General features: G+C 43.5%; 2 protein-coding genes across 9 annotated transcripts; one reads left to right on the top strand and one right to left on the bottom strand.

Moving 5' to 3' along the window:
- Window positions 1-3,272: 3,272 nt before the first annotated feature.
- On the top strand, window positions 3,273-122,499 carry KIDINS220 (kinase D interacting substrate 220). 8 transcript variants are annotated; one of them, XM_021669011.2, is made up of 31 exons: window positions 3,273-3,410; window positions 13,863-14,001; window positions 20,533-20,631; window positions 21,625-21,723; window positions 28,496-28,594; window positions 29,382-29,480; window positions 35,448-35,546; window positions 40,711-40,908; window positions 43,143-43,241; window positions 45,347-45,445; window positions 46,791-46,889; window positions 49,680-49,857; window positions 53,107-53,271; window positions 54,278-54,457; window positions 55,184-55,349; window positions 57,643-57,794; window positions 57,972-58,261; window positions 69,716-69,856; window positions 70,593-70,836; window positions 70,980-71,068; window positions 72,825-72,969; window positions 78,496-78,658; window positions 99,910-100,088; window positions 101,175-101,398; window positions 103,828-103,941; window positions 104,787-104,843; window positions 111,339-111,371; window positions 114,456-114,587; window positions 116,702-116,800; window positions 117,770-118,006; window positions 119,431-122,499. In XM_021669011.2, the coding sequence occupies exons 2-31, from the start codon at window positions 13,894-13,896 to the stop codon at window positions 120,688-120,690; spliced, it is 5,346 nt and encodes a 1,781-aa protein (XP_021524686.1). In that variant the 5' UTR covers window positions 3,273-3,410; window positions 13,863-13,893; the 3' UTR covers window positions 120,691-122,499. The 8 variants fall into 8 exon arrangements, with proteins under 8 accessions (XP_021524686.1, XP_021524685.1, XP_012294271.2 ...); XM_021669010.2 differs by having other exon boundaries at window positions 29,379-29,480; XM_012438848.3 differs by lacking the exon at window positions 111,339-111,371.
- Window positions 122,500-163,716: 41,217 nt separating this feature from the next.
- ID2 (inhibitor of DNA binding 2) lies at window positions 163,717-166,095 on the bottom strand. Its single transcript, XM_012438861.2, has 3 exons — window positions 165,638-166,095; window positions 165,252-165,315; window positions 163,717-164,483 (listed from the first exon to the last, which is right to left on the bottom strand). Exons 1-2 carry the CDS (start codon window positions 165,983-165,985, stop codon window positions 165,259-165,261), a joined length of 405 nt encoding a protein of 134 aa, XP_012294284.2. The 5' UTR covers window positions 165,986-166,095; the 3' UTR covers window positions 163,717-164,483; window positions 165,252-165,258.
- Window positions 166,096-243,793: the final 77,698 nt, after the last annotated feature.

Raw genomic sequence — 243,793 nt, 5'->3', positions numbered from 1 at the left:
AATTGACTGAGACTGTTTCAGATATTTTGGGTTCATACCCTCATGAAACAAGGAGAGAATACCCCAACACATACAATGAAGTCCTAAATGGTGTGATTTCTTTGGAAATGGCTTTGCTAAGGGCAGCCACTGTTGTAAACAGGGCAGGGTGTGGGAGGTGGGGTTGGAGGTTTGGTGGGTTATAAGGATGACCTTAGAGTGGGGAAAGGACAAGGAAACAGGTTAAATGTACCTTATTTAACACAGCATTTCTGAGTTCTGATGCTGTCCCAAGCACTGTGCAGTGAGAAGGTAAGCATGGAGGATGGAATGGCCAACTCTGTTGGGGTCCACTAGGAAGGTTCACAAAAGAGGGGACTCCCTGAGCTGTATCTTAAATAGAATTTGTCCATCATAATCGGTTGGATGGGGCCAGGAGGAATGTCCAGGTTGGGAAACAACCCTTTGGAAAAGAATGGAGATGAGAAGGAGCACGGCCCAAAGTTCCAGGAACTGTAAATATTTGCCAGCCTTGGGGTGGGTGTGGCAGCATGGGAGGGGACAGGAGTCAGAGCAGGGGCCAGCCTCTGAAGGACCTTGCATGTTAAGTACCACTTGGGAATTTGTTCTAGGGAAACTGAAGGGCAATGAAGAGTTTAATGAAATAAGTGAGAAATGGTTAGCAGGGCCACTGGGAGGGGGCAGGGAAAGTTGCCGGCAGCTATTGGGATAGTCCTGGTTGGGAGCTCTGAGGCCTTTAAACAGATCACGGAGATGAAAGTGGCTACAGTCAGGTGATGGGCTGATTAAATAACCATTTAATCAGGGGGAAGATGACTTTCAACTTCCTGTTTTGGTGGTTAGGGATGGAGCCAGGGCTCTGAAACTAGTGATGGAGGAGGAAGGGTGGGTGGGAGGGGCAAGGGTGGGTGGGAGGGGCATGGGTGTGTTGAATGGGGACCAAACTCTGCAACCTCAACAATTCATGGGACTCTGAGAAGGAGTCACCAGAAAAATGCAATAGAAGCCCAGGAGAAGGAATATTTCCAGAAGGGAGTCCTAAACTGTGCTACCAAGAGAGGGAGGGAAGAGGATGAGGGAGGACAAAAGGACTGGGGAAAATGGTGGAAGGATTAGGGAGATGTGGGTGGCTGGAGGAAAAAGTGGTGGAAGGATTAGGGAGATGTGGGTGGCTGGAGGAAGACAAGGGAGGACAGAGGGAGAGGAGGTGAGGGGAGTTGGGGAAGATATGGGGACAGAGGGTGGAGGAGGTGGTGGGATGATGAGAGGAGGATGGCGGGGATTGAGGGAAACAGCTGGAGGCTGAGGAAAGATGGGGTTGGTGGGGTTGGAAGGGTAGGGGTTGCTGGGGGAGGCAGCCTTGTATTTCCATAGCACAAATTCTGTACTCTTAACCCCTTCAGTGGCCTTCAATTTCCCTAGAACTAATTCCCAAATGGTACTTAACACTCAAGGCTCTTCAGAACCCCTGCTCCATCTACTGCCCCCTCCCGTGCTGCCACCCCAGCCCCAAGGCTGGCAAATATTTACAGTTCCTGGAACTTTGGGCCAACCTCCTTCCCATCTCTCTCCTTTCCTAAAGTAGTGTTGTTCCCCACCTGGACATTCTTCCTAGCCCCATCCAACTCACTGTGATGGATAAACTCTACTTCAGATACAGCTTGTGGGTGGGTGGCCCTCTTTTGTGCATCTTCCTAGTGGACCCCAAGCAGAGTTGGTCATTCCATCCTCCATGCTTACCTTCTTACTGCACAGTGCCTAGGACATGGTCAGGACTCAGAAAGGCTGTGTTAAATAAGGCACATTTAACCTGTTTCCTTGTCCTCTACTCTAAGGATGACTTCATCCTTACATCCTACTGATAGGGTTTGGCTCTGTGTCTCCACCCAAATCTCATCTCGAATTGTATTCCCCATAATCCCCATGTGTCAAGGGAGGCACTTGGTGGGTGGTGATTGGATCATGGCATTGGTTTCCCCATGCTGTTCTCGTGATAGTGAGTATTCTCATGAGATCTGTTAGATGTATAAGGGGCTTTTCCCCCTTTTTCTCGGCACCTCTCTTCCTGCAGCCGTGTAAAGAAGGATATATTTGCTTCCCTTTCTGCTATGATTGTAAGTTTCCTGAGACTTCCCAAGCCATGCAGAACTATGAGTCAATTAAACCGCTTTTCTTTATAAATTACCCTGTCTCAGGCAGTTCTTTATAGCAGTGTGAAAATGGACTAATACACCTACCACACTTCCAACCCCCCACCCCTGACCCACCCTTCCCTGTTTACAACAGTGGCTGGCCTTAGCAAGCCGTTATTGAAGAGCTCACACCATTTAGGACTTCACTGTACCCAGTGAGGTATTCACTCCTTGTTTCATGAGGAACACACCAACTTCTTTTTTTTTTTTTTCTTAGACAGGGTCTCAGTTGCCCTGGCTGGAGTGCAGTGGTGTGATCTCAGCTCACTGCAGCCTTGAACTCCTGGGCTCAAGAGATCCTCTCACCTCTGCTTCCTAAGTAGCTGGGACTACAGGTGTGCAACACCACGCCCGTCTAAGTTTTGTATTTTGTGTGTGTGTGTGTAAATATATATATATATATATATATATATTTTTTTTTTTTTTAAGAGTTGTCCAAGTTGTTTTCAAACTCCTGAGCACAAGGGATCCTCCTGTCTTGGCCTCCCAAAGTGCTGGGGTTCCAGGTGTAAGCCCTTGTACCCAGCCCACACCAACTTTTGATGAAGCCAGGCTCTTACTGGCTTTTTTTCCTGAGTTGCCAGGTTGACACATCGGCGGGTGCTTTTCGATGGTTCCCAACCTATGCACGTCGTAATCATCCATGGACCTTTTAAAAAATCCAGATTGACGCTTGTTGGCAGCAAGGTCTAGGAATGTGGAGGCTGAAGGAGTGAAAGGAGGAGGTGGGAGCCTTGGAAGGCCGGGAATGTAAGCCACAGGCTCTGTGGAAGGCGGAGGTCTCATCCGGAATAAGGCTGACAAGCAGGCTTTCATTTCTCATGAGTGTGCAGTGTCTTAGTTATAATTTATATTTATTTCTCTGAAGAAGCTTGATTGTAATGGCAAATAGGGATCATAAATTAACTGTAATAAGGGTGACATTGACAGTGAAAAACGTTGCCTGGGGCGCTTGTCCCGGGTGTCCCCGCCCCACGGCCCTCTTGCCCCGCCTGCTCTACGCCCCTCCCTTCCACGCCCAAGGAGCGTGGCTACCCGGAGCCCCGCCCCTGTCCCAGGCCACGTGATCCGTCAGTTCGCGGAGAGGGAAAAATATGGCTGCCGGGTGTGGTGAGGGCGACGGGCTTGCAGTCGCCGTCTCTTGCTTTCCCGTCCTCTGACACCGCCTGCAGCCGAGCGGGCCGGCTCCGCCCGAGCTGAGGACAAGGTTGTGAGACGGTCAGTGTGGAGGCCGGCCCGCAGGGCTTTGCCGCGGGATGGGGGAGGAGGCGGGGGAGAGGCCGGGCTGGGGGAGCCGGGCGGGTAGGTGGGACAGCCGGGGAGCGCGCAGGAGGGGCGAGTTGTGGCCGCGGGCCTCGGGAAGGGCCTGGCGCGGGCCCCGCATGCTCGGGCCCCGGCTTTCGGGGCGAGTCCGCGTTTGCTCGAGCGCCAGGAAGGTCTTCGGCTTTGGAATCTCAGGTGGTCTGTCTCCTCAGGAACCCCTCGGGTGGGCTGGGGTGAAGGGTGTTGGTAAAATCGTTTTTTTTTTTTTCTTTTGCCAGGCAGCCTCTAGTGCATCCACCACCTCGAGAATCCCCTCAGTTGGTGCGGCTAGTCGTTATGGGTTTCTCTTCCTAGGCTTCCCTGGGCCGGGAGGTATTATTTTCTTTCTTGCGGTCATCGTGGACTCCATTGCTCCATTGTCCTGTGCAGGCTTTTAAACGCCTTGACAACATAGTGCAGGCCATTGATTTTCATGCTTTCAGGATTTATTTATAGGGCAATCGTTTCTTCCTCACTCTGTAATGTTGGAATTTTTATTCTTTCAAGTTGGTAGGTTTAAACCGATGAAGAATTTTTTATTAATAACTGTGAAGCCATCTCTGCTCCCTATGGGCACTTGTTAAAAACGTAGATTTCTTAGCGTTTGAGAGATTCTCATTTTTTCGGCTAGAGGTGTGGCTCGGGAATCACCCCTTGAGGTTCATTCCTGTCCACATTTTGACAACACTGAGGACCAGAAATCTACACCGTTTTAAACCACCGTGGGATATTGAGTGCAGAGCCCAGGTTGGGAAATGCTGTGGCCAATTGTGTTCTTTGTTCTCTTCTGGCTTTACTAGCCTGGACTACTTTCATCATAATCATTTTGGGGTGCTTGTTAAAATGTCAGTTTCTGAGCACCGCCCCAAATCTAGGGAATGGGATTCTCTCGGGGAGGAGCTTAAGGGGTATGTGTTTTTGATAAGCTTCCCTATTAATTTGGATGCACACAAGTTTGAGAATCCTTGTTCTACACCCTTTATGTGAATGATTTCCAGATCTTTCACACACAGTGTGAACGATATATTTTTCCAAGTATTGGGTGGGTTTCTCCAACCTAGCTCTTCTGGGGCATTTCAAATTCAGCCTGGCCAAAGCACCCTCTAGCCCCGTTCTCCCAGCTGGGGTGGTGGGAGGGGGAGGCATAACTAAAGTAGAGAAAGGTCTCTTGCTCTTTTTTGTTTTTTTTGTTGTTGTTGTTAAGGGCAGCTCCCTCCTTCAGTCACCTCTGCTGTCATCTGGTCATCTTCCACCTGTTCTTTTCTTTTGAACCTGTCACATGGTTAGTTTTTATATCCAGAATATCTCTTCTGGATATTTTGGTAGGTCAGAAAGTTCAAATATTGGGGATTTTATATTTTCGAGTTGGTATCTCTTGTTTCTTCTCCATTCCCACTGCCTCTCCTGTGTGCTCTGTTTTGGTGGTTCTTCAGCTGGTATCTAGGGCCCTGATTCTTTGTTTTTCCAGTCTGGGTCACATACACTGCCGGGAGACTAATTTTTATAGGATTGTGTATGAATATGCCATCCCCTTCCTGCTTTTGCTTAAGAACTGTCAGTTTCTCCATTTTATGTGCTACTGTTTTAGTCAGGGCTGTTTACAAGTCAAAGAACAGAAACTTAATCTTTTTTACTTCAAGGAAAAGGAGATTATAGGATTGAATGAGGGTCAGAAAGAAGTCAGGATCCCAAATGGCTCAATTTTCTACATCTCCCTGGGGCAGCTTTTTTTTTTTTTGAGACCGGGTCTGGCACTGTCACCCAGGCTGGAGTGCCGTGGTGTGATCTTGGTTCACTGCAGCCCTGACCACCTCTTAGGGGCCATATTTGTTCTCTTAGGCAGAGTCCCTTTTCTGTTCATATCTGTTGTGTTCTCTCTTTGCGACTGGCTGTCTCAGAACTGTTATCATTTTATAGGTGACCCATATTGGCTGGCTCAGTTTCTGATTTCTAATTCCCAGTTCTAAAGAGAGAAGTCTGATTGGCCCAGCTTATCTTTTTCAACAATTTAATGCCACAGATCATAATATGCCTATCCCTGGGGATGGCTGATGGTAGAGAACATGGCCATTGAGGGAATAGGAGCTGTGGGTGGGCAAAGTCTTCCAGAAGAGGCATCTTTAGTATACCTATGCAGTTACTCAATTTGACAGTTATCTATTACGTTTCTACTTGTTCTAGATTTGTAAAAGTTTCTGGGGATATAAGAACGAAGGAGAGAGAAAGCCCTTTGTAAATTAGTTCAAGGCCAGGCATGCTGGCTCACACCTGTAATCGCAGTGTTTTGGGAGGCCAAGGCAGGAGGATCACTTGAGGCTGGGAGTTCAAGAGCAGCCTCGGCAATATAGCAAGACCTGTCTCTACAAATATTAAAAATATAAACAATTACCTGGGCATGTTGGCGTGCACCTGTAGTCCCAGGTGCTCAGGGAGGCTGAGGCAGGAGGAGCACTTGAGTCCAGAAGTTTGAGGCTGCATTGAGCTATGAATGTGCCACTGCACTCCATCCTGGGCAATAGAGCCAGACCCTGTCTCAATAAAAATCAGTACATACATACGCACACACATGCACACGAGTTAGTTTAAAGGTGACCTGTGAGTGGGGTTTTGAAGGATGTTTTGGCTTGTTAAGAATGTTAAAATTGGGTCAGGCATTCCAGGTAGTTAGGTCAGCTTGGGCATGCCCATTCATTCAACTGATACTGGGTTCTGTGGTGTACCAGGCAATTCTCTTAAGTGCTGGAGATTCAGCAGTGAAAAAAACAGAGATAGTCTTTATTCTCACTGAGCTGCATTTGTTTGGCTAAGGGAAGCAGACCAAAAACAAAGTATGTGGTATGTGGAGTGATGCTAGGTGCTATGAAGAAGACCTGGAAAGTAGGGCTGTGGAAGGGGGAGATAGTAGACGGGGAGAGGGCTGTTTATACACGTTGGTCAGGGAAGCTCTGATCAGGTGATATATGCACAGAAACTCATTGTGGCCTGAGCAGAGTCAAGGAGAAGGAGCAGGAAGAGTTGAACTCAGGGAGGTGGGGAAGGGGTGGAATACATCAAGCAGGGCCTCGTTGGCCATGGTAGGGATCTGGGATTTTATTTTGAGTGAGACGACAGCTTTTGGGGTGTTTTGAGCACAGAATGATCATAAGAAGACATGATTCAGGAGGACCACTTAGGCCTCTGTGTGAAGGGGGCAAGGGCTGCCACCCAGGCCCAGGAATGTCAGCATTAGGGTAGGCTCTGGGGACTGCATAAGGATTATTGTTGCTGGAGACTTAAATGGGAGGAGGAGAAGAGGGGCTGGAGATAGAAGAACCATGGGAGGGGCCACATTCAGGAACTTACTGTGTCATATCTGGAGGATATGAAATAAGAAAGCACTGGGCAGCACGGCCACTATTGTTGCTTTCCTGTACTGTGTCTGTGATGGGAGAAAAGTTGTAGGATGCATCTATTAACTGATTGGCCTTTTAGTGAAAGAATTTGAATATATTTAAAAATTTTGCCTATTAAATCGGCAAGTTCTAAAAATGAGCTTACTGCAACATTAATTTTTTGTTCTGACATTGCCGTTGGCTACATCTGCCATCTTCAAAACTGGTGTTGAGACATTAATTTTTTTGCTAATTGCATGAAAGAATATATAGCCTTATATTCCCGTTACACAGAAAATGCTGTGGACAATAGATTCAACTGATGTTCATTTATTCAAGAAATATAGTGTCTTGTATGGGACAGCTATTATGCTAAGAGTTGGGTTGGGTATTTGGTACAGAATAAAAGAAAATAATCCATTCTTCTTAAAAGCTTATATCCTAGTGGGAGAGACAGCTATTAAATAGGTAATTATGTCCCATTCCAGCAGGTGTAGCTAAAAAAAAAAAAAAAAAAAAAAGACAAAGTAAACAGGTAAATATGTAAATTACAAGTTTAATAAAATGTTATGAAGGAATAAAAAGGATTCTATAATAGAGAACAATCCAGTTTAGGAGAATCTACCAAGAAAGAGTGGTTAAGAAATGATCATATTCTGTTATTATGTAAAACAGCTAACGTTTATTGGCTTCATATGGGTTAGGCATTATTTTAATCCCATTGTGTGTAAGTGCGCAGTTATTTGAAGATAGGGAAACTTAGACACTGAAGTGAAGAAACTAGCCCAGGAGATGGGGAGGCTGGTTAATTACAGACATACAGTTAGGTAGAAGGAATAAGTTCCAGTGTTCATCTGCACAGTACTATACTTAACAGTTTATTGTATGTTTAATTTTTATCGTATGTTTAAAAATGTTTATTTTTTATCGTATGTTTAAAAATGGCTAGAAGATAAGATTTGAGATGTTCCCAGGACAAAGAAATGATAAATGTTTGAGATGATGAACATCCTAAATACCCTGATTTGATCATTACACATCACATGCATGTATCCAAATACTCCACATAGCCCATAAATGTGTACAATTGTTATGTATCAATTAAAAAGTTAAAGAAGAAAAAAACTAGCATGGGATGATATTATGGTCAATAGTACAGTCAGGAGTCAAACCAAGGCAGTTTGGCTCTAGGGTTTATCCTTCTGACCACTAGACTGAGCTTCACTTTAAGATGAAAGGCCTTTTTAAAGTGAACATTGACACTGAAATGTGAAAGACAAGAAGCTGTAGTTTTTTTCCTGTGATGAAACTTTTTTTTTCTAATGAAAATGAATGTAGACTTATATCAAGTAAGATGATATAGCATAAAGACATGTAAAGGCAAAGCTAATCATGTCCTCCTTTTAGTCCTACCTGGTAAGATAACTAATTTTACAGCCAGGTATGTGTCCTTCCACACTTTTTGTTCATGTGTACACACTGAATAGATACATATATAGGGGTCTTATTTATTTTATCAAATAGAATTATACTATATACGTACTCTTTAACATGACAGTGTGTCATGAGTTTTACTATTGTATATAACAACAGATATGGATTTAATGTGCTAATTTTGTTTTATAATTTCTGGGTACTTATATATGTGCCTACAAACATGACATTTAATAATTGATCAGTGAAATTTATCAAACACCGTCAATGCCCTCTAGTCAAAGACTGCTAGGACCATACTTACAGTTGAACAAAGTCGGTCTTATTAACTCCCTGCAATGAAGGAGAATGCCTGTCCTAGGGAACTATGGGAGATCTCTGTAAGAGTTTGTTAGAAAAGACTTAGAAGATTCGAGCTGATGTTAGGTGATTTGGGGAAGAGTTCAAGGAAGAGAAGCTTTGCTCAGTCTTGGGTGCTATAGGAAACCGGGGGAGTGGGCATTCTGCAATTGGAGATTTAAAATCTTAACGAAAAGGAGAGAGGCATGGAGTAAGGCGAAGGCTGTACTTGATAAAGAGCAGCGTTCCTTCATATTAGCCAGGATAGGAAGATGTTTGAGCATTTTGTGGTTTGGATAATTATGTTCATGTTTTGGTCTGTGTTCAGATATGAATCCAGAGTAGTTTTATTTTTGTCTTCATATCCTGGTGACAGAGTGACCTTGTTTGATGTTGGTGTTCTTTGAAATTGTTGCATTTACTTTAGAACGCCAAGTCTGGTTGTGCATGCCAGGGCAGTTCCTGACAGTCAGGGGCTGCTTTTCTCTCTCACCCCCTGTTGTATAGGCATTATGCTAGATGAAAAGCAGATTCTGCCACAAGAACTTGTAGTCTAAGGGAGATGTGGAGAGTTGAGTGTGATGTGAGCAGACTACAAGTAGATGTATACACAGGGGTGGAGGAGCTCAGGGCCTGGCCCAGCTTGGGGTAAGCAGCCAGTCAGTGAAGGCTTCCAGAAGATCTGTTAGAGCCATGTTCTTAAGGATGGGTAGGAGCTGTCCAGGCATATATATCGTGGACAATGGACTTTCTAAGCAGAGGGGGCATTAAGTGCAAAGGTCTGGAAAGAACAAAGTGTGGGGCAGTGAAGGAGCCACAGGTAGATCAGTCTGGCTGGTGCTGGAAGCATAGATGTGACTGTGTGGTGGGGGGAGGGGAGAAAGAGATGAGGCTGGAATGGTGAGATGGGGCCAGATTGTGAAGGATCTGCATGTCCTCAGCAAAATCAAGAATTGAACCTACTGAGTTTTCACTCTGCTTAGTGTAGAGCAAAGCTTTCCATAGGAATTGCATATTTGCATCTTTACGATGGCTTAAAAGCCCTAGAGGACATAAGTTCCTTGAATAACTTGTAAGTAGTAAGCCTGTCATCTGTCCTCCCAACCTTGGTTTCTAGAGGAATGTGTCGTGGATCACTCTGGCTTTGGTGTGGCAAATGGATTGGAGGGGCAGGACTGGAGAGAGGAGGCAAAAATTGATAGCCTGTGACATTGATCCAGGTGAGAGATGGTGTAGTAGATATTTTTAGAATTGATGTCTACATCACAACTGTTTACCCTTTTCTGGAAACAGTGCCAGTACTGTGTGACCTTGTAACCCCCTCCCAAATTTGTGTCTCTAGTTGATGGCCTCTGGGTGTGCAACAGATCCAGCCTGGTCAGTCACAGCCCTTTTCTGGAACTTTTGGGTCTGGGAGCAAATAATAGCCTGCTTTCTCTGCTGTTAGAAACTCTCTGATTTAGGCCAGGGGCAGTGGGTCACGCCTGTAATCCCAGCACTTTAGGAGGCTGAGGCGGGTGGATCACTTGAGCCCAGGAGTTTGAGACCAGCCTGGGCAACATGGTGAAACCTCATTTCTACAAAAATTAGCTGGGCATGTGGTGCACGCCTGTAGTCCCAACTACTCAGGAGGTGGGAGGATCGCTTGAGCCTGAGAGGTCAAGGCTGCAGTGAGCTGTAATCGTGCTACTGTACTTCAGTCTGAATGACAGAGTGAGACCCTGTCTCAAAATAAATAAATAAAATAAATGAATTATCTAACTTGAGGCTGGAGAGCTGTGGGAAGCCATATTTCTTTTTGTGTAAAAGAAGTTGGTCTAGAATGAAAGTAGATTAAGCAAGTAGAGAAAGAGAATCCTCCTGGCATTTGAGGTCCAGTGGCACCCACTCTCCTCATAGTGTGTTTATGGGATATAAACCAGCATCCTTCAAATACATTTTTCTGTTTTGCTTAAGCTAGCTTAAATTAGTCTCTTGCCTTTGGGAGACCGAGGCGGGTGGATCACGAGGTCAAGAGATTGAGACCATCCTGGTCAACATGGTGGAACCCCGTCTCTACTAAAAATACAAAAAATTAGCTGGGCATGGTGGCGCATGCCTGTAATTCCAGTTACTCAGGAGGCTGAGGCAGGAGAATTGCCTGAACCCAGGAGGCGGAGGTTGCAGTGAGCCGAGATCGTGCCATTGCACTCCAGCCTGGGTAACAAGAGCGAAACTCTGTCTCCAAAAAAAAAAAAAAAATTAAGTCTTTTGCAGCCTTAGGGGTCTGATTAGTATAGATGGGGAATCCTAAACTAAGGCACTGAGCATGGAGTTGGCTGATCTCACACTTTAGGGGGTAAACTGGATGACACATGGTAGCTGTGCGACTCAGAGAGAGGTGGATGCCGTGGCAGAGTAGAGATGAGAATGGTGTTCTACTTGGAAGGAGCAAATTGAGCATAGGCAGGGGTGTGGAACAGCACTGGGGGAGTGGGGTGAATTTGAGTGCTTCTGCTTGGCTGGGCTCTGGGTGAGCTGGGGCCGGTATAGAGGGAGAGCCAGATCCTGCAAGCCTTACTGAGGAATGGGAACAAATGAAGATGGGTGTTGGTGATGACTGCTAATAAAAATCCCTCACTGCTTTCTAATGATAGAAGTATCACATTCCGGAACATGTAGGAAATAAAGGTTCTAAAGAAAACAAAATTACACTAATGCCCATTACCATTTGTTCTTTTTTTATTTCCAGTATTAAAAAATGTATGTATTTAAAATAGTTGAGATGCTGTATATATAGCTCTTAATCTTTTACCCCACTTCTTCTATTATGAGCATTTTTCTGTAATGCATTTTTGAGACATTTTGATGACTGTGTATTATCCTATTTTGTGAATTTTTGTGATTTACATAATATCCATTTCTAAGATTTTTGTTCTTACGGATAAAATTGTTTTACTTAAAATCTCAAAATTTTGTCCATGTTTCTCATGTTTTTAGAATAATTCCTAGAAGTGAAACTATTGGATCAAATAACATCATTTTTTAAAATAAAATTTTTCAACCCAGGAGTATAGATTTAAGTTGCTGTAATATATACTCCCTAAAAGTAGGGTATATGGATGTATAATTTACATATAATAAGCTTCACCTTTTTTATTGGATGGTTTTGAATTTTGACAAATGAATGACTGTATAACTGCCACCATAGTCAAGATATAGAACAGCCATGAACTCGCCAAATTCTTTTGCACTCTTTTGTAGCCATCTCATTCCCCTGCCTTAGACCCTGGCAGCCCCTGATCTGTTTTCTGCCCCTGTAGTTTTCCTTTTCCAGAATGCTATATAAGTAGAATCATATAGCACGATGGCTTCCGCCCTCTGGCCCCCAGAGATACACTTCTTTCCCACGTGCAAAACATATTCACTCCATCCCACGGCCTCCCTCAAAGTCTCAGTTCATTTCAGCATCAACCCAAAGTCCACAGTCTCATTTAAATCTCATCATCTAAATCAGATATGAGAGGCTGTGGGTGTAGTCCATCCGGAGGCATGATTCCTTTCCACCTGTGAAACACAAGAAACAAGTTATCTGCTCCAACACAGAGTTGGGGAATGGGCATGGGATGTCAGTTATAGACGGTCCTGTTCAAGAGTAGAGGAAAAGGAAGGAAAAAGGATTCATCAGTTCCTAGCAATTTTATTTTCGTAACAGCAGAAGTTTTCAATTTTGATGAACTCTCGTTTATCAGTTTTCTTTTTTTATGCACCATGCTTATATCAAATCCTTCTTAATCTAAGGTCACTAAGGTCGTTTATGTTTTCTTTTAGAAGTTTTGTACTTTCTGTATGTGGTACAAAGTATGGATTGAGGTTTGTTTATTTGCATTTGGATGTCCATTTGAATATAATAAAATTCCTACTTTTTTGGAACTTAAAGTGTAGTTATGGTAGACAGACAGTAAGCAAACAATATGTCAATTTTCTGATGGTGGCAAGTGCTGTGGAGAGTGGTGAGAGCAGGACAAAGGGTTGAGAGTGCAGGGCTACAGTGAAGCCTGTGTGAGCTTGGTACTCTGACCTCCCACATCAGGTGAGACTTTCTAACCAGGTGACCTGAAGGAGGTCAGGGGATGAGCCACATGTATGTCCTATGGAAGAGAATTTTAGGCAGACAGAAAAGTAGCACAGAGGCCTGGTGAGGTGGGACAGTGCGCAGCACAGCCAGGTAGCCAGGAGGGTGAGAGGGAGTGGTAGGAGCCACAGTCATGGGTGTAACACAGGTGAGAGGCTTGCCACTTAGAGTCATCTAGGCCAAAGTAAAAACCTTTGATTTTACTTTGAGCACTCTGAGAAGCCCTTAGAGGGCTTCGAATAAAAGAGGCCATGCTCTGACTTAGTACTCCCCACGTTGCGGTTCTTCCTTAGTGGTGTCAGCGTCACAGGGAGCTGGGTAAAGATGCAGAGTAAGGGGCCCCACCCAGACCTGCTGAGTCAGACTTTCTGAGGTTGGGGCCCAGGAACTTGCTTTAAAAGCTATTCAGGTGATTCTGATGTATGTTAAAGTTTAAAAAAAAATTTAATGTAATTTTAATTGACAAATTATATATATTTATGGGGTCCAGTGTGATGTTTTGATACATGTATCCATTGTGCAGTGATCAAATCAGGCCAATTAACATATTCATCACCTCACATACTTATTATTTATTTGCAATGAGACCATTTAAAATCCACTCTTCCAGGTAAAGTGGAGGCAGGGAGGCCAGTTAGGAAGTGATGACAGTGATCCAGGTGAGTCACTGTGGCTCATCCTGGGTGGCAGTGATGGAAGTGGTGAGTGGTAGTCAGATGTGAAATGTGTTTTACAGGTAGAGCCAGAAGGATTTGCTAATAGATTGAGTGTAGGGTGCAAGAGGAAGAGGTCAATTCCAAGGTTTTTGGCCTTGGAAGAATGGACTTGGAGCTGCCGTTTACTGGGATGGTGACAGCAGGAGGAGCAGGGAAGCATGGGGATGGATCTGGAGTTTGGTGTTTGGATAAGATGGAGGTGAGTGTGAACCTAGGGAAGCGACATCTTGGCGGCTTTTTGCCAGCTGAGCTATCGAAGCCGTCAGAAGCCATGTCTTCACTTCTGCCACTGGAGGTGTCCTCGCATGAGGTTAATGTTAAGAAGGATACTGTATTTAATAGTAACTTAATTCTTTTCTAACTATAAATTATGTGTATTTTGTCTAATTCACAGGTATTGAAGTGAACTGCAGCTTTCTGTGAAAATGTCAGTTTTGATATCACAGAGTGTAATAAATTATGTAGAGGAAGAAAACATTCCTGCTCTGAAAGCTCTTCTTGAAAAATGCAAAGATGTAGATGAGAGAAATGAGGTAAGACCAAGTTTGTAAAATTAAATTCTTTCACAAAGATTTGTTGACTGCCTACTATGTACAAGATAAAAGTGTGTAAGAAATAGGTAGTTGTAACCCTTAGTGATATTGGACTATACTTACGATGTATGTCTTAAAAGTACTTCAGATTCCATGTTTTTGGAGTACATTTTAACTTATATAAATGATTGACTATTGAATTTAGCTTTATTAATTTTTTCCCCTGACTTAATATTCAGGAAGCTTGATTACTGAGATCAAGTTCTTCTGTGAAACTTTGGAGATCATCTGGACCTGATCTTGATTAACCAGACAAGAAACCAAGGATTGTTGAAATACTTTCTTTAATGAACCCCAACTGTTTTCCTCCATTGTTTGTCCCATACGCTTTGGGATTATTAAAACCCTACATCTTTAAATAATATATAAAACAATTTATATATTATTTATTTTGACTCTACCTGTAAAACACATTTCACTTTATTAGAATTAAATAGGTTATGTGTTATATTTAGTAACACATTAATAAACATTAACTCAGATATTTCTACTCAATGTTATGAGTTTAAAAATGTGTATCTTAGTTCATTATGAAGAGCCAAACTATTATTATTTGGCATGACATTTTAGGTGCTCATATAGTTATGTGTAAATTTTGTAAGTGTCAGGGTATGTGTTTGTTTTATAAAACTTAAGGAAAACAACCCTGTCTCCTAGAACTGTATTTTCAAGAGTATAATATTTCTTGCCAGTAGATAAGATGAATAAGGAGTGAGTTTTTATTTTACGCTATATGTGTATGTGTATGTATATATACTTACATGTTTGTATATATTTGCTTACATATATATCTGTGTGTAGACATATAAAAAGTTTTATTTATAAATTTTTATTGTGTTAAACATACTATAAAATTTACTGTCTTTACCATCTTCACCATTTTTAAGGATACAGTTTAGGAGTATTAAGTATTTCTGCATTGTTGGGCAATAGATTCCAGAACTGTTTCTTTTTTTTTTTTTGAGATGATGTCTCACTCTGTTGCCCAGGCTGGAGTGAAGTGGTATGATCTCGGCTCACTGAAACCTCCGCCCCCTGCGTTCAAGTGGTTCTCGTACCTCAGCCTCCCAAATAGCTGGGACTACAGTCGTGTGCCACCACGCCTCGCTAATTTTTTGAATTTTTAGTAGAGAGGGGATTTCACCACATTGGTCAGGCTAGTCTTGAACACCTGACCTCAAGTGATTCGCCCGCCTCACCTCCCAAAGTACTGGGATTACAGGTGTGACTACTGTCCCCGGCCTACCAGAGCTCTTTCATCCTGCAAAGTCAAAACACTATTAAACAATGGCTCTCCCTTTCCCCGTCTCCCTAACCCCTGGCAGTGACCATCTTACTTTCTGTTTCTATGAATTTGACTATTTAGACACCTCATGTAATTGGACTTACATACTGTTTGTCTTTTTGTGACTGGCTTATTTCAGTTAGCGTAATAGCCTCAAGGTTCATCCATGTTATAGCATGTAACAGGATTTCCTTCCATTTTAAGGCTGAATAATATTTCATTGCATGTATGTAGCACATTTTCTTGATCTGTTCATCTGTGGCTAGAAATTTGGGTTGCTTCCATCCCTTGGCTGTTGTGAATAATGCTGCTATAAACATGGGTGTTCAAATATTATAAATGGCTTTGCTTTTGTTTTTTGGTTTTAGACAGCGTCTCACTCTGTCACCCAGGCTGGAGTGCAGTGGCAAAATCAGGGGTCACTGCAGCCTCAACCTCCCAGGCCCAAGTGATCTTCCTGCTTCAGCCCCCTCTCAAGTAGCTGGGACACAGGTGTGCAGCCCCATGCCTGGCTAATTTTTTGTGTCTTTAGTTGAGATGGGGTTTTGCCTTATTGCCCAGGCTGGTCTCGAACTCCTGGACTCAATCTCTCTGCCCGCCTCAACCTCCCAAAGTGCTGGGATTACAGGCGCAAGCCATCATGCCTGACGTATACATGTTTTTAAAGCTGCTGAACTGACTTAGTAACTACTTTATTACTACTTTTTTTGACGTGGAGTACCCAATTTCATTTAATGTTAACTCAATTAAGGAAATCTTGATACAAAAATATAATTACAATAATAATATGCTAGCTAATGTTTTTATTTAGTACTTATGCAAATATTCTGGTATATATTTTCTATATCTTAACTCATTTAACTTGCATACAGCTATATAAAGAATATTACTGTTGTTTATCATTATTTATGGATAAATGACTTAATTCCTCTGTTTCCTATCCAAGATATTGTTTGGTAGAGTCCATATTTGAACTCTGCTCTATTTGATTTTAAACAAATTATAATCTGTTTAAGCTTTATGAGTTTTCTTTGAGTCTTCAGAATAAAGTTTAATGATAGATAATGCCTATATTTTCAATGTTTCTATATTGACCAAAACATATTTTCATTAGTTAACATCATTACCCCCTTCTATGATTATGAATAGTCAAAAATTTTTGTACATAGATAAGATATAACATAATTGGAGATTAGTAGTTGTAAAAGAATTACAGAAATAGTCATTTTGTTAGCATATGTTAGGATATTTGGAATAACCATATGATAGTTTGAAAACATTAAGTTTTACTTCAGAGACTCTCGTCTAGGGAACACTGAGAAAATAGGTTCACTTAGAAGGAAAAAAAATAGCACATCAATAAGTAAAATTTTATTAATCTTACCGCTATAAGGAGTAAAGCACAGTGACAAAGAGCTTAATTTAGCATCATGCGAGATTAAGCATTTAGTGGATATTAATTAACATTATGTCCAGTATCAATTTAAATTGGAGTTTTAAAGTGATAATTTGAAACTACCTGGGCTTGTTCAGTTATGGCTCAGTGTAAAAGTTGGTATTTTTTTTTTTTTTTTAGCATTCTTCTGATAAGATGTTAATTTTTATAGAATTACAAAAAGTTGTTTGGATTTTTTCCCTTCTTTTTTGTTTTAAAAAGTATTTATGTAACTTTATGTTAATGTGTTTTGGTTATAAGTTTTGAGAAAGATTCTTAAGTATCAGATCAATTAAAATAACCCAGGAGGTGAAGGTTGCAGTGAGCCGAGATTGTGCCACTACACTACAGCCTGGGTGACAGAGCGAGACTTTGTCTCAAAAAAAAAAAAAAATGTGGGTAGGCTGGATGCAGTGGCTCATGCCTGTAATCTCAGCACTTTGGGAGGCTGAGGTAGGTGGATCTATTGAGTCCAGGAGTTTGAGACCAGCCTGGGCACTGTAGTGAGACCCTACTTCTACTAAAAAAAATTATCCAGGTATGGCACGTTTTAGACCTAGCTACTTGGAAGGCTTAGGTGGGAGGATCACTTGACCCCAGGAATTCAAGGCTGCAGTGAACTACAATTGTACCACTACACTGCAGCTTGGGCAACAGACTGAGATCCTATCTCTAAAAAATATAAAATAAACAAATAAAAAAATGGGTAAAATTGCCTGATACTGTGCTTATTAGCACATAATTGGTCACAAACAGTGAATTCTAGTTTCCTTTTTTTTGTTGCTTTATTTGTAAACTAGATAAATCCTTGGCCTATGATGCCAGTCTTCTCAATGGTGGCAAATCTTTGTCCTTTGTAGAGTAGCAAAGGGTTTTTATTTTTATTTTTGAAAGGAACAAAAAGTCACTCTCACCTCTCCTTGGTATAAGGTTGAGGCTAGTCATTTTTCTCCCGTTTAAGAAAATGAACTGATACTTATAAGCAGTGGATTTTGCTTTATAGTTATGAGTAAACTTTATTTTGTTGAGACAGGGTCTTGCTCTGTTGCCCAGGCTGGAGTGTAGTGGCATGATCCAGCTCACTGCAGCCTTGACCTGCTGTGCTTAAGCAATCCTCCCACCTCAGCTTCCTGAGTAGCTAGGATGACAGGTGTTTGCTACCATGACTGGCTCTTTTAATTTTTTTTTTTTTTTTTGTAGAGATGAAGTCTCACTATGTTGCCCAGGCTAGTCTCCAACTCCTGGGCTCAAGTGATTCTCTTGCCTCAGCTTCCCAAAGTGTTAGAATTACAGGCATGAGAATCACTGTGCCTGGCCTATAAATAGACTTTAAGGGAAATTTCAAAGGAGGATTTCAAAATGTTTTAGTTTCACCATAATTATTCGAAGAAGTATAAACCCTCCAGAAGGACTGCTTTAAAAAAACAGTGGTTATTTAGGTCTCATACCCTTAAATAAATAGAAATGGGAACCTAGAAATTGGGAAGAGCAAAAAGATGCTTGAATAATAGCTGTTTTTGCATTGTAGTTTTCTGGAAAACTGAGGTAAAGCCCGGTATTTCAGTGAGTGCATAGTGTTCTGCTTTGTTTTGATGTGTTTTGGCTTGAGGTCACTATGAGTAGTAGGGCAGGGGTTATGTGGGTTGTGTAATCCTGTGTTCTCTGGAAGGAGATAGGCATGGAATTTGCTGGGATTGTGGAGTCAGGTATGGAAAGGATATTTACTGATTTATTTTCAAGTAGAAGAATGAAGTTGTCGTGACGTAAGTTACTCTATCTCTACAACTGTAGTTACTGGACTGGTTAAGAACTAGGAGAATCCAAATAGGCTTTGTTTTCAGGCCCAATTTTTAAAGTAACAATCGTTCTCTTTGGGGATCCAGTAAAACTTTATGGCAGCCTTTCGTGAGAGTCATTATCTTTTTGGATAGTGTAGCTACAAAAGGTGTATCAGTTAAGAACTGCTCTCAAAACAGTGATTTAGACAAATTAAAGTTTTGGTTTTCTCACATAATGACAAGGTAGATGAGCCATTCCAAGGCTGATATGATGGCTTCAGGATGTCCTCAAGGACCCAGCCTCCTTCCTTTCTGGCCACTCCTCAGTGTGTGTCTACTGCCTCCAGTCATGTTGCAGAAGCTGCAGCATTGCGTCTCAGTATCAGGCAAGAAGAAGGAAAAGGCACAGACCAGCTGAATTAATCCCTGGCAGAGCTTTCCTGGAAGAGCTAGCCAGGGCATTGTTGTGGGATTATTTCCAGCTGCAAGTGAGGCTGAACACGGTGTTTTTTTCAGCCGAGCTCATTGCCACCTCCAACAAGCCCTGTCTTTTTAGGTAGTGGGTAGACAGCTAATAGTTTCTGCAAGACAAAATAATGACCATTCACATCTTTGATTTGGCATGTTTCTAGGCTATCAAATTTATACCATCTTTCCTACTTGTATTACAGGTATTTATAATCTTTGTATTATGTTATATATTTATAACATTTATATTATTAAAACATTTATATTATGTTTTTCTCTCATTATCTAGAAACACTTTTCTATGTGAACATCTGAAATGTAACCGTGACCCCAGAGAGTAAACAGAAAACTTCCCTGAGTCTTTGGAATTATAATTTTGAAAACTATGATGTAAAATTGATGTATCCTCAGGACTGTGGATTTAGAGTTTGTTGCTTTAATTATATATTCTACTAGTCAATAACTTTGATATCTCACTTTTTATCCCAGTAGATTAGAAGGGAGAACAATTCTGTAGAATTTATAGCAAAGAACCTAGAGCTGACAGAGACATGCGTGGCATAATAATTAATGTTAGTAGTTATGACTCAGAATTATAAACATAATGTTTAAGGTAATCTGTTTAATAGGTAGCAGTATGTGCATAGCTTTTTGGAATGATGATTATCTTAAAAGTTATAATCAGCTTTAATGTTGAGAGGATAAATTGTTTCACCCAGAAAATCTACGTGTAATACGTCATTCCCTAATGACCCTGGTTGGATGACATGTGGCTACCACATATAATTTAGTATCCGTCCTTACATAGGAATATCTGTATTTAATGTGATCGATTTTTGAACTTCAAACAGTGTTTGTATTTAAATCCTTACTTGTATTGTTCTTACAATAGCGTCTGTTGTATTTCACTAATCATTATAATTATTTGCTTATTTGGATGTTGTGCCTAAAAGATTTTTAAATTCTTTGAGACTTTGCTCACTCCTTTACCCAGCAAATATTTGGGAACGTGTGTGGCAGTCATTGTCCCTCACACTGGGTATGTAGTTTTAAACCTGTAAGCAAAACTGACATGTTTCCCAGCCTTTAGGTGAGACAGACAATAATCAGTTGTTAATCACACAATAAAGATGTGGTTATTACAAACAAGGATTGGTATAGGACAAGTAAATGATAGGGGATGAGTAAAGAGGTGGGAATGAGCAGGAGGGCACATTAAGGCTGGGAGTGGCACAGGCTGGGTCGAGAGCCAGGCATGCCCTGCCCTGCCGTCACTCAGGGTTTGTGTCAGATTATTAATACTGTGGGAAGGAAGTTATGTTTTATTTTTTCTTTGACTGTTAAATTATTAGTAAACTGAAACTTAGCTGTTTCTAAATTAAATATAGTAAACACAACTAACTAATGCTTAATATGCATGTGTGAAAATGTACTATATTTAACTGTGATGTTTTAATAAAAGTACAGTATCTTGATAAGTTCCCTGTGTCTTTTATATTCTCCAGTGTGGCCAGACTCCACTGATGATAGCTGCAGAACAAGGCAATCTGGAAATAGTGAAGGAATTAATTAAGAATGGAGCTAACTGCAATCTGGAAGATTTGGTATATATTAAAATAATTAACTCATTACTCTCTCTTTGCTATTTTTTATTTTCAGAAGTGATTCAAAAGTAATGATTAAAACTTTTACATATATCTCAACTTTGCCTAGTGGGCTATATCAGTTTTCTGTTTTTAAAGAGTAATACAGGAGGGAAATTTTTACTATCAATGAAGGATCTCAGCTCTTTGTATATGGATGGGACTGGCTGAATAGAGAGCCTGTGTACATGCGGTTAACTGTTTGCCTTGAAGATATCCACATATGAGTCGTGTTAAGTAACTCCCCATAATGGTAACTTATTATAAATGTCATTACATGATAATGGCCAGGAAGATGTGTTTCCTTCTGATATCACTTCTGAGGGATAAATCAACATTCCACAAAGTTAGATTTCCTCTAATTCTTCCCGTATTGTTGGAATTGTGTTTGAGGGTCACATAGCTACATTTGTTTTGTTTCTTAATTGAATGATCATTTGAATTAAATTACAGTTAGGAATAAAAGTTAACATAGGATGCTTGTATCCTTTAGTTACAAAATAAAGGAGGATAGTTCTTTTTCCTTATCACAAAGTTTCTTAACACATCATATATGAGATCTCTGTAGTTTGGTAGCCTGTGAATGTGCTTTTAAATCTGATTACAGTCTCTTTAATTCCAATTTATATTATAGTAATGCTAGCCATGAGGATTAGCTTTGAGGTTTTGATGATCATCATTTCTCCTTTTTAAAAACATAATATATGATTAGAAGTCCAGTGAGAAGACTGAACAAGCAGTTATAAAACTGTGTTTACACCATTATTAGTGATGCAAATGGACAGACTGATTCTTAAGAGAGCTTCAGTATCACTTTAGAGTAGTTTAGTCAGCATGGGTCAAATCATGTCAATTTGGTATGATCATTTGGTATGTAAATTTAATTTTAGTTTTTCTTACTTTGAAATGTTATTTTTGGTTTTAAAATGGTAACTTTTAAAATATGTGTTCAAGGATAACTGGACAGCACTTATATCTGCATCAAAAGAAGGGCATGTACACATCGTAGAAGAGCTACTGAAATGTGGGGTTAACTTGGAGCACCGTGATATGGTATGTACATGTTTATAATATGTTCTTCATTAGCTGAAATCTTATTTATAATAACAGATACGGGTGAAATCTTGTATTTTTTATGTGTGAAATGATATTATAATAATGTTTTTAGAATTTGGGGTTGGGCAGGTGTTATAATATACCTCTTAGAATATTCTTAGTCATTTTTCATTTATTTTATAGTTTAAAATTCTGAAATATTGTTACAAATAACTCATTACCCTTTAATATATCAACGTTTTGAAACTTCTGAGACAGTTGTTTCCTTCAGATAGGACTTTAGGAGGGACAGCGTATGGTTTTAAAACTATTATCAGGTGTTTGAAGTTGTGCTTTTCAGAATAATATGTTTAGATATATTTTTAAAATGTGATTTTTTCAGACATGCTATCTGTGCATGACAGAAGTTTAACAAGATGTGATCTTTAATTACTACTTAGCTCTTATTTGAGCTTGGCATCTGATTAAAGCATAAGGTGAAGAGAGAGATCATTTCTGGCTAATTCTGTAAAATGTTCAGCCTTTTAAAAAGTTGACTTTAACAGTATAGGAAAGGAAGAAGATGACCTGCTGTGATATATAAAATATTCATTACTTAGCTGATGATGCTTTTTGAAGTACAGATGGTCTGAGTTTTGAAGCAGCCACAGCATTCCACCATTTTGTACTTAATAGCACATTATAATTTACACAGTAGTTTTACCTGTATAGTCTTATATTAGTTCTCAAAATTAAGTGAAATGGGTGGTATCATAGGAAGATATAGGGAACCACTAGTATCTTACATGTTTCTGAAAAGAATTTAAGTACATTGCAGTGAAAGTTTAGGGAGAGAAGAAAATTATGTCAGTAACCTAGGCAAAGATGGATATAACAGCTGAGAGTAAAATGTGGTTCTTGCCTTGTCCGTATAAAAGGTAGAAGGGAAATGCAGGGAGTTATCCAGTTCTCAATATTTACTTAAAGGTACCTTACCAGATTATCAGATGGGTTAATAATGACACAGCTACTATAAGCACATATGGAGGCCAGGCATGGAATAGTACCATACCAATAGGTGCCATACCAGTAGGTAGCTATTCCATGCCTGGCCTCTTTAGGTACTTTACAGCTGCTGTGTCTTTTAACTGACTTCTCAGAACAATCCTAGGGACTGAGGATTGATTTTGTTCTCAATGTGCAGTAGAGGAAATTGAGACTGGAAGAAGTGAATCTTTATCCTAAGTCACACAACTAGTAAGCATTTGGGCTGGGTTTTGAACCAGATCTCCCGGCTCCAAAGGCTTTCTCCTCTATCATTGTTTTACATATATCAGCAAAGGAATTAGGAACAATAAAATATACATTATGAATCTGTAAAAATGCGTTAAGATTCATAAAAGCTGATTTCTTAAACTTCTTTGGCTCTCCCTATTTCTTCAGATGACCACAAAACCTTTAACATTTAAAGGATCTTTATTTAGGCTTTAAAACACTGAAAGTTGGGGAAACTGAGGACAGTGTCTCTCATAGTATTGCGGGACCTTAACCTCAAAGGATTGTGGGTGGTAGTAACTACCAAGTTGAGGGAAGACGGAGTCCCCGGGAGAATTCCAGGATATGATATCAAAAGTCTAGTGAGGAGTCTTCCTGTGAGGACCTTTACTGGCACCAAACTGAAGAAAGCGTTCATGAAGTAGCTATAAAGCTGAACTGTAGTTCATAGTTCATTTGTCTCAGTCTTTCATTTTGCCAGTTTAGCTTCATTTTCTTGAGGTTAATATTTTTATCTCATAGGTTCTTAGAAAGGGGGTCAGGGGGACATTATTTTTTTTTCCCCTGAGTCAGGATCTTGCTCTGTTACCCAGGCTGGAGCACAGTGGCACAATCTTGGCTCATTGCAACCTCTGCGCAGCTCCCAGGTTCAAGCGATTCTCCTGCCTCAGCCTCCTGAGAAGCTGGGATTATAGGTGCACACGCCTGGCTAACTTTTTGTATTTTTAGTAGAGGCAGGATTTCATCACCACGTTGGCCAGGCTGGTTATAAACTCCTGACCTCAAGTGATCCTTCTGCCTAGGCCTCCTATTTTCGTTTGTTTTGTTTTGTTTTTGATACAGGGTCTCACTGTGTCACCCAGGCTAGAGTGCAATGGTGCAATCTTGGCTCACTGCAACCTCTGCCTCCCAGGCTCAAGTGATCCTCCCACCTCAGCCCCCCTCCTAGCTGGGACTACAGACACACAGCACATGGCCAGCTAATTTTTGTATTTTTTATAGAGATGGGGTTTCACAATGTTGCCCAGGCTGGTCTTGAACTCCTGAGCTCAAATGATCCACCCTCCTCGGCCTCCCAAAGTACTGGCATTATAGACATGAGCCACCATGCCCGGCTGGGACATTATTTAAATTGAAGTGAGGGCATGATGTTAAAAAGTTCTGGGCAAGTAATTTACAAGTTAAAATGTATATGTAAGACTTGACTTGATCAAATGCCCAGCTCTGTAATTTGACCTAAATACGTTGTGTCTTTCACGGCCTTGACACTTTTGAAGAGTACTCATCAGTAATTTTAGAAGGTTCCTCAATTTGGATTTGGGGATGTTTCTCATGTTCAGATTCAGATGTGCTTTGGAGGGAAGGATGTCCCAGAGGCAACGTGCTTTTCTTGGTGCATCCCCTAGGGGAAACATGATTTCAGTTTGTATTACTGGTGATGTCAACCTTCATCTCTTGATTAGGGTGATGTCTGCTACTGTAAGGGCACTATTTTTCCCTTTGTCATTACTAAATATTTGGGGGGAGATACTTTGAGACTAAACAAAATATTTCTTCTGACTAAACTTTCACCTACTTGATTTAGCATTCATCAGTGACTCTTACCTGAGTTATTACCGTTACTGTGGTGGTGTGATGATGATTTTCTATCTCCCTCATTCGTCTTACATTAATCATTAGAATTCTTCTGTAAGGAAGAGTTCCCTGTTTCCCTTCCCCACATCCTGCTCTATCTATCTATCTGCCATCTGTCTGTCCATCTGTCCATCCATCCATCCATCCATCCATCGATCCATTTATCTATATATCTATCTATATCTTTCTATTTCAGTATGGACTCATGAACATTTATTCCTTGGATATAGCCCAGTACTAATATTATTGCTCAAGTTATTCCAACCCATTAGAAGCTCTTTCAGGCTGGCTCTGTGCCCTTTTAAGATGCTCCATACTTAAAAAAAATTTTTTTCAAGTACTTCCTTACTTTTTAGTACTTCAGAATGGTTCAGGGTCATGCTCATCTTGTTTTTTTCATGCGCTAGCACTGGAATCAACTAGTTTTCCAAGGAAATCTTGCTTTTTTAATTGGACAATGTTTGGAAACCAATATCTAGGTGTTAGGAGTGCTTGTTGCTAGTGGGGTGTCACTGCTTCTAGTCCTCGGTGGATGGAGGTAGGAAGTACATGCAACTCATGAATACATATACGTCTATTTCTGTAGCTATCTATATTTTTAAATATGAGCCCATGTTGATACCTTTCCATATTCTTCATATTCTGGTAAATTTTTAGAAAAATTCACATACAGTAAAATTCACTCTGTCATGTACAGTGACACATATTCCACCACAGTTCCATACACAACAGCCCTGTCACTTTGGCCATCCCCAATCCCTGGACACCACTGATCTGTTTTCCTTTTCTATAGTTTTGCCTTCCAGGTTAGGGCACACACACACAGACATACACACCTTAAATTTTTTTTTTTTTTTGAGACAGTGTCTCAGTCTCTCACCCAGGCTACAGTGCAATGGTGTGATTTTGGCTTACTGCAGCCTTGACCTCTGGGGCTCTAGTAATCCTCCCACCTCAGCCCCAAGTGACTGGGACTACAGGCATGTGCCATCATGCCCAGCTAATTTCTAAATCTTTTGTAGAAATGGGGTTTCACCATGTTGCTCGAGCTGGTCTTGAACTCTGGAGTCTACCTGGGCCTCCCAAAGTGTGCCATCACACCTGGCTAAATAGTCCCTTTTCTTTTTTCTTTTTTGGAGACAGGGTCTTGGTCTGTCATCTGAACTGGAGTGCACTGGCTGGATCTTGGCTCACTGGGACCTCTGCCTCCAGGGTTGAAGTGATTCTCCTGCCTCGGCCTCCTGAGTAGCTGGTACTACAGGCATGTGCCACCATGCCCAGCTAATTTTTGTATTTTTAGTAGAGACGGGGTTTTGCCATGTTGGCCAGGCTGGTTTTGAACTCCTGACCTCAGTGATCCGCCTGCCTTGGCCTCCCAGATTGCTGGGATTATAGGTGTGAGCCACCGTGCCTGGCTAAATATTCTGTTTTTTAAAAAAAATTTTCATTTTTGTGGGTATATAGTAGGTGTATATATTTATGGGGTACTTGAGATGTTTTGATATAGGCATGTAATACATACTAATCACATCATGTAAAATGGGAATCTGTCCCCTCAAGCATTTATCCTGTGTGTTATAAACAATACAGTTATACTTTTTTAGTTATTTTTAAATGCACAATTTAATTATTATTGACTATAGTTACCCTATTGTACTAACAAGTACCATGTCTTATCCTTTCTATTTTTTTTATACCCATTAACTATCCCCACCTCCTACCCAACCCTCCCACTATTCTTCCCAGCCTCTGGAACCGTCCTTCTACGCTCTATCACTATGAGATCAATTGTTTTGATTTTTAGATCTTACAAATAAGTGAGAACATGTGATGTTTGTCTTTCTGTGCCTGGCTTAAATGATCTCCAGTTACATCCGTGCTGTTGGAGATGACAGGATCTCATTCTTTTTTTAATGGCTGAGCAGTACTCCATTGTGTGTAGGTACTGCATTTTCTTTATCCATTTATCTGTTGATGAACACGTAGGTTGCTTCCAAGTCTTGGCTATTGTTAATAGTGCTGCAATAAACATAGAAGTGTCAGTATCTCTTTGATGTACTGATTTCCTTTCTTTTGGATCTGTAACCAGCAGTGGTATTGTGAGATAATATGGTAGCTCAATTTTTAGTTTTTTGAAAAGCCTCCAAACTGTCCTCCATTTTGATTGTACTAAGTTACGTTCCCACCAACAGCGTATGAGGGTTCCCTTTCTTCACATCCTTGCCAGCATTTGTGATTGCCTGTCTTTTGGATAAAAGCCATTTTAACTGGGGTGAGATGATATCTCATTGTAGTTGTGATTCCTATTTCTCTGATGATCAGTAATGTTGAGCCCTTTTTCATATGCCTCTTTGCCATTTGTATATCTTCTTTTGAGAAATGTCTATTCAAATTTTTGTTTATTTTTTGATTGAGTTATTATTTTTTTCCTGTAGAGTTGTTTGAGCTCCTTATATATTTTGGTTTTTAATCCCTTGTCAGATGGTTGGTTTGCAAATATTGTCTCCCATACTGTGGGTTGTCTTTTTTTGCTTTGCTGTGCAGAAGCTTTTATACTTGATATGATTCCATTTATCCATGTTTGCTTTGGTTGCCTGTGCTTGTAGGGTATCAGTTAAGAAATTTTTGGCCAGACGTGATGGCTCATGCCTGTAATCCCAGCACTTTGGGAGGCTGAGGTGGGTGGATCCCAAGGTCAAGAGATCGAGACCATCCTGGCCAACATGGTGAAACCCTGTCTTTACTAAAAATACAAAAAACTAGCTGGGCATGGTGGTGCGTGCCTGTAGTCTCAGCTACTTGGGAGACTGAGGCAGGAGAATCACTTGAACCCGGGAGGTGGACGTTGCTGTGAGCCAAGATTGCGCCGCCACATTCCAGCCTGGTGAGAGAGAAAGACTCTGTCTCAAAGAAAAAAAAAAAAAAGAAATTTTTGTCCAGACCAGTGTCCTGGAGAGTTTTCCTGATGTTTTCTTGTAGTAGTTTCATAGTTTAAGGTCTTAGATTTAAGTCGTTAATCCATTTTGATTTTTGTATATGGCAAGAGAAGGGGTCTAGTTTTATTCTTTCGCCTATGGCTATCCAATTTTCCCAGGACCCTTTATTGAAGAGACTGTCTTTTCCCATGGGGACAAATATTTTTTATCCCTTTTAGTGATGTTGAAACAGGATGATAAGGATTCAGTGATTTATAGTCTCAGAACCAAATGTGGATTGGTCCAAATAATGATTTTTAAAAAACAAAACATTAATTCCTTAGTAAGATTTGATTACATTGGTCTTTTTTATTGAATTGTATTGTAGTTGAGAAAATTGCTCCCGTAGCTTAGTAAGTAGAACATTGTCAAGTGTAGTATTAATTCATACCTGATGACCTTGCTTACCTCTGGAAATCCTGATCACAGATGAGATGCCTTAGCATTCTCTCTCTCTTTTGGCAAGAGGTACTATAATGATCTGGGACTTAAAGGAAGTATTTAAATGCAGGAGTTGCATATGATTGTTAGATCTCTCTCTGGATAAAGTTTAAACTCATACAAAGAAGTGACTGTCTAGGAACTTAGAAAGTTTTCTGAAGAAATATTTTTAGACAGCCAAAATAAATCTTAGAAATTTGGAAGAGTTCATAGTGAATGTTCTTGAATTCGAGTTTCATTATATAGTGTAAACTTTGGAGTAACCATTTGTGGATGCAAGACGTTTGACTTATTTCATGTATTATTGTATTTGGGGAGCTTGGGAATTTAAAACTATATCATATTACCTTCATGAACCAATGGTTTATTAAGATATTCACTAAAGAAATTTCATTAGTGACATTTTTATACTTGGAGATGATCTAAAGTTTGATTCTCTTTCCTACCACTTTTTTATTCTTTAGGGAGGATGGACAGCTCTCATGTGGGCATGTTACAAAGGCCGTACTGATGTAGTAGAGTTGCTTCTTTCTCATGGTGCCAATCCAAGTGTCACTGGTCTGGTAAGCATTAACAAAAAAATTTGTTTGTATTGTAAGTGGTAAGTTTTCTTAGGGAATACTTAGGGTTGATTATTCTTGGTTTCATGGTCAATAGAAATATTCTTATTGCATTTATTGCATTGCATTTTAGGTTTTGGTGAAATATTCTTTATCTTATTAAACATAATGTAAAATATGATTTCAAAACACAGTAATAAGAATTTTTTTCTAAAGCTAAGTTTATTTCTCAGTTTTTATCAGCAAAAAGGCAGCTCTTAGAGCTTAAATGTTAATTATAACTATATAACATTGCAAAAGGAAATTTTGAAATCTTCGTCAGCTTCCTGTTTTCTGCAGTTGTGAATCCTTAATCTGAACTTATTTAAAGAAAAGACATTTACCAAATAACCATACTGTTTTTCTGTACATTCTGTTATATATATTTACATTTCTCTTATTTTATTTTCTTCTGTTTAGTATTGCCTGTTGGCTGGATAGTCACATTTTAATGTATTGAATTTATACAAATAAATGTGTTCATAATATATATTTATTTAAGCTTCATTATATCTTAGTTGCCAATTATGTATTATGAGTATTGTATCTGTTTTTAAAGTGGAGAATGATTTGTAATCTGATTTTTAAAAAATTACTTTGTGTTACTTCCTTTGATATTTACTTTACTTAGCAAATGTGTATTGTAAATATCTACCTAAAAGATTTAATTTCTCTTTCCCTCCCTCCCTCCTTTCTTTCTTTCCTTTCTTCCTACTTATCTACCTACCTACCTACCAATCTATCCTAGCAGTACAGTGTTTACCCAATCATTTGGGCAGCAGGGAGAGGCCATGCAGATATAGTGCATCTTTTACTGCAAAATGGTGCTAAAGTCAACTGCTCTGATAAGGTAGGTCAGCAGCATCTTTTCAGGGTCCAGTCCATGTTATGTCTACTCAGTGTCTAAATTATAAACATTTTTATATAATTTGTGAGGCTGCTCTAATGTATTTCATATTTTTGTATATTAAGGTATTTTATATAGATATACATCTTATAGATAGATTCCCCATGTGTTTTATGTGCTAAGTATCCTTCTGATGTTTTCTTATATCACATTCATTGTTCTCAAGAAAACTGACCGGGATAATAGAGTCCCTGTCTTCATTGTTAGAAGTTTTCTATTGTAACTCTCCTTGCTACCTTCATCCTCTCTGCTTTCCCTGTATTGTTGTGAGAGAGATCTTTCTAAAATTGAAGTTTGGTTATCTTTCTTTTATGCTTAAAATCCTGAAGACCGTCTCTGGAATGATGGGTGAAGATGGCCTTGCCTTCCTTTTTCCCCCTTCTCCTGCTGCTTGTCCCCTGCGCTTCCTTGCATGCCAGCCACTGAATGACCCACACTCCTGAGTCCAGTGCTCCTTCACAGTGTGCCCGCCTCCTCCTCCTCAGCTTTTGTTCATCTCTGAGGCTCTGCCCATTTGCCATCACCTCCAGAAAGTTCACCAGAATGATGTGCTATTCTTTTTTTTTTAAAATCCTTAACACTTACCTCAATCATTGCATAAATACTTACCTAGTTATCTTTTTTCTTCCTTGCTTTTGGAAAGCTTTGTTGGCTTTCACTATTTGAGGATAAAGCCCAGGCTTCTCAGTTTGGCTTCAGCCTGTCTCGCAGGCTCACTTTTTGCCATTTCTGTCCATATATGCTGTGTTTTAGATACAACAGATTGTTTAACAGTTCTGTGAATGTTGTTTCTGTTGTTATTCTTTTCTCTCTGCTAGGAATGTTATTACCTCCTCTGCCTGATGGGCTCCTGTTTATTTTTCAAGGCCTATTTGAGGTGTTACCTTCCATGTTAAGTATCCTACCCTAGGTGCCCCTTCCTGGGTACTCTGCACATCTCCATTAGGGCACATAAACTATTGCCTTGTCATGATTGATTTCCATGTCCTTCTTACCACTAGAGTATAAGTTTCATAAAGATAAGGAATGCTTTTTTTTTCTTTTTCTTATTTTGTACCTCCATTATTTCCATTAGCTGTCTTAGAGTTTGGTGCATTGTGCGGATAGTCATAATCTTCTCACATTTATAACAGTGTAGCTAAATATAGGAAAATAGCTATTACTTTAAGATTTTTTTTTCATTAAAATAGATTTCGTGCATAAATTTCTTTAAGTAAAACAGTATTGTTTAACCTTATGGGGGTATTGGAAAATGATTCGTATCTTCATCTGGGTGGTAGTCATACCAGTGTATATATATGTAAAAAATCATGAAGTAGTACAGTGAGAATTAGTATATATTTTTTCACTTTGTGCATGTTATGCCTCATTTAAAAACACTACACAAATAATATCTTAATGAGGAGTATAGGGAGGCTGTTATAAATATTTATATTATAATACGATATTTAAGAATATTGCATGTGTACTGTTGGCTGATTCAGATTATCTGAGGTTTGAGGTATGTCTAAAATGTCTGTTGATGATTTTTTTTCTTTTTTTTTAGATAGAGTCTAGCTCTGTTGCCCACAATCTTGGCTCACTATGACTTCCGCCTCCTGGGTTCAAGCAATTCTCGTACTTAGCCTCCCAAGTAGCTGGGACTACATGACTACTGGCCACTATGCCTGGCTAATTTTTGTATTTTTAGTAGAGACGAGGTTTCATCATGTTGGCCAGACCAGTCTCGAACTCCTGAGCTCAGGCAATCTACCCATTTCCCAACGTGCTGGGGTTACAGGTGTGAGCCATAGCTCCCGGCCTGTGATGTAATTTAATCATCATAGAGAAGCCTTTATTTTCTCCTTCTAGCCTATAGTAAAATATTTATATATAGCATGGCATTCAGAGCCCTCCAGAATCAGGTAATGATGCTGCCTAATCTATCACTCATTGGCATTTTGAGAAAATGTTTAGTAACCACTATGCAGTGCCCTGTAGCTGCACTTAGCACAGACGATACAAAAACAAGAAGAAATTATCTCTGTTTAGAGAAGCAAGGAGATAAGTGGGCCATGTAAAATGCAAAGGCTCAGGGTCAGGTGACTTAGGAGCATGAAGGTGGGAGAATTCACTGATGGCGCAGCAGTCAGTAAAGGTTTGATAAAATAGTGCGACTTCATCTAGACCTTGAAGAAAGGGTAGAGTTAACATCAGCGAGAGAGGAGGAGCAGAGATGAACTGGGCACAGGGGAACATGGGAGCAGAATGCACCAGAGTACAGCTTCAGGTGACCTGTTGAGCTAGCATTGAGTGCACTGTCAGGGGTGAGGAGAGGGGTGAGAGTAGGCAGCTGGGCTGCAGATGGAGCCACCTTTGGGTGAATCTTGGATACTCAGCTGAGGAGCTTGGACATCTGCCCTGTAGACACTCAGAATCACTGGGAGTTTTGAGTAGTAGGTGGTCGCAAAGTGGTGTTTTAGAAAAAATTAACGTTTAGTAGCACACCATGGGATGGATTGAAGATTGAGAGTATTTTACTTTTATTTCTGACAGAAATAGGGAGATTTCTATGGGAACTAGGTTTTAGAGAAGGGAAGGGAAGTCTGCTTTTGATGTGTTGACCTTGAAGTGGTGGAAACCTGTAGTTGAAGGTGTCCTTCTACATAGTGCACATAGAGATTCGGGTTACTGGTGATGAAGGGCTTGCCTAGAGGTGATTCTTGAAATGATGTGAGTGCGGATTTGGCAGCTAAGATCAATATTAATGGAATATGGTGAGCAAAGGACTGATTATTAGGAATAGTAATTATTTTCTTAATTATAATACATAATTATATAATTATTATTAATCTCCAGAGCTAGGAGAACTTGACTGCTGTAGCATCAAAGGTGGTGAATGAATTGAAAATTCAAGTTGGAAGGGACAGTCAGAATAGTTCAAAATATTGCAGAACTTTCAGGAAGAAAAGAAAGAACTTAGTAAAATAAACAGGTGGCTGCGTGCCGTGGCTCACCCCTGTAATCCCAGCACTTCAGGAGGCTGAGGCAGGTGGATCACCTGAGGTCAGGAGTTCAAAACCAGCCTGCCCAACATGGTAAAACCCTGTCTCTACTAAAAATTCAGAAATTAGCCAGGCGTGGTGGTGGGTGCTTATAGTCCCAGCTACCTGGGAGGCTGAATCAGGAGAATCACTTGAGCCTGGGAGGCGGGGAGGTTCCAGTGAACTGAGATTGTGCCACTGCAGTCCAGTCTGGGCAGCAGAGTGAGACTTCCTCTGAAAAAAAAAAAGAAAAAAAAAGATAGATAGATCTGGAGTTTAGGTGACTATTTGTGTGACTTCTGAAGTGGTGGTTTTGTAATGCCTATAGCAGAAACTAGTTTTTTGTGGGGGGATTGGTAAGGGGTTGTAAATTATCTTGAAAAGCTTCAAAGAAAACAGTGATTATCTTCAAAGGATAACCTGTTGGAAAAATTTGTTAGAATAGGAGATACCCACATTGAAAGGACCTCAGTCAGACACCTAACAGGAAGGAGGAATAAGATGTGGCAGAAGATTATTGAGTAAGGGTCTGGGTGAAAGAGGACCATAGGGTCAAAAATACACATAGAAGGATTAGACTGAGAAGGGATAGAGACCAGAATTTGAGAAAGAGATGGGAGACCTATTGAGGCAGTTTAGAGTGTGGCTGCACAGCTGTTTTGAAGTAGACAGGATGCAAGGTTGGGGAAGGTTGTCAGGAAATCTATGTAATGTTGAAAGTGGGACTGTCTCCTGAGTGAGAGTGGGTGAGGACTAGCTGGCACGTGTGATGAGGCAGGGAAAGGAAGAGAAATCATAGCATATAATCGTATATAGTTCAGTTCTCTAAGAAGGGCAGAAATCCAATGCAATAGGCATTCAAAGCATGAGAGCTCAGTTACAATTAGTACATTTCTTTTCTTTTTACGATTAGTATATTTCTTAAAGGCTTTATGAAAGATGACTGTCTGGTGTATTAGGTTTGAAGATGTCTGAGATCTTGCTATTGTAAAGTTAGGGAAGGCATTTTAGCTAGAATAAGTATCCAGAAAGGAGGAGGCTAGAAAAGAGAATTTAGTTCTTTTTAGTGGAGAAAACCACAGATGCAGGAGTGAAGTTGGGAATCTCCTCCTGCATTTCTTTTTTTTTTTCCTTTTGGAGACAGAGTCTGGTTCCGTCACCCAAGCTGGAGTGCAGTGGCACAGTCATGGCTCATTGTAACCTCCACCTCCCAGATTTAAGCCATCTTCCTGCCTCAGCCTCACCAGTAGCTGGGAGTACGGGCATGCACCACCTCACCTGGCTATTTTTTTTTGTATTTTTGGTAGAGATGGGATTTCATCATGTTGGCCAGACTTGTCTTGAACTCCTGACCTCAGGTGATCCACCCGCCTTGGCCTCTCAAAGTGCTGGGATTACAGGTGTGAGCCATCATACCCGCCTCCTCCTGTATTTCTTACTCATTCTCTCTAAGCCTGCTTTGAGGCAGTTGTTGTGGCAGCTGCTTCCCCTCCATTCTCTTCCTCATTTTGTGAGGTGCTGGCTCCCATGTGCTGAATTGGCAGCCTTGGGATTCTGGCTGTCCATGGAGAGTCTTCATCCATCCGGGAAGCCTGTCCAGGGCTCCAGCCTTCAACAGTGTGGTTGCTATGGTTCCTGATGTGATTTATAGAGTGACTGCTCAGTACAGTAGCCACTAGCACAGGGCTACTTAGACTTACATTAATTAAAATGAAAAGAAAAAAAAAAGAACTGGGTTCATCAGTTTCAATAGCCACATAGCATTCAAGTGCTTAATAGTGATGACTAGTGACTACTGTATCTCACAGCACAGCATTATAGAGGATTTTCATCAACACAGGAAGTTCTACCAGACAGGACTGTCACAGAGAGTAGATTAAATTAAATTAAATGTTAATTTAATTTTCATCTGTGGGCTGCATATACCGAAAGGTCACTGTGGGCATTCATGTATCTGCTGATTGCCAGCCTCCCCAAAGGCAGGCATTGCCTTAAAGCATAATTTATATTCCTGGATGCCTTTTGAATCATGTTTCGGGGAAAGGTGCCTTTGAGTGCAGTTTCAAGGGCTCATGGGTCTTCTTCCACCTCTTGATAGCTTTGTGACCTTAGCCTATTAATTAACCTCTTAGGGCCTCAGTGTTCTCATCTGTGAAAATGTGATACTGTGAATTGTTCTTATGATAAGGATCACACACACTGAACTGTGGAAAGTGGTTAGACTACTTTAGTTTTTTTGACACTTGGTTGTGCTACAGTCAAACTGTGGACTTTAAATTCTGTTTCACAAGATATGGGAAGCAATGAAAACTTGTTGAAAATTTGGGGCTGTATTACCTTATGATGGAAACATTGTCACTCATTATAAAAGCTAAATAAGGGCCTGGCTCAGTGGCTTATGTCTGTAATCCCAGCACTTGGGGAGGTTGAGGTGGGCAGATAACTTGAGATCAGGAGTTCAAGACCAGCCTGGCCAACATGGCAAAACCTCTCTCTACTAAAAATACAAAAAAATTAGCCGGTTGTGATGGTGCATATCTGTAATTCCAGTTACTCAGGAGGCACAGGCACGAGAATTGCTTGAGCCGGAAGGCAGAGATTGCAGTGAGCCAAGATTGCCCTACTGCATTCCAGCCTGGGTGACAGAGCAAGACTCTGTCTCAAAAAAAGGTTAAATAAGGTTGGTTAAAAGACATTTCATGCACTGGTTAATCATCTACTCAGGAGAAATAAAATGGGAGAAATAGGATTTATCTAAGATTAAAATGATGATAAATGTATACAGTTTCCAAAAAACGATAAGATTTTTATTAAAATTCATTTTAAAAACTAGTTTCGTTGAGTGTCCCTCTTATTATCATTTTAAATTTCTTGTTTGTTTTAATAGTACGGAACCACCCCTTTAGTTTGGGCTGCACGAAAGGGTCATTTGGAATGCGTGAAACATTTATTGGCCATGGGAGCTGATGTTGATCAAGAAGGAGCTGTAAGTATCTTATATTTTAATGCTTGGCAATGGAAGCTTTTTTGTTTTTTTAATTGTACTTTAGGTTCTGGGATACATGTGCCGATCATGCAGGATTGTTGCATAGGTACACACATGGCAATGTGATTTGCTGCCTCCATCCCCTCGTCACCTACATCTGGCATTTCTCCCCATGTTATCCTTCCCGACCTCCCCAACTCCCTGCTGTCCCTCCCTTGGCCCCCCCAACAGACCCCAGTGTGTGATTATCCCCTCCTTGTGTCCATGTGTTCTCACAACACCCGCCTATGAGTGAGAACATGCAGTGTTTGATTTTGTGTTCTTGTGTCAGTTTGCTGAGAATTATGGTTTCCAGATTGATCCATGTCCCTACAAAGGACACAAACTCATCATTTTTTATGGCTGCATGATATTCCATGGTGTATATGTGCCACATTTTCCTTGTCCAGTCTATCGTCGATGGGCATTTGGGTTGGTTCCAGGTCTTTGCTATTGTAAACAGTGCTGCAGTGAACATATGCGTGCATGTGTCTTTATAATAGAACGATTTATAATCCTTTGGGTATATACCTAGTAGTGGGATTGCTGGGTCAAATGGAATTTCTGTTTCTAGGTTGTTGAGGAAGCACCACACTGTCTTCCACAGTGGTTGAACTAGTTTATACTCCCACCAACAGTGTAAAAGTGTTCCTGTTTCTCCACATCCTCTCCAGCATCTGTTGACTCCAGATTTTTTAATGATTGCCATTCTAACTGGCGTGAGGTGGTATCTCAATGTGGTTTTGATTTGCATTTCTCTAATAATCAGTGATGATGAGCATTTTTTCGTATGTTTGTTAGCCTCGTATATGTGTCTTTTGAAAAGTGTCTGTTCATATCTTTTGCCCACTTTTGGATGGGTTTGTTTGTTTTTTTCTTGTAAATCTGTTTTAGTTCTTTGTAGATTCTGGATATTAGCCCTTTGCCAGATGGGTAGATTGCAAAAATTTTTTCCTATTCTCTTGGTTGCCAGTTCACTCTAATGATTGTTCCTTTTGCTGTACAGAAGCTCTGGAATTTAATTAGATCTCATTTGTCTATTTTGACTTTTGTTGCCAATGCTTTTGGTGTTTTAGTCATGAAGTCCTTGCCTATGCCTATGTCCTGAATGGTTTTTGCCTAGGTTTTCTTCTAGGGTTTTTATGGTGTTAAGTCTTATGTTTAAGTCTTTAATCCATCTGGAGTTAATTTTAGTGTAAGGTGTCAGGAAGGGGTCCAGTTTCTGCTTTCTGCACACTGCTAGCCAGGTTTCCCAACACCATATTTTAAACAGGGAATCCTTTCCCCATTTCTTGTTTTTGTGAGGTTTGTCAAAGATCAGATGGTTGTAGATGTGTGGTGTTCCCTCCAGGGCCTCTGTTCTGTTCCATTGGTCTGTATCTCTGTTTTGGTACCAGTACCATGCTGTTTTGATTACTGTAGCCTTGTAGTATAGTTTGAAATCAGGTAGTGTGATGCCTCTGGCTTTGTTCTTTCTGCTTAGGATTGTCTTGGCTATGTGGGCTCAAGAGAGAGAATTTATTTCTTTAGTATATGCTTAGAAAAATTTCCCTCTAGTTCTAAAATGATAGTAACAGGAAAACAAGCATTTTCTATTACCCTAAGTATGTTATATTATAAACATATATACTATAAATAAATGCTTTTAAGGATCTGTTGCTAATGCACATACATTTGGGGCGGCTAAAAGTATAAAGAATAGCTTTCAGTGATCTTAGTATGATATATATAGAGTTATGTGTCACTTAATGATGGGGATACATTCTGAGAAATGTGTCATTAGGTGATTTCACTATTGTGGGAGCATCATAGAGCGCACTTACACACGTCTGGATGGTATAGCCTACTATGTACCTAGGCTATGTGGTATGGCCCATTGCTTCTAGGTTGCATCCTGTACAGTATGTTACTGTACTGAATACTATAGGCAGTTGTAAGACAATGATATTTCTGTATCTAAACATACCTAAACACAGAAAACATACAGTGAAAATCCAGTATCATAATCTTATGGAACTTCTGTTGTATATGCCATCTGTCATTGATAAAAGTGTGCTGTGCATGACTATTTTGGTTTTTGTCCATGGTTCCTAGATGACTGCTCCTATAGCCTATGTAATTTCATAAGTGACTACAGTAATAGGAGTATCTTTGGTTATATTTGGCCTTTTGTCCTTGGTTCTTGAAACCGCTCTGGAACAGTTCTAGACAGATAAAGATAAAAGACATTCTTTTGTTTCTTTTTTTTTTTTTTTTTTTTGAGACGGAGTTTCGCTCTTGTTACCCAGGCTGGAGTGCAATGGCGCAATCTCGGCTCACCGCAACCTCCGCCTCCTGGGTTCAGGCAATTCTCCTGCCTCAGCCTCCTGAGTAGCTGGGATTACAGGCACGCGCCACTGTGTCCAGCTAATTTTTTGTATTTTAGTAGAGACGGGGTTTCACCATGTTGACCAGGATGGTCTTGATCTCTCGACCTCGTGATCCACCCGCCTCGGCCTCCCAAAGTGCTGGGATTACAGGCTTGAGCCACCGCGCCCGGCCATTCTTTTGTTTCTTATCATAAGCCCCTTTTAAGCACACTTGAGCTTATGTTAATGAAGTAATTTTTGGAAAGTTTCTAGATACCCCCACTGGTTGAGGCTCTGGTTGCCAGGGACACCAACCATGTGCTCAGAGGGTTGGAACTCACAGCCCTAACCCACCACCTCTGGGGAGGGGATAGGAGCTGAAGATTGCATTGATCATCATTGACCAATGATTTAATAAATCATCCCTTCATAATGAAGCCTACATAAAAACCCAAAAGGACTGAGTTCAGGGGGCTTCCAGGAACCTGACCAAGAACACATCCCCATGCCAGGAGGGTGGCATACTGCAACTCCATGGGGACAGAAGCTCCTGTGCTCAGAACCCTTTCAGACCTCATCCTATGTATGTCTTCATCTGCCTGATCATTTCTATCCTTTAAAATATCCCTTATGGAAACTGGTAAATGTTGCTTACTTGAACTGTGTGAGCTGCTAGCAAATTAATCAAACTCGAGGGGGTTGTGGGAGCTCCAATTTATAGCCAGTCAGTCAAATGAGCTTTCATTGGCATGGGAAGCAGGGGCAGTCTTGGGCACGGAGCAGTCGCCTGTGGGGTCTGATGCTATCTCCAGGTAGGTAGTGTCAGAATTGAGTTGGAGAATACCCAGCTGGTGTCCGCTGCAGAATTGATTGCTTGCTTGATGGGTGGGGAAAAACCCCACACATCTCACCATAGAAGTATTTAGTGTTGTCAGAATGTAGGTGAAATGGAGTTTGTTTTTTCTTACCCCAGTACAAATTGTTTAATAAACTGTTCAAATCAAATAGTTTTTAATATTAATTGTGGAAAAACATTGTGCTGCAATAAAATACTTTTTCTTAAAAATTTTAAAATAATATTGCAATTTTGGGATATTTTTAGCTATGCCTTATTTCCCTTTTTCAATGAACAGATTTTAAAGAATCAGAACTCAGCTGTCAGAACCCAGAAAGCTTAAAAACTGGTTAGCTACATCTTATCGATTAGCAATTATTAATTCCTCATTCCCCAGCCTGTGCCAGTTGTGTTGGGGAGAGGCAGAAGCCTAATATCTCTTTTCCCTTGTGCCTATAAGAATATGGTTAAAGGAAACAATATTTATGCACAAGAAACAGTTAACATAATACAAGACTGCTACTTAGAAAATTATTACATTATGTGAGTGGGTCATAAAGGATTCTGAGAAGAGATAGTACCAGATCTCAGGTTGCAGTGAAACAAAAGTCAGCTCTTTATGTCATGCTTTTGGCACACTATCAACCAGCTCCTCGTATTTGCACACTGGCAGGAGCTACTCATTGCCAGCCTTCAAGGCGTAGGTCCTCTTCTTGTGCTGGTGGAGGCAGCATGGTCTGTAGGCAACTGCAGATGCCATACCTTCCACCTGCCTCCTTTCTGGACAGTCGGTCAAGTGAACGAGTGGCTTGTTTCTATGATGACTGATGGCTCAAGAATCTGAAAAGGCTATGTTATTTTAATATGTGAGAGAATGACAGCTTAAAGTAGATGAACACCTCAAGAAGCAATTTTAATACACTTCTGGTAAAGAGACACAGTCTTCTCTTGATTTATTGTTTGTTTATTTAGAGACAGGGTCTCATATGTTGCCTAGGTTAGTCTTGAAATCCTGGCCTCAAACGATCCTCCTGCCTTGGCCTCCTAAAGGTTTGGGGTTATAGGTGTGGGCCACCACACTGGCCTGATTTATCGTTACAAAATAGATATGCAGTTTTTAAGAGAATTACTTAAAATAAGAGTTTTTGAAAATGTGGTTTCTAGATCACTGTGAAAGACAAAGAATATATTACACTTTTCTGGAAATAGCTCATGGCTATTCATTCATCGTTTAGTGGTTTTTATGGGTTTTATTATAAATAATTCTTGGCCGGGCGCGGTGGCTCACGCCTGTAATCCCAGCACTTTGGGAGGCCAAGGCGGGTGGATCACGAGGTCAAGAGATTGAGACCATCCTCGTCAACATGGTGAAACCCCGTCTCTACTAAAAATACAAAAATTAGCTGGGCATGGTGGCGTGTGCCTGTAATCCCAGCTACTCAGGAGGCTGAGGCAGGAGAATTGCCTGAACCCAGGAGGCGGAGATTGCGCCACTGCACTCCAGCCTGGGTAACAAGAGCAAAACTCCGCCTCAAAAAAAAAACAAACAAGAAACAAAAAACAAAACAATTCTTGAAGTCTGATTTAGCTGACTTTGGATTATTTAATTTAGAATGTGTTTAATGACCCTGTCAACTATTTTATCCTTCATTGCATTAGTGAGTTTGTTCATTGTAAGTGAGTCCAGTTTCAGATTATCATTTAAAGAACTCAACTTCATAACAGCTCTAATGACTGAAGATAATTAATATATTTTCAAAAATGAAAGATGCCTCCTAGCCATCTTTGGTGTATTTCTTGCTGTTTATTTTGGTATTTTATTATTGGAAATGACAGTAGTAGGCCACCTGTTTGAAAACATTAGTTTTATGATTATGGCATAAATCATGTATTTTCTAGAATACACTAATTTCTTGGACTTGTGTTTTGTTTTGTTTTTTAGAATTCAATGACTGCACTTATTGTGGCAGTGAAAGGAGGCTACACACAGTCAGTAAAAGAAATTCTGAAGAGGAATCCAAATGTAAATTTAACAGATAAAGATGGAAATACAGCTTTGATGATTGCATCAAAGGAGGGACATACAGAGATTGTGCAGGATCTACTCGATGCTGGAACATATGTGAACATACCTGACAGGGTAGGTTGCCTATTTCACATTTGTCTCCTGGTGGTGAAGTGGATGAAAGATGACCTTAGTGTCTTCTTACTAACTTTCAAGATTCTCATGCAAGACATAAACTTGTTTTAAGATGTTTTATTTTTGCCTTTGAAACTAACAAGTTAAAAATTACTCAATCTTTCTGAAAAAATGTCCTTTTTAATTTTTGTCAAATAATGTTGTTATTGAAAATGTGACATGTACTATTACTCTGTAACTGGCCTTGATGTGTCACTGTAGGTGTGCTTTTTTGTGCCCTAACTCCTTCTCTGAGCTCACACTTACTGATTGACTTCTACCTGAACTCTCCACTTGAATGTCTAATTGTCTTTCTTAAACTTATAGTAAAACGAATGCCTTGTTTTTTTCACCTCAAACCTGCTTTTCCCTCATTCTCCATATCAGCAAGTGGCACCACCATTCGCCTTGCTGTTAAAGCCCCAAATCCTGTGCATTAGCCTTGATTTCTCTCTCCCTCACCTACCCTCCAGCAGGTTCTGTTGACTTTACTCCAAAACAAATCCTTTATCTGTCCACCTGTTTTCATTCCACTATCACCTCCCAGCTGAAGCCACGATCTGTGGTGGTGCTGCTGTTACAGAAGTAGCATTGCAACTGGGTTCTCCACTCTGATCTTGGAGTGATCTTTAAAACAATAAATCTCATGTGTACTTGTTTGTTTAAAGCCATCCAAGACTTCCTCTTGCACTGAGGATGAATGTTATCTTTTTAGGTTATAGACGTGACACATCATCTTTGTCTAACCTCTCTCCCCACTTCGTACCCCTCTTCTGCCAGTTTTCATAGCCTGCAGCCATGTTTGCTCTTTCTCTTCTTGAACACACTCAGCTTGTTCCACTGTGGAGCCTTTGCAGCAACTGTGCTCTTAGTCTGGAATGCTGATCTTGTGGTTGGCGGCTTCTTGTTGTCCCACTTCAGCTTCAATGTTACCTCCTTGAAAAGGTCTTCAGCTACCCAATCCAAAGTAGCTACCTGATCACCCCTTTTTTTTTTTGAGACATGATCTTGTGCTGTTACCCAGGCTGGAGTGCAGTGGCGTGATCGCAGCTCACTGGGGCCTCAGCTTCCTAGACTCAAGTGATCTTCCTTGCCTTAGCCTCACAAGTAGCTGGGACTACAGGTGCATGCCATCACACCTGGCTAATTCTTTTTAGGTTTTTTTTTTTTTTTTGAGAGACAGGGTCTCACTATGTTGACAGACTGGTCTTGAACTCCTGGCCTCAAGTGATTCTCCTGCTTTGGCCTCTCAAAGTGGTGGGATTACAGGCATAAGCCATCATGCCCAGCCTACCTGGTGGTCACTTTCTAGAACATTACCTTATTTTATTTACATAGTGTTTGTGTGGTTTTTTGTTTATTATATGTTGTGTTCTCTGCCAGGCTGTAAATTCTTCCAGAGGTAGGACCCTGTCTGTCTTGTTTCCTAGTACCTAAATGGTGAATGGCACATTGTAAGCAGTGAAATATTTGTAATCTTTTATAAGTTTACTAGTCTGCACCCATGTTAATGCTAATGTTCGCAACTAAAATTTGTCCAGTATTTTAAGTATAGGAAGATATGAACTGAAAATGATTGTTGCTTGGTGAATATAGTTTCAGGGGAGAGTGATGTCCTCATGAGGTCATGAACTTTGTCTTAGTTTTCTTCTAGGGAATGAATGTTAATGCACTACCAGCCTGTAACTGCCAAATCAACTAGATTTTCATGGATGCTGGTTGGGGATCTAACTTTCTCCCTTAATTAAATGTGGCTGTAGATTGACTGATAGTTTTACAGCTCCTTTTTTTTTTTTTTTTTTTAAGAATTCATGGCTTTTGTCATATAGCATTATTCCACAAGATTTTTACTATATGATTTAAAAATGTTCATCTGGTTCATTGACAGCCACAGCGTCATTGTATTTAATTTATGTTTGTAATGGCAGTTACCTTCAAAAAGAATAGATTACTGTTCTGGGTAACTGGTCTTCCTAGACTTCCTTTAGGAATTTCAGAGTCCTCATTTTGGGGCATAAAGTTCTCTGTTCCTTACTGTGATGTCTGTTAGCATCAGGTATTCATATTAGTTAAGTAATACTTTTCTCTTATTTAGAAATGGACTTTTTCCAAGAAATTAAAAAAAAAACCAAAACATGATTAACTTCAAAAGAGTGCTTGTTATCAATTCATCTTTTTTTTTTTTGTCTTCCTAGAGTGGGGATACTGTGTTAATTGGCGCTGTCAGAGGTGGTCATGTTGAAATTGTTCGAGCGCTTCTCCAAAAATATGCTGATATAGACATTAGAGGACAGGTATGTATGATTACAGTGCAGTTGCTATCTTAGAGTATAATTGGTTGTAAATGTTGCCTGATGATAATGTTATTCTTCCTACTTCCCTATGGAGATAAACTTGTAAACCCTAGTACATTTAACAGGCATATATTATTACTAAGTTTCACTGCCATTATTGTAAAATTTCTGTATTAATGTTGAGTTAAATGTAGATGGAAGTAAATAAAAAAGGTCATGTTTTTAGAATATACTGTCCTTACTACCGTGTATATATAGATTCAATTCTCAAAACTATAATGAGTAGTTAGTGATAGAGTTGGTAGCACTGTGAGTATCTGGTACTTATTTATTTTCTTCATTGTTTTCTCCCATTTTGTCTTCTTCCTCATATGCTGCTCTTCTGTTGTTACTGTTTTATTTTCTTCTCCTTTTTCCCCACTGTGCTTGACTTTGCTGGGACTGCTTGGTAGTGCCTGTGGACGTTGTTTAAGGCAATCGTAGTTCACAGAACCACAGAGGTTATTAATTTTAGATAAAAGCCTTGCCCACAGTTGTGAATTTATCAAATACTTCAGGAACTTCAGACTTTAGAAAAAGTTCTTGGTGTCTCATTTTGTTGTTGGACAGTCTACATTTCTGCTCAGTTTTTTCTTGTATTTGACCAAAAATCTCTTGTATCCAAATCCATTTTTGAATCAAACTATAAATATTATGCCAATGTTATGGGGGCATTAACATGGGCCCTTGTCTTTAAGACACATGTATTTTAATTTGAAAGCTTTTAGTTTATTTTTATGCTTTTATTTAACATAAAAAGTGAAGCCACAAGATGGTATATGATTGATTACTTAGCAAAAGGTTCAAATATAAGTCTTGAGGTGGGGAAAGTAGGCCTTATGTTGGGGGCTTTTAGAGGAAGGTAGAACTCAAGCCAAGTTTGAAGATGAGTTGGATTTAGATAGGTGGATACCTTGGCGGGTGGCTGGTTCCTGTAATCCCAGCTCTTTGGGAGGCTGAGGTGGGAAGATCTCTTGAGCCTAGGAGTTTGAGGTTATAGTGAGCTGTGACTGTGCCACTGCACTCCAGCCTGGGTGACAGGTAAGACCCTGTCTCTTAAAAAAAAAAAAAGAGAAAAAGAAGGCTGGGTATTTCAGACAAGGGCAGTGGTAATAGGATGAGAAAATTTGAGAAAATTAGAAAGTGAAAGATGCATTCCATAGCTAATGAATACATCATTTGGCATTGGGCAGTGGGGTGTTAGGCGTGGTGGTGGGGATGGTGGGTGAGAGGTGGAGAAATGAAATGGGAAGGGAGATGGGGCCTGAGAAGTTTGAGTTGAGTGGTTAGTGTGCATTTTTTAGAAGAGAAACTCTGTTGGGGAAATTTTGGTATTGGGAACTTAATGTGACCGCTGTAAAAAGTCATTCATTATCTCCTGGGTTAAAAACATTGCCACTAAATGAAGGGTTCTAGGTCACCTATTTGGACTTTTAGCAGACTACCTTGTGTCTGTTCATCCTCTTCTATGTTTGAATTCGTTTTTTGTTGTTGTTCTCTAGCTCTACTTTGAAGGTCTATGTGGATTCATTTTTGGTTTTTGAGCTAGATAAGAAAGATTTTAAAGGATCTGATCAAGGTAGTATCGGGGTATAGGATGGATGAAAATTAAGAAACCTAAAAATGATAATGCCTTATATTTGTGAAGTACATTTTCGTGCATTATCTTTTGAAAAAATGGGAAGTATTTATAGCATGTTACAGATGAAAATCCAAGGGTCAGAATAGTCAAGTGACTTGTCCTAGTTTGCAGAGTTCAGGTATTGATGACTCCTAACCCAGTGCATGTTCCTGAAATCTGATTGCATTACAAAACTACAGTTTACTTGATTAAGTATGTGGGATTGCTACTTTTTAGGTCAAGTAATATGCAGTTTTTCTAGGCTTCTTTCATAAAGAATTTCTCAAAAGTAACTACAAGATAGCCTAAGGATTAATGGTATTTCCTACCATGCTGCCTGTTGATATGCTTTCTGACAGAAATAATGTTTTGTATTTACAGGCAGCAGTTTTCAATATTGTATCTTACATGAAGTGCTTCTTGATGTTTTTTTTAAATTATATAGGACAATAAAACTGCTTTGTATTGGGCTGTCGAGAAAGGAAATGCAACGATGGTGAGAGATATCTTACAGTGCAATCCCGACACTGAAATATGCACAAAGGTATGCATGGCATTTCTGTTCTGTTAACAACACCTCCTGCTGAATGTTAGTACTGCTCATTTTAGTTCAGTCGTCTTGGATGTTAGTGTTACACTGATTTTACTGGTAATATTCTATATCAAATTGAGAAGTCAATTTACATCCTTTCAGGATTTGTGTATTCATAGCAAAATACAGTGTGCTTTTTGTTACTTCAATTAAATGCTTTTCAGAAAGTACAGTATCAGCCATCCGTAAATTGTTATTATTTGGACGGATCCTTTCCCCTGAAATTCACTTGTGCTCCTGCTATCTGGGATGCAGAACACATTCCTCTGTGTGGAGACTGTGTGTGCTCAGGAGTTCTGAGCCAGCTTAGGCGGTAGAGTGAGACCCTGTCTCTTTAAATGAACAAATAAATAACCACTGTGATTGATGGTTGGTTCTCCAGACTAGCCACTTTCACCTATTTTACTCAAATCATATAAAAAATACAAAATTATCTAATATTGTGGTCTCGTATTTTGCCTATGTGTAATAGTTTTCTGTGGGGAAAATATATTTGGAATTCTGTGTTGATACAGCAGGAATTCTTAATGAATAAAGCAAACTTTTAAAGTCGCCCGTAAGACAATCCTATTTCATCTGCTGTAGATCAGGACCAGCCAGTTTCTAAATCAGTGATGGTACTTCCAGTATCCCAGGGTAGAAAATTTCTGGGATTCCTTCTGGTTTGCAGGTGGCTCCTTGATGCTCTTTTTACTTTTCTTTTGGACCTTGGTGTCAGCCAGTGTGACTACCTGCGGCTTCTGACCAGATTTTTGTCTAACTCAGTGCTGAATTGTGGTCTCTTCTTGTTTTCTTTCCTTTGTTTTTTAAAAGCAATCATGAACTCTTTTGAGGTTTTCTGAAGGCATACTGCTTGTATCAAATGGTTTCACTGCGAACTGAGGCGATGTTGGTGTACATTTCTGAAAAACTCTGGACACTGGCTTACCTGGATGTTGACAGGCTGGGCTATGGGTTGGTTGGTGGGGAGATCGGGAAGTAGCCTCTGGAGGGGCTCCTCCAGGTCAGTGGTGGAACCTGGGGAAGGGCAGAAGCAGCCACTGCTGCCGACTGTAGCTTACGAGCAGGTGGGGCAGGACACACCTGGCTACGTGATTTAAAGTCACTTTGATACAAATGAGTGGTTGTAAAGGAAAAGCATTTTTTGTTGTTGTTTTTAGCTTTTATGTTTTCTTGAGAGGGTTTTAAATATAGACTGTTAGCAGAGTCAGATATTTCTTGACATGTGCATTTGTATGACATAAACACTTAGGAGTCAAGCTATTAATTTGGTAAACATTCTTATTTGTGCCCACAGGATGGTGAAACACCGCTTATAAAGGCTACCAAGATGAGAAATATTGAAGTGGTGGAGCTGCTGCTAGATAAAGGGGCTAAAGTGTCTGCTGTAGATAAGGTAAAACATCTGTGGGGAGAGAACACTGCATGGAAAGCTGTTAGTACACTGACCTCTATATGGAGTGGATTTAATGGGGATCTGATTTTAGGTTATGTGGGGAGAGATTACTTGCTGGGGATGTCTGTGTGGGATTTGGATCCCACGCAGGAGCACGCTGAGGAGTGGGTGGGCTCAGTGTGCTGTTCACGCAGCTGCTTCCGATTTTCCTTCTATGGCTCACAGCAGCTGTGGGGCACAGCCATTGACAACCACATGAGGAGGAGGCACTACTTTCTTCAGGGCAGAGTTTGTTGCAGATAAACAGGAGGAAAGAATGTACAGGGGCTGGAGGAGGCTGACTCTCAAAGCAGACAGTGTTAATGTTCACTGATGGGAGATAATGTGTTCTGCTGCATGTTCTTGCTATAATCCTTTTAGGGAAATTTTCATATTTTCTATAATAAGTTTAGCTCTGAGTGGCTGAGCACTTCATATAGATTTGATTTTTCATTTTAGTTTCTTTTTATTTTAAACAAGCTTACTTGTTTAAAATAATTTAAATTGATTTAAATCAACTTGTTTAAATCAATTTAAATTGATTTTCCCCCAGAAAAGAAATGAACTGATTGATGTGTGAAGTAGAAATAATATTGTAAATTTTCTCCTCTAATGAATGATATGATTTGGGCTTTTCTAATTAACAGTAGATTGAAATTTATTTTTCTAATATTTTAAGGCAGTTAAAACAAAAACAGGGAGTCAAGAGTCAATGTGTGTTTGCATTTCATTTTGCCAAGTTACAACATTATTTTAAAACAAAGCACCTCCCACCTGTCATTATCATATCAACATAATGTCATATAAAAGGAAACTTTAATATTAATTAGAAGACATAAAGTCAAAGAAGAGTTTTCAGAATTGAATATATGTAGCTTTCTAGAAAACTTTTTATAATGCCTGTTTTTTCCAATCTGTCACTGACTCATCTGACACTGGTCCCCCAGTTTGCGATATAGAACCACTGGACTGTACCCTTCAAGGTTCCATATAGCCTGTTAATTGTATAATATGCTATTGTAAGTAATTGTTGCATACTCAATACGTTTCTTGAAGGACTCTGCCCTGGTATTCTTTTGTGTGTTGTTGTACCCAGAGTTAGCACATGATGCTTGCTGACAAATACACATGATAGTGGGAACAGTTGTTCATGAACACATTCCTCCTGAGGATGGGTAAAGTGCTAACCTGCTAGAATTTGGGATACAAACTTATAAAAGTCTTGAACCTGGATCTTCATAGATAATTTTGTAAAAACAATTTTAAGAATGATGATTAATGTTATATTTACCTCGCCTGTCACTGCTCTCTGATAATCTTCAGCCTGTCAGCAAAGTGTGCTAATATCCTCCTACATTTATAGAAATTTTGTATCTGGTAGAAATGCTGCTGCTGATGTTTTGTCTTCTCACAGGTTTGGGGATGAGAATTGGAATTGAGATGGGAAAATAAGATAAAATTGGATTTGGATACGTTTAGTTTGAGGGCTAATAAGACATTCAGGAGTCTGTGGTCAGTAGACATTGGGAAGTCTAGTACTGGAATCTGGGCAAGAAATCAAGGCTTGTGATGGAAATTTGACAGTTACTAGGAAAGAAGAGTTGCCTGGGAGTGACTAAGATGATCAGTTGAAGAAAGAGAAAAGCTCAAGTCAAAATGGACTTCTCTTATGCTGTGTGTCATATTGCAGTTTTGAAATTGTGCATGTTTATCCAGTCTCTTTCTATTACGACATAAGCTACTAAAGGCCAGCAGCTATTTTGTCTTTTATCTTTGTATCTTCCAAAGTAACAAGCAAAGAGCCTTACAGATAGTGAGCTTGGTGCATAGTTATGGTGACACATTTTTTAGGACATGGGAGGAAGAAAGTCTAGAAGATGAAAAGTTCAAGATAAGGTCGTGCCTTGGAAGCCACAGGAAGAACAGTGTAGGTTATTTTCATTTACTGTCCTAGAGATCAGTGTGGATGAGAACTGAGAATTTAATTTGTTAAGGTGTTTGTGAAGTAATCAACAGGAGATCACTTTGCAGCCCGAAGAGGGCTTTTGAAATTTACATGTGTTAGCTTTCATTACTGTTGGATATGAACACTAATGACTGGAGATGCTAATAATGAGAGAAGGTGGGTTGATAGGGAAAAGTGAAAGGTGAGGAGAATGGAAGAGGTGAGGAGAGAGTCAGAAGGGGATAGCTGTACATAGAGGACTCCGGTAGAGAATGAAGAGTGATGAGATTTAAAAGGGTTCACTGTAGCAAATGGCTGACAAAGGTCATTGGAGCTGACAAGATCACTTGTGTTGGATGGCTATCAGCATGAATTGTAAAGCTTTCTAGACAAATGAAGAAAGTTGTGAAATAGAATTTAAATTAGTTGAGGAAGGTCATTGACATCCTCAGACAATAAATATTTGGATGATGGAGGGATGCTAATGAAGTGGACCCATGGCCTAGGAGGAGCTGCAGTGAGAAAGCCTGTTGCTTCTCTTCTTTCACTGAGTTAAAGGAAGGAGAAAAAAAATGACCTTCATTCTAGAGGGCTGTGGGAGAAATAATATCTCAGCAAAGCTGGGTGAGGAGCTACAGAAAGAAATTATGGGGAAGATAGAGATAAAAATTCATATTATTATGTGCTTTATATGAAAAATAAGAAAAGTTCAAATTTTGTTATTTTACAGAAACATAAATATTGTTACTCTTTTCATACTATATATCAAGATATGAAAGTTCAAGTTTCCTACTATTATGTTTCAGAAAGGAGATACTCCCTTGCATATTGCTATTCGTGGAAGGAGTAGGAAACTGGCTGAACTGCTTTTAAGAAACCCCAAAGATGGACGGTTACTTTATAGGCCCAACAAAGCAGGAGAGACTCCTTATAATATTGACTGTAGCCATCAGAAGAGTATCTTAACTCAAATATTTGGAGCCAGTAAGTATTGAGTTTTGTTCCTAACTGAACTTTTAAATAATGAATGTTCCATTAAAAGATATGGAAAATAAGGCCAGGCATAGTGGCCATGCCTGTAATCCCATCACTTGAGGAGGCCAAGGTGGGAGGATTTCTTGAGCCCAGGAGTTGGAGACCAGCCTGAGCAGTATAGTGAGACCTCATCTCTACAAAAAAATTAAAAAATTAGCCGAGCATGGTGGTGTGCCTGTAATCCTAGTTTCTTGGGAGGCTGAGGTGGGAGGATCTCTTGAGCCAGGGAGATGGAGATTGTAGTGAACCAGGATCATACCACTGCACTGGGTCTCACTCTGTTGCCCAGGCTGGAGTACAGTGGTGCAGTCATAGCTCACTGCAACCTCAAATTCCTGGACTCAAGCCATCCTCTCACCTCAGCCTACTGAGTACTTGGAACTACAGGTCCATGCTCCCATGCTCAGCTAATTTTTTTTTTTTTTTTTTTTTTTTAGAGATGAGGTCTTGCCATGTTCCCTGGTCTGGGCCCAAGTAATCCTCCCACCTTGGCCTCCCAAAGTGCTGGGATTACAGACATGAGCCACTGTGCCTGGCCATATTTCCTTTTTTTTTTTTTTTTTTTTAATGATTTTTTGTCTTTTAAAATATTTTTTCTTATAATAGTAATGTGCACTAATTACATTTCAAGAATGAAAACATGAGTATAGCAGAAGGTGAAAATTCTCCATTATCCCCTATCTCTCAGCTTGTAATTGTCTAAATGACCCTCCAGGCTTTTCTTTATGCTTATAAAAATGTTACATATTATGTATATAGTTTTAAAAAAGAAAAATTGAGTTATACTATGTTACAAAAACCTAAAGTGTCATATTTTAATTATTGCACAATCTTTCATCATAGGGTTCTGATAGTACATTGAGTTCTCTATTGGTGAATATTTAGTTTGTTTTGCTAACAGCTAGTGCTGCAGTGAACAACTTTTGTTCGTGTATCCATTGACTCTTATTTTTAGGATTTTTTTTCTTTCTTTTAAAAATTATTATTATAGATTCAGGGGGTACAATTAGGATTATTTTCTTAGAGTAAATTCCCAGCAGTAGAATTGCCAAGTCAATGGATGCCCACAGTTTTGATAGACTTTCCAAAATGGTTGTAAAACTTTCTTCTCTCTCTGGCAGTGTAAGATACTACAGTTCCCCACAAGCTTGCTAGAGCTGGGTATTTCCAGCCTCTTACTCTTTGGTAATCAGATAAATGAGAAAAAAACTCTAATTTCAATTTGTGTTTTAAAATTATTAGTGAAATTGAGATCTTTTAATATATTCAAAGGCTATTGCTTCTTAGCCTTTTGGCCTAGATAATGTGTAATATATTCATAGCCTATTTGTGTTGTTGCCAGGTTCCTTTTTGTATCCTTTACCCACTTTTTAGTTTTTAATATTTTTAAAAAGTTGATCTAAGAGTCTTTCTGAGTTATGGATATTGATCCTGGTTCTATCCTATGTGCTGTATTTCCCTCCCATCAGCAAACTCTTGGTTGATGCTCCTGGTTTTTTCTTCTCCATTCAAAAGTTACACATTTCTGTAGTTTATTTATTAGTCTTTTCCTGAAGTTCTGGTCTTAGTATTACATTGAGAAAGAAAGGCCTTTTTAAACAAAGATTTTTAAAGTTTCTCCTATGTTTTCTTCTAGTACTTCTATGGTTTTACTTTTTTCTACTTAATTTTTTTTTTTTGAGATGGAGTTTCGCTCTCGTTACCCAGGCTGGAGTGCAATGGCGCAATCTTGGCTCACTGCAACCTCCACCTCCTGGGTTCAGGCAATTCTCCTGCCTCAGCCTCCTGAGTAGCTGGGATTACAGGCACGCGCCACCATGCCTAGCTAATTTTTTTTTTGTATTAGTAGAGACGGGGTTTCACAATGTTGACCAGGATGGTCTCGATCTCTTAACCTCGTGATCCACTTGCCTTGGCCTCCCAAAGTGCTTGGATTACAGGCTTGAGCCACTGCGCCCGGCCTCTACTTAATTTTTAATGTTTCAGAAAATTTTGTTAAGGCTACAAGATATGTAGCATTTTAATTTAATTTTTTTCATGAACGATTAAACTTTCCTTATACCACTTATTAATTCATCATTTCCTGCCTTATTTGAAATGCCTCTTATGTTAATATCCTATATGAGTTCCAGAATGTTCAAATTATTGTAGTTTTATATATATATATATATATATATATTTTTTTTTTTTTTTTTTGAGACGGAGTTTTGCTCTTGTTACCCAGGCTGGAGTGCAATGGCGCGATTTCAGCTTACCGCAACCTCCGCCTCCTGGGTTCAGGCAATTCTCCTGCCTCAGCCTTCTGAGTAGCTGGGATTACAGGCACGCACCACTGTGCCCAGCTAATTTTTTGTATTTTTAGTAGAGACGGGGTTTCACCGTCTTGACTAGGATGGTCTCGATCTCTTGACCTCGTGATCCACCTGCCTTGGCCTCCCAAAGTGCTGGGATTACAGGCATGAACCACCACGCCCGGCCCCAGTTTTATATTTTTATTCTTCTCTAGTGACAACTACCCTTCAGTAGTCTTTTTTTTCTATTCTTACCATTCTTCTTTCAATTAAAACAAAATTCTCATGGGTTTTAATTAGAACTGCCTTAAAGTGATAGAATAATTTGGGAGAATTGCTGAAACTTTCTGCCTGGAATCATAGAATGTTTCTTTTTCTCTTATTATCTATTATGTTCTTCAGTAACATTTTATAACTTTCTTTTTATAGGTATGACACATATTACATTTAATTTTATATACTCATTTGTGTTAATCATAATATTTTATTGATTCTAAATTGCACACCATTCCCACAATTTAACATCCCTGAAATTGGAATGTGTCTTTTAAGTGATGGATAAAAAAGCATGGTGTACTTTTTGTACAGCATTTTGTACTTTCTTAGTTTTACATAAAAATGATGTATCATATAATCAATAGATATCTTAAGTTCTATGAAATATGATAGTAATTTAAGAATCTCTGAAATTTTTTTTTTATTTTAAATCAAGTAGATTTAAAATTTAAAAAAGTAAATCAAGCCTTCCAAGTCAGAGTAGGCTTGGAGACTCCCTGAAATGGTCTTTATATGGGTATAAACATTTGAAATAATTTTTTTCTCTCTAATCAAGTAAACAATAAATAGATGTTTCTTTCTAATAATGATGCCACTGTTTAATGTAAGATATGATGTGCTTTAATTACAGGACACTTGTCTCCTACTGAAACAGATGGTGACATGCTTGGATATGATTTATATAGCAGTGCTCTGGCAGATATTCTCAGTGAGCCTACCATGCAGCCACCCATTTGTGTGGGGTTATATGCACAGTGGGGAAGTGGGAAATCTTTCTTACTCAAGAAACTAGAAGGTAAAGGACTTGCTTGTACAGAGTCTGTATATGTAAAACAAGATTTTCTCTGGGGATTTTTCTGAAATAAAGAGGAGGACCGCTTTCTGTGTAAGCATGTGTGTTACACAGTTTACTGAGATGAACTCCCCTCTAGTTGGTCCTTCACATGGTCATTTGAGTTCTCTTTCTAAAGCAGATCCAGTTGTGTGATAACCCCACAAAAAACCCTTGCTGGCATGTTTTTTTGGGTTCTTCACAGACTTGTCAGTTTGCATGGTTCCACCTGCCAGCACCACCTCTGGCATGTGCCCCAGCTTCAGTCGCAGAGGACTATTTGCTCTTGCAAGAACACACCAGATGTGTTTCCCAAGTTGCTCCATTAGCAGCTTCTTAGCTGGCCTCACTACCACCCACCCAACACGCATGCCTTTTGCTTGACAAAATCTTACTCATTCTTCAAGGATAGGTTTCAGTATTACCTGTAAAAATTTCCCCACGTTTTGTACAAAGAATGACTTGTGTGGGGCTCCTTTGGGCTCAACATGGACCTTTAAGAACAGTATTCTCAAATGTGATTAGAGGGAGAAGGGGTGAGGAAGATCACAGTGGAATGGTGGTGATATCTAGTTTGAAGATATAGAGTATTATTTTTATTTTTGCATGTGAAAACAATATGCGTATGCATAATGTTTTTTGTTTGTGTTAATACAAACCACAAAAAAAAAAAAACTCAAGAAAATCTTGACAGATGGGAGTATATGAGAAGCGATTTTGTACATCCTCCATGTGAAGCAGGAGAGGATGGTTGAGTTAGACTTAGCTGTGCCCCTGGGGGTGAGATGTTCATCTTTGGCAAGAGAACACTGGTTAAAATGGTTAAGTAGCGGTTATTCTATCTAGGGACCTAGTAAAGTGCCCAATAAAATAAGTGTTTACATTGAAAATGTGAAAACTGCAAATTGAGTTAAAAAATGTATTTGTTAAAGTAAACATGAATAAGGTTTCATGTTAAATTCTCTTTCAGATGAAATGAAAACCTTCGCTGGACAACAGATTGAGCCTCTCTTTCAGTTCTCATGGCTCATAGTGTTTCTTACCCTGCTACTTTGTGGAGGGCTTGGTTTATTGTTTGCCTTCACGGTCGACCTGAATCTTGGAATAGCAGTGTCATTGAGCTTCTTGGCTCTCTTATATATATTCTTTAGTAAGTCTTTGCTCTTTATCTTTTTCAAAAATGGAGAAAATGTTGATCCATGGATAAAGAAGAAACATTATCTGTCTTTTAAAACCCATATGTGATTTTCATAATTGGGTGAGAAAATTGATCTTTTTGCTGCTTCATAGATTGTCCTAAAGGAACATTGCTCACAACTCGTTGAAGTAGCTAATAAACTAATGTGCTGCTTGTTAATCTTGAAGCAAGACTCTTGATTATTATACTTATCCTTTTTGTTAATTAATGATTTGTATTTAAATCTTTTTCTGAAAAGAAGGCTTCCGAGCCATCACTGGCGTGCTCTTGAGCATTTTGATCATATCTGTACTTTCAATTTCATCTAAAAGCAAAGTAAAAAGAATATAATACAATCCCTATTCTTGGGGGTATCTTCAATTCCAAGAAAGGAAATAGATTTACTGTTAGAAGAACTGATAACCAATGTTACCACTTGCAAATACTGATAAATCCAAGGTTATTTGCATTTGAATCAGAGCTGCAGTTATGTTTCTGTTTAAGGCACATGTTAGTCAGTTTACTTTTCGCTTTTCATATCTTTTGTATCTTAGTGGCGGTTAAGGAATTCTTTGAGGAGTAGTTAAGAAATAGTATGGGACATAAGCCTAGCTGTCATTACTTGATATTTGATCTTTGGAGAAAAGATCTGCTTGACTAATGACTGCTTTGGATAACTTTTTTAAACTGGAATTTCAGTTGTCATTTACTTTGGTGGACGAAGAGAAGGAGAAAGTTGGAATTGGGCCTGGGTCCTCAGCACTAGATTGGCGAGACATATTGGATATTTGGAACTCCTCCTTAAACTGATGTTTGTGAATCCACCTGAATTGCCAGAGCAGACTACTAAAGCTTTACCTGTGAGGTGAGTTGTTCCATTTGACAGAAGAAATCTTTAATAAGATTAAGAAAAAAATCTTTCTCACTTAAAAAAGTTTATAGGGGCCAGGCACAGTGGCTCACGCTTGTAATCCCAACACTTTGGGAGGTGAAGGCGGATGGATCACCTGAGGTTAGGAGTTGAGATTAGCCTGGCCAACATGGTGAAACCCCATCTTTACTAAAAATACAAAATTAGACAGGTGTCATGGCGCATGTCTGTAATCAGGGAGGATGTAATTGGGAGGATGAAGCAGGAGAATCATTTGAACTCAGGAGGCAGAGGTTGCAGTGAGCCGAGATCACACCATTGCACTGCAGTCTGCGTAACAAGAACGAAACTCTGTCTCAAAAAAAAAAAAAAAGCTTATAGGGTATAATTTCTCCATGTGTATTCCAAAAAATGTTTATACCTGGAACCTTTTACTTATGAAAATAAAAACATGCCCTTGTCAAATACTGTGGGAAACACTTCAGATTATATATCCCTTTTGTATGTTAAAGGATCAGAGGCACCTTTCCATAAAGAAACCTGTTTGACCTTTACCAAATTTTATTTGAGCATAAACCGATTTTCTCCCTTATGTCACCAGTTACCATCCTTTGGAACACACTTTGAAGAGAGCCCTGGATGGTGGAGGGGTCCAGCCACTGACTTTGGTCCCCAAAGAGCTCCTGGTGGGAGACCTGGCCCCTGCTTCTGTGAGCGGTTAACTTTGGGAAACCCAGCTCCCCTCTCTGAGCTGTGCTTTTCTCAGCTCAGGAAATATATTCACATGTCTGTCTAAAATTATTATTCATACTAAGTAGGAAATTTATGAGAAAACGGAAAAGATGAAAAATGTTTAAGTCCAGGAGTAAATGAAATGTAGAGGGCTCCAGAGAAAAGTAAAATGGAAAAAAAAGATTAAAAAATTAAAAGCAAAAAAAATTCAATGAAAGTAAGCACAGTAAGAATTTAAAATGTATTAAGGCCAGGCATGGTGGCTCACACTTGTAATCCCAGCACTGTGGGAGGCCAAAGTGAGCAATTGCTTGAGCTCAGGAGTTCAAAACCTGGATAACAGGGAAACCCCATCTCTACAAAAAAATAGAAAAATTAGCTGGGCATGGTGGCACATGCCTGTAGTCCTAGCTACTTGGGAGGCTGAGGTGGGAGGATTGCTTAAGCTTGGCAGGTTGAGGGTACGGTGAGCCAAAATCATGTCACTGCACTCCAGCCTGGATGACAAAGTGAGACCCTGTCTCAAAAAAAAAATGCATTAAAAGTTGAAAACATTTTAAGTTAGAAGAAAAAATAAGTGTAATTTAAGATGAAAATAAATAGACCAATTCCAGATAAAATATTAAAACTGAATGTGAGAGAAAAATAAAGGTTAAAACTTTAAAGTAACTAGCATATAGAATTAAGTATTAAGAAAATGATTTAAAAGTGAAAAAGTTAAGAAGAAAACAGAATAAAATAATTGGGGGAAATGTTTTTACAGAAAATAAGAAAACTGGTCTAAATTAATGAGATGGTTTCTTTTTTTCCAGTTAGAACAATTAAAATAGCATCGTTAAGACCACACAGTATAATACAGATTGTATTCTGAGAGCAGTGCTTATCTACTGGACTGAGATGAGAGTTTAATTTAGAGATGGAAGGGAGAAAGGAACTAATACAGAAATCATAATGATTCAGAGACTCAAAATACAAATAATTCATTTAATTTTGAAGAACAATTGCTAAGAGAATATTTTACAACTATTTCTCAATCCCTGGTAGATGTTGAAGCTATAAATAAAATAGGCCATTCTAAAACTTGAGCTTTTAAATGGTATTACTGGGCTTGAAATTCTTTAATGACTATAATTAATATTTTTTCAGGGTTATAGTCTCTTTAGTTGGTATTAGAAAACTTACTTGTGCAACTCTTGTGGCCGCAACATGACACAGGTGTCACCTTTTGACCACTGTGTTATGAGATCTGTTGGGGTGTCTGATATTCCACATCTAAATTCTGGCATAACTTCCCCCCGACTGTCCTTAGTCAGAAGTACTTCATATGGTCCTGCACATTTCACTTTTGTTACTGTTTTTTCTAAGAAAAGTATGTAGGATTTTAGAAGTGGAAGCTACCTAATTACAAATTATTTTCCCTCCTTGGAATTTAAAAAACAATATTTTGACAGAGACATAAAGAAAATAAAAGGTAAATGATGCAAAGATGACATACATTGAAGTTATTTGTTACTTTTGATACCAGAGTAATATTTTATTTGTTCTTTTCTTAAAGGTTTTTGTTTACAGATTACAACAGACTGTCCAGTGTAGGTGGAGAAACTTCTCTGGCTGAAATGATTGCAACTCTCTCGGATGCTTGTGAAAGAGAGTTTGGCTTTTTGGCAACCAGGCTTTTTCGAGTATTCAAGACTGAAGATACTCAGGGTAGGATTTCCTTCCTTCCTTCTTTGTGTATAGGGGTTGGGGTGGGATGAATGTTCAGTTTATTTTCATGAAAACACACCTTCAACATTAGACTCATCAGGTACTGTGACTGTAATGTTAGGATTTTCTAGATATTTGATATGTTAATAATTATTAAAACCATTTGTTGCATTACAGGTAAAAAGAAGTGGAAAAAAACATGTTGTCTCCCATCTTTTGTCATCTTCCTTTTTATCATTGGCTGCATTGTATCTGGAATTACTCTTCTGGCTATATTTAGAGTTGACCCAAAACATCTGACTGTAAATGCTGTCCTCATATCAATTGCATCTATAGTGGGATTGGCCTTTATGTTGAACTGTCGTACATGGTGGCAAGTGCTGGACTCTCTCCTGAATTCCCAAAGAAAACGCCTCCATAATGCAGCCTCCAAACTGCACAAATTGAAAAGTGAAGGATTCATGAAAGTAAGCACTCATTGGTTATTAGAAAAAAACTGTAATGTGAGTATGCTACCACTGCCATGCTCATTTGGGCTTTAGGGCGTATACTCTCTAAATGTTAAAGTGTTGCATTTATTTTAGTTCACTTAATTTGTTCATTCCTTTGTTCATTCAAGACTATAATTTAGGGTAGTTTTAGGTTCACAGCAAACTTTAGAGGAAGGTGCAAAGATATCCCATATACCCACTTCCCCCACACATACACAGCCTTCCCATTTAGCACCATTATCTACCAGAGCAGTATATTTGTTACAATTGATAAACTTAGGTTGACACATCATAATCACCCAGCATCTATAGTTTATGTTAGGGTTCACTCTCGCTGTTGTACATTCTATGGGCTTGGACAAATGTATAACGTATCCACCATTATAGTCTTATACAGAGTAGATTTATTGCCCTCAAAATCTTCTGTGCTTCACCCGTTCACACCTGTTCACCCCTCCCTCTCCCTGCTCCCTAACCCCTGGCTACCATGGTTCTTTTTACTGTCTCCATAGTTTTGCCTTTTTCCAGAATGTCATACAGTTGAATCATACAAGTGTAGTCTTTTCAGATTGTTTTCTTTCACATAGTCATATGCATTTAAGTTCTCTTCATGTCTCTTCATGGGCTGCTAGCACATTTCTTTTTAGCATGGCTAATATTCCATTGTCCGGATATATCACAGTTCATTTATACATTTACCTACTGAAGGACATCTTTATTGCTTCCAGGCTTTGGCAAGTATGAATAAAGCTTCTATAAACTTTCATGTTCAGGCTTTTGTGTGAACATAAGTTTTCAACTCCTTTGGGCAAATACCGAAAGAGTGCTGTTGCTAGATTGTATGGTGTTTTGTTTTGTTAGAAACAACCAAACTGTCTTCCAAGGTGGCTGTACTATTTTGCATTCCCACCAGAAATGAATGAGGGCTATCTGTTGCTCTACGTCACATCCTCACTAGCGTTTGGTATTATTGATGTTCTGGATTTTGGCAATTCTGATAAGTGTGCAGTGGCATCTTATTGTTTGAATTTGCATTTCCCTGATAACACATGTTGTAGAACATATTTTCATGTGCTTATTTGCTATCTGTATGTTTTCTTTGGTGAGTTGGCTGTTAAGGTCTTTGGCTCATTTTTAATCAGGTTGTTCATTTTCTCATTGTTGAGTTTTAAGAGCTCTTTGTATATTTTGGATAATGGTCTTTTATCAGATACGCTTTTTGCAAATATTTTGTCCCATTCTGTTGGTTGTCTTTTCATTCTCTTGACAGTGTCTTTTGCAGAGCAGATGTTTTTGGTGAAATCTAGCTTATTCGTTTTTTCATGGATCTTGCTTTTGGAGTCCTATCTAGAAAGTTAGCACCAAACATCTGGTCCTCTAGATTTTATCCTCTTATTTTCTAGAGTTTTATACTTTTACATTTAGGTCTGTGAGCTATTTTGAGTTAATTTTTGTGAAGTGTGAACTATGTCTAGATTCTTTTCTTTCTTTTTCTCTCTCTTCTTCCTTCCTTCCCTTTCCTTTTCTTTTTCTTTTGATGTGTCGATGTCCAGTTGTTCCAGCACCATTTGTTAAAAAGACTATTTCTTCCATCGTATTGCCTTTGCTGCTTGTCAAAGATTTATTGACTATATTCGTGTAGGTTTGCTTCCAGGCTCTTTGCTCTTTGTCTATTCATTTTCCAAAACCACACTCTTTGATCACTCTAGCTTTATTTTCCTGAAGTTGGGTAGTGACAGTCCTCCTATTTTGTTCTTCTCCTTCAATATCGTGTTGGCTATTCTGGGTCTTTTTCTCCTCACGTGAACTTTTGATTCAACTTACAGATAACTACAAAATAACTTGCTCGGATTTTCATTGAGATTGCATGAAATCTGTATGTCAAGTATTGAGTCTTCCTATCCATGAACATGAACTATCTTCCCATTTATTTAGTTCTTCCTTGATTTCTTTCAAGAGTTTTATAGTTTTTCTCGTATAGATCTTATACATATTTTGTTAGATTGATACCAATTTCATTTTTTGCAGTGCTAACGTAGATAGTAATTGTGTTTTTAATTTCACGCTTGATTTACTCATTGCTGATGTATAAGAAAGTGATCAACTTTTGTTTTTGTTTTTGTTTTTTTTTTGCATGACTCCATTTATTTTATTTTATTTTTTGGTAGATTGTGTGATTTTTTCTTAATTTTTATTATTTATTTATTTTTTTTATTGCATTTTCGGTTTTGGGGTACATGTGAAGAACATACAAGATTGTTGCATAGGTACACATGTGGCAGTGTGATTTGCTGCCTTCCTCCCCTTCACCTATATCTGGCATTTCTCCCCATGCTATCTCTCCCCAACTCCCCACCCCCCGTTGTCCCTCCCCTATTTCCCCCCAACAGAAACCAGTGTGTAGTGCTCCCTTCCCTGTGTCCATGTGTTCTCGTTGTTCAACACCCGCCTATGAGTGAGAACATGCGGTGTTTGATTTTGTGTTCTTGTGTCAGTTTGCTGAGAATGATGGTTTCCAGATTGATCCATGTCCCTACAAAGAACACGAACTCATCGTTTTTGATGGCTGCATACTATTCCATGGTGTATATGTGCCACATTTTCCCTGTCCATTCTATCATCGATGGGCATTTGAGTTGGTTCCAGGTCTTTGCTATTGTAAACTGTGCTGCAGTGAACATTCATGTGCATGTGTCCTTATAGTAGTATGATTTATACTCCTGTGGATATATACCCAGTAATGGGATTGCTGGGTCAAATGGAATTTCTGTTTCTAGGTCCTTGAGGAATCGCCCCACTGTCTTCCACAATGGTTGAACTAATTTACACTCCCACCAACAGTGTGAAAGTGTTCCTATTTCTCCACATCCTCTCCAGCATCTGTTGTCTCCAGATTTTTTAATGATCACCATTCTAACTGGCATTAGATGGTATCTCAATGTAGTTTTGATTTACATTTCTCTAATGACCAGTGATGATGAGCATTCATTTTTTTCATATGTTTGTTGGCTTCATGTATGTCTTCTTTTGTAAAGTGTCTGTTCATATCCTTTGCCCACTTTTGAATGGGCTTGTTTTTTTCTTGTAAATCTGTTTTAGTTCTTTGTAAATTCTGGTTATCAGCCCTTTGTCAGATGGGGAAACTGCAGAAATTTTTCCCATTCTGTTGGTTGCCGATTCACTCTAATGACTGTTTCTTTTGCCATGCAGAAGCTGTGGAGTTTGATTAGGTCCCATTTGCCTATTTTGGCTTTTGTTGCCAATGCTTTTGGTGTTTTGGTCATGAAGTCCTTGCCTACACCTATGTCCTGAATGGTTTTGCCTAGATTTTCTTCTAGGGTTTTTATGGTGTTAGGTCTTATGTTTAAGTTTTTAATCCATCTGGAGTTAATTTTAGTGTAAGGTGTCAGGAAGGGGTCCAGTTTCTGCTTTCTGCACATGGCTAGCCAGTTTTCCCAACACCACTTATTAAACAGGGAATCCTTTCCCCATTGCTTGTTTTTATCAGGTTTGTCCAAGATCGGATGGTTGTAGATAAGTTGTGTTGCCTCCGAGGCCTCTGTTCTGTTCCATTGGTCTGTATCTCTGTTTTCGTACCAGTACCATGCTGTTTCGATTACTGTAGCCTTATAGTATAGTTTGATGTCCGGTAGTGTGATGCCTCCCGCTTTGTTCTTTTTGCTTAGAATTGACTTGGCTATGTGGGCTCTCTTTTGGTTCCATATGAAGTTTAAGGTGTTTTTTTCCAGTTCTGTGAAGAAGGTCATTGGTAGCTTGATGGGGATAGTGTTGAATCTGTAAATTACTTTGGGCAGTATGGCCATTTTCACGATATTGATTCTTCCTAACCATGAACATGGAATGTTTCTCCATCTGTTTGTGTCCTCTCTCATTTCGTTGAGCAGTGGTTTGTAGTTCTCCTTGAAGAGGTCCTTGACGTTCCTTGTTAGTTGTATTCCTAGGTATTTTATTCTCTTTGTAGCAATTGTGAATGGCAGTTCGTTCTTGATTTGGCTCTCAAGTCTGTTATTGGTGTATAGGAATGCTTGTGATTTTTGCACATTGATTTTGTGTCCTGAGACTTTGCTGAAGTTGCTTATCAGTTTCAGGAGATTTTGGGCTGAGATGATGGGGTCTTCTAGATATACAATCATGTCATCTGCAAATAGAGACAATTTGACTTCCTCCTTTCCTATTTGAATACCCTTTATTTCTTTTTCTTGCCTGATTGCTCTGGCTAGAACTTCCAGTACTATATTGAATAGGAGTGGTGAGAGAGGGCATCCTTGTCTAGTGCCAGATTTCAAAGGGAATGCTTCCAGTTTTTGCCCATTCAGTATGATATTGGCTGTTGGTTTGTCGTAAATAGCTTTTATTATTTTGAGATACGTTCCGTCAATACCTAGTTTATTGAGGGTTTTTAGCATAAAGGGCTGTTGAATTTTGTCAAAGGCCTTCTCTGCATCAATTGAGATAATCATGTGGTTTTTGTCTTTGGTTCTGTTTATGTGGTGAATTACGTTTATAGACTTGCTATGTTGAACCAGCCTTGCATCCCCAGGATGAATCCTACTTGATCATGGTGGATAAACTTTTTGATGTGCTGTTGCAATTGGCTTGCCAGTATTTTCTTGAAGATTTTTGCATCTATGTTCATCATGGATATTGGCCTGTAGTTTTCTTTTCTTTTTGAGTCTCTGCCGGGTTTTGGTATCAGGATGCTGTTGGTCTCATAAAATGATTTGGAAGGATTCCCTCTCTTTGGGTTATTTGGAATAGTTTCAGAAAGAATGGTACCAGTTCCTCTTTGTATGTCTGGTAGAATTCGGCTGTGAACCCATCTGTACCTGGGCTTTTTTTGGGTGGTAGGCTCTTAATTGCTGCCTCGACTTCAGCCCTCGTTATTGGTCTATTCAGGGTTTCGACTTCTTCCTGGTTTAGGCTTGGGAGGAGGCAACTGTCCCGGAATTTATCCATTTCTTCCAGGTTTCCTAGTTTATGTGCATAGAGTTGTTTGTAATAATCTCTGATGATGGTTTGAATTTCTGTGGAATCTGTGGTGATATCCCCTTTATTGTTTTTTATGGCATCTATTTGGTTATTCTCTCTTTTCTTTTTTATTAATCTGGCTAGTGGTCTGTCTATTTTGTTGATCTTTTCGAAAAACCAGCTCCTGGATTTGTTGATTTTTTGAAGGGTTTTTTGTGTCTCTATCTCCTTCAATTCTGCTCTGATCTTAGTTATTTCTTGTCTTCTGCTAGGTTTTGAGTTTTTTTGATCTTGCTCCTCTAGCTCTTTCAATTTTGATGATAGAGTGTCAATTTTAGATCTCTCCTTGCTTCTCATGTGGGCACTTATTGCTATATATTTTCCTCTAGAGACTGCTTTAAATGTATCCCAGAGATTCTGGTATGTTGTGTCTTCGTTCTCATTGGTTTCGAAGAACATCTTTATTTCTGCCTTCATTTCATTGTTTATCCAGTCAACATTCAAGAGCCAGTTGTTCAGTTTCCATGAAGCTGTGCAGTTCTGAATTAGTTTCTGAATTCTGAGTTCTAACTTGATTGCACTGTGGTCTGAGAGACTGTTTGTTATGATTTCCGTTCTTTTGCATTTGCTGAGGAGTGATTTACTTCCATTTATGTGGTCAATTTTAGAGTATGTGTGATGTGGTGTTGAGAAGAATGTATATTCTGTGGATTTGGGGTGGAGAGTTCTGTAAATGTCTGTTAGGTTTGCTTGGTCCAGGTCTGAGTTCAAGTCCTGGATATCCTTGTTAATTTTCTGTCTCGTTGATCTGTCTAATATTGACAATGGGGTGTTAAAGTCTCCCACTGTTATTGTGTGGGAGTCTAAGTCTCTTTGTAAGTCATTAAGAACTTGCCTTATGTATCTGGGTGCTCCTGTATTGGGTGCATATATATTTAGGATCATTAGCTCTTCTTGTTGCATTGATCCTTTTACCATTATGTAATGTCCTTCTTTGTCTCTTTTGATCTTTATTGCTTTAAAGTCTATTTTATCAGAGATGAGAATTGCAACTCCTCCCTTTTTTTGCTCTCCATTTGCTTGGTAAATCTTCCTCCATCCTTTTATTTTGAGGCTTTGTGTGTCCTTGCATGTGAGATGGGTTTCCTGGATACAGCACACCAATGAGTTTTGGCTTTTTATCCAATTTGCCAGTCTGTGTCTTTTGATTGGGGCATTTAGTCCATTTACATTTAGGGTTAATCTTGTTATGTGTGAATTTGATCCTGCCATTTTGATGCTAGCTGGCTGTTTTGCCCGTTGATGCAGATTCTTCATTGTGTTGATGCTCTTTACCATTTGGTGTGTTTTTGGAGTGGCTGGTACTGGTTGTTCCTTTCTATGTGTAGTGCCTCTTTCAGGAGCTCTTGTAAAGCAGGCCTGGTGGTGATGAAATCATGAGTACTTGCTTGTTCGCAAAGGATTTTATTTTTCCTTCACTTATGAAGCTTAGTTTGGCTGGATGTGAAATTCTGGGTTGAAAGTTCTTTTCTTCAAGGATGTTGAATATTGACCCCCACTCTCTTCTGGCTTGTAGGGTTTCTGCTGAGAGATCTGCTGTGAGTCTGATGGGCTTCCCTTTGTGGGTAACCCGACCTTTCTCTCTGGCTGCCCTTAGCATTTTCTCCTTCATTTCAACCCTGGTGAATCTGACGATGATGTGCCTTGGGGTTGCTCTTCTTGAGGAATATCTTTGTGGTGTTCTCTGTGTTTCCTGGACTTGAATATTGGCCTGCCTTGCTAGGTTGGGGAAGTTTTCCTGGATAATATCCTGAAGAGTATTTTCCAGCTTGGATTCATTCTGTTCTTCACATTCAGGTACACCTATCAAACCTAGATTAGGTCTTTTCACATAGTCCCATATTTCTTGGAGACTTTGTTCATTCCTTTTTACCCTTTTTTCTCTAATCTTTCCTTCTCGTTTTATTTCATTGAGTTGATCTTCGACCTCTGATATCCTTTCTTCTGCTTGGTCAGTTCGGCTGTTGAAACTTGTGCATGCTTCGCGAAGTTCTTGTGTTATGTTTTTCAGCTCCATGAATTCACTTATATTCCTCTCTAAGTTGTCCATTCTCGTTAGCATTTCGTCAAATCTTTTTTCAAGGTTCTTAGTTTCTTTGCATTGGGTTAGAACATGTTCTTTTAGCTCATAGAAGTTTCTTATTATCCACCTCTGAAGCCTGATTCTGTCATTTCATCACACTCATTCTCCATCCAGCCTTGTTCCCTTGCTGGTGAGGAGTTGTGGTCCCTTGTAGGAGGAGAGGTGTTTTGGTTTCGGGTGTTTTCATCCTTTTTGCACTGGTTTCTTCCCATCTTTGTGGATTTATCCACCTGTCGTCTTTGTAGTTGCTGACTTTCAGATTGGGTCTCTGAGTGGACGTCCTGTTTGTTGATGATGAAGTTATTTCTGTTTCTTAGTTTTCCTTCTAACAGTCTGGCCCCTCTGCTGTAGGACTGCTGAGGTCCACTCCAGGCCCTGCTTGCCTGGGGATCACCTGCAGCAGCTGCAGAACAGTAAGGGTTGCTACCAGTTTCTTCTTCTGCTATCTTTGTCCCAGAAGGATACCCGCCAAATGTCAGTCTGAGCTCTCCTTTATGAGGTGACTCTTTGGATATACAGGGGTCAGGGAGCTTCTTGAGGAGACAGTCTGTCCTTTCTAGGAGCTCAAGTGCTGAGCTGTGAGCTCTGTTGTTTGCTGGGCAGGTATGTTTAAGTCTGCTGCAGCAGAACTCATAAACCCCTTTTTTTCCCCAGGTGTTCTGTCCTGGGGAGTTAGGGCTTTATTGATGAGTTTCCATTGTGCTGCTGCCTTTTTTCTTTTTTTTCAGGGCTGCCCTGCCCGGCAAGGAGACAGCCTAGTCACTGTCTGCCTGCAGAGGCTTTGCTGAGTTGCTGTGGGCTCTGCCCAGCTGCTGTGTGAACTTCCCTGCAGTCCTGTTTATATGGGTGTAGTTAGAACTGCCTCGGCAATGGTGGCCCACCTCTGTAATGGCGGACTCTCTCTGTAATGGCAGACTCTCTCTGTAATAGTGGGTTGCCTCAGCAACGGCAGGCTGCCTCAGCAATGGCAGACTACCTCCGTAGTCGTGGAGTGCCTCAGTAATGGCGGACGCCCCTCTGAGGGCATCCCGGGTTCAGCTGTGCTTGCTGTGAAACTCTCAACCCAGAGCGTTTCCAGTTGTTTTTTTTTGTGTGTGTGTGTGGGGTGGGACCAGCTGAGCCTGATCACCTGGCTCCCTGCCTCAGAGCCTTTTTTTTTTTTAGTTGAACCATTGACTGTCTCCCAGGTGTTCCAGTCGCCTGTTGAAAAGGCGCCGGGATCTGTGTGATTTCCTGTGCAGCGACCCACTGCACCGGCTGAAACAGCGGTGCTGAGATTTGTGGCGCTTTTTTGCCCGGGAATCTCCTGGCCTGGCTCCCTGTTTCAGTCCCCTTTTTTTTAATCAGATGAATGGGCGACTCTGCCTTCCCGGAGCTCCCCTCATCGGCTAGAAGGGGACCCAGTCCCGTTTACTCTGCACTGGGAACCGCTGCACTGGGGCACCGGCAAAACAGCCGCATCGGCCAAAACAGCCGCACTGGCAACCTGTGGGTCTCCTCCGCCTGGGAATCTCCTGGTCTGTGGGCAATAAAAATCCATCTGGAAATGCGGCATCCACTCACCCTCTGTGCTTTCACTGGGAGCTGCAATCCTGAGCTGCTCCTAACCGGCCATCTTGGATCTTCCGCATCAGCTTTTGTATGTTAATCTGAAACCTTGCTATAATTGTTAGTTCCAAGGTTTTTGTTGTTGATTCTTTTGTATTTTCTACGTAGAGTCAAGTCATCTGTGAACTAAGACAGCTTTCTTTCTTCCCAATCTTCATACCTTTTATTTCCTTTTTTTAAATTTTTATTGCATTAGTTAGGACTTCCAGTACTATGTTGAAAAGGAGTGATAAGAAAAAGGACATCCTTGCCTTGTTCCTGATCTTAGTAGATGTTCTCCCCATTAAGTATGATGTTAACTGTAGATATTCTTTATCAAGTTGAGGAAGTTCCTCTCCATTTCCAGTTTACTGAGAGTTTCTACCATGAATGGGTGTTGGATTTTGTCAGATGCTTTTTCTATATCTATTTATCTAATCATGTGATCTTCTTCTTTAGTCTGTTGATGTGATGGATTACATTAATTGATTTTTGAATGTGGAACCAGCGCTACCTACCTGGCATAAATCCCACTTGATTGTGGTGTATAATTCTTTTTATACATTTTGCATGTGATTTGCTAATATTTTGTTGAGGATTTTTGCATCTATGCTCACAAGATACTTACTGGTCTATAGTTTGCTTTTCTTGTCATGACTTTGTCTGGTTTGGGTATTAGGGTGATGCTGACTTCATAGAATGAGTTAGGAAGCATTCCCTTTGCTTCCTGCTTGTGAAAGATACTATATAGAGTTGGTATTATTTCTTCTGTAAATGCTTGGTAGACTTCACTAGTGAACGCTTCTGGGCCTGGTGCTTTCTGTTTTGAAAGATTATTATTGATTCAATTTCTTCAGTAGATATAGGCCTGTTCTTCTGAATTTTGGCAAATTATGTCTTCCAAAGAACTGATGTGTTTATCTAAGTTATCAAATTTGTGGGCATAGAGTTGTTCATAGTATTCCTTTGTTATCCTGTTTGTATCCATGAGGTCTAAAGTGATAGCCTTTTATTTGTTGTTATTCTGAATTTGTGTTCCTTCTTCTTTCATCTTAGTCCAAGGCTTATTCATTGTGTTTATCTTTTTAACTAACTAGCTTTTGGTTTCATTGTTATATTTTTGTTTTAGTTTTTATTATTTCTTTTCTTCTGATTACTTTGGATTTAACTTGCTCTTCTTTTTCTAGTTTCCTAAGGTGGAAGCTTATTGATTTTATTTTATTTTTATTTATATATTTTTTGAGATGGAGTCTCAATATGTTGCCCAGGCTGGAGTGCGGTAGTGTGACCCCAGCTCACTGCAACCTCTGCCTGCTGGGCTCAGGGGATCCTCCCACCTCAGTAGCTGGGACCACAGGCTGCACACCACCACGCCTGGCTAATTTTTGTAGAGATGGGGTTTCACCACGTTGCCCAGGCTCGTCTCGAACTCCTGAATTCAAGTGATCCACACACCTGGGCCTCCCAAAGTGCTGGGATTACAAGCGTGAGCCACTGCACCCAGCCAGATTATTGATTTTGTATCTTTATTCTTTTCTAATATATGCATTCAGTGCTATAAATTTTCTTCTAAGCAGTTCTTTTGCTGCATCCTGCAAATGTTGATAAGTTTTGTTTTCATTTTTATTAAGTTCAATATACTGTCTTTGACCCATCTGTTATTTGGAAGTGTGTTTTAAAATCTCTAAATATTCTGGGATTTTCCAATTATCTTTCTGTTTTTGATTTCTAGTTTAATTCCACTGAGGGAAGACATTGTATGTATATGATTTCTATTTTAAATTAGTTTTGGTGTGTTTTATGGCCCAGAATGTTGTCCATCTTGGTGAATGCTTTATGTGAGTTTGAACAGAATATGTATTCTGGTTTTGTTTTTCTTGTTGTTGTTGTTGAAGTACCTATAAATGTCAGTTATATCCAGTTGACTGATGGTATTGTTGAGTTGAACTGTGTCCTTACTGGTTTTCTGACTGCTGCGTCTGTCTTTGTAGAATGATGTTGAGGTCTCCAACTGTGATAGTGGATTTATCTATTTCTTCTTGCAGTTTTGTCAGCTTTTGTCATATATTTTGATTCTCCGTTCTTAGATATATAAATGTTTAAGATTGCTGTGTCTCCTTAGAGAATCAACTCCTTTATTATTATTATGTAATACCCCTCTTTAATCCCAGTAACTTTCCTTGCTTTGAAGACTACCCTACCTTTCTGAAATTAATAAAGTTACTCCCACTCTCTTTTGATTGGTCTTGGTGTATCTTTCTTCATTCATTTACTTTTAATCTACATGTGTCTTTTTCTGAAAGTTGGGTTTCTTGTAGATAACATACAGTTAGCTCTTGTTTTTTGATCATCTCTGACATCTCTTTCTTTTCATTGCTATCTTTAGAGCACTGACATTCAAAGGAACAGTTGATTTAGATGGATTAATATGTACCACATTTGTTACTGTTTTCTATTTGTGGCCTGTTTTTTGTTCCTATTTTTGTCTTCTACTCTTTTTATCTTTTATTGAGCATCTTATATGATTCAATTTTCTCACTTTTCTTAACATATCAGTTGTACTTTTTTTTTTGAATGATTGCTTTAGAGTTTGCAATATGCATTTACAACTAATCCAAGCCCACTTTCAAGTAATACTATATCACTTCTTGGGTAGTTTATCTTATAATAGCAAAATAATCCTGATTCCTTTCTCCCATCTCTTGTATCAGGTTCTTAAATGTGAAGTGGAATTGATGGCCAGGATGGCAAAAACTATTGACAGCTTCACTCAGAATCAGACAAGGCTGGTGGTCATCATCGATGGATTAGATGCCTGTGAGCAAGACAGAGTTCTTCAGATGCTGGACACTGTACGTTTGCGCCACCTCGGAACTCGCCATTGTTACGTTGTAGCACTTGGAGAATGTGTGACTTTACAAATATCTAAGAATAGAATGGAATTGGTTTTTGTTTGAGTAGTTCCTATTCCTTTTGTGATTTTTCTTTTGTAAAAACAATCATTCTTTATGCAGAAACATAGCAAGAATAAATGTTTAGTCACAAAGAGATTTAAATAATTTTAGCTTAATGGCACTGTGAGAAAAAAATGAATAGAGCATCTCTTAAGTCTGCAGTGTGGCTCCAGCTTTTCTTTGCAGATAGTTATGGTTAGAATCCAAGATAACACAGGAACCCACAGAATTTGTAAGTTTTTATGGCTGTTGTTAAAGCAACTATATCAGCGGCTCTCTGTAAAGTGTGTTACAAACAATAGTGATTTAGCTTTGGACAGATACCAGTGTGCCCAGTAACTCGTGTGTATTCATGAATGTTTCTCATGTGGGTTGATTTGCCTCTTTAGCAGACTGTAAATGTCTGAAAAAGGACAGTATTAATTTTCTTTGCAGGTTTTATCTGTGTCAGATGGCAACAAACCTAGATTGAGCTGTCAGTAAAATTTGCTTTTGTATAGAATAAGTTTTTATGAAAAAGAAATAGTAGTTTAGAAATGCAGTCACCAAAAGATAGCACATATTTTGAAGAGATGCCTTATTATTTTGGACAATTGAAAATTTATGTCACAGCTGTACATTTCTTCTACTACAGGTCCGAGTTCTGTTTTCAAAAGGCCCGTTCATTGCCATTTTTGCAAGTGATCCACATATTATCATCAAGGCAATTAACCAGAACCTCAATAGTGTGCTTCGGGATTCAAATATAAATGGCCATGACTACATGCGCAACATCGTGCATTTGCCTGTGTTCCTTAATAGTCGTGGTCTAAGCAATGCAAGAAAATTTCTCGTAACTTCAACAACAAATGGGGATGTTCCGTGCTCAGATACTACAGGTAAAGCTCAGGCTCCTAAAGTACTTTGAGTTTGAAATCGTTTTGTAGCTTCTTTATGGTGACTTTCCTTTTTACCTTGAAAAATGTTATTATTTCACAAACAATTTCAGTATAAGTGATATTCTCTTGATAAATTATTTAAGGGATACAGGAAGATACTGACAGAAGAGTTTCACAGAACAGCCTTGGGGAGATGACAAAACTTGGTAGCAAGACAGCCCTCAATAGGCGGGTAAGATGCCATTGGTTTTGAGCTATATGTTTGTATTGCTGTTTATTTGAATACAAATAAAATTAAGATGATGCCACGTAAATAATCTTTTGTAAATATTGCATTAAGCTCTTCAAATAAACATGATCATTGCATTTCCTTTCAGCTTCACATGTTTCAGGGAATGTTTGCACCTAGAACCCTAACAACTGTACTTCGTGTAGGGGTCCCAACCTGTTCTCAGCCCAGGTGCTTCTCCTGATCCCTGAGATCTTAAAGCTTGCCAAATGATTTTGTCCAGGGTTGAGAACCACTGTATTCATTCCTGGTCAGGTTGAGCTATGCCTGTTGCCACAGCAGTAGGAGAGGAAGGTTTGTAGTGTGAGAAAGCTCCTGGCTTTGTCTTCCTGCTGGCTGTCCTTCCCCAGTGCTTGTGGGATGTGCACTCTTTTTTCTGTATCACATAGTGATTCGTGTTATTCCCAGCCACTGGGGGTTTCTCCTTCAACACGTTGGTTGTTCCTGACCTCCCCATCTTGTTTGTGTGGAACAGGGGCATGTTCTGTGTATGTGTCTATATGCATACGACAGGACGATATTCACTTGTAGGGCATTTGTGACAGTGTCACTCATGCTCAGTTAAGTTGGGCTCATATCAGCATTATGTTTTTTTCTGGTTTGCTACCATTAAGTTGGATGTTTTACTTTTTAAAAAAAAATGTCTTCAGTGACATTTTGATTTTATGCCTCTACCCTGTATAGATATGGATGCAAAGTTAATAGGATGAATGACAGTTGATAGCATTAAATTCAGAAGAGCACATAACTGATCATTCTGAACTTCTTGCCTGGCAGTCGGCAAGGACCCTTGGGTGCCCCATGGTTGCATCCATCCTTCCTGTGCGTCAGGACTTTAGACAAGAGTACACCTTGATTGTACCTGTTCCTCCTCTTATGAGATGGAATTCCTTTGGCCCACCCACGCTGTAGAGTGCCTTTTGTTCATATGGAGATGTGAGAATAAAGAGGCTGTCCCTTCGACATAGTTTTCACATACTTTAAAATAACCTAAACATCAGGCCAGGTACAGTGCTCATGCCTGGAATCCTAGCACTTTGGGAGGCTGAAGTGGGAGGATCACTTGAGACCAGGAGTTCGAGACCAGTCTGGGCAACATAGTGACACCCTCTACATAAAATAGAAATAAAAAAATTAGCTGGGTGTGGATACCTGTAGTCCAAGCTACTCAGAAGGCCAAGGTGGGAGGATTGCCCCAACCCAGAACATCCAGGCTGCAATGAGCTATGATTGCCCTACTGTACTCCAGCCTGGGTGACAGAGAGAGACCCTGTCTAATAATAATAACCTAAAAACAAAAATGCTGAATCCTTAAAATCAGACAAGGGCTTATTTACTTTAATTATTTAAGGGTTCCTATAAATAGTTAGACTTCATGGAGTTTGAATATCATTCTCTTTACGCAGTTCTGCAGACTTATAATCTTAAAGGCATTAAACTTCCTCTAACTGTACAACTGTAACTTAAACTGTATCTGAAGCTACACTATCGCAGTTGATGCAGTTGCTGTGAATATTACTTTGCAATTGCTTTGTAAAGATTCTGCTTCATGAATAATAATTTATTACTGTATAATACTCCTCTTTGACTAAAACTTTGGATTTTTTTGTTGTTATAAACATTTATTAACATCTCAAAAACCCCTAAGTTCCTGGACTGGAAGTGTGGGTTCCTTCTCATTGCCGATGTGCTGTTTCAGGACACTTACCGAAGAAGACAGATGCAGAGGACCATCACCCGCCAGATGTCCTTTGATCTTACAAAACTGTTGGTTACCGAGGACTGGTTCAGTGACATCAGCCCTCAGACCATGAGAAGATTACTTAATATTGTTTCTGTGACAGGTGACTTTTGTCTCTTATTGTCTCTGATAGATAAGAAGCTTTAACGTTAACAAAACAGTTTAATTTCAGAAACCAAAGGTATATGTTGTGTATATATGTTTACATTGCTGAATACTGCCTTTATTTGTATTAAGTGCACTTAATGAAGTCAGTTTTAGTTTCAACAGTGAAAAGTCAAAACTGATACTGTCAACCGTCAGCTGTATACCGTTATTTTAAAACTTTGTGGTTTAAAAAATCTTATTCTTCATCTCAAGTTTAATTTTTCTTTTGCTATAAAGATAATTTTATTCTAATTTTTAACTGAGTATAAATTAACTTTTAATTTAAAATGTCGAAATTCAGATGTTATATGCTATTATTGTTTTAATTTTCATATGATATTTTGAATAAAAAATATTGACAATAAAATTGAGGATTATTGCCTTGTGCCTGAAGTCCTTGCATAGAATTCTGCTCCCTGCCTTGTGAATTCCTGCTTGCTCATAGCTTCAGGGCAACCACACAGATACTTGTAATTTAGTTTGTAAAATACATGTCTCTTTGCAGGGTATTGATTGGTACTTTGTAATATTTGCTAGTGTTAACTGTGTTATGATAGTTATACTAAAATTGTGCTTTAGGTTATTGGGGTTCATGCTGTGAACTGTATTCCAAGTGAAGTTGTATCTAATATATTTACAGTATGTTTTGTACTTAAATTCCTTTAAGTGAGTTCTCAAGCCTTGCTGTATTTATGTTCAACAATGGGAATGTTTTAGTATGTTATCAACATATATGTATTCATTTAACAAATGTGTAGCAAGTGTCTACTTATGCCAGGTAACATTTCTGGGCATTGTGGAGATAAGCAGTGAACAAGATAAAGTCTCTTTCCTAATGGAGAAGACCAGATGATATAATGTCACAGAATGATGTGTGCTGTAAAAACAAGACTGTGAACAGGAGATGGCCCTCCCTCTCACTCAAAAATTACTACCATCAACACACAGATTGTTCCTTCCTTCCTAAGAGAAACTTCTTTTGACTGTACCTCTGCCTCCAGCTACTACCCCATTTCTCAGCAAAGCTCCTTGAAAGGCTTGTCTGTCCCTGTGTCTCATATTCATCTCCCTCTGTTTTCTCTAACCGATTCCAATAATCTCTTGCTCTCTGTTCAGTAAAATTGCATTTTCAAGGTCACCAATGGCTTCCATGTTATAAAATTCAGTGGCCAGGCCAGTGCTCATCTTATTTGACCCCATTAGTGGTGTTTGACAATGTGTTGATCACTCTTCCTTCTTGAAAAAATTTTCTTCCTTTGGCTTCCAGAATGCCACACCGACTGGATTTCCTCTTTCTGCACTGGTAGGTAGTCTTCATATCCCTTTACCATTTAGCATTGGAATGTGCGTTTCTTGCAGCTCTCCTTTTCTATCTAGATCTGCTCCCTTGGCGATTGCATTTACTCTGAAAGACTTAAATACCATCAATATGCCAGCGACTGTCAAATATGTATCTTCAGCCCTGTAGCTCTTCAGTTGCTTGTTTGACATTTAATGGTGTCAGTATGTATGTGACACATAATGTGTCCACAACTGAACTTTTGATTCTCTGACTCAAACTTCATCCATCCATGTCTTTCCTATCTATTAATCCAACTCTTTTCCTGTTCCTTAAGAAAATCTTGATCTTTTTCTTTTATATATCACCACCAATCTACTAGTAAATTCTGTAGCACTGTCTTCAGTCTATTTCCAGAATATGAGCACTGTTGACCATTTCTGGCATACTACCCTCATCAGATACATCACTGTGTCTCACCTTTATTAATTATGGAAATAGTCTAATTGGTCTCTACTCCTGTCTTTTTCTCTCTAAAGCCTATTCTCCATACGGCAGCCACAGTGATTCTTTTAAAATAGAAGCCAATCGTGTTATTTCTCTGCTCAAAACTCTGTGATGTGTCCTCATTTCACTGAAAATAAAAATCTAAGCCCTCACAGTTTTCTACAAAGCCCTTTATGATCTGCTTTTCTGCATCTCCTCCTTCTTCTGACCTCATCTCCCACCATTCTCCCCTCCATCCCTTACAGACTTCTTTGCTTTTCCTTGAAAATGTCAGACATGCTCCCATCAAAAGGCTCCTGCAATTGCTATTTCTTCTGCCTGTACAGATTGTTCTTTGGATATATGCATAATGGGGTTTCTCACTTCCTTTTAAGTCTTTGCTTAAATGTCAGCTTTTCTACAAGCTCTTCCCTCTCCATCTCATATAAAATGACATCTTTGGTACGCCTTGCATTACCCCTTCCCTACTTTATTTTACTCAACAGAAAAAAATCACCGCTAATTCACTACATCATTTACTTTTTGGTTTGTTTGTTTCTTTGGTTTTTGTCTATCTCCCCTCAGTAGAATTTAAAATCCATCTGGCAAAGGTTTTCTATCTATCTTTCTTATTGCTGTTTTCTCAGGACCCAGAACAATGTCTGGGACACTGTTGTTGAATGACTAAGAGACCTGAATGAAGTGGGAACTGAGTTTTATATCTGTCTTGAGAAAAGCATCTTAACAGGAGAAAGAGCAAGTGTGAAGGCTCTGGGGTGGAATTTCAGGAACAGCTAGAGGCCAGTGTGGTTGCACTTTGGGGATTAAAAGAGAGTAGTGGGAAGTGATGTCAATGAACTAACCACTGACCGGGCGCCGTGGCTCCCGCCTGTTATCCCAGCACTTTGGGAGGCTGAGGTGAGTGGATCACCTGAGGTCAGGAGTTTGAGACCAGCCTGGCCAACACGATGAAACCCCGTCTCTACTGAAAATACAAAAATAAGCTGGGCGTGGTGGTACACACCTATAATCCCAGCTACTTGAGAGACTGAGGCAGGAGAATTGCTTGAACACAGGAGGCAGAGTTTACAGTGAGCCGGGATTGCAGCACTGCACTCCAGCCTGAGCAACAGAGTGAGACTCCATCTCAAAAAAAAAAAAACTAAACTAAAAAAACAACTAGACCCTGGGTAGTTCACTTTGAGCCTTATAGGCCCCAAATTTTGTATTATATTTAGACATTTTCAGACACTCTAAAGAGGACCAAGGTAACATCATTTAATAGTTGATACTGAGATACACATTTTAAAAATAATGATGTTTGCACATTTCAGAATAAAAACAAAACATCTTCCTAAAGCCACATTTCAAATGTAAGAATTTCTCTAATATTAGTCTTTGACCATACAGTAGACTTTCTATTTGTTGAGTCAGAGATATTTGTCTTTTATGTCTCATCATATATAGCTCAGCCCATGAAACATTTCTAAGTAAAATTTCCATTTTTAAAAGCCCCTAACACTGTTTCATTGCTTAAAAGTGCTCTGTTGAAAAATAACTTACAGATTTAAATCTGTGTATTTTAGTGAAATTTTGATTTCATTTTTTTGTGACGTTTTCCATTTAATTGGGTAACATTAGTTAGAAGTGTATAGGGAAATATATCTTATTGCAAAGGGTAGAATTTGAAGGCAAAAGACTTGGGTTTGAATCCTGGGCATGTTATTTAGCCTCTTGAATCCCCAGTTCCCATTTATGCAAAAGTGTATGTTATCTGCTGAACACTATGCAAATAGTTGTTGCTGTAGGAAAGTCATGCAATACAGAGATTAATGTCAGGAAAGAATTTGAGATTTTAGTAGATAAATATTGATAAGTATTTAGTTGAGTGGTTTCCTAATTAAAAATTGTGCTTTATTTTATCAAATATACTTTATTTCAAATTTGTTTTATTGGACTATTTTGGAAGGTAAGACTAAAAAATTATCTTAGACATATTCATTGTTCAGAATTTTCTTTTGACATTGCTTTATTTTTTTAGCTAATTGTAGGCTAGATATGTTCCAAAGATATAATACTTGTTTTTATTCACTTATACATTTTTTTTTTTTTTTAAAGACAGAGTCTCACTCTGTCCCCTAGGCTGGAGTGCAGTGGTGTGATCTTTGCTCACTGCAGCCGCCACCTCCCAGGTTCAAGTGATTCTTCTGCCACAGCCTCCCGAGTAGCTGGAACTACAGGCACCTGCCACCACAGCTGGCTAATTTTTGTATTTTCAGTAGAGGTGGAATTTCACCATGTTGACCAGGCTGGTCTTGAAGTCCTGACTTCAAATGATCCACCCACCTTGGCCTCCCAGAGTGCTGGCATTACAGCTGTAAGCCACCACACCCGGCCTATTTACTCGTACTTTGAAAATAGTTTTCCAGTTCTCTGTGTCTACCAGTTCCTTCATGACTTTGCATGCATGCGTTGTGCAGTTGCTGTTCCTTTTGTCCACATGTCCTCACTCTGCTTCCCTTATCCTTGCCACTCCGTGCCTTCCCACCAGACTAACTTGGGTTCATCCTTCATAGCTTAGTTCTAGTGGTTGGTTACATTCTTTTTCTTTCTTTCTTTTTTGTCTTTTTCTCTTTAGTGGTTATATTCTTAAGGAAACCTTCCCTTAACTGCCGCTTCTGGATTTGGTGCTCATTTTCTCTTTTCACACAGCAACATGTGTATCTCCAAAATAGCCATGTCTCCATCATATGCTCAGATCCTACCTTCCAGGGTAAAGGAATCCAGTCATGGGAACATAATTTCTGTGTCTGAGCAGATTTGCCGAGGGAATGAGGGCCTGGTGATATAGGAAGAATTGGATTGGGGCTTATATAACTATATCAGTAGTAGGGAAAGGAATAATTCACATTGGACCTAAATTGGTATCTTAGTCTACATACAAACAAAATTGATAATGATGTATTGACAGTATTTGAAAATTAAAAAAACAATAGTATCGGCAGCTTAGAGTTTCTACCAAATCATGGTGAAGCATGATACAACGAAACAAGGCATCCGTTCTGAAAGTTTGAGGATCGCGACTGTACATGTACACATGCCTAGTGGTAGAACAGTGACTCAGTCCTCAGAAAATCCCAGCAATAGGCAGGGTTGTTTTAAAATACATAAATAATAAATATGAGAAGCATTACAACTCAGTTGGTAGGTTACTTACATAGATGACTCTTAGTATGTGAAAATGAAAGTGTGCGGGATTGCCCATTCATCCGTAATAAAACAAGAATGGACTGGCATATTTGGATCTGGTTATAGTCCATCAATAGGATCTCAGCAGATAGCCCTTTAGAGGGTTGGGTCCGTTGTGGGTGAGTGGATGTTCTGTTGAGTGATTGTGGTGGTGTTGAGCTGTGTGACGCAGTTCCAAAAGATGCTTGTCCGCATGTATGTGGTTGAAGAAGTGTATTTCACCAGTGGCAAATCAAACAACCAAACATTACTTTAGAATTAAAATTGTGTTTAAGCCCCAAAAGCTTTACTTAGTGCAGCTCTTTGGATTTTAGAAGCCATGGCAGTACTAAGATTTGAATTTGTAGTATAAATTAAATGGCGAATTTTAGAAATTTAAAATATTTTTGAATATACTAAATGTTTTACCTAACGTATAATTACACATCTACTAATTTTAACATGTTTTTGTATTCTTTTTTTTAAAAGGGCGATTACTGAGAGCCAATCAGATTAGTTTCAACTGGGACAGGCTTGCTAGCTGGATCAACCTTACTGAGCAGTGGCCATACCGGACTTCATGGCTTATATTATATTTGGAGGAGACTGAAGGTATTCCAGATCAAATGACATTAAAAACCATCTATGAAAGGTACATTTTTTGACCTGTTTGTATTTTACTTTATTTTAGGTTGAGCTAAAAAAAAGACAAAAACTCATATAAAGCAGACAATACAAAATAATATGTATAAAATGTATACTTCTGGATTTAACTAATCATTCTTATTAATTACATTGTAATTTTGGAGTTGTATTAGCACTGGTATATATCCCATCATGTAAAATCTGTGACTTTATTTGGACATATTTTTCCTTTTTCAGGTATGTAAAGTTTATTTTAAAATATTTTAAATTTATATTTAAATTTTTTAGAAACAGGATCTCTCTCTCTCTGTCACTTAGGTTGGAGCACAGTGACAGAATCACAGCTCACTGTAGCCTCAGACTCCTGGGCTCAAGTCATCCTCCCACCTCAGCCTCCCAAGTAGCTGGAACTGAGGTGTGCACCGAGACTCCTGGCTCTTTTTTAAATTTTTTGTAGAGACAGGGACTTGCAGTGTTGCCCAGACTGGTCTTAAACTCGTGGACTCAAGCAGTTCTCTTGTCTTGGCCTCTCAAAGTGCTGGGATTATAGGCGTGAACCACTGTGCCCAGCCTTACTGTATGGTTTATATATTAAAACTTCTAAGATTTCAAATAACTTTTATTTCCTTAGAGTATTGTCATTTTATTCCTTAGTATTTTATTTCCTTAGAGTATTTCCTTAGAATATTTTATTTCCTTAGAGTATATGGTTTTCCTATTTTTTTAGTTCCTGTTTTTCATATACACATTTAATGTTTTCTAAGTAAATAACTCATTTTAGAATTAGCATTATAGAGGTTGTTGTATTAGTCTACAGATTTGAGCTCTTCTGGGTTTTGCTGTTTAATTTATGTGACATTAGTTAGTGGATTAAACCCTGTGTGCTGTATCAAGTAGGTGTTCTAGTAGATGCAGTGATATGTAATTACTGTGGCCTATTAAGAAGTGGTATTGAATTGCATCTGGTCTTTGAGGTTTACAAATCATCTTATTGTGAGATACAGGATTAGTTTTTCTCTTGATTCTGTAGTACAATATTAGGTTTTATTTCATGAATAAACGTTTGTATTATAATACAGGTGCTGTATAATTATGAATGCTTGCTAGTGACAGTAATTACTAAGTGGTTAAGACTTAACTTTTAAAAAAAGTTTTAACTGCTTCATAATAATTCATACCAATACAATGAGTTTTATTTTTTGCATGTTATATTTATACATAAAGCCCCATTTAATATAAACAGATAATTCCTTGACACTCTCATCTATCCTTGAGATTTTTGTTATCATTTGTGTGTAAATAAAAATATGTCAGAAAAAAGAATAAGCTTTCCATTAGGAACTGTGGAGCGATAGCTTAAGAAACAGTAGTGGAAGGAATTTGCGGCTGCTTGAGATTCTTAGACTGTCTGAATGGGTGTTGTTCGGGAGTAGTATGTTACTCCATACTAGGAGAACTAGTTGCCTCACATGGATCCTTACTTAAGGAGGTCGAGTCACTTAGTGTTCCTGACCTCCTTCATTCACGTCAGCACTCTGCTAGGTGCCATACATATTGTTGAAGTTTTAGAAAGCTCAGAGGTGTTCGGTGGGGATATAATGAGGGATGGGAACTTTGCTTTGCCATTAAACCAACTCATTACTTTAAACTTCAGCATTTGGTGGGTTTACCATCCATGGCTGGGTTGGATTTTGGATGATTTTGAGATGCTTTTCTTCTCTTTTTGGTGAGATAAATATATATGTCTTAAATGCCTATAACTACTTACAAAGAATATTTTGTAGCTAGTCTAAGAGAAAAAGTATAGTAAGCAATCTTTGATAATTCATGGGAATTGACTTAAAATAATTGTATATAATAAGATGATTTGGAATGAAAAACTATAGGAAGACACTTTAATCAACATAATGAAAAGCCAGATATTAAAGTATGTGAGAATAATCTAGATTATTATGTTTCAAGTTAACTGTAATTGAGTTCTTTGATGCTATTGCTTGTAATTTGAATAATAGAAAGTTTTATTTACAGCCGACAAAATGCAGCAGTGTGTAATTGATATTCATTTACTTTATTAAAGAAATCTGATTTGGTAAAAACAATCAGAAAATAGTGTTTTTAACGCTAGTAGTAAAATTTATTTTTTTAATCCATAAAAAGCCTCATTTATTTTTATAGCGATTTGATGACACATCTGCTTGCTTTATTCAGGTGGAAAAGAAAATGTTGGTTCTTGGTGTTTGGTGAAATTGCGTTAAATTATTTTCTAAATTGTTCAACTTTTAACAAATGACATTTGATACTAACACTAGAAAGCAATTTCAGCGAATTAAGTAGACCCCTCTGTAAACCACGGGAACATTTAAGATGACACACTGTTCATTCAAGATGGTTTTAATTGGTACAATTATTGTAATTTTCTTGCAATTATGTGTTGAGCTGAAAGCTTTTGTCTGGATCATTTGAGGGTTTTTTTTTGTTTTTTTTTTTAAACATACGTTTAGTAAGAAGAAAGGGAGTAAAATAAAAACAAAATTTTCTGTCTACTTTTTATTGCAGCATTTTAGACAACCATTGAAATAATTTAGTCTAAAACTTTATTTCTGCCATTTAAAGCAGAATGATAGTGGTTTTTTTTTTAAGAATGAATTTAAGTAGTTTTCATGATGATAATGTTTTAAATTTCTGTTTTGACACTGCTCAATTTTTTACCCAAGATGATATGGTCAGAATTATTTTGTGGTAAGGATAACAACATTCTTTATTTTGCTACTTTATTTTGATGTTTAAAGAACAGTTGAATAAGTTCTGAGATGTTTCCGAATAGTAGCCATTTTCCATTTCATTGAAGTAGCAATTTGCCATACAGACACTATGGACATCTAATTTATGACTTTGATAGACCTCTCTGTTCTTTTTAAATTACTCAAGTAATGATATTTCTATACATTATTTAGGGCAATTTCATAGTAAAACCTTGTATTTTATGATAACCCTTCCTGATACTCATCCAAGGCTTTCATAAGCTTCATTTTATCACATCTAGTCATCTCATATCTCTTATAGCTCACACTAACCTCCTTGCTCTCTCCATTCTTTTCTGGGTGATGATCAGCTCTACTTCCCTCTCTTCCCCACTGTCATTTGGCCTAGATTATGCACAGGCTTGTTTCTTTTGCATGTGGACTTCAGTTATGAATGTGGATAGCATGAAAAATTTAACATTAGTTTAGAGGAAGTTGTTGCCTTATCTCCTTTGTAGTATAAAGTCCATCCTTTGTAGTGAGAAATTTTCCCTTTAGTTTTTGAGATACTAGCAGTATTTGTTCCAAACATTGTTTCTTGCATGCTGTTATGGTGTTTTTCATATATAGCTTAGAATTTTACTGAAATTCTTTGTGATATATGACTTATCTGTAGATATTGGTGTTGTCATCATTCAAAATTTATTAAATTACTATCTTTTATATAATTATTGTTTCTATCTTTTTCTCAAGGCACACTCGCTTTGACTGCAGACATTCAATATTTTATCAATATCTTTATATTTTTAAAGAGAAAGCCTGACCTAATTGCAAAATTACATGATAATTCCTCATATAGTAGAGAAAACTAAGCAGGTTTATACTGAAATAAAGATTTTGTAGTCTCTAATAGAAATCATATTTTATCTGGACAGAAATAAATGACATTTGTATATTTGCAAAGTTCAGTGTGAAGAGTGAGCCTGCAAACCTTGGATAAATATAATCAGATGTAATGTTGGCCATTCAGTGTGCATTTCTGGCTTTGAATTATTTTTATCCATGTCTTTGTGAAAATTGGATAATTCATATTTCTAAAGATAAAGATAAAGGGCAGAATTTTTTGGCTTATTTTGATGTACCTGTAAATCATGCCTACTTTTGTTGTTTGGAGAAAAAAGTGAAATGCGTTAAACTAGATGTGTTTGACTTTTTCTTAGTTTACCAATTTATGTATTTTTTGTTTTTTATGTATTTTATGTATTTATGTATTTTTTTTGCTACTTATTTGTTTTGTTGTTGTTACCAGACTTCTAGCAACATGCAAAGGTTTGAAAGAAATTTAGGAGATAAAGGTTAAAATTCATTCATTTATTCAGAAAACAGTTATTGAACACCTATTATGGGCCAAGCACAGTTCTAAGAGCTTGCATGTATCCAGGAACAAACCAGCAAAGATCCCTGTCCCAGGAGCTTACACTCTGTCAGAGAGTGATGGGTAATAAACAATATATACGATCCATAATTAGCATGTTAAAAGGCAGCAAGTGCTGTGGAAAGGATCAAAGGTAGAAGAGAGTTAGGGAGATGAAGAGTAGTGCAGGTTCTGCATTAAGTAAGGGAGTCAGGATTGTCCTCATGGAGAAGGGACGAGTTGAGCAAGGGTTGAAGGAGTCAGGGGAGTTTGCCAGGCAGGTATCTGAGAAAGCATTTCCAAACAGAGGGAACAGTTCGGGGCCAGAGAGCACTTGGAATGAATACTGAAGGGACAGCAACAACGGAGCTGATGTGGCGAGATGGGGTGCAGTGAAGCAAGTGAGTAGGAGGTCGGGTTGGAGTCACCAGTGGGGTTCACGGACCCCTTTTGGAGGACCATGGTAAGGACTTTGGCTTTTACCCTAAGATGGGGATTCATCGCAGGGTCTTGAAAAATTTGTAGCTATTACCCTGGTCCTCCAGAGCCTATTTGCTGTGTCAGTGCAGCTTGGCCTGAGTTAGGGAATTCTCTTGATTTAAGGGAGCATATTTTGAGACTTTCATGGTGGGAAGGGAATAGGAATGAACCTAGGTAGAAAAATTAAGGTCAATGAAAAGTTCAGAAAGTAATTGGCTATCCCACAGTAAAGATGAAATGATTAATAGAGCCAGGCGTGGTGGAGTGTGCCTCTAATCCCAGCTACTTGGGAGGCTGAGGTAGGAAGATCACTTGAGCCTGGGAGTTGGAGGCTGTAGTGTACCATGACTGTGTCTATGAATAGCCACCGCACTCCAGCCTGGGTGACATAACGAAACCTTGTCTTTTAAAAATAATGAAAGATGAGTTATAGAAATAGCACATTGTGGCCTTTTCTATGTGAGCTAGGAAGTAAATAACCTCATCTGCAGTCCTGTTGCAGGGTATTTAAAGAAAATTAATTATTCTAAACATCTTTAAGAATGTATAAGTCTGATTTCCCTTTCAGTTTATAAATCTGATTTCCCTGTTGCAATACTTGTTTCTTAGAATCATTTTAGTCTTTATTTTTTAATTAATGATGGGTTATAGACAATTTTTTGTATCATTTAAAAAATTGCCTTCTTTCCTTTTTCTTGCCAACTACATGGTGTTGCTGTCTGATATGTAAACCTCTGGTTGAGAGGGAGTGGAAGGTAATTTTTGTGGCATTGAAGACTGCTAGGTGTAGGAAAGATATCATGGGCAGAAGAGCAACTAATGAGTTGCTTTTAGAATAATACTGAGTTTGACTTATAGATAGTATAAAGTACTAATGATGGTCTGTGCATATCAAATTGGGCTCTAAAGACAAAAGGATATAATTGGTCAAAATCTGTATGCAGCTATCAGTTTTCTGCTGGAGTCCCCAGTGCTGTCAGCCTGGCTCTGGCTCCTTCTCCCTCTTACTGTTTACCTTTTACATGCTCTTCTCTCTGGCCCCTTCCACCTCCTTCTTCTGGTCTCATCTTAAATGTTACTACCTTAGGAAGCCTTTTGTTACCAAGCCCCCTCCCCTTCGAGGTTTTGTTAGATGAGTCCTGTATGTACTGGTATGTTCTTTCATAGCACTGGCCATAGTTACCTTCTTAAAAATGTTTGCATTGCTATTTCTTTAATATTTGTCTCCTGAATGACACTATATACTTCATGAACTGTGTAACTTTCTTAAACATTGCCGAATGTTTTTGCTTCTAGACAGTGATTGATTTAGGCAGTAGTGGGTATTTCTCAAAGAGTAAGGAAATCTGATGATAACTTTGGATCGAGGAAGGCATGGATTGGGCAGGTGGTACATGAGAAGCCTCACTTTATCTTGAAAAGAGTACTGTCCATCCAGGTACTTCATTCTTTAGGCTTAAATATGAATAAAATGTTTCTTTTGTTATATATGAGCATATCCCTGGGCCGGACACATAGGAACGTCTCAGTACACATAGGCTGAGTGATGACTCTGTATTTCACCTAACACTTGGTGGTTTCTGCCTTATGTCAGGTGATGCTAGAATCACAGCAGTGTTTTTGAAGGCATTCTCTGTAACTTTTAGTTCAGCGGCATTTCTAAGATTTCTTAGATTCATAATCCATTTATCAATGCCATGGTCTGCTGAAGTTGCTTTGTGTTTTTAAAAAAATTTTTATTTCAGTAGCTTTTGGAGTACAAGTGGCTTTTTGTTGCATGGATGAACTATACAGTGGTGAAATCTGAGATTTTAGGGCACCCATTATCCAAGTAGTGTGCATTGTACCTAATGTGTAGTTTTTTATCCCTAGCCTTCCTTCCTGTCCCTTCTGAGTCTCTAGAGTCTATTATTTTACTCCGTATGCCTTTGCTTATTCATGACTTGGCTCCCACTTACAAGTGAGAACATACGGTTGTTGTTTTCCGCTTTTGTGTTACTTCACTTAGAATAATGGCCTCTAGCTCCATCCAAGTTACTGCAAAATACGTTATTTTGTTCCTTTTAATGGCTGAGTAGTATTCCATGGTGTATATAAATCACATTTTCTTTATCCACTCCTTACTCAGTGGGCACTTAGGTTGGTTCCACATCTTTGCAATTGTGAATTGTGCTGCTATAAACATATGTGTGCAAGTGTCTTTTTCATATAATGACATTTTTCCCTTGCTGGATCAAATGGTGGATCTACATTTAGCTCTTTGAGGAATCTTCATACTGTTTTCCATAGAGGTTGTACTAATTTACATTCTGGTGGAGTTGCTTTGGATTGGCTACTTCTAGATAGGTTCCTCTCATTTCAGATTCTTCTTACAGACTCAGTTTCTTCTTACAGACTTGTCAGAATTATTTTAATTGCCATGTAACTTAGATGACTCCAGTTCTGTTGTGCTAAACATTTTAATTGTGGTCATTCATTAAACAAAGAGTTTATTATATGCTTGGCACAGTCTAATAAAAGTAGTAGCTAATATATAATGCGAGCCCTCATTCTGCGCCATGCATTGGATTAAACACTTTACCTAGATTATCACATCTAACGCAGATTGCATATCCCTAATCTGAAAATCTGAAATCTGAAATGTCCCTAAATCTGAAACTGAGTGCCGACGATGTTCAAAGGAAATGCTCACTGGGGCATTTGGGATTTTGGATTTTTGGGTTGCGAGTGCTTAGCTGGTACTGCAGATACTCCGAAATCTGAAACACTTCTGATCCCAAGCATTTCAGGTAAGGAATACTCAACCTGTACTTATAATCCTAAGAGACAGAGAGCAGGAGTTACCTAAGACCTCACAGCTGTAACTGTGGCACTTCCCAAGTCTGTTTCGGGGGGCCAGGAGCCCGTTCTCTGTAGCTGCCAGCTAGACAGTGGGTCTGAGATACCAGAACTAGAGAACTAAATTAATATTTTTATTTCCAGATAGATTTTATTTAACTTTTCATTGATGTACCTATGAGTATTTAGAATAATTTATTGTGTACGAGTGTGAATGTTGTAGCAGACAGAAATTTTTCTATGGTGTTGAATTGATCTTTTCTGTTAAAAAATGCAAACAACTTAGCAACATATAAAATATCAAAGAAATGCTTTATTTCTAATTGTGTCTAGTCACTGTGCTAGATTTTGGGTGGAAAGCTTTAAAAAATAACTTCTGATATTTAGCACTTAAACATCTGGTACATCTGTTTGTTTAAGCCTTTATACCATTTTTATGTCTACCATGTGGCTACAATTTTTTTAGGTAACTTTTTCAGTAGTTTTCTTTTACTTTTGCTTTTTAATGTATTTTCTCAGCCTTTACTCTTATAATGCCATTTTCGTGTTTAATGCAAATGTAGAATGAAGAAAAAATGCTAAATGTTCCAAAGTAGAATGAAGAAAAAATGCTCAAAAAAATTTGAAAAAATGTTTCAAAGTCATGTGTTTCTAATGTCAACATGAAAAACTCAGGGATATTAACCAAGGTCTTGATTATTCAAAATCCTTATTGTACAAGTTATCTTAAAAGATTTAACGTTTAAAAAGTATATTCCAACAATGTTTGGAATTGTTGGAAACAAATAGCAAAGACAGTTTCTTGAAGTATATGTTTTGATATGTAAGAAATATAAGTTTAATGTGTAAAAGAACATTACCTGTGCAGGTTTACAGTTAATATAGTAAGAGCATTTGTATATATTTATATTTTTCAAACAAGTCTGATTATTAAAGAACTCAAATTTACCAAAAAAGCTTATATATGCCTTAACAGATTGGGTAGTCAACTTTTTTCCTGAAGTTGATTTTTTCAGTAGAGGTTTGTGATTTCAGAATTTCAAATCAAAATATTTAAAGACTTTTTAAAATACAAGAATAAATAAAAGTGATATATAACAAAAATGCTAGCTAATTCAAATGCTAAGATAATGTTGAGCTGCTGGTGTAAGACCACGCTGCAGAAGTCGCTTCTGTTAGCAATATTCAAGAAGTCCACAAGATGGGAGCATTTCACTAGAAACATTATTAGCACGTTCAGCTAAAAATAAGATGTCATACATTTTGCTTTCCCCTTCCATAGCAGAAAAACAAGTGAGAGTTTAATGAAAGGTTGAATTTCCTTTTCTGTTGTTGTTTTAAAAAAAAGTGACTTCAGGACATTTTTTCAGCACTGAGAATCATGATCATAGGCAAATGAATGGTTATCTATTCATATGACATAGTTTTTAAATGTAGTACTACTTTTGTCTCCTCAAATTACTTTTAACTTTTGGGAAAATAGTGGCTATGAAAAAAGAGGAGCTTAAAAAAATTGATCTGCTTACAAATTTGCATTTAGATATAAAAATATTAAATCCTAAACATTGTAGAACTTCGGTTCAATACTTTTTAAGCATTAAATCTTTTAAGAGAACTTGTATAATAAAGATTTTGCCTTAATCAGAAACATGTTCATAGATCTACTTTGAGTTCAGAGCCTCCTTTCTCTATGCCTGTCATTCAGTTTTATTACAGAACATTTGCATTCTATATATGATTAATGTAATACACTTTTAGATTTCATAAAGGCAACAATTGCACAGACAATTCATCACTTGGCAGCAACTTACAATATTATTAGTGGTACCTAAAACAGCTGTGAAAATTTGATCTCATGTGCTTTTGTCTGAACATTTTAAAATATCAAGTATAAACTCTTGATGCCATAAAACAGGCTTTGCTTTTTAATAATGATAGACACTATTTTCACATGGAGTCAGTTATGAATTATTTTGCCTCTCTTACCTCTTTACTAAAGTCTCTCATTACCGTAGCTGGAAATACCGCTTTGTCCTCTGAATTACTGATATCTGATTACTTGCATGGTCATAACTGGGTAGGCATCATGCAGTCATACACTGTTTTTTAGACTTTTACTCCCAGTGGAAACCTTTTTCCAAATCTTATGCAGAATTCCAATAAATAAAGCGGAAGTAATATAAGTTTATTGATTCAAATTATAAGATTTTGTAACAAATTCAGTTAGTGAGAAAAATGAGCTATTCTAAAGAATATTAAAATTGGAGAATTTTGGATGACTGTTACAATTCTAAATTGCTTGAAACATCTGTTTGTTCCTCTAATTAGTTCTGGGACTGTAACATGAAGAAAATCCTAAATCATTAGTAGATGCAAATGTTACCAGTTTTTAAACTTTCTTTGTGATGACAGGATGTTTCAGTTAATCTGATCCAGAAACTTGAACGATTAATTGGGAATATTGTTTTATAGGTGAATCACCAATAGTTTCTTGGAGTTGTTCACATTTCTTGTAATTATTTGAAGTGTTATCTGTTTCTCTAGGTGAAAGTCATGTGATGATGCAATTTTCTAATGATTTTTACAGTCTTTGCTCAGGCTTCTAGGCTGTAGTGTAATGTGCTGGTTTGCATAATTTTATAAACAAAAGTGCTAATCTGGATTCTGAAAAAATGATGAAGGAAATTGAATATGTGCGTAAAGATGGAGGAGAAGCTTTATTTCAAAGTGCAAAAAACAGAAACTAAAAGAAAAACTCAGGATGACTTATCAGCCTAGCTTATTTATTGATCTTCTTCAGTGTGTTAAAATTTAGTATGTAACAGCATTCTTTCCTATTACATTTTTTTAATTGCATTTTAGGTTTTGGGGTACATGTGGAGAACATGCAAGATTGTTGCATAGGTGCATATGTGGCAGTGTGATTTGCTGCCTTCCTCCCCTTCACCTATATGTGGCATTTCTCCCCATGTTATCTCTCCCCGACTCCCCACCCCCCGCTGTCCCTCTCCTATTTCCCCCCAACAGACCCCAATGTATAGTGCTCCCCTTCCTGTGTCCATGTGTTCTCATTGTTCAACACCCGTCTATGAGTGAGAACATGCGGTGTTTGATTTTGTGTTCTTGTGTCAGTTTGCTGAGAATGATGGTTTCCAGGTTCATCCATGTCCCTACAAAGGATGTGAATTCATCGTTTTTGATGGCTGCATAATATTCCACGGTGTATATGTGCCACATTTTCCCTGTCCAGTCTATCATTGATGGGCATTTGGGTTGGTCCCAGGTCTTTGCTATTGTAAGCTGTGCTGCAATGAACATTCGTGTGCATGTGTCCTTATAGTAGAGCGATTTATACTCCTGTGGATATATACCCAGTAATGGGATTGCTGAGTCAAATGGAATTTCTATTTCTAGGTCCTTGAGGAATCACCACACTGTCTTCCACAATAATAGTGAGAGACTTTAACACACCATTGTCAATATTAGACAGATCAATGAGACAGAAAATTAACAAGGATGTCCAGGACTTGAACTCAGACCTGGACCAAGCAAACCTAACAGACATTTACAGAACTCTCCACCCCAAATCCACAGAATATACATTCTTCTCAGCACCACATCACACCAACTCTAAAATTGACCACATAACTGGAAGTAAATCACTCCTCAGCAAATGCAAAAGAATGGAAACCATAACAAACAGTCTGTCAGACCACAGTGCAATCAAGTTAGAACTCAGAATTCAGAAACCAACCCAGAACCGCACAGCTTCATGGAAACTGAACAACTTTCTCTTGAATGTTGACTGGATAAACAATGATATGAAGGCAGAAATAAAGATGTTCTTCGAAACCAACGAGAACGAAGACAGCACATACCAGAATCTCTGGGACACATTTAAAGCAGTCTCTAGAGGAAAATATATAGCAATAAGTGCCCACATGAGAAACAAGGAGAGATCTAAAATTGACACCCTATCATCAAAACCGAAAGAGCTAGAGGAGCAAGATCAAAAAACTCAAAACCTAGCAGAAGACAAGAAATAACTAAGATCAGAGCAGAATTGAAGGAGATAGAGACACGAAAAACCCTTCAAAAGATCAATAAATCCAGGAGCTGGTTTTTTGAAAAGATCAATAAAATAGACCACTAGCCAGATTAATAAAAAAGAAAAGAGAGAATAACCAAATAGATGCAATAAAAAACGATAAAGGGGATATCACCACAGATTCCACAGAAATTCAAACCATCATCAGAGATTATTACAAACAACTCTATGCACATAAACTAGAAAAACTAGAAGAAATGGATAAATTCCTGGACAGTTGCCTCCTCCCAAGCCTAAACCAGGAAGAAGTCGAAACCCTGAATAGACCAATAACAAGGTCTGAAGTCGAGGCAGCAGTTAAGAGCCTACCACCCAAAAAAAGCCCAGGTCTAGATGGGTTCACAGCTGAATTCTACCAAACATACAAAGAGGAACTGGTACCATTCCTTCTGAAACTATTCCAAATAACCCAAAGAGAGGGAATCCTTCCCAAATCATTTTATGAGACCAACATCATCCTGATACCAAAACCCGGCAGAGACTCAACAAGAAAAGAAAACTACAGGCCAATATCCATGATGAACATAGATGCAAAAATCTACAATAAAATACTGGCAAGCCAATTACAACAGCACATCAAAAAGCTTATCCACCATGATCAAGTAGGATTCATCCCGGGGATGCAAGGCTGGTTCAACATAGCAAGTCTATAAACATAATTCACCACATAAACAGAACCAAAGACAAAAACCACATGATTATCTCAATTGATGCAGAGAAGGCCTTTGACAAAATTCAACAGCCCTTTATGCTAAAATCCCTCAATAAACTAGGTATTGACAGAACGGATCTCAAAACAATAAAAGCTATTTACGACAAACCAACAACCAATATCATACTGAATGGGCAAAAACTGGAAGCATTCCCTTTGAAATCTGGCACTAGACAAGGATGCCCTCTCTCACCACTCCTATTCAATATAGTACTGGAAGTTCTAGCCAGAGCAATCAGGCAAGAAAAAGAAATAAAGGGTATTCAATTAGGAAAGGAGGAAGTCAAATTGTCTCTATTTGCAGACGACATGATTGTGTATCTAGAAGACCCCATCGTCTCAGCCCAAAATCTCCTGAAACTGATAAGCAACTTCAGCAAAGTCTCAGGATACAAAATCAATGTGCAAAAATCCTATTACATTATTAAGGCATTAAAAACATGTAAGATTACCTGAGGGATTTTGAACCATGTCTGTGGCTCCTGTTTGAACTGGTGCAGTGAGCAGGGCAACAGCTTTTGAAGCAATCAGGAGCAGGCACCCACTCTGCCGCTTATGTCTGTGGTGGTGTTGCATCAGTTGCTTACCTCTCTGAGCCTCAGATTCCTCATTTTAAAAATGGAAATAATGAATAACCTGACGGGATGCTAAGAGAGAAATTAGATAAACTAGGTAAAGCACCTGCCTCAGAGATTCGCAGACAGTAGGTATTCAGCCAATTAGTTCAAGTTCCCGTCTCAATTCTTCATAACTTTTAAATATGTTTTTCCTGTTAGAGTTTATATAAGAGGGATGGAGAACCCCTAAATGTACCTTACTCCCAACATTTTACATAATAGACATGAATGAAGACAGTGCCTTACCAGTTTCGTAGTTGAACCTATGCAGACACTCCTTTGAGTTTTTATCTTTTACCCTCCCTGCTTGTGGATTCTTTTTTCATCCCTCTATTTTCTAAAATTGCAGCCTTAAAGCCAAAGACAGGTTGTGCATAGGATGACTTTCTACTGAGTTTAAGTGTTTTTTAAATCCTTTAAATTACATGCCTACATGTTTCCTTCCTTCATATGAAAACAAAATCTTGGACCGTAATGTTCTTGCCAAATAGATTATCTTGGAGATAGACACCCTCAGTGGGAAATAATTTTTGTTTAATGTAGAATAATCGCTTCTAGTAAGTGAAATAACTTTGTTTAGCTCTGCCAGTGGCTTCCATGGCAACTTATATAAGTGCTTTTATGATTTGCACTATTTAACCCTAATCACACCATCCTTAAACACATAGGTCAAACACATTGAATACTTGCAAATGGCTTCTTTTAAACCAGAAATAAACAGACAAATACACTTGAAGAAAGTATACCGTGATGATCTATTTGGCCAGCAGAGTATGTAAGTGCTTTGTTGTTTCCTAGTGTAGTTACTGAGTAGGATACCTATAAAATGCAAACTTACTTTTGTAGACCTTAAAAAATGAGTGTCAGTGAGAACACGTGGCACTGTTCGCGTGTTGTCTTCAGAATCTTCTCTGACCACCACATGAGCATAGATGCCTCTTTTCTCTTCCAATAAGTTATTTTCTCTATTGAGAGTTGTTGTGTACTTAACACAGTCTTCTGTATGTGGACAGTTTCAGCTCTTAATGCTTTTATTACCTTGGCTGCGGCAGACAAAGTGTCTACTTTCTGACCCCCTAAGCTAATGTTCTTTCCAACATGGTAGGAAAGGTGACTCATGGAATAGTTATGAATATACTTTTATAAAAATATTAGGAATGATTAAAATTTATGGGATGCAGCAAAGGCAGTGCTCAGAGGGAAATTTATGGCTGTAAATACCTACATTAAAAAGGAAGAAAGATATTAAATTAATAGCCTGACTTTACACCTTGAGGAACTAGAAAAAGAGCAAATTAAACTCAAAGCTAGCAGAAGGAAGGAAATAAAGGTTACAGTGGCGAGAAATAGAGAATAGAATAACAATAGAGAAAAGTAATGAAACCAGAAGTATTTTCCTTGAAAATATCAACAAAATTGACAGGTCCAATGTGGAAGTCCAGGCCCAGGGGCAGAGGCAGAGCCAGAGGCCAAGGTGAGCAGAAGTGCCTCGAGTTGGAGTTGCTGCTGAGGCCAGGACCTGTTCCTGAGGATTGGTGAGGGTGAACAGGGCTTAATCATGGTAGATTTTTCTCAAGTATTTTTCCAGTCTCTTTGGAACCTGGGAAGTAAGGATTTTAATTTGGGGATTACATAGACAGGAAAAACCACAATTTTGTGCAGATTACAGGTTGGAAAAGTCATTACTAACATTCCTATTATCAGATTTAATGTTGAGATGGTAACTTATAAAAACCATACAGGTCTGGGCACAGTGGCTCATGCCTGTAGTCCCAGCAGTTTGGGAGGCCAAGGCAGGCAGATCACTTGAGGTCAAGAGTTTGAGACCAGCCTGGCCAGCATGATGAAATCTCGTCTCTATAAAAAATACAAAAATTAGTCAGGCATGGTGGCTGGTGCCTGCACTCCCAGCTACTCAGGAATCTGAGGCAGGAGAATTGCTTGAACCCAGGAGGTGGAGGTTGCAGTGAGCTGAGATCGTGCCACTGCACTACAGCCTGGGCAACAGGCGCAAAACTGTCTCAAAACGAAAACAAAAACAACAAAGAAAACATACAGAATTCCAAGACTGGGATTTGGGAGCATAGAGCCATACTGCAGATGTTGTTATTCAAGCACAGATGCTGTGGAGCAGACAGTTGTGACCGAGACCGAATTGGCATTTCCAAGTCAGAGTTAGTTGCCATGTTGATGGAGGAGAGCTGAAAAAAGCCATTTTAGTGGCATTTGCAAGTAAGAAGGACATGGAACAGGCCATGACTCCCTCAGAGATGCACATTCACTTGGGTTATCTGCCTGGAAGGACTGAAAATAGCAAATATTCAAAACTTCAGCAGCCAGAGGCACTGGCCTTCATGAGACAATGGAATGGTTACTTGAAACATTAAAGAGCAAATAACAGTACAGTCACTCTGCTCCTCTGAAATGAAGACGGCCTCATCCCTTGGGAAACAATCAAGTGTGCTTCTCATGACTAAAGGTTAAAGCTGTATGACTGTTGGCATTTACGGGACTGTGACATTTGTAATAAATATAAAAAACAGATACTTGGTTGAAAGGGTAATTCATCTTGACTGAGCCAGTTGCATGTTCTATGTTGTAGGAAATGTTGCTTCCCTGCTTTCCTAACATTAAGTACACATTCTATTTGTATGGGGTTTTTATTCAAATAGTTCTATGAAAGAATGCACTTCTGTTGGGGAAAAACTAGCCCTATTTTTTGAACTAATGGTTGCATCTTTTTTCTATAAACATTAGTAAATATCTTAACTCTTTTTTTTCCTAAAATGAATTTCCAAAGATTGGACTAAATAGAGTAGGCTAGGAAATAGTGTGGGTAGCATAGTCTTCATTTTCTTAATTGACCACTTTGTATTAAGCTGTGTTTTTTAAAAGCTTTTGGATATTGGCCTGACGTTGAGATCATTATTTTAGTGGTTAACTTTACTGACTTATCTGCAGTTAATATCATATTCAGTGACGAAAGACTGAAATTATCACTCCTAAGTTATAGGAACAAGACAAGGATGCCTGCTGCTATGAACTGAATGCTTGTGTCCTGCCAAAACTTTTATGTTGAAGCCCAAACCCCCAATGTGATGTTATTTAGAGTTGGTGCCTTTCGGAGATAATTAGGTTTAGATGAGGTCATGAGGGTGTAATCTTTGTATAGGATTAGTACTCTCCTATGAAGAAACCAGAGAGCTTCTCTCTCTCTTTCTATAGTGTCCTTGATGTCAGGACACAGGAATAAGATCATCTGCAAACCAAAAAGAAGGCCCTTACCAGAACCTGACCATTTGGCACTTTGATCTCTGACTTCCAGCCTCCAGAACTTCAAGAAATAAATGTCTGATGTTTAAGCCATCCAGCCTATGGTATTCTGTTACAGCAGCCTGAGCTAACTAAGATACCCACTTTCACCACTGCTATTCAACATTGCATTAAGAAGCTCTAGCCATTGCAACTGGACAAGCAAAAAATAAATAAAAGAATCAAAATTGGGAAGGAAGAAGTAAACCATCTCTAATCACAGATGACATGATTTTTCTATACATAGAAAAATTCCAAAGAACCCACAAGAAAGCTATTAAAGCTAATAAATCAGCAAAGTTTGCAGGGTACAGATCAACACACAAAAAGTTGTGTTTCTGTACACCTTCAGTGAACAATATGAAAGGGAATTAAGAAGGCAGTTCATTTTACAGTAGCATCTAAAAGAATAAAACACCTTGAACTAACTTTAACCAAGAAAATTAAAGACTCATACACTGACAACTAAAAACCTTACCAAAAGAAATTAAAGAAGACCTAAATAAATGGGAAGACATCCTGTGGTCATGGGTGGGAAGACTAAATATTAGGATATCAGTTCTACCTGAAGTGATCTACAGATTCAATAAAACACCTGCCAAATTCCAGTAGCCTTTTTTGTAGAAATAGAAAACTGATCCTTAAGTTCGTATGAAGTTTCAGGATACCTCAAATAACCAAACAGCCTTAAAAAGAATAACAAAGTTGAAGGACTGACACCTCTCAATTTCAAACATACTGCAAAGCTACAGTAATCAAAACAATGTGACACAGGCATAGATGGACATATAGAGCAATGGAATAGAATTGAGAGTCTAGAAAAACCCTTACATTTATGGCCAGTTGGGTTTTGACAAGGGTGCCAAGTCCATTTAATGAAGAAAGAAAAGACTCTTCAACAAATGGGAATGGGACAACTAGATTGCCACATCCAAAAGAATGAAGTTGGACCCCCACCCCACACCATGTACAAAAATGGACTCCAAATGGATCAATGTGTGCTTTCCCAAGCACAAAGTTTTGTCAATTATCAGAAAGGATAATTAAGGTGAAAATTATTCTATTTTAAAGGAATGGAGTTCTTGAGGAAGAACACCTTTTTGTGTGTGTGTAGTTTATTCACTCTACAAATATTTATTGGACAATTGTGTTGTGACAGTATTCTTTGCAAACCGTTGGAGCTAGAGTGGTGAAAAAAATGAAACTTGTTCCCAGTTTTAATGGAATTTCCAGTCTAGAGAGGGAAATAAATATTAAGAAAGTAATTCCACTAGTGTAGAATTTCACTTACGATACATGTTATGCAAAAAGGTATATGTGCTGTGGGGGCTTGCAATGGAGGAAAATGAGCTGGTCTCCTGGAGGCTCCCTGAGGAGGGGGAAATTGCACCGAGCATAAAGGATGGGTAGGAATTAACAGGGTGAAGATGGAGGGTGTGGCTAGCCCCTGGGGTATCTAGGGTTTTTGTGTTTTCACAGACAGCCGTGGGCGTATAAATGGACTCCATTTTATCTTTGTTTCTGACTTTTTGGCTGCAATGCCGAGCGGCTGTTTTCTGTCTCTCTCAATCTCCAAAGTGTTCTGTGCATGGATGGTATTTAATAAATGGGCATTCACTGATAGAAAGTATTTGAGAGTCTATTAGAAGTTAATTTGTTTCAAGGTAATAAAATTCTAAAGCATTTAAGAGTTTTCTCTGTTTAAATTTTTAAAGAAAATATGTCTTTATTTTTAACGTCTTACTAAATAATGACATTATTAGGCAGCTGCTTTTAGATAAAATGTGATAAATAATACCTTCTTCATAAATTCTGCTCTAAGAATCTGTTTATATTCTGATTTAAAATAGAAGTCTTTTATGTAATTTAAAACCTGATTTTGAATGGAAGTAATATGAATAGTTTATATAATTTCTTCCAAGGAATTAATATGTACTTTGTATAAACCACTGTCATTTATAATCAGAATGCCTTTAACTTACGTTGGTGTTGGCTTTAACAAGTATTGCTAGATTGGTAGCATAGAAAGAAATTGCATTTAAACTTACTAGGAGCTCTTTGATGCCTGAGGTTTTATAATGCTTTCTTTGGGCCATTTAACTGCTGGCAACTTTAATTCACATGATTCATAATACTGGAAATTTAAATTCACTCTTAATTGAAAAGTGAAGTTACTTAAATTCTTTAAATGCTAACCTTTGGAAAAATATCTGAAAAATAAAGGCACATATGATTTTGATGGCCTACTGCCAAAACATTATCATTTACATAAATATCTCTTTCAGCAGAAGAGTTTAATGTATTGAGCTCAGAAGGTTAGAATAGAGACTTCAATCTGGAAGTCAGCAGTAGCCTGTTGGCTTGTGAACAGCAGCATTGTTCATCATACTGAGAACACTGTTGCATTCAGGCAGAAGCAGAGCTGGCATTAAAATGCAGTTAATTTGTTTCATGTGACTTGTCAGCTGTGTGTTTTTATCTAAATCCTTCTAGCTTCTCTTTTTAGTATTTTGTGTTCGACTCCTGAAATAAATGAACTACCTATTTAACTATTTAAGCTCTGATTTTATTGCCACTTGCAACAATTCTACAGGTTTTCCATTTCATTTTACATATATTTAGTAATCAGTTTGAACATGATTTTAATTTATTGAGTAACCCCATCTCAGAGGGCTTTTCTGTCTTGTGCATGTGTATGCGTCTGTAAAAGAGACTTTCTGAAATTAATTAAGATAAAATTGCTACCCTTGTTTTCTCACCAGCACCCTATTCTCTTCTTGTTTGCTAATTGTGTTCTCTGGATTTTTCCCTTAGATGACTTTTAATATTTGGCTAGTAGCCAAGTATTGGGTCTGAGTAAAGTGCTAGTCCCAAAGAAATAATATAACTGTTACTAACATTAGAATAAGATTCCCATTTCACTTTTTGAAAGGCGTGAAAATCTTACTGCTCCTCTGCAACTGTTCTCACTCAGTATAATCTAACAGTTAATATACTTGTTTAATTGGGAAGTGAGTGTTTTGAAGATGTATCCAGTAATTTTTAAACAATTTTTGAAGTGTAGTTGACATATAATAAACTGCCATATTTAAATTGTACAGTCTCACAAGTTTGATAAACGTGTATACCCACAAAGTCATCACCACAATCAAGAGAGTGAATGTTTCCATCAGTTCCAAATTTTTCTACCTGTTCCTTTGATACCCTCCCTCGTCTCCCTCCTGCCCCACATTGCTAACTTCACAGCAAACCGTGGTGTGCATTGTTATTTTAGAATGGTTTATATTTTATAGTTTTATAGAAATGAAAACATACTGCTATACACTCGTTATTGGCTGGATTAATTTAATAAGAGATTCATCCATGTTTTTTGGATCAGTAGTTGATTCCTTTTTATTGCTGAGTACTATTCCTTTGTCTGGATATACCACCATTTATTTACCCTTCCACCTGTTAGTGGACATTTGGGTTATTTCCAGTTTTCTCATCTATGTCTTGTCTTTTAACTTCTCTTTCTTGTTTTTCTTCCGTTTATCCCTCTGTGATGTGTTCTTGTTTACTGCCTCAGATCAAGAATTGTCAACATTTGACCATTTCGACCTACAAAAACTACATTTTCATATAGTAATGTTTAATAAGTGTTTTTAAAATGAATATTACTAATTTTTACATTTAAGAGTCTGTGCATGTTACAGAATTGTTTACATATTGCTTGAACTCAGTTATGCAAAAAATTCTGCATAACAAAAGACTAAGTGACATACTACATTAGCAGGTATTGTGTCTGATTGGTAAAAGTATGTGTTTTTTCCTGTTTTCCTGTTTTTTTCTATATATAGTAAGCATATATTACTTTTACGATAGAAAACAAAACCCTTTGTAAAAAGGAAAACTTATGCTAACTTTTTTTCTAATTTATGTAATTTATTTAAAAGTTGTTCATTTCTTGTTTTCTTTGCAAAGGAAGACCCGTGGTATTCTATTTAAAAAGGATGGGTTTCAGAACCAGTCAGATTCTCTTTTCTAGCTGTGTGACTTTGCGCAGTCTGTTTAATCTGTCTGAGGCCACTGTCCTCATCTGTAAAGCGATAACTCAGTAAATCTTCATTGAGTGGTGACTCTTAGCCACCTTTGAGCATGTGACACACCTGTGCATATGCTTCTCTCCTCCGTTTCCACAGCCTGAGTTCTGCCATGGCCAAAGGCAGTATAATTCTGACTGTACTCATTGTTACCTTTTTTTTTGTAACCATACTACTTTTTTTAGTTTTAGTTTCTCTTTTATTAAAAAAAAATTTTTGACTGGATGAAGTGGCTCGTGCCTGTAATCACAACAGGGAGTGTGAGGTGAATGAATTGTTTGAGCCCAGGACTTCAAGAGCCTCCTGGGCAACATAGTGAAATCTTGTCTCTATAGAAAAATACGAAAATTAGCCAGGCGTGGTTGTGTGAGCATGTAGTCTTAGCTACTCCGGAGGCTAAGGTGGGGGGATCACCTGAGCTGAGGAGGCAGAGGTTGCAGTGAGCCAAGATTATACCACTGCACTGCAGCCTGGGCAGCAGAACAAGATTCTGTCTCAAAAATAAATAATTTTAAAAAACTAAAAATTAAAATAGATTTTTGGCTGAGTGCAGTGGCTCACACCTGTAATCCCAGCACCTTGGGAGGCTGAAGTGGATGGATCACCTGAGGTCAGGAGTTAGAGACCAGCCTGGCCAACATGGTGAAACCCCATCTCTACTAATAATATAAAAACTGGCCGGGCATGGTAGTGCACACCTGTAATCCCAGCTACTCGGGAGGCTGACGCAGGAGAATCACTTGAACCCAGAGGCAGAGGTTGCAGTGAGCCAAGATCGTGCCATTGTACTCCAGTCTGGGTGACAGAGTGAGACTCCATCTCAAAAAAAAAAAAAATAGATTTTTAATCAGACCAAGATGTGTAATTGTTGTATAAGTAACTTCAGATGACATGCAGAATTTACCTTTCTAATAGTGACATAAACAACCTTTTTCATTGATTTCTTATTTGAAGAATATCAAAGAATATTCCAACAACTAAGGATGTTGAGCCACTGCTTGAAATTGATGGAGATATAAGAAATTTTGAAGTGTTTTTATCTTCAAGGACCCCAGTTCTTGTGGCTCGAGATGTAAAAGTCTTTCTGCCCTGCACTGTAAACCTAGATCCCAAACTACGGGAAATTATTGCAGGTGAGTATTAATAGCAAATGTAATGTTTCATCTAAAGTTCTAAAAATTTTTCGTGTTTCTAACTTATCTGTATACATTTCTCCTACTCTATGAAAAACCAAGAAGTGTTGAACTAAGCACTCACAGAAAAGTTAATGAAATTAAATATTGGGAGTCTCAGCATCCTTTTGGGATTGTTAAGAAAATCCTGTTAATATTTGTGGAACTCACCTTATTATAATCCTTCTGCCTGCGCCGCCCCCAACCACCCAAGTCCTTGGAATTGGATTTCTTTTAACATACAGTCATGACTTTATGATGTCCATCCGTTGTAATTTGCCTGTCACCAGTCTTCAGTTCTTAATAGAGATCTCTATCCAGAGAAGTAAGAGAATCTTTATATTACTTTTCAGATATTAACTTAAATCTGGGGACTAGAACCTGAGAGTAAGAGACATTAAGGTTTTTGAATAAATTAAGTTCTAGAGGTCCCACTCTGTGCACACACATAAAACTTTTATTGAAACAGTCTTTTGTATGACATGGCTCTGCTGACATGCCTTTGAGTTTTCCAGGAACTGTGAAGAGATTGCCTTAAACTACTTCTGCATTCTGTTTTCTAGGTACCTGTTACAAGGGTGATGTCAAAAGGGTATTACATGGCTGTGGAATTTGTTGTTGTTCAGAGGTGGATGAGTCTCATAATTTGCAAACCCACAGTCTTTGCTAACATTATATGTGTTAATACCCAACAAATATGAGTTATTCATCTTTGATAACATTAGGAATCAAAAGAACTGCTAGAATATCTTAAATCCTTTAAGAGTCAGAGAAAAATCAATAGTTCAGATAACTGAAGAGAAGAATCCAGATATTGGTGACTTTTCAAATGGTTAAAAAGTTTTTATGCCTAGTAGTTGGTCATTTCTCACTAAAAGGCCTATGAATTTTCAAGATTTTCTGTCTTCTTTTTTAATCTAGTTGGAATCCCTGGCAAGAGTGATAAAGTCATGTTTCTGCCTAGTAACTAAAGAAGAATGTGATAATTTGACTAATTCCTAATGTCCTGTTTTCTGTTGCCTTCTGGGGTCTGATTGAATCTTTCAGATGTTCGCGCTGCCAGAGAGCAAATCAGTATCGGAGGACTGGCGTACCCCACTCTCCCTCTACATGAGGGTCCTCCAAGGGCACCATCAGGGTACAGCCAGCCCCCATCAGTGTGCTCCTCCACATCCTTCAATGGGCCTTTTGCAGGTGGAGTGGTGTCGCCACAGCCTCACAGCAGCTATTACAGCGGCATGACAGGCCCTCAGCATCCCTTCTACAACAGGGTAAGGAAGGTGGAGGCAGCTTTATTTGTAAGAATTTGTTCCAGGGAAACCTCAGTTTTCTGCTTGTGGATACTATTATTGTTTTAAAACTGTACTTTGGCTTTAAAATCGGGAAAATGTAAAATTTGAATATAAAATATGTGATTTTTTTGAAATCAAAATAATTTAGAATTTTAATGTGTTCTAGATCTCAAGAGAGTCTGAATATTAGAGTTTTTTTTCTTTTATTTAAAGTTTCTTGATAAATAAACAGATTCCACAGGGTCAGCAGTGACTGTCCTATACTTCAGAGGAATCTGATTTTTTTGTTTATAAACAGATGTTTTATTTGTTATATTTTGTATAATAGTTTAGATTGGCTTTTAAAACAATGATAAACTTAAATTCCACAGTAGTTTAGTAAGCCTATACTTAATATGCTTTTGTCTTTTAAATGTGAGATGATAACGGGGAAGTACTGCTTATGAAACTCTGATGTTTTTGCCAAATAATAGCACCATAGCCCATTTTTGGAGTTTTATATCAAGTTATCTTCAGTCATCTATAATCTTTTACTTAATATAAATATGATAATTTCCTAGATGAAAAGATGAAACACAACTAATTTTCAGTGGTATTCAGACCCTGTCAAGTTTAGTAGGCCCAAGCTATATTCTCACTTTAATGACCTCAAACAGTAACATTTCCTGTAGGAAAATGGAGCATGAACCTGGGGTTACACTTTCTGGAACTGTTGTCTTACGATGCATTGCAATTTCTTATTTTTACTGTCTCCCTCTTCAGTCTAATTCGAGAAAACATAGGACCTAGTTAGTCATAGAAGCCTAGTGCCTAAACTGCCTGCCTAAATAAATTGCATTTGAGCTGGGAAGAAAGAGAATTTAGAATAAATGTGAAAAAGGATTCCAGAATTTAAACTTTCAGTCTTTGAAAAATGTTGGCTGTATAAGTAATTAGATGCTGTTTAAAAAGACCCTGGAAATGTTATTCCGTTTTTCTATTTAGAAAAGGAGACAAAGGTGGAATAATAGCATTTTATCATGTATTCCATATTTGTAAAATTTAACTGTGTGGTAGGCAGTGTGAAATGCAGGTTTTTATTTACCAGTCTTAAAATCTACTGTTAAGTGTACATAAAATAGGTCCATTGATGCCAGATGAAAATTTGAAACCAAGAAGTTTATTTTAAAAAATGAACGATTACCTTACCATCTAGCCTGAGATACTATGTTCACTAATTGTATGAATAACAATAGTGTAATCATGCTTTTATAGTATTTCATTATTTTTTAAACATTTACAGTTTTCTCTTATTTTTAAATCTAGCTACTTCTCGCTGTAGTTATTTGAGATTTTTTAGTCTTAAGTTAAAAGCAGAATAATTCTTCTAAGCTGACAGGAGTAAAAAGAGTGGGAAGGGCCGGGCGCAGTGACTCACGCCTGTAATCCCAGCACTTTGGGAGGCCGAGGCGGGTGGATCACGAGGTCAAGAGATTGAGACCATCCTGGTCAACATGGTGAAACCCTGTCTCTACTAAAAATACAAAAAATTATCTGGGCATGGTGGCGCGTGCCTGTAATCCCAGCTACTCAGGAGGCTGAGGCAGGAGAATTGCCTGAACCCAGGAGGCGGAGGTTGCAGTGAGCCGAGATCGTGCCATTGCACTCCAGCCTGGGTAACAAGAGCGAAACTCTGTCTCAAAAAAAAAAAAAAAAAAAAAAAGGTGGGAAAGGTTTCACCTCAGTTTAACAGAATCTCTTGAACTGCAGTCTTTAAGTTTAGCCTTTATAATTTGCTATCTCCTCTTTATATGGAGCTGATTACAAATGCATGCTATTGTTTTAAATCTCACATAAACAGTGGATTCCCCACCTGTTTTTTTAAAAATATGCTTGCTTATTTAGGATATAGAGTAAACTCTAGGGTGTAAACTAGAGGTAAGCTCCAGGAACTTGTAATAACATTATTCTTGGAATTTGTGCCAGGGTATTCTCATATATTCCAGACTTTGTTTGGTCTTATTTAGGCTAATCTTTTTTATTGGTAAGGAATAGTATTAGGATTCCAGTTTGCTTCTTTTATAAAGATTATGAGTTAATATTGGTTAAATCACTTAGAACCTGACAGATGGTAAGCTTGTGAACATATTAAATATAGAGAGAAACTCGTGTCAAATTGTAAAGTGCACAACTTTAGTTGCTCTTTTTTCTTCAAAAAGCTTACATGAAATGACCAATATAAAAATGTAAATAATATGTCCTAAGTTTGAGTTTGGTATCTTATAGAATATTGAGGCTTTTTTTTTCTTTTGTTTTGTCATTTGCATTAAAATTTTGGAGTTGTATGTTATTGGTTTCATTTGAAAAATCTCATTACACTTTCATTTCTGTAATTGTTTACCCCTTTTTTGTTACATGTTTTTCCATAGCCATTCTTTGCCCCATACCTTTACACGCCAAGGTATTACCCTGGCGCCTCCCAACATCTCATCTCACGTCCATCAGTAAAAACGAATTTGCCCAGAGATCAGAACAATGGCCTAGTAAGTATATAAAAGGGTAATGAAAATATTAATTTAATAATAAACATAGATAGCATTAGAGGTTTGATTATTTCCTTTACATAGTAAAAGAGTACAACTTATTTTATATGTAGTTTTAATAAACATAACCTATTACTAATGTAAAATGTATTTGTTTTCATTTCTGATAAATATCTATGAAAGGAAAATGACTAGCAGGCTCAGTGAATAAATGTTGAACTTGTTTCTAGCCAGAGATTTCTGGCTTGTAATATGGTGTTTGCTACCAAAACTTTAAAACTAAACTTTTACATTTGCTAATTTCTAATATCTTCTTAAAGGACATATGTACATATTACCTTTATAATATATATATAAATAAACATATATGTATTAATATATATTATAATATTACCTTTATAATATATGATATATAATTATCATATATTATAAAGGTAATATGGCACCATGATATAAAAAATAGAAGATGTATTGAAAGAAGAACATTTTAGTCAAATGGCAGGAATTAAACAAGATAAGGGAAATTCTTCCAATGAACTGTTGAATCTAATTAATCTAAAACAAAAGACATTTGTGCCCAAAATCTTAGGGATTCCTGTTGATAAAAGTAATAGAGAGTTTAAAAAAAGAAACTCTCTATTAATATATTTTTATAAATCAGGATGCAAAAAGCTCTAGCACTTACACTGCTGTTTATTTTTTAAAATGCTATGCAGGGAAGATCTGTTGATATAAAGTGTTTAGTTTCAGTGTGGTGTATTATTTTACCATCATGTTCATTTGTGTTCACAGTTTGGCTCCTCCCTTCCCCCTTTCACCCATACTCTCCTGTTTTGTGTTGTTAGGAAGTTATCAAGGAGGATGCTGCTGAGGGGCTTTCTTCACCCACAGACTCCTCGAGGGTAATGGAGTAGTCCTGTGGTGTGGATCGCTGGCATCTCATTGCTTCTGCCTCAGTAATGACCGTCTTAATTGTGATGATAGCAGCTCACTAACTCTGCATTCGTGGTGTGATGAGCAGCTAGTGTAGAGTAGCTGAATGCTAATAATTATGGTTCATGAATTAATTAAAAAGCGGATGTTTAACTTCACCCATTATTTCCTCCTGCTTTTCCCCTTTTTCAATACATGGGATGGGGGTCTTTTTGATTCTCCAATAAAGAAGGGCTTTTTCTAGCAGCCATCGGGGGTGTTCAGTTGGTAGTATTTGCTCCTTAGTGTTAGCTCTAGCTTTGCCTTTGACTGTTTTTATTAAGCCTGTAGTTGGTATTACACATGTGGAATATTTTAGAAAAGTATCCAGTGTCACCTTTGAGACTGCAAAAAGACACATGAGCTAGATGGTGTAGACCAAAAACACATCTTTAGTAACTCCATCTTAGTGTCTACATTTAGTTAAGTCTTAGTCTAAGTTTTAGTGTAGTACTATATAATACTTCTCTTTGCCTATATATTTGTTAAAATAAATTTTCCATAAACACAGAAGATTGTTCAACATGTAAAAGAAATTATTTATTTATTTTGCCAACACCTTAAAATAGGTTTCTTTAAAAAAAAAAAAAAAAAACTTGTAGAGGAAATCACTTCATAAATTACTATGTAAGTGGCTGGGCATGATGACTCATGCCTGTAATCCCAGCACTTTGGGAGGCTGAGGCTAGTGGATCACTTGAGGTCAGGAGTTCGAGACCAGCCTGCCAACATGCTGAAACCCGTCTCTACTAAAAAAAGTACAAAAATCAGCCAAGTGTGGTGGCATGTGCCTATAATCCCAGCTACTTGGGAAGGTGAGGCAGGAGAATCACTTGTACCTGGGAGGCGGAGGTTGCAGTGAGCCAAGATCATGCCACTACACTCCAGCCTGGTGAGAGAGAGAGAGAGAGAGAGAGAGAGAGAGAGAGAGACTCTGTCTAAAAAAAAAAAAAAAAAAGTACTAAATAAGACTTCGTACTTAATAAGAAGTGAGTTTGTGATGAGATTTAAAATATCTTCATTTAGAATGTAGAATTTAAGGACCCAGTTTGTATTTTAACTTCGGTTATTTACAGACTGTGTTACACCCATGTAAATATGGTCAATTTAGCCTATAGCTGTGCTCAAATGTGGCATAGCAGTTGGAGTTGACATGGTGAAATATTGCATCCTAAGTTTATCCATAATTTTTAACTTAAAACATGCATTTGGGCAGGCAGTAGTTTTTTAACTTTAATTTTCTTTGAGTTAATATTAGTGAGAGAGAAAAAGAGAACCGTTGTGGGGCTTTCATTGTTGATGATTCTTTTAAAGTCATTAACATTTCAGCTGAAGTGTTTAAGTGACTTCAGTTATCCACAGTAAATGACAATAATTCTCTTTAGTGCTTAGGGAATCTTTAATCCATAGGTCATCACCACCATATGCAAGAATGACCTTAGTTTAGTCAGAGAGCCTTTAACATATAGATGCATGCATGCAATTCAATTCTCTGAGCTAAAATTCCTGAGCAAATGTTTGAAGAAAATCAGATACTGTGAAGAATTTGACGGCCTTAATGACACAGACACGCTGACATAGTAGCTATTCCCATGCTTCAGAATGTAGACAAATACATGCCATTACAAGGTGACTGTAGTTTTTTTCAGGGACCAGTAAAGGAGCATTAGGCAAATTTTGAAATGAGTCTTTGGAGAAGGGGAAATCATGTAATTCCTGAAATGTGTTTAGAAGCTCAACGAAGGTGCTCTGCATATATTAGTGACTTTCTCTAGTAAAATAACTATACCATTTGCTTTTGTTTTACTACAAAAAGATCATTTTATGATTAGCATAACAAATAATAGATGCTTACTAAGCTTCCTTTGCTTTTTTGAATTTAATAATAATAATAGCATGTAAAATTTGTTTTGTCGAAGTCTAGAAAAAGTAAGTAGTCACTTAGTTCAATGCTAAATTGAAAGCCGTGGTGGAAATGGAAAGAATCAGTACATGGGAACATTGCCGGGACTTTGTAGTTGGACCCACAGAGAGTACCTAACAGAAAAGTATTTAGCCTTCAAGCCCTGTCATAGAAAACTCTATGTTTCTGGACAAAGGACTTCCCTTTGGTTCCATCTCTGCTCAGTCAGCTGTCCCCTATATAACACTTGACGAGAGGAATCAAGAGCTACGCAAAAGTTTTTGGACAGATTGTCATGTCACAAGGTAATGTGTTTAAAAAGCCAGACCGTAAGGGGTTAACCAGCAGTGGTCTTTTCAAAATAGAGGTGATCCCATATTTTTATTTATTTTTTTACCATGAGGAACATCTGAATCACCTTTATAAATTAGATCCTTATAAAAATAATTGAGTTTTCTTACATTAAGGAACATTGTAGTGCTTATAGCTTGTGAAGTCCAGGCAAGGACTTATCAGATAAAATTATGGGTATATCCAACTGTTTCACAGAAGTGAGGATTTATATTATTAATAATATGTATAATAATATAAATAGTATATATTATAAAATAATATTAACAATACATTGTATTATAAAATATGTAAGTAACATATTTCTATTATAAAATATATTAATAATATAAATATAAGTCATCACTTCTGTGAAACATCTGGATGTATCTATAAGCTTCCATTGCTAGCTTTCAAAAAATAATTGTATAATAGAGAAAAAATATATACCAAATATTTTGAAACCAGATTTAAAAATTAGTACTATATGCAAGATATGCTCCCCAGAGTATTAGGGCTAGAAAGGAACAGTGTTTTTCAAACTTCCAAAGCACAGAAGCCATTTTTAGAAATGAACTGTTTATCAAAACTCCAGTTTATAAAACCAATAAAAGCAGAGTCCTGGCACCCGCATTACACTTACCTTCCCTCTTGAGGGTCCCCCAGGGCATGCTAGTCCCCATGTGGCACAGATGGAACGTGTGAGACTTACCAGAGGGACACGGGAGGGGGTGCCAGATTTGGAAGTAGAATTCTAGTCCTGTCTCACAGATCATGGCGCTCACCACCATGTTGCCGGCTTCGCCCCATTCATCCTGAGCATGACTTAGTCAGTTATTTGGTCTTCTGAGTTAAACAGACCCTGGTGATGAGCTCTTTGCCTTGGACAGATTACTTTCCCCTCTGATTCTCAGTGTTCTCACCAGGAAAAGCAGACTTGCCTCATAGGTTTGATTTAAGAATGAGTCAGCTTTAGCATACTTTTTAAGTACTTCATTATTATTCTTACTACTGCTACTGCTACCCAAAGACCAGAATCCATGGAACGTTAAAGATGCAGAACTCAAACTGTTTTTGGTTAAATCATCTTTGTCTCAGTCACAGAAGTGGTGTACAGATGCTCCAATCAGTTTAGATTCACGCAGCCGTTTTATTTGTTGATGCTTCTTAGGCCCAAAGGTGTTAATTGGTTTGTTTTCTTAGAATTTAGAAGAATTTCTAGGTTATTTGAATACTTGAGATACTTTAAAATGTTGAAAGCTTTCCAGGGATATTTTCATTGGTGCCTTTACCTTCTAGTAAAGTTCTCACTAGGAAATGGCAGCATTCACATCATTCTGTGACCCGAGTGAAGGGAAGGACCCAGTATTGAGGGCCTGTGTCCAGCCAGGTCTCCTCAGTGGCACGTTGTTCTGTCATCTCAAAGAGTTCTCTAGAAGCCCTGTAGTCTGGTTTAATTTAAGGTATACTGCTCCTGGTGGTAACTGTGTTTCATTGAAAAGCACATTTTCAAAGGAGCAATAAAACATTTCTTCATCCTTTCATTTTTCTCTGAATTATTTCACAGATGGTTGCATCATCAGCAGTTAGTTCAACAAACATTTATGGAGTGTAAGAGGTGCTGTTCTAGTGGGATATAGCAGTGAACAAAACTGATGAAGTCCTGCCGCATAGAGTGTGGACCTGAAGGCCACTGAGGGAACATCAGCACTATGAAGGCATTCTTTCTTGACCAGCAACAGGGTTTACTCATTACCTTTAGACAGCTTTATTTAGATCACTTTTATACCTTGTTGAAAAAGCATGACAGTAATTAGCACAAAGTTTAATCCTAAGGAATTTCAGAACTGCAAAGGCATTGTTAACACAGTATCATGATTTCCAGTGTGCTGTTATCTTTACCGTTAGATATTGATGAAAACTGAATTAATAAAGATATGAAAAATGAAAGTGTTGGTTTTCATTAAACAAGATCCAGTCCAGGGACCAAGTAAAAAGTAAAAAACAAGTCCCCATGTGATGGCTTATGTAGTAATCCCAGCAGTCAGGAAGGCTTAGGCAGGAAGATCACTTGAGCCCAGAAGTTCAAGACCAGCCTGGGCAACATAGCAAGACCCTGTCTCTAAAAAAAAAAAAAAAAATTAGCCAGCAGGGCATGGTAGTACACATCTGTAGTCCCCCTACTTGAGAGTCTAAAGAGAGAGGATCAGCTAAGTGTCAAGATCACACCACTTCACCCCAGTCTGGTGACAGAGCAGAACCTGTCTCAAAACAAACAAACAAAACAAAGGTTCACCTGTAGAGAATTTTTATTTTTACCACTGGCTTAGAACTTACAGCCTGTTTTCAAACAAGTATGTCTGCAAGCTAAGCTGTTTCTCGTTGTTCAGAAGATGTGGCCAAGAAAGTCAAAGGTGCTGAGGGCAGGGAGTGGAAGGCGTTTTAGGTTGTGTTTAGGCTTTAGGCTCAGGACAGGTGCTCCCTGTCAGCTCTCAGAGACTTCGCACAGTAGCCTTGACCAGTTTGAACACCATTCACACTTTGTAAAGTATCTTAGAAGTGGATTTGTACTATTCTGTTTGAATTTGGAAAAGTATTTGCCCATTTTTTTCCTCTTACTATAGTGAAAAATTGTCTTCACTTCCCACTTCAAAGTCTTTGTGCCAGACCTCAACTCAAGAAAACTTTTTTCCTAAACAATTTTCAACTAAATTGATTGGGATATTTTCACAGAAATAATATTATAGTAATGTTATGAAATCCTAGAGGTACAGTTAAAAGTTTAAAAATAACAAAATTATGTCTATTGCAGTGGTTTAGTGCTTGTGTTTTTGTTTTGTTTTTCTGAAACAGAGTCTCGCTCTGTCACCCAGGCTGGAATGCAGTGGCACAGTCTTGGCTCATTGCAACCTCCGCCTCCTGGATTCAAGTGATTCTCCTGCCTCAGCTTCCTGAGTAGCTAGGACCCAGGTGTGCTCCACCACGCCCAGCTAATTTTTGTATTTTTAGCAGACAGGGTTTATTCATGTTGGCAAGGCTGGTCTCAAACTCCTGACCTCAAGTCAGCCACCCACCTCGGCCTCCCAAAGTGTTGGGATTATAGGTGTGAGCCACCACACCCTGCCAGTACTTGTGCTTTTTAAAAGATTGCTTTTAGAATGTAGTGTTATGCCTAATCTGTCAACTTTGACCTGGTATTTCTTAAGTAGTTTGTTACATCTTAAGAGTAAGTTACATTTTCCAAACAGGTTAATAGCTTTCTCTTGTGTTTTGGATGTCTTGTAGTAAACTGTAATTTCCTCAGCACTCCTGTAACCTATTTATAATAAGGTCGATAGTGTAAACTAGAAAACAGGGTTTCCGGGAAGTACTCCAGATACTGAATATGTTAAAAGAAAGACATTGGATGTTAGGTTAGCAGAACCCTGCCATTTAATGTACTAAAACTATTGTAAATTAACTTTGGTACAAATTGCCGGTCATCTCTAGATCATTTTAAGCATTTAAAAAATATTTACTATCAATCTAAGTACAGAAAAAGAATTGTCAGCAGTGATTCTTTGCTTTGGATTAGACTTTAAAAATCCACCTCACTGAAATCAGCTTATGTTCATCACAGTTTGCAGGGTTTGTCTGTATGCTTATGATTTCTCAAGCTATAAGCCTCTTGGGATCATTCTTATGAAATGGTATTTAGTGCATCTATTATGTGCCACATACCCAAAGAAGCGAAACCCAAATTTGAAAGTGTATTTGTGAACATGACCTATAGTGTGGCTATATATTTTATGATTATGTGATAGTCTAATTAAGCCTTCTTATTCAGTGTTTTTAAATTAATGTTAAACTTGCATATAGTCAGAATATTGGCTTTTCGTAGCCATTTGGATGTATCTTGTTTTCTTATTAAATGTATGGCTCATGATTTAGTCTTCTAACTCAAAAAGTATAACTTTTTAGAGTATAAATGTAAAATGACCCAGGCACGTGTGAATGGAATGCGGCTACTGTGGGTGGGGCATGTGCGCATGCATGTGTACTCCCTGCTGTGTGCTGCTGTCGTCCGTTCAGAGCGAAGGGGAAATAGGAGGAATGACCCGCTTTGCCTGTGTGTGGTAGACATTTCTAGATGTGTATCGGATGTGTTACTTTATGCTCTTGTCCTTCACTCTGTCTTATTCCTTCCTTAAAGCCATGTGACTCTGGGTTTAACAAACAGAGACAGGTACAGAAACTCTCAGTGAAATCTTACTTTTCTTATGAGACTACTAGAAGCAATCATTGGCAGCTTTCTGCTGGGCTGTTTAGAAATCTGTGCTCATTCAGGTGCCTTCAGTGTATGAGTTGCTTCCAGCCATTGCATGGCCCTCAGTTCTGTGCTTATTTAATAAATTTACCAAAGAGGATAACGTTCTAGAGTGTAGTTTTAATCTACTTGCAATACACAATGATACAGTTACCTCAAGGTAATTTCAGCATTTTGGTAGCTTTACTTTTACCTGGAGAAACTGTGACCTGTGTAAATTTTGAAGTTTATTTTTAACAGTTTAAACACACTAACATCTTATGCATTCAGCTTTCCAAATTAGAAAAATTTTTAAACAAATTCTGCTGTTAAAATCAACAGGCTAAAATGGTCTGTTTTTGACATAACAGATAATTTTAAGTAAGAATGCATGATAAACATTAAAGTATTATCATTTTAACCATTCTGTGTATTCTCAAAGTAATATGCTTAGTTTCTAATAAGAATTTACCTACTGAATCATTGAATATGCTTTTTGGTTTTTCCTTTTCATTTTTGCACTCTTTCTCCTCCCTTTTATGAGATTTTCACCCCCAAAATTATTTTGGTTATAAGACTCATTTGGTTTCAATATAATTTTATTATATATGATTATTTTAGAAAAGACTTAGCAGGTGATTACCATTTCTTCTTCAAAAAAGCATATTATAACATATTTTTATGGATAATTTAGCTCTTGTATGAAGCCCAAATTATAATAAGAGTCAGACTATAGTTTTGATGGAATTACAAAGATCTTAGTGTCCATATGTGTCTGTCTTTCATTCAGAGGTAACCTATATATTCTACATAATCCCCAGTGGAGAATAAAATATGCTTTAAAGTGATAAATTGTAAAAGTTGTAAGAAGATTATGAAAGTAACATTGGGTAGAGTTTTTTGCTGTAAAGGAAAAGGGTAGTATCTCTGTTAACATGTCTCTGTTGCTGAATTCTCAGCTTCTCCATAGACACAAAATTCTCTTCAGTATTTTACATTTTCCCTCCAAAGCTGACAGAGTTAATTTGATCCGTGTCTATTATGCTTGTTGTTTTTAGCACAATCAGAAGTAGAGAGATTTGGGGAGTTTTGAAATAAATTTTTTACTTCAAAATAATTTTAACCTGAAAGAAAAGATGCAAAAAATGCTATTCCTTCAGTGTAAACATCTTTCATAACCTTAGTACAATAATCAAAAGCCAAAAGTAAAATTGGTATAATACTACTAACTCAACTACAGACTTGAGATGAATTTTACCAGCTTTTCCACAAATGTCATTTTTCTGCTCCAGGATCCAGTTCAGTTGCATTGTATTTCTCCTTAGTCTCTTCTAATCTGTGACAGTTTCTTGGTCTTTCCTCATCTTTCATGACCTTAATTAACGCTTTTAAGGAATACTGGTTATTTTGTAGAATGTCCCTCAATTTGGGTTTGTCTGATGTTTCCTCGTGATTAGAAGGGAAATGTATGTGGCTAGAAAACTGCAGGAATGATGCTGTGCCCTTCCCTGTGCACCATGGTAGAACGTGCATGATGTCCATAAGCCTCACCACCGCTAATGCTAACCTTGGTCACTTGGTTAAGGTGGCATCTGCCAGGTTTCAGTACTGTAAAGTTTTATTGTTCCTTCTGTAACTAGTAAATATCTTGGAGGAGATACTTTGAAACTCTGCAAATATCCTGTTTCTGCTTATAGTTTTGCCCATTAATTTTAGCATCCATCTATGGATATGTGTGCAATCACTGTTACTGTGTTTGCCTAATGGTCTTTTTCTGCTTTTCTCTTCTGCATTTATTAATTGGAATTCTGTAAGGAAAAGCTGTCTCTGCTTCCTAATTAATTCACTTTTTTTCAATTATTTAGTTATATTAGTAGGGACTTATGGATATTTATTTTATCTATGAGGCATAATCCAGTAAAATCATTATTTTGTTGATTAGACTTTTTTTTGTGATTTTTTTTTTAACAACAAGAAAAATGTAAAATATAAACAAGTTTAACTGTATCCAGAGCAAGGAGACTGGTTGAGGAATAAAAACATTTGAAAGAAAAGTTAAATATTACTCACAATAAGAAGAAATGAAGGACTGACATGTTATAACATCATAGACCTTGAAAACATTATGCTAAGTGAAAGAAGCTAGAAAAAGGAAAATAGGAAGTTGTAAGACCTGACAAGTTAGAGTTCTGGTTCAAGTCTACCACTAACTAGCTATTTGTTCTGTGACCTTGAGTCCTAACTTTGACCAGGCTGATGCACCCTCTAGACCACAGTGGGTACATCTATGCTGGGGAGATGCATTTATTATTGACCACAGGCAAATGGTTCGTTAGTATCCACATTCTGAAAATGTGTTTTTCTAAGTAAATACTAGACTTATTTATTATTTTGACTGTCCTTTTAAATGAGAACAAATTTTAGTAGATGGTATTTACTTTCACATGCTAAAAACCAATACTGTTGTTTTATATTTACATGATGATTGAACAGATTCTAAAGGAAGTTTTAGATCCCGTAGATAAAATATGGTCAAGATCTGAAAACTGCAGCTCTTGTAAACCATTAAGGTAGTCTGTAGAAACACTCGGAGTTGCTTGTTTAGTATAAATACTTTAAAATTATTCTATATGTTTATTTTTTGTATTCATATAATATTGGCATAAGTAGTTTTTCATCTTTTTGCATTTTTTTCCCCTCTGTTCTTCCTCTTATTAAGCACAGCACCCTCCTCTGTTGAGGTTAGGCAGTAAACATTTGAGAAGTTGGCTTAAGCTTAGTTCATGGAATGGTCCGTTTTCTTACAAAAAATGGTTTTGACCAGGCTGTGTCAGCTGTAATAAAAGCTACTCATTAGGTTACAACAGTAACTAAATCTGTTCCCTAATGGTATTTCCTTACCACGCTACACACATTTGTAGTTTTTACCTTACTTCATGGTATAACTCAAAGAGTTTTTCTGTCACCTCATTATAGATGGCATTAAATCCTATTCATACCTGTATTTTTCCTTGACTTCTTTAGGGGTCAGGCCCAGCCCCAGGCCCAGTGGTATTACTGAATTCACTGAATGTGGATGCAGTGTGTGAGAAGCTGAAACAAATAGAAGGGCTGGACCAGAATATGCTGCCTCAGTATTGTGCCACGATCAAAAAGGTGAGGTAGCCATTTATACACAGACCAGAGACAGCACTCGGGGTGGAAGACGGGGCTCGGTAGGTCGTGTACACAGCTTCCCAAACATGTATTCTCAGTTAAAATAAGAAAGCTTGAAATGGAAAACATAATCCTTACTATTTTGTATTCTAAAATTGCCCTGTTTTTCTCTTATTTTATAAATGGATAAAAGAAAATAAAGTAGCTGTCTTACCATGTTCTTTTTTAAATGACCTAATGTAAGTAAAGAATGCCTTGATGAGAGATATAAAGCTCTAGGGATTTCCCATTGAGATAAATAGAACTCATTTTTCCAATGTGGAACAGAAAACCTTTTGTGTTACATTTTTTTCTAATTGTAATATTTATTACTGTGACTTAGTAATTATCAAAGTAAGCCACACTTACTTCATTTTCTCCAGATTCTCACTTTTATGTCATGTAGGACTTAGGATCATGTCACATTTGATGAAACTGCATAGGTTTGGGCTTGCAAGGTTAATACGTTTGCATAATTTTTTTTTCTTCTAAGATCCTATTGCAATTTTAGCAGCTACCAGGAAGTTGGATAGAGATGTCTGAGATTTTGGGGAAAGCGTTAACAAAGTCGTTATAATAGATATTTCACCAAGGTATACTTTTTATATCAGAGTACATTAAAGTAGAAGATTAATAACTAGTTTCTAATATATATACTTTAAAGAATGACATTCTGAGTGAAGTTTTTAAAGGAATTATGAGCATATATAGACACCATTTTACTAATCTTAGCCAATTTCAGAAAGGTTTCAGATAATGTCAGTTTCCTTACAGAGCTGGCTCGTGCTGGTCCGTTTGCATGAGTCAAACACCGGCTTTTCCGTGAACAAGCCCCACTCTCTCCTCCAGGCATCTGGCTGGTGTCAGGAAAGAGCAGGGTCTCCTACATAGGTCCTTTTTGACGAGTTTGTTCCCATCGGGGTAGTGGTTTTCTCCCACTCAGCTCTTTGCTCCCAGGCCCTGGCTTTCGGAAGCCACTCAGAGCCGATGGCCTCCTCTGTGCTGAGGGCTTCATGCCGTTGTTGCAGCAGGACCTCTGCACATACTTGTTGTGTCCACTGTTTTCTTCAGGATTAACTTGGAAACGGAACATTCTATTGATTATAAAACATAGCTAGCTATTTCATAATTTTGCCCCAGTTAATAAAGTCAGGTTTTATATTTTATAAAAGCAGTAAGTTACCTGTTATTAAAAAAGAAAATGCTGTTGTTTCATTTAGGAGAAACTAGAATTACAGAAAACCAAAAGTGATAACTTCCTTTTTTATGATTTTTTTTTCTTTGAGATGGAGTCCTGCTCTGTCACCCAGGCTGGAGTGTGGTGGCATGGTCATGGCTCACTGCAACCTCCACCTCCTGGGTTCAAGCGATTCTCCTGTCTCAGCCTCCCAAGTAGCTGCGACTACAGGCGCCTGCCACCATGCCCAGCTAATTTTTGTAATTTTAGTAGAGATGGAATTTCACCAAGTTGACTAGGTTGGTCTCGAATTCCTGATCATATGTGATCCACCCACCTCAGCATCCCAAAGTGCTGGGATTACATGCGTGAGCCACCACACCCAGCCTCGTGAATTTAATAGACTGGGAAATTAGTGAGTGGGTATTCTTCATATCTGTATCTAACATAACGATAAACAAGTTTGTGAGGCCTACTTCATTTAGAACTTTGTTAGTGACCAACACGCTTATAAGGGCAGATGTCCTTGTCCCCTCCCAGCAACTTGTGTTCATGTTCATATTTTCTAAGAAAAGAAAAACTAACAGTTTTGTTGTTGCTCATGACAGCATAGGTAGTTTTGGAAATAGTTGGGAGTGTTAGCTCTGGTTGGTCCCAGAAGAGTGATTTGTTTTACTTGAATGCCTAAGACATTTGAGAAAATATGGAGTGGCTTACGGTGTTCAAATTCAGCTTGTTTATTATGTCATTATGTGGGATGATAACCTTTTTTTGGTCAACTGTTCTGGTCTCTAGATACTTTCTTAAAACTAAACATAAGCATACTTTTCAATCACTAGTAATTCAGAATATTTCACATTTTGTGTTTCTACCCATAATTGTTTTAATTTTTACTCAGGCAAACATAAATGGCCGTGTGTTAGCTCAGTGTAACATTGATGAACTGAAGAAAGAGATGAATATGAATTTTGGAGACTGGCATCTTTTCAGAAGCACAGTAAGATATTTATAACATTGTGATATTTACATTATTTTTAACACTCAAAATTATTCATGACATTGTAGAAAAACAGTATCAATAAGTACTGGCCTAAACTGGTATTTTTTCATATACTTTTTAAACTTAAAAACTGCCTTTTACACTTATGTGCAACCCTGTGTTGTGGAAATACGCACAGCAGCACTTGGCAGCCTTTGCCTTTTTGGGCATTTCACTTAGAGATTTGGGGAAGACACCATTTTACTAACCTTCCAGTTCTTCGTGCTTTCACCTGCCCTAACTTTCATCAGGCTCCTCGAAGCCTTCGAGGCCTTGACCTTCAGCATTTGTCCTTATAGGGCTTGCATTGCCCCATTTTAGCAGGAATCCTGTCAAGTCAGTTTACATGTGTGATTGCCCTTGGTATTGGATCAAATGCCTTGTCCCCCCAACCGCAGGTGATGTCTGCTCACCCTGGCCATCGGCATACCCAGAGTCCCCCAGCCCTGCTGCCTCCCCTTAGTGATGTTCCATCCACGGCCCCCACCCTGCCCCTTGGTGGTAGATGCCCCCACTCATCCGTGCTGTATTCGGAGTTGAACTCCCTTCTTAGTGAGACTGCTTTCCCTGTTGCCATCTTTCTGAATACAATCTGGATCTACTGCTCCAGTAGTTATCCTGGCCAGCTCTGGTTTTGACACATGCCAGCTGCATTTTGCTCTGTCCTCAAGTTAAATTTTAAACTGAAGTAATAATTTAATGGACAAATTGCAGTGTAGTGTATGTATGGTGGTTTCTACTGTTGCTTCCTTTAGTATTAATTTGTACATGAAAGAAGTACAAATTCACTGGAAATTCACTTACCAGAAGTATGCTTTCTCATTGCTGTTGTAGTAGCTTTATAATGTTTTATTTTTCTAAACCATTTATAAAGCTTCTAAAATACGATTTGTTAGTGTAAAATATGTATGTGTTTCTTCTGTTAAGGTACTAGAAATGAGAAACGCAGAAAGCCAGGTGGTCCCTGAAGACCCACGTTTCCTCGGTGAGAGCAGCAGTGGCCCAGCCCCGCACGGTGAACCTGCTCGCCGAGCTGCCCACAGCGAGCTGCCTCACACGGAGCTTTCCAGCCAGACGCCCTACACGCTCAACTTCAGCTTCGAAGAGCTGAACACGCTTGGCCTGGACGAAGGTGCCCCTCGTCACAGTAATCTAAGTTGGCAGGTATTTATTGAATGGCATTTTTCATATTATTGAAGAATAAGGGCGCCATTCAGTTCACTGAGATTATATGGGCATGTATACAGTCATTCAGAAAATGTTTACTGAATACCTAAGTGGACAAGAGACAAGATGGAGGGCTCCCTGTACTCGAGGAGCTACATTCACCTGGAGAGGGGCAGTGAGTGAAACAAAGAAAAAGCTCATGTAGACCTTGATGAGAGCTGGGAAATCCATCAGGGTCACGGCATGCAGAGTCAGTAGGGACTGGGCTACTTGAGCTAGGGTGGTCAGCAAATTCAGCCTTTCCCAGGTGATTTTCCTGTTGCATTCAGTAACTGTCGGTTGAAGTACATCTTCTTTGGAACACTGGCCACATAGTGTCCCTTTGAGTATCATCCTTTGGTTTTCCAGGATGCCTGCACACCCTTCATGGATATTGATCTCTTCTCATCTGGCATTAGATGTAGGCGTGTTCTTTGGAGATTCTTGGAAGAGGGAGGCCAGGTGAGAGATAGAGTGAGGGACAGAGCAAAGTGAGAGATGCAGGAGGAGTAGGAGGAGCCAAGAGAGCACAGGAGGAAAAGCAGAGCAGGGCGCAGAGAACAATGGAGGAACCACAGCAGGGCAAGGCAGGGCAGCCCCGAGGAGGAGCAGTGCCATGGGGAGGGAAGAAAATGTCCTGTTTCCTTGAGAAGGTCTCCAGCAAATTCACTTTGCTCCTTCTTTTTTTGTCTAGCCTTTGCTCTTGACCCTTCTTAAGCTTTCTTGATTCTTTTCCGTTTCCCTTTTCTTTTTCCTAATCTGTACTTTTTGCTCCTTTTTCTTAGCTATTCTGGGATCTGAAGCAATTCTAACTTTAAAACTTATATTGAAAATCAACTTGTAAAACTATTTTCTTTTTCTGTTTACTAAGGCCCAACTGTTGGCCTCACTGCTTTTTATACTTTAATAATGAAGTTGACTTTGACCTTAAATAAAAGTGAAATGTTTGAAGTTATAAAAACAAGTGCTGTGGTCAAGCATGCGGTGCATGCCCATAGTTGCAGCTGCTCAGGAGGCTGAGGTGGGAGGAGCGCTTGAGCCCAGTAGTTTGAATCTAATCTGGGCAACACAGCAAGATCCTGTCTCTTAAAAATAAAATAAAAAACAGAAACAAGTGCTAAGGTTATTTGTTAATATAGTGTTTAGTTATATTTTTAAATAGTAACAATAAACTGATTTTATTAAAATTTATAGAAAGCTTTCTAATAGCATTATTTATAAGGTCACAGCTTTTGTTAACTGTGTTATGTGAAAGTCTTTTAAAAGAATTTGATATTTTGATGACTTGTAAAATGGTTAGTTTACATATGTATTTCCTAAGCTGATGTTTATGCATTTTTTTCTTATTTGAATTTTTAAATTTTTTTTTTCTGTCTTCACAGTCACAAACTCGCAGAACCCCAAGTCTTTCGAGTCTCAATTCCCAGGATTCCAGTATTGAAATTTCAAAACTTACTGATAAGGTGCAGGCTGAGTATAGAGATGCCTATAGAGAATACATTGCTCAAATGTCCCAGCTAGAAGGGGGCCCGGGGTCTACAACCATTAGTGGCAGATCCTCTCCACATAGCACTTATTACATGGGGCAGAGTTCATCAGGGGGCTCTATTCATTCAAACCTAGAACAAGAAAAGGGGAAGGATAGTGAGCCAAAGCCCGATGATGGGAGGAAGTCCTTTTTAATGAAGAGGGGAGATGTTATCGATTATTCGTCAGGGGTTTCCACCAATGATGCCTCTCCTCTGGATCCTATCACTGAAGAAGATGAAAAATCAGATCAGTCAGGCAGTAAGCTTCTCCCAGGCAAGAAATCTTCTGAAAGGTCAAGTCTCTTCCAGACAGATTTGAAGCTTAAGGGAGGTGGGCTGCGCTATCAGAAACTCCCAAGTGATGAGGATGAATCTGGCACAGAAGAATCAGATAACACTCCACTACTCAAAGATGACAAAGACAGAAAAGCCGAAGGGAAAGCAGAGAGAGTACCAAAGTCTCCAGAACACAGTGCTGAGCCGATTAGAACCTTCATTAAAGCCAAAGAGTATTTATCGGATGCCCTCCTTGACAAAAAGGATTCATCGGATTCAGGAGTGAGATCTAGTGAAAGTTCTCCCAATCACTCTCTGCATAATGAAGTGGCGGATGACTCCCAGCTTGAAAAGGCAAATCTCATAGAGCTGGAAGATGACAGTCACAGTGGAAAGCGGGGAATCCCACATAGCTTGAGTGGCCTGCAAGATCCAATTATAGCTCGGATGTCCATTTGTTCAGAAGACAAGAAAAGCCCTTCCGAATGCAGCCTGATAGCCAGCAGCCCTGAAGAAAACTGGCCTGCATGCCAGAAGGCCTACAATCTGAACCGAACACCCAGCACCGTGACTCTGAACAACAACAGTGCTCCAGCTAATAGAGCCAATCAAAATTTTGATGAGATGGAGGGAATTAGGGAGACTTCTCAAGTCATTTTGAGGCCTAGTTCCAGTCCCAACCCAACCACTATTCAAAATGAGAATCTAAAAAGCATGACACATAAGCGAAGCCAGCGTTCAAGTTACACAAGGCTCTCCAGAGAGTCTTCAGAGCTCCATGCAGCGGCCTCTCCTGAGAGCACAGGCTTTGGAGAAGAAAGAGAAAGCATTCTTTGAGAAAAACAAGCAAAGGAGAAGAGTATTGCTGTACCCTTATGACAGAATTGTCCTGGATTTTGACTCCATCCATGCCCATCGTCTTTCTACATTTCACTGACAGATAACTAACAGATGAAGAGGCCGTGGTCAAAGAGACACCCGCAGTACGACAGAGGGGAGCATGAGAAGTCATGGCTCACCAGCCAGCTTCTATTGCCTTTGTAATTAGAAGCTTAAAAACTCACTAATACTACTGTACCTTTCCTTGGCGCATTACCCCATAAAACTTTTTGAGATGAGGTGAGATCTGAGTATAAAGATAGGTCAGAAGTATTTTAAAAGGCTTAATTTGCTCCCCTCACCCCCAAAAAAGTAAAAAGCTGGAGACCCTTTTTGCAGAACATTTGGTGACCACACATTTGAGGGAAGATGTGGCATAGGTGAAGCAGAAGCAAACCCTGCTCTTAGGGGCTCATCGAGGTGAGAGCGCACAGCCTGTGACACTACAGGGAGATGCTCAGTAAACTGAGATCCAGCATTCTATATGGTAGAGGCACTGCTTATCAAAGAGGTTCTGAATTTTAACTAGGAAGTATGTAATGAAGAGGGCTTTAAAGATTGCTAGGAAAGCCAGTCACCAGGGCTTGCATTAGTGTAACTGGGCCATCACGAGCTGTCGGGAGAGTAGGTGCGGGCAGGGGTGAGTGACCTCCATAGGTTTATCTGTCAGAGGCTCTTCTCTCCAAAGCCCTGGCCTGGCTTCTAGCACCATCCAGCTGTGCCCAAGAAGCCACCCTGGTCTGTTCTCTCATTCTTTTAAATGGTGCCCAACTTTTCTAAGTGAGCTTAGCAATGAGAAGAAAAAAAGGAGGAATTCTTTTTTTGGAGAATCAGGGAGACGTGGGTAATAATAGGCACTAATAAATATTTATAGATGAGTGAATGAGGAAATAATTACATTAAAAAGGTCAGTGACAATTAATAAATGACAAGGAAATATTTAATTAGGTAAAACTAAATCATTGCTTTCTATGCTACGATAGACTTCATCTACTTCATCTCTTCCTAAGTCAGCATGTTAATTCTCGGGGAGGATCATAAGGAAGGAAATACTTTAAAAAAAAGTTTAAAAACATGTAGCAAAGCAAGAGTAAAAAAGTATATATATAAGTGGTGTGACTGTAAAACTGTACTTTCCATGATTTGTTAGCCGAGTTAAGAAAATGATGACCTTGAAGTACTGTGTGGACTGGAAATGTTCCCCATCATCATGCAATGACATTTTGTTGTCATTTTAACACATATTATTTATGTAGAATGAATTCTGGTGGTTTACCCCAAGTCGCAGTTAGGATGGTAGATGGTGAGATCGCAGACGTGCGAGTCTCTAGAGTCAGTGTTACATTTGCGATGTTTATCACTCAGTGGATTTTTATTAATATGCTGATAAAGTTATTTACTTGGCCAGTCATTGTGCTAAATAGTTGCTCTATTGTGTTTCATTGTCTTGATGTTTGAGTACAATCTAGCATTTTAATACAGTGTTTATTTTGCATGATCTTTAACAGATGTTTTAAGCAATTTTTAAAAGGCAGGATGTTACTGACATTATACACTGAAGTCAGAACATTTTAATATTTATAGTGCTTATTAGTTTGCAAAATTGTATAATTAGGAATTATTTCAGAGATGATGTTTTGTTCTTTTTCAGGTGAGTAGTTGCTGCGTAATATCATTGGAGTACATTCTTTATACTGTTTGTGAAATTAATACTAGCATATTAAGTGTACAAATAGATTTAGAAAACAATAAAAAAGTTGCATGCTATTCTGACTCATGAATTTTTATTCACTTTAATAATGATTCACATTTTGATTAAAAATAAAATAGCTTGTGTGTTTGTTTTGTCCCATGTCTGAAATTTGTTAAAGACTTTCAGGTTCATGTACAGTCATGCAGTTGGCAGAAGTGTTCTGAACTGCTCCCAACTAGTCTTTTTAAGAGAACGTGGCTCATAAGTCCCAGTGCCTCAGTGGTGCTTTATAAAGCGTTTGTTCCCATAGCACGCTAGCGCCCAGCAGTGCTGTGCAGTGCATTCCTGTAGCTAGAAAAGGGAGGTTATCCAGATCCTAGAGGACATCAATTTATTTCACGAACTTACTGGAAAAGTTTGCTTTTTCATACTAATACCAAAATTGACAAACCAGATGAGTTATTGAGTCACACATCATCTCCCTTGAACCTGTGTGTCTGTGTGTGTGTGTCTGTATCTCTTTATACTGTACAGCTCAGTCTGATTCTCACATATGCAAAACTCTGCTTTAACTGGGTGAAAAATGATAGAAAAAGAAATTGGTGCTCTAATCTTTATAATCCCTTAGATTCTGTCTCATTTAGAGTCCTGTGGGGTATTTTTGTGGTTTGTTATTTGTTTGTTTGAGACAGGATCTCACTCTGTCATCCAGGCTGAGTGCAGTGGTGCCATCACAGCTCACTGCAGCCTTGACTTCCAGGGCTCAAGCAGTCTCCCAGCTCAGCCTTCCAAGTAGCTGGGACTATAGGCATGTGCCACCACACCTGGCTAATTTTTACTTTTTGAGGAGATGGGGTCTTGCTGTGTTGCCCAGATTGGTCTCGAACTTCTGGATACAAGCAATCCTCCCTCCTTGCCCTCCCAAAAGCCTGGGATTATAGACATGAGCCACCATGCCCAGCGGAGTCCTGTGTTTTAGATACCATTTTGCCTTCACTGTAAGCCACAGATAGTTCTCAGATAACATAGCAAGTATTAAGCCAGATTCATTCACTGTGGCCTAATGGAATGCTGCCTAGTACAGGCTTTCTGCAGGAGAAGATTGGAAATAAAAAGCTGTTGATCTCTTTCAGTTGAAATCACTTCCACAGTGCAGGGCATTTAAGGATCAACTCTCCAACACTGGGAGATTTAAGCATTCATAACCACAAACATTTTTAATATGAAAAGGAAAATGTGTCTTCGTGTTATATTTTACTTATATGGGTTTACATAGTGGTTGGAATAATTTTAATTGCTTAGCCAGGTAATTTTAGATGAAACTTACTTGCGAAATGCTCATTTTGAGACCTCTTTAGACTATTTGCATGTTAGAATGCTGCAGTAAAATATGTTTGTAATTATTATTTTTTCTTACAAATACCATTAGAAGATGTTTTATGAATGAAAATAAATCTTCTTATGGGTAAGATAAAAAATTTAAAAGGTGATTTTTAGTTACACCCGGAATTCTCAGCCTATTTAGAAGTATCCCATAGTTAAGAATCCAGGAATCTCTGAATTCCTGGCTAACTCCTGAGTAAAATCAACGTATCTACCAGGAAAAGTACTTGTTCCCCTTTATTTTATGGGCGAGTGACTTGAGGGAATAAAGGGTAAAAGGGAAGGTGCTGTAAATTAACTTCTGTGGCCAGCACTCAAGACTGAGCATCTAGGCTCCTTTATTCCCACCTTCTCTTCCAGACACACGCCGACACTGGCAGAAGGGAAGAAACCAGTGGGGATGCTGTTCTTTTGTGGGAGCAGCATGAGTAGACCCAGGTGGGCTCGGAATCGATTGCATTTTTAATTTCCAGGCTGTGGGGACTCCCTACCCTTCCCTACCTCAGAATTTTAAGCACAGGCCATGATTATGCAACTGAATTGAAAAATAGAAGCGTATAGATAAGAGCCAGCACGGGATAGTTTTTTTAATGGCTTATCACAAAGGTTGAGAATCCCTGGTTGAGACTGATTAAACAGAAAGAGAATTTACAATCTTACATAATTTTAAACCCTTTCATGCCTAGGAAGAAAATGCTGGCCTTGAGATAGATAGCTCTTCAGAGGATCCAGATTAAACTAAGGTATGTAAAAAATTAGTTTTCAAAGTCAGCTACAGTCATATGCCATGTTGGGACATTTTGGTCAACACTGGACCATATCCGTGACAGTGGGCACATAAGATTCTAATACCGTATTTTTACTGTACCTTTTCTATGTTTAGACACACAGATAGCATGGTGACAGCTGCGTGCAGTATTCAGTACCATGCTGTACAGGCGTGTAGCTAGGAGCAGTGGGTCATGCCACACAGCCTAGGTGTGCAGTCGATGGTAGCATCCTACCTAGATGCATCCTACGATGTAACCATGACAAAATCGTCCAACAGCACATTTCTCAGAATGCATCCCTGTCGTCAAGTGATGCATGGCTGTAGTTTTAAGCCAACTGTCCAGTTCTTGCCAATTAGAGAATTTTTATTCTTGCCACTTTAACAAACAGAGTTAAGAAACATCTAACATGGTTACTAGAAATCAAATACTGTCGCCTACCTGGTCAAAGCCTTTTAAGTAAGATGACTAGTCAACTCACAGCCTTGGCTTACACTGGCATCAGAGTCTGGTATGTGCCATGCACATGTGCTGTGGGTGGAATGTTTCATGACAAGGACTTTCTGGAACTCAGAGCAGAAACCCTCTTTGAGTGGGGCCTGGGTAGCTGTAGAATGGGCAGGATCTGAATTCCCAGTACAATGAGGCATTTTGAAAAATAAAGAACGTGTAAGAATAAAAGGGTCAGTCAAGAAGGAGGAGCAATTATTTCCAAACTATTCATAGGATGACCCTTTAAAAATCATAAAAACCTATCTGGAGTGAAAGACCAACCTAAATGAGCAATAGCATGAATCACATATAGAAAATAAAGACAAGTGTTCCTGTTTCAAAGCACATGAATACTCTGAATCTGCCCACGGAGCATCAGCAGCAGTCATCTTTTTACCAAGATCGCACGTAAGTCCATTTTCTTGGATGAAATGTGATTTTTGTAGTGTACTTACACTAGTGATATGTGCCAGGAACCCTTTCTTAGTTTTTCTGAGATTTAACAGAACATGGAATAATAATATCAAACTGAATTCTTAGAACTTGAGTAAATGAAGCTTTCCTTTTAGAAACAAGGTAGAATTACGTGCTCCATATTATTCAAATTAAGAAGCTTTTGAAATAATAAGACCATCTTGATTAGCCATGATCATTTTCTAATTTTAACATTTTGTACATATTTACCTCATTGTCTTTCAAGGCAACAAGGGCTATAGATCTAGTCCCCTGCCCATAGACCCAAGCACTTTTCTCATTTCTTCTGACAGTTCGAGTCACTTCTCACAGTTGACTTCCTCACCAAATAATAAGGGGGTGAAGAAGACTCGGCCTGCCTGCCACTCTAATCCTGCTGTCCAGTCGACTGGAGAAGAGAGATTTGCTCACCTCTACTAGTGTGATTTGTTCTCAGTAGTTGTAGAATTTAAATTGGCTTTAGTGGAATGTTCCTTTTAAGAAATTTTCAATAAAAGCCATTTAGTATATATTTAGTATAGCAAGAAGCATGTGAATGAGCTCTATATAACCTGACACTTCGAATCTTACAGCATCCTCTTGGTCAGATGTCTAATAAGAAGTTAGATTGTTATTTTCAAATTTATCATAGTTCCTGATACTCTAACTTTTTAAAGCTGTGTTTATAAGAATTTATAGACTGCATATTGTGACACTTGATGCAAGTTAAACTTTTTATTTTCAAAGAAGTTAATTTATATTTTGAGTTATTTGTGTTTTTCTCCTTCTTTTACCTGAGTCCTTTTCAGTTGTTTTGCGTTTTAAGTGTTTTTACGCTATCATGTGTTTTCCTTTTTTAGGTTGTCATCCTATTTTACTGTAAAACATTCCTTAGAGCAGTGGATTGGGGAAGAACCTCAAGACATCTTTTAGATCAAATCCTAGATTTCAGAAAGCCAGTGGACATTTGATAAATACTTGTTGGCCAGGTGCTGTGGCTCATGCCTGAAATCCCAGCACTTGAGGGGGCCAAGGTGGGAAGCTGGCTTGAGGCCAGGAGTTCACTGCCAGCCTAGGCAACATGGTGGGATTCCAGCTCTATAAAAATAAAAATAAAAAAATTAGCCAGGAATGCTGGTGTGCACCTGTAGTTCCAGCTACTCGGGAGGCTGAGGTAGGAGGATTGCCTGAGCCTGGGAGATTGAGGATGCAGTGAGTGGTGATCGCACCACTGCACTCCAGCCTGGGTTACAGTGTTAGGTCCTGTCTCGAATAAATAAATGATAAATAAATAGATAAATAAAACTTATTAAGTGAATGAATAAACTAGGGGGTCAACTCAGAGAGAGTCTGCCCACAAATCTTACACAGTGCCTTCAAAACACTGACTTTAGGCCAGGCGCGGTGACTCACTCCTGTAATCCCAGCACTTTGAGAGTCTGAGGTGGGCTGATCATCTGAAGTCAGGAGTTCAAGACCAAACTAGCCAACATGGTGAAACCCTGTCTCTACTAAAATACAAAAATTAGCTGAGTGTGGTGGTGGGCGCTTGTGGTCCCAGCTACTCAGGGGGCTGAGGCAGGAGAATCACTTTAACCTGGGGGACAGAGGTTGCAGTGAGCTTAGATCGCACCACTGCACTCCAGCCTGGGTGACAGAGTGAGACACTGTTTCAAAAGAAAATAAATAATTAAAATAAAATAAAATAAAATAAAATAAAATGATGTAAATCCCTCAACATCGTGCTGCTGCGCCACAGTTCCTTACAGGCTCCGCGTTCGCTCTCACTTTTTACCCACCCTGTTACCTGCCTGGCCCCTGTAATCTTTTCTGTTTGTGATTTTGGAAATCTTTCAACCATAGTAACATACTTTGTTGCGAACTCCCAGGGAGTGAAGCCAGGCATGGTGGCGTGCACTTGTAATCCCAGCTACTTGGGGAAGCTGAGGCAGGGGGATCACTTGAGCCCAGGAGTTCAAGACCAACCTGGGCAACATAGCAAGAGCCTGTCTCATAAAAAAGGGAAAAAATGGGGGAAACCCTCCCAGGGATAGACATCCACACCGGTCTTGGTAAGCTCCGCCATCTTGGAGTGTGAGGCCGTGCTCCCGCGTGGATGTATTTTTAATCCTCTCATACTTTGTTTAGTCCTTTGTGGAGATGCCCATTTCATAAATTAATAGAATTTTAGAATCTAATTAAAGTGGTTAAACTCTACATTTTACTTTAGGGTAATATCAGGACCATCACAATGTCTGAGATGTCGGTTTACCCTATCTGTAGCTCAGTTCTTCAACCGTTCTTTTAGCAAGCCTAGTTATCTTCGCTGACCACCCCTCACTGCCCTCTACTATCTCCTCCCTCAGATAGACTACTCTGATTAAGCTTGAGCTAGAATAAACACTTTATCCTGCGATTCCATATTGAGTATTTTATACAAGAGTGGTCCATTATGTGTTGCTGAAAAATTTATTATGTTGAGGGAGGGTAACTGCTGTAACAACCATCTCCAAATCTAATCAACTGAATACATTTGACATTTATTTCTTGTTCACGTGACAGTTCAGTGTTACCTAAGTTCACATGAAGACTGAGAGGCCCAGGGCCCTCTGCCCCATCTTCTGCACCCACAGGGGAAGAGAGTGGAGGACGCATGCGCCCAGGCCTGGAAGTGACGCATGTGGCGCTTTCACCCATAGTCCATTGGCCTTCTTAAGTCATGGACTCCTGCTGAGATGCAAGGGTGCCTGGGAAATCCATGTGACTGTGTGCACTGGAGGAAGGGGAGCATTTCGGTGAGCACACAGGAGTCTTTGTCACTAGATGCTGATGAGGATTATCCATAGCCCATTAAGCATGGAGACTCATCTTGTATCGAACGGATGAGTTGTCAACATCTCTTATGTTTACTTTGTGTGCAGGTTTTATTCAGGTAGGAAAGGCTGTTAGAATCTTAACACTTAACTGGAAGAAGGGTTTTAGAGAAGGTTGGTTTTCAGTAAGCCAGTTCTTTCCATAGTCCAAGAAGGCAAATGAATTTCCAGTGTGGAGCAGTTTGCAGGCAAGGTTTTTGTTTTGGTCTTGCCCAGGCTGGAGCGCCAGTGGTGTGATCATAGCTCACTACATTCTCAAACTCCTAGCCTTAAGTCATCCTGCTGCCTCAGCCTCCCAAAGGCAAGTGAGGTTAAGAAGAGGGGAAAGGTGAAGTTTCACAGCTTTTCTAGAATTCTTTTTATTCAAGGGACTCTCAGACCGTTAGAGCCACCCAGAATCTGCTCAGTTTTCGAGATTTGCTTATAAGTACTTGCAATATAAACGTTGGATTGCTATCGGTTCTTCAGGTTCTCCTCTCCCTCCTAGAACAGTGGTAACAGGAACTCTTGGGGGCTTCTCCCTGTTCTTGCAGATGTGTCAGGATGGGATCCTGGGGGCTCCACGCCAGCCCACACCCTCTGTGGTATAAGCAGGGATTGGCAGGTAATGAGACGCTAAACCCTCCTGAAGTGAGCACTCATGTCTCAGAAACACACTTGCCACCTCAGAAGCCACTGGGAAAGCTAGACGTTGTGTCTGCGTATTTGTTCCTAGACACACTCTCCTGCAGTCTGACTCTGTTGACCACTTTCCAGTTTGCTCATATCAGAATGTCTTTGGTTCTGAGATGCACATTTTCTTCTAACTTGTCAGAAATCAGAATATGTCTTGCAGTCAGTAAAATCTATGGCAACATTTTTTTTTCTTAATGGTTCCTAAAACTCCTGTAGTTGATGATGTCTTGCTTAGGTTTAATGAAAGATATTTTAATGGATGGCATCGTTATGTTGAGTTGTGTCTCTATCAGTATTGATGGGCTGGGGATGATTTATATTCAACTGACCCCCCAAATTCAACATTTTGTGTGAATATTTATTTTGTCAGTATTCTTTATCCTGTATTCATTTTGAATACTTAAAGTAGTGTGTGTGTTTGTTGTAATAAAACAGCTTACTGTGTTTGAACACACTGTATCTGACAATGTTCTAGACCTAATTTGATCTTCATGATAGCTTCATAAAATAGTTATTATTATCCTCAATTCACAAATGAGAAAATTAGAGACAGAGATGTTAAGGAATTCCCCAAAGTCACACAGCCACCGAGTGGCAGAGCCAGGGTCTGGCTCCAGAGCCAGGCAGCGTGGCTCCTGATGCCACCCACTCTCCACGTGACACTTACCATTACTTCTCCTTGCCAGTGAAGGATGAGCCGATTCTCACATTTTTCCAAGACACATTTTCATTTTAGCTTTATTCGTTGTGACATCATCATCATCATCATCATCATCATCAATGTTTTCTTGTTTTCAAACAGGATTTGGAGTCTCTTCAAGGGTTTCTGTTTTAGAAAAGTAAAACTGAAAAATCTATAGTCATGTGAATTATATTTATAGAGAAAAAGAGTCTTGTTTTATTAACATCAGACATCTTTGTTCCCACTAATTATTTTGGAACAATGTTCAGTGTCAGGCTAGGAATCGATGGACATCACCTGTCCAGTTATATGCATGGATTAGACCACTACCTTAGAGTTTGTGCATAGCGTTGAATATGTTAATCTTATTTGCAGTCCTGTTGTCATCTGGCTTTGATATATTTGCCGTTTCCTATGTCTCTTGTCAGTATTCCATGTAAGATTATAATTCTAAATACCACTATATGTATTTTTCTTCATACTCTATTATTAAACAGTATTAATGCTTAATAAATGTTAATATATAAGTAATATATGTATATTTTAAAAATTATTACTGCTGTAGAGTATTTTTTAATGATTGTGGTCTCATAAGGAAAAAAGAAAAGAAAATGGGCAAAACAGGAGCCCTTTTCCCTCCATGATGACAAGTCAGTCACCAAAGCCAGAAGCCAGTAAGCGCAGCAATAGCAGTGGACAGTGGGTTGAAATGGCCTGGTGACACTTCCGTGTCATGTAACCAGCCGCCTACCGACTGGAGTCCTCGCTGCAAGCCAGACACTTCTATCAGCGTTTCACATGGATTAAATCCTAATAACCCTACACAGTGAATACTGGTGCTGCCCCTAGTTTACAAATAAGGAGACTAAGATGCAGAAAAGCTGGAACCTTTTAACAATAGCACATTTGATTTTTATAACTGTCCTCTAAAACATTGACGTTATTTTTATCTTTATTTTTGAGAAAACTGAAGATTCGGGAATTGGAGACTTCTGCCTTCCCCAAGGCCACCAGCTAGTGACAGAACAAAAACACCAGCTCCAGTTGTCTAAGTCCAGACCTGATGCATTTTTCATGACACCATGGTACCGACCCCCACCCAGTGTCTACCACTCTCGGCTGTGCAGGCCTGTGCGGCATCTGCTTCCATCTTCCCTTGTGGAAAAGGGTGACGGAGAGCATTGAACACGCGCTCAGCCCAGGCAGCCCCAGGTTTCCCCAGCTCCTTCCTCTTGGCTCTTCATTTTAGTCACAGCAGCCTAACTGCTAGGCAGGAACTGAGTCCAGATCTGCAGGTGATCCTGGATCAGGAACTCATGGGATCTTTGAATCCTCATCTCCCTCAAAATTCCTCTGTCTGGCTACAGCATCCTCACTGATGGGATCTCGTAAACTGAACTCTGCCCTTTTGTATAAACATAACTAATTTGAAATGTATTTAAACTGGTGCTGTGTGCGTCTGTGTGTGTGTGTGTTGTGTGTGTGTGTGCGCACAAAATTTGATCAAACCTATCACTAAATTGGTTAGTTCCTTGGTTAATAAATTGTAAGTTGAAAGAACAGCTGAGTCACAAGGCTTGAGTTATGGGCCTGGCTCTATTATTAATTTATGAAATGGCCACTGCTTTTCAGCCTCAGTTTGTATTTTGAAAAACGATGAAGGAATGAGAATTATCCCTTTGGGTCAGGTGCAGTGGCTCACACCTGTAATCCCAGCACTTTGGGAGGCTGAGGTGGGCGGATCACAAGGTCAGGAGATTGAGACCATCCTGGCCAACATGGTGAAACCCCATCTCTACTAATAATACAAAAATTAGCTGGGTGTGGTGGCACATGCCGGTAATCTCAGCTACTTGGGAGGCTGAGGCAGGAGAATTGCTTGAACTAGGGATTTGGAGGTTGTGGTGAGCCGAGATCGCGCCACTGCATTCCAACCTGGGCGACAGAGCAAGACTCCGTCTCAAAAAAAAAAAAGAATTATCCCTTTGACAATTGGTACTGCCTCCCCTGGCGTATTGGGTGCTAGTCACTTTGCAAATATCAGCTCCCTAATCTGTAGGGATCTAAGGCTTCAAAACCTTCCCTAATGTCTCTCAGCTGGTACACCTTAGAACAGGGATTCGAACTCACATCTGATATCAAAGCCCATTAATATACCCCTCTGCTGTGCCTTCTGCCTGTCCAGCAAGGTAGGTGAACTCAGTTTCCGGGCTCCAGGGGGTATTAAAGAGACAGTCACAGGCATGTGGAGTGAGGAGAAAATGCTGCGGTCATTTCATCCAGCTTCCTCATGCTTGCCGATGAGGAAATCATAAAGTGGTCGTATAATTATGAATGATGCACAGGAGGGTTCACTTTCATCCCACTTTTAGCTCTGTTTGATCGCTTCCTCTGGGTCACCTTCTGGCTAGCAGAATACAGCTTCTTGTCATTAGAATCCGGCTTCTTGGGTGCTAATATTCCTTAGGTTTAGACACCTAAACTCATTTCTTTTCTCTTTTCTTTTCTTTTACAAGTCTCACTCTTTTGCCCAGGCTGGAGTGCAGTGGCACCATCTCTGCTCACTGCAACCTCCATCTCCTAGATTCAAGTGATTATCTTGCCTCAGCCTCCCGGGTAGTTGGGATTACAGGTGTGCTCCACCACACTCGGCTAATGTTTGTATTTTTAGTAGAAACAGCTTTCACCATGTTGGCCAGGCTGGTCTCGAACTTCTGACCTCAAATGATCCACCCACCTTGGACTCCCAAAGTGCTGGGATTACAGGCATGAGCCACTGTGCACAGCCCTCATTTCTTATGAAATCTGATATGAGTTATCAAGTTTCTGGAATGGCACTGTACCCATTTTTCAAAACATATTCTTTTCCCTAAAGAGTCCCAGGATGCCAAAAATGCTAAGTGCCTTGACCCATTTTCCAAAAATGTTTGCATTTCTCATAGGGAAGCTATTCTATTACTTAAAAAGAATTGGTGATCTCTTAAAGTATAAAATCATTTAAAAGTACACATTTTTGAATTGAGAGCACAGGTAATTCATTCTTATAACAAAATATTTAAAATGCCACGGGTGTGTTATAAAGTTTTAAGTTGCTTTGGGAATGTAGCATTTGCATCTTGTCTTTTTAATAGTTTAACACGACATCAAAGCTGCATTGCAGATGTCTCAGCAGAAATATTTCCATTAATAAGCAGTTCCTAGGGTTAGCAAATTAACATTATCACAAATAGCATGTCAGAAATTTGTATCCCATGTTTTATGGAAGTATTCTTTAACATTTTCCAATTAGTTTATTTTTAATCTCTTTTTTTAGGAGATTAATTTTCTTTTAAAGATTTTATTGATTGGAAGTTAAAGGTGATATTTCAGATATAATTCAAACTCATTGGTTCTGAATTGTTTAGATTTTCTGAATAGTATAAATTTAGTTACAAACTGAATTAAAACATTATGATTCCAGAAATTATGTGTGAAAGGCAACTCTTTTTTTTTAGCCTTGGAGTTGGTCATTAAAAACACTGTTCTAGGCTGGGAGGGTGGCTCAGGCCTGTAACTCTAGAACTTTTGGGAGGTCAAGGTTGGAGGATTGCTTGAGCCCAGGAGTTTGGGACCAGCCTGGGCAACAGAGTGAGACCCTGCCTCTACAAAAAAGTAAAAATTAAAAAAAAATTAGCTGGACATGGTGGCACACACCTGAAGTCCCAGCTACTTGGGAGGCTGGGGTGGGAGGGTCACTTGAGACCAGGAGTTGACGTGCAGTGAGCTGTGATCACATCTCTGCACTCCAGCCTGTGTGACAGAGTGAGACTCTGTCTCAAACAAAAACAAAAACTGTTCTAAATACCATAATTAACTTTATTTTTCCTATTATTAAAAAATCATTAGATTAAGATTTATCCTATTTTAGCTGTTCTGCCTTATATATTTTTTTTTACATAAAATCTACTTGTTAGTAGTGGTACTAAGTTTCTCCAGAGACACAGAAACAATAAAATGTAGACAGACAGACAGACAGACAGATGCCTAAGAAGAGATTTATTATGAGAATTGGCTTATGCAATTATGGAAGCTGAGAGGTCCCACAATCTACTCTCTGCTAGCTGGAGAGCCAGGAAGCTGGTGATGTCACTCATACCAAGTCTGAAGCCCTGAGAAATGGAGGGTGAAGGAAATGGGTGGGGGGTGCTGGTGTGTGAGTCCTGGAGTGTGAAGCCTTGAGAACCACAGGAGTCCAAGGTCTAAGGGCAGGAGATGACAGTCCCAGATCAAGAAGAGAGAATTCGCCTTTCCTCCACCTTTTTGTCCTCTTTGGGCCTCAGCAGATCGGGTGATAACCGCCCACGCTGGCGAACGTGAATCTTCCTCACTTAGTCCACTCATCAAAACTCTGACCTCTTCTGGAAACACTCCCACAGACATTCCCAGAAATACTGTTTTACCAACTGAGCATACCTTGCCCAGTCAATTTGACACATAAAATTAACACTCACAGTATCTATTCATATATGAGGAAAGTGTATTAGTGTTTTCTGAGACAAAGGCAGACATAATTCAACTAAACAGAAAGACCAGGTGGAGGGCTGGCATTGCCCAGGAACACAGACGTGGAATCCATCGCAATGGGAGAGAGGCGGAATACATGGGCACAGATGTCAGAGGAAAGCAACACTTTCCACACCCAAAACTACTTTAAGTGTGACACAAAATGAGTGAGCTTTGGGGTGTGTACATCATACCTGAACACAACTGTTTAAAAAGATTTAAAATATTATTTTATTTAATATTACTGAAAATTTTACAAGCCTTATTTTACATGAAGGAGAGGAGGAAAAATGTTCCACAGAAAACCATAAACAGGGAGATAGGCAAATACTGGAGAGTGCCCAGGGTGAGAAGGCCATCGTCCTACCTGAGCTAAACTGAACGTAAAAGGACAGTAACCAGGATGCTGTGGGGCTGGTTTAAGAGTAGACACGCAGATCCGTAGAACGGAAAAGAGATTCAAAATGTCAACCCTAAAATATATTTTGACAAAAGCACAAAGCAATTAAATGGATAAAGGATAGCATTTTCAGCTATCCTTTTTATGGATAAATGATGCTGGAACAATTGGATGTTTATATGTTCCCCCATCCCCAAAATAACCTAGACACAGATCTTAAGCCTTACATGAAAATTAACTCAAAAAGGGATCATAGATCTACACGTAAAATGCAAAACTATAAAATGCCTAGAAGAAAACATCAGAGAAAATCTACATGACCTTGGGTTTCATGGAAAGTTTTACCTGTGATACCAAAAGCACAATCCATAAAACAGGGTAATGGGCAAACATCTCAGTGCTATAAATCCTGAGATACTCAGTGAACCTGAGAGAGAAGCACAAAGATGAATGGAGATAAAGAGGAAAAGGGAATGAAGAAAGTCGACAAATGAGAAGGGGAGCAGCCTCTAGACACCCGCTTTTCCATCGAATCGAGAGTGACTTCCATCCAAACAAGCCAAATCCTTGGCTTCCTGCGAGCCCAGCCTCATGAGACCCTTTCAGGCTACTTTGATCCTATTTTACTACTTAATTAAAAAAATTCTGCTGCAATTAAAGTCACTAATACATAATCTCACACTTGATTATACTCTGCCCTCTTGTATTAGCTTCTAATTTTACACGTGTCGTTTGCCAGAAATTTTGAAACACTTTTATTTAGGATTTATGTTTCCGTTGTTTTTAATCACCCAAAGTGCAAAGCTCAGCACTCAGGCTCCTAAAAGGAAAATACACATGATTTTAAAAAGGAAGTGTATTAATCTGTTCTCACTCTGCTATAAGGACATAGCCAAGACTGGGTAATTTATAAAGGAAAGAGGTTTAATTGACTCACAGGTCCACAGGGCTGGGGAGGCCTCGGGAAACATACATCATGACAGAAGGGGAAGCAAATGTGTCCTTCTTTACAAGGCAGCAGGAAAGAGAAGAATGAGTGCCCAGTGAAGGGGAAAGCCCCTTATAAAACCATTAGACCTCGTGAGAACTCACTCACTATTATGAGAACAGCATGGGGGAACCAATCCCATGATTCAATTGTCTCCCACTGGGTCTCTCCCATGACACATAGGGATTATGGGAACTACAATTCAAGATAAGATTTGGGTGGGGACACAGCCAAACCCTATCAGGAAGAAAGAAAACTGAATAGAAAGGGACCTAGAATAGGAGATGGGCAAGGAAGGAAAAGATCTCGGGGCTCTTGTGCCATTGAAGAGGCCCCTTCATGAGGCTACAGGCTGCCAATCTGCAGAGCTGCCTTTTGTGAGACGAAGTGCCAGTACTGCATGGCCTATCTGTTAAGTCCTAAATGAATCCCTTTTAGAAAGCAGGAGAGACAGTCATAAGAGGATACCTAGCTTTCTTTAATGCATTCTTTAAATAAAAATAATTTTAACACAGGTAGGTTATTTAAGTTCTTCTCCGTAGCCAGGAGTCAATTTTAAAGCACAGGTGGAAAGAAGTACATAGTATTTTTCGCTTTGAAATTATTTTATAACCCCTATTATGTTTTAGAAATACAAAGTAAATCAATAAATCAATTAATAGGTTTAGGGTAGGGAGAAAATTCACAAAAGTCTGAACTGAGAGGAGAGAATATCGTAGCAAGGAGAGAGTAGAAAGTTGGTTAGAAATACAAGAATCGCTTTATGGCTCTGCCCAAGAAGGCCTTCATAGTGTCATCTTACCTTGGGGCTTTCTTCAATGTATTGTGACATTCGAGAACAGATTACATACTTATCACAAAAATTAAAAAAAAATCAAAACTCTAATCATTTATAAATGACTTTTAGATTCCTTTTTTGTTTTGAAACAGAATCTCTCTCTGTCTCCCAGGCTGGATTGTGGTGGCGCAATCACAGCTCACAGCAGCGTCATACTCCTGGGTTCCTACCTCAGCCCCTCCCAAGTAGCTGAGACCACAGGTGTGTGCCACCACACCCACCTAATTTTAAAATTTTTGTAGAGACCGAGGTCTCACTTTGTTACTCAGGCTGGTCTTGAACTCCTGGACTCAAGCAATCATCCCAGCTTGGCCTGCCAAAGTGCTGGGATTACAGGCATGAGCCACTGGGCCTGGCCAGCTTTTCAGTGGTTTCTGCCATTATTCCCCTCCTTTACCAGCAGTGAGCATGAACGTAAACATGACTCACAACTCAGTGTGGTGGTTGATTCTATACGTCAGCTTGACTGGGTCATCGGGTGCCCAGACATTGATTCAGATGTCATCCTGGGTGTGTCTGTGAGGGGTTTCTGGATTAAGTTAACATTGGAATCAGGGACTGAGTAAAGTGGATTGCCTTCCCTTGCAGGGGTGGGCCTGATCCAGTCGTTGGAAGACCTGACTGGAACATACAGGCTGAATAAGAGGGAACTCCTGCCTGCCTGCTGAGCTGGGATATTGGCTTTTCTGGTCTTTGGACTTGGATTAAAATATTGGCTCTTCTTCGGTCTCAAGCCTGCCAGCTTTCAGACTGGAGGGGACACCATCGGGGTTCCTGGTTCTCAGGCTTTCAAGTCTGGCTGCAACTCCACATCAGCTCCCCTGGGGCCCAGCTTGCTGGCTGCAGACACTGAGACTCTGTGGAGAACTTTAATATAGACTTCACTACTGTGAATGGCTAAAGGACAGGGCTTTAAGAATAAGCTTCTGAGTTAGTCCTGAGGTTTCTGTATTCCCACTCCCACCACCCCGTTTGCTTCTAGACCTAAACCTAGACCCTGGTGCCAGCAGGTCCCTAAAGGCTAGGCATGGTGAGAGCCAGGAGGAGGTACGCCACACTCCCAGAGAATGCCTGCGTTTCCTAATGTATACAGAAAGAAACCAAGAAACTTGGGAAATGGGTGTGGATGGCAAGAAGGTGAGATGATGCTGGGAGGAGCCTAAGGCCAGAGCAGACTGAGTTCATTGTGAGCCCGGCTCACAGAGCTTCTGCATTTGATGCTATAGCTCAGGAATTTGGAAAGGCTCTCACAGTGTGCTTGGTTGATGGTCTGAAACATGGACCAAAAGATGATCCACAGCTAGCAGATTGGAAATGCTGGACCAAATCTATATTTTCTTATGTCACAATCATAAAGTCAGCGTCCATGTAACCAGAGCAAGGTTAAGAAACCAAAATTGTCGGCTGGGCGCAGTGGCTCGCCCCTGTAATCCCAGCACTTTGGGAAGCCAAGGCCAGTGAGCGGATCACAAGGTCAAGAGATCAAGATCATCCTGGTCAACATGATGAAACCCTGTCTCTACTAAAAATACAAAAATTAGCTGGGCGTGGTGGTGCGTGCCTATAGTTCAGCGGTGTTCAGTGACTCCCTGTTCCTTGCAGAACCCGATTCTAGTGACGTTAGGTGGGCAGCCAAGGCCCTGTGATGTCTGACCCCAACTTACTCCTGCGCAAACTCCATTTCTCAACTGGAGTTGTCCACTTAGCGAATTTTTCCTGAATATTATGAAGATCTTCAGGAAACTTGAGGAACAGACAGATTGTGAGCTTGTCCTCACTCCTTCCTGTGCCCAGAACACCCCCTCCTTTCTTTCTGTCCTGTTGTAATGCTGTGCCTCTGGACACAGCATCTTCCCCTGAAATGCAGTTGTCTTGGGGGTAACCTTGAAACTTAAAAACTTACCACAATCCAAGGAAGTGTTTATTCATGCAGCCATTGCTGTCATCAAGGCGCTGGGCCAAGGGGCAAACCTGAACTTCTTAACAGAATTTATTCCTGAAAGAGCTGCAATAGGCCAAAACATAATTGAATCTCCAAAGTTTTTGAGAAATGTAATGAATGATGTTAAGAAGAATGTTCTTGTGTGACTTACGGAAGCAGAAGAACCCTTGAGCTTAGTAATATTCAGAAGCATGGAGTCTAGTCCGACAGTCTTAATTTGCGAATTAAAAAATCCAGGCTCAAAGTGTTCTCCAGCAAGTCACAACTTGTTTCAATGTGCAGCAGCATTAATCTCAACATTGTCTAAACTAATCTTGTTCTAGAAGGCTAAAAAAATAGAAGACTGTTTTAATAGGCATTGGCTGGAAAGGAAGCAACCATTACTTGAAGCAAAGAATTAGTATCAAGTTTATGGGAAGTCTAATGTTCATGGAAAGTTTAAATACATAAAAAAGAGACTTTTGGAATAAAATGACATCAAACTTGAGTGTGGCATGAAATTAAAATTAAGGTATGGACGATATCAGAGACAATCCAAGTGAAAAGTTAGTCAACTTTCAGAATCCTGAAAAAGGTCAGAACTGTGAATTCAGCAAATTGCTGAGTACTGGGAGAAGGACGGAAGGGTTAACTTGAACACAGGGCGAGACTGTCCAAGTTCTGTACTGTGAATCTGAGCGACAGTGGACAGATCCTAAGGCCTAGCATTCGTTCTGCCCTTTCTGAGGAAACTGGACAAAAGTAGCCTGGGTTTGAGGAAAATAGTAATTGGCGATGAAAGGTGTTGTTTTCTCTGTGACCCAGAAACAAAGTGTCAAAGTTTGCCCTGGAAAATTACAACATTCCCAAGATCCCCAGAACTGCACGTCAAAATCCCAAATAAAGAGCACATGGCTTTGTTCCTCTGACATCTGTGTATCGCTCGATCCCGGAGGTTGAAAAGTCCATCTCTGTTAACATGCTCACGTCCTGAAGGGCATGAAGGTTGCTTCACTACACACAGCTGAGCGGGGCCCACTGGCTGCCGTCCTCCCCATGGTGGCGGCGGAGCGGGGGCGCGCTGGTGGATGGGGGTTTCTGAGCAACTGTTTCTGGCTAAAATCTATTAGCAGATTTATCACTTAGCTCACGAAGATGTTAGCAGGTGTTTTCAAACAAAAACTGGATTGTGGTCTCATGACTTTAGAAAATCCAACCACATAGATTGCTTTGTTACATAATTTATTAGAACTTTTATTGTAAAATCTGAAACCCCAAGAAGAGAAAACGTGCAGTCTCCTGCAAACAGATTCAACCCCAGAGCCTGTTCCGCTGAGCACCCTTTAGAGTGGGTTCCATAGAATGTCCTGCAAAAGGCTTTGCTTAATGAAGGCCTTCATCCAAACACCTTGGGCAATTCCAATAAATCCAACCCACCACTGAGCCCATTCAAAACACTGTGCTGTCACTGCTTAAATCAATTCCAAAGGAGGAGCCACCAAGGTTCTTCAGAACACAGGACACTCATCTGGGCCAATCTAAGTGCATATCCCTGTCTGCCACGTAAGGACAGGAGAATGATCACCTGCATCTCTTTCCTCTCTCTGCTGACATAGGTGTCATCCTACAAAGACAAAGGGCATAGGAAAGGCGGGGATAGCAGGTAAGAGGGTTCAATAATGCTGGCTCAACAGTCTAGAAAGGAGATGAGGCGTGGCTAGTGTCTCAGCAGAGAAGGCAGCTACATCTCGGAGGCTTGCAGAAGGGTTCTCCAGAGAATGTGCAGGTCCTCTAAGGCCTGCAAAGGATCTGGAACCCAAGGGTTTCCCCTTGAGGCAGAGAGGAAAATGGGGATGAGACAAGGGAGGGTGACTAAATGTCTTCACCTGACCAAAGAGAGCCCCTGCTCCTGTCTGCATAGCTGGTGGCCATGCTTTTGGTCCTATGATCTCTTCCAGCCCCCACTGCATGGAGGAGTGAGGATGCTGATTCTTTGGAGAACTGGAGGACTTGGTAATGTGACTGGTGGGTGAGGCATGAGTTTTAAAACAAAGGAATTAAGTAAAATTCTGCAATACTGACTAGGTGGGAGTCCTGCTCCCCTACCCTGCCATCAGGAAGCTGACAGCCATGCTTCATTCCTCAGGCAGAGGACTAGGGTGATCTATGCAAGGAAAATGGAATAGTCCTGGATAAGAATGGGCCTGGGTTTCAGGGTGTTTCTCCCCAGGCCTCAGTGAGGCCCACCAACTGACAAGTCCATCTCATCAATACTGCTGTGTTTTCTATGGAGGTGTTTTGGCTACATAATTGAATATATCCGGGGGTCATCAAAAATTCTAGGAAAGCTTCTAATATAAAATGGAATGCATAAAACAAACAAACGGGAAGATAAAGAAAGAAAAGATACTTGAAGGAAACAGGCAATGCAAGGAGCAGAAGAAAACTTAAAAAAAAATCTCCAGTAAATATTTTCAAGGCTAAGAGAAAATGCTACATCCCAAAACAGAATACTGTATATAAAAAATGAACAATTAGAGAATAAAAATAAATTTTGGAAATCAAATAAGGTAGACAGAATTTAAAATTTAATAGAAAGGGTGAAGGATGATGTTCAGAAAATCTCCCAGAATGTAGAATTAAACCACAAAAGGGAAATAGGAAGGAAACATTTTTTTTTTAAGTTAGGCAATCTAGGAGATCCAACACCCAACAAACTACAGCTCCAGACACAGTAAACCAAGAGGAGGTTTATCCCAGAACGTTACGAGAAAAAGTCCCCAGACTGAAGGATGTGAGCCTTCATATGGAAAAGGCCTGCCGAATGCCCCACATGGTGAATCAAAACAGCTACACCAATGTACATGATTAAGAAATTTCAGAATCTCAGGGATAAAGAGAGGACTCTAAAAGCTTCCAGAAAAAAAAACGGGTCACATAAAAATTATTTACATACAAATAAAGGAACCATAAGAATCTTCTCTGAGCAACACTGGAAGCTGGAAGACACTAGAACAAGCCTTTAAACTTTGGAGGGAAAAGTGCCATTCGACCTAAAATATTCTACTTGTTAACAAAACACCAGGGGTTTGGTCCGGGTCCTGCTGCCCACAGCACAAAAAGCCAATCACTGAGAAAACAAGTATTGCCAGGGAAGAAGGCTTTCACTGGGTGCTGCAGCTGAGGAGATGGGAGTTCAGTCTCAAAGCCATCTTCCTGACTGACTAAAATTGAGGGCTCACATAGCAGGAGAAGAATGTAACTACAGGCAGTTAAATGGGAATTAGGGAGAGGAAAGCAGATGAAAAAGGATGAGGGGTCTGGCTTTTCATTGTCTGGAGACGTGGTGATCTGGTGAGTTTCAGTTCTTTGATACTATCTGGGAGGCCTGAGAGATGGCTTTCTGAGGAAGAAACTCAGATAAGATGGATGGAAGTTGTCAATTATAAGTGTAATTGACTGTGAGTATGGGTTTCTGTTTATTTTAAAAGACAGTAAACATCAGTTCTCTGAGACAGTTGAGTGTGGTTCAGACCCAGGAAAAAGCGTCAGTCAAGTGGCAGGGTAGAATAAAGGCATTTCTAACGTGCACAACTTTAGCAGGTTCCCTTACGTGGCCCTTTCCTGGGAAGCTACTGGAGGGTACACTCTAGCAAAACAGGAGAGTAAACCAAGAAACAGTAGAACAAATGATCCAGGAAATGGATCCCAAAGACAGGAGAGTCAAGTACATCAAGATTTTAGCGAGAGGACTTCTCAGACCAGCAGCCAGGAATCCAGCTGAAGCAGGAGGATGGAAATCTTTATGAAAAACAAGAAACTGCTATGTTTGAGTGCATGGAAATGTATTGATAAACATTGGAAAAATCAATACATGGAAATGTATTGATAAAAATATAGATGGGAGAACTGGGGAAATTTTTTTTAAAGGTTACAGAAAAAAAGACAATTGAGAAAATATGACGATCAGCTTTAGAAAAACTGAAGGTACATGGAAGAAAAGAGGTGTGGACTTGGTTTGCCACCTTGTTCAATATAGTTTTAATGAGATAAATGCTAATGTCTGACAGCAGCTGTGACTACAACCCTGGGAAGGTGAGAGAGGGGATGTGTGTATGTCTGATGACGGGGAGGGCTAAGCGCTCTTCACTGTGGTGGGAGGTAAATGCAGAACGCGAAAGGTCGACGTGTTGAGCAAGAGCAGTGGATGCCTTTGATTTAGATGCTCGGAGGGAAATCCAGGGAGTGGCCGCAGCTCTGAAGTTGGTTGCCTTTGGGAAGCCAGACTGATGGGTGCAGAGGGATGGGCCAGAGACGGCTGTTTTTCTTTCTGCTCCTTTAGTGTTCTTTGGATTTTTAAATTATGCTCATGTGTGACTTGTTTAGAAATGAAAATGAAAAGGAAAATGTAGACACATGCATCTAAAGCTTCCCAAGTTGCATTTCTTTATGGTTACTCCTTGAAAAGAAAGGTATACAATATGAAATTTTTGACTCTTAAAGAAGAAATGGTTCTTGTATTTTAAATGTGGGTGATCGTAGCTATCAAATGGTGCTGATGTTAAATGGTTAGTGCATTTAAGACAATAATGTAATGATTTTGCACAAAATTCCCTTTTGCATACATTTAAAATGTCTAACCAAATTTTTAGATGACAATTTGTGGCAGTCCAGGTCTCACTAACACAGGCCTCCATGGCAAGTGCTTCAGCACTGACTGACTGATTCAGTCAAACACTAAAAGCCGAGAGCCAGCGCCCTCAGACAAAGGCTGGAATGTCACAAAAGCCCACCAAGGTTTTACCTAGGTCTTTCCTGGGCCTCGAAGCATGACAAAATAGCAAAGGAATTCTTAACAGGACCCATTTAGGATTAAACAAGTTTTATTACGGGTCTGAAAAAACTCCCCAGGCCTCCACAAACAAGTTTATTGGGGGTTTGAAGAAACTCCCCAAACCTCCGTGATTTAGCAGACTAGATAAGGGTAATCACCCCAGCACCTGGACCCATTTAGATTAAGTCAGTTTACTGAGGCTCCAGAGGAAGGTCCTTAGCTATAGATTAAAAGAAGTTAATCACTCATGTCTTTAGACAAATGCGCACTTACACGTACACATGTAGCTTAGAAGGTATATAAGCTCTGGAAAACTGTGTAATTTTGAGTTGGTCTGGCGATAATTTCCGGGCCTTCTCCCTGTAACTGGTTACAAAAACTAAAACTCCTTTCTCTCCCATTTTATCTGCATCTCGTTACTTGGTTGCAGGATTAAGCAGCCTGACCCTCGGTTTGGTCCTAGAATGGACTTAAAAATATGTGAGCAGATATATGGTTTCTAAAAATTCTGTAAGGGGATTACATAAACAAAAATGTTTGAAGAGTGTAATTCAAAAATGTTTGATCTTTTACGTTTTCACATCGTGTTCAGGTTATCAATTGCTGTGTGAGAAATATAGAATGGCACAAAACAACAAGCACATATTTGATTGTGGATACTTACTATAAGTATTGTTTTCTTATAGTTCTATAGTTCTGGGGTCACTGGCCTCAGCCAGGTGTTCTTGCTCCTCAGGTCTGTTAGGCAGGTGTGGTCAGGTGGTGGCCAGGGCTGGAGGCATCTCCAAGGCTTCCTCACACAGGCCTGACGGGTGGCAGTGGCTGTCAGTGGGGATGGCAGCTATTGGTGGCAACGTAGGGACGTGTGGTCTCTCTCTGCAGCCTCGGCTTCCTCACAAAATGGTGGCCATATACCAAATAAACTATGGGACATCCCGAGAAAGAGAAGCAGACAGAAGTCATGTTACCTTTGGTGACCTAGTCTTGGAAGGCACAGAGAGTCACTTCCTTTCGTTGCATCTGTGAAAGGAAAATAAATCTTGGGGCCCCAAAATCACTAAAGGGAAAATTCAAGCTGGAAACTGCATTGAGCAAACCTGCCTCCCTTTCTACTCAAAATCACCCCTCTGCTCACTGGGATAAGTGCATATCTAATTGCCTCCTTTGGAGAGGCTAATCAGAAACTCAAAAGAGTGCAACCATTTGTCTCTCATCTACCCAGACCTGGGAGCCCCCTCCCCGCTTCAAGTCGTCTGCATTTGCTTTGAGTTGTCCCGCCTTTCTGGACGGAACCAATGTTCATCTTACGTATGTTGATTGATGTCTCATGTCTCCCTAAAATGCATAAAACCAAACTGTGCTCTGACCACCTTGGGCACACGTCAGGACCTCCTGAGGCTGTGTCACGGGCGCCCGTCCTCAACCTGGGCACAATAAACTTTCTAAATTAACTGACACCTGTCTCCAGTGTTCTGGGTTTGCACGTCCTAGTTGAGGCAATCATGGCCTCCAGCTCGGCTTCAACGGCAGAAGACAGAGCTGCCTCCATCCTGTTGCAGGAGTGGTGGTGAGGTTCTAGAAGAGCATGTGAGGCCGGAAATATTTTTGCAGCCACAGATATCCAAAGGGCCGCAGATCACTGCAGGGAGAAGGAAGAAAAATGCCTCCTCCAGACTGCTTCCCTCGTGGCGGAAAATGGACTGGAAAAGACCTCTGCTCCCTGCTAGATGGGTCTCAGCTTGATTTTCAAGAGCTGCTCATCTACAGCAGGAGAAGGAGTTATAGATCGCGGAACGGAGCTGAAAGGATCCCTTCTTTTGTTTCCAGCGAGACTGAGTGCCAGGTTGTGCAAATGCTTGCTCGCACCTCACAGGGAATAGCAGAGAAAGGGGTAAGATGCCAACAGCCACGATCGCTACCATCGCTGCCACAAGCTTTGTGTCTAACGTTGCTTCCGTGGGGTTAGCATAGGGCAGGAAGCGGTTTTGGTGGAAAATATTTGAAATCAAGCAGGTATTTTCCTTCAACACTGAGGCCTGCAGCTTCTTCTGGTATCTAATTGCCTCCATTCACCTCCCCCAGCCCCCAGTGATTTTCACTTAGTTGGAAAATGTCAGTTAAAATTCACACCCTTACTATAGTGAAAGAGATGTAAAAAATAGAAATGGCGTTCTTTCCCGACACTGTCACCGTCTCTTGCATGTGGCTTCCAGTAAGAGTGTTTTTTTCTATTTCACTGATGATTTGGCTGTGGAATCTCAGAAATCTTGGGCTCTTGCCTATAACTAAGAATATAAAGGCCTTCCGCAGAAAATGTTGAAGTGTATAAAAATCTTCAATAGATGCTATTTTTGGATTGCGTATCAACATAAGATTTAGAATTCAAGTGCCTCGCTTTCTCTCTCTAGATGTTACCAAAATAAGACCACCTTCCCAGGCTGAAACGTGTGGAAATGGCCCACGGGCATCTTAACGTTTCTAGAACGTGGATCCTTTTGTCTATGTTGACCAAGCTCTAGGACTTGAAGGTGTCACCTTCAATGGTGACACTGAAGAGCGCCATCAGCTGCGTGTACGTGTCCAGTAATTAAAAGATTCCCCCACAGAAAAGCTTCACGTGTAAGGTGGGGTGGGGTAGAGAACTCCTGAATTTTATCCTCGGCTGTTATACCTGGAAACTCATTTCGCTTGGTCGTTTCATGTATTCTTAGGATGATGATTTCAAGTGCAGAACTGTTTTTGTTTTGTTTTGTTTTGTTTTGAGTGAGACAGGGTCCTCGCTCTATGGCCAGACTGGAGAGGAGTGGGGCAATCAGGGCTCACTGCAGTCTCAGCCTCCCTGGGCTCAGGTGATCCTCCTACCTCAGCCTCTTGAGTAGCTGGGACTCCAGGCACACACCACCATGCCTGGCTAATTTTTGTATTTTTTTTGTAGAGACAGGGTTTTACCACGTTCTCTGGGCTGTTTTCAAACTCACCCAGGATCGACTCAAGCAATCCTCCCACCTCAGCCTCCTGAAGTGCTGGGATTACAGGCATGAGCCACCAGGCCTAGCACAAAACGTTTAATAGTATGGTTTTCTACATGGAAATATATACATTCTATTTACATATGTATATACATTTTATAGTGGCAAGGAGAATTTTGGCATGTCTGAAGGATATAATGTATATGACAAAATATTTATCACATTTAATAATATAAATTATATATAATATAAACAGAATAAAAATACTAATTTTTTAGATATGCCAAAATTCTCCCTGCCATTGTAGAAGCAGAAATACCATACTATTACCTACTTCAGCTCGAGTTCCCACGAGTAGGTATTTCAATCATCTGGGGGTGATACTTGGAAAAAGTAAAAGGCTCTAATAAGTTACGATACTCCACAATATGTGATCACTTAATACACTATTTTCTTGGGTTAAAAAACCAAGTTAATTGTGATCTAGTAGATAACTTTGAAATATCTTGGCTATAACTAAAAAAGATACATAGAAGCCATTGACATCTAGACATTTCAGCAGCTGGAGGAAATGCCAGCATAATTCCTAAATCGAGAGTTTTAGTGACAAAGCAAGAGATGTCTGGAGGAGCTGCATGGCCAAAATTATCTCTGCCATTTCCACCACATGTTCTGCAGAGTCTTTAAAATGGTGTCTGCAGGAGGAAGTTAGCCATTTCTTAAAGAGGCATTTCCTACTTGCGAGACCTATGGGATATAGCACTTGCTCGTGATTACGGGGTGTCTAGGCGGATTTCCATCAGCAGAGAAGGAATCCAGGACACCTGGCCTGGTCCTGATTCCATTCCACTCCATCGCCCAAAGTTTTTCATAGAAATACCTGTGGAAAATCCCAGCACTTGGGGAGGCCGAGGTGGGCGGATCACCAGGTCAGGAGATTGACAATCCTGGCTAACATGGTGAAACCCCGTCTTCTCTACTAAAAATACAAAACATTAGCCGGGCTTAGTGGCGCACGCCTATAGTCCCAGCTACTAGTCCCAGTGAGGCTGAGGCAGGAGAATCGCTTGAACCCGGGAGGCGGAATTTGCAGTGAGCAGAGATTGCGCCACTGAACACCAGCCTGGGTCACAGAGCGAGATTCCCTCTTAAAAAAAGAAATATATATAAAAAAATTAAAATGACCTGTGGTGGCCAGCCTCCAAGATGGTGTCCCTGTCTCCTGCTGTTCACAGCCCACACCCTACATACCTGGTTCGTCTGTGCAAGGTCACTTCTAAGATTTACAGGTTGGGCACAGTGGCTCATGCCTGTAATCCCAGCACTTTGGGAGGCTGAGTTGGGAGGATCGCTTGAGCCCAGGAATTCAAGACCAGCCTGGGCAACATGGTGAGACCTTGTCTCTACAAAAAAATTTTAAAAATGAGCCAGGTCTGGTGGCATGTGCCTGTGGTCCCAGCTCCTCTGGAAAGGAGGAAAATTGCTTGAGACCTGGAAGTCGAGGGTGTAGCGAGTGGTGATTGCACTCCTGCACTCCAGCCTGAGTGACAGAGCGAGACTGACTTTCTCTCTCTCTCTGCTTCACTCTGGGGGATGCCAGCTGCTGTGACGTGAGCAGCCCTAGGGAAAGGCCACACATCGAGGAATGTGAAACCTCTGGCCCTTGGCCATTCAGGAGCAGAGGCCCTGCTAGCAGCCACATGAGTAGGCCTGGAGGCAGATTCTCCTGCCGAGGGGAACCTTGAGATGACCTTGGCCTCTTGAGAGACCCTGAGCAGCACCATCCAACTGAGCTATTCCTGGATTCCTGACCTGTAGAGACTCTGCAAGGTAAGAAACATGTGTTGTTTGGAGCAACTGCATGTGTGGGAACCTGTGATGCAGCAATGCCTATGACTCCAGTTTCAATCTGGGGCTCAGTGAGCCTGTGGGCTGCACGTGCACAGGAGAGGTTAGGGGAGTAAAGATCCCACGTGGGGAGGCAGAAGCGCTTGAGGCCCGACCGCCCCTCCACATACTTGGGTACTTGGTGCAGCTGCAGCCAGATTGGAGGGAAGGGCAGGACCCACGCTTCAGCATCAACATGAGGTCCTTGTGTCGGCCCCGCGGTGAGCCAGGCACCTTGCTGGCTTCACCGCATTTGGTTTTTACAGTATCTGCTCAAGGCAGGAGGCACCCACTTTACAGATGTCAAAACTGGCACAGCAGGGATAAGACATTGGCCCAAAGTCTCATCCCTAGTCAGCGGCCCAGTCAGAAGTGAAATTCAGGGTTGCTGACTATGAGGTCCTGTCCCGCCCTCCCCCGATGTCCTGTTAGGGCAGCTTCCATAAGTGCATCCTGTGTGGCGAGAGGTGACACCACGCGGGGTGGAGCTGGGGAGAGAGGGGCGGATCCTGCCTCCTCCACCTGCTCCTGCTGTGACCCTGGGAAGCTGCTTCACCTTCCCAAACCTTAGGTTTCAATGCCGCTGAGACAACCTACAGTGGCACAGCCAGGACCAGTGAGATCACACAAGTCACTGGGTCCAGTTATTCTCACAATTAAGGGTGGGTGAGGCTGGGCATGGTGGCTCATGCTTGTAATCCTAGCACTTTGGGAGGCCGACGTGAGTGGATTGCTTGAGCCCAGGAGTTTCACACCAGCCTTGGCAACATGGTGAAACCCCGTCTCTACAAAAAAAATAAAAAAGCAAAAATGGGACTACAGGCGGTATATGCCTATAGTCCCAGCTACTTGGGAGGATGAGGTGGGAGGATCACTGAGCTGGGGAAGCTGAGGCTGCAGTGAGCTGAGACTGCACCACTGTGTCTTGTCAAGGGCAATAGAGTGAGACCCTGTCTCAAAAAAAAAAAAAAAAAAAGAGGATGGGTGAACTTTAAAGAAAAAAAATTGTTTGCTTTGCTTTCACAACACACACACACACACACACACACACCAGGCATGTTTCCTCAAGGAAGCTGAATGAATCAACTCTATTGTGGTCTGGGGACTGGAATGTAAGCACAGGCTTGTGGCCACAGGTCAGTCTGGAAAGCCTGAGCCCAGATTCCCCTGGACCTCTAATGCCTAGAACACTCACGTGAGAACCTCAGTTAGCCACAGTGCCAACCGTTATGTGCCTGAGGCAAGGTCGAACCCAAACTCAGGACGAATTGCGCATGGTCCGCATTCTTGCAGCACAGTCTTTACTCCTGCGTGCACACATGCTGACTTGCACGCCGCTCAGTTATGGTGGCGTCTGTCCCCGCGCCTGGGCTCCTTAAGCTCATCTTACACCTGCACCCTGGGTGCTCAGTGTTTGCTGGGCTCCAGGACTCATTTAACTGTCACCTCAGGTCATGGCAAAAATCTCAGGTGTGCCTTGCAGCTAGAATTGGGATGGGAAGGGCCTTGAGGAGTGAATTGGAGCTTCAGCTTCCATCTCACGCAGGAAACGCTTCCTCTGCAGCATACCTGATGCAGGACCCCATGGCCCCTGCTTGAGTCTGTCTAGAGCAGGAACTTGGTGCTCATGAAGGTCTGATCCAGTCCAGCACATTTATTCCCACACTCAAGACGTAAGTGTTGCTTGCTCACCACAGTGCCTCCTTACCAGGCACTGTGCCAGACCCTGGATACAGCAGCCTGTTGGCAGACCAAACTGCTGTCACCTGTTGGTGACTGGGGTCAGGCATGGAACTTCCTTGCTGTGGCTCAACTGTGTCCCCCAGCGCTCACGTGTTGAAAATTTAATCCCCAGTGAAGCAGTGTTGAGAGGTGGGACTTTCAAGAGTTGATTAGGTCATGGGGGCTCTGCCCTCACGAATGGATTAATGTCATTATTGTGGGAGGGGGCTTCGTGGAGAGTGGGTTTGTTATCCAAGCAAGTTTGACTTGAATTCACCCTCTCTTGCTCTCCTACTGTATTAGTGCATTCTCACATTGCTATAAAGAACTACCTGAGCTGGGTAATTTATAAAGAAAAGATGTTTAATTGGCACATGGTTCCACAGGAAGCAGGCTGGGGAGGCCTCAGAAAGCTTATAATCATGGCAGGAGGTGAAGGGGAAGCTGGCACGTCCTATATGGTTGGAGCAGGAGGAAGAGGGTGAAGTGGGAGGTGCTACACACTGTTACATAACCAGATCTTGTGGGAACTCACTATCTCGAGAATAGCAAAGGGGAAATCCACCCCCATGACCTGATCATCTCCCACCTGACCCCTCCTCCAACACTGAGGATTACAATTCAACATGAGATTTGGGTGGGGACAGATCCAACCCATATCATCCACCTTCTGCATGGGAGGACACCACCCTCACCAGGTGCAGTTGCCATGCTCTTGGACTTCCCAGTCTCCAGAACCATAAGCCAAATAAACTTCTGTTCATCATAAGTTACCCCATCTGTGGTATTCTCTTGCAGCAACATAAAGTGGACAAGATGCTCATTATGAAGGCTTAGTTTGGGAGAGGAATACCTTCTGTAGTTGAGGGAACTCCCAGCTTCCATGCTACTCCTCCTCATGGCAATGGAAGATAGCCTCCCATTAGCTCATCACATTCCTGATCCTCACTTTAAAAAGTGGCAGGTCCTTGGGCCACCCACATCAGAACCTACAATGCCCGAGGCATGGGGAACTGTCCCCCTTCCTCTAATGAAAGCCCCAAAATGTCACAATCTGCAGAAACATTCGGGATTTAAGAGTCACACTGCACTGTGTATAGATGTCAGGCCAGTTCTCCCTGCTACTCAGAGATCTTCATAAGAACTCACCGTGAGAAGCCACTTTCAAAGTCCTCACTGATTGGCTCTGCATGTTTGGTCGTATTTCCCTATAAGCAGGGCCAGTCCTATGCATCGGCTCTCAGGAAGAACACAGCCTGCACTAGTTTTCTTTCACTGCCAATATAAATCATCGCAGACTGAGCAGCTTCAAATGACACAAATTTAGTGTCTTACTTCTGTAGATAGGGAGCCTGACAGGTCTCACAGGGTGTGGGCAGGGCTGTGGTCCTCCTGGAGGCTCTAGGTGAGAACTCGTTTCCTTGACTTTTCCGACTTCTAGAGGCCGCCTCCTTCCATCTCACAGCTGGTGGTATTGCAGTCTCTGACCCTTCCTCTGTGGCCTGCTCTAACCACGGGCAAAAAAGTCCTCTGTTTTTTAAAGACTCCTGAGATTAGACTCAGCCTATCTGATAACTTACCAAGAGAATCGCCCCATCCCAAATCTGTACCCTTAGCCTCGGTTGCAAAGTTCCTTTGTCATGTGAGGGGAACTCAGAGGTTCTGCAGATGAGGGTGTGGGCATCTTTGGGAGGATGCTTCTGCCCGCCGCACACAATTGTTTTCTCACCTCTCTCACTGGTCTCTGCAGCTTCGCTGTTCAGAATCCAATTCAGGAAGTTTCTAAACATCACTGTCCCTGCACAGCATGGCCGCTCTGCTCCTGTCTGTCCTGCGAGCCCACGCTGGTCTTCCGCCTCTTCATCATCATTTTGTCGCCTCCTCAGGCTTCTGCTCCTGAAGCTGCCACCTTTTCCTTGTCCAACTCCTAATGATCGGCCAGATGCCAGAGCTACTCCCTGGGCTCTGTTCCCCTAGCTCGGTGTTTTGATGCCACTCACCTGGCTTTGTGTGTTTCATTCTGTCCACTCCCAATGGCTCCATTGAGGCAATTCTTGCTTCCTGCCATGTAATCATGGGTTTCAAGGCCGAGAACTTACATCCTCTCTCTCCCTCTCTCTTTCTCTTTCTCTCTCTCAACACAGGGCGTGGCACGTCAATCCTTGATGGCTACTTTACTTTTTGACTAACGACAACAACAAAAAATTATGAGAAGGAACTAAAAGGCCTGGGGTGGAGATTCTGAGGACCAGGAATCAGGTTATGTAGGGGTTGCCTTAATGTTCATTTCTCATGCAGTCAATCGGTGCTTGTGGTTAATTTTAGTACAAAAAATACTGGTTGATTATAAAATAACACAAGTTAAATAACTTTTTTTTGAGACAGGGTTTCACTTTGTTGCACAGGCTGGAGTGCAGTGGCACAATCATGGCTCATTGCAGCCTCCACCTCCCAGGGCTCAAGTGATCCTCCCATCTCAGCCTCCCATGTAGCTGGGACTATAGGCATGCCACCATGCCTAGTTTTCTTTTCTTTTCTTTCTTTTTTTTTTAGAGATGTGGTCTCATTTTGTTGGCCAGGCTGGTCTCCAACTCTTGGGTTCGAGTGATCCTCCTGCCTTGGCCTCTCAAAGTGCTGGGATTACAGGTGTGAACCACTGTGCCTGACCAAGAACTTTTAGTAAACATTAAGATTCAAACTTAAAATCACCCATAGTCACACCAAAGGGACCATTATTAGTTTTTAAAAATGTTTTCCTCCAGTCATATCTTGTTCCTAACCACATGTACCCTCTTTGTACTATCCACAGAAAAAAATGTGCATTTATTTAACAAAAATAGAATTAGACTATTTTAGGGGTAATTAATGAAAGGTGGAATAATGTAAAAGCAAGAGATTTTAAAACTGAAAATGTGTATTTTGCAAAGGGAAAAAGTTTTAAGAAAGAGAAAGATGAATTATTTTTGTGTCCCTAGGATGACAACAGAAACATGTGGTCAGGCTAGGCGTGATGGCTCACGTCTGTAATCCCAGCCCTTTGGGAGGCCGAGGTGGGTGGATCACCTGAGGTCAGGAGGTCGAGACCAGCCTGGCCAACATGGCGAAACCCCATCTCTACTAAAAATACAAAAATTAGCGAGGTGTGGTGGCACACACCTGTAATCCCAGCGGAGGTTGCAGTGAGCCGAGATTGTGCCATTGCTATCCAGCCTGGGCAACATAGCAAGACTCTGTGTCAAATAAATAAATAAATAAATGTGTGGTCAATTAGGGTACATTGCAACATGGTCATGACAGTTACTAAAGCCCTAAGAGAAAGAATCCAAATCAAGTGTGGAAACAAGCTGGCCTCATATGCTGGCTTGTGCAGTCACTTACCTTCAGTTTAGTAATGTGGTCTAATTTGTAGCCGTTTCTAAGAGCTGTGAAGTATGGCTTTTTGCTTCCTTTCCTCCCAGAAACTGCCCCCTGATTGCTTAGTGAGACAGTCCTCTGAGGAATGTCGTCATTTTACTCAGCCCTTTTGATAATAGCGTGCCGTAAAAAAGCAGGCACAGCCTGTCCCTCTAACACTCGGGGCTGGCGCTGGAGGAGGAAGCGCCGATGCACGCTACCCCATTCGTTTCCTTAGTTATAATATTTAGGTTGGTGCAAAAGTATTTGCAAACACCAAAAATAATTTTGCACCAACTTAATAATTACGACTAATAATTTCAGTTGCTCCAAAGCCGTTGTGATAAAACAAGTTGTGATTAAAATTTTATACTGTGAAGTCTGGGTGCCGTAATTTTGACAACTTTATCTTGACGCAGTATTATTAAATCAATAATAATAACAAATGTGTAACCTATAAACGAGAAACATTTAAAGAAATTTGGCTGCTAAATAGCTTATTTCCATCAGTCCCCTGCGCAAAGCTCTCCAAGGTCCCAGCTCACACACAGCAGAAGCCAAAGCTCTCAGCGCGGCCTGCGAGGCTGGGTGTGAGGGGCCGCCCCTCTTCTGCCCGTTCTCCTCTCCTCACACTGGGCCCTGGCCGACTTGCTCCGGCCCACTGTCCCTCACCAGCCCCACTGCCCCCCACCCCCACCACTCTCCACCAGCCCCCACTGCCCCCACCAACCTTCCTCCACCCCCCACCGCCCACCCAGGCCCCTCCATCACCCCCACCACTTCCCCACCAGCCCTCTCCCACTCTCCACCAGCCCCCACTGCCCCCACCGACCCCTACCGGCCCCCATTCCCCTCTATCCCCCCACCAACCCCCATCGCCCTCCACCCCACTCACCAAGCCCACTACTCCCCACCGACCCCCTACCGGCCCCCACGCCCCTCTATCCCCCCACCAACCCCCACCACGCCCACCGCCCCCCACTGCTCCTCAGGTAGGACTTCCCCGGCTGCTGCTGCGGGGCCTTTGCACCCGCGCACCCACTGCCCGATTCCCCGTCCTGCAGACTGCGCGCGTTCGGCTGCTCCTACTGTCCACGGTGCTCTCATGGGGTACCAGTCAGGACCCCGTCAGGAGGCAGAACCCCCCAGCTCTCAGAGGGAGTAAGCTTGCTCACCCGCTAGACTGTGTTACCTTGGAGAAGTGTTTGCTCTCCAGGGTGTCAGCGGGGCAGCGCGCAGGCCTCACGCCCCCCAGGGCTGAGGGAGCAGCGGGGAAAGCGGGAAGCTGGAGGAGGGTCCCGGGCCTGGGACGCAGCGCCTGGAAGCAGGGGCCGCTCGGCTGGGGCCGCAGGCTCAGGGAGGGCCATCAGGCTGGTCCTTTGAGTGTGGGGAAAGGCGCAGTCCGGATTCAGGCGCAGTCACAGGGAGGCCAGGGTGGAGGAGTGTTGGGCTGGGCTGCTGGGACCCCCAGTGCACGGGAAGTCCTGGGAAGCCCTCTGGCTGCCGCCGCTCCCGTCCTCCCGCGCCCCCCACCGGCCATGCTAACCCGGAGTCCGCTGAGCTCCGCAGGGCCCCGGGGGTTGAGGTCGGAAGAGACAACATCCTTCATAAGTGGCCACCTAGGGTCTGTCCTCTTTCCCTGCTTGATTTGTCTTCGCGTGCATATGAGACATACTTCAGATGTTCACGGTCTGTCTCCCAAGGCTGGGATGCAAGATCCCGGCTGTTTCATCCTAGTGGCTGTAGCACCAAGAGCCACGCCTGGCGCAGTCCCATACGTGTTTGCTGAATAAATTAATAAACTCCATCGGTACATCAGAGACGTTCCGTGGGAAGAGGTATCCCCTGGATTTTGCAGGAGCAGCTCGCTAAGGCGGATGTTTTGTTCCTGTAGACAATAGATTATAGAACAAACATCATTAGCAGGTAGAGTCCTACTTTTTACCCCTTGGCCTGTGTGGGTCGGAATTGTTCTGCCGCAAACGTAGTTTGCAGGGAGAGCACTCAACGGTGTCTACTTGTTTGGGGATGATTCTCTAAAACTCATTGTCAGGTACAAAGCCAGGACTTGACAAACTTGCCCAAAAATTTCCTTCCCAGTCAGGACATTTTAAAATTGGATCAACTTAACTGGTTTGGATTAAATTTAAACTTGAATTTTTCACTCTTTAAAATACTTTAGGCAATTAAAGTTTCAGTTGACATTTTTTAGGAGTCTTTTTTTCCCTTCCCCTGGTAGGCTTTGGCGAACTCTGGTAAAATTAGAACATGAAGAATGGCCTTGCCCTTTTCTCTGCCTGACTTGCTTCCATAGGATTTTGAAACATCAAATATTGAAGAATTGTGTGTTTAAGAACTTTCTCCCAGAATGGATGAAACTTATTTAGAGCTTATTGAGAAGATGACGTTTGTAAAATAAAACAGCATTGTCCCTAGGTGGAGAATTACTTAAAACTAAGACCACATTCCAAGAGGTGGTATAATCATATGTGGAAATACACATGGCGTTCTACTTACAATGGCAGCTGGCAGAAGAGAGAGGGAAGCCCGGACGTTTCTAGGCCTCAGCCCCTTTTCTTTGCTGCCAAGCGCTAACCTCCATGGTAGGTACCCCTCTCATAGTGATGCAGCTTCTCAGTAGGTGTGAAAGTAGTTCAGATCCAGAGGAGTGGAGAGTTCTAATTGCTGTCTCAGTCAAGGTCAGTCTTGAGGGAGTGAATGAGGGTGCCAAGCAGTGTGTCATGGGCTGGCGCCTTTTCAGAGAGGTAGGCAGGGGGCATTCCTGTGCTCCAGTAGATAGAGGACTGGGTTACTTTTCTAACTTACTGATCACGAGATCACGAACATTCCCAAACATATGCAAAAGGAGCGAATGCAGGACGCCCATGTGCCTGTCACTCAGCAGTGACAGGGGCAGCATTTCGCTGTATCTGTCTCATCCATCCCTACTCCCTTTTTCTTTTTCTGGAGTATTTTAAAACAAATATTATATATTATGTAATTTCTCTTTACAAACTTCAGTATGTATCTGAAAATGCCAATTTCACTCCTAACGAAACAAAATATTCAATATTATGTCATACCCACCCTCACTGAAATTTCCCCAGCAAGCTAAAAAAAAAAAATGTCCCTTTAGAGCTTCAGGATGCAGGCAAGGCCCATTCCTTGCATGTGGGGATGGTATTATCAAGTCTCTTCAGTGCTCGGTCTCTGCTTCTTCATCACCGGCTTGCTGGGAAGGTTGGGCTGGTCCTCAAGGATGTCCTGTTCCGGGTTTGTCTGAAGCTTCATGTGACCCCATTTCGCTCCTCTCTCATTTCCCATAGACAAGTTAGCTCTCGGGGACTGATGTTACTCCAGATTGAATTTCTGTTCTTTTCTTTTCCCTAGGAATACTTCACAGGGAGTGCTGCTGACGTTGACCATGTCCCGTCAGGAGGCACCTCATGGCCAGCTGTTTGGTCTTTTGGATATTGATCAGTGGATTCAGGTAATCATTTCTTTATTAACAGCCTGTGTCACTACAAAATTTCCCATCAACCTTACACTTTATGAATTTGCTAAACTTTGATGATCATGGGCTAAATCAGTTACTGCTTCAGTTACCACGTAACGGTGACTATCCTCATCGTTAGGGATTCAACGTGGTGACTTTCGAACTCTTTCAGCTGTGGTTATCTGAAATCCAGCTCATGCTGGAAAGGCAGGAAAATGCTTAATTATTTCTCTTTAATTCTCCATTTTTAGAATGTGCTGGTGCCCTAGAAACCTCCATTGGTATCCAAAGCGCTTTTGCTTTATTTTTGTCTCCTCTTTATTTTTAGTTTTACTTCCTGTCCTAGATCGGGACTCAGCCATTTCTCCAAGAAACGCTGGTTCCTTTCAGTGGTGAATGGTGTTGGATCACACAAACTGCTGTAAGCGGGTGCTTATTATTATCACCTGGTTGTCATTGCTTCTGGCATTTTCAGTGGACAGCTATAAAAACGTTTTTAAAAAGAAGAAAAATAAATTTAAATTGACATTTTCAGTTCAAATATAAGATTTTAGAGTTTTTCCTTCTTGAACGTTGTGCTTGTGTTTCATTTCTCTTGCATTGAAAAGCTTGGTTCCTAGTGACATTAGTATAACTACCCCTTCGCTTATCCTACAGTATACATATAATAGTTCAAAAATGACAACACCAATCTTACCACTAGCCATGTGACTACTAAATGAAGTTTACGATTTCTTTCAGTTCTTTTTGTCCTTAGAACAGATCTGCTGCGCGCGTGCAGTAAGACTGTCGAAGGTCAGTTGGAGTCGTTTTTTCTCTGTGTGGGTATGTTACTAATTTGAGAAATTAGGTCCATTTGTTGCCTTTTTTTTTTCTACTTACATATTGTTTTTTAAATTTAATTTGTAAAAAGCATTTACATATCTCAAAGCCAAAACCATATGACAATGTACATTCAGAGATACTACATTTAATACAATATAATTGTAAAAATGGAGAATTAAAGAGAAATAATTAAGCATTTTCCTGACTTTACAGTATGAGCGGATTTGATTTCAGATAACCATAATTGAAATAGTTAGAAAGTCACCATGTTGCAATTTCTTTTTTCTTTTCTTTCTTTCTTTTTCTTTCTTCTTTCTCTTTCTCTTTCTTTTTTTTAAGAGATGGAGTCTCCCTCTGTTTCCCAGGCAGGAGTGCAACGGTACGATCTCAGCTCACTGAAATCTCCACCTCCCTGGTTCAGCCTCCTGGGTAGCTGGTAGCTGGGATTACAGGCACATGCTGCCATGCCTGGCTAATTTTTTTTTTTTGCATTTTACTAGAGACAGGGTTTCACTGTGTTGTCCAGGCTACTCTTGAACTCCTGAGCTCAGGCAATCCACTCGCCTGAGCCTCCCAAAGAGTTAGGATTACAGACTGAGCCACTGCGCCTGGCCATCATGTTGCAATCTCTAATGACGAATGTATTCACTGTAATGTGATCACTGAAGGAGCAGTTGATCAGACAATGATCGTCAAAGTTGAGTAAACTCATGGAGTGAAAGGCCGACAGGGAATATACATTCAGAAATACACAATTAATACAGCACTCCATTGCTAACATTGTTTCCTCTACTCTGTTCTAGCCTCTCTCATCAATGACCACTTTCATTCATTTTATTTCTCTGAAAATATAAACAAATATGAATCTATGAGTTACTATTCCACCTTCCTTCTCATACAAAAGCTAGCACACCTATACGCTGCTCTGCATTAGGCATTCTTGACTTGACGTTATGTCCTGGAAAGCCCATAGCAGTGTATAAAGGTCTCCTCTTTACAGCACATCACCATGTATTAGTATACTAGAGCTTTTCCAAACAGTCCCAACATTTGGGTTGTTTCTAGTCACTTGCTATTAAAGACAACGCCAGGTCTATTAACCTGGTGCACACAGTATTACCTATTTTTGCAATGTAACTTTGGGATAGATCTCTAGGAGCGAGAAAGCTAGGTTAAAGAGTAAATGTACATGCAAATTTGCTAGATATCACCACATTCCTCTGAATAGGGTCAGAGTATTTTATCATCAACAATATACAAGATTGTTTTCCCCACAGTCTCGTCAACAGGGTATATTGTCAAACTTTTGGATTTTTGCCCATTTGTTGGGTGGGAATTGTTATACAGTTTTTCATTTGCACTTGTCTTATTATGAGTGAAACTGACCGTCTATTTGTATGCTTACAGGCTGTTGACTACTTTATCTGTGAACTCTGTTGCTACTATTTTCCTATTTCTAATTGTGTTGGATTTTTTCTTCTTAATTTTTAAAACATGTATATATGGGCTGGGTGCAGTGACTCATACCTGTAATCCCAGCACTTTGGGAGGCCAAGGCAGGAGGATTGCTTGAGCCCAGGAGTTTGAGACCACCTGGGTAACATAGTGAGACCCTATCTCTACAAAAAAAAAAAAAAAAAGAAAGAAAGAAAAAATTAGCCAGGTGTGGTGGTGCACGCCTTTCCCAGCTACTTGGGAGGCTGAGGTGGGAGGATAACCTGAGCCCAGGGAGGTTGAGGCTGTGGTGAGCCATGATCAATGCCACTGCACTCCAGCTTGGGTGACAGAGTAAGACCCTGTCTGAAACAAAATAAAACATGTGTATGTGCAGAATATTAGCTTGGCTAAAATCCTTTAAGACAGGACATGTCTAAATTGAAGTTGCTTGAATGTTTACTGTGACATATTTCCTTCTACTGCCACAACCAGCTGGTACAGTCTGTCATATGGGTTGGAGCTTCTCTCTCTCTCTTTTCTGTCTCTTATCTTGAGTTTCTATTTATCTTATGTTTATCTCTCTGTGCTCATTCTAGATAATTTCTTCAGGTTCATCTTCCAGTTCATTAATTCTCTCTTCAGTAGTTTTGAATCTGCATTTTAATATTTTCATTTAGTTTTCAATTTCAATAACTATAAGCACTTTGATGTTATTTTCAAATCTGCCTATTCGTACTGCATGTTGTGATTTTTTGTTTTTGCTTAATTCTTTTAATTTCTTTAATCATCTTAGTTGTCCTTACTTTATAGCCATTTTAGTTCTTTTGTTTCTAATCTTTCTCTTTATCTACTGATTCTCTCATGGTAAATTGTTTTCAGTGTTTTTAAAATTTTTGAATTATAAGCCGACTTTCACCCAACCATGAAAATGTGAGAATTCTGTGTAGTCTGTATTGAGAAAATTTTTCTCCAGAGAAGCTTCGCATGTGCCATTTCCAAGCACTCCAGGGGTATCACCAGCCAGAAACCCATTTTTGTGTTAATTTCTTAGCATCAGAATTTCTCAAACCAAGTGGGTAGTACATATTTGAATCTCCATCGCCCATAAGGGCATATTTGTGGGTAAAAATTTTCAGAGGAGATTTTCGTTTCCCTGTTGAGCTCAGGCTCACACACTTCCTTATGATCTTCCTGAGCTAATGAGTATTATTTTTTCTAATCTATAACATATTGCAGGCCTTCCATGATCCTGGTGGTAGTCTCTATTCTGATGCCCTGCTTTACGGGGTTGCAAAGCCTTGTCTGTAATTCCTGTTTGGCCAGTGCCCTAGTTTACTGGGATTGGTGCCCTCACTCAGGACAGCCACAGATGTGTGCACACTCTTCCCACTGTCTTTCTGTTGCGTCTTCCTGCAGGGCCTCTGGAAATCTCCCTCCTTCCTTCCTGATGGTCTCAGGCGGTGCTCGTCATAGTGCCTACTTTAGTTAGCACTAAACAAAACGTGTTGTTGAGCTTCTCAACTTACACTGCCTCTGGCTCAAATTAACTTAACTTAAATTAATTAATTAATTTTCTGAGACAGGTTCTTGCTCTGTTACTCAGGCTGGAGTGCAGTGGCACAATCATGGCTCACTGCAGCCTTGACCTCCTGGTCTCAAGAGATCCTCCCTCCTCAGCCTCCTGAGTAGTTAGGACTACAGGTGTGCACTACCACCCCCAACTAAGTTTTCTATTTTTAGTAGAGATGGGGTTTTGCCATGTTGACCAGGCGGGTCTTGAACTTCAGGGCTTAAGCCATACCCCCACCTCGGCCTCTTAAAGGGAGGGCCAGGGGCCTTCAAATTATCTTTATGATGAAATAGAAAAACATCCAACACTTAGACAGGATCAGCATCCAGAGAGACATTCAAAGTCTGAAGCCCATTTTCCAGCGGCAAAATGCATCAAAAATTGGATGTGTGGGGTGTCAAGCTGAAGGGGATTGGGATATCTCTGCACCTGCCTTCAGAAAGCCACATAAATTATTAGCTGTGGATTTTAAAAGCTCTAGAAAGCAGCTCCTTATTGACAAGAATATCATTTTCTGCTAGAGTCTGCATCTTCACCCTCTACTTGGAAGCCCCTTTTATGTTCCTGAGAAAGCGCTGTGCTCAGTTCCTCTGCCTGGTTGTGTGCTCACTGAGCACCTCTGAGTCCTGTTTCCATAAAGTACACAGACTGCATGTTAGCCTACCTTCAAGGATGTAGCCGTGGCTGTGAAAGCTAAAATTAAATGTAAACTGACCTGCACATTTATTGTTTGAGGTTAGTGTGATCTTGATTCAAAAACCAGCTAAGGACAATACAAGAAAATAAATCACAGTTCCATTTCGCTCTCAAAAATGCCAAATAAAATATTGGCTAACAGAATCCACAGCGGATGTAAAAAGTAATAATACATTATGTTCACGTAGGAGTTATTTCAGCAATGCGTGGCTAGTTCAGCATCAGAAATATCAGTGTACTCCACCAGAGAAAAATAGTATCAGTAAATGCAGTCAAAGTATTTTACCAAGTTGACTCACAAATTATGATTTAAAATTCTCAAAATACCCCCTTCCAACAAGCCTAGCAATTGAAGGGGTCTTCCGAAAATTGAGAAACAGTATCGATTACAACAGAAGCCTACAGTCACATCACACCCAATGGAAAAGAATGTGATCGATTCTCATTAGGGTCTGGAATAAGAAAAGGAGGCCAGCTCCCACCTCCCACTACCTTAACACTGGTGGTCTGGGTTAATAGCTACTAAGGAGTTCCGAAAAATTAAAACAAAATTAAACAAAACCTCCAGGAACGACAAGGAAAAGCATTCTGGCTTTCATGTGACTTCACAATTCATTTATCCCCACAATCCAAGCATAGTCTCTTTGAGGCCAGGATGCTGTCTGATCTTTAAAAATCTACGGGACAGCACCTAGCGTACGGGTTGGTGGCAGGTACTACTTTGCAACAGGGGATCCTGTCTATGCTATGCAATAGTAAAGATGACACGAGATCCACACGGAGAACGGTGTACACATGCTGGAGCAGCACTCATTTGGAAAGGCCGCACTCCCTGGCGTTCTCTTCCGGGACCCCCTCCACCCCACGGATTGCTCTCAAGGTTCCCGGCGTCGGGTCCACCAGGCCCCAGGCCCACCAGGCCCACCAGGCCCACCAGGCCCACCAGACCCACCAGGCCCCGCGCGCGAGCCGCCGTTCTCGCGCCGGCCAGCAGGTGGCGCCCGGGCTCCACGGCCGCAGTCGGGCAGCGCGGCTTGCGCCGCGGGAAGTCGTCTCCGAGTGGGGCCGCCGCGCCTCGGAGGCGGCTACCCGGGGTCCCGGGGCCAACGACGCCAACGTGCCTGGCAGGGGCTCGAAAGGGACCGGCCCGCCCCTTGGTCCCGCCCGCACTGCTTCTGTCTGGGGACGATCCCCAGGGCCTCCGAGCGGTCCCCGCCGCTGCGGGGCGACCAAGGGGCTGGCGTCTGCGACCCTACGGGAGGCGAGGCCGGAGTCGGGCGGGGACCGGGCCGCGCTTCCCGCCCCCGCCGCGCAGGGGTCGGCCGGGCCTGTGGCTGGCGACAGGTGGCGGGGACCTCGGGGCCATGTCCACGGGGACCCTGCGGAGGGGGAGCCGCCCCCTCTGCCCCCGGAGCGTCCTTGGCGTGTGATGATCAACAACAGCGACGGCCCCGCAGAGCCCTGTCCCCGCGCGGGTCCTCAGGGCGATCCCCGTTCCACGGGCCCCGCCCTCCTCCAGCGTCGGCGCCCGAGGACACCGATCGGGGTCAGGGCGGGGGGACGTGCGGACTCCTCCGTGGCGCCGCCCGAACACCTGCTCGGCCCCAGGTGAGCCCCAGGTGAGCCTCAGGTGAGCCGCTGCCCCGCCCGGGCCCGTTCCTCCCCGGTTCGCGTCCACCTGGGACCCGTTTCCAGAGCTTCCCAGCCCACCTCGCACCCCGGGACGGAGAAGCGCGGATCAGTCCCGAACACGTGGCCGCCCGCGGTCTCTGGCGTGGGCGGGTTTCTGCCTTCTGCCTCTTCCTTCCTGTCCAGGGTGGGAGTCAAGACTGGGGGCGATTAAAAAGTCCGGGAAAGCGTGCCCGGCCCAGCCCTGTCTCGGGAGGCCTGGGGGTGAGTGGGGTTGGGAGGCTCCAGGTGTGGAGGTAGGCGAAGCCAAGCAGGCGTCAGGAGCCGGGGCCGGGTGACAGCTTAGTTCCCTGGGCAAACAGTAACCCTCAGGTGTTTCTGCCTTCCCTTAAATCTGAAATCACGTTCTGAATTCTGTGCAGCCTCTTTTCTTCTCCCGATTTACTTTCATTTACTCCAGAGAAGCGTTTTAACGCCCACTCAGACAGGTAGCCCTGCCACACTCCCAGTACTCACAACCACAGCTCATTCTTGGCTTTAAACTCAGCCCTAAAGCCCAGAACCAACCTTTCCCTTCAGGACTCAGAGGCACTTCTGTGCCCAAAGCCTCCCCAGTCCCTGTCAGCTCAGCCCTCTGCCTCACCACATATCTGATAAGGAGATTCTCTGTACACAAGCAAACGCTTCAGGGGTGGTGGTGGGCGGGGGGATGAGGGAGAAGGGGATAAAGAAAACTGTGTATGTGTGTGTGTGAGAGAGAGAGAGAGGAAAGAAGGAGTGCCAGAGAGATCTTAAAAACCACTCGGAATTCAGGTACTGACTTCAGACATGTTTTATTATAATCGTATACAGTCTACATAAATTTGAACTTGTATTTATTTGGGTTCAGTTATAACATAGCATAATAAAAATCAAAGCACTGGTCCTCTGAAATAAAGCAGGCAATCACCATTCAATAAACACACTTGATTTATTTTGTATAAAAGGGTTAAGTTTACAACTAAACTTTTATAAAAAGTTTAGCATGAATAAGTACATCATTACACTTTTTAATGCAGAAATAGACATCTCTGCCACTATACAAGAAAACTCTAATTAAAGAGTTCACAAGGTTTCACTCAATAGATATATTTATATATAAATATATACACAGCATTCAGTAGGCTTGTGTCAAAAAGGTAATTTCTGACCAAAAGACTTCATTTAAGTGACTGAATACTGGATCCTTCTGGTATTCACGCTCCACCTTTGAAAAAAGGCAAAGTCTGCTTAGATTGGGCAATTCCTTGTGATTTTAACGTTTCGCTCCCCATGGTGGGAATAGTATATAAAGAAAACCTTCCAACTGCAGAAAGGGCATTTAAAAGTCTTTTTCATAAATAACGAGTATCACAGTCCAGGTCAGAGAACACCCTGGAAAGATGATCATTCTTAGTTTTCCTTCCATTTTTTTTCTTTTTAAAAAGGTCCATTCAAGTTGTCCTCCTTGCGAAATGGTTGAAAAATAAGTTCAGCACTTAAAAGATTCTGTGGATTTGTTGTTGTTGTTGTTGTTGTGCAAAGAAAAGAAAAGTCATGAACACCTGCAAAAGATTGGGAGAAAAAGGCATGTTTAAGAGAATGTAACCTAAGGGCAGAGGCGGGCAGACTGGCGCCGGGAGGAAGCCACAGTTTGAACATTTAACCAAACACTCAAAGATTGGGCAAACCCTGGCGTCCAGATGCAACAGACACACTCGCCTCGACAGCGCAAATTAAACATTAAAATAGCAGAGACTCAAGGGAAAAACTTCCCAACTCAATCTCCTATTTGGATCTCCAACAGCAGTGCTACAGGCGCCAGTCTGCTTCTTGTAACAATTATTTGATTGAAAACAGCCCTTTAGTTAACAGATAGGGAAGTCTGGGATCCCACATCACAGGCTCTAAGGCACAGGGTAGCAATCCTGTGCTAGCCCAGGGAATCCCAGAGGACTCTAGTTTTAGGGAAGGCGGATCACTGTGGAATTTGTGGCGATAAGATTAATTACAGTGGAGGTTAGTACCTCATAGTACCAGAGGAATCGTAGGAAGAGCCAGGGCACTGAATCTGCTACAAAGCCGATACACACGTTCCTCGGCCGCCTTCGTAGTAAGTTATTGGCATCATTTCCTTTTAAAGGAAACGTTCTGTGATCTCGAGTACCCAGAGCTACAAGCTCCTTAACGTCTAGTGAGAATGTAGTACGGATAACACCGCGGAGTAAGCATGCACTTACCAAATCAGACATTTCACGGACACACAAGCAACAACACACGCACGCACGCACGGAGGGGCAGTTTACCCACGGGTGGCACAGGCAAACACTCACCGCATATTCAGCCACACAGTGCCTTGCTGTCATTTGACATTAACTCAGAAGGGAATTCAGAAGCCTGGAGAGAAAGAGCATAAAGGGTACGAGGTTAAGACAATGTTAAGTAGAAAGGGCTTTTTTGTTGTTGAAGTAGTCCACAGACCAGCAAATTCCATTAAACACGTTTATGGTAACAATTCAGATTCAAAGACAGATGCATTCACATGTCAGAACTTACTAGCAATTTCACGCACGGCTCAGTCTACAGCAGCGTTTTAAGAAAATAAAGTTAAATCGCTCATGCGAAAGTCACCGTCTGGGCTACGGATCTCCTAGTGACAGCCCAGGCGACCGCGGGAGTGTGCGGCGGCGGCGGGGCGGGGGCCCCGGGCAGGGCTTACCTGCAGGGACAGGATGCTGATGTCCGTGTTGAGGGTGGTCAGCGGCGTCCGGGACGCCTGGTTCTGCCCGGGTCTCTGGTGATGCAGGCTGACAATAGTGGGATGCGAGTCCAGGGCGATCTGCAGGTCCAAGATGTAGTCGATGACGTGCTGCAGGATTTCCATCTTGCTCACCTTCTTGTTCTGGGGGATGCTGGGCACCAGCTCCTTGAGCTTGGAGTAGCAGTCGTTCATGTTGTACAGCAGGCTCATCGGGTCGTCCACCGGGGTTTTGCTCCGGGAGATGCCCAGGCTGTGATCCGACAGGCTGCTTTTCCTAACGGACCTCACGGGACTGAAGGCTTTCATGCTGACCGCGAGGGAAGGCGAGACCGGGAGGGAGCTGGCTGCCCTGAAGCTCAGGCCGCCGCCGCCGCCTGCTGAGCTAGCTGCGCTTGGCACCGGGCTCGGCTCAGAATGAAGCCCGAGCCCGGCGGGGCGGCTTTTATCAGCACTCGCCGGGGCCACACGCTCGGGCTTCCCTTCGTCCCCATTGGCGGAAGGCGGCGTGTCCATCAAGCCGAGCGGGCGCTTCCATTGGCGGGTGCGGGCGCGGAGCGAGGGCTCGGTTCTTCCGCGTTGGCAGCCAATCCCCGCGGGGTGGGCGGGGCGCGAGCCCAGCTGGGGTGGTAAATAGAGTACAGTACAGAAAGCGCGGGGCGGGCGGGCAGAAGGGAGGAGGGGATGGGGGAGGGAGGAGGAGAAGAGGGGAGGGGGCAGACCCAGGGAGCCTAAATGTACATTCTTAATTCTAATTCCAAGGGCGAGGCAAGACCTTCGCCCTGGGGGTGTTCCCAGACCAAGCCTTGCACACCTTGGAGCTGTCGGCAGCCCTAAAAATCACAGCGACAGGGGCGAGTTCAGCACCGCAGGGGGGAAGCCTCAGTTCACTGCAACCCCGCGGAGAGAGAGCGTGAGGAAAGATAGAAAGCATTTCAGAAGAAAGTGAAAACGCAAATTAGGTTGCCACTGAAGAGTCACGTTTGTAGAGTGAGTTCGTCTCTTCAGATAAGGAAAAGTTACGTTAACACAAACAAACCACCCACGCACGCATTCGACGACAGGTTTAGTGTGGGCTTTTGCAACCCGGAGCAGCGCGGGAGGCATTACTGTAAACTCAGGAGAATGAGTACTTATTGGAAACCATGCCCAGCCTCGCCAGTCGGTCGCTAAGGAGCTCTCCCAGGCAGGGCGCTTTCAGGGTTCCTTTTGAAAAAGGAGGCAGGGCTATTCTAATGATCGTATTAATCGGAAACCATTAGGAGAATTTGCATATTGAAACTACATTTACATACACTGCCCTTGAAAGGCTGCTGGTCTGTGCCCTTCAGAGTAGGTGGCAAAGTAATGTGATTAATTATGTACGAATTGTGATTTATGGTGTCACATTCCAACACCTAGAGGCGTTCCAAAGCTTTGTGGCTGATAGGTGGCCCTAGCCATTGATAGATATCTTCGCACTATTTAAGAAAAAAAAATATTGTGCCATGTATGAGGTTTGGAATTTTTTTCAGCACTAGTACTGAATAGAGGTTCTGCTTTTTTTTTTTTTTTTTGGCTGAAAATGTTTAAGAACTCATTCTTTTAGTCTAAATTTTTAAAAAGTTTGCAGCTATTTATTCAAATACGTTGTTAATTCTCACATAATTCTAGCTTATCTAGAATTCTGTGTTGACCACACTGTTGTCAGTTTCGTGTTTTGAAAATCATATTTTCTCTAAAAAACAAACTAGACAACCCCAGGAAAGGCAATATTCAAGTCTTACTTTCTGCCTCAATCTCTACCTCCTCTGCATTTAAGAAAGAGGAAGGGGCAGGCCTAGAGGCTGAAAGAAAAGCTCGATAATGGGGAAACAGTGTTTCTTCCTGCAATTAATGATTAATTTCTCAGCTGGTGGGCCCGGAGGTCTCTGACCTTCACGTGACAGCCATGGCCCCCAGGACGCCTCTCCAGGGAGGCAGAGTGGGTGGCGTTGAGGTGGAGATCACCTTCATGACGTTCAGCCCCCTCAGTTTGGGGAAGGTGAATGGTTTCCTGTCCAACCAGAAATCTGCCTAGGGCCTTCCCAAGGCTCACGATGCTGCCTGCGACTCGGTCCCTGACAGCGCTGGATGCACCGCATCTCTTCTGATATTAAGTCTGGAAGTGATTTACTATCCGAGTCCTCCCACAGTTCGAGCCTTTTGATGTACTTTGTGTGCATGTGTTTCTGTCACATACGTGCCACAGTGGAACAGATTTTGTTTTGACACTATTTTGGTTCATGATGTTATACTTTGACTATTTTACAATAATAGCCAATGTAAACAAACATCTTTGGGATTCTCAAATTATTACTTATGATTCTTGGACATTGCAGCTCTTCGATACTGACGCATTCCTAGCTTTTTCCAAGGACACCGTATGTTAACATCCGTGCCAGCCTCATTATCCCCACAGCCAGGCTCTGGGCTGGGCGGTAATGAGCATTGTGCGGTTTCACTTTACACTTTGCAAAGTTGATTAAGGCAGTGCCTTTTCCCATGATCATTTCTGTACCCTGATGTAGAAAAATGGCTAAATATGGTGAAAGTTTTCTGGTGTTTCTTTCTTTAGCTGCCATGTCAGAGTCCAGTCTGCCTGGCTGTGTTGAAGATTCTATTGGCACGCTACCCACTTTTACATTCATTTAAAGATCATTTAAAGCGGATTACGAAGCTGTATAAGTTAATGATTTAAACAAGGCCTAAGTTACTAGTGTGTCTGTTTCAGCACGCCCAATATGAAATCACCTTAAAAATTGTTTTCGCGGGGGAAAATCGTGTTGGAGCATTTTCAGGGTGGGTTTAAGGCACGTCAAAATCTGTCCATTGGTGGGTTTGCATTTGAGGCCTCCAAAGTTCAAAGGGCCCCTGCTCCCGGAGCGGCAGATCCGCGGGCGGTGGGAAGGTGTGCAGGGCTTCCGCTGGTAGGTGTTGGTGCGGTCCGCCCCTCGACTCCCCACCGGGACGCCCCCACCCTGTGGCAGCGACAGACCTGCCTGTACGGTTCCCCAGCCTGGCTCCAAGGCTCACTCACTCCGCCTCTAGGGCCGGCCCCGCCGCAGCTCCCGCGTCCGGGCCCCTTGCGGTAATCAGAAGCAGCTCTGGGCCCGGAGCTCGGCACTGGCCCGGCCGCCTCTGCCACCCCCGCGTGATGCGCCGCGGGTGGTGGTGGGGGGCGGGAGGAGCCTGCGGGGGCGAGGAGTGCGTCTCAAGGTCCTCCCTGCACATCTGGCGCAATGGGGAGCGTTCGCCTTTCTTCCCCCGGTTTTGTTCTCACAGCTGTGTCCATTCCGCCCGTGACCCCGCGAGTGATCCCTGACAGGTGATGAATTGGCAGCGGCGGCGGCGGCGCGCGGGCCAGGCCGCGGCGGGGCCGGAGCCGGAGCCCCGGAGCAGACTCTCTGGCGCCAGGCGCGTGACGCCGCCCATTCACGCCGCCCTGCAGCCTTGTCCTCCCGGCGCCGCTCAGGCGGCTGCCATGGCAACCGCGCCGTCACTCAGCGCGCGCGTCCAGCTGATCAATGCCTGCGAGGCCCGGCAGTCCCAGGCTCGCCCGGGCCCGGCCGCCGGCCCGCGCGCACCTGCAGCCGCTGCACGTCTTAAGTTTCGAGTGATTTGGGGAAGCAAGGAGGACCGAGAAGAAAAGAAAAAGGGGGAGGGGGGTGAGGGGCGTAGGGCAGGATGAAGGAAAAAAAGCCGGGAGAGGGAGAAAAGAAATCTTCCTTTTGCAAAAGGGGGCATAATGTGGCTCAGAGGTTGCCAAAGCAAAAGGTTTTGCTTTATTTTGTTTTTTGCAACCGAGGCGTTCGGGGTGGGGCTGGCTCGAGGGAAGGGTGGATGGGGAGAAGGTCACTGTGTTACCGCATGGCGAGATTTATTTATTCCTTTGGATCATTTCGGTTTCTCACCGGATGGCTTTGATCCTGGACTCCTAAAAATATTTTTGAAAGACCACCCACCCCACCCCCGCATCGTCCTACTGACTAACTCCTCGGAACTCTCGAGGTTGCGCATAAACCATTAGATTTTTTTTTCTAGAACAGCCCCATTCTCTGCCCTGGGGGAGCCGGGAGAATGTGCAGCTTCAGTCCTCCAGCTCGGCGGAGCCTCCCGTGCAGAGCCTAGCGCGATTCGCGCTATCATTACCCCTACAAAGCGCGGGCCAGACCAAGCCCCTTTCTAATGCACCATTTTCGACTGAGAACATTTTGGCAAGAAACTTCCAAGTCAGCCTGCAAATGCAGACGCCTCCTGGGTCCTGGCTTTATCTCCAGGGAAAGTTCCATTTTAAGAACCAGATGCCAACATTCCCGGACAGTTTATGGCATCCGGATCCCTCAAGGGTGCTCATCTGCAGTTGAGAGCGTTAGTAGCAGTTATTTATCGTCTGTCCTGGAGAGGAGTTCCTGGACACAAATGTCCTCTACTGGTCCTAAAGCCGGGGGCGGAAGCTGTGTGTTGTGGGGTGGGGGTTGGGGGGGGCGAGTGTTCCCAGTCCTGTTATCTGGTTTAGCAACGTTTGTTGTGGTTTTCGAGGAAACGGCATCTGGATTACATAAGGATTCAAGTTTTTGCTTTACTTGTTTATTTAATACTTTGGCAAGTGGGAGCCCTTACCCTGAAACCAGATAACCGATTTTGGGTTTAAAAGAGCTTTAGATGAAGGGCAACGCGAGGGGAAGAAAATCAGCAAAGCCACAAAAAGCAAACAAGGGGATGTTTATTTTTCTTTTTGGCTATTTTTTGAAGACCTGCCTAACCTCTTACACTTCTTGTTGCACACAGCTAGTAAATGGCATTAACAAAGCGTTTCACGGACTACAACGGCTTAACAGTGGCTCCTCCCCTGCCCTGCGACCATCCGGGCCGTCATTCCTTCCAGGATTCCCGCGCGGTTCTGTGTGCCCAGAGCGCGAGCGCCAGGTAGAACTCCGTGCTACATCCAATTGCTTGCAACCTTCCGATTCCCTTTTAGGGAGATCATTTTTCAGCTTGGCTCAAAGAAAGCGAAGTTTGGCGGAGGGTCCGATTTAACGACGGGCACTGCAAATATTTTGTTACAAATGCTGTGAAGTGTCCCGATTTGTGGCCGCGTTCAGCTTTCACAAAGGATTTTCCTGTGACTTTTGTTCCGGTCACCAAATTAAAAAAGAAAATTAACTTGAGCAAGAGATAAGGTCTTGGAAAACAATCTCGGGCCGCCCGCGAGCTGGCGGGAGCAGGGCTGGCGTCTCCGAGTCTGCGCCGCCTGGAGGCGCGCGTCTTGGGGTCCGGCCACCGCAGCAGCCCGGGTCATGCAGGGACCCTCCATCCGCTGTGCGCTCCCCGCCCCTCGCAGAGTGCAGCGCCCAGGCCGCCCCCCTCTGCCCACAGGCGTCCGTGGGAATCCGCCCCAGCCAGCGACAAGGGCGGGCTTGTCCGGAATCAAACTGCATCTTAATATTATAATGCGGCACCAAAAGCAAAACCCGAGGCCCCGGCTTGCAGTCCCTAACAAGAAACACATTGTATGCGCTTTTTCTTTTTTGGCTCAAGCCACATTCGCGCGCCGGCTCCGCCGCAGCGAGCCAAGTCCATGACTTAAGTGAGGAGGAACCCGCCTGCCCTGCACCACGTGCGCTCCCAGCTGGGGCAGCCACCCTGCTGCGCCCCGCGCACCCTGTCCCGGTCGCTGGGACAGGCTAGGGCCTGGCCAGGACGCGCTTGTCCTGCGCCTGCGGCACTTTGGAGCATGACTCTTTCTCGGCCAGGGAGGCAGGCGAGCCCACCTCCTGGGCACTGAAGGCACCCAGGCGGCGCCAGCGCAAGTTGGCTGGTGGACAGATTGTTTTTTTCAGTAGTTCAAACCCCTTCCTTCCCTTGCCGTATCTTTAAGGCTTTCACTCCCAGATTCAACCCTCTTCTCATAATAATGACAGTTTGCAGACTTCTCCTTTCCAGTTAGAGGGAGTGCGTGCACGAGTCCTGCAAGCCCGCAACCGCGCGCCTGTGGAGCGTCACCTCGAACCATTCCCCGGGAGGGGCAAGACCTAGGGCCGCATCTCCAGGAGGGAATGTGGAGACACCGCGGGGCGGAGGCGACCTGGGGGGAAGGCCTCCAGCTGGCGGAGCGCAAAACGTCCTGGTTAGCTCTGCGGGGGGTCCTGGACTCTTTCCCGCCTCTTCCCACTGCTGCTGACACCAGGGCCTCCTCTGTTTAGTCCTAGGACTGCCCTTCAGGACTCCGCAGAAAAGACTGGGTACATTAAGGCGTATATTTAATTTTAACCGTCATGCCTGCCTTTCTAGGATTTTGGGTGAAGAATACAGAGACGTTCCATTTCAAAGAAAAAAGGATGATGCAACAGCCTTCTTTAAGGAGAGAGTAAATATTCGCTTTAGGTAAAAACTAATCTTTTACAAGCCTGTGCACCGCGCACCTCTTTTGCTGTTCACCTTGACCCTAAGAATTTGGAAAGGCAGATGCTGCCCCTATTTCAGAGAGGAAAAAGCGCAGGCACCCATGAATGACAGACTCCTCAGTGGTGGCCTAGACTCCGGCCACACTTCCTAGGACAACCTGCCATCGTGCAGAGGTGTGTAACCTTGACTCCAGGTGGGGTATTGATTACTCTTTTAACCTTGAAATGCATTCATCCTGGGCAACTGGATTGCCCAGAGCTAGGAATCCTTGAAAACAGTTTGTTCCCGCTTTCCTCCAAATTTAACACTGAGTGACTGAGCTTGACCCTTTGTGAACTAAAGGTCAGCTGACATTTTAGGACTTTTCAAACCTTAGTGTATGTAAGAACCCCCTGTTTACACCCAGAGTTCTGGGGCCACCTGTACAAATTCCGATTCAGTAGGTTTGGTGAGCAGCCCAGAATATAGCATTTTAAGCAAGCATGGCGATGCTGATGCAGGTGGTGAGAGACCACGATTTGAGAAGCTTCAGATGAATAATGGGCCTCTTAAGTGGGCCCGGCAGCGGTCAGACTACTGGGTGAGAATCAGCCACTTGGACCCTTTAAGGCAGTGATCACCAACCATTTTGGCACCAGGAACAGGTTTTGTGGAAGACAGTTTTTCCAATGGGGGGTTGGGGGAGTTGAGGGAGTGGGGCTGAGGATGGGTGATGGGGACTGAGGGCGTGGTTTTGGGATGAAACTGTTCCGCCTCAGATCTATCAGGCATTAGATTCTCCTAAGGAGCCCGCAGCCTAGATCCCTAGCGTGTGCAGTTCACAATAGGGTTTGCACTCCTGTGGCTGATCTGACAGGAGGCAGAACTCAGACAGTAATGCTCACTCACTGCGCACCTCCTGCTCTGCATGGGAGTCCTAACAGCCTACTACCTGGGATTTGGGGACCCCTGCTTTAAGGAACTGTACACTTGCTTTTAGAAATCAAGAGAAGGAAAATCTGTTATACTTACCCACATTTTCTCTTTTTCCTTTCTGATATTCCATTATTCTCCCTTTGATTAATTCCTTCTGTTTCAAGAGCATTTTTCGAATGGTCTTTTAGGGTACGTATGTTGGTTACCTGTTCCCTTAGTTTTCCTGCATGTTAAGTCTTGTTCTCACCTTCAGTCCTGCAGGATGTTTTTGCTGGATATAGAATTTGGGGTTGACAGTGTTTTTTCCTTTAAGCACCTGACATACTGTGGTGTTTTCTTCCTTCCATCAAGGTTTCTCATATGAAATCTGCTGTTATTTGAATTGCTTTTTCCCCACTGTAAGTAAGGTGTGGTTTCTCTCTCCTTGATTTCTTTGTCTTTCATTTTTGAAGTTTGCCTGTGATCTATCTTGGCATGGATTTCTTTAGGTTTATTCTGTTTGAGGTTCTCTCAGCTTCTTTTGCTAAACCCAGGAAATTTTCAGCCATTATTTCTTCACTTACTTTTTCAGCCCTGCCTTCTTTCTCCTGCCTTTCCAGAACTCCAATGACACTGTTAGATCTTTTATTATAATCCCATAGGTCCCTGAGACTATGTTAATATATTAAAAAAAAAATGTTTTCTCTCTGTTGTTCAATTGGGTAATTTCTGTTGTTCTATCTTCTGGTTCACAGATGGTTTCCTCTGCCCTTTCCATTGTGCTTTTGAGTGCATTCAATGAGTTTTTACTTTGGTTATTGTATTTTTTAGTTTTAATATTTCCCTTTCATTCTTCTTTACATCTTCTGCTTCTTTGCTGAGTTCCCTATTTTTTCACCTTTTTTTTTGTCTGTTCATAATTGCTCATTGGAAGATTTTTCTGATGGCCCCTGAAGAATCCTTGTCAGATAATTCCAACATCTGTGTCACCTCAGTGTTGGCAACTGTTGATTGTCTTTTCTTGTTCATGTTGAACTTTTCCTGGTTCTTGGAATGATGAATTTTTTTTTAATTGAAACCTGGGCTTTTTGGGGGTTATGCTATGATCTGGAGCTTATTTAAATCTTCTATTACAGTGACCTGGCTTGGGAGGGGGGCTCCTCATGTGGCCTCCACTGACACTGTGGGGTGGAGGCATCTTACCACTGGAAGGTGGTGAATGTCCCAGTTCTTACTCAACATGTTTTGACAACCCCAACGGGGAGAGAGCAGTGCCTGATTATCCCCTGGGTGGTGGATGGGGCGGGTGGTGCTCAGGTTCCCAGGTGGCCTCTGCTTATGCTGTGTGAGAGAGCTCATTGCTGACCCAGAGGGATGACTGTCTGCTCCCCACTGCACCTTCTCTGATACCATCCTGTTGTTCAGGGTGGCGCCTCCTGACAGCAGGCTGAGGGTGGACATCTAGCTCTCCACTCAGCCTTCGCTGATGGGGGTAGAGGGGGCCACAGTCTTTTCTGTGGTGTTTGCTTATAGTGGGACGGTTATAGTCTAAAGGGTTTTGGTTTCTTGGCTTCACTCTTACAGTCACCATGTAACAAATCCAGACATCTCTGAGATCACCATGCAGTGAGGAAGTCCAAGCTGGTGGCATGAAGAGGCCACATGGAAAGGGCTAAAGGAGGGGCCAGCCTCAGTCATCCCAACTGAGCACCCAACTGGGAGTAAAAGAGGACCCCATGGGTGTCCAGCCCAGTAAGATGACCGCAGCCCCAACTACCAACTGACCATGCACTTGAGACATCGTGAGTGAGGCTGCCCACTGGATCCCAGCCGGTGGGACTGTAGAGTAACTTGTTGTCATAAGCCAATACGTTTTGGGGTGATTTGTTTCATAAAATGGCCTCCAAAAGAGAAACTGGGGGTATAGAGTTTCTAGGTACAATCTTGTGCATCATTGTCGTTGTAATCATTGATAATTAATGCGTTTTTCCTGAAAGTTTTATAACTACAAATGATTTATAGTGCATAAAATAAACATATCCCTAAATACAACAAACCTAACTTTTTTTTTTTTTTTTTTTTTTGGAGACAGAGTCTCACTCTGTTGCCCAGGCTAGAGTACAGTGGCATGATCACGGCTCACTGCAGCCTCAACCTTTTGGGCTCAAGCAGTCCTCCCACCTCAGCCTCCCAAGTAGCTGGGACTACAGGCATGTGCCAGTTCACCCAGCTAATTTTTTTTTTTGTTTTTTGGAGACAAGGTTGTACTCCTTGTCACCCAGGCTGGAGTACAGTGGTATAATAGCTCACTGCAACCTCTACCTCCCAGGCTCAAGCAATTCTGGTGCCTTAGTCCCCAGAGTAGCTGGGACTATAGGCATGCACCACTGTGCCTGGCTAATTTTTGTTTGTTTTTTTTTAGAGATGGGGCTGCATCATGTTGCCTTGGCTGGTCTTAAACTCCTGAGGTCCAGCAGTCTGCCCACCTTGACCTCCGAAAGTGTTGGGATTACAGATATGAGCCACTGCACCTGGCTAATTTTTGTATTTTTTTTTTTTGTAGAGATGGATTTTCACCATGTTACTCAGGCTGGTCTTGAACTAATGGGCTCAAGTAATCTGCCTGCCTCAGCCTCCCAAAGTTCTGGGATTACAGGCATTACTGCACCCGGCCTAAAAGTGCCTTAATTTGAAAAGAAATACAGTTCATTTGACACGTGTCTAGTATATCCTCAGAATTTTTTTAACCAAAAAGAAGCCCTACCAACCATCCCCCAAGATATAGAATTTATAACCCTACGTGATGACTAGATGTTTTGAACAAAACCAAGTGTGATGAATGGCTACCAGCTCAGAGGACCTGGAGAGAACAAAGACACCACACTGGTGAGTGGTAGCTGCCTGTGGACCGCGTGATTTCCCAGAAAGGCAGTGAGAGCATCTGGTGCCTCCAGACACTGCAGAAACAGTGTCACAGAAACATCACAGAGGCTTCACTTCTCTTTATCAAGATTCTAAAGTGATTTCAACATTTTAAAAATACAACATAAAGAATTTGAGTGTGGAGTGATGATCATGCTTCCAGGTTAGGATCAGGCTCTTTATCCCATTGTCTTGTTGATTTAATGTGCAGGGACTCCTGGAATAGGTATTGCCCCGTGACACAATCCCAGTGTGGCCATTTCTGATCCCAAGAAAGCAGTCAGGAGTGGGTGGATGCAGTTACAGTTCATCAAGTCCTGCTAGTTCAAGTCATGAGCCCTGAATTCCCAGGGAGTAACCACTAAAGAAATGCAGAAGAGGAAAATCCTTGCAATAAAGTGGGATGAGGTTCTTTGGTTGCTGCAGTGTGGGAGTGGGGTGCATGTTGGGGCCTAGGGGGTGAGGCTGAGGGCTCCCCCAGTCTGCCCCTTCCTGAGCCTGAGTTCTTGGCTCTTACGCAGCCCTTTTGTTTCTTTTGTCTCAGGGAACACCTGCACCCCTGGTTTGCAGTCGGTCCTTGGGTGAGTCACCGTGAGCCCCAGGTTCCCATCTGTAAAGGATGGGTAGCGCTCCTTCACCTGTTTCTTCACTAAGCCCTTACGAAGCCCTCAGATGGAGACTACTGATTTCATATCTTGCAGGCTGGCAAACTGCCAGTGTGAAGGATGCCCAGGTAACCTGCCCACGTCAGAACAGCCAAGAGATGGTGGAACCAAAATCTAAGCCCACGCCCATCTGACTTCAAAGTCTGTGCTCCTGATGTTTGCACCGAGTCACCTGCTAAGACTTTCTGAAACTGGATTATATCCATTTAACTGTCTCTGAGAGAAATCCAAGTTTTAAAAAAGGAAATATTTACTATGGATATTTTATAATGGTTCCAAAACATGAAAGTTTTAAATAGAATATTCTTAAAATCCTCACCACATCTTCAGGTTCCCTTACAGCTGCTATGTTTTGATGACTGCCTATGGGAAAAAAAGACTATGCTTTCTGTAGATTTGAAAGGAATGGTGGTGAGGTAGGGATCAGTCCCTGAGCGCATCCTGCCTATGGGCACTCCTCTGAGCACTGGGCCAGGCGAGGAGCCCGTGGCGTTGTTTGCTTTGGGATCCCAGCACTGCTAATGGGAGTTGGGCTGTGATCCAGGGAGAGAACCTAGCGTTGCTCTATTTGAAAATGGAGATGATAGCAGTGCCCTCCTCAGTGTTATTTTGAGCATTTGATGTATCTCAGACGTAGTACCTGAAAAAATATAAGTGCTCAGTAAATACGGTTGCCAGATAAAATGCAGGAAACCTATTTAAATTTAAGTTTTGGCTGGACAATGAATAGAATAATTTTTTTTTAGTATGAGTATGTCTTTATATTTTATCTGCTAAATTTAGCAACCTCCTCAGTAAATGATCACTACAATTGCAACAACTCCTCATGACAGATATAGTAAATCCGTAAAGAAATAGGAACTTGCATTTATTTTTACTAAGCTCTGACTGGTTAAGATAACTGGGCAAGAGAAGATATCTTTGACTAAACCTGCAGAATGTAGAGTATAGAAATTCTAATTTGAAGTACTATAGGACTAGAATGGCCAGAGGTGAACTGTAGAGAGCTTATCTAAACAGTCCCAATTTCAGAAGTTCCTCAGAGACTTAAATGGGCCCACACACCCCTCCTGTGCCTTAGCATAAGCCAGCTCATTGTATCAGTTATAAATTCATTTCCAGAGAAACGTACCCTGGAGACCCTCTCCCACTTGAAATAGGACTGGCCAATCCAGATGTCCCCCAGGTGATGTTGGCTCAAATATATAGCTCCATAAATCGGAGAATCTATTCAAGATAACAAGCAAAAGTATTTGTGACTGAGTTAGCTACTGCCAGCTGGTATCTTGAACAAATCCAGATCTCCAACCTGCTAGTTTATTTCTTAGTCTGAAACTTGTGTTACTGGTTGACAGACAGCTCTCATTCAAGCAGTGACTTAGAGATGCAGACTCTTGCCATTTTAGTAGTTCCATTGTATTCAGTGTGTGGCTTTCAAGGTGCCTGGGATCATCTCCATGAAGACTAAGGAAGAGGAAAGAGCTTGGAGAACTGCACTTGGGTGGTTTTTATGGATCAGGCATGGAATTGGCTTCAACACATTAGCTCACATTCCATTGGTTAGAACCGGGTTTCTCGACTATTAGTACAGGGTTAGTGTCGGGTTTCGGCACCATGAGAGTTTGAGCCAGCCAAAGGCTAATCAGGGTTAGAACAAAGCCACAAAGGCTGTGAATGGTATTTATTGTTGTGAGGGGCTGTCCTGTGCACTGTGGAATGTTCAGCAGACTCACTAGATTCTAATAGAAGAACTCTCTTCTCTCCTCCAGTTATGACAACCACAGATGTCTCCTCTTCAGACATTGCTAGATGTCCCCTGGGAGGCAAAATTGTCCTGATTGAGAACCACTGTGTTAGAACTTGGTCACATGGCCACACCTAACCGCAAGGGAGGCTGGAAGATCTAGACTAGTAGTACGCCAGGAAGAAAAGAAAACTGATTTAGAGGCTGCTGGCCAGTCCCTTTCACAGTGACCTTCAGCGTACTGATTCTTCTGCAGCTGTGGGGATACTCGTGCCTGTTTCTGAGCTGTTTCCTGTGTGAGGTGACATAGTGAGAATGGGAGGGGTGACATGCTGACTTGGGTGGGGTGAAGAGGATTGGAAACCACCATCATGTTTGGCAGCATTGAATGTTTACGACCATTTGAATAGTTGTGACAAGGGAACAGTGAAGGAGGAAATAACCATTTCTGAATACCCTTTTACAATTTGCAAAGCACTTTTAAAGGTAAGAATGAGTTCCTAGACCATATTGGGGTGAGAATGGACATTATTGGCTGCCATATCATTGGGAGGGGGCTTTGAGATCTTTGTCTTAAAAAGGCAGAGTGGATTTGGAGTAGAAGGAGAAATGTAAAAATCTGGTCTCTGGCCAGGCGTGGTGGCTCACGCCTGTAATCCCAGCACTTTGGGAGGCCGAGGCGGGTGGATCACGAGGTCAAGAGATCGAGACCATCCTGGTCAACATGGTGAAACCCCGTCTCTACTAAAAATACAAAAAATTAGCTGGGCACAGTGGTGCGTGCCTGTAATCCCAGCTACTCAGGAGGCTGAGGCAGGAGAATTGCCTGAACCCAGGAGGCGGAGGTTGCGGTGAGCCAAGATCGCGCCATTGCACTCCAGCCTGGGTAACGAGTGAAACTCCGTCTCAAAAAAAAAAAAAAAACAAAAAATCTGGTATCTGAGTGTGTTTGCAGAGGGGAATTGTCATTTGGAAGCACAAGAAAGGGAGGATGGCCCATTGGCATATATGGTACATTGTGTTTTCATATAATTATACATGAATGAAAGCAAGAGGAAATGTGTAGGAAGCTGTTTACATAGTCCTTTTAATAATGTTTACATGAGTTAAAGAACATGCAAACATATCTGATGAAAACATGTCAGTAGTGAAACAGCCTTGTGAAGAATCAGATCTTACCTCAGGCTGGAAAAAAAGAACAGGTTTTCCAAGCTCACAAATTGCAGCCAGTGTGCATAGTAGCACAAATGACTTTGAGCTTGAAGACAACTATCCATCCATCTGTTCATCCCTTCATCCATTCATTCATCCCTTCATCCACTCCATCCATCTACCCATCCATCCATTCATCCATCCATCCATCCATCCTTTCAGCAATCCCTTCATCCATCCACCCATTCATCCCTTCATCCATCCATACATCCTTTCATCCATCCATTCATCCATCCATCCATCATTCCATCCATGCATCCATCCATCACTCCATCCACCCATCCATCCCTTCATCCATCCATCTATCCCTTTATCCATTCACCTACCCATTCATCCCTTTAACCATCATTTTATCCATCTATCCATTCCATTATCCCTTCATCCATCCATCTATCCATCCATTCATCTATTCATGCCTTCATCTATTCTTCCATCCATTCATCTCTCCATCCATCCTTCCATCCATCCATCTGTCCGTGTGTTCAGTAAATACTTACTGAACACTTATTATGTGCCAAGCACTCTCCTCAGAACTTAGGAAATACCAGTAAACAAAACCAACAACAATCCCTCACCACCTGGATATTACATTTTGATGGGAAGAGACAAAGTTGGTGAGTGAATCACATAGGCTATTAGGTGATAAAGGTGTAGGTAATAAAGGGAAGTGCCAGGAGCAAGGATCGGGTACAGTTGTGAATAAGGTGGCCCCAGTAAGTTGTACTGAGTAGGTGACATTTGCACAGAGACTTGAAGAAAGCAAGGAGAGAACATGCCCATACCTGAGAACAGCATTTGTGGAAGAGGGAACGGCCAGTGCAAAAGTTCCAAGGCATGAGTTCCTGGTGCATACACGGAACGTTGGGGAAGCCAGGGTGGCAGAAACGTGGTGAGCCCAGGAAGGGAATAGGAAATAAACGTAGGAAGGTAGTGGTGTACAGTGAGGTGGTTGGTGTGGGGGTGGAATTGTGGCAGCCAGATAGTGTTGGTGTAAGGCCTCTTGGCCCTTGTTAGGACTTGGTTTACCATGGTGCAACACACCCATAAGATTGGCAAAAATTAAAAAGTCTGACAACAACAAATCTGGATATCCAGTAAGGATGTGGAGCAGTGGGAATTCTCCAGTACTGCCAGTGGGCATGCTCATTGGTTCCACTACACTGGAACGCAAAGGGGCATTCTGAGTAGAGTTGAAGATGTGCCCCTCCTTGACCCCACAGTTCCGGCCATGGGCATGTGAATGAATGTGTGCACGTGTTGACTGCAGCATTTGTTTGTAATTATGAAAACATCTAGGTATCCATTTGTGGGACAGGGGATAACGTGGGAGTGCCCTACAGTGGAGTTCTAGGAAGAAGTAAAAATAAAGGGATGAGACTGCACTGTCAAAATGAAGGAAGACAAAAGACATAAGGATGAGAGAAGAACACCTGGCCACAGAAACATGTACAGGATGATGCTGGTGTATCCAGAGTGTCCACACAAACAACACAACACTGCTCATGGTTTCCAACATGGTATGAAAGTATAGCACGATGCAGAGGGCCAGGAGTGCCGAACCCAGGTGCTTACTTCTGCAGGCGGGGGCCGAGGACCAGGGCTGGAGGTTTACTCCAGGAGCTTTGGTGGCACGTGCTGAATGTGCTGTTTCTCAGGCTGGGCGACAGGGACGTGCATGGTGTTATACAGTCTATATTGAAATGACTGTATAACAATATACTAGTTTATCATGTAATAAATTTGACCAAAATAAACAACCATTTTGTGGCAGCTTCCATGCCCGGATTTCACATTATAGGTTTCTAAGCAGAGAATCCAAGAAAACCAAGGGCGGGGTGGAGGGAGAGGCTCTCGGGTGTCTGGGAGTGCCCCTTCATTTGAGCTGCTCAGTCACAGTTGAGAAAACCTTGGACTTGTGACAACTGGAGTCGACCTGGGATCCTGGCACCAAATGCCAGCAGAAACCATCCTGTTCCCGTCGCAAGATGAGATGAGGTTCTTGCTGGAACATGAGTACAGTTTGAGAGCTTCAGGTAGAAAGCCCAGTCGTCCTTACCCTGTGTGGCCCACCCAGGGTCGTGGCCCACCCAGAGGTCCGCCTCAGGGAGCTGTGAGCTGGTGTCTGAGACGCAGCTTGGGCCTCTGTACTGCTGGAAGCAAGGGAACCCTGAGGGTGGATGAACTGCCTGGCAAAGACAAACTGGCACACTCGTCAGTGTGCGAACAAAGCCACAAGACCTGGGAGTGGCATTTTACAGATCTGTGGTTTTCCAAAAAACTTGTGCTTAAATGTGTATAACATAAAATTTACCATTTAAGCCTTTTTTTTTTTTTTTTTTTGAGACAGGACCTTGCTGTGTCACCCAGGCTGGAGTGCAGTGGTGCAATCATAGCTCACCACAGCCTTGGCTTCCCTGGTTCAAGTGATCCTCCTGCCTTGACCTCCCAAAGTGCTGGGATTATGCCAGCCTCTCCTGGGTCTTTGAAGTCTCCGCCAGCCCAGGGCTGGTGATCAGCTAACCTGGAGGTTTTCTCGGCAGTGTGAGTAGTTTTTCACTCTCCCCTAGAGTGGTGATGCTAAGGCCCCTTCACGGAGTTTGCTGTCTATTCCTCTGCTCATGGGGATTAGAACTTGATAGCAGTGAGGAGGAGGGTGTCAGGGGCTGGCCGGGCCGGCGCGAGGTGTGCGCTGAGCCCTGAGCGTGCCCCGAGGGAGCAGCTGCACTTCGGGTCCCATGTGAGGTGAGGAAGCGGCCGAGAGGCAGAGGCGAGCAACATGTCTGAGGCCGCAGAGCCACCAAGAGACCAGGGATCAAAGCCATGGCGCCCATCCTGCTCCCCTTTTTCAGTCAAGTACAAGGAAAATAGTGTGAAGGTTATTCTTATGTGGAGCAGGACAACAAAAGCCCTTAAACCACCTTCCCAGGTCGGCTCAGAATTGACTGTCATCTGGACGGTAATGGGATTTTACTCTTGTGTTTTTGAAACCTCTGCCAGGAAAATGTCACTAGAATGGCCTGGAAGCTTCTGGAAAATATAGATTTGTGGTGCCCCTTACCCCTGTCTATCCCATGAGAATCTGTGGTAAGGTGGGGAGTAGGCCAAGGAATTTACAATTTTCACAAGATTCCTGGGCACTCCTCGAATCATGCTTGGAGAAACACTGCAGACCCTCAGCTTCTTCATGGAGGTGGTGATTTGGCTTGGCCGTGTGTCCACCCCAAATCTCTTCTTGAATTGTAATCCCCATCGGCCCAGTCATCCCCATGTGTCAGGGGAGAGACCAGGTGGGCGTAACTGAATCATGGGGGTGGTTCCCCCGTGCTCTTCTCATGATAGCAAGTGAGTTCTCACGTGGTCTGATGGTTTTATATGTGTTTGGCATTTTCTTTTGCATTCAGTCTCCCTCCTGCCACCCTGTGAAGGGGGTGCCTTTCTTCCCCTTCTGCCATGATTGTAAGTTTCCTGAGGCCTCCCAGCCATGTGACACTGTGAGTCAGTAAAACCTCTTTCCTTTCTAAATCACCCAGTCTTGGGCAGTTCTTTACAGCCATGTGAGAACAGCCTAATACAGGTCGAAGTGTGGCTTTGGGACCTGCATTTGAGACAGAATTCCTCAGCTGATTCTTAAGCACATGCCACCTGCGAGCCACTGTCCTTCAGGCACTCACCAGGCACTCAGTGGCAGCGGTTTCGTTTTCCTGGCATTTTGTGCTTTCACTAGTCATGGCCACATGGTGACGAAAAGTGGCCATTTTACGATAGAAGGAAGGTCTTAACTGTTGGGAACATGGAAGGAACTTCAGGAATTAACCTGTCACATGTTTCATTTGAAAACATGATGATTTATCATCAAAATGAATAAGTTCTTTCACTTTGGAATGAAACTATATATTATTCGAGAGAATGAAGGACACAATTTAAAAAATACTAAATCGAAGCGATCCTTGTGTTTTGATGGTGATTGAGTTCTGCTTTGTGTTTTTGTTACCATTTCTATCCTTGAGTTTCCTTGGTCCTGTTCATTGCCCTGGCTCCGTCTCTGCTTTTTCTCTTCTGTAGGCAAAGTTCTAGTGCATACAACACGATTGTGCCATTCTGTAAGAGCCTCTGTGCTCCAGCCAGTTGGGCACCCATTTGGGTCTGACTCCCAGCTCTGTCTTCTCCTCCTCTGGGAGGTGGGGAGGCACCATGCCTGTCCCAGCCGCCTCTAATGACCTCCCCCAGGACTTCTCTAGGTGAGTGACTTGGTGTGACTCAGCAACCAGACTTTTTCTGGGAGCCAGAATATTTTGCCACACAACCAACATATGGTAAACATTCACACTGTCTGAGCACAATACTTGTAAATTAAACATGCCGGGGAAAAGAAAAAGGCCCAGATCTCCTCACACTCAAATGGAGAGGTCATCAGCTCAAGAATGGGAACAAGTTGACAAAGCCATTCCCCTACCCTTGCTCCCTGGGGCTGCTGTGAGGATCTGTGTCTCAAAAGGGGTCCCTGAGAGAGCGGAGAAGACGCAGGACGCCAGGGTCTATGTAGAGAGGGGTGAAGGGACGTTTCTTCTCAGTCTAAAGATAAAATAGATGTGGTCCCAGCTACTCCAGAGGCTGAGGCAGGAGGATGGCTTGAGCCCAGGAAGTGAAGGTTGCAGTGAGCCAAGATTGTGCCACTGCACTCCAGCCTGAGTGACAGAGTGAGACCCCGTCGCAAAAACACACAAATAAGGTGAAACGCGGTGCTAAGAAGGAAGCGGCTTTGTTTGGAGTACTTGCCACCATGGCTGGATCAGCTTTCTGTGTTTGCAGAGAGCGGTATGGTTATTCCCGATTTTAAGTTTGGCGGACTTTCCCCTTCTCTTTGTTTCTCAGCTGCATGGAGGCATGGCGATGGAGAAAGGCCAGGGCTGACGCCTGGCAGCCTCCACAAATGGGATTTCAATGCTGTGCATCCTGTGGTGGGGCCGTCCTGGCCTGGCTCTTTGGAATGTAGCTGCTGGGAGCCCCTCTTCCCTCTGCGTTCCTGGGGTCATGGTTATCCTCTGGGAAAGGGCAGTCTCTTTAGAAGCCGCTGGTGTGGGCCGGCTTCCTCGTCTGGGATGGCTTTTTGGTGTTCACATGATAAAGGACACACACTGCATTCCCACCTTTCAGAGTCTGGACTTTTCGTCTGCTGAAGTAGTTCTGCTTTGGAAGATGCGGCTTTTTAGGTCCTAAAGTGGAGTTTGAAGGTTGGAAGGGTTTGGGTTTTTGTTATTGTTTTATTGGTCAATGTCCTGGCTCTTTGCTGATTATTTTAAGGGTCTTGGAGTCAGGAATGAAAGGGAGAGATGTGTGAGTGATGTTCCGAGGGACGCTGTAACCTCAGGGTCAGGCTTGGCCGTGAAGGCAGATGGCGTGGGCGCCCTTCCTGGGTCATGCTCTCCCTGCCAGCCTGCTGTGGTTCTCTGTACGGCACCGATGAGCACTGGAATGCTCTCATATAATAAACTCCCTGGAGGAAGGGCCTCCCTTGTTTGCCCTTTGCAACGCTGTTCCCCTAACGCAAGAGCGCGTGGCCCAGAGCATTGAAGGAATGAAGGCAGAAGACATGGCTGCAAGGCGAATGGAAAATCCCCACAGCCATCTGTTCACTGATTCTCACTTTAAAATAAGAGATCCGTGTCTCCAGTGCACCCCAAGTCAGTGATTTGGGGACTGAGAAGGTCCGAGTGTACCCTAGTGTACTGGAAACGAGCTGGGCAAGGAAGCCCAAGGAGGAGTAAGAGAGGAAGGGTGCGGGGTGGACACGGACCCCAGAGCCGCACACAGCCTGGAGCCATCTACAAGTGGGTCTGCAGCACCACGAGCCACACCAAACATTTGATGCTGTAGGGAGCAAGAAGACATCTGTAATCAATTGCTTCTTTAAAAGTGTGGTACCCACAGGGTCAGAGTTTTATTTTGTTGTTTGTTTTTTAACTGATAGTACCTTTTTTGAGTTTGTTTCAGGAAAAAAAAATGTGAGTTCTTGTTTTTCTTCCCCAGTTGCCCTCCTCCTTCCATCCCGGATAGCTGGGGCTGTCCACTTTCCCTATAAACAGTCACTCATGCACGGGCCTGAGACTGGATGTCAGCCCTGGCTCCAGAGCTGCACTCTGATGTCCAGACTCCTTGACCGGCCTGAAGCCCGCAGGGTCCGCCCAGCCCACTGTCCAGCCTCAGCTTCCATCCCCTGGTCCCCTCCCGTGATGCTCCAGCCACACACACCTGCTGTTCCTGGGACGCCACTGGGTAGATGTTTTCTCCTGCCGGTTCCTGTCCCGGGAACACCATTATCCTCCCTCTCACCACCTGGCTGACTCTTCTCTGTCCTTGAGCCACTTCCTCTGAGACTGCCCCTGCTCCCGCAGGGCTGGATGCCCCTGGCTATGCTTCTTCCCCGGAGCCTGGCCTGCAGGGGCTGAGCTGGCCACTTTCTGTGAGTTCCTTCAACAGCAGGACTGTGGTGGTCCAGAGCGGGGGGCTTTGATCTCAGACCTGGCAGGTGGAGCAGCGCCCAGGAGCCAGAACCACCTGTCTCCTGGACGCTTGAGGACGGTGGTTCTTGAGTGTGGTCCAGGATGTCTGCACCACTGGGGAAACTGTCAGCAATGCAGACTCTCCAGCCCCAGCCTGAGCTGTGGAATCCAAGCCTCTGGGGACAGCCCATGGTCTGCTCTGACCAGCTCTCCAGGGACTGTGCTCCTGCCCAAGGCGGGCAGCCCTGGCAGCTCTGCAGATGGGCAGGTGGGTGAAGATCCAGTCCAGCCCCTCGGGCAGCCTTCCTTGGGCATTCAGACTTCAATGAGGGTGACATGGTGTCCTGAAGGCACACTCAGAGGAAATAGAGTTTGTCACCCATAGCTTAAAACCAATGTCGACCAACCACTGGGATGAGGCTGGGGCCGGCCTGCAGAAGAGGGGACTGTGCGTCTGTCGGGGGCTCCAGCTAAGGGTGCTGACCCTGCCTGGGCTCAGAGGCCTGGAGCCGCACATGACTGGGTTGGGAGGTGATGCCAGAGGCCTGCTCAGCAGCCAGAGTGCAGGCGGAAGGCCAGGGCTGGGGGTCGGCGTGGCCCAGAATTCGGGGGATGGTGCTTGCTGTTTTATCAGATCAGGACATTGAATTTATCATATTCACAGACTCTAATGTTATTGCCAAAAAGGAGCCCTAAACAGGCCACTGTGTCCTGGTTTTTAAAATGACAGTTGAGAAATAGAGGGCTGGAATGATGACGGGGCGGGCCAAGGCCACAGACTGCTGACGAGGGTGGTGCTCTGCCCTGACCCCACCCCGGGGCGGTCCTGGTCTCCAGGAGCAGTGCCCTCAGAGCCCCGCTCAACCCTGCAGCAGGAGGGGCCCCCAGGAGCACCACAGCCCCCAGGGTTGAACTGCCCCTTCCTCTTCTTCCAGGCGGAGCGGGGGCCATTGGGAAGTGGGGAAGGGGGTTGGAAAATGCCTGCAATCATTGGAGGCTTTCTTAGAATTTGGGGTACGTGGTTCCTTTACTTCAGTTTTTGCTCAGTTCTTGGATGAAGGGGAAATGTGTGCACCCATGTCCACTCACTGAGGCCTGTGCCACACCGAGAGATACAAAACTGGGCGAGGCCTCCAGCCTGGCACCCCTCCGAGAGCCCGGGAGCAAGGTCCCACGGGTGAGTGGTCCCATGCCCAATACACATGTCTGATGCATTGAGGAATTCCTCCTGACATGTACCAACCAGGTGTAAATATCACACAATGCTATCCTATCAGTGAATAGAGCTGACCGTGCCCTGTTTTCTCAACACTGTGTATACCATTTAAAAAACTTTTTGGAGATCTTGCTGTGTTGCCCAGGCTGGAGTGCAGTCGTGATCATGGCTCACTGTAACCTCGGATTCCTGGCTTCAAGTGATCCTCCCACATTAGCCTCCCAGAGTGCTGGAATTACAAGGTATGAGCCACGCCTGATGCCTGGCCACCGTGGGGCACCATTTATAGAGTGACTTGTGGCCCTGTGGTTACAGGTAAGCAGAATTGGACTTAAGAGACACTTTGACATTGGGGCAGCCGTCAGCTGTGCCATCAGGGCCACAGTTGGGTGTTCGGGAGCTTCTGGTGTCCTCATAGCCAGTCTGTTCCACACAAATGAGGCCAGAGGGATGTCCTTCTGGTCAACGGGGCTCCTGCCACCGTTCTGGGCCACAGTTGGCGGAAGAGGGCAGGATTCTCACCCAGGCTGCCAGAGCTTCCTCTGAGTCTGCATCGGGCTTCCCCTCCCAGGTCCCATCTGTTCTCTGCCAGCCCTGATGTGCTCCGGGCCCCCCTGCCTCTTTCCACTTGCCACCCCTGGGGTTTCCTTGGGGTCTCCACTCCGCTCTTCCCAAGGTCTTCTTGCTGCCCTCAGACAGGTGCAGCCCATCCCTCCATTGCTGCTACATTTTGGTCAATGTCAGAGCTTCCTATGGAGCCACCTCCTCCTGGCTCCGCTGTAGCGGCGCCTTTGAATCACATGTGCTTCTTACTCATCTCTTCTCCCCACAGTGAGCGCACAGAGTAGCTGATTTGTGAGTAGCTGTGAATTGGTTGAATTTCCTCTTCCTCTCTATCTCCAAGGAAGGAGGGCCTTTCCTTTCCCTGGCGCCACCTCCCTCAGTCTTTCAGGGATGGGAGCTGGAGCATGAAGAGTCATGGGCACACCGGGGATAGACGTGTTCATTCTGGGTGAGGTGATCTGCTCTGGAGCGCCCAGCGTGTCCCTGGGGCTGACCGTAGTCTCTGCCTCCGCAAGGGTTTGATCAGAGGCAGTTTTGCCTGCGGCCTCATTTCCCTGCAGTGCCTGGCACCATGGCGCTCATCCTGAACAGTGAGCGGTGTATACGCAACCCCGTCCCCTGTCTTCTTCACCCGCCACTAGAGCAGGTTTTCAGAGACTCAGATCTGGGCTTTTGCTCTCCATGCTTTCCCCAGCTCTTCAGGACAGCGGCTCCAGTGCCAGCCCAGCCCTCGCCTCTGCAGCCTGACCTCCCAGCTCATCCTCCAACCTGCTAGAGCTGCGTCACCTCACAGCCATTGCCTTTCACAGACCTGGAGCCCCGTGACCCGGTCTAGCCTGGAAGTTCTCTCACTGAAGAGTTCACTACAAGCCTTTGTGGTTGAGCCCTTCAGTTCGAAGAGGCCATTTCCTCCTCCATCTTCCTACCCTGCCCTGTGCAGATTCCCGCTGAGGCAGGAACAACACTCGGGGAGTATCTGGCAAGCATCTGTGGCTATTTCTGTTTCCTCCACCTGCCCGATGTCCCTTGTTCACTGTATTGTTTCCCAGCATCTATGGGACAAGCACATAGAAGTTCTAGTTAAAATTCTTTGAATGAATAAACGAAGTTATTTTACTCTCATCAGAAATGAAAGGAAAATGTGTAAAGACACTTAAGCAATTCATAGGTGGCCATGACATCGTGACAAACAGAAGGCCTCTTTCTCTGGAATGAGGGCTGACATCACGTTTTGATTTATTTATTATTATTATTATTTTAGAGTCAGGGTCTCGCTGTCACCCAGGCTGGAGTGCAGTGGCATCATCATAGCTCACTGTAGTGTTGAACCCCTAGGCTCAAACGATCTTCCTGCTTCAGCCTCCAGAGGAGCTGGGACTACAGGTATGTGCCAAGACCCCCAGCTAACTTTCCTACTTTTTTGTAGAGACAGTGTCTCACTATGTTGTCCAAGCTGGTCTTGTACTCCTAGGCCCAAGCAATCCTCCTACCTCACAAAGCTGTAACCTCAGCCTCCCAAAGTGCTGGGATTACATGTGTGAGCCATCACACCTGGCCTCGATTGCCTTATTTAATTGGCACACATTTTCTACCCCTAGAGGCCTCTGAGTTGGGCTCAAGAAAGCCGATCTCAGCCACCAGGTTTGCTGGCTACATGTGCTTTGGCCAATAGGCCAAAGGTTGAATGGGAGAAGCACACAGCTGCTCTGAATTTGTGGCGCCCAAAAAAGCAAGGAGAGAGAAGGACGAACATTGGCTTGTAAGACTGCTGGGCATAGAAGTCAGCTTTTCTTTCTGGCTCCTGACTGACTCATTTGCCAAAGCAAGACAGAACCGCAACCTTCGAGGCATGAAGGTACTGTGCGAATTGTTGGAATGACTGAGCTCCTATAGGTTATCTTTTGCTGTTGTATTGCCCAAAGGTACGTTGCTTTCAGAAATCTCCTATCATGGCTGTTCTTAACTTTCAGTGTTATCGCTGCCATTTCAAAAGGGAAGGAGAAACATTTTCTTTTTCATAAGTTTGAATGTCACTCCTTGAGAAGTTTGTTCCTGGGACGCACTTCTAGGAGGCCCTGAAATTTCTGATGTATCACGTGATGAAAATCAGTGTTTTCAGAGCTACTTCATGATTGATCAGGAAGTTGAGCATTTTCTCTGGGAGGGATGCGTCACTGAAATTTACACGTAAATGAAAATCTTGATGTTTAGCCCCTCCTTCCACCTAGAAAATAACCCCACACACAAATCCTGCTGCATCTTCCTCCATTTAAGATGGAGTCAGCCCCTTCCTTGCCTTCTCCAATGCTGTGAACATTTCTTTCCACTTGCTGAGTTAATGATCCTTTTGGAGAAAGATTAAGGAAATAGGGTTAATTAAGGGAGAGGTCGGGGTGATGGACGAACATCGTCAAGGGGTTATCAAGGGTTAGGAATGGTGTTAGGCTGCTCATGTCCTTCTGTACATGGAACTGCCCCAGTCCTCTGTCCACCCCAGTAATCAGTCCACTCCAGAAAAGCACAGTGGTAGGCGGTACTCTCCAGGAGCCTGTTGAGGCAGTTTTGGCCCATGCCACTGTCTTAATAGACTGAAAGAAAACAAAGTGATGAAGCAAAGAGGCACAGCTGAACCGCAGCCAGGAAATTCAGACCCCAGCCTCTTTTCTGAAGCATATGCACGAGACATTATTTGTAGAGAAAACCAAACCCTCCTGATTTCAGAACAAATTGGTGGGAATCATTAGGATCAAGCTGCAGCGAGGCAGTCAGTGTTCTGGGGTGGACAGAGAGCTGGAGAGCCGGCTCAACCAGGTAACAGCAACTGTGGGCTCTGCTTTAGGTTGAAGGCAGACCGTTGAGTGCAGGCTGTAGCAGAGAGGACACAGGTTGGATAAAGAGTAACTGTTGTGATAATCAGAGCCTCCAAGCCTGTGGGACAGGCTGCTGAGTTAATGTCATCACCAAACATCTTTAAGAAAAGGCTTGACAGTAAACTAATATCTGTGTGCCCACTATGGGATAGCTGTGTTCATTTATTCATTCATTCAATTTGAACATCAGTGCAGTGACAACTACTGGGATAGTATGGGACACAAAGATAAAAGATATCAAGGTGTCAGTGAGGCAGATGACACATGTACATTGCAATTAATATGGTGGGCCTAAGATGAGAGGCAAGCTTGGGTGCCGGGCAGCCTCGGGCCTGGGCCTAACCCAACCTGGGGAGCACTGGGTATGGGTGATGAGCTAAGACTTCCTGGGGAGATGAAGCTTAGGAAATGGTAGTAGGTGTGGTGGGCAATTCATTCTCTTTTTTGTTTTGAGATGGGATCTCACTCTGTTGCCCAGCACACATAGTGTGCTGATGTGATCACAACTCACTGCAGCCTCGATCTTCTGGGCTGAAGCAGTCCTCCTGCCTCAGCCTCCCCAATAGCTGGGGCTACAGGCATGTACTGCCATACTCATCTAATTTTTAAATTTTTTTGTAGACACAGGGTCTTGCTATGTTGCCCAGGTTGGTCTCAGATTCTTGGGTTCAAGTGATCTGTCTGTCTCAGCCTTCCAAAGTGCTGGGATTACAGGCGTGAGCCACTGTGCTTGGCAGCAATGAGCAATTCTAATAATTCTAACAATGATGACAGGTAAGCAGATAATACTGGCCATGCCAGGGACTGTGGTTAATGCCTCAGACGGTTTCCCTTATGCACTCCTTACTCACAACAGCCTTTGGAGGTGGTTGCTCTGACTTGGCAGTTTGAGCCTAGGTAGGGTGTTCAAGCAGAGAGGAGGGGCAAGGCAGGCACAGGCAGGGGCATTGAAGGGCTGCACCCACCTGGTCTGGCTGCTGTGAGCATTAAGCATTAAGGCCAGGACCTTGGGCCACGCCACGTCCCAAAGGACTGAGGAGCGTGGAGCCGACCCTGTGGGCAGGGGTGCTTCTGATGGGGTAAGCTCCTGAAGGGAGTGCTCAGTGGTGAATTTGGAGTGAGTGGGAAAGAGGCAGGATTTATTCTGAGCCTGTGTGGAGAGTACCTTGTTGGGAGGGAAGAGGAGGAACAGTCAGGGAACCAGAATCAGTGTGCAGAAGTTGGGAGGGAGGGCATGTCAGGGCCCTTCATTAGCCCCAACCTTGTCCTGATGAAGACGTTGAGGCTCACAGTAGACCTCAGAACTCCAGCAGGTATGTTGCAGGATTCCAGTGCAGCTTTCTGGAATCTGAGACAAGCAGGCTTTCTACCACGGCATAGAAACTGAGAGTGACCTTTTGTCCTCTCCGTTTTGTGATTTTTGTCTAAATCTTTCCATCCAGCCCCTCAGGCTACAATTGGGTCTCTTTCAGGGTCAGAGAAGAGAGAAACCCTTCCCTCTGAACTTTTCCCTTTAAGTTCCACCTCAGTAGGCATTTGTGGGCTTTGAATGGATAACCGGGCTCCTGGCTCACGTGGCTTAGCTGGTGGTTCTGAAAACAAATCAGCTCCCAAGTGTGGCTCGCCACGGGGGCTGCTGCCGGGGGCCCTAGAGGGCTCTGGTTCACGGCAAACAGCCGCTTTCTCCCCGTCTCTCAGACACAGTCGAGGTGGCTTCTGCTCTCTGCAATCCTCCTCGTTGCATTTTCAACCTGCAGAACTGAGCTGATTCGCTTTTATGGAAATACACATTTTAAATATTTAGTTGCTCATGAAGAGTTTTGTTTAAAATTACTTGAAATTGGAACCTTTCAAATTAGAGATGCTTGAAGATCTTAAACTCTGAAAATAAGTTCACTACTTGGCTAGGATCCGAGAGTAAGAAATTTCATCCAAAACGATCAATATCTTGGAAAGTGAAGAAGGAGTCAGTAGCGATGGATGAGAGGGCACCTTGCTCACAGGTCAATGGTGGGCGGTTCTCCAGGAGGACCTGGGCTCCGGGCCCGGCTGCCTTGACTGCTGGGACCTGCCCAGTGGCTGCTTGGCTTGTTTCGCTCTGCCCCCTTAAAGAAAGTCCTGGGTATTCGCCCTTTGTCAGATGGGTAGATTGCAGAATTTTTTCCCATTCTGTTGGTTGCCAGTTCACTATAATGATAGTTTCTTTTGCTGTGCAGAAGCTCTTAAGTTTAATTAGATCCCATTTGTCTATTTTGGCTTTTGTTGTCTTTGCTTTTGGTGTTTTAGTCGTGAAGTCCTTGCCCATTCTCAGCAAACTGACACAAGAACAGAAAACCGAACACTGCATGTTCTTACTCATAAGTGGGAGTTGAACAATGAGAACACATGGACACGGGGAGGGGAACATCACACACTGGGGCCTGTCAGGGGGTGGGGGGCTAGAGGGAAATAGCATTAAGAGAAGTACCTAATGTAGATGACGGGGGGATGGATGCAGCAAACACCATGGCACGTGTATACCTATGAAACAAAGCTGCGTAATCTGCACATGTATCCCAGAACTTAAAGTATAATAACAATAAAGAAAGAAAGTCCTGGGACTGCTCAGCTTGCCTCCTCCTTTTCCCTTGAAATGTACACTGATGCCATTAACTATCAGATTCATCCCCACACACCTTCTTTCGATAAGTCCAGGTTATTCTGGCCAGCACCGTTCGGCCACCGTAGAGGCCCAGCACCAGCTTCTGGCGGGCTGCATGGGCATCCATGGCCTGCCCGGCTGGCGCTCCGCCCTGGCCCACACGCATGGCTCGTTCTCAGGTAACAGAGACAGAGGATGTTGAGCAGTTCTCGATGAGAAGGCAAGCTTTCAGCTCTTGAGCTGAACATCAAGAGTTTACAAGTTCAAGAGTTTGAAGTTTAAAATATTTTAACTTTCCAAAAGGTGGAAGGGATGTGTAGGCAGAAGAGTTTGCTGGAGACCAAGATGGGAGTGAATGAGCTTTGGGTGGAAACCACCACCTTCCTGTTGAACTTGGCCCCCAGCGCTGCAGGTGGAGCCTAGTGGAAGGCGTCTGGGTCACGGGAATGGCTCCCTCGTGAATGGCTTGGTGCCGTCCTGCAGTAATGAACGGCTTCTTTCTCTCTTAGTTCCTGCAAGAGCTGCTTGTGAAAAAGAGCCTGGCACTGCCCCTCTTGCTCTCCTTTTTTTATTTTTCATTTTTGACAAAGGGTTTGGCTCTATGGCCCAGGCTGGAGTGCAGTGGCACCATCTTGGCTCACTGCAACCTCTGCCTCCCGGGCTCAAGCCATCCTCCCACCTCAGCCTCCCAAGCAGCTAGGAAAACGAGTCCATGCCACCATGCCTGGCTGATTTTTGTAGTTTTTGTAGAGACGGGGTCTCCCCATGTTACCCAGGCTGTTCTCGAACTCCTGGGCTCAAGCAATCTGCCCGCCTTGGGCTCCCAAAGTGCCGGGATTCCAGGCATGAGCCACCGCGCCCAGCCCACTCTTGCTCTCTTGCTTCCTCCCTCACTATGTGGTCTCTGCACACACCGGCTCCCCTTCACCTTCCACCATGAGGAGAAGCAGCCTGAGGGCCTCACCACATGCAGATGCCCAATATTCCAGCCCGTAGAACCCTGGACCAAATATACTTAAAAAAAAATTACCCAGTCTCAGGTGTTTCTTTATAGCAACAGAAATGAACGAAGACAGTCATGCTGTCCACTGGCTCCCTAGGCTTGTTAGAACCCTTCCACGTGCAGCCCCCTGCCCCCCGCACTGTAACCACCACTCTGCTCTGTTTCTGTATATGTATGATCCTGCCTTTATTTAAAACTCCGGTACTTTCTTCATCATGAATGATTTTTAAAAATTTTGGATTCAGAGGGTACATGGGCAGGTTTGTTACGTGGGTATCCTGCATGATGCTGAGGCTTGGGCTTCTTATGATGCCATCACCCAAGTAGTAAACATAGTACCCGATGGGTAGTTTTTTCAACCCTTGTCGTCCCTCCCTCTCCTCTTTTTATATCCCCAGGGTTTACTGTTCCCATCTTTGTGTTCATGTGTACTCAGTGATTACCTCCCACTTATAAGTAAGAGAATGTAGTATTTGGATTTCTGTTCCTATGTTAATTTGCTTAGAATAATGGCCCCCAGCTGCACTCATGTTGCTGCAAAGGACGTGATTGTAGTCCACGGTGAAGCTGAACTACATTTTCTTTATCCAGTCTACCATTGATGGTTACCTGGGTTGAGTCCGTGTCTTTACTATTGTGAATAGTGGACCATGGATTTTTGCATTAATTCTGATTTCTTAAATATTGCATTAAAAGATTATTTCTCTTGATCACTGAGTTTTTTTGACACCTCATAAATTCTGCATTCGAGGCCTCACTGCTCTCAAATCATCGCCCTGATCCTGGCCCCGAGGCTGCTCCGTTATGGCCTTCAGTGTCAGCATCACTTAGCACAGGTCCAGCACTGAAGTAAAGGATAGACTCGCTCGGGAAATGGGACCCACCTGCCCGCTCTTAGTACACCTTCACCTTTCCTGGCTTTTCCTCTTTCCTCCAGACCAAGGATTCCTGCCTCTGGGTCCCTGGGTTCTGCTGCCTGTGGCCCCTCTGCCCCATCTCTGTCTGGCAAATCCCCTCTTCCTTCAAGGGCCTACTCAAATGTGCCTTTCTAATTGCCCCTTCGAGTACCCCCCATGTTCTCACTGCACCTGTGTGCCCCTCTGCCCAGCCTCAGTGGCTCAGCTTGGTACCATTCCACAAGGCTCAGTCACCTTCCTCACCAGAAGGTGAGCTCTTCGAGGTCCCATGCTTTATTATGCCATGTATGGTTTTCTTAGTGTGTGTGGGTGTGTTGGTCATGAGGGGCATCCATTGAATGATTAAAATAGTGTTATTGGATGCTTAAAATGTTTTGCTAAGTAGTATTATACTATGAGTTTGAAAAAAGTAACTGGCCACAGGTGTGTCCTCTCCTCTATTCCTGTGTATCCTGAGACCTTCCACGGGTCCCTCCCCTGGGTCCCTCCCATTCCTCCTATGAGTCCCTCCCACGGGTCCACCAAATGCCAGTCTCTGGTTGGCTGCTTATGGTGGGGCCAGAGAAAGTAGAAAGGTTACAACTGAGAGTGCAGGAAATTTGGAAAACCGAGGTCAGAACAGGACATCTTGTGGCTGGATGGGGAGCAGGGGAAGGGGCTAGGGGAGGTTCTTGGAGGGTACCCCCCTTCCCCACACCCTGCAGAGCTTATTCAATAAATATTGGTAGCCAGTTGCTGGGGTTAACTGAATTGGAGGTAAAGGAGTTCTTGTCAAACAAGCAGTGACATTGGACAGGAAGGAGGAGCCGCCAGGAAAGGCTGGGACCTGAGGGGAGGAGGGCGCCGAGGGGAGTGAGTGAGTGAGGAGTGGCATCTCAAGGCGCCCAGTGCTTGGATGGGGGAGACCTTGACAGAAGGAAAGTGGTGATTATGTGACATTTCCCTAAAAGGTAGATCTTTAAAGTGATCTCTGTGTGTGTGCATGCACATATGTAATATATACACACTTATACATATACACATGTTTAATATAAACACACATATAATATACACGTTATATACTCACATGCATATATATAATATATACACACTTATACATATACACATATTTAATATGTACACACATATACATGTTATATACTCACACACATGCATATATGTAATATATACACACATACACATATTTAATATGTACACACATAATATTCATGTTATATACTCACACACATGCATATATATAATATATACACATGTTATACATATACACATATATATGCACACATATACTCATACATACTCATGCACATGCATATATATAATATATACACACACGTTTTACATATATGTATACACATATAATATACACATGTAAAACACTCATACATATATACATACATGCATATATAATATATGCATGCATACATGTTATGCATATATGCATGTATATTATATACACACATATAATATATACAAATTATATACTCATATATAATATGTACATATATATGCACATATGTTATACCTATACTTATATACACATGTTATATTCTCATATATGGACATACATACATGTATATGTATACATATACACACAGATATGTAACATATAACATAATTTATGTTACATATAAAAATATGTCCTAATAAAATATATAATATATGATATATATTTATATACAAATAATTTTTAAATAATTTATAATTATACATATAAATATATAAATTTATATATATACACACATATATATTTTTTCTCTTTAAACTCAGGTCAAAGAAATAGGAAGTTAAATGTTATGGGAAGACTATTGGTAACTCCAGCCAGAGTAACTTGCTAATATTTTTAGTTTTACTGCTCTGGAATGCTTCAGGAAGATAAGTGGGTTTTATTCTGAGACTCCAGCGCACAGATTGGCTATTGTATGCTGGACTTCAAGAAGCAGCGAGCAATGATTTAGGAAGGTCGTAAAATGTGGAAAGCAAAAACCAAAACGCAAACCCTGGAAATTAGAATCCAAGAGATGATGGGGGCCTGCTAAAGATGGATGGGTTATCCATGACTGTATGGCAGAGCATCCCCCAGAACCTAATAGCCTGGCACAATAGCCACTTCAGGGGCTGGGGTGTGGGTCAGCAATTCGGGACAGCCGGACCTGCTTGAGACTAAGAGGCCTCTGGGAGCCTCAAGGCTGCTGCTGGGGAGCTGGGCCATGGAGGGGGCTCTGTCTGTGAACTTTCATCATCCTGAGTCCACCCTGGGTTTCTGTACCTGACGCCTGCCTTCCAAGAGGGCAGAGGTGGAGGCTGCCGTCACCCCATTGCCTCACTTTGCTTAATTCCAGCAGCTGCGGCAGCCACAGGCCAGCCCAGATTCAGGGTATGTGGATCCCCCTGGGATGGGAGCAGGGGCAAAGCTACACTTTCCACAGCTGAGCCCACAAAGGGGATCTTTGGAAAGGGGATTTCTGGAGGAAAGAGGCTGATAGTTTCACTGGAGAGAATTTGGGGTCCTAAGGGGAGGTCTGAGATGAGGGTCAACATTGTGTTTTTCATGGGGAACAAGGGAGTCGTGGAGTTGCATGGGGCCATGTCCCCCAGCAAACACCCCTCACATGTACACTAGGAGTGCTGTGCACCATCTTCCACTTATGGGCCTACCGCCACCTTGGCTGTGCAGGATGAGAGTGACTGCAGGACAAAGTTCCTGGGGCCGGAAGGATGCATGCAGGGTAAAGGTGGAGACACATGTGGCCCATGAGAGGAGAGACCCAGAACAGGTATCAGAAAGTCTCACCCTCTGGAGGGAAATGTGTCCCTGAGAAGCTTCTAGGCCACTCAAGAGGCAGTGGCTCTGAAGTCTAGGCAGGGCCCTCACCGTTTTATAGGATCTTTAGAGTGTCACTTTTCTGGTCAGAAACCTTTGTGACTGGTGGTGCCTTTGCCGGAGTTCAAAGAGAAAGACAAAGAGAAGCTTTATTGAGTGGTACAGCACCTCTGAGGAGGCTGCAGGGGGCAGCTCCTCTCTGTGGGCAGGTCGTCTTGTCCTGTGTTCAGCTCTCAGCAGAGAGGAGGCCCGGGAGAGGGTGGTTCCTTCTGCATGCAGGTCCCCATTGACTTCTCAGCTCTCAGCAGAAAGGGTAGATTGTCTCTGCAGTTGATCCTCCAGCACCCAGTCATCTCTCCATCCTCTCTGTCCTCTGTCCTGCTCTGGCTGAGCCTGGGGCTTTTATGGACCTCAGAGGGGAGGAGGTGCATGCTGATTGGTTCATGTGTGGCCATGGGTGGGCCCAAAAAAGACACCACATTTCCCCACTCTGGTGCAGGGGTCTGGCAGCTGGGTCCCTAGCCTTCAGGACCTCCCTGGCCTGAAGTTAGGGCCTTACCAGGGACCTGCGTCCTTCCATCCAGGAATCTGTCTGCCTCCTGCTGCTCTTCCTGGAACCCCAGCTTGGCCCAGACTTTGCTCCAAGATTGGAGCATGTATCAACAGCAGGGAGAAGCCAGGCAGCAGGAGCAGGTACTTCTGGGCCTGCAAGCATAAGGGGGGCCTTTCTAATTCCCCAAGAGTGCAGAGATGACTGAGGCTGATGTGACTACAATGGCATGTGGCAGGGTAGATTCCTGCCTGCTCCTGGCCCTCCAAGAGCACAGAGGCCCAGGTCTACTGCCTGCCTTGGGCGGCTACAGTCATGCCTATGGGGGAGGGGCTGCTGCCTGCTCCTGGCTCCCGCTAGCTCCATGGAGCATGCAGCCCCAGCTGTGCCCCCTTGCAGCCTGGGCCCCGGGCCAGTGTCTGGTGCAGGGGCAACACCACCATGAACTCTCCCCATTGCCCTGGTGCTCCGGGATGGCCTGGGGTGGAATGGATGTTGGTCCCTAGGCTTGGTCATCGGAAGTGGCAGGCTTGGCGATTATTCTGACTCAGGGCAGACCCCAGGGGCCCAGCCCTGGACGGCCCGTGCAGAGCCTTCTTCTGAAGTGTAGGGACACTTCGGTGTGGGCACAGTGACTGTGCCACTGGCTGGGTACCTGAAGTGGCTGCCACTTTCACTTCCTGTCCTGGACCCCCAAAGAGCAGCTCCAGCTCTGCACTGAAGCCCCTTTCTGCCCAGCCATGCTGCTTCCCTGGTCTGCTGCTCCCCCTCCTGAAGGGAACTAGGCCTGGCCCCATTGCAGCCACCCCCATGACCAAGGGCTGCGGGGGTGGGCTGTCCACCTGCCCCCAACCTGCGGTGGCTGGCGTGATGGTAGTGTCACACCAGATGCTCTTTGCCGCCATCAATCCCCGCTCTGAAGAGGTACCTCTAACGTCCCTTAGGATAGGGATGATGACTGCTCTTCACTTAGAGGCCTATCTAAGGGTTCCCGGTGTAGGGAGCCATGGTCAGAGGCGCCATTTGCACGACCATGTGGAGTCTGATGGCCCATTCCTTTTGCTTCTTCTGAGCTGCTGTCAGAGATCGCAGGTTGGTTCACCCTTACAGTGGCCAAAAGCTACAAACAGCTCAAAAGAAAAGCGTCCTTTGCTTCTGGAAAACAAAACAAAGGATCAACCACGTTCCAAGCAAAAGGTCAAAAGAGATGACTTCAGTCTTCCATTCGTTCAGCTCACCCGGTCAGCTCTGAATCTGCAGTTATCAGATACCTGCACTCAGGACGGAAGCGGGTCCTTTGAAGACGGTCAAAACAAGGCAACGCTTGTCTGAACGCGAAAATGTCCCGGTGTAGTCACAGTCAGAAACACGATGGATAAAGAAGTGTGGTCGCCTCTGTTGTCACCAAGAACCTACCGGTAACCCTAATGGAACAAGCAGGAGTCGGCAGGATTTGAGGAGGCCCCTACCATTTGGAACACAGATTAACATGACTCACTAAAACATAAACACCTTATTTCGACGGTTGGGGGGCTGTTGTTTTTTTCTTTCAAAATCAGTATGTGGCCCGAACAGGGAGAAACCTGGGCGCCTTTGAAGGGCTGCGCCTTCAAATAACCTATAGCTTTTACTGGGGCCCCCTGAGGCGCAGGGGCGGACTTCACTGGGACCTTGCAGGGCCCCGGCTGCGCTGCGCTTCCCGAGGGGGGCCAAGGGCAGAGCAGGGCGCGTGGCAGAGTCTCGGACACTGTGTCTCCACAGACGCCCTCTCGGAGGCCCTGGTCCCGCTGGCGGCTCCGGGTGAGGCTAGGTGGTCGCTGTGCCCAGTGGCCCAAGGAGGTCCCCGCGGAGCCAGTCGCAGATCGCGGTTTGGGAACGGGCATGTGGCCCGCGGGGCTCCTCTCGGTTCCTCCCAAGGCGGGCGGGCCGGGGGCAGCCCCCAGGAGTCACCCGTGGGCTGGGCGGGCCTGGGGGTCGTGGTGACTCGGTGGCCTCGCTCCAGTGGTACAGTCCGGGGACGGGAGCCGCCTCGGTCCGAGCCTGCATGGCTTCCCGGCGCCTCCGCCCCAGTCGCACTTTGCGGTGGTCCTGCCTGAGGCTCCTTTGCCCCAGCCTGCTGACTCCCCGCGTGGTGCTCGCCCAGCCTCGGTGGAGGGCGGAGCGTCGGTGCTTGTGGCGGGGCTGCGGTCCCAGGGCGCAGCGATGGGGTAGAAAGCCAGGTTGGGGCTGAGCGGTGAAGCTGGAGAAGGAGCGCGTTGGGAAAGTCGAGGAGTGACGATGCGATTCTAGACCCACGGCTGTTCCTCCTCGTGGGACGAGATGGGGGCAGCAGCCAGTGTGATGTTCCCTGCCCCGCTCACTTGCCATGAGGAGGAATGACGCGGCCACCCGGGAGCTCGGGGTGGAGGGAGCCCTGCTGGTGTTCATGGAGCCCAGGGCACTGGGCCAGCGAAGTCCCTGGTCTGTCCCATCATCCCCTGCCCGCCTCTGGGTCTCCTCTTTCTGCCATAGCAGAGGTCCTGTGAGGGGCCTGCCGGTTCCCAGCTCTCAAATCCAAGCTCCTGCCCCACCCTCCTCCAAGAGCTGGTCCTCGGCCTTGGGGTGCGGCCCGCCTGGGATGAGCTTCCGGGAAGGAGCCTGCCCAGGCCCTGGTAGTGGGGCCAGGCCCTTTGGTCAGAGATTTCTGGGCTCCCAGGTGCCTAGGGCATGGGGTAGAAGTTGGGCACAGGCATCCTGCGGGCGCTGCTGCAGATCCTGGCTGGGTTTGCTAGGACACAAACCGTGTGTGTGGCTTCAGCAACAGGAGCTCTGGAGGCTACAGTCTGGCAAGGTTCGCTTTTCAGAGCGCTGTTTCCTTGGCTTGGAGGTGGCCGTCTTCTCCCTGTGTCTCTTCACATTGCCTTCCTTTTATGTGTGTGTGTCCAACTTTCCTCTTTCTTTAAGGACATCAGTCATATTGGATAGGGCCCACCGTAATTAACTTGATTCTGAATGATAGAGACGCTCTGTGCATTCCAGTTGTCAGCCAAAAATGCATCTCATATGTGGTCAGGAACATTTATCCAAATACTTGCTACTTTCACGAAGGTTTCCTGATCCCCAAATAAGGTCATACTGTGAGATTCTGAGGGTCAGGACATCAACATTCGCATTTTTTGGGAAAACAATCCATACCTGATTCAGTCTGTAGCCCTGTGGGGATGGGCTCAGCTGGATGTTGGCTGAAGTGAGGCCCTCGAAAGCTCTGGGCCCAGGACAGGGTCCTTTTCCTAAGGCCCCTAAAGGTGGTGGGCGGTGGGGAGGGTTGTGATGTGATGGGAGATGAGCCCAGAGAGCTGGGACCCTGATGATAGGACTGGTACATGGGTGGTGGCACAGCAGGAAGTCTCTGAAGGGCTTTGGGAACAGACAGCACAATTACCAGATTTGCACCCCCGAACCCTGACTCTTGGTTCAGGCTGCACCCCAGACTGAGGTGGGACCCCGTCAGTAATGGATGTGTAGCCATATCTGTGAAGTGCTGCTTTAGAAGTCTAGCTGAGCATGTGATGTTTAATTTCATGAATCAACTTGCCTGGGCTAAAGGATGCCCAGGTAGCTGGCAAGGCACTATTTTTGGGAGTGACCCTGAGGAGTTTCTGCTTCTCTTGGAGGTCAGCAGGCAGAGTACCTCTTTTAAGGACAACTGAAGGGAAAATATCCACTAGCGAGGCGTTTCCTAGTTCTGTGACCAGGAAATGATCAAGATGGCTCAGTCTTGACCTTCAAGCTTTGGCAAGGTGCTGGAAGAGGGAAAGGTGTGCTGGAAAGCCCAGGTCACGCTGGCATGTCTCTCTGTTCCCCTGCGGTGGAAGCAGGGCCTCCTGGACACTTGAATGAAAGAGACGCTCTGTGCATCCTGGTTGTCAGCCAAAAATGCATCTCATATGCAGTCAGGAACATTTTATCCAAATCCTTGCTCGGATGTGGACACGGGAAGAAATCAAAATAAGCCTGGGCGCCCAGAGCCCTATGGGTCTTAGACACACCCTGTGAGCCCTCATCACAGGGCCCAGTCACACCCCCACCACACCATGTGACCTCTCTCCAGGATAGCCCATAGCTGTTTGCAATGCAATGAATGTGACATTTATTCTCAGCTATGTGCAGAGTCAGGTGAGGTTACAGCAAATAGAATATAGAAATATTCATTTTCCTTCCAAAAAGGGCTCTGAAATGTCAAATCAAATGAAACGGAATCATTGTATTAGGGCAGAGCACATATAGCTTGCAGACCGTGCAGACTATACGTTCCCCAACCTCGCTGCTCCCCATAGAAGCATTTTATTGACCTGGGCCAGTTAAATAAAGTTCATATACACTTATTAGTTGAGCAAATGTCATTTGCTAGAGTCTGACCAAAATTCATTAGCTACCTTCTCCTGGCTTTCAGCTCCTCCCACCCCCAAAACCTCACACTTTTTGTCTGGCTTTCTTTTCCGGACTAAATATAAGGTTTTCTGACAGCAGGTGGACCTGAAATAGTTGAGCTCCGTAGGCCACCTATTACACCTGAAAATGATCACACAAAAATTCCTGGTGTGCAGCATCCAGACGTCAGCATTTCTGGTCCCAGGGGCTTTGGGAGCACGGAGCCGGTGGGAAGAGCAGGAGGGAGGCCTGGGGCTGCTGGGCTAACGCCCAGGAGTGGCTCGACCAAGTGAGTGGCAGCCTGCCCCACCCCGAGAGAGCTGGTGCAGGAGGCTCAACCGAGGAATAAACATGACCAGCTCCAAAAGGCGGGCCTCTGTGCACAGATGTTGTGATGTTATGAGATAATTTTCAGGCCTCAATGGGGTGAAAGGGTGGATTTGTCAGAGAGGTGCATACCTACAGCGGTCTTTTCACCGAGCAACACCATGACTTCATTACCATGTCAATTCTGGGAGAAGGCCCTGATTTAACACAGCAGTTGGCTGAATGCATATGGAGCGGGTGGACCTCTGAATGAATAGTGAATGGAAAACCGGCTGGAATCTGCCTCCAGCTTTGTTTCTGGATGACCAATGTAAGGGACCCCAGAGCTTGCTGCGCAGATGGTAGGAACGGACGGGACTCCGCTGGGCTTCTCTTCTTTTCTTTTTTATTCTATCACTTGCGGGGTTTCCTCTGTATTTGTGTACATATTTCAGTTGCCTAACTAAATTTGCTTCGATTTCTCATTCTACTAAAGCAAAATTCGCTTTGAGGGGAATTAGAGATGAAACACAATAACATATGTAGCAATAAACATTAAAATTTTGTGCTGTTAAAAATCGGAGTTTCAAAGACTCAGTTTTGTGAGGTTTAGAAGTAATTGAAAATGTAATTAAGAAATCATGAAAAAGACAATTAAAAGTTTGAAAGGCAAGTTCCAAATTACTTCTGGAGTTCTTCAGTGTGAAGGGAATTTGCAGATTCTCAGTCGGTGCCTGCCTACATCCAGAAAGGAAAGGTTACGTGCTTTCAGAGAGCAGGGTGGTGTCTGAAGGACAAGCACTGTAAATCAGAGGACTCGCTGGCGTTAGCTCGTTTCCTTTCTGCTTTAAAAGTTAGAACAGATGTCACAAGAGAGGACAAAATGGACTTTACCCACCAAGAGAGGCTTTTCTTGCCATCCTTAATAGGAAGCGCCTTGAAATGTTAATGTACACAGTTTGTGTTGCCGGGGTTTGCATAGAGATGGTGGGAAACAGCTCTGATCCCAACAAAACCTTTTGTTATTAATCAAGAAAATCTGGTCCGCTGAAGCAGCAAAGAGCTGAAAATGAGTGAGCCCACTAGCAATGAGGCCAGTGAGTGAAAATGCAGCCGAGGATTCCGACGCTCCTGGAAGACCTGGTGGTAGGGCCGGGCTAGATCCCAGGTGGCGGCTCCCTGCGCGCTGCGGTCTCCCAGCCTCCATATTTAAGGGGGAAGGAATATTTCTCTTGTATCTTGAGCTTTAGAATCGTGTGTTTTCTTTTTCAGCAATTTCAAGAAGCAGGCTGGAGAACATCCATTAAAAGCGCGCTAATGAAGTGGTGCTAAGAAAAGAAAGCTAAACACCACGAAATCAAAGTGGAGCATTTTGCTTGGCTAATGGGCTTGATTATGAGATTTTACAGGCCCTTTTATAAACTTGAATTTTATTTTGTGCTGGGAAACAGGAAATTTCTGTTTGGCTTTAAACATACACGATCACACCACCAAATATTCCTAATTTAAAACTGTGAGAGTAGAAAGAGATTTTTATGTCTAAGAGAGGAAGGGGCAAAAACAGCCCCGCCCATGCTAGTGAATAAGCACAACCTTCAATACTCTTATTTTAAAGAAGGGGAAATTGAGGCCCTGAAATGAGTGTGTAGCTGCAGCCACCCTAACTGCCTCCTTTCCTCTGAGCTTTCACGGCTCTCAGAATCAACAACTAATTACAGGGTGTGTAACATTGTACCTGTGGTTCCCAGGTGAGTCCGATTTGCTGGAGAGGTTCTTTCTTCGTTTTTTTTTTTTTTTGTAAGACGGAGTGTCGCTCTGTCCCCTAAGCTGGAGTGAAAAGCGCAGTCTCGGCTCACTGCAACCTCCGCCTCCTGGGTTCAAGCAATTCTCCTGCCTCAGCCTCCTGAGTAGCTGGGACAACAGATGCACGCCACCATGCCTGGCTAATTTTTGTATTTTTTTTTAGTAGAGATGAGATTTCACCATATTGGTCAGGGTGGTCTTGAACTCCTGTCCTTAGGTGATCTACCCATCTTGGCCTCCCAAAGTGCTGGGATTACAGACTTGAACCACCACACTCCTCCAGACATTGCCAAGTATCCCTTGCAGGCCAAAATTGCCCCGGGTCGAGAACCGCTGAACTAGATCAATTACCTGCCGTAGGGTGATGGAAACCACACTTGAAACATTCTAACGCCCCAGTGTCCAGCCCGGTGGTGTTGGGCCCAGAATCACGTGCTGAACACACGCTGGCGGAGGGAGTTACTGAGAGCCTGCTGTGGGCAAGTCCATTCCAACTTCCAGTTTCAGTCTCTTCCTCCATTAACTCCAATGCTGTTGTGTGCTCCGTTTTCTTCCAGCAGCAGCCGGGCTGGGGGAGGGACAGCAGCAGAAGGAAGTGAGAAGCCAAAGCGGTCCACAGCTTGGAGGATCACCTGCAGGTCATACTCAAAACCTCTGTCTTAGATACTGATGCAATCGGCAGCATTCCAGGTTTGCATGTGCTTAGCCCCACAGGCGGGTGACAGGCTAATGGAGCAGCCATGGGACTCCCATTGGGTGCCTGTTCTAATCTCTGGCAAGAATTTTGAGTGAGCCTGTGCTACTCTTCAAATGATGCTCCATTGTCCTTGTAGAAACACCTTGCTATATGAAAGAGTGAATTATGGGAAAGTTGCCCGGATATAGGGTGATAAGCGTTTACTTACGGGATGTGTATTGAGCGTACATTGTCTATACCTTTTTATTAAAAGCGAGCTTAGAGCAGATCTGTTATAAAGTAAAACATTTGTTTCCTGGACCGTCATCTTCCTTACCATCCTGAGCAGACTTAAAATACAGAAGGTCAAACTCGAGAGAAACTGAGAATTCCGGTGGTTGCTTGGAGTTCCCGTAGAAATATCGTGATCACTTTACACACAAGTTCCACGGGAGACTCAAGATAATGTAACACACAGGAGTTCAAGGGCATTTTCAGGTAGTGGCCAAGCAGAGTATCATGGAATCCTTAACTATGCAAGGTGTCGATCATATGGGCAGGCACCATCACAGATGGCCACAGGGAGGCCGGCTGCCTTAGCCGTGTGCAGACATGGGGCTTAACAATGTGGGTCTCCCAGAGCCGGAGGTCCCAGCCTCACCAGCACTTGGATCTGTAAATGACCACTCTAATTTCACTTTGTCTGTTGAGGAGCTGCTGGCATGGTTGACACAGAGCCATCAGGAGAAACTTGGCACTTTTAGGATATGTGGGGTGGGGGAAGGAAAGACTGTGTAATCAGGGACAGCTTAGAAGAGATGACCTTGGGGAACCTGGCCTCAAAGAAGCTGCTTCTACGGCCCCTGCGGTTTCATCAGGCCTTAGGATCCTGCCTGAAACTCTTTCAGGTAGATGGATATTCATTTGAGTTAACAAAATTTGTTCTTAAACCAATGCACATGCCTGCACAGGGGACCTCATGAAACAAGTGAGGGCCCTGATGACTTCATTTCCTAAAGGAGGCAGTGGCCAGGGAGGCACAGTGACCCGTCTGCTGTTGTCTAGCTCAGTGTGGTAGGAAGAGGTCGATAGCAACTCATGGCCTTTGTTTCTGTGACTTTCTCCCTGCAAAGGTGCCCGGCCAGGGGACTCGATTCCTCGCCTGCACTAAGCAGACAGGGCCCTGGGCTTGGGCACAGGGAGCAGAGATTAGTCTGGGCTGAGAGTGGAGGACTCGGAAGGGAGGGGTGGGCTGACCCCAGCCCCTCAGGATAGGGTGGTTTTGAGCGGGCTTTGGAGTCAGGGTTCAGGATCTGGCACCCACCGAGAGAGGGACACAGAGATGGCGAGGGGAGAACACTGACTGGGGACAGATGTCAGCTTCCTGCAGGCCCCCGATGCCCACTTATCTGCAGAGGAAGAGGGAACGCCCTCTCTGGCTGTCCTTCCTCCTGGAACTGGGCCTACTGTGAGACTGTTATTAGTGTGGGAGACAGCAGCTCCAGGGACTGAGTCAGGTTCTATGGGCGAGGCTGGGATCTGCAGGACAGCGAACGGATTGCTTCTGAGGGGCAAATGCATTTTGCATTGGAGTTGTTGAACTGCCCAGTAATTTTTTGGACCACAGCTTGCAAATAGGTTGGGGCCAGCAGGAGAAATGGATGTCACCATTTCCAGGGAGGTAACTGCCCAGTCAACACATAGAGGCGTTAGGCCTATCCCACCCAAAGTGCTAGACACAGGTCGTGCTCAAAAGTAACTCAGTCTACTGTCAGGCTTTTACAAAGAGTCTGCTGGTATTTGGAAGGCTGAAGAATATCCTCCTAGACTGAGATTTCACCTACTGGGGGTGAGCTGGGAGCAGAAAAAGGCTCCATTATAAACACCTTAAAAATAGACAACAAAGGAAATGCTGATACGTTCGCTGGCCGCGGCCCCAACGCCAGCTCCAGCGGGCAGTTAGGGAAGGAAGGTTTTGTGTGGAGTTCAAAGCCCCTAGTGAAAGCTAATGAGGACCTTTGTGTTGGGGCAAAAGACGGTGAGGGAGCTTATCAGAAAGGAGTGTTCAATTACCTCCTCTGTTTTCTGCAGAGTTTTAAAAAGGAGCCTTTGGAGCTCCTTGAGGGGGCCGCCGAGTCTGTTTCCCTGACGATGGTTTCCAGGGGCTCCCCTCTGGAGGGGTGTATGGGATGGATGTGTGGGTCTGTGCCCGTGCGAGACAGCCTGGTGCTCCTGGAGGCACAGGGAGGGAAAAGGGCAGGTTGGGAGCACAGTTACCCCACTAAGTGCTTGAATCTTGTGACAGTCAATATTGTTGAGAAGCATGAATGGTTTTGGGGGGTCAGAGGGTGTAGGATGGGGGGATGGCTACAGAAAACTGAGTCAGTGCAAAGGCAGGGGCTGATAGTGCTGTGTCTGGGTGGATCTCAAGGCACCGGATCTCGTCAGGTCTTTGATTCTAAGTTCAGGCGTATGGGGATAAAAACCAACTGCTCCAATTTGAAACAACAGGACTGACATCATAATAACGTTTATTGGCTGGTGGAGGAGATCTCTCTCTCTCCCCCTCACCTTCTCCCCCTCTTTCTCTCGCTGCTCCTCTCTCTTCCCCCAGCTGTCTCCTCTCTTCCTTCTCTTTCCATTTGTCTCTCCCCCTTTCCTCTGTCTCTCTCCTCCATCCCTCTCTCTCTCCATATATAAATGTAATGTATTATATATATATTCATATATGCAGTTTCTAGTATGTTTTAAGTTTATTATATATGTATTATTGTCTATATATGAATGTAATTTCCATCGTACCTGGCAGGGAGGATCCGGGCGGGAGGGTGAGAGTGGAAGCCCCAGCCATCTTCTGCTGCTCGCTCAGTGATCAGTTTCCAGAGTGTGCCGTGGCCTCTGGAGGATGGGACGTGCACCCGGCCAGGGTCCCACACCCTCACTTAGGGAGCTCCCACGTCCTGAGAGGAGAGGCCTCTCTGTATTCGGGGCCCTCGGGATTGGGCAGCTGCTCACTGGGGAGAGTTTTCAGCTGGGAGGACCCCGGGGCTGGGCAGGCCCTGATATTCCCAGGCACAGAGAGGTGTCAATCACCCCTCGCGGGAGGACCCTCTGGGTCCTGCACACACCCCTGCCAGGTTCCACTCCAGGCCAGCATTTCTCTAAACAGCTCTGGAGTCACTCCTGGCAAGAAATCTCTTTATTTTGCCCTTTCGCTTTCCCCCATCTATGCAATAAGAAAAGCAAAAGCAACAGGAGCAAAAAACCTCATCAACAAAAGAAACCCAGCATGCCCACCTGGGGGAAAAGTGGACTAGGAGCAAACAGGGGAAACCATCACACGAATGACGTGGGATGAATGGTAATGGGAGGAGAACGGCAAATAACAGGGAGGCAGCAACTGGGAAACTCGCCTGGCACTTCAGGACCGTTACCCTGGCCAAGTGTGACTGTCTCTTTAAGATGTTGGCTCCGATTTCCTCTGGGTGCTTCCTCCTATCCGGTCTGGGGCAAAGTCTCCAGCTCTGTACAACGTAAACAGAAGGAGCAGAGGCCGCCACTTGGGCCGGCAGGAGGAGGAGAGCATCTTAGGAATGCGAGGGAGGAAAAGGCAGCGAGGGAAGAGAGACTTGCACAGCTTTATGTCTTTCTGCTTTAGGAGACAGAGATTCTGGGCAGAGGAGTTCTGGGGCTTGGGGGCTGGAGCAGTTCCAGCGAACTTGAGGCAGAGAGAGGCCAGGAGGGGAGGGTGAGGTGGAGCCAGAGGGGAGAGGGTGTGGGAAGCGCCCAGCACAGAATCCCAACAGCCCAGGGTCTCCAGAGTCCCAAAGCCTTCTGCTGCATTTTCAGAACAGAATCTGCTCAAATTCCCTTTCTTTAGAAGTACGTTTGCTGTCGGTGGCCTGACTGGAACTTGTGGGCATTGCATGGGGCCAGGCTTCAGGGGAGGGTTAGGGTTAGGGTTAGGCTTAGACTAAAAATACATAATTGATGATAGGAATCATCAGTTCTGGGGGGCTCGTGGGGGCTTCTGGGGAAACCTTTCTCCGTGTCACTCCACGTTGGCTGTGTGTACTCCTTGGGCCTTCTGAATAATTAGCCCTCCAAAAGCTGCCCTGATTGCTCATGGGCTCAGAAGAGAGGGCTGGGGCAGCAGGGGCTTTGCAGAGCCTGAGAGGTCTCTGATCATGCTCAGCAAATAGCCTCTTGTGGAGCCCACGGAAGAGAATTCCCACTGGCCTTGACTCCTCCGTTCATGCTGGCTCTCCCGCCTGGGTGCATGCACAGGGTGACAGCAGCCACCTCGCCCCGGGTGCTTGGGGTCTACCAGCGCCTTTTCAGCCTCATAGGTATGTTCCGTCTCACCCCACAGCAGCCCGAGAGGTGGATGCCTCCATTCACGGATGAGAGACTGAGGCTCAGGGAGCGGAAACGGCTTACCTGTGGTTGTGTAGACAGTTAATGGTGAGCTGGGACCTGGCCCCACAGTGAGAGCCCAGAGCCGGAGCTCAAAGCCCGGCTCTGCCACCCTGTGCTCTGTGGAGCCGGAAGAGGACAAAGGCTTCAGAAACAATTTTTTTTTTTTGCTTGAAACCACTAGTTCTTAATTGTTTAAGAGCAATGGATACATTTCAAGAAAATTTTATATTTTATATAATCACATAATAATAATGTTAATCATTTTAAGGTGGCAGAGTTTGCCAGTTATTCTTTAATTATAAAAAACAGGCTGGGGTTGGGAGAGGTGGTTTGTGCCTGTAATCCTAGCACTTCGGGAGGCTGAGGTGGGAGGATCACTTGAGGCTAGGAGTTTGAGACCATCCTGGATAATATAGTGAGACCCTGTTTCTACAAAAGATGAAAATTAGCCAGGTGTGGTGGCACTTGTCTGTAGTCCCAGCTACCTGGAGACTGAGGCAGGAAAACTGCTTGAGTCCAAGGGCTGGAGGTTACAGTGAGCTGTGATCCTGCCACTGCACTGCAGCCTGAGTGAGAGAGAGAGACCCTATCTCTTAAAAAAATTAGCACGGAGTCTAGAATCTGTTTATACTGTTGTCACATTGCTGGGCCTGCAGCTCTGCCCGCAAGGGTGTTTTGTGGGCCTTGACAGAAAAATGTCAAGAAATCCGTGCCAAGAAGTGGGTGGGCTTTACCTGCCAGTTTCATATCTTCGTAACTGCCTTGAGATGGGAGTCCTGTCTTAGAGTTAAGGAAACCTCAACTCAGGCAGATGCACCACTGTCTGAGGTTTGTGGCTGATGCAGTGAGTAGAATTGCATCCCCATAAAGGTATGTCCAAGTCCTGACCCAGGTACCTGTGACTGTGACTTATTTAGGAAGAGGATTTTTGCAGATGTAATGACTGGTTCCTTAAGAGGGAGATCTGGACATGCGCACAGCGCACCATGGGGTGATAGCAGAGACTGGAGGGGCACATCTGCACGCCAAGGAATGGCAGACATGGCTGGCAAGCCCGGAGCTGAGAAGAGGCACAGGCAGGTCCTCAGATGGGGCATGACCTTGCCCACACCTTGATTTCGGACTTCTGGTGACCAGAACTGTGAAGAAATACATTTCTGCTGTTTGAAGCCATCAGTAATTGGTGAGGGTAACCCCAGGGAAAAAACACGAAGCGTTGGCCTGGCTTTGATGGTGTGCTCGAACAGCGCTGCGTTAGGTAGCGCGGGGTTGCTAAGAGGGTGAGATGCTGCCTGCCCTGAGCTCATGGGTTAGGTGGGGGCAGGAGGACAGGGCACTGCAGATGGAGGGAGTGGCTGAGCAAAGGCAGGGAGGAAGACAGGCACTAGCCATTTGCTGGTGAGCAGGGAGGACCAGGGGCTCGAACTCAGATACTGATCGGGTCTGCAGGATGGAGCCAGTTGCTGGAGCCAGATGCCAGAAGGTCTTGAAAGCCATGAAGGGGAATGGCACTTGGTGTCCCACACAATGGGAGCTTTGGAAGCGCAGGAGAAGGCAAGAGCGTGCGTGTGATGAGAATGCTTAGATCTGTGTCCATCAGGGGGTGGGTGGTGGGGAAGGAAATGGCTTCCTTTGCTGTGCCAGCTGTGGGCCCAGAAGAAGGAAGAAAGTCAAGAGTTTCTTTAGGAAGCAGGTGTGCTTACAGGTGAAGTGGGGGAAGGAAAGGGATCTGAGCTGCAGAAATCCCATGACTGGGTATACAGCCAAAGGATTATAAATCACTCTAAAGACACATGCGCAGTATGTTTATTGTGGCACTGCTCACAATAGCAAAGACTTGGAACCAACCCAAATGCCCATCACTGACAGACTGGATAAAGAAAATGTAGTACAGATACACCATGGAATACTATGCAGCCAGAAAAAAGGATGAGTCCATGTTCTTTGCAGGGACATGGATGAAGCTGGAAACCATCATTCTCAGCAAACTAACACAGGAGCAGAAAACCAAACACCGCATGTTCTCACTCATAGATGGAAGGTGAACCATGGGAATTCATGGACACAGGGAGGGGAACATCGCACACTGGGGCCTGTTGGGGACCGCCTGGTGTGGATGACGAGTGGATGACAAGTGGATGGGTGCAGCATGCAGTGAACCACCGTGGCACATATATACCTGTGCTGCAAGCCTGCACGTTCTGCACATGCACCCTACAACTTAAAGTATATAAAAAATACAAAAAAGAAAAGAAAAGGAAAGAAAAGTGATCTGTGCTGGCCAGGCCCTGTGAAGTGGGGTGCTGTCCAGGAAAGGGGTAGGGGCCTGAGAAGCTCTGGTGACCCGGGGAGACTGGGAAAAAGGTGAGTACTGGAGAACGATGGAAGGAACAGAGAGACAGCTGAGCAGGGCACAGCAGCCCGGAGGAGGTGAGGGATGCCAGCCGCAGAATGGGCTGTTGACATATAACGTGTACGTGGTTCCTGAGGATGAATAACCCTGGAAGGGAATGAAACACCGTGTTGGAAAGTGACTCAGAACCCAGGCATGCCGGTGCTCTGGTCGTGTGGGTGGCCAAGTGACGCGGAGGGAGATGTAGGGGTTAGTATCTCGTGAATGTGCGTGGGCGCCTGACTGCTCCGGAGAAAGAGTTAATAATTAAACCGGTTGCGCCATCACTGTGGGGCCCGGGCTGCTGCGGGCTCCCTGGGGCCGACCCCACTCCTCAGCTGCCCCGCTGGTAGGTGGTCCATGCGAGAAGACCACAGGAGGCTCAGGCGGCAGGCTCTGAACAGGGCATTGTCACTGTGGAAGCTGCCAGGACTGGAAATTAGTGAGGCTGATTAGAAAAATCAATTTAGCTGGACTTGAATTAAGTAAGGAGACGGAGGAAGGAGGGAGGAGGATGAGGGCAGGAACTGGGGGTTGATGGCTTCAAAGGGAAGTCCTTGGCTCCTTGGAGAGTGGGAATGCTCAGCTCCTCTTTTCCACCGGGGAAACTGAGGCTCAGAGAGGTTAAGCGGTTGGCAGAAGACTGTGCAGCTGGAAGGGTGTCTGAGCAGGAATGAGGGGGATGGCCTGTGGCCCCAGCACCCCCAGCCGAGTCCTCACAGCTGCAGGTCTCCTCCAGGCTTCTAAAGCTGTGAGAGAGGAGGCTTGGTGCCCCTAGACAGGAAATGGGAGGTCCAGATCCCATCTGTGGCTCTGCTCACGTCTCAGGGGACTTTCTGGGGAAGGCTGCCATTACCTGCTCCGTGCCGCGATGACAGTGTAACTTGTGCCTTCCCCTGGCAGGCGGGACAGAGCAGATGATGATTTAGGATTCTGCCCCGCCCCGGGATGGCAGATTCTCTGGCTGCTGGAGATGCTCAAAGGCTGTGGTTGAACAAGCTGGGGTCTGGTCGGGAAGTCTCTCCCGACGGATGTCGGGTATCAGTGTCTCACGCCCAGCGAGCTTCCTCCCTCTCGGGGTGCCGCTCTCCAACCCCGCTGCTTTCCCACGGATCCTGAGGGCACCGCCACCTTGCAGGCCTCTGGCTCCTGTTTGCTCTGCTCCACTTCTCGCCCTGCAGTGCCTCACCCTGCCACCCTCTCTCTCCGGGGTCTGCGATGAGAGGTGCCACCTCTGACAAAGGCACTTTTGTCCCAGGGGCCGACCTGGGCTCCTCGAGGTGTGCACTTCACTGTGAATATCTCCCTGGTTCAGGCCCCTCACTGGGGTCCCTGGGATGTCCTCGCCGCCTGAGGATTCCCCTAGCTGGAGCTGCTCCAGGCCTCGGGCCCTGTGGGGAGCTGTGGCCAGATGTTGAGAGTGTTCTCGAAACTCAGGCCTTCCAGCTGTTTCCCTTCCATGACCTCCTCAAGGAAGTCATCCTACAGAAGAACGACACACCCCCATCCTTCTGCCTGCTCAAACGGGACCTTCAGTGACTGCCCATCCTGGGGGCGCTGTTCCCTAGTGCCATGAGTCCACTGGGTGACTGGTGGGTATTGCTTCCTGATTACAGAGATGACACGGGGATCCCAGAGGCTGCTGTCTCCTCCCAGGCTCTGGCTCGGACCCTCGGGTGATTCCATATTCACAGTGTCCTGCTGAGAGCACCTTCCTTGGACTGTGGTGGGCAGAATAATGGCCCCCAGAGTTGGCCACATCCTAAGCCCTAGATCCCATGAATATGCTGCTTTGCGTGGAAAGAGACTTTGCTGATGTGATGAAGTGAAGGCTATGGAATTGGGGAGATTATCCTGGATCAGCCAGGTGGGCTTGGTGGAATCCTGAGGGTCCTTAAATGTGGAAGAGGGAGGCAGGAGCGTCAGTGTCCCAGTGAAATGTCAGACTCACTGGCCATGGCTGGCTTTGAACATGGAAGGAAAGAAAAGGAAACAGATTGTCCCTGAGCGTCCAGAAGGAACCAGCCCTGCTTATTATATTACACTTTGATATGAGCCCAGTGAAACCCAAGTCCAGGGGTGGAAACTAGGCCATAGGAAGTGAGGGATGCAGGAGCCAGGAGGTTCTGGAACCTTCTCCTTGAACTGCCAGCATGGCGATGCCTCATCCGTGCCAAGTCAGAGAAATACATTTCTACAGGTGACTTCCTCTGGGCTCCGGAAGCTGCTCTGTTGAGCTGAACAAATGCGCCTGGAGCTGCTGGCAGGCAAAGCATGAGGCTGGGGAGGGAGGAGTGAGGCCTTGCACCTGCCTCCAGAGCTTTCTTATCAGCTGGGGCAGGTGCGTGCACAGGGGACCCTAAGACGAGGCAGTGCTGGGACACGGCCACAGGGCATTGGAGGCGCTCTCGAGAGGGAGATTGTTTTTGCCTGGGGCAGCAGGAAGGCCTGATGGGGAGGATGCCCCTGGGAGGAGCATGTGGAGCAGGGGAAGAGTGGCTGGGAGCAGAGGCCAGCAGGGGGAGGGGCCAGGCCTGGCCGGAGGGTGCTATGGTGGCCAAGGGGAGGGGCCGGGGGGTGCTTTGCAGACTCGGAGAAAGGTCGTGGGTACAGAGGCATGACCGGAGAGGTCGACCCAGGTTCCTGGTGCTCCTGCTTGTGTTTTCTTCCTGGCTTCCTGGGTTGTCCCAGCTCCAGGTGAGGTGAGGGGCATGCTCTGGCCAGCGGGCTGTTAGCTGTGCTGACTCGACCCCAGCTCTCCTGCCCTGTCCCAGAAGACTGGAAGCGATGTGCCCACGAGTCTGGGTCCCACCACAGTACAGCCCCCATGCACCCAGGCCCTCAGCCTGTGGGGACACATGACATGGGACAGAGTGGCCTGGATTTGTTCAGCCACAGGGAATCCTGGGCAACTTCTTATCCCAGCTCCATCAGCCGCTTGAGGAGGATTAACTAGGCTTAGAAATCCCCCCATGGTCTTGGGAAGGATGCATTGTGTGGGGTTGGAAAACACAAAAGCATATGAGTTAGTGTTTATGGGAGGTGGGGAGACCCGGGCCACAGTGGCAGGTGGTAGTCAGGATCCTACAGCGACCACCAGGGCAGAGCCGCGTGGGGCGGTGGCCACGGAGGGGCAAACACCGTGTGGGAGAAACTCTTAACTTGCCTCCAAATGAAAGGGTCCCAGTTTGAAGAACTCCCCGCAACCACCCTTGCACCCTGTTTCAAGTGTGTGAGTGTTTTATCTTTGAGTGTTCTTGGGAACCTTATTCCGTGTCCTTTACCTTGAACCCCTAAGCACCTATAAGTTTTAGAACGATGAATAGTCCATTTTGGACAAAGGCAATCATGCCTAGGTTTAGCCAGAATAGGAACTTTTAAGTAAGTGTTTTGGAAAATAAAATTTTAGGACTTTTAAGTTGAGAAATCAGTGAAACCAATTATAATATCCCATTATAAAGCACATTCATGAGCCCTTACCTTATGACTTTATGAGTAAAAATACTGTTCCCTGAATTCTTCAAGGTGAGCGTATCCCACCTGTGAGATTATTCACACATAATAATGATAGCCCAATGCCCTATAAAAGCAACTTCGGGTGAAAGTATAAGGTGCACACAGAGCCATTCACTAACTATATGTGTATTCCTCAGTGAATGATCATGTCTGCTGCCTCTGACTTTCTGTAAAATGACTTAGGGTAAAATAAACCCAATCGGAATTTCATGACAGGTGGCAGAATGCTGAATGCTTTCCCATTACATTTTCTATGAATCGGAGTTGCTGGAGAGTCAGTCCATGCGACCCGGCTGCATGTCATGCTTCACATGCATTTGTTCACTTAAGCCTTACAAGGGCTTCACTTGGTGTTTCTGTAACTCTCCAATTCACAGGATGAGGAACCTGAGGCACAGGGGAATTTGGGTAGTTTGCCAAGAGTCGCACAGCAGGTGGGGTGGTGGGGCCATAGCCCAGCCCTAAGCAGTCCCCAGGGCTGGATTCTCTGCTCTCTGGTTAGCAGGGAGGGGCTGCACCCTCTCTTCCTGCACATGGCTGGTTGCCTGGAGGTCCTGGGCAGTGTGTTCATACCAGGCCAGAGCAGGCATTCCTTCTATGGACAACTATCAAGTAACTCTCCTGTCCCAGGCCCTGGCTGGGAATGCACAGCCTGCCAGGTGAGGTGGGGGCGAAGGTCCCATCCTAACTCCCGATGTTGCCCGTGGAGAGAGACTTTAGAGTTTAGCACCAGGGCTATTGGCACGTAGTGTGAAGGAGAGGAAAGAGAAGTTTGAAATGGACACGTTTCATTTTAAAATTCACTACTACAGGGACTTGTCAAGTAGCATTAGAACCATGCTGATTTCTGGATGTCTGCACACCTAAAAACATCTGGAGGTGACGATACTTCCTAACCTCTCAGGGGCATGTGTGTCCACTGGGCGTCTTAAAGGCACAAAGAGCGTCGTGAGACAAAGGGGAGGTGCTGGTCTTGCCTTTATGTGAGAAACGGGAACATTTCTATCTTTTTTGGTGGGGGACAGGGTCTGGCTCTGTTGCCCAGACTGGAGTGCAGTGGTGCGGTCACAGCTCACTGCAACCTTGACCTCCCTGGGCTAAAGCGATCCTCCCACTTCAGCTCCTGAGCAGCTGGGACCACAGGTGCGCACCACTGTGCCCAGCCAAGGAGCATTTCTTTCTCTCAAATTTCATGAAAACCATTGGCCCCAGAATTTTAAAAAGAAGAGGATGACACCACCCATGATCCTTTTACCCCAGATACCTGATAGTTTTGTGACAGGTCAACTCAGCTCACACTGTTTGCAGGAGGGCCTGCGGGCCCACCCCTATGCACCTCCACTTTCTCTTCCTCAAGGGGACTCCGGGCCAGGTGGGGTGGGCAGGTTCGGCCTCCTGCACCTTGAAGCAAATGATCTGGCATTACAAGTGCCTGAGTCACTCCTTCTCACAGGGGACTGACTGACGTAGTTGGCAGGGACACAGAGGCCCCTGGGCTGAGGCCACCCCGATGCCAGCCAGGGGAGGGAGGCTGACCCCAGTGTAAGAGGAGCCCAGGGCAGGAAGAATGGAGGCCACCAGGAGCCGCCGATGCCTTCTCCCCTCCATGTAGGTCAGGGTTGAGCAGGTGCCTGGCCTAGTCAGCCCTGGGAGGCCCTAGCACGTGACTTCTGGTGTCTCCCTTGGGGGCATCCCTGCTGCTCCTTCCTCTTGACCTCCTAAGCCCCCTCCCAGGCCTTTGTGCTGAGGAAGTAGCCAGAACCAAGGAGGGGCTGTCATCAGACGGATGGGGCACCCATGAGGGTGCAGTGGAGGGACGCCCTGCTGGGAGGGAGCTCGGGGCTTGGGAGGGAGCTCAGGGCTTGGGAGGGAGCTCGGGGCTTGGGAGGGAGCTCGGGGCTTGGGAGGGCCACCTGAAGGGTCTGGTTGGGCCTGACTCCGGGTGGGCTTGGAGCCTGTAGTGCCAGCAAGTCTCTTAAAGAGATTTCTTTTTTTGCAAAAAAAAGAAAAGTTTTCAATAGTAGACACCACTTCCACAGGGATCTGAGGCGCACACAGCCTGGAGTGCGAGGTTCGTGGGGGTTGGGAAGATGCTGTGACCTGGTAAATGTATCTTGCAGGGGACGAGCAAGTCCCCAGGCCTTTGGAAGGCAAGCATCAAGAAGTGGAGGTGGGCCGGGCGCGGTGGCTCAAGCCTGTAATCCCAGCACTTTGGGAGGCCGAGGCGGGTGGATCACGAGGTCAAGAGATCGAGACCATCCTGGTCAACATGGTGAAACCCCGTCTCTACTAATACAAAAAAATTAGCTGGGCATGGTGGCGCGTGCCTGTAATCCCAGCTACTCAGGAGGCTGAGGCAGGAGAATTGCCTGAACCCAGGAGGCGGAGCTTGCGGTGAGCCGAGATCGCGCCATTGCACTCCAGCCTGGGTAACAAGAGCGAAACTCCGTCTAAAAAAAAAAAAAAAAAGAAGTGGAGGTGAACGGGGTGGGGCAGGATCTGCTTGGATCTCTGCAGACTTTGCCCCGGCTCCCACCGCTCCCTCCCATGCCCTGCATGGTGGGCCCTCTCGGTCGGGGGACCCTCTGTGGGGCGGCCTCCTCCCAACGACCCTTCCTTGCATCAGCGGAGGCCACTGAGGACCTGAGTACCCACTGCAGCGGCATTTCCGACACTCAGGGTCAAATGACACAGAATGTTCCTTGGTGATTCTGGCACTTGAGATTCTATTGAGGTGGGGAGTGTGGCCAAGGGGAGACCCTAGAGTAAAACCTGGGGTTTCATCCCTTCTTCCTGCTTTCTAGGGGGCGTCGGGGCGGCTGGCTGAAACGCTCCTTTTCTTTTGCCTGTGAAGTCCATGGGCTGTGAGGGAGAAATGAGGTCTGCACCAGGCTGTTCCCCTCAGTCTGGGGTTCGCTTGCAGGCAGGGTTCTGAGGGGCCTCGGCACCAGAGGCCTGGGTTCCACTCCCGCTGTGGGGCTGAGGCTGTGGCCCTGTTCCGCGTGGCACTGATGTGAGGCTCACACAGGGGAGCTGAGGACCCTCACGCAGAGGGACTGCGTTCCCAGGAGGCCGCATGTTCCCTCGGCCCGGAGCCCAGGCTCAGCCTTGGAGTTTGCTGGGGCGGCGGATGGACGGGACCAGGGTCCTCTCTGTCTGCCTGCGCCACCTGGTCACTCACTGCAAGCTGGACTCAGCTCAGGTAGCGCTTTGTTGAGCCACTCCTTGCTCAGAGAAGGCCCTGGAATCTGCAGGTTTCCTACTGATTTTTTAGTTTTAAGGACGTTTGGTGAAATGGCTATGATTATGGCCTGTGTGTGCAGCTGTACAGGCAAATGACATTGACAGGCCTTTCCTCTCTCTATTCCTCCCTCTCCCTTTCTCCCTCTCTCACACACACCCACATACACATCGTGAACACAACATTCTCATGCACACTCACACACTTTCTCACACTCACCACACACACTGACACATAATCACACACACTATCACAGACACACTCCCACACACATGCTCTCACATTCCACACACACACATCCATATACACACTCACACACATTCTCACGCACACTCACACACTTTCTCACACCACACACAATCGCAGACACACTCTCACATACTCCACACACTCACACACACTCTTCCATTCCACACACTCACACTCCACACTTACACACTCACACACACTCCCACTCTCCCATTCCACACACTCACTCTCACACTGTCTCACACACACACTCCTCCCACACGCTCTCACATTCCACACACTCACACACACCCACATACACACTCACACACATTCTCTTGCACACTCATACACTTTCTCACACCACACACAATTGCACACTATCGCACACTCCCACACTCTCACACACTCACACTCCACACACACTCACACACCCACACTCTCCCATTCCACACACACACTCACACTGTCACACACACTCCCCCAACACACTCTCACAGATGCACTCTCACCCACACACACCCACACACACACCCCACTCCGCTCCACTCCGCTCCACTCATCCGCTCCACTCTGCCTCCTCTCAGCTGGGCATGAAGCTACGCTGTGAGCCGTAAGCCGCGGGCTGTGAGGAGCTGTAGCCACCCCTGCTCTTGGGGGCCATGTTCTCCTGGGGGGTTTGTGGGGGGTGAAGGTGGAGAGGTGAGCTGGGGTGGGTGAGTGTGGGTGCTCCAGCGAGGGTCCTCCTGCTGCCTCAGACCTGCTTCATGTCCCGCTGTGTCTCCTGGGGCTCTTGATGAGCCCCATTTTATTTGAAGAAATGACTCGATTGCTAAAAAGAATCTGAAACAGTCTAAAACGCCTCTGGAAATTCCTGTCCCCGCCCCCCAGGTCTAAGGCACATGTGAGTAGATTTAACCCCCTGCATGCCCCCAGCTAACACTTTGGGGGGTGTGAGCGGGATTTAGGGCTGGGCACAGAGGGGTGTCCCTGTGGGTTGTGGGCCTGGAACCGTGCTCCAGGGGTGAGAGGGCCTCCCTCTTTGGAACGCTTGTGGGGACACCTGCGACTGCTTTCCATCCTCACAGCAGCTCCTCTGTGGTCCCTGCATCTGGCCTGCGTCCATCACCTCTAGGCAGCACCACATTCTAGGGCATCCTCCAGTCCCACCCAGTGCTCCTGGCAGCTGTGGGTGGTGACTGCAGCGACTTGGCAGTGTGGTCAGCGTGTGGCCTGCTCAACTCCAGCTTCTGGGGAGAAGCTGGGCTTGGCCTGAGCGATGGCAGTGGGACCCACGCTGGACCCGGCCAGGCGGGTGGCACGGGCTCTGCTGAGGCTGGATGAGAAAGGCCAGTCCCGCAGGCTTCCCGGGTGTGACCTCAGGGTCTGAAGCAGCCGAGGCGGACGTTGCGGGTGCAGTTTGCTTTGAGGGTCGTCCCAGAGCGCTTCTGCAGGAGTGGGTCATGTGTGGGCACCTGGGCAGGCCAGGGACGCAGGGCCTCAGCTGCTAGACTTGGCCGGGCTCGGGCTCCTGCGGGCAAGGCCTGACTCCCATCTTGTTGCCAGCAGATGCCCAGATCGGAATATGGGGTCGGGCTGGACCAGATGTCTGGGCTGGGGAGGCCTCTCCCCTGGGAGCCTCCTCCAGCTATTCCCTCTACCGGGAATGGTCTTTACCCGGAGTCCCTCTTGGCTGACCCTGGCTTTGGCTGTAATCCCATCTCTCGATGAGGTCCATGTTGACCAACCTATTTAATGTACAACCTGCCCCCACCTTCCCTCACCGCCCAGTCCACCTTCCCCGGTCTTCTTTTTTCTGTGTAGTGTGACCTTTAACCTACTGTATAACTTATTTATGTACCAAGCTTATCATTTACAATCTCTCTCTTCTTTCTAGAAGGTAGACCCTCAATCAGGATCTGTTCAGTGAATTAGTGAGGAGATCTCCACACCCTTCGCTTCACTTTTGGGGGTGGGACCCTTCCCTCCCCAACCACCTGCCGCAGGGAGGGAAATGCCATTCGAGACAAATAGAATATGACTATCAAAAGATCACGACATGAGTCCAGCAACGCCAGACCTTTCAGCCAAATTCTCTTTGTTCTGTGACAATGAAAAACTGGCCCATTTATCCTCAGAGGAGGGAAAATCACCGTCGCTCTGCAGAAGAACTGTGCAGCTCCCACCTTCTGTTGTGTGTCCCCACGTACCCAGGAGGTTGCCCCAGCCCCTCCAGCCTCTGGGGAAAAGTGGGGCCTGGGCCGGAGTGATGGCAGTGGGCCCCGCTGGAGGCTGGATGAGAAAAGCACCAGGCAGGCTGACCAGGTGTGACCTCGGCTGCAAAGCAGCGGAGGCGAACGTCCCAGGTGCAGTTTGCTTTGAGGGGTCATCTCATAGCAGCAGAAATGCCACGTGTGGCCCATTTTGGAGATGAGGGAGTGGAGCCTCCTCTGCTCTAGCGGCCCAGGTGTTGCCCCGCCTGGCTTCTCCTGGTCAACACTGCTCGCTCATTCGGAAAGCTCGAGAGCCTAGTCCCCAGGAAAATGGCAGGACGTTCTCCTGGCACTAATCATTATTGCCTAATTCTCCTGGGAGGGACAGTGAGAGGGACGGGAGGAAGGAGAAGGTGAGCCCTGGAGGCAGGGAGCTGTCCCCGGGGTTGTGTACATCACCAGCACGACGCCCTGGGATGTCTGGGGAGAGGCCTGGAGAGGCGTCCCGGGCCAGTGTTCAAGGGTTTCCTCTGTTCTGGTCCCTTGGGGGGCAGGATGGCACTGCTTGCTGTGTTCTCAGACACCGGTTAGATTAGGGCAGCTTGCTGAAGATGGGTCCCTGCTAGAGCAGCCTTGGTGGCCAGGACATTGTGAGTGCCTGTGCCTCGGAGCCCTGGCTTTGCCCAGGTGGTCACGTCACAGCATTGTGCAACTGAATTGGAGGACAGGGTGCCGCCCAGGTGCGGGGCTGGCGGGAATGCTGCAGTCCAGTCACATGACCAGTCAGGGCATCCTCAGCTCCCCCATGCCCAGGGAGGCAGCAGGCGTTCCCTAGTGGCCTGTCACAGGCAGCACAGGTCCTGGAACAGGAGGCCCAGTTCCCATTGACCCTCTGCAGGTCTTTACCTGTCTTCAGATGCCACTGCAGCCAGCAGGCTGTGCCTCTCCTGCAGAGCAGGGCTGAGGCCATCAGCTTGAGCTCATTTCCCTGGGGCATGGGGGTTCGTGTGGCCCCAGTCCCTGTCCCCCGGACCAGCTGCTCCTCGTCCCTGGTCTGTGAGCATGAGTGGGTTCTTTCACATGCAGCAGCAGCAGCAGAAGCAATGAACACTCTGGAAGGGGCCACTGCGTGCCAGGCTCAGGGACACAAAACTAGAACATGAGTGAAGTTCCACAAATGTGGACCTATGGCACACCCAGTGAGCGCCAGCCATGTGCCTGTAGCTGAGAGGTCAGCGGTGCAAGGTACACGCAGGCCGCCGTTCTTGTGTAATGAGACCCACAACAGCAGCTCTGAAGAGGGTGTCCAGAGAGATGAGCCCAGGGCAGCGGCTCCTGACACTGAATTGGGGAGCCAGAGGGGGCCACCCTGGAAGAAGTGGCGTCTAAGCTGAGACCTGAGAGTTAGGACTTAGTCATTTAAGGGTTAGGGGTAGGGAGGGAATGGGGAGTGGTAGAAGAGAGTTTCCAACAGGCAGAATAGCATGTGTGAGGCCCTGAGCAAGACAATTGGGACCAGAGTCACGTCAGTGAGACTGGAGGGTGCAGGGCGAAGGAGGGAGAGGCGAGCCCTCCAAGGGGAGGTGAAGGGAGATTGTGCAGGAAGCGGAACAAGCTTGCGGGTCCATGGGGCCTGGGGAGGAGGGGAGCATGGCTCTTGGAATGCTGCATTTGAGGTCCCTGTGGGGTGACTGGGCGTGGCCATCTAGCAGGCGGTACTCAGCCTGGAGTTCAGCTGTAGGTGAGCGCATGATAAATGAAGTCACGGAGGAGACACACGCCCAGGAAGAGGCCACATGCAAAGAGAAGACGGCCAGGGCTGCCCTGTGACCCACAGGTGCAGGGGGCCCAGGAGGCAGAACTGCAGAGAGGACTGAGTGGGGGCTACCTGAGGGCAAGCTCAGCCCAGGAGGGAGAGAGGGATGCTCCCAGGAGGAGGAGAGGGCCGAGAAGGAGGCACTCAGTTCAGCAGGCAGTTCAGGGGGAAAAACCGGTGAATGGAAAGGTCTCTCGGATTAAAGGAAGGAGGTGGGTGGGGGCTGTGCGGGAGGGGAGGAAGTGGGAGCACTGAGGGCTGTGCGCGCGTGTGTGCGCGCATGTGTGTGTGTGTGCGCACGAGTGTGTGTGTGTGTTTAAGAAGGGAGGGACATGAACATGTTTTAAAGTCAATGCAAGTAGCTGGGAGAGAAGGAAGAGACCAGAGGGGAACCAGCTCATGTGCAGAGCCTGTGGGCTGAGGGGTTGGCCTTGGGGAGGGCGAGGGACGAGACAGGGGAGGAGCTGGGCTGGGCACAGGGCTGGGGTTCAAGGGTCGGTGCTGGCAGTGCTGGAGGTCCCGTCTGCTGGCTTCTGTTTTCTCTGAAGTCAGCTGCTGAGAGCTGGGGGAGGCGGTGGCTCTGAGCTTTGAGGAGTGTGAAGAAGGCTGCAGTGGCCACCTTAGAGCTGGCTGGGGAGGCAGGACCACTCACTGGAGGTGCCGGGCCTCCTGCGGGCTGCAAGAGGACGGGGGTCTTTAGGGCCTGATTTTCTCTCCTTGGAGGCGATGCAGGGGGAGGCAGGAGCAGGGCGAGGCTCCGGTCCCAGCTGCACCTCTGGCCCACGATGACCTTGGAGAGACTGGTCATCTTCCTAGGCCTCCCAGTTTGCTTGTCCGTATGACAGGGAGGCCAGGCTCGAAAAGCAATGAGGGACCCTGGAGACCTGGGGTTCAGCTGAAGGCCACAGGTTGAAGATTGAGTCTTTATTTCATTCCATGTTAGTGCAGGAGAGAAGGAAATGGGGAGCGAACATGGAGGCACGGCTGAAATGTGAACCTACGAAGTGGGAATTTTATCGCCACTTTGGGATTTTGCACAGAATTTAGGTTTGTAGGTTAATTATGAAAAGATTATGAAACGTTCCTGGTTCATCTCTCTAGCCTGTTTTTTTTTTTTTTTTTTTTTTTTGAGACAGAGTCTCACTCTGTCATCCAGGCTGCAGTACAGTGGCACCATCTTGGCTCGCTGCAACCTCCACCTCCCAGGTTGAAGAGATTCTCTTGCCCCAGCCTCCCACACCTGGCTAATTTTTGGGTTTTTAGTAGAGACAGGGTTTCACCACATTGGCCAGGGTGGTCTCGAACTCCTGACCTCAGGTGATCCTCCCGCCTTTGCCTCCCAAAATGCTGGGATTACAGGCGTGAGACACTGCGCCCCGCTTTGATCTCCTAGTCTTTGAGCTCCCTTGCCTCATTTCTCTTCTGTCCGGATTCTGCAAGAGCTGGCAGTGGAAATGTGAATGAAGAGGGTGAAGGCGGTCAGTTTTGCTGCCTGCTGGTAGCACTGATGAAATCATTGATCCCCTCACGTGTTTGTTTCTTCACTCTTAAATATACCTTTGGCTAGAAGATGAATGAACGGATAAATGTTCAGAAAGGGTCTGAAGAGATCATTTAGTAATTCATTTATCTCGGCTCTCCTGGCTCCTCCTATTATAATGAAAAATTATGGAAATGGAAAATAAGCTGTTGGCAAGATCCATGAAGGAAGATACATAAAGAGAAAACCAGTGGGGTATAAATGCATTTGGCTCGGTTCCTGCACTGAATTTGGAACTGACATTGATTTAAAAAAAACTTGACATCTTGGAATAGGGTCATTTTCTCTCATGACACAAGTACCAGTAAGTCAGATGACAGAGTGGGATGTGTCCTCATGAAAGGAAGCGCAGTAGAGATAAGACCCAGCTGCTCTGCCGAGGGGTCGCCATTTTTTATTCCTTTACTTCCCTAATAAACTTGCTTTCACTTTACCCTATGGACTTACCCTGACTTCTTTCAAGGTCCAAGAACCCTCTTTTGGGGTCTGGATCGGGACCCGTTTCTGGTAACATCTTCCTGGTGAACCATGAAGGGATGATACTGAGGAAACTTCCAACCCCCACAAAAAAAATTTAAAAAGTCAAAAAGATAAAACCCAATGTTTTAAATCCTTCGGACCCGCATTTCACTGGTGGCTAGAAAGTCAAGGGACACGGGGCTTGGTTTTCATGGTTTTCTCCTATTTTGGTGGAGCAAATCTCCTGATAGTTCCTGTGATGTGGGAGGCAAATACTCTGACACCTTGAACGTCTGACACCATCTTCATTTTACCCTCACACTTGGCTGATAATTGTGTTTGGTGCAACATTCTGGGTTGGAAATCATTTTCCCCCAGATTTTTGCTGCATTGTAGTCTAGCATCCAAGATTTGTCTTGCGAATGAAAATTATTCTGATTCCTGATCCTTGGTAGAAGACCTATTTTTCTCTCTCTGAAAGCTTGTAGGATCATCTTGTTTTCAGTATTTTTAAATTTTATGAAGATGGTTTGGGCTGGGTGTCTTTTCATCTGTCATACAGGTGGGTGATCACTGGGTCCTTCAGGCCAGAAATTCATGTCTTGCCGTTCTCCGAAATAACCTTAACTATATCTTGATGCTTTCCTTTCCTGCCTTTTCCTTGGTTTCTCTGTCTCTCTGGAACTCTATCTTCATCTTTTGAAGCTCTTGAACCAGTTTTTCATTTCTTGCTCTATTTTCTCTATTGCCTCTGCTTTATCTTCTAAATTTTCTAATGAACTTTCCATTTATAATAGGACATTTAAAGTGTACACCGATTCTTTCTGTTCTCCAAATATTCTTTTTTTAAAAAAAACCAAACATATGATTATGCCTGGCTGCCATATCTGATTGTCTATCTGAGGATATTGATGATAGCTCCGTGTTTTAAACGCTTTCTTCTCTATACGTAATCTCTGTTTCCTCCAAGTTACCCTTCTTCTCTTTGTTTCGGTCACGTCTTCTCATGTCAGGGGCTTTCTTCAGCTGAGACTCTTAGTTACTGGCTTATATTTATGAGTGGGACGTGAAAAGTTGATTAGAAGCACTAAATCTGTGAGTAAGATTGTTGATTGGGGCTTCCCTGTAAAAGAATCTGGTTGGACTATTTTCCTGGGGAACTACCAATATTGGCGTCTTTAGGTCTTTCCTCTGGGGCTGGCTTACAAAAGGCCTTTAATCCTCTCTTGGAAGCGACAACCTAGACGTTCTGAAAGCTGAGAGGGAGAGAAGAGGGCTGGAGCAGGGGTGTCGCGGGTCAATATTCAGTATACAAACCTTCCCTTCTTCTGTGGTCCCCTGGCCTTCAGCTGTGCCTCAGATCTCCCCAGCTAGAGACCTGGTCTACCCTCGCCAGAGAATAAGCCTTTAGTTTTCTGCTGGGGTTGGAAGGGGGATCTGTGCACCTCACTACTTTGTGAACAGATTTTCAAGTAATTCTGTTCTGGCCTCTTCTTTCCTTCTCATTTTCAGAAGTTCTAGACATCCCAAATCCCAAGCTGTCTTTGGGTTCCGCTGGTAAAGCTGGTTGCTTCTTGGCAGGAAAGCCCTTAGACCTGGGCCACTCTCCTGTGCTCCCTTTCTAGCTGTGCCCCTTCCTAGGGTCCAAGAGGACACATTCACTTAGAGCTTGCCCCCCATTCTTCCTTCTAGAACATTCTTCAGGGAAATGAGGCCTTGAAATTTCCTGTCCAAAGGATCCCAACCCTGCTCCCAGGGCCCCAGGGGCCCTCCTTCTAAAGTGGACCATGCTGCCAGTGTGAGCCACCTAGGCCGAGGAGAGGCTGGGAGCAGGGGCTTGTGGGAGGTCTGCATGGAGCCATGCAAGCCCCCTCAGGTGCAGGATGGAGCTGGGCTGGGAAGGAAGGAGGGGAACAGGCCATGATCAGGGACCTGCCCGTGTTGCTGTGTGCTAGTGCAGAACAGAGAAGTCCAAGGAGGACTGTCCATCTGAACATGCTATTAAGGGCTGGATCACATCCCCTCAAAAAGATCCATTGCAGTGCTAACGTCCAGTTCCTCAGGACATGACCTTATTTGGCAGTAGGTTCATTGGAGAGATAATTAGTTAAGATGAAGTCATACTGGGGTTGGGCGGGTCCTAATCTGAGATGACTGGCGTCCTTATAAGACAGCCATATGAAGATGGAGGTGGAAGTGCATCTCTAGGCCAGGGAGCAGCCAGCGAGTGCCGGTCATAGCCAGACACTAACAGGCAGCCCAGGAACAGATCCCCCACAGCCTCTGAAGGAACCAACCCTGCAGACACCTTGATCTTGGACTTCCAGTTTCCAGAAGTAAGAGAATAAACGTCTGTGGTCCTCAGCCACCCAGTGCGTGCACTTTGCCATGGCACCCTAGGAAACTAATACACGGGCCTTTTATATCACCAAGAAGGTATATTTGTAAAGGCAGAGAATAGAAGGAAAGATTTTTAACCTTTAAATAGAGTCTATGACCTTAGTTTAGACTTTTCTTTTTATGCGCGAGTGCACGTGGGCTCCCTCTGCTGCCCCTGCTCAGGCCTCCTTGAGTGCGAAGGGTGAGTTGGCTTCCTGGCTGCCCCCAGTGCTGGTGTAGGGCTCAGCTTTATCCTGTGTGCTCAGCCAGCCCCCATGCACCCTTCCCTTCCCAGCCTCCAGCATTTTACCAGTGTGCTCTCACCCAGATTTTGCTTCTTGAGGGTCTGTCCCAGTGCTGTTCAGAAGGATTTTCTGTGATGATGATGGAAACATTCTTCATCTGTGCTGTTCACTATGGCAGCCAGCAACCCCCCTGCTGAGCACTTGAGATGTGGCTGGCGTGACCTGGAAACTGAAGTTTAGAATTGACTTAATGAAAATATAAATGTAGCCCATGTAGCTAGGGGCTACCATATTGGATAGCACAAATCTACAGTCAAATAAAACAAGAGTTTTGTCTTTGATGGATTTAGGGAGAGAATGGAAGGAAGTGAAGGAACGTGTTCTATCTGCCATCTTCACCCTAGTATCTCTTGCGTGTCTTAATTTTTATTTCAAAGAGATCTTAGAACTGAACTAGCAGTGGTGAGTTTGAGAAAAGTCCTGGCTCTAGGATGTGGGGTAGGGTGAGCCCTGGTGCGTGGTTCTGTGCGCGAGGAGGCAGCTTTCGTGGCCATCCCTCTTGTCACAGGCAAGGGCAGGCAGAGGTGCTGTCCGTGGTCACAGAGTGAACCTGGGGTCTCTGGCTCCTGCCGGGCAGGTTTGCAGCCTGCAGGGACCTTACCAGGCTCCTAAACACCCGAGCGGACGTCCAGGCCCTGCGGCCACCCGCCTGCTGGAAAACAGATTGGGTTGGTAAAAATACGTGTGTGTGTTCTCACAGAACCTGAGAAAATCACACCTCCACTTTGACAAAAAAATCTGTTTGTGCGACTCCAATAATCACTTCCTAACTGGTGGGATAGCAGGCCATATGTCTGCGAAGTGGCTAGCCGACAAGATGTCCTACCTCGGTTGCGCCTCGCAAAATACCTTTTTCTAGCAGATCAACCCTAAAATAAAAAGAAATGAAGCCACAGGCTTCTGCTTCCAAATGATGCGTCTGAGGTGAGGTGAGGCAAGCGGTTCCTGGAGACTCAGGCGTGCGGGCTTGGAAAGTGGCCTTGTGACTGTGACTCCGATGTGTTTGGGTAATTGAGGGCAGCCAGGTAGGATTTTCAAGTTGAGGGGCGGGTCTGGTGTTGGGGGAGAGGCCCCTTCTGAATGGCGAAGGTCCTGTCTGCAGAAAGTCGGGCTTGTTTGGGAGTCTGAATTTTGGAGGAGACACTCCCACCCCTCCTGGAGACTGGCATTCCAGCTCTCGCAAGCTGCTCCGTCTAAGCCCCTTGCCCTCATCTCACACCGGCTGTGAAATTCCATCCATCTTGAATAATCATAGGAGGCCTCTCTGGCGTCCTCATGACCTAAAGCAAGCACAGCTCCACGTGTGTGTGTGCAGGTGCCTCCCCTCCTGGCCCATAGGCCTTTTTGAGTGCATGGCTCACGAGTTTCACCTTGGAGATGACCACCATCCCTCGGAAGCTCATGTACACACAGAAAAATGGCCATCCCCGGGAGGAGTTTTCTTCTCCCTGCATCCTCTCCCCAGAGTCAGCTGGAGCTATTGAGAACCACAGACACCCTTCCCCGCCATGCCATTTCTGTAACAAGCCTGTCTTTCCACAACTCGCTTTGCAACCTCAGGTAGAGCCACAGGTAGCCTGCCTTGCTTTGCTCATCTGTGACTCCAAAGGGTAGTGTCAGAAAAGATCGAGTTAAGAAATGCAAAATCATTTTAATAAACTCGTTGACTTTTGTGCCTATTTCAGTATTATATTTAAAAATTCACGTTATAGAAATAAATCTGGGTTTTCAGTTTGCTCTGTACGGTACGCAAGATGCCTCATTCCCATCCCTCTTTTAAGAGTTTGACATTATTGGATGGCTTGAATTCAATGACTATTCGGAAGATCTCAGAAGCAAACTTTACCTCTTGGGATTTTTGTTATCCAACAGGAAGAACTTGCTAAAAGAGGATGGCCTGTATTTGTCAGAGCAGGTGGGGTGGTCTTAGCCGGCTTGCCGACCGCCATGAGCTGTCAATATTTTTGTTTTGTTTTGTTTTGTTTTTTTGAGATGGAGTCTTGCTGTGTTGCCTGGCTGGAGTGCAGTGGTACAATCTTGGCTCACCACAACCTCTGCCTCCTGGGTTCAAGCGATTCTCCAGGCGCGCGCCACCACGCCCGGCTAATTTTTGTATTTTTAGTAGAGACTGTGTTTCACTATTTGGCCAGGATGGTCTTGATCTCTTGACCTTGTGATCTGCCCGCCTCAGCCTTCCAAAGTGCTGGGATTACAGGCGTGAGCCACCGCGCCCGGCCAATACTTGCTCGTTTTTAAAGTCCCGCTCAAGTTCCGTCTGTGCCCCCATCCCAGGATGTGTCTGTGGAGCCCTGTGACTTTGCTCTTGCCCCCACATCAGATTTCTGACGCTGCTGGTGATCGGAGGACCAGGAGGGTTATCCAGCAAGAGCTCACTGACCACAGTGGGAGCAGGAGCCAGAGCTAATGGGACAGAGAAGGGAGCCCCGGCGAGAAGAAGGAGAGACACAGTTTACTCCAGAACCTGGCAGAGACACTGGCATGCATAGGGTAGGCCTGGGTCCCCAGGCTCTGCCTCAAATGTTTGTTTCCTGATCTTTTCCAGAGGGCGAGAATCTCCCTGTGAGCTCCCTCACACATGACCTGTGCCTCTCCCTGGCTCTTATCACCTATCTGTCTGCCGCAGAAGAGTTATTTCTGAACTTGCCTTATCTTGCCTCCTGGACCGCTTTAGCTCCTGAAGGGTCACGACTGTCATAAACACTTGGCTATCTTCTTTGGGGCCCGGCAAGGGCCTTGCACAAGGGCCACGTGGGGAGGGCACAAGCCCCTGGTCCCTGGGCCATGGGGCTGAACAGTTTGTGACAGCAGCAGCTGGCACAGTGGAGAGGCTGGGCAGCTCTAGTTGGCCTCCGTCTTAGGGGATTGGAAGCCTTGGGGAGGACAGGGGAGACGCTGCTGTGGGAAGGTCTTGGCAGGGGGAGGTTCCCTTCTGCATCTCCCACCATGCCCTCTACTCCTTGGGGTTAGATGTCTGTACCAAGTGCCGCCTCTCTCTGCTGGATCTTCTCCCGCCTCCCCTCCGCTGCGCTTTTTTGCCATCTCTCTCTGTTTGGCACGAGCCTCTCTCAACCCGGCATCTTCCTCACCTCCCTCCTTCCTTTCTGGGCCAAGTTTCTTCTGGGGACACCCGCTGCACCTCTTATTTCTCAGGCCACGGGACTGGTACCCACCCTCCGTCCCCTGACCCGGCTTGGCTCTGCCGGTCCCTCCGGAGCCTGCTGTGTGCCACATCTAGAGCGTGCATTTGGTCTGCATCAGACTCGCCTGCCCATCACCATCCTGGCGTTGATCACCCTCTTCTCGTTCTTCCTCTTCCTGAACAGCAGAGTCTTTCTGGCTCCTCCACCGCTCCTTCTCCTCTTCTTTCCTGTATCCATCAGTGCCCTTTGCCCTGCACACTCCATGGCACTCTCTTTCCTTCCACCACCCGGATGCCGACAACCCCAAGTCCACAGCTCCGGCTCCAGCCTTTTCCCCGACGCTGCTTCGTACACATGTTGCAGGGGGCACCTGCTTGTGGCCCTCTCGTCACACACACTTATTTAAGATAAAAGTACCGACTTAGCACTCAGCATCTCCCGCCACAGTTAATGGTGCCACCGTTCACCTGGGGAAGTCACCCTTAGACTCGTCTCTCTCCCCCAGTCCTGCCCATTCTCCAAGTGCTCTGAGTCCCCCGGTGTAGTCAGGTAGGCCAGGCCATGCTGCGGTCACAAATATCCCTGCAGTATCAGTGGCCAAACACAGCATCTGGATGGCCGGGCCGGCCTCTAGGTCACCCCTCAGGAATCTCGTCTTGTTCGAGCTGCAGCTCTGCCATCTGGAGCCAGTGCCTTAGTAAGAGCAGACGAGACGGTCCTGCAAGACGTTAAGGCCCTGCCTGAAATGGGTCACATCGTTTCTGCCCCATTCCTGCGGCCCCTCAGCTGACTGCGAAGGAGGCTGGAAATTGCAGTCCAGAGACGGTCTCCCCGGACATGCTCAGGGAAGGGAAGGGACTTGATGTCCCCACAGTACTGCTGTCAGGGCCCTGATCCTCTCCGATTGGACTAACGAGTCTCCCTGCCTGCAGCCTCTGTCCTTCCAGTGTAGCTTCCTCCCAGCTGCTGGAGCAGCCGATTGTTCTACGCCGTGGACCTGGCCACATCACCTCCCGCCGAAACCCCTGCTCTTGGAATAGCGTCACGCTGGACCCTCTCAACCTCTCTGGACACTCGTCTCACCACGCTCCCAACACAGCCATCTCCCCAGCTGCCGCAATGTCCTCACATTTCCCCAAACCGGCCGTATTTCACAGGGCTCCCCTCGTCCCCCCTTTGCTGACAGGGGATCTCCCTTCCAGAACAGGCTCGGATCTGCATGCCGGAGTCGGCTCAGCAGGCCCCCCTAGGGTTCATCTGTGCCCACCCACCACAGGCCAAGTCTTGGGCTCCCTGTGCAGGGTTTCTGAAGCCCTTCATGTGCCCTCATTAGGATATTCTTGGCATTGTTAGTTACTGCTTTTCAGACTGTCTGACTTCGCCCATCAGACAGAGGCTAAAGGCTTACTGTGCAGCCTCCACCATGCTGAGACGTCACTCGCTGGAGCCTTAGCATCACCCTGTGAGAGGCACTGCTGGGGCTTCCCTTTAACATCATGGGGAACCAAGGCACAGAGACATCAAGGAACTTGCCCAAGCTCACACAGCCAAGTGGGGGAGGCAGGTCAGCTCTAAGTCCACAGGTGAGACTGCTGTGCAACACGGCCTGTGACCACAGTCCTCAGCCACGTGGCACCTGCATCTCCGTCTCTGCGACCCAGCATTCTGGTCCAGAGTGCATGGCCACTCATGGCCAGGGGAACACCTGGGAGCAGTTCCATTTTCTAGCTTTCTTTTACTCTTCTCCTCTACCTACTTCCATCCATGTTTCCCTTAGAAAACCCCAGTATGGGCTGGGTGCGGTGGCTCACGCCTGTAATCCGAGCACTTTGGGAGACTGAAGTGAGTGAATCACCTGAGGTCAGGAGTTCAAGACCAGCCTGGCCAACATGGCGAAGCCCTGTCTCTACTTAAGAAAAAAAAAATTAGCCGGGCATGGTGGTAGGCGCCTGTAAACCCAGCTACCCCGGAAGCTGAGGCAGGGAACTGAACCAAGGAGGCAGAGGTTGCAGTGAGCTGAGATCGCACCACTGCACTCTAGCCTGGGCAACGAGAGCAAAGGTCTGTCAAAAAAAAAAAAAAAAAAAAAATCCCCCCTACCTTTTCCTTCTCAGTTCGTTTCAGGAAGCAAGAAAACAAATCCATGAGACTCTCAGTAGACTTTTTGAAACAAAGTAACTTGATCTTATCCCTGGAAGTGAGCACCATGCCTGGAAGAGAGTCACTCCAGAGATCTCATCCGCCCCTCAACTATTCTGGTCACACAGGAAAATGATTGCCGTGACCTTCTCTGACTCTCTGCACAACACAAACAGCGTCAGGGTCTCTCCCACACTACTCACGAAAAGTGCTTTGCCAACATCTCTTTCAGTAAGTGTGCAGAAATGATGTCCTTTAAAGTCCCTGTTCCGCAAGTGGCTGCCGTGACATGGGTACGCAGAGGGGGCCAGTGTTGCTGCTCAGGGCTGCCCTGTCAAAGGGATGCAGACTGGGGCCATCAACAACAATGGTCTGGTTTCTCGGAGGCCCGGAGGCTGGAAGTCTGAGATCTAGGTGTTGGCAGGTGTGCTGCTTCTGAGGTCTCTGGGTGTGGCATGGAGGTGGCTGCCTTTCCCCTGTGTCTTCCCGTGGTGGTCTCTGTGCGTATCTGCATCCTAATTCTTTATTTTTATTATTTTGGAGACAGGATCTTACTATGTTGCCCAGGTTGGCATGCAGTGGCACAATCACAACTCACTACAGCCTCGACCTCCTGGGGTCAAGTGATTCTCCTGCCTCGGCCTCCTGAGTAGCTGGGACTACAAGTGCATGCGACCACACCTGGCTAACTTTTGTATTTTTTTTTTCTTTAGAGACAGGGTCTAACCATGTTGTCCAGGTTGATCTTCAACTCCTAGGCTCAAGCAATCTGCCTGCCTTGGCCTCAAGTGCTGGGATTACAGATGTGAGCCACTGTGCCTGGCCTTAATTTCCTCTTTTTAAAAGGACACTAGTCAAATTGGATTGGAACCCATCCTAATGGCCCTATTTTAACTTAATCTCCTCTTTAATGAAACTTTCTCCAAATGCAGTGACTTTCTGAAGTACTGTGGGGAAAGATTTCAACATATGAATTTTGAGGGTCCCAATTCAGCTCCAAACAGGCCCTAATGGAAGCTCTGGTCACTGCGTCCAGCAGCTCTGTGACCCTGGATGAGTCCTCGCTCACTGGGTTTTAGTTTCTTATCACCAGCATGTTCGGGGGTGATCAGACAAGCCTGCCCAGGGCCTTTACAGCTTGAAAACTCCACAGTGACCTATAAAAGCATCACTCCAGGAAGATATATTGCTTTTGTGACCCAGGCAACACCAAGAGGGCTTTCAGCGTTCAAGGCCATGCATCCACAGTGCTCTGATGTTTCTCAATATTTGACGACAAATTTTATGATCCCTGTTGGCAGGTGAGACATTTCTCCTCAGCTTGAAAGCAATAGCAGTGTGGTCTCAGCGGGAAACATCCTCAGAGAAATGTTTGTTTTTTTCTCGTGTGTTCGGTTCCGAGGTGGAAGCCCCCAACCACTCATTGAGGGAAGGGAGGTGTCTGACGCTTTTAAATCAAACAAAGGCATTTTCTTTTCAGGGTGGGTGTTTCTCTATACACACACGATTAAAGATCAAAGTCCAAATAAACCCACCGGGGAATGAGAAAGGGTCAGCAAAGACAGCACAGCCTTCTTCTTGTGGGCACAAAGGCGGGCTCACTAGCACCTGGCACTGCATGGCCAGCCAGGAGCCCATCTGTGACTTCCAGGATCCTAAGAGTCACACAGGCCTGTGGGGGCTTCAAAAACAAGCCCGAAGCAGAGGCCCTTAGCCCATTCTCGACTGGGCAGCGGTGCGGTGGGTTGGTATTCTCCCCAGAGCTCTGCCTTCTGCTTTGCCATGCAGTAGCTGTATTGGACCTGGCTGGTTTCCTTCCACAGGCGTGGACGGAGAGGAGAGGCAGGGCCTCCAGTGGGACCAAGGGTCCCTCTCGTAGTCTCACCTTGGATGAGTTGCTTTATTCTTCTCCTTCCTTCTTGAAGCTGGTCTTCAAACCAGCTCCTTGTCTTTGTGCAGAGATATGTCTGGCTGTGTCTCTACCCAAATCTCATCTTTAATCTTAGCTCCCATAATTCCCATGTGTTCTGGGGGGACCTGGTGGGAGGTAATTGAATCATGGGGATGGGTTTTTTCCATGCTGTTCTCAGGAGAGCGAATAAGTCTCAGGAAATCTGACGGTTTTAGAAAGGGCGGTTCCCCTGCACATGCTCTCTTGCCCGCTGCCGTGTAGGACGTGCCTTTGCTTCTGCTTCACCTTCCGCTGTGACAGTGAATCCTCCCCAGCCATGTGGAACTGTGAGTCCTTTAAACCTCTTTTTCTCTATAAATTACCCAGTTTGATTATGTCTTCACAGCAGTATGAAAATGGACTAATTCACACAGAGAGCTGAACTTTCCAGATTCTGAGTGTCCTATATCCACGAAATTGCAATATTGGCACCCAAGAGGCAGCTGAGAGGGATAAACAGGGTCTTATGTGCACAGAGCTAGGTGTGCAATACACAGCAGCTAGTGTTACATTTTCTTTGAGTGTCCATTGATTTGGGTCAAATTGGACATGTCTGGACATTGAGGGGAATTTCCTATTGGGAATACTACACGTAGCTCTTAAGCTTAGCACAGTCATCTCTGTAATCAACATGTATGTAGAGTTTTACAGATTTCACAGCACAGTTGCATGCCTCATCTCCTCTAACCCCCTCCATTGTACCGTGAGATCCATCTTGTCACTTCTGTTTTACATGAGAAATATCCTGAATGAGATGGGGGCTTATGTGGATCACCTGTCCAAGGCCCCTCAGTTCTAAGAGGACAAGGACAGACCTTAGGATAAGCACAGACTGATGGTCTGTACTTCCGTATCCCAGAAACTAGGCTTGTTTTACAGTCTTCGTGTCTCACGATTTTCTTGCAAAAAACCCTGTGTCCGACTCTGTGCACACCCATGCTGAATGCTGGAGGATTTCCACACCCAGCACAGAAGCTGAGTGGGCTTCAGTTTATCTGAGCATGCTAGTTTCTAGTCCATATTGGAGGGCTGTGCAAGCATTTCAAGCTAGAGTGATTATTTGACTTTATTGAGGTGTGTCCTCCTTATCTCATCAGTAAAATCATTTATGCACAATCTGCTGAAGAGAAACATGCATTAAAAACTGAGATGGACTGTGGCCCCATGAGGCCAAATTGTTCGAGGCTCTGTTTGGCCTATTTTGAATGTTTGCAAAGGACCCAGACCTGCTCCTGTCATGGGAAACAGTAGATGGATTGAGAACATCTAGAGTTGGAATTCTATAAGGCGTAGAACGTTGGTTTACGTGGAGTTAACCAAGAGAAAGTCCAAAGGAGTCAATTGTTGGTTTCCGCCTGGAATTTTCTTAATCCCGGTTAAAGCACCTAAGATCTTTATGGCTTCAGGCTGGGCCTTGAAGTAGTAGGAGGGGTATCTCCTTTTCCAGCAGACTCGGCTCTCCAGCTGCATACCACAGTTGTCCTATCAGCAGGGCATTCGGCATGTGGTTTTTGTCACGAGGAGAGGCAGTCAGGAATTTGTACTTTGATCTTCCCCACAGAGGTGGATATCTTCCCAGGACAAAGGGCAGGGAAACAGAAACTCCAAAATGCATATGACCTTGCAAACACCTGTTTAGGGCTCTTGCTTAAATGGTGACGATTGGAGGTGAATGTGGAAAATTATTAAGAAGAATGTAGGACATCAGCCTCATCAACAGGTGCCCGCTGATCCTGAAATGCTGGCACTGCCCAAAAAGCTGGTGATACCCAGCACAAGGCTGGGGGCCAAGAATGTCCCCCCAAATTGTTCTCCAGGGGTCTACAACCTGCAATGGTAAGGGCGGAGAAGGTGGTGGGCAAGCAGAGTAGAGCTGAGAGGACACCCGCTTTGCAAGCTGATGCATCCAGTTTTAAATCTTGTTCTGAAACTGACTGACTGTTAGGGATTGAATTGTGTCCCTGCCCCCGGATTTCTATGAAGTCCTAACTCCAAATGTGATCGGATTTGGAGACAGGGTTTCTGAGAGGTAACTGGAGTCAAATGAAATCATAGGGAGAGATGCTGATCCAATGGGATTGGTGGCTTCCTAAGAAGAGGGAGAGAGAGATTTGCTATTTCTCTTGCCACATGAGGACATGGTAACAAAGGGGTGTCTGCAAGCCAGGAAGAGAGCCCTCATCAGACACAGAATTTCCTGGCACTGGAACTGAGAGGAAATGAGTTTGTGCTGTTCAAGGCACCCAGGCTGTGATATTTGGTGAGGGCAGCCCAGGTTGACTAAGACAGTGACTTAAATTATTTAACCTCAAATGCTTCCCAACAGCCTCTTGATGTAAAATGGAGATTATAACACTGACATCAAAGAGAGGATAAAATTCAATGAAATAATATCTGCAAGAGGACCGGCTCCTTGTAGATGCACCAACATTCTGTTTTCCAGTCATCTGTGAGCTTCAACCACCAAAGCCACACTGTATCCGTGTTAGTTCCCCCAGCGCCTGGCACAGAGGAAGTTCTCAGTGAGTAGTGGCCGAAGGAACAAATAATAAACGATGGATGGGTAAGTGTGCACAGCCTCTACTCTGAGCGCCACGCCGCTCACTCAGGAGGCTTTTCCTCAACTTCCAACCTGAGTCATTTGATCACTCTACCGCTGTCCACTCTCAGACCAGGACACAGGACCAGTGTTGGTGGAAGATGCCTTTGGAGTGATGTGATTAATTTCAGCCAATCACGATACTGGCTTTGGGGTTTTAAAAAAAATTTCTTTTGAAATAGGACGCTAGGATGGAGCAGCTTCTGTCCTGCCTGCCCTGGAGCTCCTGGCAGCAATTCCTGTTTCTGTGCCCTGAACACTGAGGGCCCACTGCTAGCCTTCAAAGAATCGAGGTTGGAGGCTGGGTCTTCTGGCTTTAATATCTGGTGTTTCCCCCACACTGGGCTGTCGGCCCTCCCTGATATCTTCCTGCTACGACTCTCAGTCCAGTCCTGAGGCCCCAAGCTCCTAGACCTTCAGCCATGAGGTATCATCATGTGGTCACACCCACAAGATGTGGAGCCTTCTCCGTAGCCAGCAATGTCCTCAGCTTCCCTCCAGAATTACACGACCCCATAGTTTCAATGAGCAGTTTCAATGATCAGTGGAATGAGTGGTTTGTGGCTGGCAGAGTCAGAGGAGTTTAATTTATGATGGCATTTTTTTCTTTACAAGAAATAAAGGAAAAGAATGTCTTGCTAAATTAACCAAGCTGCTGTATCACTGTTCCTTTGGCCAGGCAATTCCTCATTGACCAGTAACAAGCTTCAGCTTGGCCAAACCCATTTTTTATAGTAATCAAGATGATTTACCATTTAAAGTATTCAGCACTTCTAAGGCCTGGTTGAGGAGTTCGCAAACAGCAGGCAGAGCTGGGCAGAAGAGATCAGGACCGACGGGACCTCGGTGATCACGGGTTCCAGCTTCTTCCTTTCACAGGGGAGGACACCGAGGTCCCCTGGGAGAGGAACTTGCTGGCGGTCCCGGCGAGGGTGTCTGAGGTGAGGCTCAGCCCTGTGCTCTGTTCATCATCGCCTCCCGAGTCCCTTCTCAAAGCCCTTCCAGAAGACTCCTATGCAAGGTGGGGCTCGAGCAGGTCCTTCCTCAGGAAACGCGTGGAAGGCCTAAACAGGGAGAGAGAGGAGCCCACGCTTAGCATCTGCCAGGTGGGAGGGGAAACGTGGAGAAAGCAATTGCCACGTGCCTTTGTCACCATGAGGCTCAAAAACCTGGACTCACCCAGCTAGGAATTTCTCTCTTAAAATAAAATAGGTTTGCTTTGTGCTTTACGGGGATTCCCTTAAAGTATTTCTCATCCTAATCCTGGGGAGGAAGTAGTCAGTATTTTGTTTATGGGCAACAGAGAATTTAACTGTCTGGGCCTAAGTGACACAGGCTCGGAGATGGAGATGAAGGTTAGAATCTGGTGTCTTTTAATCTGTCCTCCCTGGTTTCATCTGTTCTCAATGTCCCTGAAGCAATGGCCTAGCCAGGGATGATGTATTCATGAATCTGAAGGACTTCCATGTGAACTCGAGGCAGGCTTGGTCTACATGCTGCTTCGTAGCAAAGAGCTTGGACCTGTGTGCAAAGTGACAGCGCAACAAGCTTCAGCCCATCTCAAGAGAGAGCGCGGGCCCTTAGAGCTGCCTGTGGGGTGCGGAGCTGACACAGGTATTACCACACTTTAAAGATTGAGATATGAGTCACACGCCATAAAAATCACCCCTTTAAAGAGTACCACACAGTGGTATTTAGCATATTCGCAAAGGTGTGCAGTCATCACCGCTGTCTAATTCGAGGACATTTCACTGCCTCAGAAAGAAACCCGGCATCATTAGCATTCACTTCCCATGCCCTCTCCCCCAGTCTCTGGCAACCGCTAATCAACTACTGTCTGTCTTTGTGGATTTGCCGTATTTCTTATAGATGAAATAATACAATGCGTGCCTTTTGTGTCTGGCTTCTCGCACTGAGCATGTTTCCATGGTTTGTTTATGTTGTAGCATGCATTAATTATTCTTTTTATTGGCAAATAATATTCTATTGTATAGATATGGATATGCCATATTTTATTTATTATCAGTTAGTGGACTTTTGGCTTTCTTCCTTTTTTTATTATTATTTAGTTTTAGATGGAGTCTCACTCTGTCGCCCAGGCTGGAGTGCAGGGGTGGTGCCATCTTGGCTCACTGCAACCTCCGCTTCCCAGTTTCAAGTGATTCTCCTGCCTCAGCCTCCCAAACATCTGGGACTACAGGCGTCCGCCACCATGCCCGGCTAATTTTTGTATTTTTAGTAGAGATGGGGGTTCAGTATGTTGGCCAGGCTGGTCTTGAACCCCTGACCTCAAGTGATCCATCCGACTTGGCCTCCCGAGGTGCTGGGATTACAAGCATGAGCCACTGCACCCAGCCCTGTTTCCCTTTTCGACTATTATAAATCATGCTGCCATAAACATTCTTGTACACGTTTTTGCGAGGACATATGTTTTCAGTTCTCTTGGGTACATACCTAGCAGTGGAATTGCTGGGTCAAATGATAACATTATGTTTCACTTTTTGAGGAACTGCCAAACTGGCTTGCTAAGTAGCTGCATCGTTTTACATTCTCACTGGAAATGCAGGCGGGATCTAGTTTCTCCACAACTTCCTTAACACTTGTTAGACAATAACAAGACGGACCACACATATTTTTTAAAATCTAAGTCGTCCTAGTGGGTGTAAAGGAGTATTTCCTTGAATAACTAATGATGGTGAGCATTCATTCACGCACTTACTGATCGTTTGTACAACTTTGGAGCCACGTCTATTCAAATCCTTTGCCCAGTTTTGAATTGGATTTGTTGTCTTTTTATTGTTGACTTGTAAGAGTTCTTTATTTATTCTTGATATTAGACTCATCAGAAATATGATTTGGAAAACCTTTTTTCTATTCTGTGGGTTGTCTTTTCTCTTGATGGTGTTCTCTGTCGAACAAAAGTTTTACATTTTGATGAAGTCCAGTTGATCTGCTGTTTTCTCTTTAGTCGTCGCATGTCTGTTGTTGCCTAATCCAAGGTCATAAAGATTTACAGCTCTGTTTTCTTTCTTTCAAAAGTTTTATAGTTTTAGCTCTTAACCCTTGGCTATTTTTATTCTTAAATTATCAGACTCAGCTCTGGGAACCCCTTTTACATTTTGAAATAATTTTCATTGTATAAAAGAAAAATATTAAGGAATTAAAATTAAAGAAAAATAGCTACCTTTTACAAAACAGGAACTTGTCTTTAAAATCAGTTTTGTAATTTACTTCATTTGATATATCAGAAACATTTTCTGATGTCATTATTCTCCTACATCATAACTTTGATTGGTAGCACAATATTCCATTGTTTGGATATCTATTATTTTTTAAATCCCTTATTATTGGACATTTATGCTGTTCTCATTTAGAAAATAGTAACAATACAGCAATGAACGCATAATAATTTTCTCAGAATAAATTGTCAAAAGTGTTTTTGAAAGAATAAACCCCATTCCCAGCATCCTGGTAAAGCAAGTGTATAAGGGTTCCCTGGGAATTTTCTGGAATAAAGTGAAGGACAGTTAGATACAAAGGTAAACAAATGACTTGCATTTTGGGGGAGTGCCTCTTGACCTCGTCTAATATTCAGATATTTTCTGTAGGCTATTTTCTTTGTTACTATAGTTATTATAATTACAATTTTAAATACTGCATAACATATTGATTTGATGTAAGATAATTTACTTATGGTGCCCAGATGTTAAATACTCAAGTTGCATTTGACTTTATTTATTTATTTTTTACTTTAAGTTCCGGGATGCAAGTGCAGAATGTGCAGGTTTGTTACATAGGAAAGCATGTGCTATGGCGGTGTGCTGCACCTATCAACCCATCATCTAGGTTTTAAGCCCCACATGCATTAGCTATTTGTCCTAAAGCTCTCTCTCCCCCTACTCCTGGCATCCCCACCATGTGTGCTGTTCCCCTCCCTGTGTCCATGTGTTCTCATTGTTCAACTCCCAATTATGAGTGAGAAAACACTATGTTGGGTTTTCTGTTTCTGTGTTAGTTTGCTAAGGATGATGGCTTCCAGCTTCACCCATGTCCCTGCAAAGGACATAATCTTGTTCCTTTTTTTGTTTGTTTGTTTTTGTCACCAGGCAAAGTGCAGTGACTCACTGCAACCTCCGCCTCCCAGGTTCAAGTGATTCTCCTGCCTCAGCCTCCCGAGTAGCTGGGACTATAGGCACGCGCCACCACGCCTGGCTAATTTTTGTATTTTTAGTAGAGATGGGGTCTCCCCATGTTGGCCAGGATGGTCTCAATCTCTTGATCTCGCGATCTGCCCACCTCGGACTCTCAAAGTGCTGGAATTACAGGTGTGAGCCACCGCGCCCGGCCTCTCCTTCCTTTTTATGGCTGTAGCATTTGACTTTTAATTCATAGGAAAAACCATAGTGAACATATTTTGTGAATACTATTTTGATCTTTTGAATTGCTTCCTTAGGGCAGGTTCCCAGCAGAGGGATTGGGGGGTGAAATGGCCAGAAGTTTTAGAGAATATGCATATTGCTATGTTGCTCTAGAAGGGATGGTAGCAATTTGCACTCCCTTCACGGTGTACGAAGGTCTGGCATCCGGGAAACTTGCCTCCAGCCCCACACGCTTTGAAGTGTTTCAGCAAGGATTTCAGGTGGGTGGTGGCTGAGTGAAGGGACGGAAAACTTACTTCCGATTTTACTTCTACGTTGTAACTTTTAAGTTTACATTAAAGGATGATTCTTTGTCTTTCTGCAGATTTCATGTTTATCCTGTCCTTTTCCCCAGAGAGTGAAGTTTCAAAATTGATCTTCAAGAAAACAGACTATATATCTGAGGCTCTATTAGAAGGATTGGTGTTCAGTGACTTCTGAATTGGGAAATATTTAATATGCACGCGGAGAGACAGCAGTTTCCAGGTTTAAAAAGACGGGGCTTTTCCACCCGGGGCTGGACATCTCCCAGTTTTATTTTCTGAGACCTTAAGTTGTAACCAGCCCGTAACTGCTCCTGTCTCGTCCCCGAGGTGTCTGTGGGTGGCCACTCATCACCACGACCATGGCTCTGTGCACTTCACCGCGTGGACGCTGGGCCCAGGCCCGCAGTTCTCAGCTAATGGCTTCGGCTTCTTGGGTTCGAGGCTGGGCAGCACCGTCTGAGGGAAGGCTTCTGAGCCCAGTGTGGGATGGGTGGGGCCCGCTTCAGAAGGGGTGCTCTCGGCTCTGGGGACCCACTCTCCAAGACCTTCATCAAGAATCCACTGCGTTGGAGCACTTGAGGGGCCTAGAATGTTCTGTCGGCCATTTCCAGTGAAGCGGGCCTTAGGCAGGTGAGGCACGGGAGGGTGTTTGCACCCGATTCCTCAGAAGGGTGGGACCCAGCCTTCCCAGCACCGCCGGGAGACCCTCGACAGGAAATGTGTTCGGTGGGCGGGCAAGGGGCTTTTGGGCAAGTTATTCAAAGCCAGGAGCAGCTCCCCCTTGCTGGGACGCACAGCATCCTCCTGGGCTGTGAGGCTGCTCCCGGCTGTGGAAGGGCCCCGTCCTGGGCTTCCCTGTGGAGAGCGCTGGCCGAGGAGCTGTCGGGCTGAAGGTGGAGCACCCCGATGGGATTCCTGCAGCCCTGACTTCAGCT

The sequence above is a fragment of the Aotus nancymaae genome, unplaced genomic scaffold, assembly GCF_030222135.1.
Source record: "Aotus nancymaae isolate 86718 unplaced genomic scaffold, 86718_ANA_hifiasm-v0.15.2.pri h1tg000057l, whole genome shotgun sequence".
Taxonomy (NCBI): Eukaryota; Metazoa; Chordata; class Mammalia; order Primates; family Aotidae; genus Aotus; species Aotus nancymaae.
Note: the sequence above shows the minus strand (reverse complement) of the source record. Positions and strands in the feature narration are given on the sequence as shown.

Coding starts and splice junctions, on each gene's coding strand:
- KIDINS220 (XM_021669010.2), top strand. CDS start 13,894: ATGTCAGTTTTGATATCACAGAGTGTAATAAATTATGTAGAGGAAGAA. Junction 43,242..45,346: donor ATATAGACATTAGAGGACAG/GTATGTATGATT, acceptor TAAATTATATAG/GACAATAAAACTGCTTTGTA. Junction 54,458..55,183: donor TCTCTTATATATATTCTTTA/GTAAGTCTTTGC, acceptor CTGGAATTTCAG/TTGTCATTTACTTTGGTGGA.
- ID2 (XM_012438861.2), bottom strand. CDS start 165,985: ATGAAAGCCTTCAGTCCCGTGAGGTCCGTTAGGAAAAGCAGCCTGTCG. Junction 165,316..165,637: donor TCAGCATCCTGTCCCTGCAG/GTAAGCCCTGCC, acceptor CTTTCTCTCCAG/GCTTCTGAATTCCCTTCTGA.